Genomic DNA, 263,329 nt, shown 5'->3' with positions numbered 1-263,329 from the left:
GTGTGAACTTCCCATGATTCAGGACATTTACAAGGACAGGTGTGTAAAAAGGGCCTGTAGGATCATTGGGGACCCAAGCCATCCCAGCCACAATCTATTCCAGCTGCTAACATCCGGGAAACAGTACCACAGCATAAAAGCCGGGACCAACAGGCTCCGGGACAGCTTCTTCCACCAGGCCATCAGACTGATGAACTTATGCTGAATTGAGTGTACTCTATATTACATTGACTGTTCTATTTGTTATAAATTATTATAAATTACTATGATGGCATATTACACGTTTAGATGGAGACATAATGTAAAGATTTTTGCTCCTCATGTATGTGAAGGAAGTAAGAAATAAAGTCAATTCAATTCAATTCAATACTAGCAAAGTTAAAGTGAAAATAACATGACAACGGCTTTAGTTGGGAAAGCTGATGAATTTGACAGTGCAAATGAGGACTAGGAATCGTATATCGAGAGGGTTGAACTGTATTATAATGTAAACGATGTGGATAAGGAAATGAACGTCTCCACGCTTCTTAGCGTAATGGGTACCAAAATGTACAGGCTCTTAGGCAACTTAGTAACTCCTGAAAAGCCAGAAAGCAAGAAGTTTGACAAAATTGTTGCTGTTTTACAGAATCACTTGACCCCCAACTGGCTAATAATAGCTGTGAGATTTAGATTTCACAAAAGCAATCAAAGGATGAGAACATTTTGAATACTTTGCAGAACTGCACAAACTTTCCCAATACTGTGACTTTGGAGATGGACTTTCTGATGCATTAAGGGACAGGCTTGTATTTGGCATGCATAGTCAAAGCACTCAAAAGGAGCTTACGGTCAGGAAGATACCTAAGCTTAGAACGGGCATTGACCATTGCAATATCACTGGAGAAAGCAGAAAAGGACATTCCAGAACTACAGAAAAAGAGCTTAGAATGTGAAATGCACAAAATGTCCCTGAATGGTGCAAAAAACCAAAAATGTTATTGATGTGGCAAATCCTTCCATGATGCAAATGACTGTTAGTTCAAAGAAAAAGTTTGCAGAAAGTGTCACAGACAAGGCCATACATAGAGAGTGTGTAAGTCAGACAAAAAGCACAACCAAAGAGAAATAAAAGTTTCAAACACAAAACTAAACAAATGCACAAAGTGACTGAATGTGAAATGGAATCAGTCTGACAAAGGTGAGCTGTCGTGCCTAGAGCCGCATAGCATTACTGAAGCAGGTTGTGAAGTCATATGCATCACAACAGATGTGTCGGGTGTAAAACTAAAAATGGAGTTGGATACAGGGTCAGGTGTGTCTGTAATATCCAAGGCAGACAGCAACAGGCTGTTTTCTAAGCTACCATTAGAAAAGACCTTGGTGATGCTAAAGACCCACACAGGCAAAAAATTGTCTCCCAAAGGTGAACTGAAAGTAAATGTGACATACAGAGGCAGAACACAGCAGTTAGAGCTTTATGTGTTGAAAAGTAGAGGGACAGCACTTTTTAGAAGTGAATGGTTGAGAAAAATCCAACTGGACTGGCACAGTCAGAGCTCTCAGTATGAGATCATCAAGCAACAGCAGCCCAAGTGATAGAACTAACCAGATACTGGCACAGCTGCTCACCCATTATAACCCATCCCTGCCTATCAGACTGGTGTGTGATGCATCCCCTTATGGAATTGGAGCAGCTTCTTCACATATCATGAAAGATGGATCGGAATGTCCAATTCCACTTGCTTCAAGATCACTGATGAACGCAGAATGCAACTACGCACAGATTGACTGAAAGTCCCTTAGTCTAGTATGTGGAATAAAGAAGTTCCACCATTACCTCTACGGACAAAAGTTTATTCTAGTGACAGACCAACAGTCCCTTGTGCCTATTTTCACTTCCAGGCAGGGAATCCCTGTGATGTCTGTTACCCGGTTGCAATGTAGGGCATTTTTCCTAGAAGCCCATTCTTAAGGCATAGAGTTCAAGGGCATCAAACAACACAGCAATGCAGACGTCATGTCTTCCACTGTTGGCAACTGAAGAAGAAAAGTCTTCATTCTGTGACCTCGGAGAGGAGTTCCGCACAGCATTGGAGGACCAGTTGCCTGTAACAAATTCTGAAATGCAAAGAGGAACAAGGAATGACCTGACACTGTCAAAGGTCTATGACACCACCATGCAAAGATGGCCAGTTCTTGGTGACCCTATGTTTCCAGAGTGCTCAGTGAGTCAAGACCAACTGTCAGTATGTCAAAGAACGCTCATGTGTGGACCTTGAGTGTGGTTCCCTTTAAAATGCACACCAGAATGTTAGAAAATCTGCATGAAGGATACCTGGGTGCATTCAATAGACAATAGACAATAGGTGCAGGAGTAGGCCATTCAGCCCCTCGAGCCAGCACCACCATTCACTGTGATCATGGCTGATCATCCACAATTAGTACCCTGTTCCTGCCTTCTCCCCATATCCCTTCACTCCACTATTTTTAAGAGCTCTACCTAACTCTTTCTTGAAAGAATCCAGAGAATTGGCCTCCACTGCCTTCTGAGGCAGAGCATTCCACAGAACCACAACCCTCTGTGTGAAAAAGTTTTTCCTCAACTCCGTTCTAAATCGTCTACCCCTTATTCTTAAACTGTGGCCTCTGGTTCTGGAATCGCCCAACATCAGGAACATGTTTCCTGCCTCTAGCGTGCCCAATCCCTTAATAATCTTATATGTTTCAATCAGATCCCCTCTCATCCTTCTAAATTCCAGTGTATACAAGCCCAGTCACTCCAATCTTTTAACATATGACAGTCCCGCCATCCCGGGAATTAACCTCGTGAACCTACGCTGCACTCCCTCAATAGCTAGAATGTTCTTCCTCAAATTTGGAGACCAAAACTGCACACAGTACTCCAGGTGTGGTCTCACCAGAGCCCTGTACAGCTGCAGAAGGACCTCTTTGCTCCTATACTCAACTCCCCTTGTTATGAAGGCCAGCATGCCATTAGCTTTCTTCACTGCCTGCTGTACCTGCATGCTTACTTTCAGTTACTGATGAACAAGGAAACCTAGACCTCGTTGTACTTCCCCTTTCCCTAACTTGACACCATTCAGATAGTAATCTTCCTTCCTGTTCTTGCCACCAAAGTGGATAACCTCACATTCAAGATGAAGAGTCTTGTCCGGAACTATGTGTGGTAGCCAGGAATAGATAGACAGATTGAAGACTTGACCAAAAGCTGTTCAGGATGCCACAGATTTCAAAATGCACCCCACAGGCATCATAACACCTATGGGAGTGGCTGTCTTCACCATGGAAAAGAGTACATATTGACTTTGCTTGGCTATTCACGAACTCCACATTTCTAATTGCTCTGGATGCTCATTCAAAGTGGCTGGAGGTTATATCCATGAAATCAACCACCTCAGAAAAGACTGTTTCCACTCTGAGGACTATTTTTTCCAGAAATGGCTTACTTGGACAAATTGTGAGTGACAACAGATCACAATTCATATCAGAAGAGTTCAGACTGTTCTTATAGAAATATGGCATCAGACATTTCAAGTCAGCTCCTCAACACCAAGCAATGAATAGGTTAGCTGAAAGGTTTATCCAAACCTTCAAGAGGTCCATTAATGCAACGGACAAGTAAGACATTTCTCTACAGAACAAGGTGGACAATTTTCTTTTTGTGTATTGTAACTCTGTTCATGCACCGACAAATCAAACACCTGCAATGCTGTTCATGAGCAGGAATATGAGATCGTGCATAGACCTCCAGAAACCAGATCTACAGAGGGAACTGCAGAATAAGCAGTTCAGCCATTTGCCAAGTAAATCAACAATGAACTTCGAGGTTGGATAGGAAGTTCTAGCACATGATTACCTAGAAGACAAGTGGACACCTGGTAGGATAGCTACGAGAACTGGACCACTGATTTACACAGTGGATGTTGGAGATCATACATAGAGGCGTCACGTGGACCAGATACTGGGTGCCCAACCGAGGAATAAACCTAAGTCAACTGCATCTAAAAAGACGGACACATTGATCCACCAGACTTACCTCTCAGTGATGATTATGTCTCCAACAGCAACGTTACACCTGCAACAGAGGAAGTTGTCTTTGACAAGACACCTACCAAACCTGATGCCTCTCCACAAGTCCAGACACACTATCCTGAAACAAACAGAGTGCCACCCAAAAGACTGAATCTTCAGTATTGTGAAGTTAGTTATGGACTGTTATTATGAAAGCATGTTTATTTGAATATGGTTTGTTAATGGGAAATTGAATGTTTTGTTACATATGCAGTTTTATTTTATATTAATCTAAAGGGGGAGGATGTGTAACGTATGGATCTATTTCTTCTAGTGCAATGACTCCCCTTAGCACTTCGTATTGACTGATAATTTTGTTCTCCCACTGCAAAGTGAATATACCTGTTAACCTCACCTCCGCTTGTGAGCTTTTAATTAATTGATATGTAGTTGTACAGACACAACAGCATGCTTGCATTTACCCTATCTATCCCCTTCAATTTTTGTATACCTTTATCAAATCCTCTCTCAATCTTCCACATACCAAGGAATAAAGTCCTAACCTATTTAATCTTTCCTTATAACACATGCCTTCCGTATCTGGCAATATCCTTGTAAATTTTCTCTGCGCTCTTTCAACTTTATTTACATCTTTCCTGTAAGTAGGTGACCAAAACTACACACAATACTCCAAATTAGGCCTCACCAATGTCTTGAGCAACTTCAACATAACATCCCATCTCCTGTATTTAGTACTTTGATTCATGAAGGCCAAGGTGCTAAAAGCTTTCTTTACAATTATTAAGCAGGATTTCCTTTTTTTATGTTCAATATTTTTCAGTATCAAGGTGCTTCACTCTTCTCTGAGCTAAAATGTTGTAAAATTCCATCCTACCCTAGAGACCAGATTGGTGCAGTCCTGAAGAATGCAACTCTGTCCCCAAACATGAGATTTTCCCTTTCAGGAGAAATGTTAAAGCAAGGCTTTCTTTATTTTTTTGTGGTTGTAGAAGGCAACGTTTGGAAGAACAATTTGCTGTATAAAGCTATGAGTGGCCAAGGTGGGTCAGAGCGGAAGAACATTTCCTTTGGCTGAGGTGTGAAAAACCAGGGGACATGGTTTTAAAGCAATTGATGAAATACTTAGAAGATTATCATTATATGACTGGCATAGACTCAGGTAAATGTTGTCTTCAGTGTTGTATATTTTGAATGATATTTTCTGCAAGAGCAGGAAAGTTTTCCCCTCTGTCAATCACAGTCAAAATTCATCCCTCAAACAACATCACCAAAAAATCAAGTCAAGTCAAGTCACTTTTTATTGTCATTTCAACCATAACTGCTGGTACAGTACACAATAAAAATGAGACAACGTTTTTCAGGACAATGACGCTACATGAACAATACGAAAACTACACTGAACTATGTAAAACAACACAAAACTACACTAGGCTACAGACCTACCCAGGACTGCATGAAGTGCACAAAACAGTACAGGCATTACAATAAATAATAAACAAGACAATAGGCACAGTAGAGGGCAGTAGGTTGGTGTCAGTCCAGGATCTGGGTATTGAGGAGTCTGATGGCTTGGGGGACGAAACTGTTACATAGTCTGGCCATGAGAGCCCGAATGCTTTGGTGCCTTTTCCCAGATGGCAGGAGGGAGAAGAGTTTGTATGAGGGGTGCGTGGGGTCCTTCATAATGCTGTTTGCTTTACGGATGCAATGTGTAAACTTCTATAATGGTGGGAAGAGAGACCCCGATGATCTTCTCAGCTGACCTCACTATCCGCTGAGGGGTCTTGCGATCCGAGATGGTGCAATTTCCAAACCAGGCAGTGATGCAGCTGCTCAGGATGTCTCTATTATTCCAGAAATAGAGAGAAAAAAAAACAGAAAATGCTGGAAATACTCAGCAAGTCAACCTACACCTGAGGGAAGGGAAACATCATTTCATGTTAAGAGTGCTTCCTCAGAACTGTAGGTTCGATCTGAAATGTTAACGTTGTTTCTATAATTTTCCAATAGGAAAGATATTAACATCAGGGATGCTTCATCTTGTCTCATCAGTATATGTGTTGAACTTGATGCTGTTTCTTTGGGTGGTATTTCAAAGGGCAGTGTGTAAATAGCAAAACTGAGAAATTGGAAGCTTGATTTCAACAGAACCATTAAAACTCTATGGGTTATGAAGTAATCGCACTGAATGTTTAATTGCCTTATAAATATCCCAGAAAAGCAATAGTTTGTCTCTTCAAATGTATGTGAATTTTCATCAACACGGTACATCTTTATTTGCACCAGCCAAGTTTTCTAATACTCTGATATTTCATCCCTTTAAAATTTAATTATTGTTATAAATTTAATAATGAATAAACATTAAAAATTTACTTTTCTTGTATATGTCACTTACTCTCTTGTTTCCATCTTTCATTCCCTTTCATATTTAGACTCTGCAAAACCCAAAAAATGGTTCATTCTGAATATTTTTTAAAAACCACAGTGAAGAACCAGCTGCCTTCTAGAGACATCACTTTGAAAAGGTGTCTAGTTTTTGGTACTTTGGTACAAAATTTGATAAGCAGTGGTAAGCATTAAACACACCACCGTTACCGCAAAATCCAGAACATTATCTGTCCTTATGATAGTGGTTTTTGTATAAGCTCGCAAATTAATTGCCACTTTTTCTGTATTTCAATTGTGAATAAGATAGTTTATTGGCATTGGAATAGATGGAGACTAGGAGAAACCTTAATCCTTAATCTATGAGAGGCTGCTAATGTAGGAACCCAGAGCAACAGTCTGCTGGAGAAACTCAATGCAGCACATGGAGAGTAAAGTAAATGTTGAAACTTCGGTTTGAAACCTTGTATATTGATGTAGGATTTGAACTTGGAACGTCAATATTTCTTCCTCCAATAGATTGTTTGTTGCTCCTTAAGCTGTAGGATTGATCTCATTATGTTCCAGCATGTCTACAGCACTTATGAATTACAGTTTCAGATGTCTTTGAATTACTGTGAACATTTCAATTTTTCTTTGTACATTGGCTGCTTTCTGCCGATAAGTCCCACAGTATCTAGGTGCAACTATTCAGTATCTGTCCTTTAAATGCTCCAGACATTCAAGAGTTGGAAGACTATTTGTCTTATTCTTCTAAGGTACATAAGACAGCATTAATCGCTATTGTGCAGATAATAGAGAGCCATTGTTGACCTTATAGTGAAGATACTCTCATGGTGCTTATGGACAGCTCCTGAATCCAGAAAAGAATGAGGTAATGGCAATATATGTCTACATCGGGATGGTTCATGACTTAAGGCTGATTTATATTTGTGCGTACGGGCTATGCCGTACCCTATGCCGTAGGCCTGATTTATACTTTTACGTAGCCCTACGCCGTAGCGAGCATGCATAGTTGTGTCTGCATCGCTCTGCAATTCACTGCCAAAAGGCTAGTTGGCGGTGGGGTTTCTATGCCACTGTGTTGAGTTTCTTCGTGAGGGACATGGGTGAAGGAATGCATTTCAAATATCTTCGGATGTCAGCAGGTAGATTGGACGAATTGGTTCATCGTCTCCAACCATTCATTTCACATCAGAGTACAGACATGGCGGAGAAAAGCAACCGAAAATGCGATGCTACCAAGCCGGCCAATCACAGTTGTTACGGTCTGCATCGCCGCAACTCATGAGTTACATTTTTGGGGAGGTGCACGTCACCCTACCGTGTAGGGTACGCGGTACCTGCGGCGCACATTTGACACACAAGTATAAATCAGCCTTTAGAGGGGAACACACCTGTTCTGGCGGTCACATAGCCAGCTACACTCACTCTGCTAATGTGGCCACAATGGTACAGCTTCATTTGTAATCAGATCACGAATATGAAAATATCCCACAATTAAACCTTAACTTTATTCATTACTTTTGAAACTATACAATGACTCTAACTCTAACTGATTTTCTGTTGCCTCTCAGTGAGCATATGCCAGAATATCAGCAGCAATGAATATTTACAACAACTCACAACCACGACTATTCTTCAGTGAATGGTGCAGCACCTTCCTGCTGCATGCAATTCCATTTGAGCACCATTCATAAGTTAGACATCAGGCATATCTAGAAACAGATTAAGCTGTTTATTATTATTCATTAAAAGCAGAGACATCTGAAGAAAATTAAAAGTACTCCACTATTGACAAACAATGAATAAAAAAGTCGGGAACATAAAGTTCAATTTTTTTGAGAGAGTGACATCCATATGAATTAAACTAAGAGTTAAAATTCAGAATCTCATCAAGCTCTCTTTTATTTGCATTCATAGCAAGAAATCAATTTCCACAGGAAAGCCTGAATCTTCAATATTCTGAAATTTATAAGCTTATCCATGTCACGAATAGCAAAAGCAATTCCCAAGATTAGTGAACCTCACTGCAATATTTCACGCCGCAGTCTGCCCACTGAAAAGGCAAAAAGGTTGTATTTCTTTAGAAAGGATAATATTAGACATAAAAACTATTGAAAATAATCAATTATATATTGATTGATATTGACTACACCTTCAAATGTTTTGATAAGAGAATGTCCGTATTTCGAGGGTTCCTTTTGCACTTGTAATCAAATAACAGAGGAAATCTCTATGTTTCAGATTCATAGTCTCTACAATCTCACAATTTTATCAAGTAGTGAAATAAGAACTAGTAAAAACTAAAACTACAACAGTGCTTCTTTGAATTTGGTTGGAAACTGGAACCTTAGAGTAAAGTCGACCATTTCCTACTGCTGGCAAAGTTATTCCAGGGAAGATCAAGGCTGGAGGCCAATTTGAATCAGATGCTAAAACAAGAAACAGTCTCCCTGTTGGAGTTCTGCTTTTTGAGGCAATTCCCACAAACTGAAGTTTTAGTGTTCCTATCTAGGCCTACAGATTAGAAGGTAGTTAATGATGTGTATATAATTCTCAAATCTATGGACTTCCCATTTGTTGCTGTTTTTCACTTAGATGAGGGAAATAAAGAAATGGCACAAGAAATGAATCACATATAAAATGAGAGCCTGCAGATGCTTGCACCTCTTGTGACTGAGTGTGTCAGTAACTGACATTCAATAAAAATAACATGGTTTAGGAATGCAGCATAATTCCCCATTCCCACCCTTCACATTTCCACCTCTTCTCCAAGCTTTGCCAACCAAGATCTTCAAAATAACCGAGTAGCTGTCCCTGATGTGATCTTCCCATATTTTCATGATTTCACAGCAAGTCTGTGCTAACTTATCCAGCAACGTAGGAGTTCACATTGTTTAGAAGTGATTTACAACTTAATCGAGATTTCCTGTAATGTGTGGTGTATTGTCAGAGTGATCACAGGGAGGTGCAGCAAAATCCGTAAGGAAGTAAAGTTCAATTTTCCAATGTGGTCATAATTAAAGGCATCTGTTCTTGCAGTTCTCATAACCATGTGTGTGTGATGTTGTTTGTGGAAAGCAACATTAATGTCATGTTATATCCCTGCAGGCGGAAATGGTTGAAAACAACCAGAGCCAGAGCATCTGATCTGAAAACTTGGAGAAAGCACAAGAGCAATATGACAGAAAGAAAGGCTGCAATGTTTGGAGGCACTGCGGCAAGAGAAAGTCATGCAAAGCTCACCATGTCCAGGGATGAATCATAATTCCCAAGTGACAAGCATTCTGTGGGTCAATTAGAATCTGTGGATGGGCGGGGGAAGGAATTGTGGATGCTTTGGGCTGAAACCCTGTTTCATGTATCTCAGATTGTGGTCATGCTTCGGGTCAGGACGGTGACTAAACTACAACATATCTGGAACTATGTGGTATATGTAATATTATCTGTGAGTAATAATTGTAGCCTTATGGCCATTGCTCCCTTAAGCAATGTATCTTGTGACTAACTGCTCTCTGGGTTGTAACAATATTTATAAAAAGTCTCAAGAAGCAGTGTGAATAAAGAGGCTTTGTTTTGCACTCTTTTGTGTCATAAGTGTATTTGCCAGCTCATTCTGCAAAACGTCTTCTGGAATCTGCAGGGCACTCACAATCCACGACCAGAAACCAGAATACTTCTGGCATTGATGGAGGAGGGCTGGGGAGTGGATAGTCATTCCACTCCAGATAGGTATTCATGACATCCAAATTTAGTAATGAGGCTGCCTCCCATCAGTTTAATAGCAAGTCTTTCCTTAACCACAATCAGCTGGTCCGAGAGTTAGTTCCTGTGTCCTGTAAATTGTCAAATCCAACTGTTAGGATCATCCAGTCAGCATCATATCTACTCCTTTTTGCATAAAACATGCCACTGCCCTACATCTGAAGCATCAACCGTAACTTGGGAATCCCTCACCACCTGGAGTTCTGGACTTACCACTGGCCTGCTTCCCCTCCCCAAGTCCTTACAGTTACTGTATTAATCTACCCTGCTTGTGCCGTCTTCATTTTTCTTCAGAAGGCAGGCTTTCCCTTGAAGAAGGCTTTGGGGCTTTCTGAGGGAGAGAATCTATTGAAAGGAGACCTGCAGTTAAAGTTTGTAGCTCATGTGGGATACCCATTCTGCTTGGGTTTTCAATATCACAAAAGAATCCCGTTTTCCAAGCCCATGCTACCAGCCAGTTTGCTAAAATATTAGCTACATTCTCAAAACAAGTTTTATAGAATTTACCAGCACGGAGAAACAATCATCTCAGGGTGTCAATGAGCTGGTTCACAAAGCATTGCAAAGGTTTGTCTATAAATTACAATCTCATTTCAATTTCCTTGAATCCTTTGTCCAAAGTATTGATCTGCTGGTAAGGATCCACAAATTCCAGTTGTCTCCTGGTACCTCATTAAAGTGGCCATTGCTCATGTGTGCACTGTCATACCATAAAATTCGAAATTTAACAGGGACAAAAATAGTGTAGTTCTAACCACAGTATTGGAATTCAGATATGACACTGACACTTATTCTAAAATATACACAGACTACTGTTATAAACTATGTGTTGTCTTAAAACTTATACTGTGAAATGGCACATATAGGCAAATATCAGAATATTGGAGGCAAGATCTAGTAGTACAAAAATTCTGCAATTATTTTTTACACTTTGAGGAAAATGAATAAGCACAGAAGACCTGAGCACAGGGAGCACATGATATAAAGCAAAATCTCTAAGGGAGATCCTTCTGTGGAAAAATCATGATCCTATCTCTTCATTTGAGTCTCTAAAAAAATCTCCAAGATACTATTAAATGCTTGTGTCATAGGGTACTAACTTGAAGAGTATTATTGCTAGAGTTGATAGAAAGGTGGAGACACTGGTTGGCACTCCAAAACCTTAAGATACACATTATATTTCCAGCTAGAATGTCCATAAATATGTTAGCATTCTTTTTCATTATATAGCCTTGAAACATGCTATCGACTTCTTCCAAAGCCACACACACATCTTTCCTCAAAGCACCATTCACAAATTTTCAATTCTTCTGAGAGTGGTTGCTGTCATGTCAAAGTACTGCTGGTTGTCTAAAGCCTGATTTATACTTCTGCGTTAACTGGACGCCATAACCTACGCAAGTGGCCTACGCGCATTGTGAGCATTTATACTTGTGCGTTGGTGTGTCTGCGTCGCTCTGCAATTCGCGCATGTCATGCATGCGCACACACCAGCCCGTGCAAGGCTTCGTGGTCATGGTAGTCTTTCTCGAGTAAATAACACGCGAGCGTCTTTTCTCATAAAAGCCAAATGTGTCCTCCATAATTTCGGAGGTCTGTAAAGCTTTATGGAAAGCATTGCAGCCAGAGTTCCTTCCCTGCCTTTCAGTCGCCTAATGGGAAGCTATTGCAGCGTAGGATGAAATGCGATGCTACCAAGCGGACCAATCACAGCTATTGTGTTCTGCGTTGCCGCGATACGCGGTTACATTTTGGGAGAGGTGCGCGTCGCAGCAATGCAGGCTCTCGCGTTGGGTTCCGCGTCGGCTTTGCGTAGGGTTTGTGGTGACACAGTACTTACGGCATCACGTTGACGCAGAAGTATAAATCAGGCTTAAGTGTGGGCTTTGCAAATTACTGGGCTTCAGTGAGGAAGGTGAGCACCTCTAAGTTTCTGATTTTTTTTGTCTCTTTTTTTCCCTCTAAGGTTTTTGGTCATAGTAGGTAAGCTCAGACCTGTGTCAAGTTCCTCCTGCACAATGAGGAAACCCAGGGAGGTGGCCAGAATCCCTGATGACTATGTGTGCAGAAAGTATGTCCAGTTGCAGCTCCTGACAGACTGCATGACAGCCCGGAGCTGTGCATGCATTCACATTAGAGTATCCACGACAATGAGAATGTTGCAGATACCACACTTGGTGAGTTGGCTACACGGCAGTTTAAGGGCCTAGGGAAAGATAAGGAATGGGTGCCCAACAGGTAGGCCAGTAGCAGGAAGGTAGTGCAGGAGAGCCCTGCAGTTACCTTACTCAAAAACAGATATACTGCTTTGGATACTGTTGAGAGAGATGGATCATCAGGGGAAGGCAGCTGTAACCAGGATCATGGCACCATGGGGCGTGCACAGGATGAAAGGAAAAGGGTGAAGAGCTATCGTGGTAGGATTTCATTGTAAGGGAAATAGACAAGAGCACAAATGGAATTCCTGGGTCCAAGCGTCTGGAATGTCTCTGAACAACTGCAAGAGGAGAGGATGAATAGTCATTTGCCATGGTGCATGTAGGTATCAATAATATTGGTTAAAAAAACTGGAGTAGATTCCACAAGCCGAATTAAGGGAGCTAGGATATAAATTAAATGTAGGACCTCAAAGATAATGTCAGGATTGCTACCTGTGTCATGTGCCAGTCAGAGTAGGAACTGCAACTTAGTTAGAATGAATATGTAGCTTGGGCAGTGGTGTAGATAGAGCATTACAGATTGCTGGGACATTGGAACCAATTCGGTAGACAAAAGTCAGAGTGGAGTACAGAAAATTCAAACAAAAAGGACATAAAGTTAACAAGATATTAAAAGGACAATCAGCCTAGGGACACCTTTCTGAATGCCCTTAGCATTTGAAACAAGGTCAGTGATCATTGCTCCTCAAGAGATACTGAGATCCTGGTATAGAAAAAGAAGGAGGTGCATACCAGGTAAAGACAGGCAGGAACAAATGAGGTACTTGAGGAGTATAAGTAATGCAAGAGAACACTTAAGGAAATCAGGAGGGCTAAAAGAAGGTACGAGGTTGCTCTAGCAGACAAGGTGAAGGAGAATCCTAATTCTGCAGATATATTAATAACAAAAGGATAGCAAGTGGCAAAACTGATCCTCTGGAAGATCAGAGTTGTAATCTATGCATGGAGCTGAAAGAGATGAGAGAGGACTTAAATGGATTTTTTGCATCTGTATTTACTCGGGAGACAGATACAGTCTGTAGAAGTGAGGCAAAACAGCAGCGAGGTCATGGACCATTCACAGATTACAGAGGAGGAGGTGTTTGCTGTCTTGAGGCAAATTGGGGTGGATAAAGCCCCAGAGCCTGGCAAGGTGTTTCCTCAGAGGCTAGTGGAGAAATTGCAGGGGTCCGAGCAGAAGTATTCAAAACATCCTTAGCCATGGCTGAGGTGCTGGATGATAGCTAATGTTGTTCCATTGTTTAAGAAATGCTCCAAGAATAAGCCAGAAAACTATAGGCCTGTGAGTCTGACATCAGTATTGGGTAAGTTATTGGAAGGTATTCTGATGAGCCAGATACATAAGCTTTTGAATAGACATGGACTGATAAGGGATAGCCAATAAGTGCATAGTAGATCGTGTGTAACCAATCTTATAGAATTTTTCAAAGAAACTACCAGGAATCGTGATGAAGATAAGGTAATGGTTGTTGTCTACATGAACTTTAGCAAGGCCTCTGGGAAGAGGTACGGTCAAAATAACTGTGAGAATGGATAGGGTTATAAAAGATGTCAGTTGATAGTTTTTCTCAGAGATGGAGACAGAGTGATTGAGAAAGAGGAGGGAGGTGTCAGAAATGGACCAAGTGACTTTAAGGGCAGGGTGGAAGTTAGAGCAAAGTTGATGAATTTGACGAGCTCCACATGGGTGCATGAAGCAGCACCAGTGCCATCATCAGTGTAGCAGAGAAAAAGTTGGGGAGCATTACCGAGGAAGGCTTGAAACATGGACTGTGCCACATAGCCAACAAAAAAAAACAGATATTTGCAGGCCCATGCAGGTGCCGATGGCTTTCCCCAAGAGTCTGGAGAACGTGGGAGGACCCGAAGAAATAATTGTTGAGGGTGAAGATCAGTTCTGCCAGACGGAGGAATGTGGTGGTGGAGCGGAATTTGTTGGTCCTTTTATTGAGAAAGGAGTGGAGACTTTAAGGCCTTCTTTATGGAGGATAGAAGAGTATTGGGACTAAATATCCATGGTGTAAATTGAGGCAGTCAGGGACAGCAAGTTGAAAGTTAGTGAGATCAAGAGCATGAAAAGTGTTGTGGATGTAAGTGGGAGGTGACTGAAGCAAGGGAAATAGAATGGAGTCGAGGTTTGAGGACAGGAGTTCAGTGAGGCAGGAACAGACAGAGACAATGACCTTACTCAGACAAGCAGGAATGTAGATGTTAGGTAGGAGGTGGGAGTGAGTAGTGTGGGTTAAGGGAGCTATGAGTTTGGTGGCAATGGATGAGAGTTCTCCAGAGTTGATGAGATCAGTGATGGTATCAGAAACAGTTTTCTGATCGTCTGTAGAGGGATTCTCTTCAAGACGTAGGTATAAAGAGGTGTCTGAGGGTTGTCGCCTGGCCTCAGCAAGGTAGAGCCAGTCCGCCACACTACAACAGCACCCTCTTTGTCTGGGGGGTTTGACTACGAGGTTGGGATTAGTGCTGAGTGAGTTGAGGACAGTGCATTCAGAGGGTATAAGGTTCAAGGAGGAGAGGGGAGTTCTGAAGTTGAGCTGGTTGCTGTCTTGTTCAGAGGGCATAAGCTTTCAAGGAAGAGAAGTAAGTTTCAGAGGGAGTAAAGAATTTAATGCAGACAAGTGTAAGGTATTGCACTTTAGGAGGACCAACCAAGGTAGATCTTACATAGTGAGCAATAGGGCACTGAGGAGTGTAGTAGAACATTGGATCTGAGAATACAGAGCCATAATTCCTTGAAAGAGGCATCATGAGGTAGATAGGCTCATACAAAAAGCTTTTGGCACATTGGGCCACAAAAATCAATGTATTGAGTAGAGGAGTTGGGATGTTATCTTGAAATTGTAAGAGACTTTGCTGAGGCCTAATTTCGAGTACTGTGTGCAGTTTTGGTCACCCTCCTACAGGAAAGATGTTAATTGAAAGAGTGCGGAGAAAATTTACAAGGATGTCGCCAGGTTTGAAGGATCTGAGTTATAGGGAAGGGTTGATTAAGTTAGGACTTTATTCTCTAGAGCATAGAAGAATGAGGGGAGATTTGATGGACGTATGTAAGACTATGAACGGTATAGATAGGGCAAATTCCAGCAGGCTTTTCCCACTGAGGTTGGGTGGGACTGCAACTAGAGATCATGGGTTAAGGGTGAAAGGTGAAATGTTTAAGGGGGACATGAGCAGGGACTCCTTCACTCAGAGGGTGGTGAGAATGTTGATTGTGCTGCCAGCGCAAGTGGTGGACGCGGGTTCATTTTCAACATTTAAGAGAAATTTGGGTGGTTACATGGATGAGAGAGGTATAGTCCACAAGCAGGTTGATGGTTCGGTACAGACTAGATGGGACGAAGGGCCTGTTTCTGCGCTACAATGTTCTGTGACTCTATAACTCTAAGAAGGCAAACGGAATGTTGGTTTTCATTGCTAAGGAGACTGAATTTAAGTTATGTTACTACTATTGTGTATAAGGTACTGATGAGGCTACACCTGCAGTACTCTACACAGGTCTGGTCTCCCTACTTGAGGAAAGGTATACTGGCTCTGGAGTTGCTGCAGAGGAGGCTCACCAGGTTGAGTTTGGAGATGATCGGGTTAGCTACTAGCTTCTTCATTCCACATATCTTTAGGCTTTCACACTGAATATCCCAATCATCTCCTTCTCATGATGAGACTGCATGCTGATGTCAGCCCATCCTTCACCTGTCGTCCAATATTCCTCAGTACATTATAATCATTTTTTTTTCTCTGTATGAAAAATTGATGTAGCTCCTGGTGCTTAATATTCTTTTACCATCCTAATTTTGTTTAACATTATTTCTTGAGTTCAACAATTGAAAGCTTTGTCACAAGTTCAGCATGAACAAGCAGTTAGACATGTATGACTAGGTAAGAGAGAGATGATTTGGAGGAATGCAGCAACTGCACCTATTAACTCCTTGATCAATAGGACTGCCAATACGGTATATAGGAACGATTGTACATGCAATGCTCTCTTGCTTCAGTGAACCTAGAGTGCTATTTAGTCTCTGAATATAACCTAGCTGTCATTCTGAGTTAATTGAAGCCTTTGTGACAATGCAGGATTGCTCTGCTATTTAAAAGCAACTTGGCATTTCTCAGATTGCTCAGATAGGCTTTTAGTCTCTCACTCAGACATGAAATATGCCTGCTGCCTATCCGATATAAGGACAGTTGCAAAGCACTGTCCTAAAGTTTCCAGCTCATACAGTTCAGTCCAATAGGTCCATGCTGGATCCCATTTGAGGAATCCCATCAGTCTGATTCCCTTTTTCTTGTGTAGCTTATTCTCTCTCACATGTCCATCAACTTCCTTTGAGTTCCTTTGACATTTACCTGCACCAAAGGGCAATTTACAATAACAAGTTAATTAATCAACTCTCAATATGTCGATCGTGGGAGGAAACCAGAGCACATAGCAGAAACACACAAAGACACATCCAGACTCCACACAGATATCACTGAAGATCAGGCCCCTGGAGCTGTGAGACAGCAGTACTAATTGCTGTACCACTATGATCTTTTATTTCTGCTTATTGCTGCCATTTCTTACTTGTGCCTTCCCCTTTCCCAGCATTCCTTGCTTCCATTCCAGTCCTGTTGGATCTGAGGTGGCAAATGAGCTCAGGAGCTGCAGACCACATGGCTGACAGGAAGATCAGACGAGTAATTTGTGAGGTAGTGCATACCTTGCCTGGCTTACAGAAAGCCTCTGTGTGCTCTTAGTGCAAGTTGCTTTTAAATAACAATATATTCTTTCCTCCATACAGTTAGATATCCAGGCCTTTTGAGACTTTACTGCTATATTGTTTTCAGCATTATTCAAATCAACTGATTTCTATGTGGTGGCTGTGGCTGTGTATAAAGTCAAACTTAATTCCTGCACTATAGCATGAACTTCAAGACAAGGTGCATATATTGGACCAAAAAGTAGCACTTCTGACATGGATTTGCATAGTAGTAATGGGGGAAAATGTATTCATTAGGAATAAAGATTGAACTCACCCATGCTTATTAATTGTTTTACACCATGGAAATTATTAAGGTCACCTGCGATGAGTGGTGGCAATGTGGGAAGAATATATTACAGGGAAAGTTGTGTGCTGATGGGATAGCTCTCTCTGCCAGCATTGATTTGATGAGCCAAACAGACTGCCTTGTGTTGTAAGGAAATATGGGAATTTACAGTTATATTTTTAGCAAAATAAAAAATACTGAAGAATAAAATAAGCCATGCAATTGAAATGCTACAGCAAGCCTCTAAAACATTTTAAAGGAGCTCTAATGATTTTAAAATAATTGCATAAACATGAACTTACATCAATGAAGTATGTTACATCCTTCTGTACCTCTCAAGATATTTGGAATTATTTCCCTTTCCCTCGTTCTCCTCTTTTTAAATGGTAGCAGTCTTAAAATACGCTTGCTTCTTTTGAACTCTTGTGTTATCATTAACATTGTGATCTAGAAGCAGAAGAGTAAATTTCACACATTTAAGAAATCAGTTGAGTTGCGATTACTGAAAGAAATAGTTTGATCAAATTTCTCAGTTGTAACTTCTTTGGAGATCAAAGCTCAATGTTGACATGTGGATCAAGACACTGTCTGTGCACATCAATGCAAGAATTCCAAACCGCGATTATCAATTTTCATTGAAGTAGGGAACAAGATAATGCACCAAATGAACAATGAGTTTATTCTATGTTTCTCTGTGCTAAGTGCTCTTCTTATATATTATCTAATTTTAGCAAAAAATGTAGTGATGAGTTTAAAGTTGTCCAAAAAAGATGAGGAAGATTTAAGAAGAAATCAAAAGGACTCGACAGTGCAGCACCAATGGAAATGGCTCCACCCACAATGTCTCTGTTGATTCTTTTCTGGAGCAATCAAAAACTGATCCTATAGATTTCTTCTCCACAGCCGCAGTAGCTATCAAATGTTAAAGTGCTTTCCCTTAAAAGCCTCAAAAACTTCTGCATAAACTACTCATTGTGACAAAAGATTTTATGCTCTAATAATGGCCTTTGTAAAGAAATATTCCGTAACTTCTCTCCTTGGTCTTTTAGTGACTTTATAAATTGATGATTTCTTGTCACAGACTACTGAACCAGTGGAAATAATCTTTCCCTACCCAATCTCTCAAAGTCTTACATCGCTATAAATCTTGGTTTTTACTCCTTTGCTTCAGTGGATAAAGTCACTGTATCTCAAACTGTCTTCTCTCATCACAGATCATAACAACACTACTGTCACTCTTGTTTCAGTGAAAGGCAGTGTTTGTTCTTTTATCTGTTTACCATTAATGCTAGCAAGTGTGGGAGAATGAATTTCTCCAAGATTGATCTTATCTTAAATAAACATTTTATTCCAGTTCTGTCATATTATTGCTGAATTTTGCCAAAGATATCTGAGGAAAGGCAGGGATAGAGGTGGGTGGGGAGGGGGTGTATAGGAAAATATCCTTAAATAGAAGCTCAAAAGGGACTTATAATTCAGATAACAAGGCAAATCATTTAATGATGAATGCTATTTGCATTGAGCTAAGATCACAGCCATCGCACCAGCTGTGCATTATGGCCTGGTAGGGAAACACCAATGCCCAAGAATGGGAAAAAAAACTACAAAAAAGTGATGAATACAGCCCTAGTTCATCAAAGGAAAACCTCTGCTTACCATTGATTACATCTATAAGATGTGCTGTCACAAGGAAGTAGCACCCATCATCAAGGACCCCAACATCCAGTCCATGCTCTCTTCTCGCTACTACCATCTGGCAGGAAGTACAGAAGCCTTAGGTCCCAAACCACCAGGTTCAAGAGCAGTTATTACCCTCAACCATCAGGCTCCAGAACCAGTGTGGATAACTTCAATTACCTCAACACTGAACTGATTCTACAACGTATAGACTCGCTTCCAAGAATTCTGCAATTCATGCTCTCCATATTATTTAGGAAAAGAGTACAGTCGACATTTCGGCCTGAAACATTGACTGTACTCTTTTCCTAGATACTGTCTGGCCTGCTGAGTTCTTCCAGCATTTTGTGTGTGTTGCTCGGATTTCCAGCATCTGCAGATTTTCTCTTGTTTGTCTCAATATTATTTATGTTAGTGCGCATGAGCGTAAAATGCAAACAATACCACATTGTTCATTTTTCAAAATAGTGTTAAAATCATGCACTTGCAATTAATGAATGAAATTCCCAGCAATCTATCACCACAGATCGATAAAAGTATCACCAAACCAACACGTCTCAATCTAGGCCTGTAGTGCGTGCGATTCACAAAACTGAACAAATTATAATTGGTGACATTAATTGGTGATATTTTTTTCCGGAAGCGGACCTGTGTTTAGCGTGTGCCGCCATTGTTAGGCACATCAAATCAAAAGCAAGCTATCGTCACAAGAGTCACATGGTTGGTCAGTAACTGAAGAATAAAAGAAGGAATCATGTTGATCTCCCCTTAATCATACCCATTACAACCTTCAATATTAGAGTGGGTGTGGTGCCCTAAATCCCCAGGAGCTTCTTGGAAGACCACTGTCGACCAGGAATCTACCTGGACAAAATATGTAATTGTTGCAGGTTCAATCAGGAAATGCTTGGATATCCAAGCAGTAAGCAGATTATTTTTGACTTCACAAATCCCTTTTGATCTTCTACCGTATTTTGATTGTATAATCTCCACTTTTCTGACCGTGCACAGCTTAACAAGTCTCAAGGCTATCCATCACTTGCCTGAACAAGTTCAGCCACAGCAATAACAAAGTAGTAACAGAACTAAGCAAGGCAGTCAGTCCTCACCCACCAACCCGCCAACCATAAAGTTCATCTTCTGTCTTTACAACAAGGGCACCAGATCCATAATTGGAACCTTCTGAGAAAAGGAAAGCAGTAACTTGCCAACGGCTCCTGGTAACCAGCTTGAGAAACAAGCCTATCAGCTTCATGACTACATCTCTACCTGCAAGCTCATGTCCCAATCATACATCACAAAGTCTGGAGATAGATACATAATTCCTCCTGGTTAATATATCAAAGTATTGGGACTTCCTACCTGGTAGCACCGTCAGGGTACCTTCACTGTGTGTACTGAAGTAGAACACATAGATGGCTCTTCAACATTTTCTCAAGAGTATTTAGGAAATAATATTAAAACCTGACTTGCGGGTAAAGACCAATTGCAATGCATGGTATGCGGTAAAGGAGTATCTATAAAGATGGGAGTTCTTGTCTCTATGAATGAAGGAAGTCACAATGATAGAGTGATCTTTTAAAAGATAAACAGTAGATTTATATGTCCCTTGCAAATCAAAACATACAGTGCCATGTGTCGTTTGTGTCAGGTTGAATCAGTAAGGGTTGTGCTGGGTAGCCCACATGTACTGCCACTCTTCTGGTGCAAACATATCAAGGCTACAATATAACATGTACATCTTTGGAATGTGGGTGGAAACAAGAGAATCTGGAGAAAACCCTACTGGGTTCTCCAATTGGGAGAATGTACAAACTCCTTACAGACAGTGATGGGAATTGAACCTTGAATGCTGATCGCTGGTTGTTGCTATGAAGCATTGCACTACCCAGGAAAGGGGAATTAGAAGAACACGTTTACAGCCTCCCCATTCTGTAAGTCAAAGGAGCTTGCATAGTAAGAGATTATGCATTAGAAGATCTCTGTTCAATAGATTGGTGGTAGCAAGTGCAATAGTACCCAACATTCTTTCCTTCAAACCACTGTGCCAAACCATATAGTATTGTTTGTTAATGGTGGCAGTTGTGTGTCCTCTGGGCAAATGTGAATAGTTAATGTCCCTTACCTTCTTGAGTAGTTGGGAATATTTGAACTGGTAGATTTGACTACGATTGTAGGAGTTGTAAGTTTGAAGGATTTAGTAGGACTTATGATTGATCAGATTTGAACCATGAATGATAGAAATTGATGTCACGAGTGATATGGATTTATAATATTGAATGATATGAGCGTAGCGATTCAGTTATTGGGAGACTGGATACATCAATATCAACCTTGTGCAGTGTCATGGCACTTTTCAACTGCTACTTAAATATTTCATAAAATGTTTACAAATTGATAATAAAGCACCCATTGTGGTTCTCGTGCACTACTTTTAAGTATTCTTTGTATCTACCACTTTGACCAAGTTATTTGTTATCTGTGCTAATATTCCCTTATCTCTCCATAGGGCTCGGTGTCAAATTTTGCCTGGCATGGTTACTATGTTAAAAGCTCCAAATGAACACATTGCTGATGTGGATTAGCTCTAAAACTCAGAGTAACCTGAAAAGCAACCGCTGCAAATATATTTAGTAAATGGGATTGATCACGTTCTTTGATGAGGATAGTGCAGTTGTTCTGTTTGTAGATTTCAAATGTTAAAGTGCAGCCACAGCAGAAACAGTTAAAGGACATAGTATGATAGGGGTAGTTAAACTAAAGATGCAAAAGGTAAGGAAAGAGCAGGGAGCACAAGCTATTCTTAAACGCTTGGTACTGGGATCACAGCTCTATATATAGTTGTAGATATGTAGATTTTGGATGATTGACATAATTTCAAACTTGCAGATGCACAGAAACACAAGAATAGAGGTAATAATGAAGGTGAAAAAAATAGGTTTCAGGACAGACGATGAACTTGATAGAATACTCCTCAGAAAATATGGGTAGTATTGCATTTTTGGTAGGAGAAATTGGAAGAAGGAAAATGAATTCAATTATATGAATTTTGAAGAGGAATGTAGAAACATGGTAAGTTAGGAATGTAGAAACAAGGTAAGTTAGGAATGTATGGAAAGGGAGCAAGCCCAATTGAGATGATATGGAAATATGCTGAGTTTTGATCTTTTAAAAATGATGAGTTGAATTCCAACAGCCAGAGTTTTGTGTTCGTTCTTAGTCGCCATTCTTTAGGAAGGAAATCAATATCTTCCAGCAGATTCAGGAGGAATTCACTAGTGTAATACCAGGCTTGGTAACTGAATCATATAGAGATAATGGAGAATCTGAATTTGTTCTCCTGAGGCCATGTAGAGAAGAGTTTTAACAGAGGAGTTCCAAATTCTGAATGATTTTTGATAGAGAAATAATGAAAAAGTGTTTCAGTGACTGGAAGGTCAGTAATGATTTACTAACATGGATTTAAGTGACTGTGTGGCAAAATAGGAGGAGGAGGGCTGTCGGTGGGCATGAGAACATCAGGAAATTTTATTTCTGACAGTGAGTATCATGACTTGGTCTGGAGTGTCTCAAAGTGACATTGGAATCAAAGTCATTAGTAGTTTCTAAAGGATAACTGAAAGGTCTCAATAGTGTGAGACAAAGAAAACACAGAAACATAGAAAACATACAGCACAATACAAGCCTTCAGTCCACAAAGCTGTGCCAAACATGTCCTTACCTTAAAACTACCTAGGCTTTACCCATAGCCCTCTATTTTTCTAAGCTCCATGTAGCCATCCAGAAGCCTCTTTAAAGACCCTATTGTTTCCGCCTGCACAACTGCTGCCGGCAGCCCATTCCACACACTCACCACTCTCTGCGTAACAAACTTACCCCTGACATCTCCTCTGTACCTACTTCCAAGCACCTTAAAACTATGCCCTCTCGTGCTGTCCATCTCAGCCCTGGGGAAAAGCCTCTGACTATCCACACGATCAATGCCTCTTATTATCTTGTACACCTCTCATCCTCCATCACTCTAAGGAGAAAAGGCCGAGTTCACTCAACCTATTCTCATAAGGCATGCTTCTTAATCCAGGCAACATCCTTGTAAATCTCCTCTGCACCCTTTCTATGGTTTCCACAACATTACCTGGCACAATGTTAATAGTTACAATCTGGCCCCTGTATATTTTCACCTGGTGGATGAAAACGGCTGGTGCAGTTGGGTCACTTCACGATTGAGTTAGGTGCTGACATCCATGTGATGCCTAGATCTTAGGCAGCAACTTCCAGAACATCCTCATCACTAAGGGAGCTTCACTTTCCTCAAATCTTCCACAAGTTTCAAATGTTTTATCTACTAACGTTTATATTAATCATTTAAAAAAGATACTTAAAAGAATCAAAAATAAAAGGATAATTAAAACCACATAAAATGCAAAGAAATATTAAACATAACTTAAACAAAATAATTTGCAAAAATTATCATACCCCTTGTTTCCTAATCAACAGTGCTAGAATTTCCAGTCTAACTTGGCTTGCAATTTGAATGTAAATATGCTTACAGAACTATGGGGTAAGGATGGGAAGTGTGATTAATTCAATCGTTTTGGAAAAGAGTCGGTAGAGATAATGGGCCAAATGGCCTCCTTTTTGGTATCATTCTGAGCTTCCATGATTTATGTTACTCATGTCTAGTCATTATCACCAAATCATATTCTCTCTTTTCCGATAAATTAGATATGCCAATTCAGATTCATTCATGATTAATTGCAATGAAGTCTTGTTTGAAGAACTCTGCCATATTTAAGAAATAATACATTTTAATTATTTTCTGACAAGCACAACCTTCTGGCAAGTGTTCTACCTCACGCATCCCTGGTTCTCTAACAAAATCATGCTGAATATGGTGTTTCCTCTCAGCATGGATGACAGCACTCCTTGTGCCCAACCGTGTCTGTAGGGTAAATTGGATTTAACAGAAGGCATGATTTCAAACTGGCCTCTGGTGCAATGTATCATCCAGTATACTGTGATTCTGATCCAGTCTTTAGAAAATAGAATAGTAGTTGGCAGACGCAAGTTGATTGAAAAACATGGAGGTTAGTTCTAACAGTAAGTTGATCTGTAATCTTTTCTATGGCCATCCCTTGAAACTAAGGCCAACTTGTACCTTCCCTGATTCTGTAGGTACTGGAGCAGCTTGTGGGCCCTTAGTCCATTGCAGGTGGGCCAGGAAATAATTGAGGGGGGCAGGTAAGTGGGGCTTTTGGTCAGGTGAAGTGCTCCTTCTGCCACTTATCATCAAACACCTTGTGCATCAATGCATCAAACACCCTATAAGCACAAGAGACTCTGTAGATGCTGGAAATCCAGAGTAACACACACAGAATGCTAGAGGAACTCAACAAGTCAGGCAGCATCTATGGAGAGGAATAAACAGTCAACAGTTCAGGTTGAGACCACTCGTCAGGACTGCTGAGTTCCTCCTGCATTGTATGTGTGTCTAACGCCTAATGAGGCTTATATTTGAACTCAGAAACTTTGTGTGGTGTACAGAAGAGATAACAACATATGCCTCAGAATAATTCCAGAGAGATGTGTGTACAAATGTATAATTGAAATCTACTCCCAAGGAAATAACAATTCCAATCATTAAATAATCTTAAATCAGATGTTTGAGTCCACCTTTTCTCAGGCAACAGTGAACAGAAAGTCAACAACAAGAGACAGATGTATATGACAGGTGTTTAGTGACAGTATGGTACTGGAGTATTGAGAGATTCGCAGTCCTGATGCTCATTAATGCTTCAAAAGCCATCAGGACAATTTATCTTGTTTTATTCAACCAACACAATATCTTGCAATGTAAAACAGATGCAGATGGTAGTAGGTAGCAGTTAATAAGAGTGGGGATTTATCTTGCTTTTGCATGACAAATGATTACACAGGTTTAGAATTGCCATTTACCTAAAAATGCACAGTAAAGCACACTGTGTGGGAGTCCAGCACCAGCCCTATGGGAAAAGTTTGTCTCCATGACCATTTGTTCAAAGTGGAACTTTTATCACCAATTTCAATCTGTGTGATCAAATGTAAAATCCCCCCTTTCTCAATGCTAGATTTTCTGGTCTGTCTCTATGCAAGTGTTACAAAGTTGTTGTTGCTGTGCACAGTTGGGCATTGCTATTCAAAAACATCTGGAAAGGGTAATTCTTTGGGTGGTGACCTCAGTTACTTTACAGGCTCGGGAACATGGACTTATAGATCAGCATGAATCATTCGAGACTTCTAAAGGAAAATCTGACAGCAATAAAGGGTCATTTGCTCAGTTTACCAATGAAGCTTCGCCATCTGTTGTCACTGGCATGCCTAAAATTAAAGTTCAAAGTACATTTATTATCTAAGCGTTGTACAGCTTTGTGACTCGTCTCCTTACAGGCAGCTGTGAGACAAAGAAACCTCAAAATAACCCATTAAAAACAAGACCGTCAAACATCCAATGGGCAGTCAGAGGGGAAAAAAATCATGCAAATGATAAAAGTAAGCAAATAACTTCCCAGATGAAGTTTTATGAAAGACACAAAGCCAGGCATCATTGCAGCCAGCGTAGGCCACCGCCTGAGTTCAGCGCAGAGCTGAGTTACCGTCGCAGAGCAATGAGCAGAACTGGGCTAAACCTCACCTCTGGTCCTGGCACCTTGACCTTTTCAATCTGGCCCAGCGCTTAAATCGTCCAGACATTGAGTCATTCCTCACTTTCGGACCATTCTGAGGCCTGAACCCCACCTCCACAATTTGGCCCATATCCAACCTTTCCAGTTCGGCCCGGTGCTTAAAGTAGTCAGATATTGGGACTTTCCTCGGTCTCAGGGACACCATGACCTTGCCTTGCCTCTGCTTTGACTCCGCCTTCGCTTGCCTCGACCATGCCTTCCCTGTGCCTCTGCCTCCATCACCACTCGCCTTGGCTTTCCTCAACCATTTCTCACCTCCACCACCACAACTGCTCACCTCTCCATTGCTAGCATTCTTTGTTATTAATATGGTATTTAGTAATTTTCTTTATTTTGTTTTTTGCCGCTGCTAAGTAGTCACTGGGCATCACCAGCGCAATCTTAAACCAGAAAACATAATCACTGAAATAAAAAAAAAGGCAACGCTAAGTCTCCATGCCTTGAGGAAATGAAGCAGCTATCTGCTGGAGCAGTGGCATACCCCATGCCTGAGATTATGTATTTTAATTTTAGCTGAAACTTCCACTTTTCCTGACGTGCAACATTTGTCACATGAGAATAAATGACAAGCAAATAACCTTTGCCTACATCATACATGAATTTGGAAAGAAAGCAGCAGTAGATTTTGGACCGAAGATATTGAGGTAGTGAATCTCTGAGCTACTCATGAACACAGTACGGGACAGCATGGTAGCATAGCGGTTATTGAAATGCTATCACAGCCCCAGCAACCCGGGTTCAGTGCCCACCGCTGTCAGTTTGGAGATTGTACGTTCTTTCCATGATCAGCTGGGTTTCCTCCACATGTTCCTTTTCCCTCCCACTTTCAAAAGATGTACAGGTTTGTAGGTTAATCGATCACATGCGTGTGATTGACGGTGCGGTCTTATTGGCCCAGACGGGATGGTTATCGCACTGTATCTCCAAATAAAATAGCTAAGCAGGCGTTATTACAGTGCATTCTTTGTTATTATTATACTGCTCACTTTGCATAAATTCATAATCTCTCCACACTTGTCAAGTGACTGTCTTTGAGAATGGTGGAACTTAAATCACCATACTATTCCAGTCCAAATGGTATGAAATACGATATCCTCCAGTTTCCATACAGGTAAGCAAACCTGTTAACAAACAGGTAAAGGGCAGTTGATAGTCAATAGAAAATACAAAATGCATGACCAAGTGGGGAGCAGTTACCAAGGAAGTGAATGGAAAGACTCGAGGAATGGAAGAGCTGAAATTGGAGCCAAAGAGCAGCAAGGGGCAAACATTGAATAAAACACTAAGAACTTGTTTGCACTATTTAAATATGAATTTTTGACATCCAGGCATAAGTATTCTTTTTGAAAGCTACCTTGTCATGCTGAGGTACATCCTAGGATACACTGGGACATATCATCGGTGATCTAACCTGGGGTCATTGAGTATTTCATGTCTTTCAACAACAGACCAGGGTTGATCTGGCCCTGACTTGTATCACAGCAGCATTGGTCCATGGGTCACACCAGCATTGGTCCATGGGTCACACCAGCATTGGTCCAGGAGTCACACCAGCACTGGTCCATGGGTCACACCAGCACTGGTCCATGGGTCACACCAGCACTGGTCCATGGGTCACAGCAGTATTGGTCCATGGGTCACACCAGCACTGGTCCATGGGTCACACCAGCACTGGTCCATGGGTCACACCAGCACTGGTCCATGGGTCACAGCAGTATTGGTCCATGGGTCACACCAGCACTGGTCCATGAGTCACACCAGCATTGGTCCATGGGTCACACCAGCATTGGTCCATGGGACACACCAGCAGTGGTCCAGGGGTCACAGCAGTATTGGTCCATGAGTCACACCAGCACTGGTCCATGGGTCACACCAGCATTGGTCCATGGGACACACCAGCAGTGGTCCAGGGGTCACAGCAGTATTGGTCCATGAGTCACACCAGCATTGGTCCATGGGTCATAGCAGTATTGGTCTATGGGTCACACCACCATTGGTCTATGAGTCAAACCACCATTGGTCCATGGGTCACACCAACACTGGTCCATGGGTCACACCTCTTGATCCTTCTGGAGGCCAATGCTCTATCTCAGTGGTGCACTTCAGCTATCATTCTTGTTTATCTCATTGTGGCCCACACCATGATATTCAGATTAGAGAGAAGAATCAACCACTGACTTAAGTTTTCAATTCAATCAAAGGATCTATTTTGAACATTAAATCTTATAAGTGGCAAAGAAAAATACCAACAAAATCGGCTGGATTGCAATGAACCCAGCCAGTGCTTCCCAGTCTCCTTTCGTGTCAGCCCTGTTGCTGCACCAATTTTTGTGATGATGTGACTCTGAGAGCAGAGCAGGTGTCAGTGCTGTGTCTTCCCACAAAGAGCAGTGGACGGACTAGCACCCCAAATGACTACTGATGACTTTCCACTCGCCCACAACATCAAAGGAACTATCATCTTCTCTGATCATCAGAGACCTTCAAAAACAGTTGAGACAGAAAGAAAAATTATAAATTGTTCCAAAAAATTTATTTTATTTGAAGCACACAAAATTTTGTTAATAAATTAAAGCCTTAAGTATATTTGAATTAACCTGAAGCTATCTTTCAGATGAAGGCTGACAAACTCATTCGGATGAATGGAGATGACTTGGTTGCGTGAGGCATGGTTGGCTAAATGCTGAGGGGCCAGTTACAAAATGTATTCAGCTCTTTACTCAGTATCAGATTCAAGTTGAAGTTTATTGTTGCCTTATGCAGACAAACATAGGGTATAAGTGCCATGAAAATGAGCTTATTCAAGACTTAATGTCAGACAAGGGGCTCAAAGAGAAGTCTGATGTTAGGTGTATTTCTAATTTCCTGACTAAAGTGTGCCAGTGCAAATGTCTAGATTGCACAGCTATCCATTCTCCGGATAGCTGACAACTATCCAACCTTCAGTACACTCTGAACCAATTGTAAAGGGAAAGATTATGATGGATATCAAGAAGAAACTCCTTGTACAAAGAATGAATCCCTGGAGTAGTTAGATCACAAGTTAAGTACCGTGTAAAGTTCAAATGATCACATTACAGGAAAGATGTGATTCCCCTGGAGACAATGCAGAGGAAATTTATCAGGGTGTTACCAGGACTGGAAAATAATATCTATGAAGATAAATTGAATAAGCTAGACTTATGCTTTTTAAGAGGCTGAGTGGAGACTTAATTGAAATCTATAAAATTAATAGGGACCGAGAAAAAGGAAATAGGAAGGATTCATTTCCTACAGCAGAGAATTCAAAAACTTTGTACTTGGTAGCATGATTAGAGAGGAATTGAGGATGTTGTGTTTTCATCAGATGCTAGTTATGGGTCTGGAACACACTGAATATTGCATTAAAAATGTGCTTAGATGTCCACGTCCTCAAAGTTGCTGCACAAGTTCATAAGATGTTTAAGAAGGCATATAGTGTGTTGTCTTTCATTAGTAGAGAGATCGAGTTTAAGGGCTATGAGGTAATGTTGTAACTTTATAAAGCTCTGGTTGGACCACACTTGGAGTATTGTGTTCACTTATGGCCACCTCATTGTAGGAAGGATGTGGAAGAGGGTGTAGAGGAGATTTGCCAGGATGCCGTCTGGATTAGAGAGCATGTCTTATGAGGAACATTTGAGTAAGCTAGGGCTTATCGCTTCGAAGTGATAGGCGATGAGAGGTGACTTGACAGAGGTGTATATGATGATAAAAGGCATTGATATACTGGACAGTCAGCACCTTTTTCCCAGGGTTGAAATAGTTAATACAAGAGGGCATAATTTTAAGGTAACTGGAGGTAAGTAAAGGGGGGATGTCAGAGGTAGGTTTGTTTACATGGAGAATGGAGGGTGCATGACACACATGCCGGGGGTGGTGGTAGAAGGAGGTTCATTAGGGACATCTAATAAACTTTTAGATTGGCACATGGATTAATGAAATATAGAGGGCTATGTGGGAGAGAAGCAATAGGTTGATCTTGACGGAGTTTAAAAGGTTGGCACAATATCATGAACCAAGGGCCCTGTACTGTGCTGAACTATTGTGTGCTGTATCTTCTATGTGTCCTTAAAAAGCCCTGGGCCTCAAGAGCTATGGGCTAAGCGCTTTCTTCAATCAGCACAAATAAAATCAGACGAACATATTATAAATTTTCCATCACTACTCTATACGCTTTCCTTTCTGAAAACAATGAATGCAAAGGCTCTGGTATCATTAAAGAGACAATTGACTGTGGAATAGGGGAAGAAATATATGGAAAATGAAATAGATGGGCTAAATAGTCTTCATCACCCACATGATCTGTGTGATTGCTTGCCGCGGAGTGATTCCAATAAAGAATTAACTAGTCAGCAATAAAACCATTTTTGCTCAAGCATGCAATACATAGTAAGCAGTTCTCAGCCATGCTCATCTCAACCTCAGGGTTTTATGATAAAGGGTACAGATTATGAGCAATCTGTGTATATTATTTATTGGATACATATCACAGAAATATTCGGATAGCATAGTGAACATTGTAAGGTCTAATTCACTATAAATATCATAACTGAGGAATGTTCTCTGTTCAGAACAGGGAATACTCTCCGTTGTAAAATGTTACAAAATACAAAATAAGTTCGCTGTGTTGCAATAGAAATGCAGCTTGAAATATGAAGAGTCTGCTACTGACATCTCTTCGTGCTTGGTGTATTACAACTGAATATTAATAGCGTTGCTATAGTAACACTTGTGCTGTAGTGTATATTGCACCTCATAGTGTCCATTTGAATGGTGCTTAAATTTATACCCAAATAAGGCAAGAAATTAGGTCCTTCAAAATTAGTAAAAATGTATAGGTAGCAAAGTATGGATAACGTGCCTGTTACAAATATTTTAACAAAATCACAGATAAACACAGATAGCAAAGACTCCAGGAGAGACAGTGATACAATTCTCAAGGGTTAAGATGATGCAACCTGCTCAGGATACGTTGGCTGTGGTTTTCAATGTGAGAATAGATTGTTTTGTGAATCCATCTAGTAATTCATATTTTGCTATGGCTATTAAGATGAAAATAACAGGAAAGCACATAAGCCAATATGGAAAAAGGCAGTGGGATCATAATTTAAATATAAGTACATAAAATTTGCACATCCCAATCTGACATTGTTTGATCTGTGCTCTTAAATCAAAAATAAAAAGCTAAATGGGAAAAAAGGTAATGCTGAAAATATTCAGCAGCTCAGTTAGCACCCATAGAGAGTGAAACAGTTAATATTTTATGTTCAGATATGAGATCCCTGAATTGACATTTTGGCGCTGTTTCTGTATTTAACTGCACTGTTTGATCTGCAGAACATTTCCAGAATATTACTTTGTTTAATTTTACATTTCTACCATTCACAGTACTTTGCACTTGCAATCTATAATTGATTTTGATTCTAAAAGTGTTCTGACTTTGCATCAAGTAGCAGACATTCCGGCTACAGTTACACTGTTTCTAACATGTACTCTGAATTCCCATGGAGGTGGAAGATGTTCCTATAGGCAAATGGATACAGTCACAGAGTCTACATGAACATAATAAACAAGATGATTGACAGTTGTAGTACAAAACTGACAGCTGACTTGGGATTTCTGCACCTGTGTGGTGTACTGCAGGAGTTCCTGAAGTTGCTGTTAGTAATTCAACCTGAATAACTTGGGTTGCTCTCTCTCTGGAATAGTGGAGGCTGAGGGGAGATCTAATGGAGAGGCAGGCAGTATCTTTTTCCCAGGGTGAAATGTCTATGACTAGAAGGCATGCATTTAAAGTGAGAGGAGGTAAGTTCAAAGGAGAAGTGAGGGGCAGGTTTTTTACACAAAGGGTGATGGGTGCCTGGAATGTGCTGCCTGGGGCCCTTTAGGAGATGTTTAGATGGAACGTGAATGTAAGGGAAATGGAAGGATATGGACATTGTGCAAGCAGAGGGGCTTTGTTTAGTTAACAATTTGATTACTAACTTAATTGGTTACTAACTTAATTGTAACGTGCTGTACTGTTCTATGTTCTATTCTCTACATCTTTGTAGACTATGTGGTTTGCAACAGAATTGAGAAAATACGTATTTAATATTTCAGCAATGTTTGAATAATCTTGTAAATACATTGTTTGATTAAGCATTCTTGTTAGTTTCAATAATTCATTATGGGTTCTATGTATAAACACTTGAATTGCATTCATCATCACACTACCATGTGATACATGCTTGTCTTGCTTAAAGTAAGCACAAAATTAACCTCACATTTCAGATTCCCATGTCTTCCTTTCAATTAGTTTAATGTTTTGAATTTATAAAAAATAACAGTGGTGACAAGTCATTTTTAAAGTGAACTCAAGACAGCTACCAACCTGTTGAAATGCAGCGAGACATTTAAATTTTTGAAAAGCACAGTACAGCGTGTGTTCTTCAGAATGGAAGACACGATTGAGTTTTAAAAGCAGAGAATGGAAGAATTCTTGGTTTCTTAAAGATGAGTCCCGGGATAATAATCATGAATTTTAAAAAGAGCAGAAATGGCTGGCTACATCAAAAAAAATAGATGCATTCAATTGCTCAATGTGTAACTGGCTCATGTTTATTGAGCTAATTGAACAGTATTTTTAAGCAAATGAAATAGCCAATGAAAAACAAATACCAATTTTGCTGAGTGCATTGTATTTAAAGGCATGCAGTTTGCTTTGAAGTTTAACTGTTCAACCAAACCCAGTGGAAATGAGCTTTGCTACTGTTGTGAAAGTTATGCAGGAACACTTAGAGCCAAAACTATTGTTGATTGCATAATAGTTTAGGTTTTATAAGAGGAATCAAAAGGAAGTGGGGTCCATTTCTGTGTAATGGCTGAATTATCTGAGCATTGTCATTTCAATGATGGGTTTATTGATGCACTGAGGGATCATTTAGTTTGTGGAATATTGCAAGAAAACATTCAGAGACAGCAGCAAACTGAAGCACAACTCACTGTTAGAGAGCAGTTGCAATCTCTGTATCAATGGAAACAGCAGACAGAGATGCAATTGAGTTGCACTCAGGAATGAAAGTGAGTGTGAACAAAATTGCAAGGTCTAAACAGAAACCAACCTGCCCAAAAAAGCTGCGTTACCATTGTGGCAGGGGTGCACATACATCAGATCAATGCAGATTTAAAGGTGAAACTTGCAGAAAATGCAACAGAGTAGGTCACGTAAAACAGCATTTAGGCAGACAAAAATGAATGGACTGCACAGAGAAGAGAAAAACATAAGAAATCAAGTTGCAGTTTCAAAACAAACTGTTGATGAAAAATCTGACAATAATGAGAGTTACTCACGACTGGGTAGCCTTGAGACTTACAATGTGAAAACCAACAATAGGCAAGAAATATGGCTTACAACAGAAGTGAATAACAAATTAACTAAAATGAAATTGAACACTGGCTTGGCTGCTTCAGTCATTCCAAAAATGGGTTTGAAATGGTATTTGAAAGATACTGAATTGAAGACTGCAGATATCCAACTGAGAACTTTTACTAGAGAAAAGATAATTCCTGCCAGAATGACATTCTTGTCAGTGAAGTACAACGACCAACAAACCACATTGACTTTGTCTGTGGAAAAACAGGAGGACCAGCATTGTTGGGACATGAGTGGCTGAGGCAACTAAAACTTGTTTGGAGGTATGTCCACCATTCCCATGCCACATCCCCTACAATAAAGTCGAATTAAGAAATGGACTGGATGATGTCACAACTGTCCAAATGTTGAACACCATGAACCATTGCCCAACAGAGGACAAGCAAGTGTTGATATCTCTGGATAGAGTGCATATTGGACCAAGGAAGGATCAGAGAAATCCTGAAAGTGACAAAAACACTGGTCTGACTACAACAGTTTTTGTAGGCAACATATCCGAGAAAGCTTGTGCTATGTTAATAAGGCAGCTACTTGTGAAATGTGGCCTAATTTTAAGCTGGAGAAAGTTCAATGAGCTTCAGGAAAGTTGCAAGCATTCGGCTTCTATGAGTATAAAGAACTAGAATCTACTCTGCGTGCATTATGTTTTTTTTTAATTAATTGTTTTTATGAGTTTCTATATTACAACAAAAAAGAAACCACCAACAAAAAGGAAATTTATACAGTGCAAAACCAACATGTCTGGTGTACGATTCATAACAGTAAAGAAAAAGCACCCAAAATAAAATCATATAATGTTAATTTCCTCCCCACCCTCCCACTACGCAACTCCAAGCCAACCATTACGATATAAAGAAAAGTTAATCAGAGCTTTTGTCACCACAGAGCTGTGAATATAAAAAAAGTGTATTGCCTACTACCTAAACTATAATATATTTCACATCATAAAAAAATCCGTAAAAGTTAACCAGAAAAGAAAGCTGGAAGTAAGGGTTTAAAGTTATGAAAGAAAAAGGAGGATAAACCTTTAATCTAAAAAGGAGTTATGAAAATATTCAAGAAAAGGTCCCCACACCTTATGGAACTTTATGTCCGAATTAAGAAGTGAATAATGAATCTTTTCAAGGCCTAAGCAGGACATAATGCCTCTAAGCCATTGAGCATGAATGGGTGGGGCAACATCTCTCCACCTAAGAAGAACTAAACTTCTAGCCAAAAGAGAGGCAAAAGACAATGTTCGAAGTTTTAAGTTTATTGCATGAACTTCAAGTGGGAGACAAAAAAGTTGCTTGTTAAAGTAATGCTAAGACCAAAGCCCAGCTGGATGAAGAATGGAAAGTCAAAAAGAAGGGTGTCAATGGAGATAGGAAAACAGAGGATTTGTCAGGTGATGTTGTGGATGAGGAAACCAATGGGCCACATTGTAAAGGATGCAATAGAAGGATGAATAAGAGAGTACCGCAGTGAACTAAATACTCCTTCCCAAGATCAAGACTTACAAACTAGAAGAAGAAAAAGGAAGAAGAAAAGTGTCCAGAACTGTCAGAACCATTTCCTGCAGTCTCAGAGTCAGCTACTGAGGCCCCAGAACCTGAGATTGTTTTTACAGCCAAGCATCTCACCTGCCAAGCCGAGTGACCTCCCTCGGCAGGAAAGACATTATCCCACAAGAGTAAGAAAGCCTCTACTGTGATTAAATCTCTAGGCCTGAATGGAACAATTTAAAATTTGCTATGCTGTGGATGTCTGTATATAGTAGTTGTATTGTATAAATGCATTCTCTATTGAGTTGGAGTATATAGCTAGGCAGGGAGGAGTGTTGTGTATTTAAATATTTCAGTAATATTTAAGTACTCATGTAAATATATTGTTTGATTAAGTATTCTTGTTTGTTTCAATAATTCATTGCAGGTTATATGTATAAATATGTGCATTGCATACACCATTACACTGCCATGTGATACATGCGCATCTTGCTTAAAGTAAACACAAAGTTAGACCCACATTTTGGATCTCCTTGTCTTCCTTTGACTTAGTTTTATGTTTTAAGTTACACAACAATACAAAGTACAGGTGAACTGACAAGAAGTTGTTGCTGGACCCACAGTAAAATATTAAAATTCTCATTTTTTGATATCTGTGAATTTTACTCTTTGATATTAAATTAATATTTAATATTGCAAGGAGCTGTAACTGCGGTTCAGCAATCAGTCTAACAGAAAATAATTAATTCTATCTGTGCATATTGTAATCTTCCCTATGATTACTCAAAATAAAGGAGATTTTAAAATGAAATGAAAATATTTGCTGAAAAGATTTTGTAATGATATTTTAGTTTCCAACATAATTATGTGAAGTTCTTGAACTCTCCATTTTCTAATTGCAATTCACTTTGAGGTAATTAACACTCAGCAAATTCAGGCGTATTTGTTTATTGGAATATCTTCAACAAAAAGGTAGATTTATAAGCATTTGTCTCTATAAAATGGAATCAAAATAAATCAGTAATATTTACAAAATATGCACATTCGAAGTCATATTACATTGATTAAATTTAACATTATCCTCCAGATCTCCATCATGCTGTAGGGTAATGTAATTGGGAGAAATGTATATAATTCACAACCACTGATACTGAATTGAGGTTTCACTTTAAGGGGCTGGTCTGATGTGATGACATTATTATGTAAAGAGTTTTAGTGAGCTTTTGTGTTTAGCATTTGGAGTTCAATAAAATGTGTTATGGTTTTTCATTAAACATTAAACTCGCCTCACTTCATTTTTATTTGCAAAAACACGCGTTAGTGACCCTGATACTCTAGGACATTTCCAGAGTTATTGAACATTTTGGCTAATGCAGTTTATTTGAAACTGCCAGAGTTTTGGGAGCAAAATGCTGTCGCTTGGTTTGTGCAAGCCGGGGCCCAGTTCACTCTGTGAGAAATCACCTCCAATGACACCAAATTCTACCACCTGGTAGCGTCACTCAGCAATTCCATGGCAACTACCAGCCTGAACACAATAAATACCGATAGCAGAAAACTCACCTTTTACAGACTTTTCGACGATCGGAGTCTGAGTGTGCCAAACAGTTGCTCTCCTTGCCCAGCCTCAGTGATGCTTAGCCATCAGAACTAATGGGCCACATGCTGGCTCTCACCACCCTTGTTTTATTTTTTTTAAATAATGCAGCAAATGCCTGATCAAGTTTGAGTACAGAGAGGAAATTAAGAACCTGGTGGCATGGTGCGAAGACAATAACCTATCCCTCAACGTCAGTAAGACAAAGGAATTAGTTGTTCACTTCAGAAGGAGTAGCGGACCGCACGACCCAATTTACGTCGGTGGTGCGCAAGTGGAACAGGTCAAAAGCTTTAAGTTCCTTGGGGTCAATATCACAAATGACCTGACTTAGTCCAACCAAGCAGGGTTCACTGCCAAGAAGGCCCACCAGTGCCTTTACTTCCTGAGAAAACTAAAGAAACTTGGCCTGTCCCCTAAAACCCTCACTAATTTTTATAGATGCACCGTAGAAATCATTCTTCTAGGGTGCATCACAACCTGGTATGGAAGTTATCCTGTCCAAGACCGAAAGAAGCTGCAGAAGATCGTGAACACGGTGCAGCACATCACACAAACCAATCTTCCTTTCTTTCCATTTTTCTATTTTCTGTTTATGATATATAATTTAAAATTTTAATATTTACTAATTTTTACTATTTTTAATATTTAATATTTGTAATCCAGGGAGCAGAAAGCACAGAATCAAATATTGCTGTGATGATTGTACCTTCTAGTATCAATTGTTTGGCGACAATAAAGTATAAAGTATGAAGTATATAGCCCTCACTAATGCACCCATGAAGGGCTATAGGGAGCTTGCTAAAATAGCTGATAGTCTACACTCAGTGAGGCAACAGTGCATCATTCTTCCTCCGTTCTCTATCTCAATAAGCCCAGTCAGCAAGGCCCCCTACATAAGGACGCCTGTGCTTGTGGAATAGACAACTCCAGATCTGTACTTTTACCATGCTTTCTTTGGTAGCAATGCTAGGAAGTGCTGACACCTTGCAACTTCGACAGTGCCAGTGCATCAGGACATCAGAGATCTGTGAACACTGCATGTTCCAGCTGTCAGGGATGTCTATTTCAGAGCAACACTTCCTGTGTGACACAGGAGCTCAAGTGAGTGTGCTGCTTGCATCACCTAATGATCAGAAGGCAAGGAGAGATGAAACGTCACTGGAGGCCACCAATGGCAGCAAGATCCAGTCCTATGAGACACGACTGGTGACGCTCTGCTTCAGTGGGTGATGTTATGCATGGGACTTCGTCCTGGCTAAAGTGGCTAGACCTCTGCTTGGTGCGGATTTCCTGTATGCCCAAGGTACACAATATGCGATTAAATGATTGAGCTTTATAATTCTTACTTTAACTATATGGTTAGTAAAGAAATGAAAAAAAGAAAAGAGACCATTCTCATGAAACAGTCTACTGCGCAAACGTTGGAGCTCACGTTGGCTGTCCGTCCACCATCGACCTCCTCCGATCGTCGCTGACCTTCGGACCCTCGCTCCAAATCCACTCTGTCCGGCGGTTTACCAACCCTCTCCATTCGCGTCTTCTCTCCTCATCTCTCCCCAGCAAAAGACGGTGAAATCCCTCTCCCAGACACACAAGAAAGAACAACGTCCTGCTTATTGGCTAACTTGCCCCACTACCTCTAGTCATAACACAAACAATGCTGCTACAGAGAAACCATTACCTCAGCAGTGGAACATTGCAGTGTGTTACATTATGTACTGCATTGAACTGCTGCTGCTAAGTTAACAAATTTCGCTTCACATGCTGGTGATAATAAACCTGACTCTGATTCTGATTGTGGAGTTCAAAGACCCTGCTCCCCCAGTAAGTTCTCCACAACAACTCTGTCAAGCAGATGCAGCACCCCATGTGAGTTTACTCACCTGCTGGGAGAATTCCCAGACCTCACCAAGCCCACATTATCCATGACAGTCACAAAACATGGGATTGAGCATTCCCACAATTGGCCTGCCAGTTCATGCCCGTGCATATAGACTGGATCCAGAAAAGCTGGCAACCATGAAGTCTGAGTTTGCCAACATGGAAAGACATGGCATTGCACACCGGTTGAATGCCCTGGGCCTCACTCCTACATATGTTCCTTAAGTTCAATCACCCATATGGTGATTACCAACACCTTAACAAGATCACCACCCCCGATCATTACCTAGCCCCATACATCGAAGACTTCTCGGCACATTTAGCCAGAAAGTTAATTTTTTCCAAAATCAGTCTTGTTATGGGCCACCATCAAGTGCCTGTGTGCTCGGAGGGCATTCACAAAACTGGGCCAGCTGGTGGCGCAATGGCATCAGCGTCGGACTCCGGAGCAAAGGCTCCCAAGTTCGAATCCAAGTCAGGCCACCCCCCAAGCACGCTTTCCATCTGTGTCGGGTTGAGCATCAAGCTAGCCACTTGGCCTTGTAAAAAAAAAAAATGGTCAAGTCAGGAACGTTCATATTGTGACCCGGTTCATCCGAAAGGAGACCAATCCTGACACCACGCGCCAGACAAGAATGGCTGACAGTCTGATGCGACAGGCTAAAACAAAATTCACAAAACAGCTGTGATAACCCTGTTTGCCCTTTTTGGGTTTCTGTGCATGCAGAAATGGCTAAAGCAGAGATGGCAAAACCATTGCACCCATGATGAAGAAGGCACATGAAAAAACTTAGCCGGCATGCAGCATGCAGTGCCAGCCTTGACTCCTTAAACTGCGTGCATAATGAAAAGGTACATAATTATTATCCTTACTGCCAAATGAAGCAGTGTATGATTTTTGTAACCTGTGAACAATGAGCTGTTTTTACAGGAAACATCTTACTCGGGCTTGGCACCAGGTAGACAATTGTGAGGCATGTGATGCTGGATGATAAGTTTTAAAATCCTTGCAGACCAGGTGTATACATCAGTATTTGGAGAGTAAACTCTTGGGCATTGCCTTCTCTCTGCTTATATCTTCCTTCTTTCATCACTTGTCAGAGAACATTGGATAATGGGTAATACTGCACATAGTTTAGCACATACTTGAACATTCATTTTTAAAAGATTAATATTAATGTGTCTCTGTTGTGCTTTTATTAATAATAAAACAATGAATATATGTAATTAAGCAAAAGGACTCATCCTTTTCCCTTAAACAAAGCCCGTAATTATTGTCACTAATTCATTAATCAATAGTAATCTCTGTTCAAAATTATTATGGCACAAGAGAGAATTTCTTAGAAGATAATTGTCAACTTGGGCACATGCTCTCAAAAAGGTTCACCACCCCTGGCCTGGAGCTTTCCTCAAGATTCACAGAGGAATGCACTGTAATACATTCAACCACAAATTATGTGACAACAAACTCCATGATTCTGGATAATTCTTTCAAAAAAAGGCATAAATATCTTGAGAAATTTGTTAAACTAATTAAAAAATGTCTCAGCTGTGGTAAACCAAGCACTTAATTCTGTCTTTGTTCAACTTTAACCTATTCATTTGCTGAGTTTGAAAGGAGTGCAAATCAAGATTAATCTGACGTTGAAACCAGTAATAACAAACAAGAGAAAATCTGCAGATGCTGAAAATCCAAGCAACACACGCAAAATGCTGGAGTAACTCACCAGGCCAGGCAGCATCTATGGAAAAGAGTAAACAGTCAACATTTCAGGCTGAGACCCATTATTGGGACTAGAGCAAAAAGATGGGGAGTCAGAGTAAGAAGTTGGGGGAAAGGGAGGAAGAAGTACAAAGTGGTAGGTGATAGGTGAAACTGCGAGAGGGGGAGGGGTGAAGTAAAGAGTTGGGAAGTCAATTGGAAGAGCAGGAGAAAGGGGAATCTGATTGGAGAGGACAGAGGACCATGGAAGAAAGGGAAGGGGAGGAGCACCAGAGGGAGGTGATGGGCAGGTGGGAGGAGATAAGGTGAGGGAGGCTGATGGGAATAGGAAATGTTGGGGGGGGGGGTACAAATACTGCAAGTTTGAAAAATTGATGTTCATGCCATCAGGTTGCAGGCTACCCAGATGGAATATGAGGTGTAAGAGGAACCCTTTATCTCCTTCATCAGTCGACTTCCCAGCTGTTTACTTCACCGCTCTCCCTCTTCCAGCTGCCTGGCCTGCTGAGCTTCTGCTGCACTTTGCGTGTGGTGCAACCAGCAAAGTGAGGTAGTGTTGTGTTGGGGTGTAGAGTTGTTATTTTTCTTGTAGTTTAACATTCCTATGCTTGGTTGTGCTTTTATATAATCACCCATATACACTTAATTGTTTAGAGAGTTTCTCAGTGGTTGTAGTTGTCTCCATATTTTTCTGGAGACTCCTTGGTTTTGGTAGTGGGTACCATATTACTTGAATCTGGCTATCTGATTGGTTAATGTTATCAATGGAATTTAATGTGAAACCCCTTTTTACTGGACATCTCCAGAAATGTGCCTTGTTAGCCTCTTTCTTGCTAACAGCCACTGGACTCCTTGGCGGGAAACCCACCTATCTCAGGGTTCGCAAACAACAGGAATTCTGCAGATGCTGGAAATTCAAGCGACACACATCAAAGTTGCTGGTGAACGCAGCAGGCCAGGCAGCATCTCTTGGAAGAGGTTCAGTCGACGTTTCAGGCCAAGACCCTTCGTCAGGACAAGGGGTCTCAGCCTGAAACGTCGACTGTACCTCTTCCTAGAGATGCTGCCTGGCCTGCTGCGTTCACCAGCAACTTTGATGTGTGTTGCTATCTCAGGGTTCATCTGTCTAGGGTGTATATGACTTCAGTCCTGCCAAATCCTTGATGTTGGGGTGTCTTGCCCACCCAAACACTGGTTTGTGTAAATGCTGTGTGCCTCACTGACCAAGGCAATCACCCATTGGCAAAAATTAACATTGCATACAATTATAAAGAAGTATATTTAAGAATGTTAGCTTATGTAAACAGTTATATAGGAAAGAAAGAAAAAAGCAAAAAGGTCCATTATACTTAAACAATCAAATGCACTTAAGTTGGAGCTCATCCGGAACTTGTCTGTCAATCACACGCTGGACCCTCAGTCTGCATGAAAACGCACACCACCTCCTGAATGTCACTCCATCGCAAACAAGTGGGTCCCCACGGGAGTATTGGTCCTTTCTCCTTGAAGCCATTTATCTGCACAAAGCATTCTGTGTGACAGGGACAGTATCCTCAGCCATCTTCCCTCCTGTCTTCTCCCAGCTCCCCCCAAAAAAAGATCTCAACCCAGTGTTCTCCAGATCCTTCCCCCCAATTCCGCCACCCTGATTGGCTGCCAGGACATTCCTAAGTTGAACAACAAAGCTTCTTATCTCAGCTAAAACCTAAACAGCCTGAAAGTAGAACAGACTTCTCGTACAGAACTGCTAAAATGAAATACCTACAGCATAGCAGTAAAAATCTTAACCAGGGCGTTACAAATGTAATCAGTTGTCTAATATAAGAAGACCAGACAGCCTTCACATTGCTCTTCTGCTCTTTCCCTGCCTGCTGTTCTCCCCTCTCTCTCTCTCTGCTTTTTCATTCACTGTCCTCAAGCTTCTACTCCCTTCATCTTCTTTGTTCTTGTAATACTTAATAAACAAACATGAGCAACAAGTCTTATGCTTCCTTCTTAGGGCCCCATAAAACCTTTGGATCACAAAAGCACCAGGATCCAACAGTAGATAAGTTAAGAACTAGGTCTCTATATTGAATTACAGACTTAACACTTCCAGAAGGCATTAACTGCGCAATATTATAATGTACAAGATTGGGGGTACTATATAGCCATTGACAGAACAGTAGTGAAATGGGGTCACCTCTTTTTCCCTTATTAGGGAGAGAAGGAGCCTGTGGTATGTCGAAATACCAGGTGAATGAGTAGCCTTTGGGGTACTGCAAGTCTGTGTCTTTACTGATGTTTGCTGCACACTTGAGTGCTCTGTGGAGGGTGCAGATGCTTTTTTTCTGGTTGGGGGGGAATTCATTGCTTTGCTACTACTTATGCATGGGAGGAGGAGCTGGGGGGGCTTGGGGGTTCTAACATTTGACTGACATTCATTCTTTGGGGCACTCCTCTGTTTTCGTGGATGTTTATGAAGAAAAAGAATGTCAGGATTGTATTCATTTCTCTGACATTAAATGTACCTTTGAAACCTATTGAAGAAAGAAAAAAGCTGAGATAAATGTGCCATTTTCACCTTGACAATCAGTAACTTCTGGGTGTCACAGGAATCAGTTCAGGGGCCTTAACTATATATCATGTCTAATGTTGAAGTTGATGAGTAAGTGAGGAGGACAGAAAGAATCTGCAAAGGAATTATAGATAGATTATGTGAGTGGGCAAGGATTTGGCAGACAGAGTATAAAGTGGGAGCATGTGAGATTATCTAACTTGGAAGGAAGAATGGAAAAGTATGTGTTGCAAAAACAACTCTCTATCATTCCACACATATTGTTTCTTGCTTACTGCCTTTTTCAGTGCAGATTCATCAATACACTCTTTGGCATGCTAGCTTTAATCAGTCAGGGCACTGAGAACCGGATCTGGGACACTACATTGCAGTTGTTGGTGTGGATGTACTTGGAGAACTATTCACAGTTTTGGTCACTCTGTTATAGAGAAGACGTGGTTAAACTAAAAGAGTGCCGAATAGCGTTATGACGATGTGCAGGACTAGGGGGTCTGAGTTAGAGACAGTTGAGTGAAAATAGGTCTATTTGGGCAATGTGCTGGATTTTTGATTGAGAGCAGTAGAGTTTATTGTTATTGACCTAATGTTAGGTTATTACTTGGAAATGAGGAACAAGACGTAGACATCATGAAGTTACTGGATCATTGAAAGATGCCGAGTTGAATTGTTCAGAATGCTCAAAGTGTTTTTGTTCATCAGCAATCATATGGTACTTGCAAACTGCCTGTTGGCACATTCCACTCATTACAAGATATGCTATGGTGCCTATCTTGTAAAAGGCTATCAAATTTCATAAAGGGACGGTTGTACTTTTGGTAGGCAGCTTGGAGCATTAATTATTCATAGCAGGAAATAAAGCCAGCCAAAGGTTCCTCATACCGTGTCAAAAGTTGTGGGGCAGACAGAAAGCAAAAAGATCTCATGGGCTACAATGCAGCCTCCATGCCATATGGTTAAGCAATTACTGGCCTCAGATTGTCTGAAAGGACATGCACTCCAGAGCAGCAAAAGGAAATAAAACTGAATGGGTCACGAGAAGCTGAGTTTTTCAAATAAGACCCCACTGCCTCCTGCTCTAAAAAAGGAAGCGAAGGGGGAAATAATGGAGGTGGAATGTTAGAAATTTGCTTGCAAAGGCAAGCACACCAAATTACAGTGCATTCAGTATTTTTTGTTTTGATACCATGTGGCAAATAGGGTTGCTTAAATTAAATATTCCGATCATAGCACTTGCTCTGTATATTCATCTACTGTGTAATGAAACAGCTGGATGATTCACATCAAACCTTGTTAAAGTGTCAGGATATTATTGTAACAATCTTGCATTGTTCTGTCATTTAAATGGATAAAAAGTAAAAATAAGATGTAAAGCAGACTAATGTCACTCAGCTTCAAAATTTTTAGTACTTAACTACGAAAATCCATAATTTCTGAGGCATTTGTTGTGAAATTATAAAAACCTTTAGAGTAAATGTGTTCTGCATCCTCCAACTATAGTTGGGGCTGATTACTTGATAGAACTAATGGAAGACATAGTATGCAAGAGGATATAATAAAATTAAATTAAACTAATAAGGTGCTTAATGACATTGTGGAAGCAGTCTTTGAAGGCTAAAAGCTAGCTTAATTTTATGAAGCATTAGAGAAAAATTCCTAGATATTAGCTTGAACAAATTTCTGCTTGTCATTACTGAAATGATTCACAAACAATGCTCCTTTATGTCTACATCAAATTATTTATTAGATGTTAGAAGAATGTAGAACATAATTGGAATTTTGCTCCTCCATGATTCTGTTTGGTCTTTTTATGTTTGTCGACTATCAATGAAAGAGAAGGCTTAATAAAATTATGTATACACCCATTAATACAAAAGTTTAATTGAAATGCAGAGTGATAATAGTGATAAAATAATTCCCCCCAGAAGACCATTTCACGAGCTTGCATGATTTGCAGTGATCCTGTCGTGACCACAGACTCCTCTACGGGCTGCGCAGCAGGTTTGGCAATCATGAGTATGCGCATTCCAGTTAATTACTGTTTCATTATGGTAGCATTAAACACCCTTCTTTTCGTTCTAGTTTTGCCGAGACTTGAACAAAAGCACAGCAACATTTATGGTCGCTGCTTACCTTTGTCCTTGTCCAGGAAAGAGGAGTAACATTTCAACTGGAAAAGACTGTTAACTATCCAACGTATCTATGCCTATCGCAATCTTAAACATTTCTATAAGGTTGCCTCCCTTCTCATACATTCTAAGGAATAAAGACCTTATTTGGCTAACCTCTCACTATAACTCAGGCCCTCCAGTCCTGTCAACATCCTCGTTACTCTTTTTATGCACTCTTTTAGCTTAATCACGTCATTCCTGGAACAGGGTGACTAAAACTGTACACAGTTCTCCGAGTGTGGCTTCACGGTGACTTATACAGCTGCACATCCCAGATCCTGCCCCCAATAGTCTGATTGATAAAGACCAGCATGCCAAGTGGCCTTCTCACCACCCCGTCTCCCTATGACACCACTTTCAATAAATTGCAGCTGTACTCTTAAGAACCCCCCCCACCTCACACCCGGTCTATGACATTTCCTAGTGTCCTCTCATTTATAGTATAAGTCTTTCCCTGGTCATCCAAAATGCATTTCCTTACACTTAATTGTATTGGAAACCATTTGCCACTCCTTAGTTCACAAGCATTCGGCACATTTATATGAAATAGTATCGTAAGAAAGCAGCATCCATCATCACAAATCCTCACCAGCCAGGCCACGCTCTTTTTTTGGCCCTGCCATCAGGTAGAAGGTACAAAGTGCCTCAGGACTCGCAATGCCAGGTCCAAGGACAGTTACCCCTCAACCATCAGGCTTTTGAACAAAAGAGGATAACTATACTCATCTTTTGAGATGTTCCCACAACCAGTTTTCTCACTTTAAGGATTCTTTATTAGTTATTTCATGCTCATGTTATTTATTGCTATTTATTTGTGTTTGCATCTGCACAGTTTGCTGTCTTCTATGTTCTTGCTCTTTCACTGATCCTGTTTACAGTTATTATTCTATAGATTTGCTGAGTATGCCCGCAGGAAAAAGAATCTCAAGGTTGTATGTGGTGACATGTATGTACTCTGATAATAAATTTTACTTTGAACTTTGAACTTCCCCAACCTGTCAAGATCCCACTTTCATCTATATCTTTTTTCAGCATAACCTTATTTACTATAAACAATACTTCCTAATTCCCTGATGCGGTGTACACAAAGCAGTGAGTGCAGTCAGTGATCATCTGCAACATACCTGGTAAAGTCAAGTGCATTGTCAGCCTTTCGAGATGTGTTAATGGAGAATGAAATATACATGTCTGTCTGTGAATAGTGACTCAGTGAACTGCCAGACAGAAATGTGTCTTTCATCATCGTCCTTCGCAGCGCACATCTTTGGAACCCATTTCTAATAGACTTCCCTTGACTGCCTTCTGTTGCCTTCCTACACAGTTCTGCAATTCTCTTTCCAACAAGCTTGGTGGATGATGAATTAGTCCATTCATCAGTTCCTCCACCAGCATAGTGTTCTCCACCTTTCCAGTATTCTGCAGAAAATGAGCTATTAGTGCCCAATAATCAAAATGCCTGAGAGGATTGCACCATTGCTTGCTCTGAACTGAAGCCTATTATCCATGATCAGCACCTCAGGGATACCATTTCTGGCAAATGCTTCTTTGAGCTTGTGAATAACCAGTGATGAGTGTGTGTTTTCTTAAAAATTTAGATCCAAAAATCAGAGGGAATGAAGTTTATTGTTAACAGAAAGATTTCAACTCCCAGTGAGATAAATCTGACCTTACCTTGGTCCTGGTTCCCCCGGGACTTGATGACCGTGAACCATTTTCTCAGGTTGGTTCTAGTCGTATGCATTTCTGCTCGTGGCTTCTGACCTTCCCATTCAACCCTCTCCACTGGATGCCCTCTCTGCTTTGGGACATAACCATTTACTCCCCAGTGAGAAGTGAATGCTTTTGATCTTTTTACATCTTCAAAATCTAGAAAAATATTCTACTTTTGTCACTTGAAGATCAAAGTGGAAAGTTCAAAGTAAATTTATTATCGAAGTACATACATGTCATCAAATCTACCCTGATATATTTTCTTGCCAGCATTCACAGTAGTACAAAGAAATACAACAGAATTAATGAAAAACCACAGACAAGCAAAGAATGACAATTGATCAATGTGCAAAGGAATACAAACTGTGCAAATAAAATAATAATAATACACTGGATTCCAGTTAATTGGGCCATTCGTTAATTTAGGCAGCCACTTACTTACTTGAGACAATTCTTAAAGAAAAAAAACTAATCAAGTAAACAGCTGGGATTCCCTATATTTATTTGGGCCACTATGCCACTTTAATCGGGGTAGGAGACTTGCTGAATAGTTTCTAACTGGTGTTAGTCATTCGCACTTAATGCGGCCATTAGACGCTATACCGTGCTTATGTAGCCCCCCCTGGCCACCCTCAGGGTCGCTCGGCTCGCTGTCGTCTAGGGAAACAGCCTTGGCCCCGCCAAACTGGGTAATTCGTTTGTGTGGATGCTGTGTGAGGTACCCCACCCCGCCCAAATAACAGACAATACACCAGATGCAATTAAATGATATACAGTTTATAGATATTACTGGAACTATATAATTAAAAGAGAATAAAATATAAAAGGAAAATAAAAGGTGCCACACTTATCAAAGTTCAATCTCTTCGTGCACAAAAACCGTTGGAGCTCAAGGACCTTCTTCTTCATCCTGTGACCCCTCGGATCACCTCGACCGGCCGCCTGGGACCAACAACGGTGGTCGACCAGACACTCCACACGAGTCCATCTCCGTCTCCTCGCCGAACGTCCCGCTCGGGGTCCGACCCCGTTAGCGGACTCACAGCACCTCATCCATCCTCTGTCTCGCCCTCCCGCCTTGTGCCCCAAAACCCTGCGCATACAGTATCTTCAAATACACCAAAAACATAACAACTATCCCAATTGGTTAATAACGTATTTCTTATCACACTCTAAACCACAACAAGCTGCTAGCGCAAACTTTCTCAGTGTTTAACACAACAAAGCCGCATTCCCCAGATTAACATAACAAAGACGCCATTTTAATTAGCCTCCGCAGTAACATAAAAATTGAAACCCCCCTACACTTAGAACAAACATTGCGTGTGTTTACGTTCAAAAAGCATTCAGGCTTGGAGATGCGAGAAACAGCTGGTAGTGAAAATGAAACAATTTCACTATTTCAACAAATTAGGAACTACGAAGAATTTGAAGATATCAACAATCATTCTGAATGTTACAATGTAAACGAAGATTTGGAGGATGCAAGCATCAATAGCATCGTATGAAGGGAGTCAATTATCTGCACTAGGTGTCTACACTGATTTTTTTCATTGTGTAATAATAAGTACTTTATTAATCCCAAGTGGGAAATTCTTTTGTTACAGCAGCAACATTTAAAATCACACTTAGAAGTGTGCAGACTTAACTAATAATAAAGTGCAGAATTATAATATACATCTCTGTCTGCTCAGACAGTCTTAAAGCTGGATATGGTAGCACTATAGTCCGGGAAATGCGCATGTAGCCAGGTCTCAGTTAAGAACAATAACACCGCGCTCCCGGTGTTCTCTCTGGGTCTTAATCAGTGCACCAAGCTCATCCATCTTATTTCCCATGATGGTTTATATTTCCTTTTCTTAGCCTTAACCTTCGCTCTGGCCCTACAGCCTCGGTGTTGCCTCCCAAGCTCCAGCAGGGTCTCAGGCCATACTCCAGCAGTGGCATCGGTTTGCATAGCTCAATCAGCTGGTCTCTGGAATAAACGCAACCTTCGCTCCAGCACAAGGTGGTCATCACAAGTGGTCCCAGCACACAATAATCCAGTATGACACACAAGAAGATATAATAATAACATAAACTAATATGAAAAGTGAGAAAGCGCAGGAGCTACTGCAACAAGCTGCCAGAAGAGCGGCACCATCTTGCATTCTGGATGAATTTCACCAGTAATAACTATCAGAAATTAATACACAATTTTATCGTACTGTACTACTATTGGTTGTGTTCTAATTTGTTCTGTATTTCATTTAAATAAATAATTTGTTACTCAGTTGGTCTTTTTTAAATATCTTTTTAACTTTTTCCTTGGAACTTTGGCTAATTGGGGTGGCAGCTTAGTTGGGCCAGAATGCACTGGTCCCAACATGTCCCAATTAACCAGAATCCAGTGTAATTAATAAATTAAATAAATAATCCTGGGAATATGGGTTGTAGAGTCCTTCAGAGTGAGTCCATAGGTTGAGCTCAGTGATCAGTTCAGTGTTGTGGTGAATGAAGTTGTCCATGCTGGTTCGGGAGCCTGATGCTTGAAAAGCAATAACCAGAGGGTAATCAGGTCATATTGACTGTTTAGCTAAATTCCTCACATGGAAGTATAGTCTGGACATCTTTCACACCTTTCAAAATCACTCCTTTCAAATGTTGCATCATATCATCTTGTCAGCACTCCTCATTAGCTGCAAGGCTGGAATATGCTTCAGTACAAGGACCATTTCAGGCTCAGTTGTTTTTGAGATGTGCTCAACCAAGCAAGGTAACAATATGCCAGTATTTGCCTGAACAATATCAAATATTTACTTTGACTACCTGTCTCCTCAAAAGCATTCTCTGCATCCTCTTTTTCATCTCTGCAGGGTGTTAGCATTATTGATGTAGGTAGCTTATCAACACTATCATCATTGACAGTTCTCCCTTTCAGGTACCTGTGGAACATCTCCAGAACATAGATCAGAGTAAGTAACTGCTTCTTAACTTGCCCAGACTTCTGTCCATTGAAGCTTTGTGTTTGTTTTTGGTTGAACCTCCTGCAAGAGTGTTGCTCTGAAAGGAGGCGGGAGGAGAGAGCGCAGTGTGCCGCGCGTGCGCAGCCCTCCGGTGAAAAATGATATCGCATCCGTTAAATAGGGGCCATGCACAATTCTGATTTGATGGAGACGGGCGTGAAAGCACAGAGGAACGTCTGGAAAAATTTCTGAAACGCCGGTTTGCTGCTGTTGTTACTGCGTGATCGGGAATCTTTCGGAGGGAAGGCCTCAAAATCCCCGGCTTTGCCTGCTGTTGGCGACCGAGATGGAGGTCGAATCGTTCGGATAGAGATGGTGCTCAGTACTCGGTGTCGGAGAGCTAATTAGAGCTCGAAGTTTTCGGATGACTCAGAGTCGGACTGTGGTCGAGTATGGCAGAGAGAGTTTTTCTTCCTTCTCCCGTCTGCGTGAGATGTGGGACATTTGAGAGACTTTGAACTTTTTACTGTGCTCATGGACTTTTTCATCAAGTTATGGTATTGTTGCACTGTTGTAACTGTATGTTATAATTATGTGGTTTTGTTAGTTCTTTTCAGTCTTGGTCTGTCCTGTGTTTTTGTGATATCACACCGGAGGAAATATTGTATTATTTCTTAATACATGCATTACTAAATGACAATAAAAGAGGACTGCGTGTCTTCATAATCTAATCTACCTGTTATGTCAGCTTCTTCTAACCACCATAGGCTTGCAATACAGGCCCTGCTTTTACTGATATTATAGTTTTCCAGTCAGGGTCCTATTCCCTTTGAGGTTATGAATATTTTGTTTCGAAAATGAGGAACATTGTTCTTTGCACCACACTAATCTCTCCACCTGATGTCCACAACAATGCTAACAATTATCAGCATTCACCTATATTCATCAGGGCAATTTGTTTTCACCTCCAGACTGACAAGAGGCATTTGAAATCAAACTGTTGTTGACGGCAGTGCCAACGAAGTAACATCTGCACAAATATAACATCCCACAGACATCATTTTGCAAACAAACCAAGTACTGCGGAGTGGAAATAAAGGTCACTGTCAATATGAATATTGCACTGAGCACCACTGCCTAATCACATATTCCTTAGAGAATAAAACAAAACTTGTCTATTTTAGACGGGAGAAATCTATTCTTGAACAGTGACTGCAAGCTCTATATTCTCTCAAAAATAAAACACCATCTCCACATTCTCCCAGCCAAGAACCCACAGAAGCTTCAATTAAATCCACCCCCCTCCCCACTTTTTCTAAAGAGCAGCAGGTACAAAACTAGACAATTCAACCTTTCCTCATAATACAATTTTCGGAATATCAAGCTTTCCTGAATCGCTTGAAACATCCTTCCTCTTGTGCACAATACTCAAGATGTGATCTTATCATTGCCTATATACAAATAAAGCATAATCTCTCTACTTCTGCATTCAGTTCTTATAATAATCAGTAATATTCTATTAGCTATTCTAGTGATATGCGGTGTTGCATACTGGCCTGTCCCAGATCCTGTATATGGACACCCAGATACCTTTGCATCTCAGAGCTCTGCAAACTCCTGGCTTACTTTATATGATTCTTGTTTCGTTTTTAATTTCACATTTTCCCGCATTCTACACCATTTAGCAAATCTTTGTCCACTCATTTTACCAATCCATTGACCTTTGCAGTCTCCTTAAGTCCTCTTCACAACTTTTTTATCTCATCTCTTGTGTCTTTGTCAAATGAAGCAAACATCTTTTTGGTCTGGTCATCAATCGATAAGTACCCAGCACCACAGTTACATTTGCCAACTAGATTTATTGGTATCTGCTCTCTGTTTCCTGTGAGCCAAACAATATAGTACCCAAGGCAGTATGCCACCTCCTGCATGATGATCATGTCTTTTGATGTGGTGCCTTATCAAACGCCTTCTAAAAATCTCTGTATCTCCCCTGCTTACCCCTTTATCAACTGTACATGTTATCCCTTCATAGAACCCTAATAATCTGGTCAAAATTTATTTTCTCCCATAAAACCGTTGATTTTTCCTGATTACCTTCAAGTTTCCAAGTCAGATTAACTGGGACCTATACCGCAGGGCCTGCTTTCTGTCTCTCTCCTTTCTTGAATTAAAGGAATTACAATCATTATTTCCCAATCCTATAGAACCTAGCCCAATTCTAGGGAATGTTGGAAAAGTGAAATCTATGCAATAACTGTCTCATTCGCCATGGGTTTTAAAACCGTCAAGTGAGATTTATCAGGGATCGAAGATCTATCAGCCTTAAACTCCAATGGTTTTCTCACAATCACTTCCCTTGTAGTTCCTCCCTCCCCTTCAGTGCTTGATTTTAATAGCTGTTTCTAAGATGTTACTTGTATCCTCTTTACTGAAGATTAATGCAATCTCCATCTCTTTGTTTTCCATTATCAATTTTCTAGACATGCCTCCACAATGACATTTAAAGTGATTAAAAACAATGATATGTGTTTCAAAAATACATATTCAAAGATTCAGAATACGGATAAAGCAAAGAAGCATTTAAGCTACCAAAAACAAACAAGTAAGCTATGGCACATTATGTAAATAACTTGATCTCCTCTCCATGAAAATGGAGGCATGTACTCAACAGGAAGATTCCCCTGTGTAAGTTCAGGAATGACACTAATTTGTTTTCTGCCACTCGACTCCATGAGAAAACTGCTATCAGCTTGGCATGAAGTGCTACCATCTCTCTTCAACCCCCCCCTGCCCTCAATGTCCCAACAACCAACCGATAAACTACTACAGCACCAGTCCAATCTCTCATGCAGAGGCCTGAGGTTCAGTTTGCCATAAAACTACTTTCAAATGTATAACGTGAGAAGATGAAAGTTATCTTAATCTCAGAAGTTAAACACACTAACTAAAAGTTTTGTGCTCAAAACGACAGATGAATGCATTTAGACTCTAATGTGGTAAAATCATTTCAGGTCAGGTCAAGTCACTTTTATTGTCATTTCGACCATAACTGCTGGTACAGTACACAGTAAAAACAAGACAACGTTTTTCAGGACCATGGTGCTACATGAACAATACAAAACCTACACTGAACTACGTAAAAAAAACACAAAACTACACTAGACTGCAGACCTACCCAGGACTGCATAAAGTGCACAAAACAATGCAGGCATTACAATAAATAATAAACAAGACAATATGCACAGTAGAGGGCAGTAGGTTGGTGTCAGTCCAGGCTCTGGGTATTGAGGAGTCTGATGACTTGGGGGAAGAAACTGTTACATAGTCTGGTCGTGAGAGCCCGAATGCTTCGGTGCCTTTTGCCAGATGGCAGGAGGGAGAAGAGATGGACTTTGCAGATGGAATTAGTATTATTACTTCATGTGCCCTGGATTTTGATCTGGCTGTGAGAAAATACATCCACAACTGTTCTTTTCAGTATGAAAACAAATTTCTGACAGGAAGATTTTAACTATGAGCTTTTCCCATGTCTCCGTCCATTGACTCTATTTAAAGCTCAGTGGTAATAGGTAAGCACAGCGCCATCTGGTGGATGAGTAAATAGGACAATATGAGTTAGAACTTGAATAGCTGAACTTTGGATTTTAAGATAGGCCGAGTGTGTATTAACTTTGCTGCTAAGTACAGAAATTGTGAGCATCCAATAAGCTGTCAGGCAATGTCAATGAGTTAAAAACAGGCAAACTTAATACCTCAATTATTTGATTTAAAGTCACCACAAGATCAACTAAGATAATTATCATTCTCATTCGTTTTCAGACAAGACTTGGAGTCAATAACTAGGAATCAAATTTTTCATGAAGACTTTTGTCTCCAAAAATAGTTTTGGTGAGTTAATAGATTTTCTTTTCCATTCTGTGTCAAGAAGTTTTGTGTCACTGTTCTGAACAAGATCATGGAACATAGGGTAAACTAAATCAAAGTAGTTCTTTTTTAATAAAGAGTCTCAGACATTAAAAGTTAAATTGTGGCTGAATTGTCCATTCAGGGAGAACTAAGAGTGGCACATTTGTAACTTGAATAACCCTGACCAAGTGAGACAGATATCCAAATGAAGATCAGGATTGAAGTTGATTTATAATGTATACATCAAGACGTACAGTGAAATGTATCGCGTGTCTTTGTGAAATGTATCATTTGCGTTAACAACCAGCACACCCTCGGGTGTGTTGGGCACAGCCCGCAAGGGTCACCACACATTCCAACTCCAACATAACATGCCCACATTGCTCAGCAGTACAACACAGAACACAAGCAAAAGCAAGCCCCATTCCTCCCTCCCATCCATGCACATACATAGTCCTTTAATCCCAGGGCAAGCCTCCACCGACAACCTCCAGCAGACACAAATTCGGGCCTACAGACACCAGGCTTCAACCTCTCCAGCAGACTCTCAGAGATTTGCAGACTCACCTCTGGCCAATAGGCCTGGATTCCAATTCATCCTCAGGACTAGATCTTTGGCATCGATCCCAGGGCATGCCAATCACCAAAGAGCAGTCATCAAACTCGAGACTCACCAATTCGCAAAGAAATCATCAGCACAATGTCTTCATCTTAGGTAAAGAAAGGAACTGGCACAATCACATTGTTGAATGTTGTTTATCCCAATCAGAACTGAGCTAATTGATATGTTGACTATTCAAAGTTTGCAATTTTTTATAATCTGCGGTTCTAAATTAAGATTACTTAAGAGCAATTCCAAAAGATTGATTTTAGCAATCTCAGTTTCGAACATCGGACTACTCTGTCCTAATATTCACCACATGCAGTATTCATTAGTGTTGATTTACAGTGTTCACTGAAGAACTCAATTACTTTTGCCATTCATTTTAATGTGCTTACCTATTAGTGATTTGCAACTTAACTGCTAAGTAACTTTTAATGAACCAATGCATTTCAATTAAGCTTTCGTATATCCAATTTTAGGTTGCGAACTTTAATGAAAATATTCGGTTTGTGCGTGGCTTCATCCATGATAATATTGCAAGAATGAATTTATTACTTCATTGTTCTGGAGGTAACCAACCAAGGATCGATAAACTAGGTATATTTAGATCCCATCTGTATTAAGCATAATTTCGTTTAATGAGCCAAGCCAGGCATCTACATTTCAAAAACCACTGCTGGGAGAAAAATCCCAAATTATTCCTCAGTGAGTAGTTATTCAGAATGTTGCCTGGTTCCTTGGCACTTTGTAATGATTCCCAATCCAGGATTCTAACAAGACGCTTACTCTTCCTTCCCATTAACACAGGTAATTCGTGAAACATTACGTGGGTTTATATCAAGCATTTGATGTTTCTTTCTTCTCTACTGTGACCATTCTAAATCTGAATAAAGTCTTGATGTGTTGCTCTATGAGGATAATGGTGGAACTAACAGGCACTAATGAAGCAGAAAGATAGCTTTGGCACATTAGGGAAAACCTGCAGAGAGGGGAAAAGATGAGTCTTTCACAGTCCTTTTGAAGTATCACATTATTGAAGAGTTATTAGTCAGAGTGATCCTTTGGTGCATGCCAATTAAAAGAATTTCTTAAGAAATCAGCTAGAATCTTTGCATATAGTAAGGACACACTGTGCGAAAAGCTTCACCCACACAGACTGCAGCAGTTCAAGTTGACTATCACTTTCTCACAAATATTTGGAGAGTAGGTAATAAATTTTAGCTTTGGCAACAACGCTTAAATTGTGTTAATGAATAAGAAGTAATAATGTAGAAACTGAAAAGGGAAGAACTGAAATTAAACTGAAACTATTCCAACGGAAACACGTCTGAAAGGGCAAACTCCTATGCAGTTGCACCGTTCACAGACTAAAAACATTTTTCTGATCATGGATGGTCCTCTAACTTGTGTGTCCCACTCATCACAAAGCCATTCATTTAACAAGATAGGTAAGAAAGTATCACCATGCATTGTGAAGTAGTCCACATAGAAATTACTATCACCAGTGATTTTGGATTGGCCATTAAGAAGCCAGTCCTAGATATCGAGCTCTAGACAATTCCTAGGCTGCATCCTGATGCCATCCTTTTACCAGATTGATTCTTAGTTGGTAGGACTAATGTTGCTATATAAAAGCAGATCCTTATCCCACTTCAAAATACTGGAGGCGCTCAGCAGGCCAGGCAGCATCTATGGAAAAGAGTACAGTCGACATTTCGGGCCTACAACCGTCAGCAGGGTGCGGCCCGAAACGTCGACTCGTTTCCATAGATGCTGCCTGGCCTGCAGAGTTCCTCCAGCATTTTGTGTGTGTTGCTTGGATTTCCAGCATTGCAAATTTTCAGGTTTTCTCTTGTTTCTTTCTTAGGCCGCTTCTTCAGTTATTGAAGTAAAAAGAGCCAAGGTAATTTTGGTTTTGTTCAATTTTGGTTCGGATTGCTGTAGTTCATTTCAATTGCTTGCATGACTTGTGTTTTTTTCTAAATCTTGCACATTGAGCGTTGGTCTTTTAATTATATATTTATTCTTTTTTTTAATTGGGTTTCTTTGGGTTTCTTGCTGTGCGGCTACCTGTGAGCAAGCAAATCTCAAAGTTGTAAAAAATTTATACGTTCTTTGATGATAAATGTACTTGAACCTTAAAGCTGAAATTTCAGCCATGATTGTAAGAGCACCTTTACTGTTACTGAAAGAGCAGAAATTTCTGGGCAAACATACCTTTTAATGATATCATCAAATAGGAAATGAAAACCAGAAAACAGACTCTTTTGATTATTCCTCTGATGTTCTTTGATCTGAGACATTAGTAGTTGTTTCCTGGCTTGATGAGATTTTCAGTTTTCAGGGTTATTTGGGCCTACTTAATGGATTGCACACTCTTCCTCCTACTTTCATATTTTATTTTCCACCCTTCGCCACTTTACCTGATTCCCTGCGTGCCCCTTTAAATATCTTTTCCTCTCCCCATCCACATTTTCACCATCACTTCATCTCCTCTTTGCTTTTCTGCTAGTTTTCCTTTTCACCCACTCCTCTTTACCTCTGAATCTGACCCAGTCACTCAGATTTCAGTCACAAACCTTCCGTCTCTCTCAGCTAATCCGATGATTGTGTAATTCTGTATTTTGCTGCACTCGCCAATCTCCAAACATTTTCTTGTTGTCTGCTAGCTGGCACCCCTTCTTATCTGTCTCTCTCACTTTAACATTTTCTGATGTTTCTCACTAAATGTCGCTCCCCCTTTTCCAATGTCAGTCTTTCTGCCTTTCTTATTTCTTTGCTATGGTCGTCACCTTGTCTCATGTTCTCTCTTTGTTTAGAGTTGTTACTATCCTTTATTACTAAGAGCTGAGACCAGATTGTAAAAGCTTCTATGTATGTGTAAAATGTAGAGAAGAGCAAGAATGCACGTGGATTCTTTACAGACAAAGTCAAGAAAATAGAAAGGGGAAGAAATATAGAAATATTAAATGCATCCACTGCATCCGCTATCATGTTTGAACCGAGGCTCTAGATCTCTTCATAGATAGTAATTCCATTGGATTTCACTTTCCACAGATGACAGAAATGGTCCCCTTGGATTTAAAGAACCATATTCAATAAAACATAGATAGAGGAAAGGGAACGGTGCACCAGTCAATGCAAGATCAAGGATAAGGGGAATGCAAGATTCTAATCTCGTGGACCAGGGTACTTACAAAATCAAAATATGTTTGGAGCGAATCAATGCAGATTTAAAAGAACACACACAAAATGTTGAAGGAAATCAGTAGGTCAGGCAGCAGCTATGGAAATGAATAAGCAGTCGACATTTTGGGCCAAGACCCTTATTCAGGAATGGAAAGGAAAGTGGGAGGGTGGTATACAGCAGAATAAAAAGGTAGGGGGAAGGGAAGGAGGATAGCTAGAAAGTGATAGGTGAAGCCAAGTGGGCAGGAAAGATAAAGAGCTGGAGAGGAAGGAATCTGATATGAGAGGAATGTGGACCATAGGAGTAAGGGAAGGAGGAGGGGACTCGGGAAGCAGGTGAGAAGAGGCCAGAGTGGTGAATAGAAGAAGAGAGGAGGGGGAAGAATTCTTTTTACTGGAGGAAGGCCAGCTGAGTTCCTCCAGCATTCTGTGTGTGTTGCTTTGGATTTCCAGCATCTCACGTTTAAGATTTAAGAGAAACTGCATTTGACAAATTTGGAATAACATTTTGGGTCTGCAGTAAACTAAGGAGACAAGCGGATTGATGGATTTACAAAGAGATTCATTTAGCTGCCATTCAAGAGGATCTCATTCAGAATTTGGGTTTCGGGGCTTGGGAGAAATGTTAACAAGTATGGAGGATTGAATAACTGTCCATAACTGGATAGGAAAATCAAAGGGTAATTTTCAAGGTGATTCTCTGTAATCAGTGCCCATGGGAGAGGGAGAAAGTGAGTGAGAGAAAGATGACACTTCCTTCTTTGAATCCTGAATCTCTTTGCTCCAGCTCCACCCTTCCTTCACATTGCTCCATCCTGTCAGCAACCCGTCTGTCCACATTACCAGACGTGCTCTCGCTACACACCTGCCCATTTTCTGATCCGCTGGCTCCATTGGGATCTACATGTGCGGTCCAGGCTTCAGGCAAACCACTCGATTCCCAGGCATTTTTTTTTAATCTAAGGCTTCATTTGTTCACACTCAGTGAAGTATACGGTTGTTGTCTTCTGCTGCTGTAGCCCTTCCACTTCAAGGTTCAACATGTGTGTTCAGAAACACTCTTTGTTACACCACTGTTATAATGAGTGATTATTTGAGTTACTGTCGCCTTCCTGTCAACTTGAACCAGTCTGGTCATTTTCCTTTGGCCTCTCATTAACAAGACCATTTCACCCACAGTACTGCTACATAATCGTCTGATAACATATATTTGCATTAGCAGCAAGTGTACAGGTATACCTGGAGACTGGTCAAGACAGTGCAGCTAGTATGCTGAGTTATGTGAACGTACACTAAATAACTTTAACATTATTAAATCCTCATGAAGTTCTTGTAATCTGTAACTATTGTACACTCAACCCTAAAGTTGTGAACTACTGTTCTAAAATGACAATATCAGCTGGGGCTTTATAAGGCATCAGGCACACCACACTTGGATTGCTGAGAGCAACTCGTTGGCCTCTTATCCAAGAAAAGATGTGCTGACATTGGAGAGGGTCCAGAGGATGTTCTCAAGAGTGACCCCGGGAATGAAAGGGTTAACATATGAGGAACATTTGTTGGCACTGGGCCCCATCCACCTAACAACCTCTTTGACCCCTACCGTCAGGCAGGAGGTGCCGTAGCATTAGGACAAGAGGATGGGCAACAACTACTTCAGTAAGACTCATGAACTTCCTGCCACAACCCAGGTCTCATTATGTATACTGTTCACTTTTTAACTTGAGTCGTAAATGCATCTTATTATTTATTAATCTATTTGTAGTAATATTACTTTATGTGTTGTATGTGTGAGTTACATATGCTGTGCTGTGCATCTTGGTCTGGACAAATCTTCTTTCATTTGGTGGTATACATGCATATTGTTGAATGCCAATAAACTGAACTTGAACTTGAAACCTATTGGCTATTGAAAGTCCCAGACAAATTGGAGTGGTTATTTCCTATAGTGGATGAATCTAGAAACAGAGGGCACAGCTTCAGAAAAGAAAGACATCACTTCAGGACGGAGAAGAGGAGGAATTTCTTAACTGGAGAGTGGTGAATCTGTAGAATTCATTGCCACAGACACCTGTGGAAGCCTAGTCATTGGGTATATTTAAAGCAAAAGTTGGTAGGTTCTTGCTTAGTAAGGGCTTAGTGTTATATCAAGAAATTTGAACTTCAAAATGCTTTATGTTATGGCTATAGTGCTTATAAGATTATAGGTCTTAATCACTGAGAATTTAGCCAGCTATTGAAAGGACATAATCTTGTACTGCAGATCAGTCACTAAGTCAAGAAACAATATATTGAATTGGAAATTATGAGCCGATGCTCATGAATCAGAGGAAAAAGCTATTATTCACAGGATAATGAAAGATTTCAAGGTTTTCCTACCTTGGTAAATTCAATGGAATTCTTAGCTTAGAGAATTCAATGGGGAAATACAGAGCACCACCAGTATTTTCTATTACATTTTTGAGATTCAAAGCAAAATAACTTTCTCAAAGTAACCTGCCGTTCGTTTCTATATTTAAATCTTTGTGCACAAGCTCTGAGATTCAATGTGATGTCAGCATGGAATAATACATTTGCAAAGCTGATGAACTCAGAAAAGAATTTCAAGAAAGATTACAGGAGCCAACAATTTTCACCGTCTTATCTTCAGCCAGTGAACTGAGGAAGCTCGAATGGAACATTGCAACTGTAAGGGACATTCTCTCAGTGGACTATTTATTCATGATTAGCAAACCAGTTTTATCAATAGTTGGCAGCAATTTAAACTGAACTAAAGCCTTTTTTTTTATCAAGAATTCACTCCGTTTTTGAGATCATGCATGTGGGTGGATAAATACTCCATGTCATCAACTTTAGCAAAACTAATCCATGTTCTTAATATGGAGACAGATCTCAGTACTCAAGGCAGTCTTTTACTTCAAATCTTTTGCAATAGTTCAATAAGAAATATTTGATATCTGAAGTAGCAGTGGCAATAAATAAAATTAAAATTGGTTCTTATAATTTTAACAGAATTTACCCCCGATGCCTAAATCCCAAAACTTCTTCACCATCAATACTTTTCCACCAGCACCACCATCACCTCCTCAAGAACAAGAGTTTAACATTCATCCCTCCCCCTTCCAAGTTTCACCTATCCAAGTTTCTCTCTCCCCTCCCCTCACCTTTCAAATCCACTCCTCAGTTTTTTTTTCTCCAGTTCTGCTGAAGAATTTCAGCCCAAAACGTCGACTGTGCTTTTTCCAAAGACGCTGCCTGGCCTGCTGAGTTCCTCCAGTATTTTGTGTGTGTGTTGCTCAGATTTCCAGCATCTGCAGATTTTCACATAAATAGTGGAACAGACTCGAAGGGCTGAATGGCTTAATTCTACTCCCATGTTGTATGATATTATGTACATCGACATATTGAAACATGCAGTGAAATGCATCTTTCATGTCAAATCTAATCAGTAAGGATTGTGTTGGGGTGTCAGTACTTCCAGTTCAACTCTGTCTTTTTCTGTGTTTTCCCCCAGCCATCATTCTGTGATTTTTATTGCCATGTGCTCTTGTTTGTTTTTGTGCCTCATGTGCTCTTGTCCCCACTCCTGCTCTACTCCGGCCCCTGTATTACTGAGTACTCCGCCTCTCACCTGTTTCTCATTATCACCTGTTTCGCTGCCACCTCTGTCTCATTGTGCTCCACCTATCATCTGCCTCTCTGTTTATTGCTCAGTGTATTTCAGTCCTATGTTTTCACCTGCTTTTGCCGGTGAGTTTTCCTGAGCCTTTCCAGCATTTGTATCTGAAGTCAGTCAGTCAGTCATCTATACATCTTGGATTTCTCTGGAATTTTTGATTTCCACCTGAACTTTGACTTCGACTTTGTTACTCCTCTGGATTTGCTACTCAGTAAATATCATAGTGCGCATAGTATTTGGTCTGCGATTGGGTCCCTGCTTCAGCGCCCTGACGTGGGGCAGCCAGCAAACCCACATGGTCACGGGGAGAACATACAAACACCTTACAGACTGCAGTGGGAATTAAACTCAGTGTGAAGCGATTGTGCCAACTCCTAAGCCACCGTACAATTTGGGATGGAAAATAAATATTGGTTTTGTTGTTGTTACCCAGATCTCAGAAAATTATGTAATTTTTAAAAAAGCAATTCACTAAATATGGTTCATCACACCAAATGCAAATATTTCATGAAACTGTGCCTTTCATGAAAGTGAGGCATGTGTAGGCACAGTTTCAATTACAGTTTGGATGCAAGTTTATTTAACAACTGAAGAAAAAATAAAGACCTGCAAGTATATAGAAACTTACATGAAAAATTTTGCAACTAATGTGCTGATAACTTTCCAATAAAGCTGAAAAATTGCTTACTGAATGAGTCTGCTGCTTGGGCCAGCACTCAGAAGTTTCAATGGAGTTGCTTCCAACGTGTCTGATGACCTGATAAGTTACGTGACTGTGAGGCCTCAGCCCTTGCAAACAACTTGATTACAAATGCTCTGGGGTAAGAGGAGCAGATGGAATGGAAATAATCTCAATTTGCATTTCTCACCAAGCTGTCAATGACCAAATTTATCCAACTGTGCAATCAATAAACACAACTCATAATTTCCATTCATTTCCTACCTTTCCCTTGCCTCTATCCCTGTATCCATTTAACCAAAATGCTAAAACAAAAATCAATATTCCATGCCAATTTATAAAACTAACCATGTTGAACAAAACTTCTCACTTGTGCAGTCTCTAAAGCTAACCCTCCTTGAATATTCATTTGCCCAAATGATATTAAGCAGAGACAGTAGCCTTCAAACATTGCATCAAGGTTGGGGTCTGCAAAAAGTGCTCAGGGATGCTGTGCAAAGTGGTAGAAAGTAAGATATCTGTGCTTGCAGCATCTGTGGTTTATTGATCAAAAGAGACTGGGTGCAGAGAAGGAAGATTAGCTGTGGGCATTCATTCATCTTTGTCACTGACTAGGGATTCAATAATGGTTGGCTACTTGATGGGCGCACTCTGCCTCTGGTGAGATCAAGAGATGCAGTCATGACTGCTTCCATGTGGTTATAGAGCCATGGAGTCATAGGCTGATAGAGAGATATAGTACAGTAACAGGCCCTTCAGCCCGTCAAATCTGCACCAACTACCAACCACATATTTTACACTGATCTAACGTTAATCCTATTTCCCTCCGTATTTTCTTCAACTCCCTCCAAATTCTACCACTCACTTCCACACTAGTTCACAACAACAACCTTGCACGCAGCATCAGTAAGAGCAAAGAACTGAGTGCGGACTTCAGAACGGGTACGACGAGCGAGCACGCACCAGTCCTCATGGAGGGATCAGAAGTAGAAAGGGTGAGCAATTTCAAGTTCCTGGGTGTCAATATCTCTGAGGATCTAACCTGGACCCAACATTAGGAGTTTGAGGAGATTTGGTAAGTCACTAAAAGCACATCACCACCTGGTATGGGTGGGGGGTGGGGAGGTGCTACTGCACAGGATGGTAATAAGCTGCAGAAAGTTGTGAGCTCAGTCAGTTCCATCATGGGCACTAGCCTCCGCAGTATCCAGCACATCTTCAAAGAGCAATGCCTTAAAAAGATGGCATCCATCATTAAGGACCCCAATCACCCAGGACATGCCCTCTTCTCATTGCTACCATCAGGGAGGAAGTGCAGGAGCCTGAAGGTCCACACTCAGTGATTCAGGAAATAGCTTCTTTACCTCTGCCATCCAATTTCTGAATGAACATTAAATCCATGAATGCTACCAATCTACTTTCTATTTCTATTGGTTTTGCGTTAACTATTTTATATATATATATATATATATATACTTACAGTAACTCACGGTTTTTCCCTATTACTATGTATTGCTTTGCGCTGCTGCCACAAAGGCAACAAATTTCACAACATACGCTGGTGATGCTAAACCTGATTCTACTTCTGATTTAATGTCCTGCTGAATGGTCTTGGCCCGAAACATCAACTGCCCCTCTTCATAGTTGCCTTTTGGCTTACTGAGTTCCTCCAGCATTATATGTGTGTTGCTCAAGATTTGCAGCATCTGCAAAATCTCCTATGTTTGGGGTAATTAAAAGTAGCCAGTTTACTAATTGCCACTTTTGGAGATTTTGCAGTAGGTGGGATAGTAGGAGAGAATCACTTGTGCCTGTTAGGTAAGCATTTTTCATTGTTCAATATATGGTAGGAAGGTGTCAAACCTGGGTATGAGGTTGCCATGGAGTTTATAATATGGCATTTAATGATGCATTCAATGGTTATTAACTTCTTGAGGAATTCATACAGATTTTTGAAAACTGACACATAGCATTTACTCCTGCAGTTGTCACTTGCTACTGTATTCTCCTGTTTGTTTTTTGATGGCTCTTTAGCATCTCAAAATGCTGCTTTTTTGTGTTTCCATACTGGTGTCAATCTTCAATGATATAGAACCCCTCCTTTCCACATCTTTCCTTCAATCACATGTTCACCTCCCTAATCTGTTTATGCCATGCCAGTTTTCAGAAGGCTCAGGTTTTACATTTGCTTGACTATAACCCTTGAGGTCTCACTATTTAATTTAGCTCCCAACACCTGATACTTTTCAAATTAAATCCCCTACCAATTCTTCCACAATGTGCTCCCAATATAGATCACATTGAGTGAATTCTTCCCAAAATCTCCAGAATCCCTTTAAGCTATTTCAAAATGATCCTCACCTCAGCATGTGGTAGGCATTGAATTATATAATGTTTCTGAACCTGCTTAAAAGATTATTGTTATTGAAAATCTGTAACTACTACATAATCACAAACAAGAGAAAATCTGCAGATGCAGGAAACCCAAGCAACACAATATGTAATACTTCCAGCAAGATTAGCATACAATGCCATGCTTATGCCAGTTTTTTGCCATCTTCAGGCCTTGTACAAATGCAAATATCTTGAATATATGAAGAAGGATATTGTTTATCGCAACATTTGGTTTTACTTTCATGTATTTTTGCTGGCCTCCTGAGATTTCATAACTGTCTCTTCTTCCAGCTGCTCACTGCACAGAGAATCACTTTGTTTACATGCACTGGAAATCCCTCCTGTCCACTAATGTACTGCAATAGTACACATTCATTCAATGAGATGCCAGGGAGCAAACCCTTCACTCCAGCATTAGTTTTCTTCACAGGAGAGATACCCTTTGAAAGCAGTCCCGAGGAAGTGTCTGTGAACATCATCATTTTCTTCCAGGAGGTAAATAACAACCAGAGTATGCCCAGCCACATTGGTAAATAACAACCAGAATATGCCCAGCCACATCGTATATTTTGTGGCTACATGAGTCAGTCAGAGGCTAGACATTCGATGGTGAGAGACTCAGCCTCTCCAATTCCCCAAAATTGAGACTATGATGAAATACTCTCCACTTGCCTGTGAGAACACTCAGTACTGTGCAAGACAAAACAGCCTACTTGATTGAAAGATCATCAACTACATTAATTATTCACTCCTTATGCCACTGATTGTAGTACAGAGTATCTACAGCAGTGATTCCCAAAGGTTTGATTATGTGTCCTAGGGAACATTAGGGAAATAGAGGTCATAAAGGGGTGTTCAAGATTTTCGTGAAATTAGTCTCATACCCTAACTTGAGGCATGAGACTTGAATCTCAAATGACTGTTAGTAGAGCAGGCGCTTCCAAAACAAAGAGATGAGGCACTGGAACCATAGCCCTGCAGGTGGTGAGTACCCATCATCACAACGTAACTGAAATTGGGCAATCTCATTTGACCTTACCAACCAAACAGACATTATTGGGGAGGCATAAATTAGCAACCAGGGTGCCCAGCAGTTCCCCTTGACTCGCAGCACAGAACAAGTTCATGCAATTTAGCAGTTGGTAAGTCAAGTACACCCTGTCAACTTTCTCTACAGATCTACAGAAAACGAGTCGCACATTGATACAGGACTGGCCAGAACCAAATGGTGAAATAGAGCCAGTCAATGAACCTGACAACCCCGAGGATTCCCACTGAGGTATTCAGAGTGACCTCAACTTCATATGTGCGGTCAAGAATCAACTTTGAGGATTATGAGATCTTACGTGATTGGTCAATAGTACAAAGACATGGCATTACTGGAATAGTATAAAGGTAGCTTGCCAAACTCCAGCTCTATCCTGGCTAACATTCAGATTCCAATCTGAATTCTTGTCAATGTAATTTTTACTGTTGTGATCATCTTCAGCTTTGCCTCACCGTTACTTTGTGTGCCGCTACCATCATTCCATCCATGTCAACTCGCTGCCATCAGCAACATCCGATAGGCGATAGGTTTGTGTTTTTTTTAAATTTTAATTTAGCCCCATTAATGATGGATAACTATGTATGGCGCGATCTCTATGAATTTGAAGGCAGCAAAGCCTTGAATTCTAATCCTGCTGAGAAACAGAAACTACAGAAAGTGTGTTAATACAATGTTACATACCTGGAGTATGGCTTTGTTCTGTTCCCGTCAGTGACGCCCATGTGTCTCATGAAACCATCAAGAGTGCAGGAGCACTCCGTAAAAGACAACCTGAAAAAGCCACTACGAGGAAATCTGCAGATGAGATGCTGAAAAGGCTACTCGTGGTATTACTCTGTTCCAGAAGATGAAAGAAGTATTTGAAAAGCATTGCACACTCAAGTCATTTGACAAGAAAGCTAAAAATGGCCTTGGTAGTGGTCTCATTACTTCTTATAACATTTCCAAAATGAAACCAAAATGTACAACATCTCATACAAGAGTGAAGGATTAATAATGCCTGCTGTATCAGAAGTTCTCACCTGTTCTCAAAATGGATACTCAGTATTATAAAATCAATTCCTCTGAGTAATAACTGAGTGTTGATGAAATGAGTGAAGACATTGAGCATTAACTATGAACAGAGCTACAAAAAACAGAATTTGGTATACAACTGGATGAATCTACCATGGGAGACAACAAGACATACTAATGGCATATGTACAGTTCATCAAAAACAGAAAAGTTTATGAAGAGATTCTCTTTTGTAAGAAGTTAAAAATAAATATCAACAAAGAATCAATCTACGATGAGCTCAAAATGTATATTGAGGATAAAAGTATTCCAATTAGGAACATTGCACTTTCTGAAGAAGCTTAAACAAGCATCAATCCCCACTAACATCTTAACTACGTTCTACAGAGGCGTGGTTGAGAGTGTGCTGACCTTTTGCATCACAACCTGGTACTCCAGCTGCAGTGCTGTCGACAAAAAAGCCTTGCAGAGGGTGGTTAGGGGAGCAGAGAAGGTTACTGGTGTCTCCCTACCTTCTGTCCAAGACCTCTTTCAGAGTGGATGCCTCCAGAAGACACGGTACATCATTAAAGACCCCTCACACCCTCTCCATGAACTGTTTGTTCTTCTGCCATCAGGCAAACGTTACAGGAACATCAAAACTAAAACCACAAGGCTACTAAACAGCTTCCTCCCACAGGCAGTCAGACTGCTAAATAGCTGCTCTACCTGACTCTGCTTTGGACACTTTTAACTTGCACTGGACACTTATAACTTGATTTTAACTGATATGTGGCTGTTGTGTTTTACTATTTATTGTTATGTTTATTATTTAGTGTTGGTTTGTTATGTTATGATTGCACTGCTCCTGAGAAACGCTGTCTCATTCTGCCCTGCAGAGCTGATGTACGGTTAGAATGACAATAAAGTTTTTTGAATCTTGAATCTTTGAATTTCTTGTGCAATAGATGGAGAACCATATATGACAGGTTGAATGCTGGTGTAGTGGCAGTTATGATGAAAGAAATTCTAAGTCTGTTTGCAATCCATTGTGTAATTCATCATCAGCATCTCGCAGCCAAAACCTCAGCCGGTGACCTTTTTCAAGCATGACTCTTGTAATATCTGCTATCAACAAAATTAAAGCTCATTCATAAATAACAGAATAGTTCACCAGTTATGCAAAGATAATGATGAAGAGTTCTCACAGTTTCCCTGCATGGAAGGTATAGCTCTCTCTTTCATAGATGGTGATTTGCAAGAGTATTGTTTACACCTTCATTTACTGAAGAAGGATTTTCAGAATCAATTCAATGATTTGAACAATCTGGAAATTCTGGACTGGGTAATTAACTAATTTCTTTGCAAGATGGAACAACAAGAAGAGAGCTTTCAAGAAGAAATAATCAAAGTTCAGAATGATGAAGAAGCAAAAATGTTTTCAAAAATGTCAGATTTTGTGGTATGTAACTACACCGTTATATGAAGTTTCCTGGTCTTTGGAGAAGAGCCAAACTACTCTTTGTTGCACTTCCATCCTCCTACCTTGTTGAAAGAGGCTTCATACTCACAAAAAAAAACCAGAAAGACCATGTACTCTTCAAAAACAGAAACTGCTTAGACATTGTTATGCATGGGAATTTAAGGCTTTTACTGTCACAACTTGAACCAGATGTTTCAACTCTGCTAAAAACCATCAAGCTCAAGAATCACATTGATATCAAGGCTGCTGTACAGCACACAGGTACTGTGTAAGCTACGTCTAGAGACAAATAAAAATTTAAAGCAGTATCATTTTTCTCATGTTAGCATATGGCAGACATGTTTTTATACTATGGGGGCGCCGGAAAATATATTGTGCCTAAGATGCAGAAGTGGGCTGAGGAGTGGCAGATGGAGTTCAACCCGGAGAAGTGTGAGGTGATACACTTTGGAAGGACAAACTCCAAGGCAGAGTACAAAGTACATGGCAGGATACTTGGAAGTGTGGAGGAGCAGAGGGATCTGGGGATACATGTCCACAGATCCCTGAAAGTTGCCTCACAGGTAGATAAGGTAGTTAAGAAAGCTTATGGAGTGTAGGGATAGAGTTTAAGAGTGACAGGGTAATGATGCAGCTCTATAAAACTCTGGTTAGGCCACACTTGGAGTACTGTGTCCAGTTCTGGTCGCCTCACTATAGGAAGGATGTGGAAGCATTGAAAAGGGTACAGAGGAGATTTACCAGGATGCTGCCTGGTTTAGATTATGATCAGAAATTAAGGGAGCTAGGGCTTTACTCTCTGGAGAGAAGGAGGATGAGAGGAGACATGATAGAGGTGTACAAGATATTAAGAGGAATAGATAGAGTGGATAACCAGCGCCTCTTCCCCAGGGCACCACTGCTCAATCCAAGAGGACATGGCTTTAAGGTAAGGGGTGGGAAGTTCAAGGGGGATATTAGAGGAAGGTTTTTTACTCAGAGTGTGTTTGGTGCGTGGAATGCACTGCCTGAGTCAGTGGTGGAGGCAGGTACACTAGTGAAATTTAAGAGGCTACTAGACAGGTATATGGAGGAATTTAAGGTGGGGGGGGTTATATGGGAGGCAGGGTTTAAGGGTTGGCACAACAATGTGGGCCGAAGGGCCTGTACTGTGCTATACTGTTCTATGTTCTATGTTCTATGTTCTAAGAGAGGTGTTGGCAAGTATGAAGGTGCTGTAGGAGGGGCATCGGCAAATACGAAAGTGCTTCAGGAGGGTGTTGGGCTAAAAAAGGTAGGGAGACACTATTCTACATTAAAACTTTAATCTGACATCCATGTGTCTTTGGTGGCCTGGACTGGCAATTTTCAGACTATTGGATGTAACTCCTCCTAATATCCCATCACACTTTTGATTTGCTCTCCTTTAAGATCTTACACATTAATTTGTTAAACTTTCCAGTGAACCTGGTTAAATTAAAGGGAATATGGAAACCAGAGACCTTTTGAGCCAAATGGTGCACTATCCTAACTTCTGAAAAATTCAATATCTAAGTATTAGAATTTTACTCTACATGCTCTATTGCAATAAGTCAACATGCTTCCTCATCAGTACCTCACAAACAAGTAACGCTTAAGATCTAGGAGGCCAATGCCAGGAGACACATGACAGATTTCACCTGCCAGTTTACTCCAATTAATTCTGAAATGAAAATGTGTCATTGCTAATTCGTTATCGCTCAACCTGAATACAAGAAGATCCCAACTAACAGCACTCTGTGTGTAGCTTCACCACGGAGTCTGCTGGCATTCCAGAAGGCAGCTCTCACCATCACTATCTCAAGGGCAGCTGGTGACATGCAAATAGTTTTAGACAATGATACTCATACCTTACACAGCATTTCCTTAAAAAGCTTTGTTACAACAAACGTTGATAATGATGCACTCTCCAAGGGTTCGGAAAGGGAGATTAAAGATGGAAAAACATTTGCAAGGTCAGGACATTTGGGATGGGGACTTTGAGAAAGGCTTTACAAAGGGGCCCTGAAGCAAAGCAGCTACTTACAGTACTTGCATGGAGACTAGTTGACAATACAAATCATCTAGATTTTTACTTCTTTCATTTTAACCCTGAGACTACATATATTGCATTATGGGTTATGCCCCTTAACTAGGTTTCTCAACAAATAATAACGATGTGTCAGACTGCATAATAATAAAACTTTAATTCTAAGAATGGAAAAATGAACTTCAATTTATATAGTGCTTTCATGTCCTTAGGAAATCCCAAGCTCATATAGGCAAAAATTGATTTTGTAATGTAATCACTGTTACTTGCAGCCAAATGTCTAACATCTCTCATACTTAAAATTTAGAGATTATTGCCTGAAAGGCAAGTCCTATAATGCATTTTCAATTGAATACCCTCCCTTATTTTTAAACAAATAAGCCTTCCCAAAGAAAATCTTTGATGCTTATCTGAAATGGTCAATTTCCATTTTAACGTCCTTTATGGTGTCCATAATATGTGACCTGAAGTACATACTTAATCCTTCTGTTAGTCTCTTTTTTTCTGGCGTGTGCCTGCGTGCGTGCGAGTCTGTGCGTGTCCGTCTGCGTGTGCGTGAGTGCATCTGTGATGATGTCTTTTTCATGACTTTTTCAAGGCGCAGAGCGAGAGAGAGACTGTGTGGCACGCCACTCCTCACACAGACATTTTTGCAGTATTTTTCCCTTTATTTTACGAGGTCGAGTTGCGACCTTGACAATAAACCCGGCACAAATGGAAAGCATACTCAGGAGCACACCCGACTGGTTTCAAACCTGGGATCCTCCACTTCTGGGTCTGGCGCCGATGTCATTGCGCCACCAGCCGGCCCCTTCTGTTCGCCTCTCAGCATTAGTCAGTCTTCTCATACTAATTTGAAGTTTTTAGCTTGATTACATTTGATTGAGATGCTTGCAGAAATTTAAATATGGCTGCTTTTGGAGTGGGGGGGGCTACATTGAACAAATATGTATCAACAGGCATCTTTATGTATTTAATAATTGCTGTGGGTGGAAGGTGAATGAGAGAGGGTTCTGGTTGTTATTGTTCCTCCTATCCCAACCCCCTAATGCAAGGCTTCTGTAAGCTGTTTGTATTTGTATTTATTTATTTCTTACATCCGAGTGAGTAAAAACCTTTACGTTGTGTCTCCGTTGCAATGTACAAGCAATAAAGAGAGAAAACGTGGAAGGAATTTTGCCCGAACACTAATATTGTATACATAATTGTTTTGTATGCATGTATGTACAGTCAGATACACAATCAGATCAATGTACAGTCAGATATGCAATCAGATATGCAGTCAAGTTGAAATAAATAAATCCCAATTCATCCATTCAGAAACCTCCTAAATTTGCTTGAAGTCATCAGCTGTTTTGAATTGTCAGGGGAAATTCACCTGCCAAGTTGCTAACATTTGCTTATTGCCTGATTATAAAAATTAGGATTTACCCCTCTGAGTTCATGTTAAATTTAATCTGACACAGTTTTGCTTGTCTGTATATTCAATCCCACTCAGTTAGTGACATCTGAGCTGCCTCCACTGAATCCAACATTCCTCCTAGCTTCATATCAAATGCAAATCTGACCATTTCTACTGAGCATCTGAATGTGACTGTGTGAATTAGAGACTGTGCATATGTGCAGAAAGTGGAGCTGTGTAAGTTGCTCCACAGATTCAGTGCTGGCCTCCTGTGCTGTCTGCATGGATTTTGCACATTCTCCCTATGACCTGTCCTTTGACTGCGTCGGTTTCCTCTCGGGTCCCAAAGCCTGCAACAGGGTAGGTTTAGTTGCCTGCTGTAAATAACCATCTGTATGTAGGGAAATGTCAGCGTCTGGGGAGTACTACTGGGGAAAATAAAATGGGATAACTATCACAAACATGATGGGATGAAGGGCCTCTTTTAGTTGTACTGTATGACTCTAGTTCCAGCAGTGGATCAAGGCACCCATTCCATAATTCCACCCACAATGATATAACTTCAACAACAGCATAAATAAAAATGGCAGCAGGGTCCCGTCCCAGAGTGTATCAAAGCGACAGGGCCTGGGTCCCAGAGCGAGGAACATCCCAAATTTTGAGCATCTATCCAGATTGAAAAGGTGGGGGGTCAGGACCAGAGGACCAGAGTCGAGGTTCGAGGCGGTTCTGCTTGCTGTTTTGCAGTGTTTACTTGGCTCTGTTCTGAACTGAGGCTGTGGTTGTAGCCTGCTCTGGCTGCTCCGGGCTTCATGACTTTGGATTCACTTTCATTCTGAATGCTATTTGCTTACTTTTATTGTTTGCACAATTTGTTAATTTTTCTCTGCAGATTGGTTGTTTGATGGTCTTTTTTTAATGGTTTTTTTGTAATTTTTTTGTAATTGAAGTTCATCATCAAACAAAACTTTCTATAAGATGTATTTCAGATACTGTACATATATATCATGTAGTCATATTTCTTGTGAATTCTGCTGATGTAGAATGTGTAATGCGTCTGTGATACTGCACAGTAGTGTAGTAGTTAGCACAATGCTGCACAGTACGGGTGACAGGGTTCAATTCCTGCCACTGCCTGTAAGCAATTTGTACGTTCTCCTCATGACTGTGTGTCTTTCTTCCAGCTGCTCCAGTTTCCCCCACATCCAAAGATGTACCAGTTGATAAGCTAATTGTTCATTGTCAATTGTCCGTAAGGCCATAAGACATAGAAGCAGAATTAGGCCATTCAGCCCATCAAGTCTGCTCTGCCATTCCATCATGGCTGATCCCGGAATCCACTCAACCCCATACACCTTCCTTCTTGCCATATCCCTCGATGCCCGATGCCCTGATCAATCAAGAAACTATCAACTTCCGCTTTAAATATACCCACATACTTTGCCTCCACTGTAGTTTGTGGCAGAGCATCCCACAGATTCACTATTCTCTGGCTAAAAACTGCTTTGGCTAAAACTTCTCTGGCTAAAATCTTCAACTGCTCCTTGCTTCAGTTTAAGATCCCCTCGTGTTTTAAGAAGGCGACGATAATCCCAGTGCCGAAGAAGAACAAGGTGGCATGCCTGAACGACTATCGACCTGTGGCTCTGACATCAATTGCTATGAACTGCTTCGAGAGATTGGTTATGGAACATACTAACCACAGCCTACCGGTCAACCTCGATGCTTTGCAATTCGCCTACCGGAGCAACAGGTCAACGGCAGATGCCATCTCTCTGGCCCTACATTCCTCCTTAGAACACCCAGAGAATAAAGATGCATACGTAAGGCTCCTTTTCATTGACTACAGCTCTGCCTTTAATACCATCATTCCAAATAAACTGATTCCTAAGCTCTGGAACCTGGGTCTTAGCACTCAGATCTGCAGCTGGATCTTCAACTTCCTCACAGACAGGACCCAGACTGCGAAAATAGGGGACAAGCTCTCCTCTACAATCACTCTGAGCACCGGTGCCCCACAAGGCTGTGTACTCAGCCCCCTGCTGTACTCACTGTACACCCATGATTGTGTAGCCAAGTTTCCAACAAACTCAATATACAAGTTTGCTGATGACACAACAATTGTAGGCCGTATCTTGGGTAATGATGAGTTTGAATACAGAGAGGAAATTAAGAACCTGGTGGCATGGTGCGAAGACAATAACCTATCCCTCAACGTCAGCAAGACGAAGGAATTGGTTGTTGACTTCAGGAGTAGCGGATCGCACGACCCAATTTACATCGGTGGTGCACAAGTAGAACAGGTCAAAAGCTTTAAGTTCCTCAGGGTCAATATCACAAATGACCTGACTTGGTCCAACCAAGCAGAGTTCACTGACAAGAAGGCCCATCAGCGCCTTTACTTCCTGAGAAAACTAAAGAAATTTGGCCTGTCCCCTAAAACCCTCACTAATTTTTATAGATGCACTGTAGAAAGCATTCTTCTAGGGTGTGTCACAATCTGGTATGGAAGTTGTCCTGTCTAAGACCAGGAGAAGCTGCAGAAGATCATGAACACGGCGCAGCACATCACACAAACCAATCTTCCGTCCTTTGACTCACTTTACACTGCACGCTGTCGGAGCAGTGCTGCCAGGATAATCAAGGACACGACCCACCCAGCCAACACACTTTTCGTCCCTCTTCCCTCCGGGAGAAGGTTCAGGAGCTTGAAGACTAGTACGGCCAGATTTGGGAACAGCTTCTTTCCAACTGTGATAAGACTGCTGATCCTGACCCGGATCTGGGCTGTACCCTCCAAATATCCGGACCTGCTCCTCGGTTTTTTTGCACTACCTTACTTCCCATTTTTCTATTTTCTATTTATGATTTACAATTCAAATTTTTAATATTTACTAATTTTAACTATTTTTAATATTTAATATTTGTAATCCAGGGAGTGTGAAGCGCAGAATCAAATATGGCTGTGATGATTGTATGTTCTAGTACCAATTGTTTGGCGACAATAAAGTATAAAGTATAAAAACATTCCTCCTTACCTCTGTTCTAAAAGGTCATCCCTCAATTTTGAGGCTGTGCTCTCTAGTTCAAGATACTCTACCATAGAAAACATCCACCTTATTGAACCTCCTCTATCCTCTCACCAATGACAACACATCCCTTCTGAGATATGGGACCAAAACTGTTGACAATACTCCAAGTGCAGCCTGACTAGATTCTAGTTAAACCTCAGCTTATCTCCTTGCTTTTATATTCTATTCCCCTTGAAATAAATGCCAACATTGCATTTTCCTTCTTTACCACAATTCAACCTGTAAATTAACCTCCTGGGAGTCTTGCATGAGGACTCCTAAGTCCCCCTGCACTGCTGATGTTTGAACCTTCTCACCATTTAGATAATAGTCCACAATATTGTTCCTTTTACCAAAATGTATTATCATACATTTCCAACACTGTATTCCATCTGCCACTTCTTTGCCCATTCGTCCAATTTGTCTAAGACCTGCTGCAATCACATTGCTTCCTCAGCACTACCTACCCCTCTACCTATCTTTGTATCATCTGCAAACTTTGCCATAAAGCCATCAATTCCATTATCTAAATCATTGACAATGTGAAAAGCAGCAGTCCCAATACTGGCCCCTGAGGAACATCACTAGTCACTGGCAGATAACCAGAAATGGCCCCTTTATTCCTACTTTCTACCTTCTGTCTGACAGCCAATCTCAATCGATGCCAGTATCTTTCCTGTAATGCCATAAGATTTTATCTTGTTAAGCAGCCTCATGTGTGGCATCTTATCAAATGCCTTCTGAAAATTCAAGTAAATGACATCCACTGCCTCTCCTTTGCCCACCCTGCTTGTTACTTCTGGTAATTCCCTCCCCCTCCCTTCCTCTATCCCTATTTCACTCTGCCCCCTCCCCCAGCTGCCTATCACCTCTCTCGTGGTTCCGCCTCCTTCTACTACCCATTGTTTTCCTGCCTATCACCTTCCTGCTTCCCCACCCCCACCCCTTTGTCTTTCAAATTACTGGTTTTTCAACTGAACCTACCAGCCTTCTACTTCCAACCCTCCCCCACCTTCTTTATAGGGCCTCTGCCCCTTCCCTCTTCAGTCCTGACGAAGGGTTCTGGCCCGAAACATCAACTCATCGTTTCTACAGATGCTGCCCGACCTGCTGAGTTCCTCCAGCGTGTTGTGAGTGTTACTTCCTTGAAGAACTCTAACAGATTTGTCAGGCAAGATTTCCCTTTACAGAAACCATGCTGACTTTGACTTATTTTATCATTAATCTCCAAGTACCCTGAAACCTCATCCTTAGTAATGGACTCCAACACTTTCCCAATCACTGAGGTTAGGCTAATTGGCCTATAATTACCTTTCTTGTGCCTTCCTCCCTTCTTAAAGAGTGGAGTGACATTTGCAATTTTCCATTCCTCCAGGACCATGCCAGAATCAAGTGGCTCTTGAAAAATCATGACCAGTGCACCTGTTACCTCTTCAGAAACCTTTCTCAGGACTCTGGGATGTCGTCCATCTGGTCCAGGTGACTTATCCACCTTAAGACCTTTCAGTTTGCCTGGCACTTTTTTCCTTTGTCATAGCAATGAGACTCATTCCTGCTCCCTGACACTCACGGACCTCTAGCGCATTGCTAGTGTCTTCCACAGTGAAGAATGATGCAAAGTACCCATTAAGTTCATCTGCCACTTCTTTGTCCCCCATTACTACCTCACCAGGATCATCTTCCAGTGGTCCAGTATCAACTTTCACCTCCCTTTTACTCTTTAAATAACTAAAAAACACTTTTAATATCCTGCTTTATATTATTGGCTAGTTTGCCCTCATATTTCATCTTTTCCCTCCTTATGGCTTTTTTGTTGCCTTTTGTTGGATTTTAAAAGCTTTGGATTCATCCAACTTCCCACTCACTTTTGCTACCTTATATGACCTTTCCTTGTCTTTCATGCGGCCCTTAACTTCCTTTGTCAACCACAGTTGCCTATCCCTGCCATATGAGAGCTTCTTCTGTGGGACATTTCTATCCTGTGCCTTATGAACTTTTCCCAGAAACTTCAGCCATCTCTGCTCTGCTGTCATCCCCGCCAGTATCCTCCTTCAATTCACCTGGGCAAGCTGCTCTCTCATGCCTCTATAATTCCCTTTATTCCATTGCGATACTGATACATGTGACATGCTTCTGCCTCTCAAATTGCAGTATGAACTCAATCATTTTAGGATCACTGTCTCCTAAGAGTTCCTTTACATTAAGGGGAGGGAGGGAACGTCAACTCAGACCATGAGAGGCCTGCGTCGGGCATTTTCATGCCTTACAAGGCGCAGATTGGAAGTCTGTGTGGGGCGCCACTCCTTGCACAGACAATGTGTGATTAAGTGCCTTGCTCAAGGACACATACACGCTGCCACAGCTGAGGCTCGAACTAGCGACCTTCAGATCACTAGACGAACACCTTAACCACTTGGCCACGTGCCCAACATTTACATTAAGCTCCCCAGTAAGGTCTGGGTTATTACACAACACCCAATCTAAGGTAGTCTTTCCCCAAATAGCCTCAAGAACAAGCTGTTCTAAAATGCCATCTCATAGGCATTCAACACATTCCCTTTCTTGTGATCTGACAGCACTTGATTTTCCCAATCCTATGCATATTATAGTCCCCCATTATAATTGTTACATTACTCTTATTACATGCCTTTTCTAGCTCCCTTTGCAATCTCAACCCCACATCTTGGCTACTATTTGGAGGCCTATATATGATTCCCATAATGATTTTTTTTTACTCTTGCAGTTTCTTAACTCCACACACAAAGATTAAACATTCTCAGACCCTATGTCACCTCTTACTAAAGGAGTAATTCCATCTCTTACCAACAGAGCCACACCACTGCCTATGCATTCCTGCCTGTCCTTTTGATACAAAGTATATCCTTCGACGTTAAACTCCCAACTATGTCTTTCTGAGTCTTTCATCCATGACTCATTGATACCCACAGTGTCATACCGACCAATCTCTAACCGCGCCACAAGTTTGTCCACCTTATGCCAAATGCTACTTGCATTTAAATACAGCACCCTCAGTCCTGCATTCTTTGCCCTGTGATTAGGTTGGAATTAAATCAGGGGATTGCAGGGCGGCGCGGTTCAAAGGCCTGGAAGGGCTTATTCTGCGCTGTATCTCAATAAATAAATACATAAATAAATAGTTTTCATTGCACCTGTGCTTATGCCAATTAAATCGATTTAGAACAAAAATATCCCTCTTTTAAATATTCCCTGTCTACCCCCAGCTTCAATTGATTCTCATTAAAAAATAAAATTCTTCCTCTAAGCAAAACTTAAGGTCCGTGGTTGTCCGGTCAGGGTACAGTATTTGGAGTGACTGACAGCAAGGACACTATATTTTAAGACCGGTGTTGGTTTAGTGGGACCCGCCCTGTCGCCCGGGGAGGAGAGGCGGGGCAGCCAGATGCTAAGTGGTTTGGCAGAAGGCGCCGAGGTATTCCGGGGAGACTCTGTGGGAGCCGCTGCGGAGTAGGAGAAAGCTGAGCGATGCTACTCTGGTGTCGCCTTTACCATGACAATACACAACACTGGCTCTCACATCGGCAGCGCGCAGATGGCATGTCTGGCTAAGGTAAGGGGTTTTCGCTGACCGGTTGGGGGTGAGTGGTGAGAGAGCACTGCCATAAACTTACTTTAATGTAGAATTTACCCTTGCAGACTGAACTGAAAATTATGCGAGAACTTGTGTTTTCTGTAGCTACAGTAAATGGGTAAAAGTTAGCAATCGTAGCAAAGTGAGATTGCTTCGGATGGGGGGGGGAGTGGAATTCTGTGCTTCAAAATTTTGATCTGCGATCTCTTCTCGAATAAAAAAAAACTGCGTGAAAACGGATGATCGCGGATCTATGTAGATAAATTCTACGGTAGAATTAATTCTGTTCTGCTCTGGGGTTAACTTTGATTAGAAAATGCGTAATCTCTTCGTTCAATCTTTTATTTATGTTAGCGTACAAAAGTGGGAATTAGACTTTAATGTGGCTTTATCTCTTAATGATAATTATATTACTTTGCAGATGGAGAAATTGATAGTGGCAATGCAAGACCCCGACACGGGCATTAAAATGAGAATCCAAAGATTTCTTGTTCCTATTCCCCATTCAATGACTGGTAAGACATTCAGTAGAGTAATTCGAACTAGGAACAATAAACGGGACCAACTATCATTACACTGTAGGTGGCTTGGGCAGTTTGTTTATCTTTTACTCTAAGCAAGATAACCACTTTTCACACATGATTTGGAAAAGTTCCAAACTCTATTAGTGGCTTGGTAATTGGGATGAATCCCATCGTCACTACTGAGTGGTGATGGGGTGAGCAAATTTACTTCCCTGTTTTTGGAAATTACCCAATTGTCAACTTGATTGATTAAATTGAAATGAAAATTGAGTTAATTTCTTGCAAGATCTAGTGATCTGTTCGTAAACTGAGGGGTGAAACTAATCCTGGGCTTTGTAAAATAAAATCTGAAATGTAGAGTCTTGTTGCTTTCCTTAATTTTCTTGTTACTTCAATAAATGAAGAAAAATCAATAAAATATAACAATGTCTCATGAATGTATGTTGCATCTTAAAGTATGGCTTTTCCTCCACTATTGAACAGGTCTGTGGGTCTGGCATGGTTTTGTTATTGTAGTTATGTTGAAGGAATTTGTGTTGAGAAACTTGGGCTTGAAACTTTTCTTTAACAAGTTGGCTAAAGCAGACAATTGAGGTTTAACAAAGAGTTGGAAACTCATTTCAGATTTTCAGTTCATTTCTGCTAATGGATCTAAAAACTGCAGTTATCTACACATGCAGTTTTCTGGTAAATGATCAACTGCAACAGTGGGTTGGAGTCAAAGTCGGAAGTTGAGCTTGTGGTCTGCAAAGGTGCAATGCAAAACTTGCAGCTGCATAGAATTAGAGACACAACATTAATAAGAATAACTTGCTTATTTTATGTTTATCGGAATTATTACAAGAAGGAACACATTTAAACCAAGTCTATTGTGGTGCAATACATTGCAGAAATCATCTTGGAATGTTTAACTCTGCTGACCCTTACTAGAGCCAAGAAAAATGGCTGATCCTAAACACAAGGAAATCACAGGTGCTGGAAATCCAAGCAACACACACAAAATGCTGGAGGAGCTCAGCAGGTCAGGCAGCATCTATGGAAAAGAGTAAACAGTCGACGTTTCACATCAAGGTCCTTCATCAGCATTTTGTGTTGCAAAACTTGCTGCTGGTGGGATTTGGGAGGGTGGAGAGAGAGGAATCTCAAAATGCTGGAAATAGGTCAGGCAGACTTAGTAGTGAGAGAAGCGGAGTCCGCATTTCAAGTCAAGAACCCATAAAAAACTTTCAAAAAGCAAAATGCCTTCAGTTGGAGAGAATGGGAAATGTCTGGTAAGGTACAAACCGTAGTTGTTGGCTTTGGTCTGCGCCTTATCACAGACATTCAATATGTCCTCCTTGTCCAACTGTAGAGCCTGTTATGATAACTATTCCTTATCTTGAAACAGCAACCACCTCTCCTTTCTAATGCTGCCTAACCTCCAAGAAGCTTCCAGTATTTTCTGTTATTGCTCCAGTATCTCCTGCAATCGCTTTAAAACACAGTAACAAATTCAGATTGGATTCCGGCATCCCAAGAGGTTGCTTAACTGGATCATGCAAGTTCCATATTTAATAATTTGTCTTCAAAATGCCATACCCAGCAGAATCATCACAAGCCTTGTGTATTGTTCAAGTTTTTACTTTGCCAGAGGTCAAAACCTAAAATTCGTCAGAATTGCCCCACCCTCTCAGACTTGTCAGTGGAAGGCTTTCAAAAATGCCATCTTTCAAGTTATTCAACCAGAAGTGTTGTCACCCAAATATAAGGTACACCACTGCGTGACACACTCCAATTCTTCTCTTGTAGGAGATACTAGCCTGGAGCAGGCTGCCAAAATTATTTTAATAAAAGGAGATTGGCTACGTATTTTGGCTCCCATGGCAAAGGTAGTGCTGTCTGTTATGAGAAGGGGCATTGCTAAGAGCTCGCTCTTTCTCCTCTTCATTGTTCAGTTGGCTGCAGCCCATTCTCTCAGTAATTTGCAATTCGAAGAGCCATTTGTAATACCCGATCATTTCCAGAAGCATTTATGATTATTATTATGATTATGAGGACACGCGGTCCCCTTTTATTGTCATTTAGTAATGCATGCATTAAGAAATGATAAAAATGTTTTTCCAGAATGATATCACGAAAACACATGACAAACCGACTTTAAAAACTGACAAAAACCACATGATTATAACATATAGTTACAACAGTGCAAAACAATACCGTAATTTGATAAGAACAGACCATGGCACAGTAAAAGTCTCAGAGTCACTCGAAAGTCCCATCATCTCACGCAGACGGTAAACCTCCAGCGCCGCCAACTTGCCGATGCAGCATCCCGGAAGCATCCGACCACAATCTGACTCCGAGTCCATCCGAAAAGCTCCGAGTCTCCGACTACCTATTCTGCACTGAGCACCATCTCTGCCGAGCGTTTCAACCCCGGCCCCGGCAACAGGCGATACGCAAAGCCGAGGATTTGAGGTCTTCCCCTCCGGAGATTCTCGATCGCACAGTAGCAGCAAAACAATGAATGTCGAATAATGAACATCACCACTGTTGGCTGAATCAAAGGTGGTGATTAATCAGCATATTGGAGGGAGATTGAAATTCTGGTTGTGGTGCCATACAACTAACTCTCACTCAATGTCGGCAAAACCAAAGAGCTGATTATAGACGACAGGAGGAATAAATTGGGGGTGGGGGCAGTAGCCTGTACTCATTAAGGGATTGGAGGCAGAGAGGCCATAAGACATAGGAGTAGAATTAGGCCATTCAGTCCATCGAGAGGATCAGTAACTTTAAATTCCTGGACATTATATAAGAGGATCTGTCCTGGGACCAGCGCACAAAATGCCATTTCAAAGAAAGTGCAGCAGTCCCTCAACTTTCTTAGAAGTTGTGCAGATTTGGTATGTCATCTAAAACTTTGACAGACTTCTGTAGTATCCTGACTGGTTGCATCACAGCCTGATATGGAAACCAGTGCCCAAGAATGGAAAAGCCTACAAAAGGTGGTGGATGCAGCCCAGTTCAGTACAGGAAAAGCCCTCCCCACCATTGAATACATCTATGAAGAGTGCTGCCATAAGAACTCAGCGTCCATCATCAAGGACCCCCGTCATCTAGGTCATGCTCTCACTGCTACCATCAGGAGGGAGGTACAGGAGCCTTGGGTCCCATACGACCAGGTTCAGGAACAGCTAGTATTCTTCAACCATCAGGCTCCTGAATCAGCGTAGACTGCAAGAAAGTAAATCTCAGGGTAGTATTTTGTGCCGTGTATATACTTCGATGATAATTTTACTTTGAATCTTGGCACCAAGAAAGCCATTTCTTTTGGTCAGTCAAAGCCACTTAAAATGTGTAAGAGTTTCAGCAATAACCAAAAGAAATAATCCACCAATTAAAGTGCATGATGTTGATGACTTTCAACAGCACTAATGGGAGTTTTTCCAATCAATTGAACTATGTACAACTGGGGCAAAGAGGACATGATTTGTAGTGTTTTATCAGTTCCATTCATTTTGATAGCAATGCCGAATGTTATCAGCATTCATTCGGTCCATACATGCTAGATTTTTCATAAATATGGCCCTTGCTACCCTTCCTGATGGAAGCATACGTTTACATTAGGAAACTTATGGTTGCTTTCTTTGAGTGCCTTTTGAACTCAGAAAAGTTTTATAGGGCCTAATTTTGCTTCTGATTTGTATTAACAATATGCTTCACCTAGCAGTCAGAATAATGGCACTAATTTTACTTATACCATTTTTGAGGTACTGTATGTAATTCTGGATGTCTCATTACCATAAGACACAGGGCAGAATTTAGACTATTGAGTCTACCATCATTCGATCATAGCCAACTTATTTTCCCTCTAACTCCATTCTCCTGCCTTCGCCGCGTAAAGTTTGATACCCTTGCTAATCAAGAACCTATCACCTCTGCTTTAAATATACCCATTGACGACCTCCACAGCAGTCTCTTCGGAAACCTATATCTAACTCAAATCAGGATCCTTTTACACTTGCTGTTTCTTGACTACCCACAAGTATTCTGCACTTTCTTATCCTATGTCATGTTCTAAGGATTTTATTTCACTTTTTTAACCAACTAACCCATCAGTCAATTTTAACATCATAGTGCCCACCTTTGCCAGGTGGGCATCTTGGTGATTAGAGCTGTGAGGTGAGACCATGCATTGTGTTTGGATCAAAGTCTGGCCACACTTTATGTTTATAGATGAAATGTTATAAGCATTTTTCTCTTGAGATCACGCCCACTGATTCTCTCCAAAGCAGCTCAAGATTTGTCCTTGGTTACTAACTATTCAATTCACACAGAAAATGCCTGCCAATGTCCCTGCGTTTTTTTTTAAGTGTATCTCAAGATGATATTGAAATTCTCTTAGCCGTAGTATTCCAGTTGAAGTTCTTGGCTTTAGCAATGTTTGAAATGGCAGTTACCTTCCAACTGCTAATCTTCATTCCCCCAGTATCCTTCCGCCCCTGCAGAATACACATACAAACACTAAAACTGCAAGTGTTCGGATATAGGTTGTAGAAAGCAGAGTCACTGTGGGAACGTCAGATCAATATCTTCAGCAAGAGCTTGATTTTAATCTTCCCCATCCTAGTATGAGGAGGACACTGATGACTGAACATTGCACCTACAGCTGAGGCTAACAGAATAAATGCCATTACCATACCGCTGACCTGATGTTGAAGGAAGGTTATTTAAACCCTTACTGAACTCGTTTGATTTTGCCCTTAATTTCTGAGCACATATTGTATCATCCGCATTCTGGAGGTTTGTGCTTTCATCCATATCGTTAATCATGATTGAGAAATGTAATGGCCCCAACATTGAACACTTGGGGGGGGGGGGGGGTCCACTGATGACTTGACCATGCACACAGCTACTATCACTAATGACTACCCCTTGCCTTTGTGAATGTAATCAATTTGCTATCCAGTGATGCTCCTTGTACAGGATAAAATATTAATTTCATCTTTCTGGGTTTGTAGAAAAGACTCTGGCTCTTGCAGCTCAGTAGGGGGTCATTTGGCCATTGCAAACCTCACTTTTTCTTTTAAGTTAGTAACTCTTTCAAAAATATTTCACATTGCTTTCTGCAGGTTTTGGTGGGTGTTGTTTCCACTCTCCTTCGTGTGTCCCAGATCATCACAATTGTGTGAAATATCGCAGAATATGATATGAAATTTGTTTTGTCATTAGGACAGTATGAAGACATAAAATTACAATGAATTACAAAATAAATAATACGTGCAAAAATGAGGTGGTATTCATGGGACTTCTCAGGAATCTGAAGGGGAAGAAGCAGTTTCTGAATTGAGTGTGGATCTTCACACTCCAGTCCCTCTTCCTGATGGTAGAAGAGAGAAGAGGGCATATCCAGAATGGTGGGGATCCTCAGTCATGGCACCTTCTTGATGCACAGCCTCTTAAAAATGTCCTTGATAGTGGGGAAGAGAGTCTATAATAGAGCTGGCTGAGTTAACGACCCCTTCTGATCCTGTGCATTGAGTCCTCTATCATGCTGTGATGCGACTGATCAGGATGCTCTCCATTACACATTTGTAGAAACTTTCAGGGTCTTTGGTGTCATACCAAATGCCCTCAATCCTAATGAAGTAGGGCAACTGTTGTGCCACCTTTATGATTGCATCAATGTGTTGAGCCCAGGGCAGATCAGGAACTTGAAGCTGACCCAGTGAAGACTGGTGCATGTACCACAGTTTCTTTGTCTTGCTGATTGAGGTTGAGTGTGAGGTTGCTGTTGCATCAACACTCAATCAGCTGATGTATCTCACTCCTGTACATCTCCTCACAGAGATTCTCCTAACAGTGGTGTCATCTCTGAATTTATTGATAATGTTTGAGTTGTGCTTCACCACACGTTCATGACAGTAAACAGAGGAGCAGTGGACTGAGCATGTATCTTTGAGGTGGGCTTCTGTTAGCAAGAAGGGAATGTTATCACTGATCTGTACTGACTGTGGTCTCCCACTGACAAAGTCAAGAATTCAGTTGCAAAGGAGATATAGAGGCCCAGGTTTAGTAGCCTGATGATTAATACTGAGGGGATGGTCGGATTGAAAGCTGAGCTGTAATTGATAAATTGTGTTTTGCTGTTGTCTAGATGCTCCCAAGCTGAGGGGACAGGCAGTTGGATCCCTGCTACAGAAATGGGTGAATTGCTGCAGGCCCAGGTCCTTGCGCAGGCAGGAGTTAATCTATATACTACTAAAACTCTCATGCTCTGTCTGTCTATTTGTGACCTCCAATTAGCGCAAACGGTGCATTACAGTGGCACTTTTTTTGGCTAAATTGAATTAAAATGCGTTAACTTACAGAATGCAGGCAAAGTTCAGGGTTATATATTCGTATAAAATTGCTCATTCGCCAAAAATCAACAGGCTGGCTTTCACCCGAGACCCAAACGGCCATCATGGAAATCGGGACGCGGCAGCCCGATGAATACGCACGGCCAGCCTCAGCAGCGACACCTACTGGAGCAAAAGGACAGGGCAGCTCTATTTCGAAGGGTCACATTCTGCTAATCATCATCAGCATGTGCAGGATTGGGGCAGATCTAACTGCCACCCATCAATAAGAGATAATTAAATCTTATTGTAGTGACATACTTCGAGATACCCATAAAACCCTTTGCTGCAGTCAAAGGACAGCGGTGACTATATCACGTCCATTTAGTAGAGTGCCAACCACGTCATCAAGAATAACCAGCATCCTTTGGTGTTAGTGCTTTGTATCTTCTATCCAGCATTAGGGTAAAAAAAAATTGGTCAGCCTAATTATGCCACGTGGAAAGGGAAGGGGGACAATATGGTCAAGAGATGATGCCAAACATCGTCAGGAAGCGGCAAGGAGCGGGAGAGAACAAGAATTGGTTGAGGCCAGGGCTGCATGACTCCAGGATCAAAGAGGACAAAAAAAGTTGAGAGAAGAAGAGACAGAGGAGGAGAGGCATGCATGTCTCCAGGATCAGAGACAAAGAACAAATAACAGAAGAGTTGGAGAGACAGCGGATGAAAGAATTGCATGTCTCCAGAATGACAATGAGCGGCACGAGGATGGCAGTTAAACCAGAAATGATCCCATCAAAACTGTCCTTCGTTAAATGAGGAGGAGCTATATTTGCTTCGCTACACATCGTTTTTCTTTAATAAACTGAGGTTTTCTACTTCAGTTTCCAAAGCAAAGCAATACCAATAGCATTCAGGAAAATTTAATGTACATTTTGGTCACGTCAGTCTGCACTACCCTTCTCTCAAAGGGTGCCCCAGCAGGTCACCCCATTGTCTAGTTCTAGCTATATCCAACCTCTCGAAGCACTTCATCACAGTAGATGTGAGTGCTATTAGGTGATGGTCATTGTGGCAACTCGCCTTGCTCTTGGGCACTGATATGTTTGATGCCTTTTAGAGCCTCATTCCCCAGCTGTGAGATATTGAAGATGAATACTCCAGCTAGTTGGTCACCACAGGTGCATTGCCAAGTACACCATTGGGGCCTGATGCCTTGTGAGGGTCATCCTTTAAAGGATGTTTTGACGTTGGCCTCTGAGATGATGATCCCAGAATTGCCAAGTGGTATGGGGAGTCATACAATTGTGCATAAAAGACATTGAGCTCAACGGAGAGAGAAGCATCATTGCCACCTAAGCTGTTAGATTTCACTACAGGAAACAGTGGCATGCAGATCCTGCCACAGCTGCTGTGCATCCAATTATGTCTACAATTTCATGTGGCATTGAATTTTTGCTCTCTGGATGGCCTTTCAAAGGTTGTAGCTGGAATTCTGTGTTGCTGGCCTTGAAGGCCATATATCTGCCCTCAGCAGACTATGAACCTTCTGATTCATCCAGGGCTTCTGGTTTGGGAAAAATTAGGTATGTTCTTGAAGGCGCACACTCGTCCACACAGGTCATGAAGTTGGTGACAGCTATGGCATATTTGTGCAAATCTGAAGACAAATCCACCAATTCGAATCGGTCAGGTAAATGCTCCTCGGCGCCTCTTGGCCATAGATGCACCCTCCTCACCACCAGTGTTGTGGTTTTTTCTGGTCTCTAGAAGCACATCCAGGTGATCAGACTTGCTCAAGTATGGATTGGGTGACACAGTAAGGGTTTTTGGTGGTGTAACAGAAATTGAATCTCTCCATCTGATCTTTCTATATCCTTCATGACTTTATCAGATCCATTCTACCTTCCAAGGAACAGAAGCCCAGCTTTCCAGTCTCAGCACATCCTGAGAATCATCTCAGAAACCTCTGCTGCAACTTCCATAATGTCTTTCCAACTTTGGTCAGTTGTGGCATCCAGATATAGACACAATAGTTCAATCATAACCAAACCACTATTTTATAAAGGCTTACTTTGTCTTGTTCTTGTGGACTTTGTGTGTGCTGGTTTAACCTTTTTCTCAACTTGCCCTGCCACATTCAATAAACTATGTATATGTACCTCATCACCCTGTTCTTGGGCTCCTTTTGGAACTGTGCCCTCTATGAATTACAAAATAAATTGTGCAAAATTTTATAAAATGTTGTGTATGATTGTATTTTCATTCAATTTATGGTTTGTTCTATTAGCCAATTTCTTACCAGATGGTCCCAGTTCCCCCACTATTGGTGTGGATCTTGTTAATCTGGGTGATATCCCAGTCAGCATGACTCTTGTTCTTGTCACTCTCATCCAGAGGTTCTTGTGGACAGATGTTGCATAGTCCTGAGGGTCCAGCCCAAGACCCCTACCAGGCCGCCACTACCAGGACCTGAACCCAGGACCCCATAAATGGACAAGACTGGACAACATGGAATGAATGGAATGCTACTTTAGCAGCAACCCACATGAAAGAAGATACATCAAGCTCATGTGGACACTCCGGCAACAATGAAGACCATCATCTACATTCACAAAAAATAACAGGTTACCCAGCGATCAAACATTGTCACAGAGGATTGTTATCACACCTTGAATTGGAAGATTTACAATCACGATGCACCTCAGCAACATCACCACAGAACTGAGAGGATTGGGAAATGCAAGTTCAAACCCCACCACCACAACTCACAGATGGTGCAAGGGTAATGGCATCACCTTGTACAGGGAAAATGCAAGTTTGAACCTCGCCTTGGGGCATATGGACGCTGGCTGCTGCAGTCATTGCTAAACTGGCGACTGTCAATCAACACACTAGGCTCTCCAGACATGGCCATTAAAATTCCATTTGACAGCATGCTAGAAGCAGCTAGTGAAGCACTACTCACAATTGCAACCTCCAACATAACTGAGATCAGTAACCTGATGTGTGTTGGCACTGCAGTGGTCCTACAAATGCTGGATACAAACTGGAATACAGTGGAGAGTACTCTTATAACACATCCCCTCCCCCCCTCAAAGTCAACAAGTGGAAGCCAGGTTGAAAACCTCAAGGGCAGATGTCAGTAGATTAGCTGAGCTGCAGAAAGGTGGGAAGACCAGACTCATCTCTGCTACTATGGAAGTACAGGGGTATGTCCATAGTCAACACCCTGGAAACTGCCAAGCAATGGTTAACAGCTCTGGATACCAGACTACAGAGGTACATTAAGGACGCAGAGGCCAAGTGACTAAATGCACTCTCCAAAGAACAAGGATAAGTATTCCCACAGTTCCAGAGCAACAACATGCCAGTACCTGAACCAACCAAAATAGCAACTGAGTGCTGGAAGGGTATACAGGAGAAAGAAACATCACATAAACAGCAGTGCCCAGTGGCTGAAAGACTTACAAGCAATCTCCCAGAGGAGGAACCAGTCACCACCAGAGCAGATGTTCAGCATTGGGTAGTAAGTATGAAGAACTGGATATCACCAGGGCCTGACATGTTCCATACCTGTTCGTCCATCATTGTCGCCAATGAAGACCTCAACACCATTGATGGTGTTGAGATTAGCGCATGATTTGGATTTAAGTGAGGGAGAGTTGCGTAGCGTCAGCCTCACTCTCTCTTCCCACTTCCCATCTGGATCCAGTGTTGAGACGACCAGAGATGGACTAGGCGCAGTGGATGACCAGGACGTCTTCTGTGTCTTGTCGTGCTCTACCTGTTCCACGACACTTGCAGAGACCACCTCCTTGACCGTTGGACCTTCCATTGGTCTCGTCCACTCAATCCGCCGGAGTCTGTCTTCACATGCTGGGATAGACAACTCCCTACCTCACCGAGGGTTTGAGACCCGTCGGCTACCCTCACCTGGTTTAGCCAGCTTGTCGAAGCTGTTGCCTGGGGTGTGGCCGCTGTCGCAGGCAAACAGCTACGGGGAGCCACAGGTGAGAGCTGAGTGTCAGGTGGGGACCAATGGTGGACTAACCACCTTGAAAAGGACTCGACATGTTCCCCCACCTGAGGTGCTACCCCTCCCTGACACGCCATACATCCCTATGATCCACACCTATTGGCTGAAGAAGCTGACAGCTCAAATGAACCAGCTGCTTTGAAGCAGGCTCCCGCCATGACTGGATAACTAAAGGAAGGACAGTACTTGTATTGAAGGACCCTCACAAAGGAGCAACACCATCAAGCTACTAGCCTATAAGCTGCCTGTCAACAACATGGAAGCTGTTATCGGGCATCATAGCCACCAACCTGAAATAACATCTGTGTAAATTCCTGAACCCTTCTCGAGGGTTGGTACCGGAACCAGAGGCTCCAAGCACAAACTACCGGTAAACAAAGCAGTCATGTGCAACTCCAAGACCAGGCAAACCAACCTAAGCACAGTCCGGATCAACTACCAGAAGGCATATGACTCAATGCTCCACACATGGATCGTGGAATGTCTCTCTCTGTACAAGGTCAACAAGACACTTAAGGACCTTCATCAAGAACTTAATGGGCTATTGGAGGACAATGCTGGAACCCAGCACATGTACCCAGCCACATGTGCTGGCCAAGAAATGAACTGGAAGCTGTTGACATCAAGACCTGGAAAGTAATGGATGGAGGATCCCATCCAAAGTCCAATGTTGAGTGATTGTACACAACCAGAATAAAAGAGGACAGGAACTTGGAAGTGACAAGGTCACAGTCCTGGAAGAAATGTGAAACTTCTATGAGCATTTCAGGAAGATGGTCCCTAAGGACAGCCTGCTAGGAGAATACCTCAGACAGCAGGCAGAGGATATGGAAGTGGGTGAAGCAGAGCCAGAGGACCAGAGGCCATGGCAGGATAAGCCAATGTGCAGGATGTACCATCGCCAGATAGTAGTAGCTGACATAAGGAAGTCCTGCCAACGGCTGGAAATGGCAGGGCTGAGGGACAACACAGAGGCACTGCTCATGGTGCACAAGAACAGGCAGTGAGCACAAGAACAATAAAGCAGCGAGCTATCACACCAGACAAGACCCAAGATGCAGACTGTGCAAAGAATCCACTGGAACCATCCAGCACATAGTAGCAGGGTGCAAGATACAGGCAGAAACAGCATACACTGAATGGTACAACCAAGTTGCAGTAACTGTGTACAGGAACTTTAAGTATGGATTGGACACTCCACCGAAGTCCAAATGGAAAATATCTGAGAAGGTAGTGGAGAATGACAGAGCTAAGATCCTGTGGGACTTCCAAATACAGACTGATAACTGGATACTGGCCAGCCAATCAGACATGATAATACTCGACAAGGAACTGAAGAAAGCAATGGTAATAGATATAGCTATCCTGAATGACCGTAACATCAGGAAGGAAGAAAGAATGAGAAGCTCAAGAAATACCAGGGCTTGAAAGAGCAGATAGAATGGATGTGGAAGGTCAAAGCCAGAGTAATCCTGTCAGTGACAGGAGCTCTTGGAGCTGTGACACCTGGACTGGGAGAGTGGCTCCAACAAATCCTGGGAGGAGCATCTGAGATCTCTGTCCAGAAGAGTGCAGTACGAGGATCAGCAAGGATATTGTGCCAACCCTTGAGCTCCCAGGCCTCTGGTAGAGGACAGGAGAGTGATGGAAAAATACACAAACACATCACCTGTAAAGGGTGAGAGAAAAAAACTGTAAAAAGAACAGTGGAACTCTGCTGTCATCTTTTCACAGCTACCGTCATGCAGGATGTACAGAAGCCTGAGGTCGCATATCACTGGGTTCAAGAACAGCTACTTCCCTTCAGCAGGCAGTTCTTGAACCAACTGGCAAAGTCCCAGTCACTACAATTGAATAACACCATGATCATTTTATTTGAAAATGGACTTTCTATTTGTTCTAATTGTGTTCGTTCTTGTAAACGTCTGTGTTTAATTTGTTTTTGTGTATGTCGCTTGTATGATTCTATGTGCCTCTGAAGCTGCTGCAAGTGTTTCATTGCAGCTGTGGATGCGTGTACTTCAAGTTCAAGTTTGTTGTCGAAAGATTGGAGCGACTGGGCTTGTATACTCTGGAATTTAGAAGGCTGAAAGGGGATCTCATTGAAACATATAAGATTATTAAGGGATTGGACACGCTGCAGGCAGGAAGCAAGTTCCCGCTGATGGTTGAGTCCAGAACCAGAGGCCACAGTTTAAGAATTGGGGGTAGGCCATTTAGAACGGAGTTGAGGAAAAACTTTTTCACCCAGAGAGCGGTGGATATGTGGAATGCTCTGCCCCAGAAGGCTGTGGAGGCCAAGTCTCTGGATGCGTTCAAAAAAGAGATGGATAGAGCTCTTAAAGATAGCGGAATCAAAGGTTATGGGGATAGGACAGGAACTGGATACTGATTGTGGATGATCAGCCATGATCACAGTGAATGGCGGTGCTGCCTCGAAGGGCCGAATGGCTTACTCCTGCACCTATTGTCTATTGTCAACTGTACAGATGTGTACAGCCAAATGAAACAACATTCCTCAGGGGCCAAGGAGCAAAACTGTGTATGTATAAAAGTACAGTATTCTGTTGATGTGCAAGTTGACACAATGCATGTATGACATAGTTAAATATATGTTATATTTGTGCTGGGGCAGCAGGCTGAGGGTAGCAGACACCATGTTGCGGGAATGGAACTGGACTCTCTGACGGTGGTGTCTGAAAAGAGGATGCTGTCCAAGTTGCATGCCATCTTGGACAATGTCTCCCATCCACTACATAATGTACTGGGTGGGCACAGGAGTACATTCAGCCAGAGACTCATTCCACCGAGATGCAACACAGACCGTCATAGGAAGTCATTCCTGCCTGTGGCCATCAAACTTTACAACTCCTCCCTTGGAGGGTCAGACACCCTGAGCCAATAGGCTGGTCCTGGACTTATTTCCTGGCATAATTTACATATTACTATTTAATTATTTATGGTTTAGTACTATTTAATTATTTATGGTGCAACTGTAACGAAAACCAATTTCCCTGGGATCAATAAAGTATGACAACGACTATGTTACTGGCACTGTCATAAATAATGTATACTGGGTGATAGCAGGGTGTTCAGAAATCTCACAGCCTGGGGGAAGAAGCTGTTACTCAGCTTAACAGTGCTTGTTCTTGTACTGCAGTCCCTTCAGTGTGATGGTAGGAGGTTGATGAGATTGAGACAGGGGAGGGGCCTTGACAATGATGAGGATTGTGCAAATGCGGCACGTGTGTGTGTGTGTGTGTGTGTGTGTCCTGCATTGGGGGTGGGGGGGTTTGGAAGAGAGCCCCCGATGATTGATTCTCTCAGCAGCTCTCACAGTCCATTGGAGAGCCTTGCTGTCAGATGCTTTTCAATTCCCATACTAGACGGTGATACAGCTGGTGAGCTCTCGCTTGAGGGTGCTCCAATAGGATTGGGGTGGGGAGCCTTGCTTGCATCAAACTCCTCGGGAAATGGAGGCACTGCTGTGCTTCCTTGACGAGAGGTAGTGTTGAGGGACCAGATGAGGTTATCCGTGGTGTACCCCAATAAACTTGCTGCTCCTGACTCTCTCCACAGAGGAGCAGTTGATGTACACCAGGGAGTGATAAGCCTGCCCCCACCTGAAGTCCACAATCATCTCTTTAATTTTGTCTACACTGAGATTTGAGTTGTTCACAACAGTCCATCAAATCTCTGCCTCATGCTGATTCATCATTGTTGCTCAGGAGGGCAACCACTGCGTCATCAGCAAATTTAATGTGGTTAGAGCTGAATCTAGCAGTACATTCATGCATCAGTAGTGTGAATAGCAGTGGCTGAGCACACAGCCCTGGGTGGTGCTAGAGGTCACTGTGATAGAGCTAGAAACATTGCTTTCAACGTAGAGTGTCTGAGATCCCTCGGTCAAGAAGACCAAGATCCAGTTCCAGAGGGAGGTGTTGAGACCCAGCAAGGACAGTGGTTTACCCCAAAAGCTGCTGAGGATTTATTGCAACACACATCAAAGTTGCTGGTGAACGCAGCAGGCCAGGCAGCATCTCTAGGAAGAGGTACAGTCGACGTTTCAGGCTGAGACCCTTCGTCAGGACTAACTGAAGGAAGAGTTAGTAAGAGATTTGAAAGTGGGAGTGAGGATTTATTGTATTGAATGCAGAACTGAAGTTGATGTAAAGCGTTCTGACATGGGAGATGCCATTTTTCAAGTAATACAGAGAGCAAAGGTGATTGCATCATCAGTGGACCAGCTTAGGGAATATTCAAACTGGTACAGGTCCAAACGTAGTAGGAAGACAGGATTTAATGCCATTTATGACCACCTACTTAATTGCACTTTATTGTTGAGGTCAGCATCACCGGATGGTAGTCGTTAAGGCAGATCGTTGTCGGGCTCTAGGGCACTGGTATGATAGTGGTGGCCTTGAAGTCTGCAGGGACAGTGGACTTCTGCATAGGACAATAAACTCCACTTTGACTTTGCAACCCTCTATTGTGAAAATCACCTCGTCACAGTCACACTGTTTCCTGCTTGTTTTGTGTCTGGATTCTTGGCTAATCACCTTAAACTCATGACCTCTGGTTACTGAACTTTTTTCCTCTCCGTTCTCTGTCAAACCCCTCAATGATTAAGAATATCTCTAACTTTAACTTCCATTTAATAAAATGATGGTTGATCCACAGCCCCACTTTCCTGTACTAGTTCCATACTTAATTGATTTTATTTTAAAAATCTATAAATCAGTCTCAAATATATTAAACAATTAAGCAGCTGATTTCCTCTTGGATAGGGAATACTAAGGATTTGTTGCCCTTTGTGTAAGGAAATCTCATAGCAGTTATGAATTCACAAATTGAGTGTAGCTGCTAGTTTAATTCACTCCAGCCTGGGGACTCATACTAGCATTTGCCCCACTGAGCCCTGCAAGAATCTTGTACTGTATGTTTCAATGAGATTGGCTATCACTTTGCTAAAGTCAAGAGCATAGTCAAATGTTTTTTCATGAGATAAATCTACCCTCTCAGGTGCATCTGGTGCACCTTTGCTGCATTCTGTCTATCGCAAGTATATTTTGGGGCGAGACCATATCTGTACTCAATAATCCAGATAACATCAACTTTATCAGTAAGATCTCCCATGTACTCATCCTCTTGCATTCCTAATTAACTGCACCTTAATGTTAACTTGCTCTACACCCAAGCCCCTCTGAGCACTAACACTTTGCAGTCCCTCACCAATTAAAAGTTCAACATTCCTATTTTGTTCAGCCAGCATTTTTCCTCACCTTTATATTCCATTCTCTGTTATCTTTCTCTGTCTGCCTGTATCTCCTTGAAGCCACTTTGTATCTTCAGAGCCTACACTGCCACCTAGTTTTATATCATAAACACACAAATTCTGCAGGTGCTGGAAATCCAAAGCAACACGCACAATGCTGGAGGAACTCAGGTAAATAGTAAAAATAGCATCTATGAAAAATAGTAAACAGCCCTGATGAAGGGTCTTAGCCCAAAACATCAACTGTTTATTCTTTTCCATAGATGCTGCCTGATCTGCTGAGTTGCTCCAGCATTTTGTGTGTTGCTTTTATATCATAAATTTCTGGCAGGAACTCCTGCTGCAGGTGGTGGTGGACTTTGGTGACCGTTTGTTCAAACTGTATGGAGACAGATCCTCTCTCCTGCTACACTCCTCCTCAATATAAGGTACTCAACAGATGAGTCTACTGAAACCTTTTCCTTTTTAAAAAAAATTTTGTTCCTGAGCAGTCTTCTTATTTCTTTTGATTTTTCCTGTTGCTGTTTGTTTAGAGAATATTCTCAGATGATCTTTGTTATACACTAATCTCTTAAACTTCCTCTTCAAACTTTTCAGTTTTCCCCCACATTGTATTCTCTCAAGGATTCTGTAATTTTATTTGCCAGGAATATTCCTCTATTATTCTGACCTCTATTTCCAGTACCACAAAGATCCAGCCATCCTTCCTCATCTTGAGGATATGCTAGATTGGTTCATAACCCATCTCTACCTTGAAAACCCGCAGTTGCTTATTTAATATTTCCTGGCCAACTTTGGATTCTTATTCTCAGTTACTCAAAATACCCCAGGTTTTTGCATTGGCCATTTTTCTTTATTTTATTGCCTAATTCTGTCACTTCATTTGCATATTACTGAATGGGGTGGGGTGGGGGAGAATCTCCAGTGGGAAACACAAATGCTGGAGGAACAGCAGGACAGGCAGTGTTTGTGGAGAGGAAGAAACAGTCAACAATTTGGGTCGGGACCCTTTATCAGGATTGGAAAGAAGGGGGAAGAAGCCAGGATAAGAGGCTGGGAGGACAAGGGAATAGAAGCTGGAAGGTGACAGAAGAAGCTAGTTGAGATTAAAATTCCCAGTGGGAAGCTTTATCCAGTATCTTCAGGTGATTGGTATTAACTTCAGAACTGTATTCCCTTCATTTTCCCACTTATAAACTATTCAAAAAGTAATTTGTTAAACCCAATGTCACTAGCACATCCATGAAGTATTTTGTTTCCTAAATTTAGAAGTATTATTGTAAGTTGTGGACTTACTGATCAAAAAGCTATTAAAGATAAAAGATCTTTGAAATTAAAGATCAACTTTTAATGTTCAATTTTTCTCTCTGTGGATGTTACCTGACCTGAGTAGTTCTAACTTAAAGATGTCCAACAATTGCAGCATTTTTGTCTCTTTCCTGTATTCTTAATCATGAGCTCTGGCAAAGCCACTGACATACAGGAGTGGTCTGGGTGACAACCAAGAACAGATTGGTGACTACTGGTGAGACAGCTGACAGCTTGGAAAGGTGGCAACCAGGGCAGGACAGGCTAGCAAACCATCCAGCATCTTTTGAGAGGAAAATATCCTACAAACCACAAACAGATTTGCAGAAACTTAACCCCAGGAAGCCTGAGAGGGGCAGAGGATGAGTATCCCACCAGGACCTAAAAATAGCAACCTTTGCGAATAGACCATCAGTTACGAGTGAGAAGTGCAATTGCGACCAAGTCCACAAGAACATGTGTGGTCTTAAAAGTACATCAGATCAAAATGAAATGCCTGGAGCAGGAAGTGAGCAATGCAATGCACAGCATTTACCCCTGGTGAGACACAGGAGCCCGGCGTGGAGTCGCCCACAGTGCTCAATCTCCAATTGCCGGAAACTCCTACTCCAGGCAGAGTAGCAGGACTCCCTCCAGCATGCCATCAGGACGTATTTCAAGCTGGGGCCTGATCCACCTTGACTGGGTTTTCTAGGCAAGAGTGTCTGACATTGAGAGACCCGAGACACCTGAAGACCTCAGGTTACATTACTGATGTGTCCCAGTGCATCCTAGGATGTATCTGTGCATTCATCATCTTCTACTTGCATCTCTTCCAGATGGATCCACTGTGAAGATTCATCACCTCTTGGATTCCATCCAATTACAAATACAACTTTTGTCTCTGGGGCCCTCCCCCCCCCCCCCCGCACCTTGGAACATGTTTGAATTCCGACCTTTCCCTGGAACTAATGAAAGGTCATAACCCTGAAGCTTTAAACATGTATCTGTGAAGGTACTGCTGGATCTGCTGAATATTTCCAACCATTATTTTTGCAATTAACCAGAAAGGTGCCAAGCCTTTTTTTTAATCCTTTGCTCTAATGGCTTTTACTTCATAAGCATATGGCATATTAAAGGAGACTGTTGCGTAAGTTTCCCCTTCTACTTTGAGAAGTATGCTTTGTGCATACACTTAATGGTACAGTTTAAAGGTGGATTTTTTTTTTTAAATTACATTTGAGATGTCATTCTTTTCTATTGTAATACATTGAAGTATCTATTCAACGCAACACTCAGCCTTAATAAAGTTCAAGGCCAGACATCTGCTGATGGCATACCATTTCAGTGACCTCAGTCTCCTGTTTGACTCCCAGATTAACCAAGCCCATCGGTATTAAAAGCCAATGTTGGGTCTCCACCATTCTCTTAATTGAAGGGCAGTGATTGTGAATGACAGAAAATTAGGGGATGGTGTTGATAATGGAGGTTATTATGGCTTACAGGAGGATCTTAATCAGTTATGGAATTGGACTGAGCAGTGGTAAATAGATTTCAATTTAAATATGCGTAGGTTGATGCATTTTAGAAAGCCAAATGGCATTGAGCGTATTCTATGCACTGGGCTTCTCCGCGGATTGTCACCTTGTCGTGGTGGAGAAGCTTGTGTGGTCCTGTAATCCCGAGAGCAATGCTGTCTGGATCTGTGTTCCTGGTAGGGTCACCCATGACGGTAAGGTCGAGGGTGAGGTCCCTGACAAAGAACAATCCAACCAAGACCTCAGCGGTGGAACAGGCGGATGAAGTTACTTCGAACTCAACGGCTGTGAAGGCGGATGAAGGCTGCAACAAATCCATCAGCTCCAATTGTCGTGGTTTCCATGCCACTGGAATCGGTTGGTTGATTTGTGAAATATTGTGTGCTTCTTGGAGTGCAGCATCAAGTACATGTTAATCAAATACACGAACAGGTGTCTTTGCTCTGTGGGCCACTTCTTCAGAATGAAGGCCATCATCCTTGACCTCGAGGGATAGCCACGACGACGACGATGCACTGGGGAATGTAAAGGAATAGAGGGTCCTTGGAGAACAAGCACATACTGTAGTTCATTGAAAGCAGCATTACAGGGAGGCAGGTTGGTGGAAAAATATTTTAAGTATGCTGACTTTCATTCTGGGCCTTAAATAAAAGAATTTGGACTATTGCAGTTGTAAAAGTTGTAGGGAAGGCTGCAGTTGAAATACTGTTTACAGTTTTGGTCATCTTGTTATAGTTAAGACATGGTTAATCTAGAGTGATTAGAGAAAAGATTTACAAAGAGGTTGTCCGTACTAGAGGACTAGAGTTGTTCGGAAAAGTTGTCCTTTATTCCTTGGAACATGGGAGATTGAGGGTGATCTTGAGTGTTTAAATTTATGATGAACGTGGATAAAGTGGATGATACCCATTTTTCTTGGGGAGGGAAGTAGAAATGAAGGGGCCATAGATTTAGGTCATGAGCAAAAAGGTTTGAAACTTGAGGGGCAGCTTTTTCTACAGCAGGAGGTGAGTATATGGAACTAGCTGCCAGGAGATCTGGTTGAAGCAGGTACAACTATCATTTAAGAAGCACATGGATTGGTACGTGGAGGGGCAGGCCTTACAGGGACGTGGGCCGAAAGCATTAAGTTGGGACCGGCTGGATGGGCATAGTGGTCGGCATGGAGTCATTGGCCCAAAGAGCCTGTATCCATGTTATATTGCTCTGACTCTGAAGCCACTTGCCCAGGCTGTGGTAATGAAATTCTGGCTATGCAAAGAAAGGAAACATACAGAAAAGAAACTGTGGGTCAGAGATGGAACATAACAAAGACGTTAGTGATGGATTGCTGACACACCCAATGCAGTGTCACCCAGAGAGGGCACCACACCTGCCTCCTTTGCTGTGCCAGGGTTGCTCCCAAGGGGCTATGTCTGAGCATTTCCACTGAAGACCTCAGGAGAGGAGGTGATGGGAAAATCATAGTTCTTATTCAATTCGTAACAAATTAGAAATTTTCCTTACAATGTTTCATTGGAATTAATTGCACTGCACCAAAATGTGCTTTAATGCAGTAGTGTTTGATCACTTCGTGCTAAATTTTCTCCATTGTTCTGGACAACACAAAACATTTCCCCTCTGAAATGGATGTCTGCAGCTTCAAGGCATAGTACAGATTTGAACCCACAGCCCCCATGGCATCTGTTTAAACTGCAAATGTGGACTCCTGTTGTGACAACCTACCTATTAAATCCTTGGAATCAGAATCAGAATCCTTTATTATCGCCAAGTATGTGGACAAATACAGGGAATTTGATGCCGGTTTCCCTGAGCTCTCGCTGTACGAAATCAAAAGCAAACAAAACAATAGTGCAAATAACTGTGAACTTTATACAACTAAGTATACCTGTGTATGTACAGGTGGACTTTGCATATAATAAACTAAAATTCAAGTGTTCATAAGACTGATGGCATACGGAAAGAAACTGTTCTTGTACCTATTTGTCCTGGCATACAGTGATCTAAAGTGCCTACCAGAAGGAAGGAGTTGGAACAGGTGATGTCCAGGGTGTGATGGGTCTACAATGATGCTGCTTGCTCGCTTCCTGACTCTAGATGCATATAAGTCCTGGATCGAGGGCAGCTTCACGCCAGTAATTCTTTCCGCAGCCCTGACGGTTCTTTGGAGTCTATTCTTGTCTTGTTTGGTAGCTGATCCAAACCAGACAGCGATGGATGAACAGAGAACAGACTGGATTATTCCTGAGTAGAATTGAATCAGCAGCTGCTGAGGCAGGTTGTACTTCCTGAGTTGATGTAGGAAATACAACCTCTGCTGAGCCTTTTTGATAAGAGTGTCCGCGTTGGGTGTCCACTTCAGGTCCTGGGAGATTGTGACACCCAGAAACCTGAAGGTCTCCACAGCAGACACAATACTGTTGGGTATTGTGACTGGGGGGAGTATTGGGGGGCTCCTCCTGAAGTCCACTGTCATCTCCACAGTCTTGAGCGTATTTAGCTCCAGATTGTTCTGACCACACCAGAGGGCCAGCCGTTCCACCACCCTACTGTATGCAGGCTCATCAGCATCTCGGATAACGCCAATGACAGTTGTGTCGTCTGCAAACTTCAGGAGTTTAACAGATGGATCCTGTGAGGTGCAGTCATTAGTGTAAAGGGAGAAGAGCGGTGGGGAGAGCACACATCCCTGGGGGCACCGGTACTAATTGTCCAGGTGCTAGAAATGATGCTCCCCAGCCTCACTTGCTGCACTCTGTCAGTCAAGAAGCTTGTGATCCACTGACAGATGGCAGGGGAGACAGTGAGCTGGGTGAGTTTGGAGTGGAGGATTTCTGGGCCGATGGTGTTGAACGCCGAGCTGAAGTCAACAAACGGGACCCTCGCAGAAGTTCGTGGATTGTCGAGGTGTTGTAGTATGTAATGCAGTCCCATGTTGACTGCATCATCCACTGACCTACTTGCCCGATAAGCAAACTGCAGGGGGTCCAGCAGGGGGCCTGTGATGTCCTTCAGGTGAGCCAACACTAGTCTCTCAAAGGACTTCATGACCACAGATGTCAAGGCAACAGGCCTGTAGTCATTTAGTCCCTCGACAGTGGATTTCTTAGGGACTAGAATGATAATGGAGCGCTTGAAGCAATGAGGGACTTCACACAGCTCCAGTGATCTACTGAAGATCAGTGTGTAGATGGGGGCCAGCTGATCAGCACAGGCCTTCAGGCAGGAGGGTGACAGGCCGTCTGGGCCTGGCGCTTTCCTGGTCTTCTGCGTCCAGAACAGCTGACTCGCCTCCCTCTCATAGATCCTGAGTGCAGGTACAAGAGGGTTGAAGTGAAGGGGGATAGGGGGAGCAGCATTAGGGAATGTACACCACAGTAGAGTGTATGAGAGCTGGCAACAGTCTGTGACTAGAATCATTCACTTTAAGACATAGTGATGAAACTTCCAGGTCTTTCAATACCTAGGGTACTGATTGCATTTTTTATTATTGCAATGCAGAAACTCTCATGTGCTGCTCAGCAGAGCAGGTTGTGATGGTGCCTATCAGAGGTGCTACCCTCTGCGTTGCTCCTTCCATCAGTAGCTCCTACTATCACTAGTGCTTTGTAGGGAGCACTCTTCTTTGCACTGTAGCCCAGTGTTGTTCAATAGAAATTGCTGATAAGTGAGAGTTGCTATTACACATCTTATGCACTTGCTGTTAATTCAGTTAAATCTAACCTCTGTTAATGTACTGAAAGATCTGTCATCATTTAGCACAAAACTTAACTTTGTATTCAGTAAGTTACTAAATAAATATATTTATTGTGTGTGTGTGTGTGTGTGTGTGTGTGTGTGTGTGTGTGTGTGTGTGTGTTCATTCCAGCTCCTGTACCACATTGGTGATAGGAATGCGAAGAGGGCATGTGCTGAGTGATAGGGGTCCTTAATGAGGGATGCTACATTTTGAGGCTTCACCTTCTGAAGGTATTGTTGATGCTGGGGAACTAGTGCCCATGATGGAACTGGCTGACTACAAGTTCCTGCAGCTTTTTCTAATCCAGTACGGTAGCCCTTCCATGCCAGATGGTGATGCAACCAGTTAGAATGCTCTCCACGATACATGTGTAGAAATTTGCGACAGTCTTTGGTACTTGTTGATTAGAACTGGGCTATGATTGAATTGCACACTGAATAAACAGCAGCAGCCTGACATGGGTATTGCTGTTGTCCAGCTGATCCAAGGCCAGTGAGATTGCATCTGCTGTAGACCTATTTTGGCAAAGACAAATTGCAATGAGTCCAGCTCCTTGGGTAAGAGTTGATTCTAGCCATGACCAACCTCTCAAAGCACTTCATGGTAGATGTGAGTGTAACTGGGCGATGGTCATTGAAGCTTCCCCTGCTCTTGGGCAGTGGTATGATTGTCACACTTTTGAAGCAGGAGGGAAACTTCGACAGTGAGAGATCGAAGATGTCCTTGAATACTACCACCTGCTGATTGGCACAGGTTTTCAGGGCTTTGCCAGGTACACCATCAGGGCCTGATGCCTTGAGGGTTCTCCCTCTTGGAAAAATGTTTTGATGTCGGTCTCTGAGACAGATCAAAGAGTCACCAGATGCTGCAGGCATTTGCACAGGTGTAGTTTTATTTTTTTAAACCATGAGCTTATCTGGAAGTGAAGCATCACAGCCATTCATGATCTTGGGTTTTACTTTTTAGGAAATAATGACCTGCAAACCCTGCCAAAGCCAACGTACATCTGATTCTGTCTCTAACTTCAATCAGAATTGTCCTTTTGCTCTTAAAAAAGCCTTTTGTAGATCATACCCGAACTACTTGTACAGTTCTGGATCACCAGCCTTGAATGCCACAGACCTAGCCCTCAGCAGACTACAAATCTCCTGGTTCATCCATAGCTTTGGTTTGGTTATGTCTGGTATGTTCTCAAAGGTGCGCACTCGTGCACACAGGTCTTGAAGTCAGTGACAACTGTGATCTATTTGTTTAGGTTCAAAGATGAATCCCTGAATTCCACAGGTGGTATGTTGTTGGTAGTTCAGAGGTTTCGAATTGGCCTAGTTGAAATACCTGTAGTAATCAGGAAGACATCAGAGTGCGCTGTTTTATGACTGCTGATTATGGTGCACAGTGTCTCCTGGCTTCTATTTTCTTAAAGGGCAACTGTGCTTGTGGTTTGCATCTGCTGTCCAGGGTTAGTCGATTTCTGAGTATCAATAGATTTTGTTTAAATCTTCAAACGATGTTGCTTATTGAAGTACCCATGGCTGTCACTGGATCTCAGCTGCAGTGGTCTGAAATGGGAATATTTAGTGATTCCCATTGGAACTGCGTGCAAAACGACGCCACTTATTGGTACCATCTGAAGGAAGGCCTGACGTGATCAGACACAACCAACACAAAGTTGATGGCACAATTTAGTGATGCACAATTTAATTCCAATGAAAAATTGTAAAAGAATTTTTTTCATTTTTTCTGTCTTGCGCAAGGAATACAAATTCTGCATCCTCTGTGCTTTTGACCCAGCAGGACTCCAGGCCTGTGCAGTGGTGTAGGATGCACACTGAACACTGCTTCCAGGATTTTATCCACACAAGTAGGCTTTGAGTGTCTGAGGCCTCTTCAGGGTAACTTAAGAGTTCTGTCAGCACATGGACTATTTGGTCTCCTTAAGTAATGTGCTCTGTGTCTGCTGTCCCACAGGCACCTTTCACCCCATTTCACCACCAGCAGCACCTCAATTGATCGTGCCTCATTAATCCTCATTTGGCCACAGTTGATGCAGTCTTTCCACCAACATACCAACTCCCCTTGTGATTGGACTCAATTAGTATCATTCTACATATCACTGAGTTTCTCTGGACTCTTCCAAACATGAGTCTAGCAGGTACATGGGGACCTAGGAGCAATGTTGGGAACATTGTGAACTTGAAGTGGAAGTGGTGGACTTGCTGCTTATTGACTCTGGACTTATTAATTATTGAATCATTGCACTTGAATCAAGACGATTACAGAAATGTAAAGCTATCAAATCCATTTTTCCAGGTTTTATATAATAACTTTAATCTGTGTAGTTAAGGATATTTGGTGATCATCTCGGGTTGAGAGATAAATATTTGGAAATAATAAGGTTCGTCCATCATCATCGATGAAGACCTCAACTCCATTAGTACTTTTTAAGAGGTCGAGTTGCTAGCTCAACGCTCAATTCAGCATGGATGGAGAGCATGCAAGGGAGCCAGCCAGATTCGAACTCGGGACCTCTCACCCGGAAGTCCAGTGCTGATGCCACTATGCCACCAGCCAGCTGGTGGTGTCAAGACTAGCGCATGATTTGGATTTAAGTGAGGGAGAGTTGTGCAGCGTCAGTCTCTCTCTCTTCCCAATTCCCATCTGGATCCAGTGGCAAGACAAGAGTCGAGACGGCTGGAGATGGGACTAGGTGCAATGGATGACCAGGGCGTCTCCTGTGTCTTGTCGTGCTCTACACATTCCACGACGCCTGCAAAGACCGCTTTCTTGACTGTTGGATCTTCCATTGGTCTCGTCCGCTCAATCCGCCAGAGTCTGTCTTCACGTGCTGAGATAGACAACTCCCTATCTCACCGAGGGTTTGAGACCCGTCGGCTACCCTCACCTGGTTTAGCCGGCTTGTCGAAGCTGTTGCCCGGGGTGTGGCCGCTGTTGCATGCAAACAGCTACGAGGAGCCACAGGTGAGAGCTGAGTGCTGGGTGGAGACCCAAGGTGGACTATAACCACCTTGAAAAGGACGGGACATGTTTCCCCCACCAGAGGTGCTACCCTTTCCCTGACACCCCATACACCCCATTGGAAATAGCATAAGTGGCATTTCACTTGTTGGATTATGAATCTTTTTGAAGTCATTTTTATTTACAGATGCAGCATCTTAACTGGCCCAATGAACCGGCACTACAAAGTGTGACCAGTTATCTCCTAACTTGTAAGTCTTTGGAATGTGAGAGGAAACCAGAGCACCCATGGAAACCCATAAGCTCAGAAGGAAAGCCTATAAACTCCTTACAGTGACTGTGTCGAACCTGGGTCGCAAGCAGTGTAATAAAGTTATGCTAACTGCTCTGCTACTGTGACAGTCAAATTCTCCAGCCTGTGGGCTAAAGATGTCCATTTGTTGTGTATATTCAACACTGATGCTAAGATGATCAATATAGAGGGGTAGTGTGAGAACTTTTAGATGTTGTAGAGGAACAGTCATGATTTTATTGAATGGCAAAGTAAAACTGGAGAACCTTGTAGCCTGCTGCTGCTCCAGTATCTCAATTTCTGGTCATTTCTGAGCAATGAAGAATGCTTAACCATTTGTCTACATAATTATCTCCCCTGCTCAAGGTTGGGGGAGGTTTGTGATCAGTTTTGTAGATCTCAGATGCTGTTGCTGAAGACCAATCTTTGGTCTTGGCTTTGTGAAATTAACCCCCAATAATGCTCTTAATAAAGTGCCCAAGGGATATCAATGTAAGTAATGCAACTCCTGGCATTGTAACATTTAAGTGGGTCTTATAAGACACAAGTCAGAGTTCCAAAGGCAATTGCAATGAACTCTAACTGGATATATCCTAAATAAATGATTTAATATTTAATGTTTAAAACTACCTTTTATAAATTCCAAGTTCATTCTGAAAATCATTTTATTATTTTTCAGGAAATGATATTTTTCAATGGCTTCTTCAAAATGTTTCCGCAACTGAAGAAGGTAATTGAAGCTGCTTTTTTTGAATTTGATTCATCACTTTCATGAAAAAAAAACTGGTCTAGAAACTGATCACATTGGGTAATGGCCAACTTTTCATCTTTGTTAAAAGAAACCTGTATGTTGCAAGTATTACTTCGCTCAGGAAAATATCTTAGGATGGTTGATGCAACAGAATAATTGTAGATTTAGATATATCAAGTGATAGTAAATGCTGGTGTGTTTTACTTCCAGATGTGTTTATGATAGTGTTTGGGTTATAGAGAAGACATCAAGTACCTTTGCTTTGAGACATAAGATTAAAATTAATCTGTACATTGTTCGGTAGCTGGGAAAACTACATAGAATAGAAAGCCACAACAGCAGTATATTAAGGCAACAAATAAGTGGAAGTACAGTCTAGGATAGACATAACATTTATCTTCCTGTGCAGCATTGTAAGCAAGTTAGTTTTCTCCTTGACTTGGAATTTCCCAGTAGTTTTAGTTCACTTTTGCTTGTTGTCCCCTTGCTTTGATATCCACACTTCCTTTGAGTAGACCTTTGCTACGTTTCTGTCCTGTGCATTGGCTGATGTATGTCCAATGAAATTATCAGTGTACGGAATCTACAATTTGTAGGAAATTCAGGATTGATGTGTTGCTAAAGTCAGAGTGAGAGGTAGTGTAATATCATAATTACCTTTTTAAAGATTGTCTCTTTGGTCAACAGAATCATTTGTAATGTTGATAAGATTATACACCTGAAAGATCTAAAATGGATGGATAATTGTAACAGCTTATCAATCTGATACAGGAACACGGCAATTGCTATGTCTTCTGTCTAATTAGACAGCAGTGGGCTGTTGTTCTATGCATGGTGGCCTTATTTCAATTACTCTTACTGAAATTATGCAGCTGAAGTTGTTGTTCCTCAAAGTGAAATAAAATCATATTTTGCATATTTTACTTATAAAACTTGGCATATGACCCTGCCTTGATTGCCCTGCCAGGAGCACACAGGATGATGCTGTTCAAGTCAATATACCTTTTGGAGCTTTGCAGGAAAAAAAATGACTGTTGCCTGTCCTTGGTCTTTAAGACTGTGTCTTCTTAATAGCTTAAGACTGTCTCTTGCCTGCCATTTCTTATCTTCATTTTTTTTTCCATCAGCCTTGCTCCTTCACTTGTTAACACACTGAATTCTTGCTTGGGATTTGGTTCAGGAGGTCCCAGTAAATCATCAATACTTAACTACGTATTACTTGTATGTGATATGATTGGAAATTAATCCTGAGCAAGAATTCTGATTTGGTTTTCCACTTTATAACTTTGGGATGCCATAGACAAATGTGATCAACCAAGCATCCTGTTGATGACTACTAGCTTGCCATAGAAATTTCAGGTCTTCGTCTGTTAAGCCACCTGGTGACACTTGATATGACAGATTCTTCCCATTACTTCAAATTCAAGATATTTATGCTGTACCAATAGGTTTCCTGATCATCTTCCCTCACTGTCTAAACCAGAGGTTCCCAATCTGGGATCCACAGATCCTTCTGTTAATGTTAGGGGTCCATGGCATTATTTTTTAAAAAAAAGGTTGTTAACCCCTGGTCTAAATGATGAGGTGCCAATGAATTGGCACTGGTGTTTATCATCCTAACATTTGAATAGAACTATTTAACAGCAATATTTTCTCAGGACATTTTGGCCTTTTACGATTATAGGAATCTTGCCTAAATCCCCTATTGTGAAAGTCCTCTTCATTTATAAACCTGCATGAATACTGATGTCAGTCTAAGCATTGATTCCCTACATGACCAATTACTTGACTAAATCAAGCTGGTAGTATTTGAATAATTTATACTATCGCCACAGTGAGATAATACTACATGCAAATTAAGAAGTTGATTTATCCTAGTATTCTGTACCCATTTATCTGGAACATTATCTGTCATTACTATTGACCTACTTCTGCTATCGATTGGAAAAATGGAGATAATCGGATTTTGAGTATACTACAATTTACAGTTATGAGCATTTATAAGTATTAAAGACTAATCCAGGAACAGATGCTCTAGAAGTGATTGTTGGTGGTTTCAGAATTTATTTTGATTGGATCTTGGATAAAATGGGAATCAACCTAAGCTTGCCATGAGACTTATTGCTCATTCATGAGAGAAATTCAATAGGGTCAAGAGATTAACACAAAAATAGCGTAATACTAGTGAAGAAATATGTTTACAGACAATAACACAGGAAAATATAGTTAATGCTGAGAAAAATAGTGGACAAAAGAATTAAAATATTGGAGGCAAATCATGCCTCACTTGTTTTCTGGTGAAGACATGAGGAGAATAGTGTGGGTAACACCATTATGAAAGTATTTTGTTGAAAACCTATGCCATTCACAAGCTACTCAAGGGAGAATGGCAGCATGGATACTAAGTTGTCAATATGACAGAAATCTTGTGGTTTAAAAAAAATTGTACTTCAAAGCATTTGTCCAAAGCCATTTTTCTTTGTAATCTGTATTAAAGGTCCGTAATTGGATACGTTGGCACTTAGTTTTGAAGTTTGTAAATGCCACAAAACTCAGAACTATGGCAACAATGAGAATAATTCCTCAGGAGGGCCTAGACAAATTGGTTCCATGTAGAATAAGACTGGTGAAATTGGCAGAGAATTTGTGCATATCTATGAAGACAGATGGAAGACACTAAAGCATCTTGTTAATAGTAAAAAAAAATCAAGGGACAGATGGGAGAGAGGAACTAAAAAATCACTGGAGAAGTGTTCTGAGGCAAACTAATGAAACTTGAGGCAACTAGCCAATGAACATAAATGAATGAGCTTAATTGTGCAAGCAATATTTGTGATCTTCCAAAATTCCCCAGGCTTTAGGAAGGTCTCAGTGAACTGGAAAACTGCAAATGTAATGACTTTATCCAAAGAAGGAAGAAGACAAACTAGGAAACAAAAGACCAGCTGGCCTGATAGGTGAATGAGAAAATCCTAGAATCTTTCAGAAGTGCATTGAGAAAATCATAATTCCATTGAGCAGAATCGACAATGCACTTTGGAAGGGACATCATTCCTGATGAATATTAGTGTTCTTTAAGGAAGAAACAAGTTGGGTGAATAAAAGGGCATTGGTAAAGGGATCAGCTGAAGAACTTCAATGCTCTGTTCAATGTGCTAAAACAGTTGAAGATTGGCTGTTGATTACCTTGCCATATAACAGTAACAATTTGTGGGATAGAGCATAATATATTAGCTTTGATAGAGGACTGGCAAATGAGTAACAAAAAAAGGCAAATGAGTAATTTTCAGATTGGCAGGCTGTAATTATAAGTTGTCACAGGTATTAGTGCTGAAGCTTCTACTACTTACAGTCCATATTAATCACTTCGATTAAGGGATCTTGTGAATTGTAGCAGCACACCTAAAATACTGGAGGAACTCAGCAGACCAGGCAGCATCTGAGGAACAGTCAACGTTTCAGGCTGACATTCTTCAGCCTGAAAAGTCGACTGTACTCTTTTTTTTTTCCATAGATGCTGCCTGGCCTGCTGAGTTCCTCCAGTATTTTGTGTCTGTTGCTTGGATTTCTAGCATCTACAGATTCTCTTTTATTTGTGAACTGTAGCCAAATTTTCTGAGCATGAAAGGAATAAGTGGGAAAATGAGTTGTGAGGAGTAATCAAAGAATCTATAAAGGGATATGGATTGGGCAAATGGGCAAAAATGTGGCAGTTGGATTATGTGTGGAAATAAAGGTTATCCATTTTGGACAAACAGAAGAACAGTCTATTAATCATGTGGAGAAAAAATACTATAGTTCTTTAGTACAGAAGAAACAGGATGTCCTTGGATATGAAACACAGTTGGTATGCACGTACAGCAAGTAAGTGGAAGGCATGGGAATATTGAGCTTCATTGCAAAAGGGCTGGGCTATAACTTAGCTTGCTACAACAGTACAGAGTATTTTCAAGATCATATTTGGAGTACTGCATTCGGATTTGGTTTCCTATTTAAGGAAAAATTTCACTTGGATTGCATAGTTCATTAAATGATTACTGCAAAAGATTTTTTTTAAATAAAGCAACAATTTAGGCTTTTATTCGCTGGAGTTAGGAAGATTTTGAGAAGGCTTTAAGTCTGTTGCTGGAAAGATATTTTTCCTCATGATAAAGTTGAGAATTTGAGAAGTCACCCATTTATAGTGAAATGAATAAGAAATTTTGCTCTGGTGAATAAAAGCAAAATTATACTAATCAATTGTACCACAAGTTAAGGATCACTGGAATAATTGTGTTCAGTTCAGTGCATGGTAATGCAGAAGGGTGGAGAGCATATTTAATGCAATAGTGTGAAGAATGAGATAATTTGGTGTATGTGGTGAAATTAGCAAGAGTGTGATCATGTTCCAACAGTCCGGAACCACCAGCAACGAAGAGAAGATTTGATTTGGTTGTGTGCAAAATTATTACCATTGAGAAAATAAATAATGATGAACTGTGAACAAAGATTAGCAGGAAAGGCTGAAGAGATGTGTGTGCTTGATTTTTTAAAATTTTTATTGCCAAATTTTTTTAATGTTCTCAAATACAATACTTGAACATGGCAATTCTGTAATTGGAAAATGAGTAAGATAATCTCTTGGTTTTTCCAAAATGGTATCATGAACACACTTGACCAAAATGACTTATTTCACTGTTAAGTTGTTTTCTGATTCTGCTACTGAACTGAAGTAGAGTTTATTACCATGTGCACTGGTACAGTGAGGTACACTACAATGAAATGCTTGCAACAGCATAACAGGCACACAGGTATAGATAGCAAACAGAATATAAATTATACATATAATGGGTAAAATGCTCTTTTTGCAGTAAGTTCTAAATTTTGCACAAAGGCATAATTGGAGAGGTCTCTGGTGGTACAAGATGTGATCCATTGTTGAGGTAGGGTTAGAATTGTCCAAGTAGGTTCAAGAATCTGGTGGTTGTAAGAAATTCCTGAACCCAGTGGTGTGGGACTTCAAATTTCTATAACTCTTCTTGCTGCCGCCATCAGGTAGGAATAATGAGCCAGGTAGATCAAAGTCTCTTTGGAGGCTTTGCTGTTGTTTGCATAGTGGTGGAGGGAGGGGTTTTAGTGCTTTTGTAGGTGCAAGTGAGGGCGGGGTCAATGCTTGCTACTGCTTGTACATGGGAGAGGGGTCTTTATGTTTCTGTCATTCGTTCTTTGACATTTTTCCTGTTTCGTGAATGTCTGTGAAAAGTAAGAATTCTGGACTGTATACTGTTTGCATTCTCAGAATTGAATCACTGGTGGGGAATCTTGATACTGCCAACTTGAGGTAGCACTTCCCGTAGATGCTGAGGTTGTTGATGAGAGCTATGCCCATGATAGACCATTCCATGTCAACACCTCTCTGCTGCCTTTTGCATTTCTGTGCTTTGGGATTCTAGCAAATTTCTACAAATGTAGCTAACTTGGTTACATCACTGTCTGCTATGGAGGGGCCACTGTAGAGTATTGTAAACTCAGCCAGCTCCATCATGGGCACTAGCCACCCAAGCATTTAGAACATCTTAAAAAGATGATGCCTCATAAAGACAACATCCATCATTGAGGACCCCAATCATCCAGGACAAGTATTCTCATTTCTAGCATCAGAAAGCATGTACATAAAGGCACACAACATTTTAGGTATAGCTTCTTTCTCTCCACCATCAGATATTTTTGAACAATCCCTGAATACTATCTCAATTTTCACCTCTTTTTAGATAATTTTTTAGGTAATTCGTTCTTTTTGCACCTCTTGGAGCAGGTGTGACCTGTACAAAAAGTATGGGTTGCACTTGAATCTGAGGGGAGCCAATATCCTGGTGGAGAGGTTTGTTACAGCTATTGGGAGAGTTTAAACCAGAGTTGCTGGGGGGTGGGAACCAAACTGAAGAGATGAGGAAAGAGGCGGTTGGCTCACACATAGAGAAAGCTTGGAGACAGTGCAAGAGGGATGATGGGCAGGTGATAGAGAAGGGATGCGCTCAGACCGATGGTTTGAGATGTGTCTATTTTAATGCAAGGAGTATTATGAATAAAGCGGATGAGCTTAGAACATGGATTAGTACTTGGAGCTATGATGTTGTGGCTGTTACAGAGACTTGGATGGTTCAGGGGCAGGAATGGCTACTTAAAGTGCCAGGCTTTAGGTGTTTCAGCAAGGACAGGGAGGGAGGCAAAAGAGGTGGGAGGCGTGGCACTGTTGATCAGAGATAGTGTCACGGCTGCAGAAAAGGAGGAAGTCATGGAGGGATTGTCCACTGTGTGTGTGGGTGGAAGTTAGGAACAGGAAGGGGTCAATAACTCTACTGGGTTTGTTTTTAATAGACCACCCAATAGTAACAGGGACGTCAAGGAGCAGATAGGGAGACAGATTCTGGAAAGGTGTAATAATAACAGGGTTGTCATGGTGGGAGCTTTTAATTTTCCAAATAATGATTGGCATCTCCCTTGAGCAAGGGGTTTAGATGGTGTGGAGCTCGTTAGTTATGTTCAGAAAGGTTTCTTGACACAGTATGTAGATAAGCCTACAAGAGGAGAGACTGTACTTGATGTGGTATTGGGAAATGAACTTGTCATATCTTTCAGTGGGAGAGCATTTTGGAGATAGAATTATGATCACTATCTCCTTTACCATAGCATTGGAGAGGGATAGGAACAGACAACTTAGGAAAGCGTTCAGTTGGAGTAAGGGAAATATGAGGCTATCAGGCAGGAACTTGGAAGCATAAATTGGGAACAAATGTTCTCAGGGAAATGTATGGAAGAAATGTGGCAAATGTTCAGGGGATATTTGCGTGGAGTTCTGCATAGGTACATTCCAATGAGATGGAAAGGATGGTAGGGTACAGGAACCGTGGTGTACAAAGGCTGTTGTAAGTCTCGTCAAGAAGAAAATAAAAGCTTGCGAAGTTTTTTTAAAAAACTAGGTAATGATAGAGATCTAGAAGATTATAAGGCTAGCAGGAAGGAGCTTAAGAATGAAATCAGGAGAGCCAAAGGGGGCCATGGGAAGGCCTTGGCTAACAGGATTAAAGAAAACCCCAAGGCATTCAATATTCACTATGGAAAAGCAGCTTGGCGATTGTAGGGATAACTTGCAGCAGATTGAAAAGCTTGAGCATGTAGATATTGGGAAAGAGGATGTGCTGGAGCTTTTGGAAAGCAAGTTACTGGGACCAGACAATGTGTACCCCAGGCTACTGTGGGAGGTGAAGGACAAGATTGCTGAGCCTCTGGCAATGATCTTTGCTTCTGTAATAGGGACAGGAGAGGTTTCGGAGGATTGCAGATGTTGTTCCCTTATTCAAGAAAGGGAGTAGAGATAGCCCAGGAAATTATAGGCATTATAGAAATTATGAGTCTTACTTCAGTGGTTGGTAAGTTGATGGAAAAGATCCTGAGAGGCAAGATTTATGAACATTTGGAGAATCATAATATGATTAGGAATAGTCAGCATGGCTTTGTCAAAGGCAGGTTGTGCCTTATGAGACTGGTTGAATTTTTTTGAGAATGTGACTAAACACATTGATGAGGGTAGAGCAGTAGATGTAGTGTGTGTGGATTTCATCAAGGCATTTGACAAGGTACCCCATGCAAGGCTTATTGATAAAGTAAGGAGGCATGGGATCCAAGGGGACATTGCTTTGTGGATCCAGAACTGCCTTTCCCACAGAAGGCAAAGAGTGATTGTAAATGTGTCATATTCTGCACAGAGGTTGGTGACCAGTGGTGTGCCTCAGGAATCTTTCTGGGACCCCTACTCTTTGTGATTTTTATAACTGACCTAGATAGGGAAGGGGAAGGATGGGTTAGTAAATTTGCTGATGACACAAATGTTGGGGGTGTTGTGGATAGTGCCATCAGAGGTTGCAGCGAGATATCGATAGGATGCAAAACTGGGCTGAGAAGTTGCAGATGGAGTTCAACCCAGATAAATCTGAGGAGGTTCATTTTGGTAGGTCAAATATGATTGCAGAATATAGTATTAATGGTAAGACTCTTGGCAGTTTGGAGAATCAGAGGGATCTTGGGGTGCAAGTCCATAGGACACTCAAAGCTACTAGGCAGGTTGACTCTGTGGTTAAGAAGTCATGCGGTGTATTGGCTTTCATCAACCATGGGATTGAGTTTAGGAGCCGAGAGGTAATGTTGCGGCTATATAGGACCCTGCTCAGACCCCACTTGGAGTACTGTGCTCAGTTCTGGACACCTCACTATAGGAAGGATATGGAAACCATAGAAAGGGTGTAGAGGAGATTTACAAGGATGTTGCCTGGATTGATGAGCATGCCTTATGAGAATAGCTTGAGTGAACTCGGCCTTTTCTCCTTGGAGCAACAGAGGATGAGAGGTGACTTGATAGAGGTGTATAAGATGATGAGAGGCATTGATCTTTTGGCTAGTCAGAGGCTTTTTCCCAGAGTGAAATGGCTGACACGAGGGCACAACTTTTAAATGCGTGGAAGTAGGTACAGAGGAGATGTTACGATTAAGTTTTTACGCAGAGAGCGGTGAGTGCGTGGAATAGGCTGCCGGCAATGGTGGTGGAGGCGGATACGGTATGGTCTTTTCAGAGACGCCTGAATAGTTACATGGAGCTTAGAAAAATAGAGGGCTATGTGTAGTCCTTGGTAATTTCTAAGGTAGGGACATGTTTAGCACAGCTTTGTGGGTTGAAGGGCCTGTATTGTGCTGTAGGCTTTCTATCTATCAATTCTAACAAGTGTACACAGTTGATTCTGGTTAATTGTGACACATCAGGGCCAGTACATTTTGGCCTAATTAATTGGCTGCCCCAGTTAGCCCAAGTTTCATGGAAATTGTTTTAAGAAGTGTGTTTTTAAAAACTACAATATAACTCAGTAGCAAGTAACATACTTAAATGAAATGTAGAACAAATTAGCACACTATCAATGCTACTTTTGTACTAAAAAAACTATTAGATACAAATAGTTATTGTCAGAGGAATTCATCTAGTGTACACAATGAACAAAATCAGCACAAAAACCTGGTATAGATACTTTGTAATAGATTCCATTCATTTAGTGTTATCAATGAATGCATTCTCCATCTTTTTCATTTTAACATTCAAAATGATAATCAATACCTTCATAATTCTTGTTGAAGTAATGAATCTTTTAAATTTTCATTCCTGGCCATTTCTAGAATCTCCAAACCTGAATGCTTGAAACTGCTGTGAGAAAAACAGTTCTGAACTTTTACTGCTTACTTCTCACCAAATATCAGTGACAAAAATGACTACTTTTTGAACACAAACACATGCAACTGGTGTTTTTTTTAAGTTTGCTCTTAGCATGTAGAGTCTAATGGCCATGCAAGTGAGCATAACTGAAGCTAGTTGGAATCTGTTCAGCAAGTCTCCTGTCCCAATGCAGCATAGTGTCACAAATAAACAAAGGGAATCCCAGCAATTTTCTTGATTGGCTTTTGTTTTTTTAAGAGTTGTCCCAAATAAGCAGCTGCACTGATTAACCAATGGCCCAATTAACAGGAATCCAGTGTGTGCGTCATATGATGGGTAACAAAATGGAGAGACCTTGAAATAGCATCTGCTTTTGACCGATTATGGTGAAAGGCAAATTGAAGGAGATCCAGATAATTTGAGGCTGGAGTTGGTTTGTGCCATAACCAAAATAAAGCTCTTCATTGCATTGGATTGGATGTTAATGCTCCTGGATGGTAGTCATTGAGGCAGGTCACCGCGCAGTACTTATGCACCAACACTATAAGATACCCTTTTGAATCAGATGGGAGCCTCAGAATTTGAAGATGTCCTTGATTGCGCAGACCAACTGGCTGGAATAGATCTTCATTGCTTGGCTCGGTATGCCGTCTGGGCTGGGTTCTCTTAGTGAGTTCACCCTCTTGAATGATGTCCTGATTTTGGCCTCCCAGTCAGATTTCACTCCCTTCTGAAGAGGTGGGGAGTTATATAGGTGGTGATTCAAAGTGTGCCTAAAAGGCATTGAGCTCATCTAGAAATGAAGTGCCATTATCACTTGTGCTACAAGTTTTTGCTTTGCAGGAAGTGATGACATGCATGTTCTGCCACATCAGCCCAAAGCCTTGCCATCTCATTTAATGAAAATAACCGATTGACAGTGACCTGTGATAAGTATTCAAGCAGCAAAAGTCAAAAGATCTTCAAAAAGTGATGCCTGACAAAGGTGGCATCCATCATTAAGGACTCCCATCACTCAGTACGTGCCCTCTTCTCGTTGCTACCATCAGGGGAGGAGGTACGGGAGCCTGAAGAGAGACACAGGTTTAGGAACAACCTCTTCTTTCTCCTCACCCCCCCCACCCCCGCCACCCCGGCCATCAAGTTTCTTAATGGACAATGAACCACCCAAGTACACTGCCTCACTTTTTTTTTCTCTTTTGCACTATTGTTTAATTTAGTTTGTCTGTATAATTTATAGTCTTTGTTATTGTTTTGTGCTATACTGCCACAAAACAAAATTTCATGATGTATGCCAGTGATATTAAATCTGACTCTTTGATATTGCAAACCTTTTCATTAAACATAATGTTTAAATGAAAGGTGTGACTAAGGACTTTCGAATGGTAACCTACCTCTGTTTACACTTGCCTTCTGCAAGGGCACTGCCTTTAGTTACCATTTAACTCAAATTGTTGCCTCTCTTTAACCCAGTTAGGATGTACCCAGCATAATTGGTATAGAAGTTTCAATGCAGGAACTGAACAGAAGGTGCAGATTAATTTCTGTTTTCCTTCTGCTGTGCACACACGCTATTTGGGAGCGGGAAACTTACAATAACATAGGAAGTGTTTCTGTCGCCTATATAATTTCCTCGGTGATCAGGGAAGGAAAAGGTGAGTCATTCCAAAATAACTCTTTCTAATGTCTGATGAAGCTGAGTGTTTCTCCAAAACACTCATCCCCTGAGCAGCAATAATGAACACCGAGCACTAGTTTAATTAATAACTGGCAGGAATTAATCACCTCTGTTAGACAGCCAAGCTTGGAATTTAATAACAGGAAAAATATCGCTGGAACTGAATTGACCTTCATAGGTCTGTTACTCAATTTAATCATATAATACATATTTTTTCCATTGTGAAGCTGTTCAGCCCATCACGTTGATGCCAGCTCTTGGGATATCAGATTTCCCCCCACCTATCTTAATTGTCTTTCAGTGCATAAAGTTCCCCAATGTGGTTAAAAAATGCTGCATAAAAATTCTTTGATGGTAACTGACCTCATCTGTGAGAAATCTAAGATCAATTACCTTAAGCGCAGACACGAAATCTGCAGATGCTGGAAATTCAAGCAACACACGCAAAAAAATACTGGTGAACGCAGCATCTCTTACTATCTCCTCTTTCGGTTAGTCCTGATGAAGGGTCCCGGCCTGAAACGTCGACTCTACCTCTTCCTATAGATGCTGCCTGGCCTGCTGTGTTCACCAGCATTTTTTCTGTGTGTTGCTTCAATTACCTTCAATTACCAAAATAACAGCCATTATTTTGACATGGCTGTTAGAGCAGAAATCTGAAACTTCCATTTTAACTTTTGACATTTAATTGTACTGCATGCCCAATGCAGTTATGAACAAAAATTGTCCTATTATAATTCATGGCAAAATGATAGATGCATTTCTGGCTATGCATTTTGACCCAGGTAAAGGTCACAAAGGCAGGGCAAATAATTCTGTTTAGTTAAATAAGGATTTAAAGGATACTTTGAAATGGCCCAATGTACTGAAATATAGTTAAATTATCTATATTTAACTTTCTCACCCAAGGGAATGAATGTTACTGAACTAGAATTGAAGCTTTTGTTATTCTGATCATTTGAGATTTCTTTCCACGATTAAAAGACTTGGCAGTGGCAGTTGGTTCCTTTATGGTTCGGCAGAAATCATTTATTTTCTACTGCAAACACTTGAATTCTAATCTCACTTAAAGCTTCTACATGTTACATGAGAGTTGGTGACCAAGTACACAATACCCAAGAAAATCACTGAAGTGAAAATGACTATGCCCAGGAGATAGCACCTTCACTGTACCTAATTTTAAACATGTTTTTAGAAAAACCTAGACTATTGCATTTGTGGAAATTTTGTGGCTTATTTTTGTTTATATAACATTGCCTTCATCCTGTTAGCTGGAGGCTCACACATCAGCTGCAATCTTAACAAATGGGTCTGCAGAAAACCCAACTCAGTGCAGATGAAACTGCAGCATCGTCCAACAATTTTTTTTAGTCTTTTCCATCGTAATGCTGCACCTTGCCTCCAGCTCAATATTAAGTGGGATTTTTACAAATGCTGGTTGTCAAATTAAAATACAACGGGTTCTTAATTGAGACATTTCGGGACCACTACATTTTGGACCAACTATGTGGCTGTTCTAATAGCCGAAGTTTTATAGAAATAGTTAAAAATGTATTTTTCAAAAAAAAGACTACTGTTTAACCGAGTAACAAAATATGTATTTAAGTGAAATACTGAAAAATTGGAACACTACCTATAACAACTACAGTACTATAAAACTTAGTTCCTAATAGTTATCGATGGAAGAATTCATCCAATGTATACGGCTGTGTACTTTTGGCTGTAAATGAAAAAAATCTGCTGATACACCTTATGCAGATAATGGACTGGTGCCTTACAAAGCATCTTCTAAATCTTAAATTTTCATCACAACATTCAAGATGATTGCTGATACTTTAAAGTTATTTGTAGTTCCTAACTTGAAGCAGTGAAATTAAGTTTTCATTCCCGGCTGTTTCTGGCATCTCCAAGCAAAGCTGCTTAAAATCAATAAGCAAAACAGTTCAGCATTGTCTTGGTGCTTATTTCTCACTATCAGTGACAAACATCACTGCTTTTTGAATGTAAACCGTGCAACTGACACTATTTAAATACTGTTTGCTCTGAACATGGCATAGTGTCTAACATCCACACAGGTGTATGCAACTGAAATCAGTTTTAAAAACTGTTCATCAGCAAACTCATGTCCTATTTAAGTGGCATAGTGTCCCAAATATAACCATATAGCAATTACAGCACGGAAACAGGCCATCTCGGCCCTTCTAGTCCGTGCTGAACTCTTACTCTCACCTATTCCCACCGACCTGCACTCAGCCCATAACCCTCTATTCCTTTCCTGTCCATATATCGATCCAATTTAACTTTAAATGACAACATCGAACCTGCCTCAACCACTTCTGCTGGAAGCTCGTTCCACACAGCTACCACTCTCTGAGTAAAGAAGTTCCCCCTCATGTTACCCCTAAACTTTTGCCCTTTAACTCTCAACTCATGTCCTCTTGTTTGAATCTCCCCCACTCTCAATGGAAAAAGCCTATCCCCCCTCATAATTTTTAATACCTCTATCAAGTCCCCTGTCAACCCTTTACACTCCAAAGAATAAAGACTCAACTTGTTCAATCTTTCTCTGTAACTTCGGTGATGAAACCCAGGTAACATTCTAATAAATCTTCTCTGTTCTGTACTCTATTTTGTTGACATCTTTCCTATAATTCAGTGACCAGGACTGTACGCACAATACTCCAAATTTGGCCTTACCAATGCCTTGTACAATTTCAACTTTACATCCCAACTCCTATACTCAATGCTCTGATTTATAAAGGCCAGCATACCAAAAGCTTTCTTCACCACCCTATCCACATGAGATTCCACCTTCAGGGAACTATGCACCATTATTCCTAGATCCCTCTGTTCTATTGCATTCTTCAATGCCCTACCATTTACCACGTATGTCCTATTTTGATTAGTCCTACCAAAATGTAACACCTCACATATATCAGCATTAAACTCCATCTGCCATCTTTCAGCCCACTCTTCTAACTGGCCTAAATCTCTCTGCAAGCTTTGAAAACCTACTTCATTATCCACAACTCCACCTATCTTAGTATCATCTGCCTAGTTATTAATCCAATTTACCACCCCATCATCCAGATCATTAATGTATATGACAAACAACATTGGACCCAGATCGCTGAGGCACACCACTAGTCACCGGCCTCCAATCTGATAAACAGTTATCCACCACTGCTCTCTGGCATCTCCCATCCAGCAACTGCTGAATCCATTTTACTACTTCAATATTAATACCTAACGATTGAACCTTCCTAACTAACCTTCCGCGTGGAACCTTGTCAAAGGCCTTACAGAAGTCCCTATAGACAACATCCACCGCTTTACCCTCGTCAACTTTCCTAGTAACCTCTTGAAAAAATTCAATAAAATTTGTCAAACATGACCTTCCATGCACAAATCCATGTTGACTGTTCCTAATCAGGCCCTGCCTATCCAGATAATTATATATACCATTTCTAAGAATACTTTCCATCAATTTATCCACCACGGACGTCAAACTCACAGGCTGATAATTGCTAGGTTTACTCTTAGAACCTTTTTAAACAATGGAACAACATGAGGAATACGCCAATCCTCCGGCACCACCCCCGTTTCTAATGACATTTGAAATATTTTTGTCAGAGCCCCTGCTATTTCCACACTAACTTCCCTCATGGTCCTAGGGAATATCCTGTCAGGACCTGGAGACTTAATCCACTTTTATATTCCTTAGAAGTGCCAGTACTTCCTCTTCTTTAATCGTCATAGTTTCCATAACTACCCTACCTGTTTCCCTTATCTTACACAATTCAGTATCCTCTGCTTAGTGAATACAGAAGAAAAGAAATTGTTCAGAATCTCCCCCATCTCTTTTGGCTCCATACATAGCTGTCCACTCTGATTCTCTAAGGGACCAATTTTATCCCTCACTTTTTTTTTTGAAACCGTTTGGATTTATTTTTGCCTGACTTGCCAAAGCAACCTCATATCTTCCTTTAGCTTTTCTAATTTCTCTCTTAAGATTCTTTTTACATACTTTATATTCCTCGAGCACCTCATTTACTCCATGCTGTCTATATTTATTGTAGATATCTCTCTTTTTCCAAACCAAGTTTCCAATATCCCTTGAAAACCATGGCTCTCTCAAACTTTTAACCTTTCCTTTCAACCTAACAGGAACATAAAGATTCTGTACCCTCAAAATTTCACCTTTAAATGGCCTCCATTTCTCTATTACATCCTTCCCATAAAACAAATTGTCCCAATCCACTCCTTCTAAATCCTTTTGCATCTCTTCAAAGTTAGCCTTTCTCCAATCAAAAATCTCAACCCTGGGTCCATTCCTATCCTTCTCCATAATTATATTGAAACAATTGCATTGCGATCACTGGACCTGAAGTGCTCCCCAGCACAAACCTCCGTCACCTGACCTATCTCATTCCCTAACAGGAGATCCAACACTGCCCCTTCTCTAGTTGGTACCTCTATGTATTGCTGCAAAAAACTATCCTGCATGCATTTTACAAACTCCAAACCACCAAGCCCTTTTACAGTATGGACTTCCCAGTCTAGGTGTGGAAAATTAAAATCTCCCACAATCACAACCTTGAGCTTACTACAGATATCTTCTATCTCCTTACAGATTTGCTCCTCCAATTTTCGCTCCCCATTTGGTGGTCTATAATACACCCCCATAAGTGTTACTACACCTTTCCCATTCCTTAATTCCACCCAAATAGCCTCCCTAGACGAGCCCGCTAATCTATCCTGCCAGAGCACCACTGTAATATTTTCTCTGACAAGCAATGCAACACCTCTCCCTCTTGTCCCTCTGATTCTATCACACCTAAAGCAATTAAATCCAGGAATATTTAGTTGCCAATCACACCCCTCCTGTAACCATGTTTCACTAATAGCCAGCACATCATACTTCCAGGTATCAATCCATGCTTTAAGCTCATCCACCTTTCTTGTAATGCTCCTAGCATTAAAATAAATGCATTTAAGTAATTTTCTTCCTCTTACTTTCTGTTTATCACTAATGGTGCAAACAACTTTACTATTTAATTTTTCTTCTTTCTCCCCTACATCTGTTCCTACACTCTGGTTCTCCTCCCCCCTTGTATCTAGTTTAAATCCACTGGAGCCTCTCTAGCAAACCTACCTGCAAGAATATTTGCCCCCTCCAGTTCAGATTTAAACCATCCCACCGGAACAGGTCCCACCTGCCCTGGAAAACTGCCCAATTATCTGTAAATCTGAAGCCCTTCCTCCTGCACCATGTCTTCAGCCACGTGTTAATCTATGCTATCTTACTATTTCAAGTCCGCCTGCACGTGGCACTGGTAGCAATCCTGAGATTGCTATCCTGGAAGTCCTGTCCTTTAACTTGGCACCTAACTCCCTAAACTCACCTTTCAGGACCTCCTCACTCTTCCTACCCATGTCATTGGTCCCTACATGGACCATGACATCCGGCTGCTCAACCTCCCTCTTGAGAATACTGAGAACTCGATCCGAGATATCGCAGACCCTGGCACCAGGGAGACAACAGGTTATCCGGGTTTCTCGATCTCTTCCACAGAACTTCTTATCTGTCCCCCTAACTATCAAATCTCCTATCACTATTGCTCTCCTCTTTTCCCTCCTTCCCTTCTGAGCTGAGGGTCCCGTCTCCGTGCCAGAGGCGCAACCACTGCAACTTGTCCCTGGTAGGCCGAACCCATCAACAGTATCCAAAACGATGTACTTATTATTGGTTGAAACAGCCACAGTGGTGCCCTGCTCATTCTGTCTATTCCCCTTCCTTCTCCTGACAGTCACCCAGCTACCTGTCTCCTGACTCTTAAGGGTGACTATCTCCCTGTAACTCCTGTTTATTTCTGCCTCTGCCTCCCAAATGATCCGAAGTTCATCCAGCTCCAGTGCCAGTTCCCTAACTTGGTTTGTTAGGAGCTGCAGCTGGATGCACCTTTTACAGGTGTAGTCATCAGGGACGATTATGCTCGCCCTGACTTCCCACATCCTGCAAAAGGAGCACTCAACTGCCCTAACTGCTGCCTCCATTACCTACTCTTAAGGTAATTAGATTTATTAAAGGAACTTACCCAGCATTACCTCACTTGGAGTGAAGCTCTTCCTCAGCCTCTGCTCGCCGAAGCCTCAGGAGCCAAAGCCATGCTTTTTTTTGATCAATTTTTTTTTCTTTAAGAGATGTCTCAAATAAGCAATTGCCCTGATTAACCGATGGCCCAATTAACTGGCATCCACTGTATTACTTACTACAGCCAAAACAAAAATCTAACTACTTTCTTGACAACACTGGCCTTGCAATCCTCAACCTGATACAAAGGGTCCAACAATTCATGATAATTACCAGTAATTGAAAATGAGAGAAACCACAGATATATAGGAAACAATAATGGAATATGCTGGAACCACTTAGCAGGTCAGCAGCATCTGAAAATAGAAATAGTTCTAACATTTTAAAGTTGAAAGTAAAATTTATTATCAGGGTACATGCATGTCACCACATAGACTCCTGAGATTCTTTCTCTTGTGGGTATTATTGGCAAATCTGGAACAGTAACTGTAACCGGATCAATGAACAACAAACTGTGCAAATGCAAATATAAATAGATAGCAATAAATGATGAGTGCATGAAAGAACAAGGTAAACAATCCTTAAAGTGCGATCATTCATTGCGGGAACACTAGAAATAGAATGCGTGTAGTTATCACCTTTTCTTGAAGAGCCTGATGGTTGGGAGGTCGAAACTGTTCTTGAACCTGGTGATGTGAGTCCTGAGCAACCTGTATCTTGATGGCAGCAGTAAGGGAAAGAACATGGCAAGAAGATAGCATGAGAGAGGGACAAGGGGATGGGAAATGGTGAAGGGGAGGGGGGTGGAGGCGTTACTGGAAGTTTGAGAAATCGATGTTCATTCCATCAGGTTGGAGGCTACCCAAACAGAATATAAAGTGTTTTTCCCTTAACCTAAGTGTGGCCTTATCCTGGCGGTGGAGGAAGCTATAGATAGACATATGGGAATGGAAAATGGAATTAAAATGGGTGGCCACTGGGCGATCCCGCTTGTTCTGGCGGACAGAGCATAGGTGTGTGGCAAAGGGGTCTCACCAATATACAAGAAGCCACACCAGGAGCACCGAACACAGTATATGACCCCAACTGACTCACAGGTGAAGTGTGGTGTCTCACCCAGAGTGCTGTTTGAGGCCCTGAATGGTAGTGAGGGAGAAGATGTAGGGGTAGGTGAAGCACTTGTGCCACTTGCAAGGATAAGTGCCAAGAGGTCAGTGGGGAGGGGTGAATGGACGGGGGCCATCCATCTTTGGATGCTGCTTTTCTACAACGTTTCATGTAGATGTACTTGATAGTTGGGAGGGCCTTACCTGTGATGTACTGGACCAGATCCACTACCTTTCGTATGATTTTTTTTTTCCCTAAAGGCATTGGTGTTCCCATGCCAAACCATGATGCAGCCAGTCAATACACTCTCCACCCCACTTCCATAGAAGTTTGTCAAGTTTATTGATGGCATGAAGAATCTCCAGACTCCTAAGGAATAGCAGGCATTGTCATGCTTTCTTTGCAATTACACTGATCTGATGGGTCCTCTGAGATGGTGACACCCTCAAAAATTTAAAATTACTGACCCTCTCCACCTCTGATCCTCAGAGTGCTAGCTCATGGACCTCTGGTTTTCCTCTCCTGCAGTCTACAACTAGTTCCTTTTTGGGTCCAAATGTGTTCAGATATTCACTAGCACTGACACTACCTTCTAGTCACATGTTGGGATGTGCACAAATACTCGTGTCCCAGTTCTGCCCTTGCTTTATACCATTGTAATCTATTGGTTATGACCTTTTATATTTTCTCAGTCATGGCAGGTGTTGCTGCCTCATTCCAGTCTCCTAAAAATCAAGAAATTTTATTTAATGTTGTCATTCTTTGAACTTCAACAGCGTGTTACATTGCTGCTGTATTTATCCTGCCACCTTCAACCTATCTATTAGCTGTGAGTTTATGATTAGGAGAAACCTTCCACTCTTGGAGTCTATCAGAATTCACTCAATCCAATGTCACATTATGGATTTTTTGCCCATTTTCTTTCTCTATCCACAAATTTTTACTGCTCTAGCATGTGGACAAATAAAGTCAATTAGTGCATATGGTGGAAACCTCCCAAGCTGATGTTTGCAGAGAGAGAAATGTGGATTATTATTGGTCAGATACATCGATTGTAATTTTGCTGCTGGTTTTCTGCTACAAAACATTAGTGTTTTCTTTCTAGTCAAAGCAAACAGTTGAGATTTTGCCTTGCGGCCCACTTTTCAGATTTTATTCCTTGGTGTGTTTGAGCACATGGTTCTGAGCTCTGTTTGTTATTCTTGAGAATCCTCACATAACTTGTATTTCCTATCAGCATATTCCGTGGAAGTTTTCCCTGGGTATTGAGTCACTCATGGTATCTGTCCAATTCCCAAACTTAATTGATTTGCACCATTAATTGATAATTCTGAGCGTCACCTTTTGGTCAACCAGCCAATGTCCTGTCCAGAATGTTGCATGAACTTCTGTTATGGACACAATGCTGTGGAAAAGTATCCATAATAGATGTCTGGGCAATGAATCTTTCCAATAGAGAATCAGGTTTAAATCTGTAAATGTGTTTTGTGGCAGCAGTACATTGCAATACATAATAAAAGCTATAAAATACAGTAAGTATCTAAAAATTAAGTAAATGCAAAAAGAGAGAAAATGGTGAGATAGTGCTCATGGGTTCATCGTCTATTCAGCAATCTGATGGCAGAGGGGAAGGAACTGTTCCTGAAGTGTGAAGTGTATGTTCTCTGGTTCCTGTATCACCAACTTGATGGTAGCAATGAGAAGAGGGTATGTCCTGGATGATGTGGGTCCTAAATGATGGATGCTGCTTTTTTTTTTTTTTAAATGGTGTTTTCAGTGCTGTGGAGGCTAGTTCCCATGATGGAGCTGGCTGAGATGACAACGTACTGCATTTTGTTTCTGATCCTGTACACTGACCCCTCTATACCAGACAGTGATGCAACCAGTTCGAATGCCCTCCACATCAGGTCCATTGTGTATTTCTTCTACCTCTCATCTTCTATATGGTAACATATGCATATTTCATAATAAATTTACTTTATAGGATTTAAAATATCTAGGTCCCTAGTTATTTGTTTGTGTTCAGGTAAATGCCAGTAAATCTTTTAGTAATGATTAGTAGAAGCAGAGGGTAATATCATAATATTAAGGCTGATTGTTCTGAGTGCTTGTACTGTGGAGAGCCCTGTTCTTTCAGCCCTTTCCCCAAAGAAGCCGTCATTATCCCTTTCAGATTGGACGGCTTCATTCTTGAGGGCTGTCCTGTGAAAACATCACCAGGTGACTAACCTTGCCACTGATATGCAAAGGTGAGTTTCATCTGTAGCTCTATCATTCTCCTTTGCCAGTTCTCCTGAGTAAGTATTTCTGTCTCTGATCTCCAGCACTGACACATTCCCAAATAGTATCAATGTAAAATTATTCCTCCTTTCTCCTCCCTTTGGCTGTCTTTCCCGTTATTCTTTGCCTTGAATCCACATGGGGATTAAAGTCACCTTCAAGTATCTTATTTAACACTTTGACTTTAATCCACCAGTATCAGTTAGTGACCCCTTGTGACTTTCATGCCTGGATATTGGCCATGAAGCACAGTTACAGTCCAAGTTACCCATTTACAATGATGAGACAAAATCCTTTCCCTTTTACATTATCATTCTAACTTTGTCTAGCTTGCTTGCAGAAGATTATGATGTAATTGAGCCACTGTCTGTGCTACAGCTCCTCTGATCACTGAACTCATAGACCCGTTATTTTGTTCAGATCTTCTGAGATGGCCTGCGTTAACCTCTCCTGTTTAATAAGCAGTATCTACACATAATCACCTGTCCCCTGAGGTCAGCATTTTATCTGGGAGCTTGGTTGGAAGTACTAAACACCCTGGCAACTTATCCAATAGATACAAGACAGACCCCTTGCAAGTTCACAAAGTTCAAGCAATCAAAGGTTTATTCCATCATCTAATTTCTTGAATGACATGTAGCTCTGGCAGTTTTTATTATCTTAAGCTGGCTGAAATTAATAGTTCCATATAAAGCAGAACAGATATTTTTCTCCCCATCGATCTATCTAGCTTTTACCTCTTAACCCTTGTTTATTGTCCTGGTTCCAGAGCTTAACCTATTTACATTTAACATTGATTATCATCATGATTCACACATGGTAATAATTACCTCACTGGCTACAGGTAAATGTCATTGACCTGCAGTTTCATATGTTTCTCTTACAAAGGTCCTTCAAGAATGATTTTGTTGAGCTACATGCAGTGGATTGCATTGCTTATCCTCAGCTCTGAATAAAACAAGAATGCTAACAACTGTTTTAGCTTTTTATGTCTATTATGCACAGATTTACTGATCAGATTGTGTAAACAACCTGATTTCTTTATAGCTTTATGTTCAGAATTGTGAAGAGGAAATACATAGTATTTTTTCAATGGAAATATATGACATTGCATAACAATCCCATTAGATAAAACTATAAGGCAACATTTTCTACCTGCTAAAGAACTAATTGGTTGCAACCGCAGGCTGTACTTTAGGCTCACTAGGGCCCTCTTGAATGCTGACCTCTGCTGAAACCTATTCAATCCATGTCTTTCCTCTGTACCAACCATGCCAGGCTGAAGATGCTTGGTAGTAAGCAGAATCCCGTATGTCAGTGATAATAAACCTGATTCTGGCATTGCTGATGACTTCTACCAGTATTGAGGGCACAAATGCATGGTGGAGCAGAAGATTCAACCTCTCATGGTAGCACCCTTCCAACTCCATATCTGCACTTGGGTTTTCCCAGCTAAAAAAATAAGTGTTTTAGTGCCATTATTGGGATGTGTTTCAAAAACATGCCTCTTTCATTGGAATGGAATGTAACGAACTGGTGGTGCCAATTGGTCCTTGAAGATTTATCTGGTGATATATTTGAACTCTAATACGAGAAATGCTGTTAATATTGGCAAATGACTTGATTTGAATTTTTTTGATTCATCTTCTCTCTCACTCTGAAATAAGCCAATTGACTTGATTTTTTGAATGGGTTTTTTTTAAAAACTTGACTTGCCTGTGCCATAATTTGGCAGCAAACCTGTCAACGATGTTTCATATTCTGAGATTAAAAATTGTATTTTAATGTAGCAGACAAATCTAGGCTGTCAAAAATAAACTATAATTAATTTGCAAATTTTCCTTCCTTTGTAGAGTCATTTCACCTTGGTGACTTAATAATAAAGTATGGTTACATTTACCCACTGAAGGATCCAAAGAATTTAGTTTTGCGGGTAGATGATTCTCCTTACCGATTTCAGGTACGATGTTGTGAAACTAACAAAATTTCCATGTGGTTATCATGCATATAATCTGTAGGATGGTGAATATGTATGAGACGATTTTGGTTCTTGGACAGAAATGCCTTTGTACAGTAATGCATTTCAAACTTAATGGAACAAACGTTGAGAGTAACAAATAGAAATAAAAATGTGTTTTGTCAAATAGAGAAACTTTTCAGCATTCAGGAATTGTCAACCAGTCGTTATTTTATAATATCAAAGGAAGTATTTAAACCTATGAAATTAAATTTGGCTGGCAGTTGAGTTTCACGGTGTTTTGGTGCTATCAACAGGTATTGCATGTAACATCAATACACATTCAGATCTAATTTGTTAAATAGGCTAACATTCACTGAAAGTGGCATAATGGCCTTTTGCACTCAAATCAAGTGCAGTCAGTGAGGTTCTTGACCGTATCTGCAAAGTTCAACGTGTATATGTACTTAGATAATTTGTCACCCTATACAATCCTGAGATTTTTTTTCTTGTGGGCATGCACAGTAAATCCAAGAAATAATATAATCAATGAAAGACCACACCCAACATAACAATGTGCAAAAGAAACTGTACAAATACAAAAGAGAAAGAAATGATAAATATATAGTATAAATATCAAGAACATGAGGTAAGTCATTGAAAGTGAGTCTGTAGGTTGTTGGAACAGTTCAGTGATGGGGCAGGTGAAGTTATCCTCTCTGATTCACAAGCCTGTTGGTTGAGGGGTAATAACTGTTCCTGAACCTGGTGGTGTGGGTCCCATACCACCTTCGTGATGGCAGCAGTGAAAAGAGAGCATGGCCCGAGTGGTGGAGGTCATTAATGATGGATGCTGCTTTCCTATGTAGATGCACTCTGTGTCTTGTACCATTGCCACACTGTCCACTACTTAAGGAACTCCCCACATAACAACAATAGAACATCTCCAGAAAAACTCACTCTAATCTCTAGCCTGATTGGACAACTGCCTCCACCCTGGTGTCTCAATTGCATTGAGAGCTGAGGTGAAGTGGGCGGTTCATTGTAATACTTTGCATTCAGCGTACCTTGGCAGTGCGAAGAAGTACAGAGGAGGCAACAAAATTGGAATGATACATGAGAAAGAACCATTAGAAAATAGCCATTCCAAGAACAGAACATTCTAATGCTCAGTCCCTTCCCATTACACTCCTTGATGCCTTTTTTTTTGAACCACCATCTAGTTACTGCATTAATAACGCTGAATCTGTTTATTCCAGGGGTTCCCAGCTTGGGGTCCAAAGGACCCTTTGGTTAATGGTGGGGATCCATGGCATAAAAAAGGTTGGGAACCCCTTGGTTTATTTGAAGTTCTATAATATCTAAATCTGGACAAGCAAGCTGATATGAACATAAATAATGATGTTTTAAAATGGACACCAAAGTTAAATTGGTAATCTAATGAACAAATCAAAATTTTTTTCTTAAAAGAATATTCGATTCACCTTCCCATAGAAGTTGCTCCTGTAGTGACTTCAGTTGAACCTTTCTGACCTGATTCCTGTGTGCCTGTTTGTGTTATTTATTTTGGAATATCACCAGTTTCCCTTTGCACGAAGATTGACTTCTCTAAGGAATAGCAACACCTCAAAATCAGGGTCCCCATGTAATTCTTGTACATGAATGGTGATGCTCCTTGAGGGGATTAGTGCTCCAAAACAAGGTTTTTCAATTAGAGCAATGCTTTCTTTAATATTACTGGTAGAGAAAATGTTGCATCACACTCTACCGATATTAAATTGGACCAGAGGCTGTCTAATAATATGGACTCAATTAAAAAAAACATATAATGATATGTTGATGTTTGTAATATTATTCCTACAAGGCTTTAATTGAAAAGATATCTCTAACCAAGTAAAGAAAAGTTACTACATGTGACTTGAGCACTACACCATATTACAAATGTATTCAGTAGCTCAGTTGCATTTTCATAGATTTAACATATTTAAGGCCCCTGTCTGTAGGGAATGGAACTGGTGAAATGGTGTAATTCTGAATTTGCTTCAATATTATGATCATAAACAAGAGATTCTGCAGATGCTACAAATCTAAAGCAGCAGCACAAAAAATGTTGGAGGAACTCAGCAGGCCAGGCAGCACTTGTGGAACTGAATGAACAGTCAATGTTTCGGTCTGAGAACCTTCTATAGAGCTGCAAAGAAAGGGAGAAGACACCAGAATAAAAAGGTGGGGGGAGGGGAAGGAGGATTACCTGGAAGGTGATCGGTGAAGCCAGGTGGAAGAAGGAATCTGTTAGCAGTGGGGAGTGAGAAAAGGAAGGAGGGGCACCAGAGGGAGGTAATAGGCACTTGAGGAAAAGTAATAAGAGGCCAGAGTATGGAATAGAAGAGGAATGGAGGGATAGGGAAAAATACTGAAGGAGAGTTGGAGGTCACTGAGACAATGGGGTGTTGCCCCTTCACTGTGTGAGTGGCCTCATTGTGGGAAATCGGTAGCCACTTTGGTGACCCAAAAGCACTAACTATATTTACTGTCATCCCATGTAATGTACTGGAACAAATACTGTGATGTCTTGTCACCTTTTTATAAGCACGTTTGTTGTTAAAGTGTCATAAGATCTATGCGCTTGAAATTGTATTAATTTTTGTATGCTAAAATAATTAAAACTCTGCTGTTTGCTGGAAAAACTATACAGTGGATTCTGGTTAATTAGGCCACTGGTTGATTGGGGCAGCTGTTTATTTGGGAAACCCCTTAAAGAACTAAAACTAATTTTTTTAAAAATGGGAATTCCCTTTGTTTATTTCAGATGCATATGTTGCTTAATTGGGGCGGGAAACTTGCAGAACAGTTTCTAACTGGCATCAGTCGTGCACTTGTGTGGTTGTTAGACACAACTCGTGCTTAGAGTGAACAGTTTTTAAATGGCATCATTTGAGTGTGTTTGTGTTCAAAAAGCAGTGATTTTTGTCACTGATAGCTGGTGAGAAATAAGCAGTAAGACAATTTAGAACTGTTTTGCACACTACAATTTCAAGCATTCAGGCTTGGAGATGCCAGAAATGGCTGGGAGTGAAAATAAAATGATTTCACTTCTTCAAGTGAGGAACTACAAAGGATCTGTAAGTATCAACAATCATTTGAACATTACAATGAAAATGAAGATTTGGCGGATGCAATCATTGAAAGCATTGTATGAAGGCTGTCCGTTATCTGCACTAGGTGTCTCCACGGATACTGTTCACTTAGTCAGTCAAAAGAACACTGCAGCATACACTGGATGAATTTTTCCAATAACTATTAGGAACTAATACAGATTTAGAGTTATGCATTCATGTATATTTTGCCCATTGTGGGTTGGTGTCAAGCTGCACTGTTTTTTACTGAACGTAATGTGAGGGGGTATTCTGGGTGGATGACTTACAAGCAAAACAAACAGCTACACATTTGTTCCTCACCTCTCTGTGTCTTGCGTGTGTTATTCTTGGTCACCCGGCTTCCTAGCACCACAAACATAACAACGGGTAATGGGGTGATAAGTCCTCATGATATTTATTGTTTTGTTCCCTTCGGCAAGAAAATGTCTGTGTGCAATGCTGCTGGAGTACCACTGTGATGTGGGTGAGTGAAAAGTAAACGGATGCAGGAAGAATGATGTGTGAAGAAGCTGAGGAGAAAGAATGAGACCGGACGGTTAAATAAAACAGATGAGAGGGAGAGAGTCTAGTTAACCTTTCTGGATCATGATTGTGTTTGAAAACAGTGACAATGTTTGGAAGTATGGGTCCACGTGATGAAACAATAGAGCAATGGATTTCATGTGCTGAAAGATTTGAATATTTTGCACTGGCAATTTCAGATGATATTCATGTTCCAACTTTTCTGACGGTGAACGGTGCAAAAAAAGTTTAATTTGTTATGCAGCCTAGTGCAACCTGCTAAGCCTGGAGATGAACCTTGTGAGGACATAGTTCAAAATCTTAAAGGCCCACTTTTGACCTAAATTTGATGATTGCTGAGAGTTTAGATTCCATAAAAGAATCAAGAGGAAGGCAAGTCTATTTCAGTTTGTGGCGGTACTGAAGCAACTGTTTGAACTCTGATTTTGGGCTGAATGACAGCTTGCTTGATACTCACATGTGGTCTGCATATTGAGGCAATTTAGAAACATTTGCTTGCGGAAGACAGACGAATATTACATAAGGCAATAGAAATTATTACATCAATGGAAATGGCAGCTAAAGAATCACAGCTATTACCCAAGTTCATAAAGCTTCTACTGACTTTAAGAATAAGACACTGATTCGTCCCATTTTTGTTATCATTTGTAGTAAAACTGGGCATTCAGCAAAAGAATATGGCATAAGGATTTCGATTGTCAAAGCTGTGGCAAAATGGGACATATTAAATGCACCCGTAAAAGTAAAAAGACACTGTCAACCAAAACATGTAATAAAGAAAAAATACTTTTTTGGGGGGGGTGGGGAATGAAGAGAAATGTGAACAAGATGAAGCATACTCAGGATGGACTGAAAGACACACTGTGATTGAAGAAGCCTTGCATATTTTATCTGCTACAGGACACAAAGAAGGGGCAAGGTTGACTTTAAAGACTTATGCTAGCGAGGTTGTTCCAGTGATAGGAGTAGAACATGTTACAGTGGAGATTAATGAGCAGAGAAAGAATCTTGCACTGTTTATTGTTAAAGGTAGTTGTGCAGTGCTTCTGGGCTGCTTGTGGTTGAGGCACAAATTGCACTTGATCACTGGGAGCTCTGGTCTACAAGAGGCATTGAAGAAACACGCGGAAGTGTTCAACGAAGAATAGGCAGTGTGAAAGGAATCGCTTGTTAAGCTGGCTTTTATGCCTGATGCAACACGCAATGCCTGAAGGGAAGATCTGTTCCATATGCCCTCAAACCAAAGATGGACGCTGAATTGGAAAGACTGGTCCAGAGTACGGTATTGGAACTAGTGTGTGTAAGGAAATGGGCAACTCCAGTGGTTCCTGTCCTAAAAAGGGATGGGTCCTTAAGGCTTTGTGGAGACTTCAAGATAACCATTAACCTGGTTCTTACAGCTAAACAATGTTCTTTTCCCCTCATTGATGACCTGTTTGCAGGATTGGCTGGAGGACAGACATTTAGCAAAAATGACTTGGGTCAAGTATACTTGCAGATGCATATGGAGCCAGAGGGACAGGAACTGTTGACCATGGTGATTCACAAAGGCATGTTCAGGTACTAAAGGTTCCTGTTTGGCATCACCTTGGCTTCTGCGTTTTTTTAGTGAGCAATGGACCGGATCCTCAGTGGGTGTTGGGGGTTCAGTGTTAATTGCATGACTTGCTCTCTACTGGGGAAAAACGAGCTTGAGCACCAAAAAAAAAAAACAGGCAAACAAACTTGGATGCTGCACTACAAAAACACAAAAATGGCCTAAGGGTCCAGAAGGACAAGTGTGAGTTCTTTCGACCTTCTATTGAATACTTGGGCCATGTGATCGACCACTCAGAGTTTCACAAGGCGCCATTAAAAGTGAAGGCAGTCATGGAGGCTCCATCACCACTGAGTGTAAGTCAATTAAGATCTTAAGAGTAATAACATACTATGCAAAGTTTGTTCCTAACATTCTGAAATCACCTTATGAGCTTTTAAATAAATCAACACACTGGCAGTGGACAGATCCCTGTGAAGAGGCTTTTAAAAAGGTCAATGCAATACCCAAGCCAAGATCTATACATACACCATCAAGAGATAAAATGGCTTTGGTGTCATCCCAAGTCATTTGGTTGTCTCACAGGAACAGGTGGGCTCCAGACAGATTGATTCTCTAGTTTAGTGACTAAACCTCTGTATATGGGGCAGAATAATCTACAGAGTTACGTCCAAGCATAGAGGCAGTCTTATCCTCTTCTGTGGTTTAGAGGGAAAAAAAGTTTTTTTTGTTGTTGGTTGAATTTGATGGTTACTGCATTGATCGTTAATATTTCGGGAGTTGGTCTAGGTATGGGAAGGGGGAGAAACCTTTACAATAAAGGGAAGGGATATGTTTTGTCCTCACGTATATTTTTCCCCCTGTGTGTCGCTGTGAAACTTCTCTGTGTGTTACGTATTGAACATAATATTAGAGAGCATTCTGGGTAGATGACTTACAAGCAAGATAAACAGCTGCATGTTTGTTGCTCACCTCTCTGTCTCTCATGTGTCATTCAGCTTCCCAATACCATAAACATAACAATAATATCAACAGTGTTCTAATTTGTTCTGTGCTTCATTTAAATACCTAATTTGTTATTCAGTTCATTTTTTTTTGTATACCCTTTTCACTATTTCCATGAAACTTCAGCTAAATGGGGCAGCCACTTAATTGGGCCAAAATGTACTGGTTTGATGTGTCCCAATTAACCAAAATCCACTGTATTTTAATATCTAATGCGCGATCTAGATGGAGTATGATTTATAGCTTACAGTAAAACAACAATATCAACAATCGTTGAGTGATTTGATCACTACCACTGTTTAAAATGGAGCTATGTTTCTATTCCTTAGCCACTGGTGGAGGATAGTTGCCAAATGGAAACCAGATTGCCTTACACTCTGACTGCTGTCACCAAATGTATTATTTGTATCTGTACATAGGTTTTTATTTATAAGCTCCAACTATATGTGAAAATCGTAATTTTCAAACTGGATTCAAAGTAAACAGAAACCATCTTTTCAGGCTCTCCATCGCTGATCATGTGCTATATCATTATAAACTGTTACATCTTAGAACAGGGAGAATTGTCATTTGGGAGGAGACATCAAATGACTGAACATGACAAACTCCATTGAAAACATCCAGCTATTTGAAGCCGCATGAGAGTACTGCATGTGTCATTATATATAACCTCTCTCCATCATTTTTACCAGACCCCTTACTACTGGACTTCACATAAATGGCCGGCAACAGAACTTGATTACGGTAAGTGAACTTTCAAATATTAATGTAATAAAATTACTTTTAGCAAAAAGTTAAATAATCTACTTCTAATTGAGCTATTTAATTGTTACGGCTTTAAATAGTGATTGTTTTCAACATTTACTTGTATGAACACATACTTCTCTACCAATAAATATATATCTGAAGTATTTTCCATGATTAATGGAAAGTGCAATACTGAGTAGGCAATGAAAAATCTTTGCAAGGGAGGAAATTTTATGAGGAAAAGAAAGGGAAAGCCTTTTTATCAAAGAGTTCCTGAGTAAAAGGGAAGTTTGAAAGGGGATGAACAAAACTTGTTTGCTTTACCTGAGATAGGTATTTAGCCCCCAAAGAGAGCTGCAGATGTATATGGGACCAGTTTGATGCCCATTTTTGAGAGCCGTATACTTTAATGTAATACTTAACTCCAAAATCAGTGTACCATGATTTAATAGAAAGTTGAAATAAGAGTATATCCAATAAATTTCTGTTATAGCCAATGGTTGTTTCAATCAAAACTTTTTTAAAAGTTGTAAACATTTCTAAAATTTTTGATCTGTTGAAAAGTGAGCTTCATTTGCATGAGAATATATGCAAGTTCCCCTTGCACAGAACTCTGACTTGGAACATTTCAGTATTTGTTCATGGTTAATGAGTCAAAACTATGGATAGCTCTCTCTCTCTCTCTCTAAATTTACTTCACCACCTGCACTTAAAAAGATTGCATCATCACCTATTAAAAAGATACTTGGTGAGGAATGACAACGCCAAGCTTTGCCAATGGCTTAAAGTAATTAAAAATAGTCGTATTAATTCTAAATACAAAGAAGTGTACAAATAAGTTGCCAAAAAATTTTTGAGTATTCTGGTTTACACATCCTAGTAGGAAAAAAGAAACATTTTCAAGTTTAGGTATGTATACATACAAGACCCTTCCTAATTGACTTTAGTTTTTGGTGAATCTTCAAACACAGCATTTCACGATGCAATGCTTAACACTTTCAAGGTTTTGGAAATCTGCAGTTTTCAATGGACTGTTGTGGAAAAATACATCTATTACCAGATGTTCAGAGGCAAAACAAACTTATTTTTAACCGTGAAACATAACCTGGTTCAACCCCCAAAGCTACCAAGTGTTAATCTCAAGAATCTTCTATCATTTAGCCATTTACTTAGCCAAGAAGAACATAAAGAAGCAGGGAGACTTGGTTGACTATGAGAAGGTAAGGTACTTTTTTCCTCTCCGTCAATTTAATCTTGCATCCCTTTCTTTGATATAGTTGTGTGGGGATTTGCTGTCTGTTACTTAAATGTCACAATTTTACTACCTATCCATTGGATTTGGAAAAGTGTTAAATAAATGTATGTCTCTTATGTCTTGAATTAAATAAATATTGAGATTTCCTTTAAAATGTATATAAGTTAATGTTTATAATTGTATCTAGTTGAAACTGCAGTTAAATTGCAATGAACAAAGCTCGAATGTTACTAGTAAGAAGGTATATTCCTAATCAAACTGAAACTGGGTCACTAAAATCAAAATGTATAACAATTGAAAAATCGCTATATCTATTCTACCCTGCTTTAGGTATTGTGTGTTCCTAAATAGCTACTCGGTTATGATCAGTCAAGCACAATAATTCAAGCTGGCATGAAAAAGTAGGTTCCTTTGAGCTTTGGCAGACAATGGTGTATGTTGATACATTTTTTCCACTGCTATAGGAGTGATGTGCCTCCAACTCCTGAAGTTAGTATCATATTCTTATCTAATACTTGATTGCCTGTACATGGTCTACATCGCACGACCACCACCTGACAGTTATTGTGCCTTTCTAAATGCCTCTTAAATGTTACTGACATCTGTTTCCACCGTTTAACTTGGCAGTAAGTTAACCAGGCACTCACTACTCTGTACAAAAAATTGCATTGCTAATCTTCTTTAAATTTTTGCCCCCTCATTTTAAAGCTTTGCCCTCTAGAATTTGGTATTTCTACCCTGGGAAAATGACACTGACTATATCGGTTCCCTTCATAATTTTATATACATCTAACAAGTCATTTTTGCATTATTTGCAAGCCTGCTAATTAGCCCCCCCCCAAATTTTCTTCCACATTATTATGTCACCAGTACTGATCCCTGTAGAACATTACTGATCATTTAGAATAGCACCCCTCCATCGTTGCCCACTGTCTTTGGCCAAGCCAGTTTTTTAATCCAATCTACCAAGACTCTATGGATTCCTTGTGCCTTAATCTTCTGGATCAGCCTACCATGAAGGACATTGTCAAATGCTTTACTAAATTCCATATAGGCAACAATGACTCCCCTAACCTCATCAATCATTTTCATTGCCTTCTCAAAAAAAAAAACCCCAAATCAAGTTTATAACTGTAACTCAGGTTTGGCCGGTGGCGTTAGTCTAGGGTAGACAATCTCTGGCCCGGCCAAACGTGTGATATCTGAGGTACAAAACCTCTTGTTTATGTGGATGCTGTGTAATCGGTTCCCCTGTTACAAATCAGTACCTCGAAATAACAGAAAGTACACCATGTGCAATAAAGCAACTTAGCTCTTTAATTCTTAATTTGACTAAAGGGTTAGAAAAGAAGGGCAAAAAGAAAGGGGCCCGTTTTAATGAAACAGTGTAATGTGCACATTGGAGCTCACAGTTCCCCTTCCGTTGGTCCTCCATTGATTTCCCCAGGCTTCGTGGACTCCTGGCCCCACTACAAGTCCACTTCGTCCTGCTGTCTATGACCTCTCCTTTCTGTCTTCATCTCTCACTGAACAAAAGACCCAGATGACCTCATTCTCAGGCATCCAACAAGAAAAGAACACTCCCTTCATTGGACAGCCCAAATTCCGAAGCCATAACCCAAACACTGCTGCTACAGAAAAAACCATTACATTAGCAGTGAAACCTTTCCCAGGGCGTTACGTAAGATATGTTACAAAGCCACGCTGAATATCCTTATAAAGTCCACGTTTCTCCCATGTGAGGAAATCCTATGCTGAAGAATCTTCTCTACTGGTTTCTATACCATAGAAGTGAAGCTCACTGACATATAATTTCCTGGTTTGTCTCTATTGCCTTTCTTAAACAATGTTAGCTATTCTCCAGTTCTCTACAAACTCATCTATATCTAAAGAGGATACAGGGGCCCTTGCAATTTCCTCACTTGGCTCTCTCCGAAACCTGGGATAACCTTCAGAAGACCCAACATTGCCACCCACCTTGATATCAGTCTATTCTTTCACTATCTCAGTATCCTCCACATGTTTCCCCATTATAATATGATGCAAAGCACTTATTTGATACCTCACCCACTTCATCAGGTGCCAAACATTAATTCCTTCCTTTCATCCTTGAGTGGCCATACCCTCTCCTGAGCTGCCTCGTGTATTTAATGAGTGTATAAAATGCCATGGATTTTCTTTATTCCTACTAAACAAGGTCCCCTTTTAGCCCTCCTTATTCCTTGTTCCGGTTCACTCCTACTTCTTTAAAGCCTTTGTCTGGTTTCAGCTTCCGAAACTTCCATTCTCTTATTGACTAAATTCCATCTCTCATCAACCCACGTTCCTGAGCCTTGCCATTTCAGTCTTTTCTCCTTGCCCCTTGTATGACTGAACCTTCAAAGTATTGTTTCAAGGAAACCTCTTGGATGCACTTAACAAATGCTGTCCCATCTAATCCTCTGGCACTAAGAGTGAGAAAGTTAATATTGGGGGAAATTAAACTTGCCAAGTAAAACAACACTGTCGCTTTCTAATTTTGTAAGAACAATGTTCGGCAGGCGAGATACTGAGGGAATGTTTCCTCTGGTAGTTGAGTGGAGCTCTAAGGATAAGGGGGTTAGTCATTTAGGAGTGCAATGTGGGTGGTTGTGGGTGCTCAGACATTGACATTTATTGAAGACGAAGAACTTTTGGGTGCTGAGGAAGTCAGAGGATATGAGAATCAGGAAGGCACATTGACTTGAGGCTTAGAAAATGTGTGAAAGAGTGGAATGGCCTCTGGGATTTTATCGAAACTGGAAAAGTAAGTGATGGGATTAACTTGGGAACACTTGCAATCAGCTGATCGTAAAGCACTCAGGCTGCAGGCAACAGGTATGCTGGGAGACTTGGCAGAGTTTATCAAGTATATAAGCCCTTTCCTTGAATTGCATTTGCTGCCAAATTGTTAATGCCCACCCAAAAATAGATATTGTTGCACTAGACGTTTGAATCAACCACACTGATTGTAACATCTGCCCCATTGTGAGCAGCACTTTAGCTCCAAGTCCAAACGGAGCTCAAGGATACTGAGAATAATGTCATTCTTAACACGCAAAAAGCTGTGATTTCAACCCTTCCCTGAAAACAGTTGTGAATTTCTTCATTCTGCCTGGTGAAAACTGTAGGAGTAAAATCGCCTATTGTCACCAGCACTTAATATGTGTGAGAAACTTAGTCATTGTCAGTTGGATGTGTCTCAGGTAGTAAAGAGCTTCTGTAATATTTGAAAAAAGAGTGTAAGCAAAGTGACTGATGCTATAAAAGTCTAGAGAACTAATAGTGGAAATCGGGAAGATGGCAGGTGAAATATATTTTGCATCCGTTTTCACTGGATGTTACAAGGAATTTATCAGAAGCAGTTGCAAATCAGGAACTGAAGAAATGAAAGAAACCAGGAAAATTTCTATCATCAAGACAGAGGTACTGTGGAAATTAGCCACAGAGTGATACATTGGGGCATCGTTCCACAGAGTCCAAGCCTTTATATTTTGAAATTTATTTATATTTTATTCTCCCCGTATGTCTCTGGACTTCACCACTCGCCTACGTACTAGGGACAAATTACAGTGCATAATTAACCTATAAACCTGCCTGTGTTCATGAGGCGGGACGCATCCAGGGGAAACCCACATTGTCACAGAGGAACGTGCAAACTCCACACAGACCTCACCAAGGTCGGTAATGAACCAGGTTGTCAGAGCTGTAAGATGGTAGTTGCCCAATTGTGCCACACCATCAATTGTTGCAGCTACTGAAGTCTCAAGGCAATGTACTGAAAAAATTGACTCAAAGATTTTTCCACTGTTTTTAATGTTCTAACATTCAGAGCGTCAAAGCTCTACTGCACAGAAGCAGGACCCTTGGCCCAATCTAATCTCTGCTGAATTATTATTCTGCCTAGTCCCATCAACCTGCACCTGAGCTATAGACCTCCATGCCCTCCCCTTCCAAGTATTTACCCAAACTTTACTTAAATGCTGAAATAGAACCCATATCCTCCACTTCCATTAGCAGCACATTCCACACTCTCACAGCCTTCTGAATGAAGAAGTTCCCCCTTAAGTCTCCCCTAAATATTTCACCCTTAACATATGACCTTTAGTTAAAATCTTGCCCAACCTCAGTGGAAAAAGCCTGTCTATACCCTTGGTAATTCTGTATATCTCTCTCAAATCTCCCCTCATTCTCCTACACTTATGGGAATGTGTGGAAGGTTCCATTAGTTTGGAAATTAGTAAGTTTAGTTCATTTATTCAAAAAGGAAGGAGACAGAAATGAAAGAAACTTTAAAGCATTCAGCTTGTATCTGTCATTGGGGAAATGTTAAAAACTGTTCTTGCATAAAAATGGAAAACGGTAGGCAAACTCAAAGGCCAGGTAGCATCTGTGGAAAGAAACATTTCGGGTCTTCAAGGCAATAGGGCACACCCTCAGGATAGAGGAGTGTCCATTTAAAACAGCTGCAGAGAAATTCCTTCAGACAGATGGTGGTGAATTTGTGGAACTTATTACCACAGGCAGCTGTGGAGGCCAGGTCATTGGATGCATTTAAGGCAGAGCTTGATGGGTTCTTGATTGGGCACGGTGTCAAAGGTTATGGGGAGTAGGCTGGGGAGTGGGGCCAAGGAGGGGAAAAAAGGATCAGCCATGATTGAATGGCAGAGCAGACTTGATGGGCTAAATGGCCTAATTCTGCTCCTATGCCTTATGGTCTTATGAGTCTGGTGCCCTCCATCAGAACTGAGAAAGATAGGTTAGTCAAGATGGAGAGGTCAGTAATTGGAACAAAGGTGATTTCACTGATAGGGTGAAATAATATGGCAGGATAATGGAGGAGGCAGTTTCCAAAACGCAACATGAAGTTAAATAGATTTACAAGGTCACAATTGCTGGAAACTGGGAAATGAACTGCTGAAAAACTTAGTGGCTCAAGCAGCATCCGTGGAGGGAAATGAACAGTGAACATTTCAGGCTTAGACTTCCATCAAGAAAGAGTAAAGTTGAGACAGCCAGTATAAAGAGGAGAGGGTGGAGGGGTAGGGTGGGAGCTGGTAAGCAATAGGTAGATCCAGGTGAGGAGGGCTGATGGGCAGATTGCGTCAGACAGAAGTGCAAAGCATGGAGACAGTTGGCTGGGAGGTGATAAGTGGAGATAAGAGGGATTTTTGAATCTTATGAGAAAGTGAAGAGTTGAGCCAGGTAAGTGAGGATTGGTGGACAGGTGGAGCAGTAAGGGGACCTAATGGAAGAAATGTGTGGGTGACAGGCAGATGGAATAGGTAGGGGAAGAAACTGGATGACGGAGGAAAATGGGTTGTAAATAAAGTATGTGGGGAAGGTCCTTGTAGATCAGCAGGAGAGAGAAGGAGACTGGAAGAGCAGGTTACCTGAAACTGGTAAATCCATTGTTCATGCTGTTGGATTGCAGATTGCCCAGGTGGCCTATGAGGTGCTGCTTTTCTGTCTTGAGTTTGGTCTCACTCTGGCAGTAGAGAGGGCTATTAACAGGTTGATGTGGAATGGAAAGAGAATTAAACTGGGATCTCTGGCAGGCCATTAGGTACAGAGTGCTTGGTCTCACCAGTGTGGAGTGGGCCAGATCTAGAGCATCAAGTGCAAAAGACGAGGATGGAGGAAATGCATCTGAAAGGGCTGTTTGATTCCTAGGATGATGCTGAGGGAGGAGGTGTAGGAATGGGTGTGTTGCACCTCCTACATTTATGGGGGAATGCGCCTGGTGAGCAGATCATGGAGCTATAGAGACCACAGTGGTCCCCGCAGAAAGCGGTGGAGAGGGTATGACGTGACAGGTAGTGGCATCGTATTGCAGAGGGTGGAAACGTTGAAGAATAATGGGCTATGTGAGGAAGCTGGTGGATTGAAAGACAAGGAGCAAAGTGGCAAGGGATCACAGCAGCTAGCCTAACTCCTTACAGCAGCTTTCAGTTCCCGAAAGTGAACGTAAGGAGTCTGTACGTTCTGCACGTGACTGTGTAGGTCTCCTTCAGGTGCTCTGGATTTCTCCCACTTTCGAAAGGCATGTGAGTCAGGGTTAGTAAGTTGTGGGTATAATGTGTAGAAGGTGGAAGCAGGGTGGTACTGTGGGCTGTTCACTATGTCCATCGTTGACAGAAACAACACATTTCACTGTATGTTTCACTGTATGTTTCAATGTACGGTGCATGTGACAAATACAGCTAACCTTTAATCTTTAGACAGAGGAGAGCTGAAGTGTGGACAATGGAGGAGATGTGGATGAGGGCTCAGTCACACAGTGTTTAGCCTAGAAGCAGGATGTCTCCTGCAGGGAAAAGTCTCATTTTGAGAATAGATGCAACCTTATCAGAGAAGCTGGGAGAAAGAGATTGCATCGTTAAAGGAGACGGGGGGAGGTGATGTATTCGAGATAGCTGCAGGAGTCGGTGGATTTGTGGTGGATGTCCTGAGATGGATTGAATTGAAGTTATGAGTTTTATTGCTCCTGTCTACAAGTCTTTTTCATCATCGTGACCTGTTCTGCATGTATTTCCTCAATCTTCTCATCTTACTGCTCAGTGGTAGTGTCACAGTGGCGGGCCATTGGGAGCAAGGGTGGACCCAAATGCAAGACACATCTTGTGAGGTTACTTAGATTTAGTTTATTGTTCGATACCAGGAGAGCAAGGCAGGAGCAGGAAATAGCGAACTGGACAAGGACTCAGGACTATGACTAGGCTGGGACCAAGGGTCTGGGCTTGGACTCGGAATCGGCTCCCAGAACTACAGGAGACGTGAAGAGGCTAGGGTATGGACTCCGAGCCAGAGACTAGGCAAGGACCCAGTACCTGAGTCTTGCCTCGGGCTCGGACCCCAGGACCAGGCAAGGACATGACATGGGCTAGGGAGAAGAGGAACATGGAAAACAGAGCCTTGGTCTCGGGAGAGCAGGTACATGGAACCATAGACACATACACAGAACACAGAGTTGGGCCCCCTGCTTGGATACAGGACATAGGACCGGGACTCATGACCTTCCGTGGGGCAATGACAAGATGGCCAGACTTACCCCACGGAGGTGAGGACCAGACAAGACAAGACATGACCCCCCGCGGAGCAATGGCAAGACGGCCTGACTTACCCTGCGGAGGTCAAGACAAGGCAAGACCAACATGAATGAACACCAGACAGTACCTATCTGGCTCCGGTGATGGAACTAGACCGAAGTGCAGGCGGGGGCTGCAGACGAGAGCTAGAGGAAAGAGGGGCAGAGAAGGGATTCAGACAAGGGGGTAGGACAGGAATCACAGACCGCCAAGGCTAGGACTTGACTCAGAACTGGGAAGCCGCCAGGGCCAGGACTTGACATGGTACTTGAATGCCGCCAGGACTTGGACTTGGACGTGGTACTTGGATGCCGCTGGAGCCAGGACGTGGATGTGGTACTAGGATGCTGCCAGTGCCAGGACGTGGATGTGGTACTAGGATGCTGCCAGTGCCAGGACGTGGATGTGGTACTAGGATGCTGCCGGAGCCAGGACGTGGATGTGGTACTAGGATGCTGCCGGAGCCAGGACGTGGATGTGGTACTAGGATGCTGCCAGGGCCAGGACTTGGACGTGGTACTTAGATGCTGCCGGAGCTAGGACGTGGACATGGTACTTGGATGCCGCCGGAGCCAGGACGTGGACGTGGTGCTTGGAACCTCCAGGTAGTGGCGAGCTCTCGACTCGGCCCAGGAACAGTAGACAGCGGCTCTTGATTCTCTCCGGCGGGTTAACTGACGGACCCACCTTGATGAGGAAACTTTGCAGGCTGGCTTTGGCGAGGTAACTTGACAGGGTTGCTCCGGTGAGGAAAGGCGAATTACCGGCATTCGCCTCGGCAGAGACTAGGCTTGCTCCGGCCAGATGACATTGGCACACCGTACCTTGGTGACTTTGCAAACGCTCCCGCACCAAACGGCTGAAAGCCAGAGACTATAAACTACCGGTTCAGCCGAGTGTTAATTGCCTCTAATCACCAAAGTCGAGGGACACGGGAAAACAGGGAATCAATGGTCCGGATCATAACATAAACAAGCTAAATTTAAAGGGACCCCAATCCGGACCATGACAGCTTAGAATGGCCACCAGTGCATCCCAGCTTGGGCACAGTCAACTTGAAACTTAGAATGTGGTGTTATCATCCACCACACAAATACAACCCAGCTGCTCTGCAACAAAAAGTGTGAGGGTCGGAGGGTGGATTTTCCATTGCTACGAAATCTGTATCCTGCATGCCAATTGAACATATTAGAAGAATTGTTGAAATTGACAGCACTTGAAAATGGAATCTGCCTGATTGCCATACTTAAGATATGTGAGTCTCCTTTACTAATATGCACATCAGCCATAAAATTTTGAAGTAAATTGGGGCTACGTAGCAGGTGCTGTGGAAAATGTATTGTGCAGAAATTTATTTTAAGACCTGATTAAGTCCTGACTACTAACCAGTTTTGATATTTTGTAGACCACTTTTAGCTGTCATCTACAGTTGTGTTTCCAGGCTCCATTTTCATTCCCAAGTCCAAAACAGGAAAATTTCACAATATCTGCTGCATAATGTAGGCTAGCCATCCATCACCAGAGCCTCATGATCCCATGAAGTTCTCATGAGCATCGCAGTGCTTTGATGGAAATGCTGTTATTGCCAAACTTGCACTTGATAGCCACCTTTTTCTGCCATCTTCCGCCTATACTTATGCCAACTCCACAGGCTTAGATCCTTCCTGGCTTCTCCCAGACTTCCCCCAAATGCAAAATGCCAAGCGTTTATCACTGCAAAGCTCATATGGTCACATATCTAATAAATATATTGTACATAGCTGCTTCACATTTGGCACAATTCATAGCAATAAATTCATTGTCTTTAATTTGCCAGTTAAATGGTGGATTTGGATAGGGTTGAAGTTTGCTTTGGCTACAAACAAAATAATAGTGTGTTTTAGGTTTATTGATTGTGGATTAAATTCCCAGAAATACCCATGCATTACACAGTTCTAAAATGTAGTAGTATAGTTGTAGCTGTTTAATTCAAGCCTGAAGTAATCAGGGTAGTGTCTTGATTAGTGTTGCTAGCTCGTTGTGTATCTCAGAAATTTTGTGCGTGCTCCCCAAACTTCCAATTCATAGTGCTGGTGAGGAAGTTCACACTATTAATGTAAATATGCAAAATTATCCTTAGCATGTTTACTCAAAAATCAAGTTGAACTTTATTAAAACAAAAGTCTGAAGGCAAATGCAATTTTCTCAAATTTCCAATATGCAATTTTTCTCTCAACCCATTTATTCAGAATATTATTACTAGTGATGAGCAAGACCAGCACATCTTTAAAAAAGAAGTCATTCATCTTTTGTTTACTGTTTTATCACCCTGGGGGAGTGTTCATCTTCTTTAACTGCACCTTGCCTTCTGGAAATGAGCAGCAATCGTATTCTAAGCTCTCCAGAGAAGGACGTGCTTATAATTTTGAGTAACCTGTATGCATTCCAGTTCTATACTGTAATTGGACACATGGTCACAAAGGATCACACTGTTAGCAGTAACAACATTATTTCTGAAATTTTGATAGCAGTGCATAGAGACAACCATGTCAGCATCTCGTTTTTTTTTCCCCAAGCTGTAATTTAAATCCCTTTCAAATATTTTAATTCCTACAGGACAATTACAACCGGCTACACACAAGGATCAATCATACTTGGGATTTTGTGGTAATGCAAGCCAGAGAACAGCTCAGGTTAGTCCAGTATTTACACTTTCCTTACTGTTTGTTTCCTGCATTGAATTCCATGTGATTGTGTATTTAGTGTCTTCTATTGCAACAAAACATAGAAAATATTAGAAAGGCATTATAATTATATTTTACTGATAAAAAGATGAACTGTCTTGATGCTTACAAAGCAGTTTAGCTTTAATAGTTATGGTTTTACAGGGTACATAGATGCTTTTAGTATGCAGATTTAAAGAATATAAATAATTAAGCCACATATGGTAATCTATTGCCCTATAAATGACGCAATAAAATGTAACCTAAACCACTATACTTACATACTTTATATTAACTGCTTTTGTTTTATTTGCATAATTATATAAACCTAGATAGTTTGAAGGATATCAAGTCCTAAGTCAGCTTTTATTATTTCTTCAAGTAATTGCTGCATTTTTGATATTATATGGACTAGATTGCATTTCTAACATTAAAATGAATTAGGAATGTCTTGAATTTTTAATATCTTTTATGTTTCTAATTGGGAATACAATGAATTCAGTTCAGGATTAAATATATGCTTGTTTAAGGGAAAGAATTCAGATGTAAATGCATTTTACATTCCTCTTTTCTGTGCATCTAGAATGCCGTCAAAATAAGTAGAGTTTACCCTTGTATTCATTAAAGATAGGGGGAAAGTAGAAATTAGTGGTGATGTTAAGTTTTAGCTTAGGATAACTGTCAAATTGTCTGCAGGATTTTTGTTATGGGAAGCTCTTCTTTGGCACATTGGTACACAGCGGAATATGTGAGCAAGGCAAGTTGTAAACAGAGTTATGAGAATTCTTCTGGGGGGGAGGAAAGTCTATAAGTTTTGTCTGTCTTAATTAAGGAACTTTAAGGTGTCTAATATTAATCCAGTAAAGAAGCAGTTAATTCACATTCTCTCAAGCATTCTTCCTATTTCTGTTCATAGTGCTTGTGTCTTTATGGCTAAGTCTGGAGTACTGAATTATTAATCAGAATATAGTCGCTTTGCCTAAATCAAAAGATGACAGGGCCTCCGATTCAAAAGCCAGGATGTCTGCTGGTCATTTTGAGTCCTAGATCATGTTAGACTTTTACTAATATTGTCATGTGGGAAATTGATTCATCTGAAGTCCTCAAAATCTTAGCAAAGTTTCAGGGATACAGTTTGTGTTCAAGATCACATATGTACTTTGTATAAGAGCACATGCTATATAATGATGTTATAATTAAGATTTATCACGTTTGATTCAAAAGTTCAACTCAGAATTCTTTACTTTGCACATACATAGCCGCTATTTTCCATTTTGTGGCTGTTCAGTATTTTCAGTCTGTGTTTTTTGCCAGTCGGATGTGGTGGCAGATAGTGACAGATGGTAGGACCCAGCCTGTGTACCAAATGATTTGAGTCAAAGTGAAATCAGCATTTATTTAAAAACTGCACCGGTTACAAAATTCTGTACCAATTAATGGACAGGATAATACTTTGTTCATAATTTTCATCATTTGCCAAAGTAAGGAGCATTGTTTGGCACCACTGTAGTGCTGAGGTATAAAATCCTATTTATAGCCTTGCTGCATTGAGGAGAAAATGAATAGAGGTCAGCCCTCCTGTGATGGTGGGAAGGCAAAGGAAATGTTGGCTGAGGTTCTGGAGAACAACTCCAGAGCCTCAGCCAACATGTGAATGGATTTTGATAGCACCTTTAACTTTATAACAAAAAAAATAACTACATGCTTCACAGGAGCATAACCAAGGAAGCATTAACAGCAGGACGTGGTGGGTAATACGGGAACAGGTGACAAAAAAGTTAATGGATTTAAATGTTGCACAAAGTTTCTTTTTACCCCCTTCCCCCAATAAAAGAGGAAGATTTCACATCTACTGAGGAAAAGAAAAGTAATGTGGGTACCTGTGTCAAGCAGCCCACTTGGGTGGAGAGTTCTGTTCTTCGCCAGCAATGCAGCTCCAATCTACATCAACTCCATTCATTCCATTGCTTAATTAAAATGTGAGAATGAACATGCAAAGCAACACACACAAGATGCTGGAGGAACTCAACAGGTCAGGCAGCATCCATTGGAAATTAATGAACAATCAACATTGCGGACCGTGACCCCTGCGGACACCAGTACAACCAAATCTCAGTTTAATTAAAAGAAATCAAAATTATGACAGACCTAAGCATATTTCAGGATATGTTCAGACAGTAAACCAGTGCAAGTATTTGTATTTTAATGAGATTTAAATATGTTTTAGTTTTAAGTGATAAGAACCAGTTTTCAAAGTGCTAAATTTTAAGCATTTTACACCTGCACAAAAATCGTAATTAAAATGAAATTATGAATTAATGGTTATTTTAGCATTGTTGGAATTGGTTTATTATTAAATGTACCGTGATATGATGGAAAAACTTGTTTTGCATGCCATCCATACAGATCATTTCAGTATGACAATGTACTGACATAGGAGAAGGTGTAACAAAAGTGCAGAATGAATTGTTAGGTGCAGTGCAGGTAGACAGAAAGGTGCAACACTATAGCGAGGTAAACTGTGACAGAACCGTCATTTTTGTCATACTAGGGAACCATTCAATAGTCTTGTAACAGCGGGATAGAAGCTGTCTCTTAACCTTGTTGTACATGCTCTCAAGCTGACCGATGAAAGGGAAAAGGGAGAATATCTGGGATGGGTGGCCTCTGATTATTTTGGCATCTTGGCTACTCTACCAAGGCAGTGAGAAGTGTACACTGAGTCCGTGGAAGGGGAGGTTGGTTTCCGTGATGCGCCGAGCTGCGTCCGCAGGCAGGGCAGTTGCCATAACAATCCCCATAGGTGCTTTCGATGGTGCATCGATGAAAATTGGTAAGGGTCAAAGGGGACATACCAAATTTCTTTAGCCTGTTGAGGAAGTAGAGGTGTTGGTGAGCTTTCTTGGCTGTGGCATTTGTGATTGGACTAGGGTAGGGTATCCCCCTTCACCTTAGCGCTACTGATGTAAACGGGAGCCTGTCTGCTGCTCACTGCCTGAAATCAATGAGCCGCTCTCTTATTTTCCTGATATTGAGGGAACACTATTGTCATGACACCATATCACTCGGCTCTCTTCTTTCTGTCCTGTCCTCCAACTCATTGTTAATTGTCACTCGGTCCACTCTGGTCCCGGTGTCATGTACAAACGCGTAGGTGGAGTTAGCGAAGAGTCTGGCCACACAGTCATGATTGTACAGCGTGTGGAGTAGGGTTCTGAGGACACAGCCCTGTGGAGAAACGTGGTTGAAAAAATCCCAAAGCTGCATTCTTGCCAAGGATTACATACACTGTCACATGGGAAATACAACTTAAAAAAATGGCCTGTTCAGCCCAGGAGGTTCAGAATGTCCACCCATCCACATCCTCAGCATAGTCCTTGCATAATTATTTCAACAGCTGATGAAAATAAGTTCTACTTGCAGTCTTGATGAATCAGTTCTTTGGAATTCTCCTTGGGGTCGCTCAATGTCTATCCTGTTCTATAGTCTCCAGTTTTGCACTTTAGAGTGGAAACACGCTAGCCTAGAAAGTAGATTAGAAGAAAACTAAATTTCTTCAGTCACTCGTGCACAAATAGCATTTAAAGTGCTCAGCTTCCAATAGAAGACCTTCCCATCAGGAGTTTGGTCCAGGCCTTCCTATTGCAAGTCATGCTAATGCAGATCGCGATTTCTTCAATGTGCACAGAATATACTGTGAACTTATTTGAAAGAATTTGGATTGAAAGACCATGACAAATAGCTTTCACTTTTCACTCGCAATAAAGCGCTTTACAAACTTGACAGCAAGTAGGGCACCTTATATGATTTACAGTTATGGCCCTGGCATCCATTTTGCCACCACTGAGACCCACATTTTATTTTCTTAACTGTGGCCCAGTCTCAGCACCAGACCAGAACAGCCACATCACATGTCAATGCTCAATTTAACGTTTACCCCAGCACACTGATTCTCCCTTTTCCGCTTCCCCACCCCATCCTTCTTCACAGTTCAGTATAACCACACTGATCTGCTTCCCAGCAGGCAGTGCGGGTGAGAAGCCAGCTCAGTGCCCAGGACACAGTTGCTGTTTGTGACCACGTACATCTGGGTCAATCTGTGAGTATGAGAAACCCACAAAATCTCATACCTAAAGTGACCTTTCCAGGCTTTGCACTATTTTGCATATCCTACATTTCTTAATATTGGTGCATATCTTACCACCCATTTATTGCACCAAAAATGAGCAAAATATAGCTTATCGATATGTCTCTTCTGGCATCACCTTTTATTGTCTTAATGGCCTTCTTGTGCCATTCTAAACTTTTCCTTTTAAAATGTAAACTGCCTAATCTGGCTTCAGCTTATCCTGACAAGTAGAATCTCCCAGTTCTGGTTTCAGCTTGTGAATCTCTCCCTCTCCATTAGCTCTCCATCCTTTCTGTGATATTGTGACTAGGCATGTGTGCTGGACTCCAAAGCTGATTCAAACAAGATTTCATACATATTTCAGAAATAATCTTTAATGCTGGATGTGCTTTCTAAATAGCCTTTCTAACCTTATTTGCTATTAGTTATTTGTGCTTTTATATTGTTTTGGCATTTACTCTTCAGGTAATTATGTGACCTCTATCTTTCTTTAACAAAATATACGGTACGGGTAAAGATCCAGCAACAGAATCAGGTTTTTTACCACTAAATCATGGATTTATTTCCATTCAGAAATCTTATGCCAGAAGGGAAGAAGCTGTTCCTAAAATGCTGAATGTACATCTTTATCCTCTTGTACCTCTTCCCTGATGGTAATAATGAGAAGAGAGCTTATCCTGGGTGGTGGGGGTCCTTAATGATGGGTGCCACATTTTCAAGGCATTGTCTTTTTGAAGATATTTTTGGTGGTAAGAGGCTAGTGCCTGTGATGGAGCTGGCTAAACTTACAACCCTCTGCGACTTTATCTGATCCTGTGTAATGGCCCTTCCATACCACACAGTGATGCCATCAGTATTGAATTTCATTTGGTATTTTATAATCATTTTGCAATAACTAATTATATTCTCATTAAGCTTTTTAAATGTGCTAGGCAGATAAGGGGGAGAAGAATATTCAGTTTTTTTACCCCTGCATGTTCCAACATCTGTAGCCTCTTGTCTTTAAACCAAGGGTACCCGCAAATTATGATTTGCAGGCAGTCTTCGATGCACCCAATTTGTTTACATCTGAGAACAGCAGACATGGTAAAAGGTAAGACTGTATCAAGTAAACTTTACCCCAATATTTATAGCACATGTATAAGGGTCTCTTCCAAGACATTGCCATTAGAGAGAAGAGATCGTGTTGTGAAATGGATGTGCTGACTCTCTGGATTTCGCACTGAATTTATGGGATGAGGATCATGAGCTAAAATTGTGAGATCTCTAAGAGTTGAACAGATGGCAGTAGATGGAAAGTGAGATCTGAGTGGGAGTTTTGGGAATATCATTGTGAGTACAAGGCTACTACAGTAGGGTAATTGAATGTTATGTTATGATCAAACTAATTGAGAATATTGGTAGTTGAGCAATGGAAATGAATTGCGTGGAGCGGTGCCTGAAACTAATATTTAAGTTTGTGAGAAAAAGAATTTGGTGTATCCACCATGTCTGAAGCTTCTGTGCAGGCGATCTTTGTAATTTCCCTTTGCGTTTCCTTGACAATTAGTCTCAAAGGCTTTCTGATCTCTTGGAAGTAGAGAACGTCCATACTATCTAAATGGCTAATCAGGGACTCCAGAGCCAGGTCTGCACTTGCTCGGACATGCCATAGCCTTCAGCAAATACCTACAAACAGTGGAACCGCTCCCAGCTACAGGCACGGAGTAGCTCACCTTAGGAGTTGTAGACCTATCTTCAATCGGCGTGAGAATAGTTCAATTTATGAATTGGAATCAGGTTTAATATCACTGATGTGTCATGAATTTTTTTGTTTTCCAGCAGCAGTACAGTGCAATTCACAAAACTCAATTACAGTAAGAAATACTGTAAATATAAAAATGATTAAACAAATAGTGCAGAAGCAGTGTTCATGATTGGCTCTTTGTCCATTCAGAGTTCTGATGACAGAGGAAAAGAAACTGTTCCTAAAATGTTGTGTATGTGCCTTCTGGCTCCTGTACCACCTCCCTGATTGCAGCAATGAGAAGAGGGCATGTCCTGGGTAATGGTGGTCCTTATTGATGGATACCGCCTTTTTCAGGCATTGCCTTTCGAAGATGCTGGATACGCCAGATACCCATTAAGATTAAGCCTTGTCGGTGTTGCTAAAACAATCACTGTTCTTAATGTTGACTGGAAACTAGGATAATGCGAACAAGACCGCAGAAGTAATCTTATGGATATCCTGCAGTGGATTAAGTGAGCTATCATGTATCACTGCCCCAGACAATAGATGAATGACAGTAAATTATAGCAGTTACTTCTGTTCACTCCTCCCATAACATCAGTATTCTGAAGTTCATTTGGTGGTGCCCCACTTTCAGATGAATAAGCACAGTGCCTTTATTTCCAAGTAGGAATGGTCTCTATTGGGGAATTCTGAATATGTATTTTCACCTATTAGATTACTCCCCAGTTTCAAGGGATTTTTGTTTTAATTCTTAACTGCCTCTTTTAAACTGGTCGTAAGCTTCCTTTAAGTGGGAGAATCCAACATAACATCACAAATATAAAATTGTTGCTTATCAATTCAGTTCTGAATGTGGAATTTACACTGATCTGAAGTGGCTGAGGTGCAAGGATAGATGCATTTAGAGGGAAGCCGGTTAAACGTAAGAGAGGGAGAAAAGTATGTTGTAGGCAACTCCAGTGTAATCAGAGCAGTTGAGCTCGATGACCTGCCTTTGTTTGGATATAAAATTAAAATCCGACCCGACAGTGGCAAACCCAAACCCAATGCAAACCTGAATTCCATTTTTTTTATTGCTGACCTGACCATCTCATAATCTCCAACATTGACCTTTGTGTAAATGAAACATAAATGTTAATGAAAGGGTTAACATAGGAGGAGGACTTGATGTCTGTGACCCTATACTCGCTGGAGTTTATAAGAATGGGGGTGAGGGGAATCTCTTTGCAACCAATCGAATGTTGACAGTCATGGATAGAGTGAGTGTGGAAAAAGTATTTCTAACATTAGTAGAGTATAGGACTAGAGTCCTATAGTCCCATGTAGGACTGTTATATGTTGGACAGAATAGAAGGACATCCCTTTAGGACAGATGATGAGGAATATCTTTTGCCAGAGCATAGTGGATCTGTGGAATTCATTGCCACAGATGGCTGTAGAGGCCAAGTCATTGGGTATTTAAAGCAGAGTTTGACAGGTTCTTGACTAATGGCATTGAAGGTTACAAGAAGGCAGGAGAATGGGATTGAGAAGGATAATAAATCAGCTGTGATGGAATTGCAGAGCAGAATTGTGGGGCGAATGGCCTAATTCTGCACCTATATCTTACGATCTTAAGCAGCTAAAGATTGTAATTCTGATCAAATCATCATGACCTGGATAAAGTATAGAGTCAGGTCAGCAAGGCAAAACACATTGGAAGCCGAATGCACTTGACCAAATTCAACATGTAGTCATGTCAGGCTTGGACTGAGCAGCCAGCTGCCAATTCTGCAAAAGCTGCATAACAGCCAACCTTGCTGAATTGATTGATTTTTCTCCTTATCTATGTTCATTAACAGAGCAGCGAAACAAAGGAAAAGGTCAGATCGTATTGTACTGGATTGCCAGGAGCAAGCCTATTGGCTAGTCAACAGACCTCCAGTAAGTCCTATCACTTGTACTTTAAAGTTTATGGGGCAAATAGCAGATGTTTTTCTCCTGACTGTTACTGAGAACAAGCGCAGCAGAGGGAAAGATTTCCAACCTGTCATTCACTGGACAAAGTTCTTACAGTGAACGGTATTCCCACCTACTCTCGGGAGATTCTTAGTGTGGAAGGATGCAGAAAATAACAGGTGTTCTCACCTGGTGTTCTTAGCATCCAAAGTGACTGAGACAATGATGTCAGGAAATGGAGCAGATGCTGTGTGTATTATTTCATTTAGTCTGCCTTTATTAAACAGAGTACATCTCCAGTGGAAATGACAGCAGATACCCAAAATAGATGTTAAAAATACACCAGGCTCGAGGACACAGAGACCCTATTCAGTATTTCCATTGCTGAGCCACCTTTAAATTGGCAGGAAGGCAAATAAAAGACCCCAAAATCTTGATTAGTTTTTCTTTTACTTGTAGCTTTCAGATTTTTACATTTATTTTGGCGTACAACCCCATCTGTTTTTCTTTGAAGGCGGTCCCCAGTGTGCTACTTTGAAAGATGATCCTTTTTAAAATTCAACTTTTTTTTTTACTGCTACTTAGTTTATAATGAGCTCTTATCACAGTTATTTATAAATGCAAGAGATTCTGCAGATGCTGGAAATCCAGAGCAACACACAGAAAATGCTGGAGGAACTCAGCAGGACAGGCAGCATCTATGGAGAGGAATAAACAGTTATCGTTTTGGGCTGAGACACTTCACAGGGACTATTAGGAAGGGAAGAGAAGGCAGATTAAGAAGATGGGGGTAAGTGGAGGGGTGAGAGATGGTCTTACTAAACTGCCATTGAGGAGAAAATTTATATTACTTCATGGTGGGCATAACTCAAAGAAACTTCACAGTGGAGCAACAAATGATGAACACTCGAGACACTGCAGATGCTGGAAATGAAGGGTCTTAGCAAGAAACATTGACTGTTTATTCCTCCCTGTTGATGCTGTGGCTCAGTTATTATGCTTTTGAGCCCTGGGGTAACCATTGCGGGGCCTGCCCAGCTCTCGTTGTTGAATGAAAAATTGAGTTCCTCAGTTCTTCAGCTGCCTTTATCTGCTTCATCAGTGATCTTTCTGCTGTCATACAATCAGGTCAACACCACCAGTTATTAACCTTCAGCCATCAGGCTCCTGAACCAATGTGGATAACCTCGCTCATCTCAACACTAAACTGATTCTACAACCTTTGGACTCACTCTCAAGGACTCTACAACTCATGTTCTCAATATTATTTACTTACTTTAATTTTTTTTTAATTTTCAGTTTGTGTTTGGCACATTGGTTGTCAGTCTTTGTTTATATGCACTTTCTAAATTCTTCTTTTGAACTTCTCTGATGTACTGTGAACGCCTGCTAGAAAATGAATCTCAAGGTAGTATATGGTGATGTATACATACTCTAATAAATTTACTTTGAACTTTAAGAAGTGGGGATGTTCACTGATAATTCTGTAAATATGTTAAATTCTGTTCTCAAATCATCTGCAGAAAAACATGCTGTGCCTACCTTTGTAAGATCCAGATGGGCTGATATAACAAGTAACATTTGTACTACAAAAATGCCAGACAATGACCATCTCCAAGAAGAGAGAATGTAACCACATACCTTTGATAATAACATTGCCATTTGAGTCTCCACCATCAACATCCTGGGTGTGATCATTGACCAGAATCCTGACTGGATTGATTTCATAAATACAATGAATACAAATGCAAGTCTAACGGCTAGGTATCCTGCTGTAAATGACCTGCCTCCTGACACTCCTAAGTTATTCCACATCTACAAGGTTTAAGACAGGAGCATGATGAAATGTTCTCCACTTGCATGAAATATGGCATGCAGTGTAACTCCTCCCAGAACTTGACTTGACCCATTATTTTCAGACTCTGACCTCTTGTTCCATATCACAGTTAGTGCCCCGCCGGGGTTTAACTCTTAAGAATTTTGTGCATATCAATAAGATTACTAGGGTGGGGTCAACCAGAGTGCAAATACGAAAAGAAAGAAATAATAATGAGTGAGCAATAAATATTCAGATCATGAGATGAAGAGTCTTTGAAAGTGAGTCCATTGGTTGTGGGAATATTTCAATGATGGGGCAAGTGAGGTGATCCCCTTTGTTCAATAACCTGATGGTTGAGAGGTAGTAGTTGTTCCTAAAGGCTGATTTATACTTCTACGTCAAATCGATGCCATAGGTACGGCGTCGCTGCGAACCCTACGCAAAGCCTACGCGGATCCCTACGCCGTTGCCTGATGCACACCTCTCCCAAAACGTAACTACGTGTTGCGGCAACGCAGACTGCAACAACTGTGATTGGTCTGCTTGGTGGCACCGCATTTCCTCCTACACTGCAGTAGCTTCCTATTGGGTGACTGAAGGGCAGGGAAGGAACTCTGGCTGGAATGCTTTATAGACCTCCGAAATTATGGACACATTTCGCTTTTACGAAAAAAGACGCTTGCTTTAAACTTGTTTACCCCGAGAAAGACTACCATGACCATGAAGACTTGCGCAGGTAGGTGTGTGCAGATGCGCAACGTGCTCGAATTGCAGAGCGACGCAGACGCACCAACGCACAAATATAAATGCTCACAACGCGCGTAGGCCACTTGCATAGGTTACGGCGTCCAATTGACGCACAAGTATAAATCAGCCTTAAATCTGGTGGTGCGAGTCCTGAGGCTCGTGTACCTTCTTCCTGATGGCAGCAGTGAGGAGAGAGCATGTCCCGGGTGGTGGAGGTCTCTGATGATGGACAGTTTTGCTGCGACAGCGTTTCTTGTAGATGTGCTCAGTGGTTGGTGGGCTTTACCTGTGATGGACTGGCTTAGCAGTGAAATTCAGCAATAATTGAATGAAGAGGGAATTAATCTGCACTTTGTTGCTATCAACTTCCCAAACCGTGGCAAACAAATGCTATTAAGTACTTAGTATTACTGACATTTGATCGGATAAAAGTGGCAAAATGTTATCCTACACTGCATTTCCTAAAAACAAAGGGGATATAAAGGAGCATAAAATATGAATGTCAGCATGTCCTCAGATTGGTAAGGACTCCTCAGTGAGTTTTTTTTTAAATAAAATAGAATAAAGCTTTTAAGGTCCATGCCCTTAATACAGTATTTTCTGCTTCCAAGCCAAAATACTAAAAGCATTAAAACAGCTTTTGTCCACAGCTAAATAAGTTACATCACCCAATGGGCAGTAATGGATTGAGCACCATCAGATTAATGGCCTGAATGGGCTGGCAGAGAAACAGGGAGTTAGCTGTCCCTGTAGGTAACAGAATAAGCTGCTTTCATGCTGAAAGCTAAAGCTTTTATTGATTGGGGGGGAAAAAATGAAGATATATCCAGATAAACCCAGAACCTGAGCTCAGTTAAAGATAAATATGTGAGTTAGCACAGCGGCCAAAACCTTGTAGATTTTGTATTTATTGAGCAAGGACAGGTGGGCAAAATAAAATTTATGTTGCACTTGCTTTTATTGCAAAATAACCTTCATCTGTTTATACCTTTGAAGCATGTTAGCTACACATTGCACAATAGATTACATCTTCTGTTTGAAGAAATTACGTGCAATTGAAATCAAAGTCATTTTTGTATCACGTAAAGTTTCACCAGCAGAAATCTGATAAAAATACCGCGACTAGTACGGCAACAATAAATTATAACACGTGCTTCTGCAGATGCTGGACATCCAGAGCAACGCAAAATGCTGGGGAAACACAGCAAGCATCAGTGGATGGTGGGGAAGACTGATGCTTGTGCTGACGCAGTTAGGGGAGGGGGAGGCTTAATGCTTTTGCTACTACTTGTGCATGGGGGTTCTAATGTTTTTCTGTCATTCATTCATTTGGGGTTTTTCTCTGTTTTTTGTGGATGACTGTGAAGAGTAAGAAATTGGGTTGTATACTGCATATGTTCTCTGATATTAAATTGAACCATTGGGGAATAAACAGTTGCCAATTTGGGCTGAAACCTTTGTCAGAAGTTACCTTACCATCACTGTGCAGAATCATACACTGTTATAATACAAGCCACCAAATCTTGAGTTTATTTGTGTATCTACACAGAATACCATATGTTGGAACATGGGAGTAGACTTGTCAACTCAACGTTGGCATTTGCACTTCCAGTTCGTAAAGGGCTCTGATTGCATTTACCAACCTGTATCCATAACTCTTCACGCTTTTACTCACAAATCTAATCTCAAACAGTAACATAGTTTCTTCCTCAATTTTTGACCCTGGAAATGAAGTCTGAAACAACATAATTCCCTTTTCCTTGATCACTCTAAGTTCCTTGCATTTAATCTTATAAATTTATTATCTTTTGTTGGACCTATCAAGCATCAATATCTCTCTTCTATCCTTCATTAATTTTACACCATTACCCAAAACTCTGTAGTTATTTTTAAATGTAGACACTAATTTAAGCTTGTGTTTTGTCATATTATACATTATGACAGTGAACCACTAATCTCTTCATAAAAGTCGTTCAGGCTCACTAAGGTCCTCTTATCTTGGTCTATCTGTACGTGACTGTTTGACCATTGAGTCCTTTGAATTCTGGAATATTTGCTATAAGTTCTGAAATTGTGGTCAATGCTATTGTCTTTGGGGTAAATAAATACTTGAGCTTCAACACCCCAACAACAGAGCTGAACCCAATACCACTCAAATGTTGTAAGGTGATCATCATTATGTTTTGCTCTAGCCATCCTGCAGTTGAAGCCAAGGAATCAATTAGCTAGTATTATAAACCTCAGCCAAAGATACTGAAGCAAAATCTAATACCCCTGAAAACAGGTGAAGGAATGATGCTATGCTGTTAATCTATCTCCCGGAATTCCAATGCAGACTGCCCACCTGTTTCAGTCTGCTAGCTTCATATGATCATGGCCCATCTTTCCCAAGACTGAGCTCCTCTGCAGCACATCCCAAGAGCCCTCAATCCCTGATCTTTCAAAACTTGTTAACCTGCATTTTTACTGCTAATTCCCACTATTCAGGACATTTACAAAGACAGGTGTGTAAAAAGGGCCCGAAGGATCATTGGAGACCTGAGTCACCCCAACCACAAACTGTCCCAGCTACTACCATCTGGGAAACGGTACCGCAGCATAAAAGCCAGGACCAACAGGCTCCGGGACAGCTTCTTTCACCAGGCCATCAGACTGCTTAATTCATGCTGACACAATTGTATTTCTATGTTATATTGACTGTCCTGTTATAAACACTATTTATTATAAATTACTATAATTCACATTGCACACTTAGAGACATGACGTAAAGATTTTTACTCCACATGTATATGAAGGATGTAAGCAATACTGTCAATTCAATTAGTACAACTCTCCGAGGTGGAAAATTCCACCCTCTGAGATTAAATTTCTATGTACGTTATTTTTAAGTGATGGGCTCCTTATCTTTAAACTATGTCCCTTCAGTTGAGATTCTCCCACTAGTGAAATCATCTTGACGTCTACCCTGCCACGTTTCCCTTGAAACTGGCACCCTTAAATAAGATCACCCCCCATTCTTCGAAACTCCAAAGAATACACACCCAACCTTTCTTGGATGAATGATAAAATATAACTTTGAATCTCATCATTATAACTAGAAAATTTAGATTAAATCAATTACAATAATTTTTATTAGGAGAATGAGGCAAGAATGGTAAGAGCAGCAATTATTAGGTACCACTTGATGCATTTGAAATATTGGTGATGCCCCATCTTTTGATCTGTAGCAGGCCTTTTAGTAAAGGTGCTGTTAAACAGGGATGTAAAGAATTTAATTGCAGCAAGGATGATGAAGCAGCAGGTAGGAGGTGAACAACAGGTGTAGTGCAGTACTTGAGTGGTAGTGTTTCTGCACTTCTGCTGCCTGACTCTCTTTAAGCAACATGTGGTTTGAAGGTGCACCCATAATGTCCTTGGTAAGTAACAGTGGAGGAACTGTGAATCAAGTAGAATACTTTGCTTCCTACTGATGTGCCTTGTGGATGGTAGTAAGGCTTTGAGAAATAACAGAGTGAGTCAGCCCCATAGGATACCCAGCTGTAATATGCTCCTGTCACCTCAGTGTTTGGCAGCATTGTCTTTGTTTGGAATACACATACACTCAGACCCCATGTAATGCTACCCAGCATAGCACTGATTTATTACAAGGCAGTTATTCAATTCTTTATTGAAATTTTTAAAAATGACAAATACCCATTCTAAACGATTCCTAAAGCTTCTCAAGAACAGCCACCATTACAGTAAACATTTAACCAAGCCAGTGAAAGCACTTTACATACCCTCTCAGCCACTCACAGCCAATCACGTATTAATTCACACTCTGCCTCCCCTGCATGTGTAAACGTTGTTGCTCCCTCACTAACTTATTCCTTTTTTTTAACCCATAATGCCCAGAAAATGGCCTGCGACTTCCAGTGAGGGTTGTACAGGTTGATGTTGGCGCCTCTTTGAAATTGGCTACATCCATGATCAGAACAATTATTTTAAAAAATGCGGACAAGATAAAAGCTTCTGCAATGCCAACCTCAAAGTTATAATCGACAAAGGTGACTCATTCAAGGATCCATTTGCTTAAAACAAGGAAGATAGACTAAATGTATGGGTGATGATCAAACACAATGAAACATGTCCCTAAGCTAGCTGATAATAATAGAAAAAGCAAGAAGCATCTTCAATCATATTCAAGAAGAAGAAGATACATTGGTAACATTCACAGCCAGCTGAGGTTGGTTTGATAGATTTAAGCAGTGCAGTAACCTCCATAGCATATGTAACTCTGGTGAAGCGGCTAGTGCAGACAGCAAGAGCCTTAATAACGAAGAGCTTCGAGAATTGGCACAGCAGCGCATCCTGGGTGAATCTGAGAACACGGATGAAGAAGAGGAAACACCAGCAAGAAGTGTCACCACAAAATTCCTCAGCGCTAGCGTCACTATGCTCACACAAATCGTGGACCAGTTCATCGATAATGACCCTGACTGGGAGGAAGGCAGTAAGGCAAAGAGAGGTTTTCTCAACGTGATTTCCTGCTACCGAGAACTGCTTCATGAGAGGAAACTTAAGAAAAGGCAGTCAAATCTGATACTTGAAGAAGCAGCCAATGTTAGATGAGGACCCACAGAACTGTCCCTCCTCTAAGATGTAACCACCACCCTCTTCCCTCCACCACTGCTGCCACTGATGTACAGATCAGGCCTGTTTGCATGTTTGTTACTCCACTAATTACTGTGTATACGTAAAATCATGCATCTCGGGTTTGATTATTTTTTTACCAGCCACACATGTCTATTTACGTAATGTTATAATAACCCCACACGGCACTCCACCTCTGAGGAGCACATCCTCAACATTAAGCGGGGCCTGAGTGTACACACCAGCATCATCAGCTATATTGTCAACATAAGGTTCATAAATCCCAGTAGATCCACTTTGATCTGCTCTTCCCTGCAGTAACTTAACTGCTGCATAAGACCATAAGATATAGGGGTAGATTTAGGCCATTTGGCCCATCGGCTACTCTGCCATTCCATCATGGCCGAGCCATTTCCCTCTCCACTCCAATCTCCAGTCTTTTCCCTGTATCCCTTCATGCTGTGAGTAATCAAGAAATATACTCAATGACTTGGCCTCCGCAGCTGCCTGTGGTAACAAATTCTACAAATTCACCACTCTGTTCCGAGGTATCTGCCCTCTTATGGACCCACATCTAAAATCAACTGTTTTGCTTCTGCAAAAAGGTAAATATTTTTAGAATGGCAGTCGTGGCTGGGAGAAGTCAGCATCTAACCAACTGGTTGACAGTGAAACCAGTGGCTGATCATTCCTGATTAAGATGGAGCATTAGCTGAACAATGAGAGTCCAGAATGATAGCACTTTGACCATGGCAGCATTGGACATCCGAATTTGCCAGACCTTATGATCGCCCTATCTCTATGGAGACCATGACAAATCAGCACATAGTTGTGAGGGTGAGGCGAGGACACAGTTTTATACTTTTTAGGGAAGTGATGATCAATTGTTTGGGACCCAGTATTCAGCATTTCTAACCTTTTTTGCCTGAATCTCATTTCTCTCAGCTGTTCCACACCATAAAACTTAGCACTCATTGAAAATCACTCCTGTTTTATTTTAGTAAAGAGTTTTATCTCTCGCTGACAATGAATTCAGTTTAGTGCTTTTTATCTTGTACCCTCATCTTACCAATAAATTTGATACACCACCTACTTCAATAGATTCTGTAAATGTCTACACTGCTTCCCCTAAGCCTGTTTCTAAATCACTGTTGTACACTGTGTCAGTTTGCTAATGCACAATGTGTCTGATACCTGCCAATGAAAGCAAGTAGATTTTTTTAAAGCACACTTGTTCCTTTTGAAGGCTAATTCCACCTTTTGCTCCATCTTCATTAATGATAGCTCTAGTGAGGAAACCGAGTTTCCTGTTTACTCCCATTATCTTTAATATTTTCCTTTTCAGTACTAATTGCCTTTAAAGGAGCTTATAGGCTTTGATTCAGTGGCTGTTTTGGCAGAGAATTCAGAGTCTGAACGTTCCCAGAAAACAAATCAAGACTCATTTTGCAGTGTGTTGCGGGATGGCATCCTGTTAATTTAACAAGAAATGATTTGCTTCTTGACTGGATTTTGTTACTGGTTTCTTGGCCAGTTTTGAAAATGATACAAAGAGAGGGGGAAGGGCAGGTAGTGTTTAGAAATCAGGCAGCCTGCAGAAGGGCATGGACAGATTTGGAGAACGGGCAAAGTAGTAGCTAAAATAATGTGTGGAAGTCTATGATTATGCACTTTGATAAAAGAAATAAAGGCATTGGACATTTTCTAAATGGAGAGCAAATTCAGATATTGGAAGCACAAAAGAACTTGGATTCCCTAAAGGTTAACTTGCGGATTGAGTCAATAGCACGGAAAGCAAATGCAATATTGGCATTCACTTCAAGAGGACTAGCATAGAAAAGCAAGGGTACAATGCTGAGACTTGATAGGCATTGTTCAGGCCACGTTTGGTAGAATGCTCTGCCACAGACTGCAGTGGAGGCCAAGTTAGTGGATATATTCAGAGCAGAAGTTGATAGATTCCTGATTGGTCAGGGCATCAAGGGATATGGTGAGAGGACAAGTCTGTGGATTTGAATGGGATCCGGGATCAGCCATGATGAAATGGCAGAGCAGACCCAATGGGCTGAATGGCCTAATTCTGCTCCTATGTCGTATGGTCTTAGCAGTTTTGGGCCCCATATTTAAGAAGCAAATGTGTTGGTAATGGAGTGGGTCCAGAGGAGATTGACAAGAATGATCCCAGGAATGAAAGGGTTAACATGAGAAGTGTTTGATGTTTCTGAGTCTTTACTCACTGGAATTTAGAAGATTGAGACGGGATCTCATTTAAACTTACCGAACATTAAAAGGCCTGAATGGAGAGGATGTTTCTATTTGTGGGAGAGTCCAGACCAGGGTGCACAAACTCAGAATAAAAGGACGTCCCTTTTGAACAGAGATGAAAAGGAATTTCTTTAGCCAGAGGGCGGTGAATATCTGGAATTCCTTGCCACAGATGGCTGTGGAGGCCAAGTCATTAGGTATATTTAAAGCAGAGGTTGCTAAGTTCTTGATTAGTAAAGGAGTCCATGGAGAGAAGGCAGGAGAATGGGGTTGAGAGGCAAGATAAATTAGAGATGATAATTGGCAGGGCATGCATGATAGGCCAGATGGCCTCTTGTGTCCGATGTTTCTGGTCAATGTAACCTCAACTCTACACTTCCACCTAGTCTGGAAACCTTTCTTTGTCTACCATTCCCGAATCTTGATTACTCTGATAGAATGAAGATGTGGGACATGGATGGGAACAGCTTTAGTACCATTACAATGGTGGATCCTATTGCAATGCATCAAACATATTTTCTCATAATCAGTTATGGATCATTTCTTAATAAACTGCAGTACCTTGTCTCTTCTGCTAAGTATTTAGTAAGAATATTTTTATTCCATGGCAGTGGAGAATTTGCATGCTGTTCATACAGATCAATTCCATGGTATGCTGAAGTAGAGGTATAAACATTACTTACAAAACAAATAAATAAAAATCAATAAACAACTGCAGATGCTGGAAATCTAAAATGAGGAAAATGTCAGAAATCGGCAACAGGTCAAGCCATGACTGTGGAAAAGAAATGATGAACATTTCAGTTCCAGGACCCTCTGTCAGAAAGGGTGAGGAATTATAAGATTGTTAAGCTGCAGGGAAGGCGGAGATGACTATTTGCTGTGAAACACTATCAAGAACAACTTCTTTACAGCAATTAATTCCTTTTGAAGTGGGGGCTGGCCATGCAACAGTTGTAAGTGAGGATGTATTTGAAAGTTGGGTGTGATTCCTGAATGGTGATTGCAGGTGAGCAGTTTAGTGTTGGGGGTTGTAGTGATGGAATGTGGTATTTGAAGATTTAGACCCTTTGTATGAAATTGTGAACTCATTACATCACTATATCCAGTTCCTCAGTTTCATCTTGAGTACTAATCTGCAGATCTACCTGCTTCCTCTGTATAGTAGGGTGAACCCTTTGTCCACCCCAGTGAAGAGCAATGATAATTAGCTTGCTGTTAACATATACAACTATTGATCGTGTTACTGAAATCTTTAAAACAAGCAAGAGTCGTTTGCTTTGCATAGAATGAGCATAGGTTTGCAGTGTATCCAATTTTCCACTGCTTGTTAGCCCATTTCCCCCTCCAGTTTTACCGACTGAAGATGCCAATTTGAGGGGCACAAGCTCTCGTGTATATCAAGTGGACATCTTCATCAAGAACAAAGATAATATGCCGCAAGGATATCAGTTCTAACTCTGTAAATGCACTCTTGCCATCCAAGATCCTGTAGCAGATAGAAATAGGAATTCTTTATGGGATACCACCCCGTTCCTCACTCCTGTATACAGAGACTGGTTGTGGTGTCCAAGCTCAAACAAAAGCAAATTTGCAGATGCTGGAAATCCAAGCAACACACGCAAAATACTGGAGGAACTCAGCAGGCCAGGCACATCTATGGAAAGGTGTACAGTCAACATTTTGGGCCAAGTCCCTTCAGCAGAACTGGCGAAAACTACGGTCCAAACTACTGCTCCAGCACAGTTTAAATATATAATCATATTCAAAGCCTCTGCAGTGTAGACTATATGTGTTTTCTGTCTTTTATCCTCCTAATATACACAGCAGAGCTTAATGGTTTTTTGTGAAAAGAGAAACTGATGTTTCAGATCCAAAACGCTTTGTCAGAAATGCGAAAGTGAGAGAACTAGTTTGTTTTCAGTAACAGAGATAATGCTTTTTTCCTCAGAGAAGATGTGAGGGAGTTATCTCATTAAACCTACACGATAATGAAGGGTCTAGATAGAGTGGACATGGAGTGAACGTTCCAAATAGTAAGAACGTCTAGGACGGGAGGGCACAGTTTCAGAATAGAAGGTGTCCCTTTAGAATCGAGATGATGAGGAATTGCTTTGTACTCTGACCACCAAATATATTGTATTACCTGTACATTGGATTGCTTATCTAAGAAGGGACGTTGCTGGCATTGGAGAGAATCCAGAGGAGGTTCACGAGAATTATCCTGGGAATGAAAAGGTTAACGTGAGCATTTGTGGCTCTGGGCCAGTATTCAGTGGTGTTTAGAAGAATGAGTGGAGAATCTCATTGAAACCTATCAAATAGTGAAGGGTCTAGATAGAGGGGAGAGGATGTTTCCTATAATGGGGAGTGTAGGACGAGGGCACAGCCTCAAAAAGAAGGATGTCCCCTTAGAACAGAAATGGGGAAGAATTTTTGTTAGCTGGAGGGTAGTGAATCTTTGGAACTCATTGTCACAGGTGCTCTGGATGCTGTCTTTGAGTATATTTAAGGTAATGGTTGATAGGTTCTTGATTAGTAAGGGTATCAAAGGTTACAGGGAGAAGGCAGAAGAATGAAATTGAGAGGAAAAATCAATCAGTCATGATAAATGGCAGAGCATGCTTGATATACCAAATGACCCAATTCTGCTCCTGTGTTTTCTAGTTTTTCTGGTCTAAGGTGGGGAAAGTATGAGGAGAACAAAGGGGATATCTCTAGTCACCTATGACCAAATAAGCTAATGTTTCATTTCTTTATCTGTATAATGTACTATTAATAGCGAGGTTGTGGATTACTTAGCTGACTTCCAAAAACATCATCACTGTAACTACTTGAGAAAAGTGATCCATTAGAATAATTGTAACTGCTTGTCATCAAAACCAAGAGAATATTTCAGCCCACATCTGTAAAGGAAATGTGACAAGTCAGTTTTTTTTTTGAAGCTTATTGAAGACACCTTGAATCAAGACACTACCTGGTTATATGATAAGATTATTTACAAATGGACAAAGCTGAGCTATATCTTCATGAGACCAGGAATTGATCTGGATCTTTGGGACAAACAAAGGGATTCAATTCAACTCAAATGCAGTTTATTGTCATATACACAAGTACATTAGATACAGTAGAAAAGCTTCAATAGACAATAGACGCAGGAGTAGGCAATTTGGCCCTTCGAGCCAGCACCACCATTCACTGTGATCATGGCTGATCATCCACAATCAGTATCCAGTTCCTGCCTTATCCCCATAATCTTTGATTCTGCTATCTTTAAGAGCTCTATCTATCTCTTTCTTGAAAGCATCCAGAGACTTAGCCTCCACTGCCTTCTGAGGCAGAGCATTCCACATATCCACCACTCTCTGGGTGAAAAAGTTTTTCCTCAGCTCCGTTCTAAATGGCCTACCCCTTATTCTTAAACTGTGGCCTCTGGTTCTGGACTCACCCATCAGCAGGAACATGCTTCTTGCCTCCAACGTGTCCAATCCCTTCTCTCATACTTCTAAATTCCAGTGTATACAAGCCCAGTCGCTGCAATCTTTCAACATATGACAGTCCCGTCATCCAGGGAATTAACCTTGTGAACCTACACTGCACTCCCTCAATAGCAAGAATGTCCTTCCTCAAATTTGGAGACCAAAACTGCACACAGTACTCCAGGTGTGGTCTCCGGGGCCCTGTACAGCTGCAGAAGGACCTCTTTGCTCTTATACTCAATTCCCCTTGTTATGAAGGCCAGCATGCCATTAGCTTTCTTCACTGCCTGCTATACCTGCATGCTTGCTTTCAGTGACTGATATACAAGAACACCTAGGTCTCGTTGTACTTCCCCTTTTCCTAACTTGACTCCATTTAGATAATAATCTGCCTTCCTGTTCTTACCACCAAAGTGGATAACCTCACATTTATCCGCATTAAACTGCATCTGCCATGCATCCGCCCACTCACACAGCCTGTCCAAGTCACCCTGCATTCTCATAACATCCTCCTCACATTTCATACTGCCACCCAGCTTTGTGTCATCTGCAAATTTGCTAATGTTACTTTTAATCCCTTCATCTAAATCATTAATGTATATTGTAAACAGCTGCGGTCCCAGCACTGAACCCTGTGGTACCCCACTGGTCACCGCCTGCCATTCTGAAAGGGACCCGTTGATCGCTACTCTTTGTTTTCTGTCAGCCAGCCAATTTTCAATCCATGTCAGTAGTCTGCCCCCAATACCATGCGTCCTAATTTTACCCACTCTTCTATGTGGGATTTTATCAAAGGCTTTCTGAAAGTCCAGGTACACTACATCCATTGACTCTCCCTTGTCCATTTTCATAGTTACATCGTCAAAAAATTACAGAAGATTAGTCAAGCACGATTTCCCCTTCGTAAGTCCATGTTGACTCAGACTTGTCCTGTTACTGCTATCCAAATGCGTCGTAATTTCATCTTTTATAATTGACTCCAGCGTCTTTCCCACCACTGACGTCAGGCTAACTGGTCTATAATTCCCTGTTTTCTCTCTCCCTCCTTTCTTGAAAACTGGGACAACATTAGCCACCCTCCAATCCACAGGAACTGTTCCTGAATCTATAGAACATCACATAGTTTAAGACAAGACAATATAAATTATACAAGACAATGCAGAAACAAAACTCTGCAAAGCAGGACATCAGTGCAGAGAAAATGAAGACAGTAACACAATTCCATGATAATGCCAGAGCTGGTCCATGGTATTCCAGTGTTGGGTGAGAGTTAGGTTTGTGCATGTTCCAATTCAGGTTCGTTTGATTCAAGAACTTGATAGTTGTCAGAAAGTAGCTTTCCTGAACCTGGTAATGTGGGACTTCTGTACCTCCTGCCCATTGGGATTGCCTTCAAATCTCAGCAGTAAATTGCTGTTTGACAGATTTTCCTTTCACGGAATCCAAAACTGAGTTTGCATCATAGCAGTAAAGTTCTTGAACATTGCTCAAGTGTAAAAATCACATTAATTCCTTCACTGTCGCTGAAAGTCTGTAGAATATTTATCTTCAGTTTTCTGTGCTATATGTTTAGATGTTGAAAGAGCAACTGTGCTATTTAGTGTTGGGTTTAATTTTTTTCATGCCTTTCCAGCCTGGAGCTCTAAATATCATGGAATCAGGACCACGAAGAAATACCGTCCAAGCAAGGATCAAATTGGTAATTATTTCAGCTTCTTTAAATACTCTCCTAACTGAATTAGTACAGAGATATTTAAAGCTGGGGTTTTTATCCATGTTATCAATTTACTATGTTCACTTCCCTTCACTCGCGTAGAAAACATGGAATAGGAGTCTATAATTCCAAAACCCTGGTGCATGAGCTAGAATTGATATATTCAAATAACGGTCTATTTTTGATTTGATCTGTATTTTAATGTACAGACTGCTTGCCTGTAGCTTTTTTTTTTAAATTCTGATATAAATCCAGCAACAGTTGGGAATTCACTTTAGATGGAATGTATTTCTGGAAGTAACAAAATTGAATGTCTTCTAAGCAGTGACATTGCTCCTTCATATGTCCATGGGAAATCTTTAATACAAATATTTCCAATCTCGTCTTTTTATCATAACAAAGTAAATGAAAGAAGGACCAAAGACTGATTCCGTATTGAATGAAATCATGGTTGATTCTGATTTTGGTCTCAGCTCCACTTTCCAACCTGTTCTCCGTGTCCTCTGTCACCCTACTTCAAAAAATCATCCCCTCTTGATTCCATATATAATTGATGATATGTCTTCAACGGCCCTCTTACAACTTAAAAAAAAATTAGGTTCACGACACTTAAAAGAAAATACGTTCCTCTTTACATCCATTTGTGTTGGGCATTTCCTTATTTTGAAATCATGCTCCCAATTTCAGATCTCCCTGCAAGAGGGCAACATCCATCTTGTCAATTGCTCAGAACAATAAGATCATCTCTCAGTCTTCTCGATGACAGGTCCGGGCTCCTCGGTCTTTCCTTGTAAGAGAAATACTTCATCCCAAGTGACTGATCTTAATCTGTTTCTTCAGTTGCTGACATTTTCATATTATTACTCCATCAAAACCTTTCATTATTTTGAAGATTTCTTTTAAATCTTCCTTTAACACACTTTACCATCAAGCAATGAACCCACTTGCATTCAGGAACCACGTACAGTGCATAACAAAATTGTGTATTTGAGTGGCGGCTTTGACACAATCAAACTTACCAAGATCTTCTACAAAATTATTACTTAAAGGGAAATAATTCTGTCTGGCTACAAGAGAGAAAAAGGAAGAGGGTATATGATCAAGTGATGAAACATAATTTTTCTGCTCTGCCAGCTATTTATTAAATAGTCCACTGCATAATTTAAACTAGAATTAAATTATTTTAATCCTCTAAATCACTCCTTTTATCCCTAATGATTTATATTTCACCTTTTGAACCAGCTTAATTATATCTTTAATATACTAAAATATAGATTGGCAACATCAGCAATTTGATAAGAAATAAAAATAAATGGAAATGATTTGTTTTAATTTTATTACGTTCCATTTGTTACATATTGTTACTTCCTAAAGTTACTTTGCTAGGAATGTTCGTAGTTTATGATACAAATCTCAGAAATACAACTTTGGCGTAATTCTGATTTGTGCTTTATTCCATCAATCCTCGAATGAAACAGTGATCAGCGAGTGTGCAGTATTACTGACAGCTGTCAAGCCTACAGTGGCACTGAGCAAGCAAATATGTAAGATTTTAAAACAATCATCATGAAACAAAATTCTTTAATATTAGCAGCAGCCTCAGTTCAATCTGTTTTGTAGAAAACTCAAGAATTGATAAAATGACCAAGTTTTAATTTCTCCCTTTCCTCCATTATGTTCCTCCTACTTCATATGTTGCACATTACAGATCAATGTCCATTGTAGAAACAATCGATGTTTCAGTTGCATTGAAATCAATCTAAATGAAAACTAAGCAGTTTCAATCACATGCTGTCAATCCCTAATGTTATTGCCCTTTGACCTTCCATCTACATCTTGGTTCTATGTTTGAGATGTTCAAGATGTAATGATTTAGCTCAACCTACTTCTCAGCCTGTCTGCAATTCTACTACTGCAAACTGCAGAGAACTTTCTGATCCTGGCAACAGTCACTGTCATTTTTAACCATTTACAAATGGTCAAAGCCTAACCACTCGGCAAAATGTGCAAGAGAATTTTGTGTGGGCCAATAGTGTAGACCAGCAACTGCAGCATTGGGTCTTTTGAAGCAATTATTTGTTTTCCTGCTTGATATTTAAACTGCTTTTCCCAGCACTGCAGGATTTCTAGTCCACGATCTTGTCTGCAACATCCTAATTAAATTAACTTAAAATAAGTAGGTTTCAATCAGAACAAACTCATGACCATAATTAAGATGAACTATCCATTTTTAAATTTTGTTTTAATATCCAAAATAAATGTATATTTAGAAACATGCAAGTAAAATACAGGAGTAGTTCATCTGGCTCTTCAAGCATCCTTCAACAAGATCATGGCTGATCTCATTGTCATCTCAGCTCCACAATACTCAGGGTAATGCTTCCCCAATGCATCTACCATGTATCTATCTACTACCTTACAAATATTGACTGCTTTCTTTGAGGAAGAGAGTTCCAAAGGTTTTCAGCTCTCTGAAAGGGGAAAACAAATGTCTCATCTCAACACTCACTGGAGGAACTCCAGTGCTGGAGGAACTCAGCAGGTCGGGCAGCATCAGTGGAAAAGATCGGTCGACGTTTGAGGCCGGAACCCTTTTTCTTTAATGGGTGATCCCTTTTAAATGTAACCCCTAGTTGTTGTGTCTCCCAAATGAGGACACATTCACCACATCAAGACTCCTCAGGGTCTTTTATGATTCAGTCCAGGCCCTTCTAGCTATTTCTAACCTCCAGCTCTTCTCCCTCTCCTGAACTGAAATATTATTGAAACCTTCTAGGCCTTTAGTTGTGATTAGTCACTGCCTTAATTTCAAAAAGAAGTAAGCAGGCTGAATTTTAACCAAAGCTTTAGCCAGATATAACATATGTTCTACTTTGTCGAAAGGAAATCGAGCTCCTTATCATTTGATTCTTTCCAACCAGTAATATTTTCCATCTGGCTTTATACTCAGCCTAGAACTGCTGTAAGTAGCTTCGTTGGGAGTCTTGATTGCATAACTTCCCACAGGATATACATAGCAACACATACAAAATGTTGGAGGAACTCAGCAGGTCAGGCAGCATCTATGGAGAGGAATAATCAGTCAACATTTAAGGCCGAGGTTCTTCAGGGCTGGAAAGGAAGGGGGAAGAAGCCAGAATAGGGACGTGATCAGTGAAGCCAGGTGAATGGGAATGAAGTGAAAAGCTGGGAGATGATGGATGGAAGAGGCAAGGAGCTGTAGAAGAACAAATCTGATAGATAAGTAGTGTGAACCATGGGAGAAGGGGAAGGAAGAGGGGCACCTGGGAGAGATGATAGGCAGGTGGGGGGAGAATGAAAAAGCCAGAGTGGGGAATAGAAGAAAAGGGAAGGGGAGGGGGAAATTACCAGAAGGTAGAGAAATTGATGTTCATGCCAAGAGGTTGTAGGCTACCCAGACAGAATATGAGATGCTGCCTGACCTGCTGGGCTCCTCCAGCATTTTGTATGTGTTACTCTGAATTTCCAGAATCTCTGTGTTCACAGAATATACATTATTTTATGCACGTAATGGCTTATTGTTTTCTTAATAATGGGTATTGCTTGTACTTTGTTGCACAATAGTTCTGTAAAGTGTTCCCTATCTTTCGATTGTCATATGGGCTAACGTACACAATGTGTGAAAGAAATAATGCACATCTCAGAAGAACTCTTAACACCTTGTGTCAGCCCATTACATGATATCGTTAATCATCTGAGGTGGGTAGTAAGATCTATACATAGGTGAAACTTAAACCAGTTATAGGGGAAAATTGTCCATCAGTTGACCAAGAAAAGCTGCCAGAATACTGTACTCCACCGATAAACCTTGTCATGATAGAAGATGAAGAAATGCTTGTCAAAAATAGAACGTAGAACCTAAAGTGTTACAGCACACTTCAGCTCATTCAGTCCACGACGATGTGCAAACCTTATAACCTACTTAAGATCAAACTAATCCTTCCATCCTACATAGTCTTCCATTTTTTCCTGTCATCCATGTGCCCATCTAGGAGCTTCTTAAATTACCCTAATGTATCTGCCTCTACCTCCACCCCTGCAGGGCATTTCATGCACCCACCTCTATCTATATTTTTTTAAACTTGCCTCTGATATCCCCCTATACTTTCCTCCATTTACCTTAAAATTATGCCCCTTGGTATGAGCCATTTCTTCCTCATTTGGGAAAAAGTCTCTGGCAATCAACTCGATTTATGCCTCTTATCATCTCGTGCAACTTGCATCCCCCTTTGCTCCGAAGAGAAATGCCCCATCTTACTGAACCTATCCTCAAAAGACATCTCACCCAACCCAGAGAGCATCCTAGTGAGTTACTTCTATACCTTTTCTAAAGCTTCCATACCTTTCTGTAAAGGGGGCGACCAAATATAAATGTAAAGATGGCTCACTTTACAAAGTCTTAGGCAGATATATATGGCTAGGGTACCTAAGCCTTTTGCACAGTACTGTAATAGTTTTATGTATTGCATTGTACTGCTGCCACAAAAAAAAGAAAAAAAATTCATGATGTGTGAGGGATGATAAACCGGATTCTGATACGGGTCCCTGTTGTGGAGTGAGAGTGGGAAGGGGTCAGGAAGAGGGGAATCATTGCTGGGGGGAAGTGAGAGAGCAGGAAGCACCAGAGAAACATTCTGAAATGATCAATAAACTAATTGTTTGGAAGCAAATGACTTTGCCTGGCGTCTCAGGGCTAGGTGTGTCTGTACCCTCTGCCCCGAGCACTCCTTCTCTGCCGCCTGTCCCACACCTCCCACAAGGCCCTCCACGCATGCCATTCCCAATATCCTTTGCTCCCTAGCAATATAATTGTGCCTAAGACTTTTGCACAGTACTGTACATGAGGGTATTCTGTTCAGCATTCCCTTGTATCTTACTGAATGGCATTACCACTCATCAATCCTGAAAAGTGTGACGTGAGTCGGGCTGTACTGCTTAATCTCTTGCAACATTACTGGAACTATGCCAGGCAGTGATGGGAGTACTTCAGTCAAATCTTGCAAATTGAAATTGCCAGTCAATTGAACATCCATGCACCACCGTTACCCGTGCCTCCTGCCCCGTTTGGAGAAACCTTGCGCTCTATTTACCTGCAAAGCAGAGTGTAGTCATTATTGTCTGCAAATGCATGAGTGTGAGTATTGTATATGGATACAGAACAACAATTATGCAGCCCAAGCTCCTTATTACTTTTAAACTCAAATGACTTGGATCTTATAATGATGATTAAATATTCACATTGCTGCTCTATAGAGTGAAATCTACCCACAGTTTCATGTCTTGGAATAGTCATAATTATACATTACATACTTAAAAGGGAGATGTACACAGTGTTCTCAAAGTAGATACAATAGCAAAATGACATTGTGATATGTCATGGTATACTTTGTTTACACAACTTTTTCCAAGTTTTGAACAAATTCTAAATCTCGTTCAGGAACCCATTAAATATACTAAATGTACATAAATCATTACATAGACACAACAGGTTCTGCAGATGCTGGGAAACCAGAGTAACACACACAAAATACTGGAGGAGCCCAGCAGGTCAGGCAGCATCAATGGAACGGAATAAAGAGTCAACATTTCGGGCCAAGACCTTTCATTCGGACTGTGTAATTAGGACAGACAAGCTTATGCCAAATATAAGTATTTGTAGAAAGAAAATGTTCCTTAACATTATTGTTTGAATCTTCTGACATTTTTTTAAACATAATTCCTTCTACGATATAAACTTCAGCAAGTTATTATTGGTGCACAAGGTTTTTATTTGGGTGCTGATCCAAGTGAAATCTAGAGAATAACATTGTTTTATGATATAATTCCCAGATTATTATAGCATGACCCTCCTGTCACCAAGTCCACTGGAACCATGAATCACACATCAAAATGGAAATATAAACATCCAGGATCACAAACTTTTTCCAGTCTGTTAAGTGCCCAGAGCTTGTGCCCACAGGCTGCTATTTATGTGAGGACAGGCTCACGGAGTCCACTGATGGCCTTTTGTTTCTGGAGAATATTGTTAAATAATTCTAGATTGGACTATTAACCAAGCAAAGGTAGTCGTACGAGAAAGTCAAGCCCTTTGTAATAGATTGGTCAGTGTAACCTGTGAAGTACTATTAAAAATACTGTACCAGGAAATTGTACTAACTATAACTAATCTCTGATTTTTGTTCTTTGCATCTATTCCTGTGAAGTAAGTATTGACACATTGTTAAAGTTGCTTTGCTTGTTAATTTGTAGTAGCCACGCCTCCTTACAGGGTCTCGTAGCAATGGGAAACTTAATTTATATGAAACAGAATTAGTCTTAATGAAAGGGTTGAATTTATTATCAAGTATTTTCTTTTCTTTGTGAAAGTTGCAGATAACTAGAAATGCATTTTAAACTAAACTTTTTTGGAGATTAGTTAAAGTACAGATTTTGCAATGTGTAGTAATTATTTGTAAGATACTGATTGCTATCTGTAGCTTTGGATTTGGAAGCAAAGTGGCTGCTCTTGTCACTGACCCCATAGGAAGAATTCCACTCTAGCAATCAAAATCTGATTTGATTAAAGGCAAATGTTGAGTTCATGGTTACATAAGTATAAAGAGAGAAAACTGGAGTGTTTAATTGCTTTCAAATCACTTGCCAAAATGTTTATATAGTGGAGTTCAGTTAGATCAGTGATAATGGCAAATAATCTGCTGTGTGTTCTTTAACAGGAAGAATAGTGCGTACTACAAGAAAGAGGTGAGACCACAAATGGATGGTACTTTTCTCCCAGCTATCTACTTTTGTGATGGTATAGGATATTTGATTTAACTAACTATGCTGCTTCACTTGAATTCTTCACCCTTCTTATTGGGAGTATGATCATTCTAAATGAAAAATATTGACTCCTAATTAACACAATTGTGCTTGAGCACGTTTGATAAATAGAACTGCTGGTTTGTGGACTGTTGGTGCTTCTGTTTATTGCCTGGTGGGGTGGAGGGGGGTCGGTGCTTCTTCTGGCGCAGATGGGGTGGATGGAAGGCTTTGTGCTTTTTATTGCTGCTTGTGCAGTGCTTCGATGTTTCTATTATTCTGTGGGGTTTCTTTGTTTCATGGATGTCTGTCGAGGACGAGTTTCAGGTTGTATACTGGATAGATAATCTGATATTAAATGTACTTTGAAGCCTTTGAAAATTAGAAGGTCAGACCTTGTACCCCCTCCACCCCGGAATTAACACCGTTGTATTGGTCACCTTTCAGCCGAGAGTGTGGTCTCACCTCATGGTGGAGTGCCCAGCAATGTTGCACTGTTCAGACACATTTTCATCGAGGGAATAAGTGGGAAGAAAGGAAATGCACTTGAAACTGCCTGGGTCCTCTTTTTCATGTACAGAGCAAACGCTCTTAGCCAAATGCAAATTAAATAGTGCTTTGAGTGTGTACAGGCTGTAGTTTCCCTGTCAGGTGCAGATTTCTTATTATTACAACAAAAAAAAGACAAAAGGGCACTCCTTACACCCTCTCTCCTGATTTCCTGGCAACCCACTCTCTCTCCCAGCACTCAACCCCTTCCCTCATTTGTAATTCATCAATGTGGGGCAAACTCAAAATGCACAACACACTGTTAGAAATAAGGCTAACATAGATACTTAGTAAATGTTGTTCCCTTGATTAAGCTCAAAAGGTTTGCTGAGGTCTAATAGTAATTGGAAGCAAGCATGGCATTTGATTTCAGACCTCATTCTCAGCTCATTGGCACCTCTGAGTTATGGACATTGAGGGACAGATCTGTAAAGTATAGTGATACCTAAATATTGTACTGCTGCATTGCTTAAAAGCAAAGACTGGTGAAAACATGATGACAGAGTACTTTTGAGGATGGTAAAATAGTGAATTTATTGTCCGGGTGTGGTATTTCAAGTTGAATTTTATTTTGAAAGTTTAATCAAAGACCTTTACAGGGAGAGGAGAATTCTGCAGTTAGTTTTGTATTTTGAAGCACTGTGATCTTTATTTCTATTTATCTCATTAGTCATGTGTATCCTTGATGCTGTAGTTTATCACCTCAAAGTTTATTATAACATTAGTATTATAGAACTGACTAAAATTACTTTTTAGATTGAATGGTGGGTGAAAGGATAATTTATTTCAAGCATCATAAAATACAGTTACTTAGTGATTGAACTACTTTTGACCTGGAAAGGGATCAGATTTAATTTTTGTCTATTTAAATATTAAGTGGCTTTACGAATGACAGTATCTTCCATTGCCTTATGAAGTGCCTTGGGGTGTTTTCTGTATTTTTTTAAATAACTAAAGGCTTGTTTACTTTAGCAAGCAGTTAGAAAGCAGTCAACAGATCACTGAAGTAAGGCTGATTAGCTCACTGCAGATCTACTATACTGATGACAAGGCTGTGTGGAATTGTGCATGTCCTATATGGCACAGACTGGATTAATTAATGAAAAAAGCTGTTTAGAATATTTATGAATATTAAACCCATAATAACTGTTTTTGTTATTTTCATTTCAATTGTTCCATTTGACATTTAGATTGAATACTACACAAATGCATTAACCAGATCAAGAGTCAAATCTTCAATTTCTTTGGAGGGGTATGATATTTTTCTCTTTTTCTTTATTACTTCAGTGCTGTAACATTGATACATTTGGAAACTTCTCTGCTAAGTAAAGGAAAACCTCCCAAGTTTGGTTAATATCAGCCAGACCTCAGTGGACATTTACAGTATAGCTTCCCACTGCTGGCAAACTTGCTCTGAACATAATGATTTCTTGGTGAAGAATGGAAGTGTTAGTCAGAGACTCACTTCCATGACGGATTTAATTACAAGTTTAGCACTGCTTTGTGGCAGTATATGTAGGCATTTTGTTCGAAAAATGCCATCTTCCATTTGCTATTTTAATCTGCAGATACCTGTGATTATGACCTGTGAAAACCATCTGCTGTTTCATTTGTAGATTTGTGAGGCACTGTGAGCAATATCTTCTGCATGATCCGATAATGTCTGGCTGTCTGCCCGGCAACCCTTGGATTACAAGTGGAACTATATACTGGACAATGAATGCTGATTTGTAAGTACTTAAAATATTTGCAAATACTTTACTTCAGGTTAATAGGTTAGTTTCAGATGACACATGTGAAATAGAATATGCAGATACTACCAAATCCGCAAGTGTTTCCTCCACTCCCACTACATAAAGTCACAATGACTCGCTACATTTAGAAAAAAGTATCTTAACTTTCTTAATATTTTTCAAAATAGCTTAAACCATTGTCCCTTGTAGCATGTTCCTTAATCTTTGGGGGCAGTTTCTCCTTATTTATTTGACTAAACTCCAGGAAGAAATGTATTAAATCATCCCTTAATCATTTTTGCTCCAAGGAAGCCAACCGTGGACTCCCTAGCGAAGGGTCTCGGCCCGAAACGTCGACTGTACTTCTTCCTACAGATGCTGCCTAGCCTGTTGCGTTCCACCAGCATTTTGTGTGTGTTGCCTGGACTCCCTGGTCTTTTCAAGTGACTGAAGTTTTGCATCAGCTGTACAACCCCTGAAAACCTCTTTTGTAGCTTTGCTAATATATTGACATTTTTCCAAAAGGATGGCGTTTAGAATGTAACACACATCAAAGTTGCTGGTAGGACAAAGACAACAAAGTTGTTGTCAGGACGAAGGGTCTCGGCCTGAAACGTCGACTGCACCTCTTCCTACAGATGCTGCCTGGCCTGCTGCGTTCACCAGCAACTTTGATGTGTGTTGCTTGAATTTCCAGCATCTGCAGAATTCCTGTTGTTGGCGTTTAGAATGTAGTACCTTAGCTGAGATCTAGCCAGTGCTATATTTTTTTTCCTCTTAACTGTTTAAAAAGTGCTTTATTCTTTTAAAGCAAACACAAATTGTCCTCAGTAGGTCAGGCAGCATCAATCGAGAGGTATAAGCAGTTATGTTTCAAGTTTTTGATGCCTCTCCTCTTTCCCTTTCTCCCATGATCCATTCTCCTCACCTATCAAATTCCTCTTCTTCAGCCAGCTTCTCACTTCATTCCCACTTCCCCACACACCAATGTACTTTCCCCCTCAGCTGGCTTCACCTATCACCTGCCAGCTTGTATTCCTTCCCCTCTCCCCACCTTATTCTGACCTGCAGTCTTCCTTTCCAGTCCTGATGAAGAGTTTTGGCCCAAAATGTTAATTGTTCATCTCCATAGATGATGCCTGAACTGCTGAGTTCCTCCAGCATTTTGCATGTATTGCTCTGGATTTTCAGCATCTGCAAAATCTCTTGTGTAAAAGACGTAATTACGAGTATATCCCCTGGGACTCCCCATTCCAGCATCTCCATTTACATTATTTTACTGCCTTTTCTTCCTAGAAAGATGCACTGTAGTGCCCAGTGGCATATTGTACCTGAGGTATGTATGCCCGTTTCCACAACTATGCGAAGCACCAGCTACAAGTTAAGCTGCTATTTTTATAGGCAAGGGAAGTGAAAGCACTTTCTTTCAAACCATGGATGTAATGTGCCCATTTCCCCAAGGACAGTAGTTCCAGGGAAAGGTTAAGAATCTTGGACCTTGGAATTGATTGCAGCAAGCCCTTTAGCAGGCCTTCTCTTTCTCAGCCAATATAAATGAGCATTGGTTTATCTAATCACAGTGTGTGAACAAGAAGTACCTCAAGCGAGCTTTCTGTTGCCATGGTAAAGTATCCCTTTCTTTCCCCCTCCCCATCCCCCACAGGATATATTCCCACAGAAATATCTAAGAAAATTGTTAAGTTATTTGTTCCTGGCCAGTGACCAAAGATATAGTGTAATTATCCAGATTAGGTTGTATTATTCGGTTAGTAATCTATGCAGCAAAGCAGAACAGATGTTGACTGATTTCCCGCTGTTGACAGAGTGGCTGTCCCAACAAGGTTACGTGTGGAACGCTGGGCTTTCAGTTTTCAGGAGCTGCTCAAAGATCCCTTGGGGCGGCAGGAATTTAGACGCTTTCTGGAAAAAGAGATAAGTGGTAAGCACAATACAATCAAAATTGTGTAATAACTGGCTCACCTGCTCATATTTAAAAGGGCGGCAGATTGTTGGTGTCTACCTGACATCTAAAGTGACCCAGATTAGATTTTGATATTGCGTGAAGTTTGCCTGTCCTCCCCTTTCGCAGGGTGTATTTCTCCCAGATGCTCCGGGTTCTATCCACATCCCAAAGATGTGGTGGCCGGTTAGCTGATGATGTAAGTTTCTCTCGTGTAGGTGAGTGGTGGGAGAATCGGTGGGAGTTGATGGACATGTGAGAAAGAATAGACTGCAGAGGATCAAATGGGGACTGGAACTTATGAGGGTCAGAAGTGGAGAGAGTGAGCAATTTCAAATTGCTGGATGTCAAGATCTCGGAGGATCTAACCTGGCCCCAACATATCGATGCAGCTATAAAGAAGGCAAGGCGGCGGCTATATTTCATTGGGAGTTTGAAGAGATTTGCTTTGTCATCTGAAGCACTCAAACATCTATAGCTGTACCGTGGGGAGCATTCTGACAGGCTGCATCACTGTCTCGTATGCGGGAGGGGGGGGCTACTACACGGGATCAAAGAAAGTTGCAGAGAGTTGTGAACTTAAGTCAGCTCCATCTTGGGTAGTAGTCTTAATAGTATCCAAGACATCTTCAAGGAGTGGTGCCTCAGAACGGCAACATCTATTATTAAGGGCTCCTGTCACTCAGGACATGCCGTCTTCTCATTGAAGAGTAGGAGGTAGGTAGTAAGAGTAAGAGTATCAGGTAGGAGGTACAGAAGCCTGAAGGCACACATAGAGACATAGAAAAGAGGTGCAGGAGTAGGCTATTCGGCCCTTCGAGCCTGCACCGCCATTTATTATGATCATGGCTGATCATCCAACTCAGAACCCTGCACCAGCCTTCCCTCCATACCCCCTGATCCCCGTAGCCACAAGGGCCATATCTAACTCCCTCTTAAATATAGCCAATGAACTGGCCTCAACTGTTTCCTGTGGCAGAGAATTCCACAGATTCACTACTCTGTGTGAAGAAGTTTTTCCTAATCTCGGTCCTAAAAGGCTTCCCCTTTATCCTCAAACTGTGACCCCTTGTTCTGGACTTCCCCAACATCGGGAACAATCTTCCTGCATCTAGCCTGCCACACAGTCAGTGATTCAGGGACAGCTTCTTCCCCTCTGCCATCCGATTCCTAAAGGGACATTGAACCCAGAAACATACCTCATGTTTTTTAAAAATTAAATATTATTTCTGTTTTTGCACTATTTTTAATCTATTTTATATATATTTCCTGTCATTGATTTACATATTTACGTAAATTTCACAACACGTGCCGGTGATATTAAACCTGATTCTGATTTATGGCAATACTGAGACCAGCATCGACTCAATGGGCCAGGTTGCTTCCTATCTATGTTACAACAAAATATAAGCTTATTTATATAGGCTTTAATATTTGTTTAAATAAATGATCTTTATCTCTGCTGTAACCCTGGTATGAGATGGAGTTGGAATCTACCCTATATTTAGAGTCATGGAGCAGTACAGAATGAATACAGGCTCTTTGGCCCAATAAGTTCAGGTTGACATCATTGTCCAGCTGGCTAGTGCATTTGATCCATATCTCTCCAGACCCTTCCCCTCCATGGGCCTATCTAGTGCTTCTTCAATGATATTATTGTTCCTGCCTCAACCACTTTCACTGGCAGTTCATTCCAAATACTCATCCTTCTCTGTGTCAGAAAGTTGCCTCTTAGGTGCCTTTTAAATCCTTACCTTCTCACCCTAAGTCTATGCCCCTTGTTTTGGACTCCTTTGATGCTGTTACCATCCACCTTACCTATGCCCCTCACACTGTTAAACACTTCTCTGAGGTTGCTCCTCATTCTCCTGAATTCCAGGGAATTTACATGGCCTGGCAAACCTTTCCCTTTAACGCTTTCCAACTTAACCACATCTTTGACAGGGTGACCAAGATTGTGCACGGGTACTCCAAGTAGCCTTACAAGTAAACAACCGCAGCATAATGTCCCAGCTTCTATACTCAGTGCCCTGACTACTGAAGGTCAACATGTAAATGCCTTTTCCACCACCTTACCTATGATGCTGCTTTCAATGAACTATGCATTTATATGCAAATGTCACTCCTCTATTTAAAAAGGGGGCAAGGAAGCAAAAAGAAAATTATAGACCTGTTAGCTTGACATCGGTGGTTGGGAAGTTGTTGGAGTCGATTGTCAAGGATGAGGTTATGGAGTACCTGGAGGCATATGACAAGATAGGCAGCACTCAGCATGGTTTCCTTAAAGGAAAATCCTGCCGGACAAACCTATTACAATTTTTTGAGGAAATCACAAGTAGGCTAGACAAGGGAGATGCAATGGATGTTGTATATTTGGATTTTTCAGAAGGCCTCTGACAAGGTGCCACACATGAGGCTGCTTAACAAGATAAGAGCCCATAGAATTACGGGAAAGTTACATACGTGGATAGGGTGTTGGCTGATTGGCAGGAAACAGAGAGTGGGAATAAAGGTTACCGGTGGTGTTTCATAGGGGTCCGTGTTGGGGCCGCTTCTTTTTACATTGTACATCAACAATTTGGATTATGGAATAGATGGCTTTGTGGCTAAGTTTGCTGACGATATGAAGATAGGTGGAGGGGCCGGTAGTGCTGAGGAAACAGAGAGTCTGCAGAGAGACTTGGATAGATTGGAAGAATGGGCAAAGAAGTTGCAAATGAAATACAATGTTGTAAAGTGTATGGTTATGCATTTTGGCAGAAGAAATAAATGGGCAGACTATTATTTAAACGGGGAGAGAATTCAAAGTTCTGAGATGCAACGGGACTTGGGAGTCCTCGTGCAGGATACCCTTAAGGTTAACCTCCAGGTTGAGTCAGTGGTGAAGAAGGCGAATGCAATGTTGGCATTCATTTCTAGAGGAATAGAGTATACGAGCAGGGATGTGATGTTGAGGCTCTATAAGGCGCTGGTAAGACCTCACTTGGAGTACTGTGGGCAGTTTTGTTCTCCTTATTTAAGAAAGGATGTGCTGATGTTGGAGAGTGTACAGAGAAGATTCACTAGAATTATTCTGGGAATGAGAGGGTTAACATATGAGGAACGTTTGTCTGTTCTTGGACTGTAGAAGAATGAGGGGGACCTCACAGAAACATTTCGAATGTTGAATGGCATGGACAGAGTGGATGTGGCAAAGTTATTTCCCATGATGGGGGAGTCTAGTACGAGAAGGCATGACTTAAGGATTGAAGGGTGCCCATTCAGAACAGAGATGTGAAGAAATTTTTTTAGCCAGAGGGTGGTGAATCTATAGAATTTGTTGCCATGGGTGGCAGTGGAGGCCAAGTCATTGGGTGTATTTAAGGCAGAGATTGATAGGTATCTGAGTAGCCAGGGCATCAAAGGTTATGGTGAGAAGGCGGGGGAGTGGGACTAAATAGGAGAATGGATCAGCTTATGATAAAATGGCAGAGCAGACTCAATGGGCCAAATGGCCGACTTCTGCTCCTTTGTCTTATGGTCTTAAGGTCTTATTCTCCTCTATCCCTCCCTTTGCTATCAACAACACCTAATTTTGTGTTATCTGCAAATTTGCTGATCAAGCCTTGTATATTCACATTTTATTATTTATAAAGATGATTACAAAGCAAGATTCCCCACGTTGACCCTTGCAACACAACACCAGTCACTTTCTCCATTCTGAGAACATCCTTCAACCACCACCTTCTGCTTCTAACCTCTGAGCCATTTTTGAGTTTGCCTTGATTCCATGGGACCTAATCTTCACAGATCAGCCTACTTCGACAGGGACCTTGCCAAAGGCCCTGCTGAAGCCTAAAGAGACAACGTTCACTACCCTCCCCTCATCATGCTTTTGGTTACCTCATCAAAGAGTTCTAAAAGATTTGTTGTAGAACAGTTGGAGAAAGATTTTATTTATTGCTGATCTGTGGTGAATGGACAAAGTGTTGCTCTTCCAAAATAGAATCTCTTTCATGTGAAAGCTGTTCCAAGAATTGGCATTTATTCCCCAGAGCCAAGCAGTTACGGCAGTAAATGTCCATTCTGTGATCCATTGTTTTCTGGTTGCAAAGGAAACTTCTGTTGAAGTGTTCCTTAAATCCTATTTGTGATAGATGTCACTCTGAAGTGGCCTCTTTAACTCATATGTTTTGGTCTTGTCCTCTTTTGGAAAAATATTGGAAAGATATTTTTGATATTATTTCAACAGTTCTATGCTTTGATTTAAACCCCCATCCTATTACGGCAATTTTTGGATTGCCAATGGTAGAACATAGACCTTTGTCTTCTTCAGCCTGTCGGATGATAGCATTTGTTACTTTAGTGGTGAGAAGATCTATTTTGTTGAACTGGAAGGAAACTAATCCTCCAACTACATTCCAATGGTTTTCTCAAACTATATTAAGTTTAAATTTAGAAAAAATTAGAAGTGATATTTTTGACCCTTCGGTTAAATTTGAAGAAACTTGGAAACCTTTTATGCAACATTTTCATATGATGTAATCTGACCTTTCCGAATCATTTTTTTAAACTTAAATTATATGATTAGAGGAGCGGAGTTAACGACATTACTGAACGCGTCTGATACAAGCTATTGGTCTAGCCTTGTTTTGCCTTTTTTGGGGTTTTTTTTTGGTTTATATATTTTTTTTCTTTTTATTTTTTAATGACTAATTTCATTATGAGTTTGGAAGTCTTTTATATCTATGTTACTTAAAATTCGTTTTATATATGCTGATTAGCATTATTCCAATTTCTTTGTACCAAATTTGTTATTGAGTTTATAATTTTGAAAATTAATAAAAAGATTTAAAAAGAAAAGGAAGAGACTTCCAAGATCGAGTATGGAGTGAGTCGGTGCATGTGAGTGTGGCTCCCGATTCTTATTGAAAATCTACCTGTTTATCTTTGCCGTATACTCAAGATAACTGAATGTTTACCGTTGTGAACAACATGGGACATAGCTGGACATTGAAATGGCAAGTAGAATGTACCTTCGAAGTAAAACTGGGGAAAAAGATAGCAAAGCCTCGAGCAAGAAGGCGGATGTTACAGTAATGGCGCCGTTGCATGCTGCTGGAACTGGACCCAAACCTGCACTACCCGATGACTTGGAGAGGCTTCGTTTAGTACTTATTACTGACATGACGCAAGCGGTGCATTCTGCCCTAAAAAGAGAACTTGAAGATGCTTTATCACCAGTGAATGCTACCATGGAACAAATTATGTCTTCTTACGAGTCGCACGATGAATGCATTCGTGGGGTTGAAGACGGCCTGAATGATTACAGTGACCGACTGGTGAGCGCCGAAGCTGCCATTGCAGCGTTGCAGAGCGAAAACGCATTCCTGAAGGGAAAGCTTGATGACCTGGAAAATCGGTCGCAGAGATCCAATCTGAGAGTGGTCGGCATTCCTGAAAATTTGGAAGGTTCGGACTCTGTTAAATTTATGACTGAGTTTTTTGACAAAGTGCTGGGGACAAATTTTTCCCCAAGTCCTCTCGTACTTTCGCGTGCTCACCGAGTCGGACGTAAACCATCCGGTGTCTCTGGAGCCAAGCAAACGAGACCAAGAACGTTCCTGGTTTGCTTTCACTTTTTTCAAGATAAGCAACGCATCATCAACAGACGGAAGCAGAAGCTGTATTTCCGCGGACACCGCGTGTTTTTTTATGAAGATTTTAGTGCGGAGCTGGGGAGAAAATGAGCAGGTTTCAAGGAGGTGAAATCCCTGCTTTACGGGAAAGGGCTCAGGTTTGGCCTCTTGTATCCTGCCGAGCTCCGGGTCATACATGAAGGTAAAAAGCATTATTTCCATACACCAGAGGTGGCCAAAGAGTTTCACCATTCGCGCTGGGGAAAAGAAGAATGAGAAGAGCAATGACTTTCTTTTTTAGGTTATCCATGCAGCATGGAAGGGGCCTCATGCCAAGGCAAACTGTTAATTTTCACAATCCACTTCTTTGTTCATTTTTTCCAGTTTAATTTGTGGAACGCGATCAGGTCGAACTGCTATGCTGCCGAAACTGATTAACAAAAACTTTCAACCAGCAAGATGTAAATATTTGGGATTTGTATCTCGGGCGTTTAAGTTGCTCTGTTTTTTTTTTTGTTTTTAATCCTTAGCTTGACCTGTGTCATCTTTAGCCTATATGTTATATTAAAGGTAGTATAAGTGATAGAATAAATGTTAAGGAGGGGAGCCATCCTAGATTAGATTGAAAGTTGGGCTGTATGGGGAACGCCATGGAAGTTGGGTTTTGCCTGCGATCATCCTCAATTGGGGAGGTAGATCTAGGTTTCGGGGGTTAATTGGGTTTTTTGGTTGTTTGTGTAAAGGGGTGGGGGGAGTGTTTTGGGGGATTACCATGGCAGTTTATTCTTTTGTGTGTTACGGATTGATCAGACTTTCTTTTCATTGTGCGTTATTGTGTGCAACTGATGCCCTCGCACTGTTTTGGATTGTAGGCCCTGTGTGTCTTTTGATATGGTTAACGTGAGTGCTGCTGATGGAGGCCACCCTGTGAGGTTTATTTCTTGGAATGCAAAGGGGCTCAATGGTCCAGTTAAAAGAGCTAAAGTTTTCTCCCATCTGAAACAATTAAAAGCAGATATACTATTTCTACAGGAGACACATTTAAGAGTGGAGGACCATAATAGACTTCGTAAAGCATGGATTAGTCAGGTTTTTCATTCCAGATTTAATAGTAGGTCCAGGGGGGTGGCAATATAATCACCAAAAGAATGCAGCTCACACCATCTGATATAATCAGTGACCCTAATGGTCGCTTTATTATAGTCTCTGGTTCTCTCTTTCAGATACCTGTTATTTTGGTAAATGTTTATGCTCCTAATTGGGACGATGTCCAATTTGCAAATAAGGTTTTGTCATTAATACCTAACCTGAATACACATAAGCTAACCTTTTCCGGAGATTTGAACTGTGCTATTGACCCACTGCTTGATAGGTCATGCCCTAGGGGAACATTTTCTGGTATGGCAAAGGCCTTCTCGATGTTTATGCAACAAAATGGTTATATGGATCCTTGGAGATTTTTGAATCCATCAGTTAGGCAATTCTCTTTCTTCTCTCATGTTCACCACTCCTATTCTAGACTAGACTATTTCTTTATAGATAACTCCTTGATACCAATGATTAGACAAATTGAATACACTGCTATAGTTATATCTGATCACTCACCCGTGAAACTGGACCTATGTTTTCCTATAAACGTTAGAGAACGGCCTCTGTGGAGACTTAATCCCCTTTTGCTTTCTAATGAGAAATTTCGTAGTTATATATCGGCTAATATTGACACATTCTTTGAGTAACAAAACTGAGTCGGTATCGTACTCTTTACTTTGGGAAACTTTAAAAGCTTACTTGAGGGGTCAAATAATATCTTATACTTCACATACCAATAAAGAGTGTAGGAAGGAAATGCAAGTGTTATTGCAATCTATTTTGGACCTGGATAGAAAATACTCTGAGGCACCCACTGCGGAATTATATAAAAGCCAGGTTGATTTGCAAGCGAAGTTTAATCTTCTATCTACAAACCTATCAGAACAATCAATTCTTAAGACACGTGGCCTCTATTATTGATATGGTGACAAGGCGAGCCGGCTTATGGCTCATCAGTTGAAACGTCAAGCTGCATCACGACTTATTCCCCAGATAAGAGACACGCACCAGAACTTGAGAAGCAATCCAAAAGAGATTAATAACATCTTTGCAACTTTTTATTCCTCTCTGTATGCCTCAGAGTTCCCTTCAGATAAAACAAATATGGAACATTTTTTAGATAATTTGGAAATACCAACTCTTGAACCAGAGGAGGTGGAGAACCTAGATCAGACTCTTGGGCAGGAAGAGATTAATAATGCCATTATGGCTATGCAGAGTGGTAAGTCCCCAGGTCCTGATGGTTATCCAATAGAATTTTATAAGAACTTTAAGGATAAGCTCATACCGGTCCTTCTAGAAGTGTTTCAGGAATCTTTGGAGAGCGGCTGCTTACCCCTTTCTCTTTCACTACTTCTTAAAAAGGACAAGGACCTGACTCAATGTGTATCATATCGCCCCATCTCACTTTTGAATGTAGATGTGAAAATTTTGGCTAAAGTGCTTGCATGTCGTTCAGAACGTCCCCTTCCCAAGATAATTTCAGATGATCAAACAGGTTTTATTAAAAATCACTATTCTTTTTTTAATATCCGTCGACTGGCTGATGTGGTTTATTCACCCAGTGATTCTCCAAGTCCAGAGGTTGTTATCTCCTTGGATGCAGAGAAGGTGTTTGATAGAGTGGAGTGGGTATACTTGTTTAGTGTTTTGGAGAAATTTGGATTTGGCAGAATATTTATAGCTTGGGTTAAGCTATTACACCACTCGCCTTTAGCATGTAAACAGACAAATTATTTTCGATCTGACTATTTCCCATTAACACGTGGCACTTGCCAAGGCTGCCCATTGTCCCCTCTTCTTTTTGCAATTGCAATTGAGCCTCTTTCTATTGCACTTAAGTCAACTACATTATTTCAAGGTGTTAGAAGAGGGGACATGGAACACCGTGTTTCCCTATATGCTGATGACCTCGTACTTTATGTTAGCGACCCTGTAGGTAGTAGTCCTGCTATTGTGTCATTATTAGGTCAATTTGGAGCCTTCTCTGGCTATAAACTGAACTTTCAAAAAAGCAAATGCTTTCCCATTAATAACTTGGTCCTACAGATCTGACAGGAATCCTTGCCTTTTCCTTTATCTCAAGATGGTTCTATATACCTAGGAATACATATTACTCACTCTTTTACATCTCTGTTTGAAGCTAACTACAAGCCTCAGGTTAGCCAAATGAAGGCTGATTTCGAGAGATGGCGCAGTTTACCCCTTACTATAGCTGGGAGAATTCAGTCAGTGAAAACAACTATACTTCCTAGATTTCTCTATTTGTTTCAGTGTTTGCCAGTTTTCTTATCTAAATTATTTTTTAAATCAGTCGACCAAGCTATAACCTCCTTTATTTGGGAAAATAAGGTCCCAAGGGTTAATAAGCACACTCTCCAACGAGGTCGTAATGTAGGTGGAGTGGGTCTTCCCAGCTTTATTCATTATTACTGGGCATCGAACATTCAAAAAGTATTATTTTGGCTTCACCAGCTAGATATAATCTGGTGCCTGCTTGAGTCACGGTCTTGCCACTCCTCGCTCTCCCAGCTTTGGTGTATTCTTCCTTACCATTGAAATCCTCTCAATTCACATCTAACCTGGTCGTGCTCTCCACCCTCAAAATTTTTAATCGATTTCTCTGCCACTGTAAGTTCATATCAGCTTCAGTTTTGGGCCCCATTCATAAAAATCATTTATTTTCTCCCTCCACATTCGGTTCAGCTTTCAGACAATGGGGTTTGAACGGTCTTATGTGCATTAAGGATTTGTATACTGATAACATATTTGATAGTTTTGATAACCTGCGCGGTATGTATGGCATAATCATTTTTTTAAATACCTGCAGATTTGCCACTTTGTCAAGGAAAAATTTCCTTCTTTTCCTGTTCTACCACCTGCTATGTTATGGGAAAAATTCACTCTTAGCTTTAAAAATAAGGGGCTGATCTCTGAACTATACTCTCAGCTGATGTCTTTGGAAGTTCAAGATCTAAACAAAACTAAGAGTAGGTGGGAGGATGACCTCGGTATGGATCTGGCTGAGGAATATTGGGCAAAAGTATTGAATAGGGTTCATTTCTCATCATCATGTGCTAGACTTGGGTTTATACAATTTAAAGTTTTACACAGGATACATTTAAGTAAAGCCAGACTGGCAGACATATACCCTGGGACAGACGCTGGCTGTGACAGGTGTTCCTTCTCTCCGGCTGGTTTAGTACATGCATTTTGGTCATGCCTTCGGCTTGATGACTATTGGGCACTGCTTTTTAAAATTATCAGTGAGGTTTTGGGGGTGACACTGAGACCGTGCCCGCTTATAGCTGTATTTGGTGTGTCAGATGATGATTTGGGTTTAAATGCAAGCCGGTCAGATATCATTGCATTTACATCGCTATTGGCCCGTAGGAGAATTTTGCTGGTTTGGAAATCTGCCACTCTCCCAACTGCTGCTGCTTGGTTAGAAGATGTAATGTTTTTTCTGAAATTAGAAAAGATTAAATTCACTTTGAGGGGGTCTGTGAAAAAGTTCTATTCGAAATGGGGACCTTGCTTATCATATTTTGGGAGTCTTAAGGAGTTACCTACTAGTTGAGGGCATTTGAGTGTACTTGGGAAGTTGCCTCCCATTTAACACGCTTATAATTTACCTCACAGGGTGGTTGATGAATTGTAAATATGAGTGTATTTTGGATCATCTGACATGTTGCAGATGTGTGTGAGCCGTCGTCTTGAAGTAGTGTGGGGGTATGGTTGTGAAATGTCCGTACTTGTATTTGTGAATTGTTGTGTTGTAAATATATTAGCTGCCATGATATGTTCGGGGAGGGCGGGTGGGGGGCGGTTTGTTTTGGGGGTACGATACTAAAGCAAAATGGAGGAAAATGTAATCCATTGTATATTCTGTATTGTGTCATTCCTTCAATAAAAATAAATTTAAAAAAAAAAGAAGTGTTCTTTATCTAGCTCAAGCTCACCATGCTGGGATACCAATACACCTCTGTGAGGAATTATGAAAGGGTAGATTTATAGTGAATTTTCAACAGTGCTCAGGAATTCAAAATAACAAATTGTGTTCTGAACAAGAAAAGAAAGAACAAAATCATATCAATAGACGACCACAGCATGGTAGAGTAGTTGGTCAGGCATAATACTATCACAGTGCTCGGGGTTCAGTTCCACTGCTGTGTGTAAGGAGTTTGTTTGTTCTCTCTGTGACTGAAGTTTTTCCCCATGTGCTGGTTTCCTCCCAAATTCCAAAACCATAGGGGTTAATGGGTTAATCAGTCACATGGGCATAAATGGGCAGCACGAACTCGTTGGGCTGGTGGAGCCTGTTACCAAACCTTTCAGTAAAGAAAATAAAAAGAAAGAAATAAGATTGCATCAATGTTTGTATTATAACAAATAAAATAATAATTGGCATAAAGAATTGAAATGTGAAATGCTGGTAGGAATAACCTAAAATGAAAACAGAAAATGCCAAAGATACTCAGCAGGTCAAGCAGCATCTGTGGTAGGAGACAAAAGTGTGGATGCTTCAGATCAATATCCTTTCACCAAAAGTGGGAAAAACGAGGGGGAAAAAAAGCCTGCTTTGAATTGGTGAGAAGAGGGAGGAGTGGAGAGAACAAAGGGAATAGTTACAGTGGGGTGGAGACCAAGAGAATCCCGATGATACAGATGGTATTGGTGCTGTATGTGAGAGGGTGGTGAAGGCTGTTAATGATAGCTGGAGGAAGTGTAAATACAGGAGATGAATCAGGACCAAGGAGAGAAAAATAAGCTGGAAATGAGAGGTGCAGAACACAAAAGTTGTTGAGAACTTCCTATGTGTGTAAGACCAGCCACTTCTGATATGTCATGCACCTTTAACATCAACTCAAATATTTTCCCTTGTATCCTGTTTTGGTATCCCAAATCTTGTCTATTTCAAATTTCGAGCAAAACATTTTGCATTTGTTTAATGGTAGGAGTACGTGGATAGCACATAAGTCAGGAAGGTGCTTAGTAGCACCAAGTGTCAGGAAATTTGTGATTAAAACAACTGTGGCCCAAGATTCACATACAAGTCTGAACCACCGTAAAGCCATTTGCTTTTCTGTTTCCTTGCTCACTGATTTATTCTGTTTGATTTCTGGTTGCACTTTGGCTCTTATTCTGTATATGATGTAACTGGTCTCAGTAAAACACTTCTACAGATAGAAACAGGCCCTTCAACCCAACTCATCGATGCTCAGCCAGATGCATCTCTAAGATAGTCTCATTCCCTTGCATTTAGCCCAAATCCCTTTAAACCTTCCCAATCTATGTGCCCATTCAAATGGCTACAATTGTACCTGCATTCATCACTTTCTCTGAGAACTCATTTCGTACACCCATCATCCTCTGTGGAAAAACTTGTCTCATAGAACCATTTCAATCTTTTTCCTCTTACCTAAGCTTCCCTAGCCTGGGAAAAGGACCATGACTATCATACCTCATCCATGCCCTTCATAATTTATATACCATTATAAAATCAACCCTGAGCTGCCTCCACTCCGAGAAAGACCATCCCAATCTAACCAATATCTTCTTACAACTCAAGCCCCCAGTTCAGGCAATATCCTGTGAATCTTTTCTACACCATCTGTAATGTATTGACATTCCTCTTAGAGTATAGCAACCAGAATTGTATGCAACCTTGTGTTCTAACCAGGATTTTGTCCAACTATAACATGACATCCCAACTCTTGTATTCAGCACAACAGCTAACGACAACAAGCTTGTTATATGCCTTCACAATCTTGTCTGTGTCACCACTTTCAGGAAATAATGTACTTATAGTTCTGAGTCTCTCTGTTCAACAACAATGCTCAGGGCCCAGCTATTTGTGGTGTGTCCTGGCCTGGTTTAAAATCCCAAATTACAACACTTTGCACTTGTCCAATCTGTTTTTCTGTCCCAGTTAATCAATATCCCACTGTACCCTTAAACAACCTTCTTTGTACACCATACCACCAGTTTACGAAATTATGCCACCTATATTCTCCATTCTCCTCAGTTTTGGAGCATCACAGAGAATCTGGCCTTTGAAGCCAATCCAATGACACGTGACGCAAAAAGAGCTGGAGGGGCTGAGCAGGTAAGGCAGCATCTAAGGAAATGAAAGGTCTCAGCCCAAAACATCAACTCTTAATTCCTCTCCTTAAATGCTGCCTGGCCTGTTGAGTTCCTCCAGCATTCTGTGTGTGTTACTCTGGATTTCCAGCACCTACAGAATCTCTTGTGTTTATAATCTAATATCACTGTACTTCATCTTTAATTTCTTCCTTGCCAGTTTAACTTGTTTGAATTTCGTGCCAACTGAAAATTCAAATGCCATCTCAGCTTTTCTGAATCCTGGTAGATTAATTCAAAATCATTACATTAACGACTGTTAAATTATCACCATTTTTGTCATAATTACCATCGCTTTTTAAAGTCACTTGTTGCCAAACTTTCATACCCAAATTTGTAAAAAAAATTCAACCTTTTTAAACAATGTGGGATTTTCACATTTGATATTATTTTTGTAATTAATAATAAACAGCATATGTATGTAGCTTTTCCTTAATTTAATCCATAAAATCTCTCTTAGGATAAATGACCTCAGTCTTTCATACTTCAACTAAAATAGAAAAGTAAATAATATTGTTTGACTTGATGCATTTTCATCATTGGCGTTCTTAATTTCAAAGGCATTCTGATAAAATGTTTTTATAATCGTTTTTGAACTAGATATGAATTACAGTGGAATATACCTGGCTGGTGGCATAGTGGCATCAGCATCGGACTTCGGGACGAAAGGTCCCGAGTTCAAATCCAGCCAGCTCCCCTGCATGCTTTCCATCCGTGCTGGGTTACGAGCTGGTGATCTCTTTGGAAACTCACCCGGCAGAAGGCAATGGCAAACCACTGCTGTAACTTGCCTCGTACGCGGTTTCCCACTACGTCAGAGAGGTGTGGAGGGAAATCGTCCGCTAACCGGAGAAACTCCGGATGCGATTTACCTTTCCTTTCCACACCATATTATATTTACTGTAGGAGTAATTGAGAGAATCTAAGACTGTACAATAAAACATAGGAGACTTCAAATACTGTAATCTGGAATAAAAAGCAAACTGCTGGAGGAACCCAGTGGGTTTTGATGCAAGGTCTGAACCCAAAATATCTCCTATCCCTTTGCTTCCACAGATGCTGCTCAGGCTTCTGAGTTCCTCCAGCAACTTATTTTTAGCTATAACATGGAAATGTGGAACTCTGAATTCAAATGTTTGTATCTGAAATAATTTTCTGCTTTTCAAACTGTAGCTGAGAACCTTAGTTTCTGGGAGGCATGTGAAGATGTACAGTATGGAGAACAATCAAAAGTTGAAGAAAAAGTAGAGACCATTTTCGAGTAAGTTTATTGCTTTTTAAATGAATACTACAAAAATTATTGATTTTTATAAATAGGTTCTGTAATAGTAACAAAATAATTGACGAATAGAGTCTGATTTTCAAACATCAGAACTTTCCTCAGTGCTATTCTGTTATACAAAGCTTGACAGAAGATTAAGGAAAGTGGGCAGAAAGATTATAGTTCAGTACAAACAATGCTTAGCATCATATACCTTGCCTCATCTTGAATATCATAGCAAATTTTAAGGCAGCATTAAAAGTAACAGCATGCTATAACAGGAGTTTGTTAGCTGTGTGGAAACACTGACAACTTAGTACAAGGGCTGGTGCACAGAAGCCCAAAACCCAGAAGAGAGAATGCCCTATTCTCAGGTTGAAGACTTCTGGGTTGAAAGAGGGATACTTAATTACAGCTATTGCAATCTGCTCCAAGTGTGTTTTTAATTGCGCATAAAAGAAGTAACTATTGAAGTTTTCCTCTTGGGCAACCTACTATGCTTTATTCAGTACAAAGGTAATTTCCATTGGAGATGAGCAGAGATCGGCAACTGGCAGAATAATACTGTTTAAAGCAAAGTGATAGAGCCCTCTTAGAGTGGAGCATAAATGCTAACTGGCTCCCATTCACACAAGAGGAAAATAAAATTTGATGTTAATTCTGTGATGTGAATTGTGTGATCAAAATAGCTACTTCAGGGGCAAAAAACTTGATCCCAATTTTTGTAGTTCTGGTTAGGAAATACTTGAATTTTGGTACAATGTGTTAAATTCTAGACTTTATGCCTGTTTTGTAATTCTTGAGAGTGTTGAATTGGAATAAACATTTGTAAAGGCCCATTTATAATTTGTTACTTGACCATGACTGTTTTCTAACACTCCAACCACAGGGCTCCCAAATGTCCATTAGCTGCCAAACTAGTATTAAAGGAAGATCCCTGAGAAAGGGAAACTGCTGCCCGTGAAGAGAATTGTTCAACCAAATGTTTATTGCTTTGTCTAAATAAAAGGCAGTAGATGACTTTGAAGTGCGCACACCACCAGAGGCAGGCTTGTCAATGTGACACTCAAACTGATAAAGGACAAATTAAAATTTAGCTGGGCCTAAAATTAAATTCTGAACCCCTAAGGAAAATAAATTGGTGCCTTTGCAGTTCAAATCTTACAGAGGTATGTGGAAACTAGTATCATAGTTATTAAGTTTGTAGGAAGCAGGTAGGTAACAACTGATGTGCAAAAGGAATTGGTGTTGTGGGATATTAGATATGACAAAGTAGTGGCAGTTTGCCACAAGTTGTTTACTTCATTGTGTAATGACCAGAGATATTAATGGAATAATAATGATGTGTTCTTGGCATTCATCATTATTAATCTTAAAAACTCCAGCATTTAAAGAATGGATTACCATGACTTCCTGATATCCACTAATTTTTGGATGATTTGAAAACTGACATTAATTGTACTATTGTATAGTGAAATAAATTACATGTCAGGCAATTGCTGAATTAATGTGGGAAGACTCCCCATAAAGTAATTCATATCTTTAGAATCTTTGAATTATAGTCCCGATATCCAACTAAATGTTGGATGCCTGCAGAGAGGAATAAAGAGTTAATGTTTCAGACTAAGAATTAGAGTTTCAGCCCAAAATGTTATCTCATTATTCCTCCCCATGGATGCTGCCTGAACTGCTGAGTGCCTCCAGCATTTTTTTGTGTGTGTTGCTTGATATTTCCAGCATCTGCAGAATCTCTTGTGTTTTATGAAGCTGGTGAGCAATTACTTTTGCTTCATAAGCATATCTTGTCAGACACAGAAGGTAGGGGAATGTACTTGTAATTGGGGATAGTATAGTCAGCGGAATAGATGCAATTCCACATCGCAAGGACCATGAGTCATGGAGGCTGTGTTGTCTGCCTGGTGCCTGGGTTTGGGACATCTCATCTGGCCTGCAGAGGAATTTAGGCAGGACGGGAAGGAGTCAGTTGCGGGTATAGGGAACTGTCAAGACTGCAGAATAGTCTATATGGGTACCATTGACATATGAAGAACACGTAAAGATGTTCTGCTGAGGGAATTTGAGCAGCTAGACACTAAATTAAAATACAGAATCAAACAGCTAATAATCACCCAAGCACGTGCAAATTGGCACAAGGTTAGTAAGGTCAGAGAGTTAATTGTGTAGCTCGAAGAGTGGTGTGGGAGAAGTCAGTTTGAATTCATGATACAATGGCACCAGTATTGGGAAAGGAGCGAGCTGCTCCGATGGGATGGGCTCCACAGTGAGACCAGGGTTCCGATGAATCACAGAACCAGGACTGTGAATAAGGCTTTAAACGAGATAAGAGGGAAAAGTTTCAACAGCTTGGGAAAGTATGGATAAAGCAAAAGGGAAAGAGAGTTCAGGGGAGATTACTGAAGTATCCAGAATAAAGGATAAGACAAAGTTGAGAAATTTTGAAGAATTTAACTTCAGACAACATCGAGACAAAATTAAGAAGAGGTGTGTTGAATACATGATTGCACACAATATATGAAATAAGGTAGCTGAGCTGAGTGGAGTAAAAGTTTAGTGGGTGTGATATTGTACGCATCACCGTTGTGCTTGAAAAAAATCACAGCTGGGAACAAAACATTGAGATACACATCCTTTCAAAAAGACAGGCAGCTGAGCGGGGAGTGGGATAGGGAATGGCACTGTTGGTAAAATTGAAATCATATCCTTAGAAAGAAATTATACAGGATCAGAAGATGTATAATTGTTGTGGGTAGAGTTAAAAAATTACAAGGGTAAAAAGGCCCTGATGGAGTTGTATATAAGACTCTGAATCGTAGCTAGGATGTGGGATACAAATTACAGTGGGAGATAGAAAAGGCATGTAAAAATGGCAATGTTACAATGGTCATTGGGGTGGGGGGGGGGGAGGTGGTCAATATTGATAAATTGGGAAAATCAGGTTGGTGTTGATCTCCAGGAGAAACTTGTGAAATGCCTGAGAAGCGGCTTTTTAGAACAGCTTGTAGTCGAGCCCACAAGGGAAACGGCAGTTCTAGATTTAGTGTATGTAATGAACCAGATTTGATAAGGGAGCTCAAAATAAAGGAACCCTTAGGAGGCAGCGATCATAGTACGATGGGATTCACCCTGCAGTTTAAGAGGGAGAGATTAATATTGGATGTATAGGTAACTACAGGGGCATGAGCAAGCTCATATTCACATTTTGCTCGGTCAACACTGGTTTGCCACAGAGGTATGTTCTCTCCCTTTTCTCTCTATACACCAACAACTGCACCTCCAGTGATCCATCAGTTAAACTGAAAATCTGGGGATGACACCAGTATCGTAGAACTAATCACCAGAGGTGACAAATTGAAAAACCACAAACTGATATCATGGTGCAATCGTAACTTGGATCGTAATTCCCTCAAAACTGTGGTGATGCATATCAACTTCATAGAAACATTGAAAACCTACAGCAAAATACAGGCCCTTCGGCCCACAAAGCTGTGCCGAACATGTCCTTACCTTTGAAATTACCTAGGATTACCCATAACCCTCCATTTTTCTAAGCTCCATGCACCTGTCCAGGAGTTTCTTAAAACACCCTATTGTATCTGTCTCCACCACCATCGCCAGAAGTCCATTCCATGCACTCATCACACTCTGCGTAAAGAAAACTTAACCCTGACATCTCCTCTGTACCTACTTCCAAGCACCTTGAAACTGTGCCCTCTCGTGCCAGACTCTTCAGCCCTGGGGAAAAGCCTCTGACTATCCACACAATCAATGCCTCTCAACATCTTATACACCTCTATTAGGTCACCTCTCATCCTCTGTTGCTCCAAGGAAAAATGGCCGAGTTCACTCAACCTACTCCAATAAGACATGCTCCCCAATCCAGGCAACATCCTTGTAAATCTCCCCTGCACCCTTTCTATGGTTTCCACATCCTTCCTATAGTGAGGTGACCAGAACTGAGCACAGTACTCCAAGTGGGGTCTGACCAGGGTCCTATATATCTGCAACATTACCTCTTGGCTCCTAAACTCAATCCAATGAATGATGAAGGCCAATGCACTGTGTGCTTCCTCAACCACAGATTCAACATACGCAGCAGCTTTGAGTGTCCTATGGACTCGGACCGCAAGATCCCTCTGATCCTCCACACTGCCCAAAGTCTTACCATTAATACTATATTGTGCCATCATATCTGATCTACCAAACAGAACTACATCACACTTATCTGGGTTGAACTCCATCTGCCACTTCTCAGTCCAGTTTTGCAACCTATCAATGTCCCACTGTAACCTTTGACAGCCATCCAAACTATCCACAACACCCCCAGCCTTTGTGTCATCAGCAAGTTTACTAACCCATCCCTCCACTTCCTCATCCAGGTCATTTATAAAAATCACGAAGAGTAGGGTTCCCAGAACAGATCCCTGAGGCACACCACTGGTGACAGACCTCCATGCAGAATATGACCCGTCTACAACCACTCTCTGCTTTCTGTGGGAAAGCCAGTTCTGGATCCACAAAGCAAAGTCCCCTTGGATCCCATGCCTCCTTACTTTCTCAATAAGCCATTCCTGGGGTACCTTGTCAAATACTTTGCTGAAATCCATTTATACTACATCTACTGCTCTTCCTTCATCAATGTGTTTAGTTACATCCTCAAAAAAATTCAAACAGGCTCATAAGGCATGACCTGCCTCTGACAAAGCCATTCTGACTATTCCTAATCATATTATGCCTCTCCAGAAGTTCATAAATCCTACCTCTCAGGATCTTCTCCATCAACTTACCAACCTCTGAAGTAAGACTCACTGGTCCATAATTTCCTGGGCTATCTCTACTCCCTTTCTTGAATAAAGGAATGACATCCGGAACCTCTCCCGTCCCCATTGGTGATGCAAAGATCATCACCAGAGGCTCAGCAATCTCCTCCCTTGCCTCCCACAGTAGCCCGGAGTACATCTCGTCCGGTCTCGGTGACTTATCCAACTTGATGCTTTCCAAAAGCTCCAGTACATCCTCTTTCTTAATATCTATATGATCAAGCTTTTCAGTCCGCTGTAAGTCATCCCTACAATCGCCAAGATCCTTTCCCGTAGTGAATACTGAAGCAAAGTACTCATTAAGTACCTGTGCTATCTCCTCCGGTTCCATACACACTTTTCCACTGTCATACTTGATTGGTTCTATTCTCTCACATCTTATCCTCTTGCTCTTCACATACTTGTAGAATGCCTTGGGGTTTTCCTTAATCCTGTCCGCCAAGGCCTTCTGATAGCCCCTTCTAGCTCTCCTAATTTCTTTCTTAAGCTCCTTCCTGCAAGCCTTATAATCTTCTAGATTTCTATCATTACCTAGTTTTTTTGAATCTTTCGTAAGCTCTTCTTTTCTTCTTGACTAGATTTACAACACCCTTTGTACACCACGGTTCCTGTACCCTACCATCCTTTCCCTGTTTCATTGGAAGGTACCTATGCAGGACTCCATGCAAGTATCCCCTGAACATTTGCCACATTTCTTCTGTACATATCCCTGAGAATATCTGTTCCCAATTTAGGCTTCCAAGTTCCTGCCTGATGGCCTCATATTTCTCCTTAACTCCAATTAAACGCTTTCCTAACTTGTCTGTTCCTATCCCTCTCCAATGATTTGGTAAAGGAGATAGAATTGTGATCGCTATCTCCAAAATGCTCTCTCACTGAGAGACCTGACACCTGACCAGGTTCATTTCCCGATACCAGATCAAGTACAGTGTCTCCTCTTGTAGGCTTATCTACATATTGTGTCAAGAAACCTTTCTGAACACACCTAACAAACTCCACCCCTTCTAAACCACTCATTCCAGGGAGATGCCAGTCGATATTTGGGAAATTAAAATCTCCCACCACGACAACCCTGTTATTATTACACCTTTCCAGAATCTGTCTCCCTCTCTGCTCCTCGATGTCCCTGATACTATTGGGTGGTCTATAAAAAACACCCAGTAGAGTTATTGACCCCCTTCCTGTTCCTAACTTCCACCCACAGAGACTCTGCAGACAATCCCTCCATGACTTCCTCCTTTTCTACAGCCAGGACAACAGTGTCACGCCCCCAACTCTTTTGTCTCCCTCCCTGTCTTTTCTGAAACATCTAAAGCCTGGCACTTGAAGTAGCCATTCCTGTCCTTGCACCGTCCAAGTCTCTGTAACAGCCACAACATCATAGCCCTGATGTACTGATCCATGCTCTAAGCTCATCCGCTTTGTTCATAATACTCCTTGCATTAAAATAGACACATCTCAAACCATCGGTCTGAGCGTGCCCCTCCTCTATCACCTGCCTATCCTCCCTCTCACACTGTCTCCAAGCTTTCTCTATTTTTGAGCCAACCGCCTCTTCTCCCATCTCTTCAGTTCGGTTCCCAACCCCCAGCAATCCTACTTTAAACTCTCCCCAATAGCCTTAGCAAACCTCCCCGCCAGGATATTGGTCCCCCTGGGATTCAAGTGCAACCCGTCCTTTTTGTACAGGTCATTCCTGCCCCAGATGAGGTCCCAATGATCCAGAAATCTGAGTCCCTGCCCCCTGCTCCAGTCTCTCAGCCACGCATTTATCCTCCTCCTCACTCTATTCCGATACTCACTGTCATGTGACACTGGCAGTAATCCCGAGATTACTACCTTTGTGATCCTGCTTCTCAACTTCTTTCTTAACTCCATGTAGTCTGCCTTCAGGACCTCTTCCCTTTTCCTGCCTATATCATTGGTACCAATATGTACCACAACCTCAGGCTGTTCTCCTTCCCACGTCAGGATATCGTGGACGCGATCAGAAACACCCTGGACCCTGGCACCTGGGAGGCAAAAAAAATCTGTGTTTCTTTCCTGCATCCACAGAATCGCCTGTCTGACCCCCTAACTATAGAGTCCCCTGTCACTGCTGCCATCCTCTTCCTTTCCCTACCCTTCTGAGCCACAGGGCCAGAATCTGTGCCAGAGGCGCGGCCACTGTTGCTTCCCCCAGGAGAAATGTGTCTCCTTTCCACCCACTCACCATTAACAGCTCTACAGTTAGCATGGTTTCAACATTCAGTTCTGGACATCATTATTTTGCAGGACCTCATGCGGGAGAACAATATCTCCTCCACTGACAAAAAGCCTCTACAGAGGATGTATCTCTTGCAGTATTAACTAAAATTCCATCATCTCCAGCACGTACTGGTGCAATTCTACACTGCCATCATAGGGAGCATCCTCACATCAGCCATTACTATCTTTGGTGCGGCGTCCTCTCGCTCTATACAAATTTAGAGGGGACTGTCAAGACAGCAGAAGAGGTTGTTGGCTAAAGCGGCGAGCAGGAAGAATCATTGACACCAGAGATTCTGCAGATGCTGGAAATCCAGTGTAACACACAAAATTCTAGAGGAACTCAGCAGGTCAGACAGCATCTATAAAGGGAAATAAGTGGTTGCCGCGCTAACGTAGTGGTTAGCACAACACTGTTACAGCTCAGGGTGTTCTGGAACTCAGAGTTCCATTCTGGCACCATCTGCAAGGAGTTTGTAAGTTCCCGGTAGGTTTCCTAAAGATACTCAGATTTCCTCACATAGTCCAAAGTTGTACTGGTTAGCAGGTTAATTGGTCATAGTTGTAGCCCCCCGGCAACCCTCAGGGTCGCTCAGCTCATTGTCGTCTAGGGAAACAGTCCTCGGCCCCGCCAAACTGGGTAATTAGTTTGTGTGGATGCTGTGTGATGTACCCCACCCCGCCCAAATAACAGACAATACACCAGATACAATTAAATGATTTACAGTTTATAGATATTACTGGAACTATATAATTAATAGAGAATAAAATATAAAAGGAAAATAAAAGGCGCCACACTTATCAAAGTTCAATCACTTCGTGCACAAACAGTTGGAGCTCGAGACCCTTCTCCTTCACCCTGCGACCCCTCAGACCAGCTCGACCAGCCGCCTGGGACCAACAGCAGTGGTCAACCAGAAAGTCCACGCAAGTCCGTCTCCGTCTCCTCGCCGAACACCCTCCTCGGGGTCAGACCCCGTTAGCGGACATCACCGCACCTGGTTCATCCTCTGTCTCTCTCTCCCGCCTTCTGCCCCAAAACCCCGCGCATACAGTATCTTACAGATACACCAAAAACATAACAACTATCGCAATTGGTTCATAACATCTTCTTATCAGTAACGTGATTCAACAAACTGCTAGCAGGAAGGACTTTCTCAGCATTTAACATAACAAAGAAGCATTCCTAAGTATAACATAACAAAGAAGCCATTTTAATTAGCCTACACAGTAACATAAAGGACGAAACGCCCTTACATAGTAAAATGTCTTGTGATTAGGTTAGGGTTAAATAGGTAGGCTGCTGGTGGTGCAGGGCATTTGGCCGAATGTGCCGTTCCATATTGTATCTCCAAAAAAAATAAATAGTTGACGTTTCAGCCTGAGACCCTTCATCAGGACTGGAAAGAAAGGGGAACAAGCCAGAATATGAATGGGGGAGGAGGGAAGGAAAGGAGTTACAAGGTGGAAGGTGACAGGTGAAGCCAGATGAGGGGGAGCTAGGTGGCTCGGGGGGATGAAGTGAGAAGCTGGGAGGTGATAGGTGGAAAAAGTAGAAGGGCTGAAGGAGGGATCTGATAGGAGAGGAGAGTGGACCATGGGTGAAAGGGAAAGAGGAGGGACATGAGGGTGTGATGGGCAAGTGAGAAGAAGGGGTAAGAGGGGATCTAGAATGGGGAATGGAAAAGGAAAGAGGGGAGGAGGGCTAAAATGCCAGAAGTTGGAGAAATCTATGTTCGTGCTGTCAATTTCTACCCAAAATCTGCAATGAATGTTGCAGAAATAATTGAACGACATCATTCCTCCAGATCACCTTCCTACTCGGCAAAAGATGATAGCATTCCAGTGCAATCAAACATAACCAGAGGTTCAGCTAAATTAGAAAGAAGCCCATGACCGGTCACATTGTGGAGTAGCTCTTCGACATTCGAACGCGTTATGATCAATTTTATTCCGGATAAAAGTTACCTATTAAATAGGAAAATTATTTTAGGGATCATAAGGCCTAATAAGACTACCTGGTATATTATATCAGATGTACTGTAGCTGCATCATCTTTGTTAGGGAGCTTCATCTTTTTCATTTGACTGATCCATTTTGAAGCTGGTTGACCAGGGTTATGCTTGTAAAGTGAGGCAGTGTTTCTGCATGCTCCTGTCTAATTTGTGTGGAGGGAGAATATTGTTAAATGGTGCATAGTTTGATCAGGATTGCTGTTTACATTCTGCCCGATACACCAGTTATGTATTAATCGACCCAAGCAACACAACCTGTTCAGATCCAGTGTGGTAAAGGTGCAGTATGGCAAACGCTATTAACACATTCTCCGGAGATAATGTCCAGGTATGAGCATACTGCTATACAATGACTTTGTCAGTAGAATATCTCAATTGCACAAAGAAACAGGGGCATCATTATAAAAACGTAACATTTTGTTGACTCGTAACGACTGATTTTATAGAACATGGTTAGCTTAGCACTGTCAGTCTTGGTGCTAACCAACAAGCTGGCAAGCTGTGAGCTGCAGCACAAAGGTTCAACACTTTTCCTGCCCTTTATGTGCTCCGCGATAAAGCAGTGAGGTCTATTGGCGAGGAGGTTTACTTCGGCAATCGTGATGCAAGTAGGTGCATTTTCTTAAAATGTAAATTAGCTCCGAACTTTTGGAATATTGATCTTCTGGTTGCCTGAATCATTGAATCAAGATTTTCATTTGCAGACAGTTTCTTGCAGCAGGTGCCAGTAAATGGGTGAATATTGACAGTAAAACAATGGAAAAAACACTTGATGGATTACAAATGCCTCATCGTTATATCTTTGAAGATGCGCAGATGCATATTTATATGCTAATGAAAAAGGTGAGTGGTCAGTGATCATAAATAATAAAATCAGGACTGAAGCTAGAACTCAACATTCTCACATTTAATAAATCTATTTATTATATGATGCTGTCCCACTTAAAGCATTCATGATACACCTGAAACAGATGTGTTGTGAATATTAAGGGATGATACATAAGCAAGTAGAAGCAAGGGTTGTGGGTAGTGACCTTACATTAAGCTGAACAGTAACAGACTTGAGACAATGTAGAAGGACAACATTATACTTCGGATTAGTAATTGTCATGTAATTTCTTCCTTAAATTAAAAAAGGTACTTCTTAAAAATTTTTTGCACAGAAAGAACAATAGTTGGTCTTGGAGCTATAGGGCTATGCAGCCCGCACAGAAATGGGCCCATCTAGTCTGTGCTGAAATGTTAATCTGCCTAGTCCCATCGACCTGCACCCAGCCCATAGTCCTCCCTCCGAACCCTTTCATCCATGTACCTATCCAAATTTTTCTCAAATGTTGAAATCGAACCCACATCCACCACTTCTGCTGGCAGCTTGTTCAATACTCTCACCACTCTCTGATTGAAGAAGTTTCCCCTTAAACATTTCACCCTTGACCCTTAACCTCTAGTTCTAGTCTCACTCAACCTCAGTGGGGGGGAAACCTGCTTGCATTCACTATTTCTATACCCCTCAATTTTGTATGCCTCTATCAAAATCTCCCCTCATTCCCCAGTGCTCTAGGGAATAAAGTTCTAACCTATTCAAGTGTTCCCTATTATTCAGGGCGTCAAGTCTCTGCACTCTTTCAATCTCATTGACATCTTCCCTGCAGGTAGGTGACCAAAGGTGCACACAATGCTCCTAAATGGGCCTCACCAACGTCTTATACAACCTCAGCATAACATCCCAACTCCTGTACCCAATTCTTTGATTTATGAAGGCCACGTACCAAAAGCTTTCATTATGGTCCTATCTGCCTGTGATGCCACTGTCAAGGAATCATGGATCTATATTCCTCGATCTCTCTGTTCTACTGCATTCCTCAGTGCCCTGCTTCTCGCTGTGTAAGATCTATCCTGACGTGTATCCCACAGTGCAACATTCCATACTTGTCTGCATTAAATTCCAGCTAATATTTTTCAGCACATTTTTCCCATTAGTCCAGATCCCACTGCAAGCTTTGAAAGTCTTCCTCGCTATCCACTACATCCCCGATCTTAGAGTCAGCTGCAGCTTTGCTGTTCCAGATTACCACATTATCATCCGGATAACTGATATAGATGACAAACGACAGTGGACCCAACACTGATCCCTGGAGCACACCGCTTTTCACAGGCATCCAGTCGGCAAGCCAACAATTTACTACCGCTCTCTGACTCCTGTGAAGCCAATGTCTAATCCATTTTACTGCCTCACCTTGAATGCCAAGCAACTGAACCTTCTGAACCAACCTCCCATGTGGGACCTTGTCAGAGGCCGTGGGAAAGTCCATGTAGACAACACGCAGTCTTTTGATTTAGATTAGTTTATTGTCCTATACACCAGGGTAAAATGAGATTCCTTGCTCACAGAGTAGAGTTTTCATTTATAATAACAAGCAAAACAACAAGTGCAAAACAGTAATTTTTTTATAAGCAGAATTAAATTTACAAATGACTACACACCAGTAACTAAATTTTGTGCAAAATCTGATATTTTACCTGCTTTCTGATTTTTGCCAGTAAAACATTTGTGTTTTTTTTTCTTTTGAACAATCATAGGCACAGATTTGAAATAGAAAACAGGAAAAAGTTTTACCCTAGAAAGGGGCACGAGACAGGGTTGTGCATGGTCACCGCTACTCTTCACATTATTTCTGGACCCGTTAGCTCAATAGATCAGGCAAAATGAAGATATCAGGAGAATTACTATTAAAGGGACAGCATAAATTGGCCTGTTACGTGGATGACATTTTGATCTATCTAGGGCAACCAACAAACTCTTTACCTAAATTGATGCAATCCTTTGAACAATATGGCCAATTATCAGGATACAAGATCAACACAGATAAAACCCAGCTACTTTCATATAACGCAAACAACAGGAATTCTGCAGATGCTGGAAATTTAAGCAACACACATCAAAGTTGCTGGTGAACGCAGCAGGCCAGGCAGCATCTGTAGGAAGAGGTGCAGTCAACGTTTCAGGCCGAGACCCTTCGTCTGAAACGTCGACTGCACCTCTTCCTACAGATGCTGCCTGGCCTGCTGCGTTCACCAGCAACTTTGATGTGTGTTACTTTCATATAACTATAGCCCACCAAGAGAAATTGAAAGTAGATATCCTTGGGCATGGCAAACAGAGTCTGTCAAATATTTGGACATCATTATGCCAAAAGATTTGGCAAAATTATCAGAATGCAATTATCAGCCTATATATATATATATATATAAATTAAGGAAGCTATAACAAGATGGAACCTAATTCCTTTTCTTGGTCTCAGTTCAAGGATTGAATCTATTAAAGTGAATATACTGCCCAGACTACTATATCTCTTTCAGACCCTACCAATAGAGATTAACCAAAATCAATTCAATGAATGGAACAAGATGCTATCAAGATATATATGGCAAGGTAGAAGGCCCAGGGTTTGTCTCAAAACTTTTCAATTAGCCAAGGAAAAGGGGGGATGGGGCCTACCTTCTCTTAGAGATGATTAATTTGCAGCACCGTTGAGAGCTGTGATATGCTGGTGCAACCCATCATATGACGCTGAATGGAAAAACATTGAGGAGAGGATACATTCCATCCCCATACAGGCAATTTTGGCTGATAACAACCTACAAAGTTACATAAATACTATTGATAACCCGTGGGTGAAATGGACTCTTAAAATATGGAAAACTGTTATAAAAGAATATAAACTAGAGAAAGACGTTGCACTTCTTAAATGGTGTGCATATGACTCGGATTTTACGCTGAATAAACTGGATGCTACATTTAAGGACTGGACAGCTAAAGGAATAACAGCTATTTGCAATATAGTGAAAGAAGGAACACTGTTCAGTTTTGAAATGCTCAACGAGAAACACTTATTAGAAAAACAAGACTTTTACAGTTATTTACAGAAGCAACAGTATGTTAGTAGGACGTTTAAAAATGTAACCAAGGCAAGTACATGTCTGATAGAGCTATTTAGAAAAGCATATAATTCAGACAATGGCAGTAGAATCAAGCATGTATAAGGGTTTGTCAAATCTTAAAACACATTCGACTTCATACACTAAAACAAAATGGGAGAAGGAAGGAGGGATAATAATATCTGAGATAGACTGGACAGTAATATGGGGGTATCAATGGAAGTGTACCAGTTCACAGAAATGGAGGGAGTTCAGGTAGAAAAACTTGATAAGATATTTTATTACACCCTCTCAGAAATCCCATTATGATAGTAACCTCCCTGTTTGCTGGAGAAATTGTGGAAATCAAAATGCAAACCATTATCATATTTTCTGGGAATGCCCCGTTATCAAAGACTATTGGAGTGGGATACATAATGCCCTACAAGACATCTTTAAATGTGAAATACCCTTAGAGAGTAAGACCATATATTTTGGGTATATACCTCAAGAATGGTTGAAAAGAGATAAATATTTAATGAATATACTGCTGGTGGCTGGTAAAAAGACCCTTACCAGGAAATGGTTGTCACAGGAGAGCCCAACTTTAAATGTATGGATGGAAATTACAATGGACATTTACAAAATGGAGAAGATAACAGCATCTGTTAATCGTAAGTTGGAACAATTTGATTCATACTGGGAAAAATGGTTTAACTACATAACACCTCGTAGGCCTGATTTTATTCTCACAAGTGAATGAATATGTTGTAAAAAAAGTCACCCCCTACTCTGTACATAGTTTTCTTCTTTTGATTGTTCTTTCTTTCCTCTCCTTTCTGTAAGTGTATACCTTGGATAAATATTATGTGGAGATTTGTGACAAATATGATTATATGATATATATGTGCAGTATCTGAAATACATCTTTTGGAAATGTTTGTTTGATGATGAACTTTGGTAAAAAAAAATTACAAAAAAAAAAGAAAAAGAAAACAGGAAAATGCCAGGAACAGCATTTTCTGTAGAAAGAGAAGAGGTTAACATTTCAACACTTCACCACTTCACCAGAACTGGGAAACCAACAATAATGCTGAAATAAGAGATCTTAATTATTATTTATTATTTCTTGCCATCCTATAATTCCGCTACTGGTGTTGAAGCATTATCACAACATAAGGGTGTCCCATGGAAACACTAGAATTAAGCAATATTGGTGAATGTGTGCTGCACAGATGTTTGGGTGGTTCTATATATGCACCGCAATGGGGATTGCACTAGGTACTTCCCTGGCACTTACCTTAGTTAAAAGAAATACAAAGACTGCCAGGTGTGTCACATGGCAGCAAAGGGACCTGTCTGGACAGACTACAATGCCATTATTATCTATAACCTAAAGCACAAACAGATGGGACCAGCTAAGCACATTGAACACATCATCTCCTCTACCTGGTACTCTAGAGTTCGAAGTAAGTCTATTATCAAGGTATGTGTTACCCTGACGTTCGTTTTCTTTGCAGGCGTTCACAGTCGAACAAATAAATACAAAAGAATCATTGAAAGACTGCAAAGACTGCCAAAAAACAACGTGTAAAAGAAATCACACTGTGTAAATACAGAAAAAAAAATGAGTAAATAAATAATACTGAGAACATGAGCTTTAGAGTCCTTGAAAGTGAGTCCAGAGGTTGTGGATTCAGTTCAGTGTTGAAGTGCAAGTGTGAAGATTTCTGTAGTGTCACCCAAAGGGATGGGGTGTCTGGGATATAGTGCAACAACCTTGTGTCGGGATCTTCCTGTGATCACAATGTTGATACTTCCCATGTAACAGTTTAGGCCTTCATTCACAACATTGACAAAGTGGTCTTAATCGTTGAATTTCCAGCCAGTCTGGGACTCTCCAGAAGTGAATAATGCAGATGAAAGATGAAGTACTGCAGCCCTTAGACAGGAGGGACAGTACGGTATGAAGGTGACTCCTGGAGATCCAGGCTTTCCTTAGAGTTTTGTTCTTGTTGGGGTTTGTAGGTCTTGGCATCATGCAAACATATAGCTGGGAGATGGGTTGTGGGTTAAGGACAATGATTGCCAACAGAGCAAATGGAAGATATAGTTGCATTCCCACAATAATGGATTTTGTGGATATAGTAAGATCTAGCTATTGTACTTTTTTTAGATACATATTGTTACTTTTACATCTTGAAAGTGCTTTCTATATGTACGATTTTAGCCTCCTACTCCCAGATCACCAGGACATTGGTGTATACCCCGTAAATTTACATCAATGCCTAGAATGAAATGCGGAATCCAGAAAGCATGTAATTTATGAGTTAGACAATGAAAATAAGGGCATAGATTAAAAAGATTTATTTAATCAGATTGACTGATAGAGCAGGGGCCAGTTGCCAGAAATGCCCTTGTGAATGGTGTCCAAGAAACTTCCTTGAAATCCTTGGCAGCAGAACTTCAGTACTCCAGCCTTGGTTATAATTCTAGTGATTTGTTGTTATTTCTGTTCTGCATGAAACACACAGAACATATTGAATACATTTTGTCATGCGAATTACCCACCAACAGTAAAGATGGAAGTAGAGAAAATCTGACTGTCATATTAACAGAGACAAAAGGATTAATGAAACAGGGGTTCAAATGTAAAGTGTCACTGAAATAAAATGGAAAATGTGTTAGAAAGGAAGAGAAATATAGAAAAGATTGACATATTGTTGCATTCCTCCCTTTTCACTGGCTAGCTATGGTTTCAACTCTCCGGGTTGAAAATCATAATGTCTTAGTAAGCAGGTGGGGTTAAATTCTATTAGAAGTTCAGCCTCGATCAAATGGCAGCGCAGACTTCATGGGCCGAACTTTGTAATTCTGCTCCTCTGTTTTGCGATCTTTTAATTACATAAGCAATGCACCAAAATTATCCCAAGGCTTTAGTCATAAATTACCTATTTTTTTCCTTAATAATCATTAAAATATCACAATTCTTTCAAAAGTAACTGAGTTTTCTCAATATATGTAACTAAGTATCTAGGAGAAGATGGGAGAATGGTGTTGAGGGAAAATAAATCAGTTTTGTTTGATTAGTGAAGCAGACTCGATGGGCTGAACGGCCTAATTCTGCTGCTATGTCTTTTGGTCTTGTAAGTAATGCATAAGTAATACACCAGAGTTATCTCAAGACCTTAATCATGAATTATCTAGATTTTACCGTTTTCTTTTAAAAGTGGTTAAACTATCATAGTTCTTTCAAAAGTAACTTAGAATTTTCTCAAGACACATAACTAAACATCTTGACAGAATGTAAAGATAATAAAGGAATTGATGAGTATTGGTTGTTTGTTGTTTGCAGTTGGACAATATTTTCTCTCATAGCTGCAGAGTGGCTCCCCCTAATGTTACACGTTCCAGTGACTCTTATCCTGCTTTTCCAAAATATATTAACCATTTCCAATGTGAATATCAGCAGCAATAGATATGATGGCTTGGTATTACAGAACTTCAGTCAAGAATTCATACAGATTTATAGTGGTTAATTTTAAGTAATTTTTACAGGAATGTATGACTTCATTTATCCAACGATCTGAAGCTGATTTAGTTTAATCAAAGTCATCTGAGTGCACTATGAAAAGTGGTTTCATGCTGATAAACTTGCCACCAAATACCGAATGAATGACCAGTGACAATTTTTTTTGTAATATTTACTGAAAACTTGAGTTTTAGCTGAGGGGTGGGCAAGTTTGGCTGGCATTTGAATGTCAGTAACAAACCTGCACATATTCCTGTGCATGTTCAGGCACAAAATTCCACCTGGAAGTGTGCAAAGCCCACGACACAATCGAGTATTGTTAGCTGCCATAGGTCAAACCTAGAGTGCTCTTTGACTGCTAGTAAATGCAGCCTCAGTTACACTTGGGTCAGTCAAGGTCATCCTTGAAAGCCATTTCCTTTTAGTATAGTTAAGAGAATTTAGCAGTTATAATCTCCAAAATGGGGATAATCATCCATTAAAAATAAATTGAAAACAAAGATGTGTGTTTGGCACAGAGGATAAATGTGCAGTCACACAGTACTGGTTGAAGCTGCAAATTGTACCAATATGATTTCTTGTTGATATTGCTCCTGCAGGATTCTTATCCAAGATACCTAAAATCACAGATGTACAAGAGTTTACTAGAAACCTCCATTGTACCTCAGGAATCCAAGAAAAGGTGTGTTATGAACTACTTTAAGTGGCAAGTGTTTGGGTGAAAGGCTGACCTGTAAACAGGTACATGTGGTAACTATTTTTGGTTTGCTTCAGCTATTCATCAGAATAACTATCATTATTTTATTAAGTTTAAACTACTTTGCCAGAATCAAAATCAGTACCAGTACCAGACTATTTTAAATTAAGTGCATGCGTTTGAAAGTAAATGTCCAAGCCGAGCTTGTCCCACCTGCCTTCATTTGGCCTTTAGCCCCTAAACCTCTCCTCTCTACGTACGTACTTAAATGGCTTTTAAATGTTGTTAATGTAGCTGTCTCTTGCTTAAACCTATGTCATAGCTTTTACCAGCAGCCCCCCATGGGGAAAACAAGTATATGCTGTCATCTTGTTTATGCCCCTTATGTACCTCATCAGGTCACCCATCCAATATCCTATTTTTCAGGGAATAAAATCCTAGTCTGTGAAACCTCTAATTGTAACTCCGCCTCCCCATCTAGTCAACATCCTGGTAAATCTTTCTTTCTAATGTAGTTACTTCTTTCCTCAACAGAGTGACCAAAATTGTATACAAGTCTCCAAGTGCGGCCTCACTGATGTCTTGCATAACTGCAGCATAACTTCCTAACTCCTGCATTTAGTCCCCTGACTGAAGAAAATCAGGGTGCCAAACCCCTATTTCACAACCTATGACACCACTTTCAGCAAACAGTTGGTAGGACTAATCAAAATAGGACATACATGGTAAATGGTAGGGCATTGAAGAATGCAGTAGAACAGAGGGATCTAGGAATAATGGTGCCTAGTTCCCTGAAGGTGGAATCTCATGTGGATAGGGTGGTGAAGAAAGCTTTTGGTTTGCTGGCCTTCATAAATCAGAGCATTGAGTATAGGAGTTGGGATCTAATGTTGAAATTGTACAAGGCATTGGTGAGGCCAAATTTGGAGTATTGTGTACAGTTTTGGTCACCAAAGTATAGGAAAGATGTCAACAAAATAGAGAGAGTACAGAGAAGATTTACTAGAATGTTACCTGGGTTTCATCTTCTAAGTTACAGAGAAAGGTTGAACAAGTTAGGTCTTTATTCTTTGGAGTGTAGAAGGTTGAGGGGGGACTTGATGGAGGTATTTAAAATTATGTGGGGCATAGATAGAGTTGACGTGGATAGGCTTTTCCCATTGACAGTGGGGGAGATTCAAACAAGAGGACATGAGTTGAGAGTTAAAGGGCAAAAGTTTAGGGGTAACATGAGGGGGAACTTCTTTACTCAGAGAGTGGTAGCTGTGTGGAACGAGCTTCCAGCAGAAGTGGTTGAGGCAGGTTCAATGTTGTCATTTAAAGTAAAATTGGACAGCTATATGGACAGGAAAGGAATGGAGGGTTATGGGCTGAGTGCAGGTCGGTGGGACTAGTTGAGAGTGAGACTTTGGCACGGACTAGAAGGGCCGAGATGGCCTGTTTCCGTGCTGTAATTGTTATATGGTACCCTTGCAATCCTAGGTTCCTGTGTTCCACAACTCCTCCAAGGGCCCTAGCGTTATAAGTGCTACTCTAACTTGATCTCCCAAAGTATGATACCTCACATTTACCTGGATTGAAAGTCATTTGCCAATCCTCGGTCCACATTCCTAACTGCTCAAGAACACCCTCTCCCTTGTAATTTTTCAAACACTGTATATTTTCCATGGTAAAATCTTTCTCTCAGTTTCAGCTTTACAATTAAATCAGTAGAATTGAGAAAGATGGGATTGCATGTATTACTTTACTCTTAGTTTTAAAATTATAATGAATCCAGAATCTTCAGTGGCCTTTTTTCAATTATTGATATCCAGTAACAAAATTAAACAATATTTTCAATGTTTCGACTCGCAGTACAGTTTTTTTTTTCTAAATGAGAAAAGGTAATGTTTGTATCCGTGTTTGTCTAGTGTGTTTCCATTCACAAAGTGGCATCGGCAACCCAACCAAAACCCTTCACAAACTCCACGGCCTAAGCTGTCTGATGGAAAGGACAAGGCTGCAGCATCAGGAACAGTTTCTCAGGTTCAAAACTAATCACCGTACAGTATTCATTTTCCTTCAGCCAATCATGCATATTCATTTGCTAATGTTTTCCCATATATTCCACAGGATTATGTTTATACATTGAAATATTTTATTGTTGATCTTATTGCACAGTATTGGGCATTCAGGTTTTCTTTCAAGTAATTGTAAATTGTTGAAGACCAACTGGATAAAACACTTAAGATAGAAAATGCTGCATTCAGCAGTCAGGTAGATTCTGTGAGGGAAAAAAAACTGAACATTTCCTGGATTTGAAAATTGAACTGTTTCTCTTTACACAGATGATGCCTAGTCAGCTGAGCGTTTCCAGTATATTCTGTTTTTATTTTAAACTTCCAGCATTGGCGATCATTGATTTTCATAGAGACTTAAAATCATTTGCTGCTTTCAAAAAGTAATGGGTGAAATGTGTATTAAAATGGCCCTCAAACAGACTTTCATTTGACCTTTTGATAACAGCGCACTACCAGCAGATTATTTAAGCCTTTGTTAGTGTTCCAGGCCTCAGTTTGACCGGAAAGAAAAGTACAACATTGGCTTCCCCTTAATGGGCAGCACTGAAGGAGTGACACTTGTCATTTATTGCTGATACAGCTCATGCACTTTTCCATAAAACTTACTTCTTCAGTATTTTTAATTCAGTTAATCTATCCTAATTAATGAAATGTGACAGTGTAAATATATACAAAAATAAAGTGAAGAAGGATAGGATTATGATACAAGGCATAAAAAGCTTAGGACAAAATTATTAACTTCCAATTTTTAAAATAATGACAATAATTATACTCTTAACTAAAGGAAACTACAAACTTAGGTTTAATTTTCATTCCCAGAAAAACTGTTTGTCAGTAATTAAGATCCATCATACCTTTTATAGTAACTTTTTAATGTACTTTTTTATGGAAAGCTGATGGATATGTACAGTAAGGTTTGGATCTTACTTGCATTTCAATGCTGACTGTATTGATGAAATCCTGATCCAAAAGCAGAGAAATAGCATGTTTTGTTATTTCCATATTTAACTGTGCATGTGTGGATTCTGAACTCTGCTTTCAAATTTACTTAAATACTAATATCAAATTATTCTAAGTGTAAAATCAAGACCAATAAGATCTCCAGGAGGATGCATCATGTGTTGCTGAAGTGAGAAGAATCAGTTCAGTCTTTTTTTCATCTCCACTGTTGAGAAAAGCACTCTGCGTGGCCAGACAACTAGTGATGAGCATGTCAATCAATCAGAATAGCTCCTATTTCCAAGTTAGGTCTTAGACTATCTAATTCTTAGTTAAGTTGTGCTCTATAAGAGGAAAAAGAATAAGATGAAGTACACAATTTTGGTTCATCTTAAATGTTGTGCACACAATATTAGAGGAAATTGCTGTGGTGTCCTTAATTAACTAACAGCCTAATAGCTCAGACTGGAAAGCTCAACCCTATTCATTTCTTTATAAATTATTGATGTTCACACAACTAGACAATTTACAATCTATTTTGTCTGCTATTCATCTTACTGCAATATGTTATGGATATTAATGTAATGAAACCTATGTTACCCCTACATTTTAAGTTCATTGTGCTGTCACAGTATTAATCCACATACAAAATGCTTATTCAAATAAATATAATTCATTACATCTTTGTGTTTTTCTCATTTGTAAATGGACATTTTCTGCCAATATAACACTTACACTGTAGAACTCATAAGTCTCAAGTTTTATTAGTCTTTCTCCAAAGATAGTATTTTAATTATAGCAGGACTTAAGCAGGCAAACAATAAAATGATTATTTAGTCCAGTGTGTACAATTCAGTAAGTTCTCTATTTATAATAATTTCCTGTTACGTTGCTGTACCTCAAAATACTTCTCCTTTCTTTTATCCCTACAGCTATGCCGATTTTCCCACCCTTTGGCAAACCTAGGAGTGTTTACTGGAACAAATATCCCAGATTATTCCAAGGATGAACCTTCCTGGTCCCATTCCAGCCTTCCCTCAGTTTGTCCTGGAACCCTTCCAGCTGCAACTTCCCCTTCCTCTAGCTCCATGGACCCTAAGAGGTTCTCTGTTTGTTCCTCATTTCTATTATCAGCATGTAATAAGGGTATTATTATAGTGTTTAGTTTATTCTAAACTTGAAAATTCCTTCACTAGTTAATGCAAGATTAGCACAGTGGCATTTCAAAGATCCCATGAAGTAAGTCAATTTTTTTAAAAATATGTTCACTTTTTTTTTAAAAAATTGTACAGTATGTTAAAAATACTGTATGTATGCCAAAAATGATCAAAGAAACAGGCAAGTTACACCGGTGATCAATTTATCCATAACAAAAACATGTAAATGGTGATCCCAGGTATTTTATACTGGTAACAATTTCTACTTATTCACTGGCTTTGTAAGTTGTTGGTCAAGGTAAGGGAGGCATTCAATCTTGGACATTTACAAGTACCAGTTGGTGGTTAAAATCACTACCTCACAGTGTCATTTACACTGACACCAAATTTGTTGAAGTGTAAGGAGTTGTTGGATTATATTCAAACACACGCGTTGCTAGAGACCAGAAATGAAATGTTTCCTCTAGGAAATTTCAAAGTACATTGCTACAGGTTGCCATTAAATATATTGAGTAAAATGCTTGGGCAATGCGTGATGACTGCAGCTTGAATGATCCAAACAGTATGCAGTTTATCTGGCAACTTCCTTCCTGATTTGTGAAACAGATTGCTTCATATCCTTCCAAAACACTGCTTAATTGGGCAATGAAATCTTTGCTTGTGATGCTTTGCATATTTTTGGTTGCATACATTGATGTGTTTTTCATATCTATTTATTCTGCCAATAAGATCTAAAGTGAGAAAAAAAGAACCAGCTAAGATACCCAAAATTTGAGTATCTAGTTAAGAAATTCATCGGCTATTATGGTCCCCAATCTAGCAGAAGACGGCATGGGTTCTTTAGATTTGCCCCTGTATGAGCTTCTTCATAGGTTATCGCTGTTACTAGATCATGTTGGTATCAAGCTCTCTATAGACCATCATGGACCTATGAGAATAGGGAAAGCAGTATTAAATATCTCATTACCCGATCAAAAAGAATTGTTAACAGTGCAAAATCAAAGCCAGTAGTGTAGGTTAGTCTATTCAGTTCATAAGGAAAGCTGGAGTGATAGTGTAAGCTTAATTTTTAGTGACGGCATTGTTGAGCAATAAATAAGAATTTTCTCACATTTCAGTGAGAAGATGAACATTGGAATGCTGTTGTATATGGCTTGGAGTTAAATTTGTATTCTAACTTGCCTTTTCTATAGTTGTGATTGTTTAAACAATTAGGAACATTTTATGCCACTTCTAACAAAAATCATGAGAACTGGTTTTGTATTCAAATTGAATATAAAGAATAAATTCAAAGCATAGGTGGATTTTTGGCTGACTTAGAGCACAGAGCAGGACCTGAGGCTGTATATACAGCCAGGATCCAGCGGAGTTTGTTAGAGAAATGGGGTTGTAGCAAAGGACTGAGCCTGCTGTTGGGAGTTGCTGCCAAGCAGGAAAGGGGGTGGAGATGGCAGGAGTTGATGGAGGTAGCGGGCAAGTGATGGTATTGGATGATAGGAGTTGTATGGAGGAAGGTGAATGGCAGGTTTCTGGGAAAGGAAGGTTAAGTGGCAGATCGAGGATTGTAGTGGCTTATTGTCCAAAGATGAAGGCACTAGACAGGCTCTAAGTAAAAGGAAGGAAGAGTTTAAAGTTCTGTTAAGTTTCTTCTGTCAATCCAATCAGATTAAGGATTTGGAAAAATCATTAGGATATTGTAAGTGCAAAACCTTTAAGAGATGGTACAGTCTTAGTGTTTTGTAAAGATAGTAAGCAACGTGAGAAAACTGTGGAGTTAAAAGCTGTGGGAGAAAGGAAAGTAGCACCAAGGAATTATATTGAATGACAGTGACTTTGGAGAGTATCCTCTAAAATGCCTCTCAAGGTTTCTATGAACAAAGTTTAGTTGAGGGAAAGTTGTGGATGCTAAATATTAAAAAAGAATTTGTGTTGGAGGAAGAAAAGATGACTTATCGGTGTTGATTAAATTTGATGCAAAAATGGTGCTGGATAGACTTAATTTAGGTTATATGAGTTATATGGATCGAGGCTATGTGCCGCCCTCCCTGAGGTGTTTTCAGTGCCAGGAGTTTGTGTAGCAGCTGTGTGTAAGGGTAAAAAGCAGTGTGGTAGATGTGGTGGAGAGCATGATTATGACAATTGTTGAGAATTGCTAAAGAAGTAGCAACTGTGGAGAAGAACAAAGCTCTACTAATATAGGGTGTCCTGTATATAAGAAAGCTGTGGAAGTGCAGCATGGTCAGGAGGAAATGGGTATGTCATATGCAGAGGTCCTGCAGAAAGTACAGAGGACAGTATTAATATCCAGAATACAGATAAATTAAAGTCATTGTGTAAAGTGCATGATTGTGTAACAAAGGAGTTGTTGATTGTTGATAAACTAAAGTTTGTCACTTATTAGCCAAGGTGGTAAATTGTACAGCACAAACAAAAGTAGGACAGAAGGAATTAAAATTATATTAAGAACTGCAACTCTAGAAGTTATAAACTCTGCTTTACAAGGATAAGTAAATAATTTTCAGACTTCAAAAGAGGGTTATTAATGGTTTTTTTAAATCTTACAATGGAATGCTAGAAGTTTGTTAACTAATTTATTGAAGATTTACCAAATAAATCTGATGTTATAAGTGTAGAGAAAACCGGGTTGAAATCTTGTCGAAGTTTACAGTACAAGCTTATGTTGCTATAAGATACAGTCAGAAAATGGGAGGAGGAGCAGTGGCTAATTTCTATTGAAATAGGATAGTACATAGAGTTGTGGAAATTATAGTTTATTTCTCAATTGTGGTTGAAATTTGGGGAAAGAATAGTAAAGTACAGATAATTTTTTATAACCTTTGTGGAAGTTTTACACCTGATATCTTGGAAAGTGTGTGTGGAAATGGAAAATATAATGTCATATGGTGTGGAGATTTCAATGCTTATAGTACTAATGTGGGGTTGTCGTGACACAAATGTGAATGTGATGATGGTGGAAGACTTTCTGGAAGAAAAGTGTTTTATGTGCTTCAGTGATGGTAGGAGTACAAGGATAAATCTGTTCAATAACTCTACTATAGACCTTATGCTGGTATTTGAAGATAGAGCAAGTGTGTGTAATTGGAAAGTGTATAATGATACAACATTTGGGATGATCATTTTCCCATTATCTGTACAATGGGAATATATGTGAATCAGAGGAAAGGTTCCCGGATCTCCAGATGGAATTTTAAAAGGGTAATTTGGGATGTACGTACCTGAAAACTTGTATGAAGGTAGATGTCCTGATCATTTGGTTTTGGAGGATATCAAGTTGAGTCCAGATGAAGTTGAGTCCAAGTACTAAAGACTTGGCTTGAGTGCTCACTGAGATCTTTAACCTCTCACTTTGGCAGTCTGAGGTACTCAACTGCTTCTAGCAGGTTTCAATCATATTGGTACCTAAGATGAATGTCATAAAATGCCTCAATGACTATCATACAGTAGTTCTAACATCTACAGTAATGAAGTGTTTTGAGAGGTTGGTGACGAAACATCAACTCCTGCCTGAGAACTGGCTCGGATCTGCTCTGATTTGCCTACAGGCGCAACAGACCGCAACAGATGCCATTTCATTGACTCTTCACTCAATCCTGGAATATTGGACAACAAAGATGCATAAAGCTCATCATTCAATATATCATCCACTCAAAACTAATCAATAAGCGTCAAGACCTTGGCCTTAATACCTCCTTGTGCAATTGGATCCTCGATTTCCTCACTTGCAGACCCCAGTCAGTTCGGGTTGGCAACAACATCTCCTCCACGATCTCCATCAGCACAGGTGTACCAAAAGACAACGTGCTTAAGCCCCTAGCTGTACTCACTTTACACTTATGACTGTGTGGCTTAGAAGTTTTCAACGATTCAGCATGACATCTAATACTTTGACAAACTTCTACAGATGTGTGATGGAGATTATATTGACTGGGTGTATCACAGCCTGGCATGGAAACACCAATGCCCTTGAACGGAAAGTCCTGCAAAAAGTAGAAAATATGGCCCAGTGCATCATGGGTAAAGCCTTCCCCACCATTTTGAGCACATCTACATGGAGCATTGTCACAGGAAAGCAGCAAGCATCATCAGAGGGGCTCTAGGTTATGATCTCTTTTCTATGCTGCCATCAGGATGAAGGTACAGGAGCCTCAGGACTCACACCACTGGGTTCAGAAACAGTTACTACCCCTCAACCATCTGGCTCTTGAGCCAAAAAGGATGACTTCACTGGCCCCATCACTGACTGATTTCACAGGAAATGGATTCACTTTCAAGGACTTTTCATCTATCTCATATTCATGATATTTTTTATTATTGTTATTTTTCTGTTTTCTTTTTGCATTTGTACAGTTTGCTGTCTTTTGCACACTGGATCTCCGGCCTGCTTGTTGTGCTCTTCCATTGATTCTGTTATGACCATTGGCTTTATTGAGGATGACCCAAAGAATATTAAAGAGGATACCAAAAGCTTCTTCAAATACATAAAGTTTAAAGGAGAGGTGAGAATGGATATCAGCCTGCTGGAAATTGGTGCTGGAGAGGAAGTATTAGGGGACAATGAAATGGCAGACAAACTGAACAAGTATTTTCCAACAGCGTTCTCTGTGGAAGACACTAGCAGTATAGTGGAAGCTCCAGATGTCAGGGTCATGAAGTGTGTGAAGTTACCATTACTAGGAAAAAGGTTCTTGGGAAATTGAAAGGTCTGGAAGTAGGTAAGTCACCTGGACCAGATGTTGTACACCACAGGGTTCTGGAAGAGGTGGCTGAGAGATTGCGGAGGCATTAGTAATTATGTTTCAAGAAACACTAGATTCTGAAATGATTCTAGAAGATTGGAAAATTACAAATGTCACTCTGCTCTTCAAGAAGGGAGACAGGCAGAAGAAAGGATACTGTAGGCCAGTCAGCCTGACCTCTGTTTGTAAGGATTTTGGAGTCAATTATTAAGAATGTCTCAGGGTACTTGGAGCCACGTGATAAAATAGGCTGTAGTCAGCATGGTTTCCTCAAGGGAAAATCTTGCCTGACAAATCTGTTGGAATTCTTTGAAGAAATAACAAGCAGGTTAGACAAAGAAGAATTGGTTGATATGTACTTGGATTTTCAGAAGGCCTCTGACAAGGTGCCTCACATGAGGCCACTTACACACTATGAGCCCATGGTATTACAGGATGGATTCTGGCATGGATAAAGTAGTGGCAATCAGCAGGAGGCAAAGAGTGGGAATAAAGGGAGCATTTTGTGGTTGGCTGCCGGTGACTAGTGCCATTCCACAGGTGTCTGTATTGGGACTGATTTTTTCTGCGTTATATGTCAATGATTTGGATGATAGAATTGATGGCTTTGTTGCAAAGTTTGCAGATGATATGAAAATAGGTTGAGGGGCAGGTTTTTTTGAGGAAGTAAAGAGACTACAGAAGGACTTGGACAGATTAGGAGAATGGGCAAAGAAATGGCAGATGGAATACAGTTTTGGGAAATGTATGATCATGCACTTTGGTAGAAGAAATGAAAGGATTATTTTCTAAATGGAAAGAAAATACAAGAAAAACTGAGGTGCAAAGAGCCTTGAGAGTCCATGTGTAGGATTCCCTAAAGGTTAATTTTACAGGTTGAGTCTGGGGTGAGGAAGGCAAATACGATATTAGCATTTGTTTCAAAAGGACTGAAATATAAAAGCAAGGGTGTAATGTTGAGACTTTATAAGGTACTGGTGAGGCTTCACTTTGAATATTGTGAGCAGTTTTGGGCTCCTTATCTTAGAAAGGAGGTGCTGAAACTGGAGAGGGTTCAAAGAAGAAGGTTCACGAAAATGATTCCAGGATTCAATGGCTTGTCATATGAAGAGTGTTTGGGCCTGTATTCATTAGAATTCAGAAGAATGAGGGGTGACCGATTTGAAACCTATTGAACGGTGAGGGTCCTTGATAGAGTGGATGTGGAGAAGATGTTTCCAATGGTGGGAGAGCCTAAGACTAGAGGACACAGCCTCAGAATAGAGGGGCATCCTTTTAGAACTGAGATGAGGAATTTCTTTAGCCAAAGAGTGAATATGTAGAATTGTCTGCCACAGGCAGCTGTGGGGGCCAAGTGTTTATGTATATTTAAGGCAAAGGTTGATAAATTCTTGATTGATCACGGCATGAAGGGATACAGGGAGAAGGCAGGAGATTGGGACTGAGGAAAAATGGATCAGCCATGATGAACTGACTTAGTTCTGCTCCTATATCTTATGGTCTAAAATGAATCTGAGGGTTGTATATGGTGACATATATGTACTTTGATAATAAATTTGCTTTGAGCTTAATACTTTGTACTCAACTTAACAGCTAAGGAAGCAATTCTTGGATTGCTGAGAGATAATAAAAGGAATGCTGTTCCCTGATGGATGGATGAATGTAATAGAGTGTGAAGGTGTGGAATAAAGCTCTTCAGAAAGTTACGCAGTGTTACTCCTGTTCATTTTTCATACAGCTTTCATGGAAAAGTACTGAGAAGGGCAAAAAAGTGTATTGGAGAATGTACTCTGATAGTATTGGGAAAGAGATCCACAGAGGGGAAGTTTGGAATACAATACGGAAAAAGAGGGGGACGTTGGAAAACTTGACTGGTTCTGTACGATGGAGTGCAGATTGTGGTTACTGACTCTGAAAGTGCACAATTATTAGCAAAAACGTATGTCTGTGTACATAGTTTGGCCAATGTAAGTAAAGAAGAGTGGTCTTGTAGAGAAACAGTTTTGGCAAGTAACCCTCAGATTGCTGAGAAAAAAAGAATGCTCCAGTTCCTGCTTGGATGTTGAATTTACATTGTCTGACCTTAAAAGGACTATTAATAGTGCTGGTCAGACAAGACCTGGGCAAGATGATATTTGTTAGAGTATGTTTACACGGTTCTTGGATTCAAAATTAGTTTTGGAATTTTTTAATACAATATGGTTTGAAGGGCAAATTCCTGTTTCTGGGAATGTACTGGTTATTATCCCTTTATTGAAACCTAGTAAGGATCAATCAGCTCCTTCCACTTATAGACCTCTTTTGCTAATTTCACTTGTAGGTAAGATCATGGAATGAATGGTCATTTTAAGACTTTCTTATTTTGTGGAAAATAATTAGCTGTATTCTAATCTGGATTTTGTAAAGGGAGAATGACCATGAAATGTTGAAAGGCATGGACAGAGTGGATGTGGCAAAGTTGTTTCCCATGATGGGGGAGTCTAGTACGAGAGGGCATGACTTAAGGATTGAAGGGTGCCCATTCAGAACAGAAATGCAAAGAAATATTTTTAGTCAGAGGGTGGTGAATCTATGGAATTTGTTGCCACGGGCAGCAGTGGAGGCCAAGTCATTGGGTGTATTTAAGGCAGAGATTGATAGGTATCTGAGTAGCCAGGGCATCAAGGGCTATGGTGAGAAGGCGGGGGAGTGGGACTAAATGGGAGAATGGATCGGCTCATGATGAAATGGCAGAGTAGACTCAATGGGCCGAATGGCCGACTTCTGCTCCTTTGTCTTATGGTCTAAATTGATGTTAAGTTTGGAATTTGATATCTATAAGGCCCAAGTTAATCAAGATTCAGTGGTAGCAGTTTTCTTTGATGTTGAGAAAACTTATGACACGTTATGGGCATGATTGCTGCTTAAACTGGAAAAGATGGGAATAGGCGGTAGAATGTTCAATTGGATTCAAGATGTTTTTATGTGACAGAAAGATACAAGTTAGTACATAGGACAGTATAGCACAGGAACAGGTCCTTCAAGATCTCAAGTTATATGATAAATCTCTTAAACAAAAGTCAGTGGTAAAGTTTCAAGGTGTGTGGATGGACAGAAGACTAACATGGAAGGTACGTCTGAATAAAATTCCAGGGAAGTGTAAAAAAAGCCATTAATATATTCAGGTACGTAGTTGGGTGTGACTGGGATGGGAGTAGGAGATCACTTAAATGTATATTGTTTTAACCAGATCTGTCTTTGCTTATGGATGTGTTGCTGATGGGTCGGCCTCACCAGCATCTTAAAGCCCCGAGGTAAAGTTCAAGCATAAGCATTCAGATTATGTTGTAGTGCTGTTAAATCATCCAAATTTTGATATTACTGATAAAAATAAGTGAAGTATCTTTACATCTACCGTTAGCAGGTTTATTGGTTTAACATAAGGGAACATAAAGTTACTCATCCAATTTTGGCAACAGTAGTAGTGTTGGAAGCACTGCATTTGTAAGGTCTTCAGTCTTGGGTGGATGGGAGATTAATGAGCACAAAATCATGGGTGGTTTAATGTGGATTATGGTCCCAGTATAACCCTTTCCATTGCTCCTCCATGGTTTTTCCCTTTGCCTGTGGTTGATTTAAGCCTTCAAGAAAAGATCAAGGTGATGAGTTTTTGTATATCAGTGGCGCAGGAAGTTCAGCAATATATAAGACAGATATTATGGCTTTTTACATATCTATACAGATGGTTTAAAAGATCCAGTGACAGGCCATTCAGGTGTTTCTAATAATGTTCCAAAGTTTCAGGTGACTATTAAGGAAATATTATCAAAATATCAGTATTCACGTTTGAGATGGTTGCTATCATTTTAGCCTTGGAACAGGTTGAAGAAGTAGACCTTGATTATGTATTTCTGTGCTCTGTTTCATTCTCGGTTTTGACATCTATTAAAGCAGTCAAATTGTAGGTCAGACATTTTCCTTGAGGTTGTACAACATCTAGTGAGGCTGTAGGCTGTGAGCTTATATATCTATTTCTTTTGGGTCCCTGCCCTTGTTGGAGTTGAAGAAGACGAAGTGGCAGACATTCTAGCCAAGCAATCACTTAAAGTCAAGGACATAAATGTAGTGGTGCCTTTGCGTAAAGAGGTGAAAGCCATGATTAAAAGTCTATTTGATTACTGTGTCTGCAAAGTTAGGATTAGGAAAAGAGAAGATGGCATTTTTCTAAAATTCAGAAGGTAGAGGGAACTCAACTGGGAGATGGGTACAAAAGGATGGAAGAAGTCATACATCCATGTTGATGCATTGACATACTAGGTAGAATAATTCCCTGTTTAGAATTAATATGAATGACACTGGCATTTGTAGAGAGTGCACTTGTCAAGAAATGGTGCAGAATACTGTATATTGTTTGAATGCAGTTCCTATGAGGTGCAAAGGAAACATCTACTGCTAAATTGACATCTTTGGGACAGGTACAGTTTAACATGGAAAGTTTGTTAGGCTATCATTGCCATCATAATGTATATGTGACTTTTAGATATTTGAGTTTTTCAATGGGACGAAGAATATAGTGGTTATACTTCCTGTTTCTTTGCCCTACACTCTACCTCAGGAGGAGGTGGTAATGCACCTTGTGTTGGTCTGCCAACTGCCATTAAACTTTACAAGAAGGAGCAGAAGAATTCAAAGCATATGCTTGAAGTTCAAATTTCAAATTACTCATCTGCGAGATGACATCACTTCCTGACAGAAGTGCTGCATTTTTGTTTTTCTCTGTGGTTCAGCTGGTTTCATGCAGTTTATATTTGTGGGAATTTTAGCCATCACATGTTATCAGTTTAAGCACATGCACTGTCAATATAATTTTATTACCAGTTTTGCAGGAAATAAGATACTCTAATAAAAGGTGAGTGCTTTATTCCTTAACCTGTAATTTATTGTATATCCTTCAGTAAGACAAACTTCAAACTGTGTTATATTTGTAAAACAATAAATGTAAAATTTGGCTGTGGTGATTTTATGAAATTAACTACTAGCCAAAGATGCAAATGAATTGACGAGAAAATCCACAAGTAAAGATTGGATTAATATCCAATTAGAAATAAAATGCAGTATTTTAAATACCAAGATAATTTTGTTATTCTCAGACATGACCCTATGAGGTAAATATGACACTTTGTCATGTTAATTACAACTTTGCTGCAACTATTGAAGTTGATATCACAGTGTTTGTACAGTTCTGTGGTTCCAGGCAAAAGCAATAAAACTTAGGGATTCTCAGATTAGTTTCTAACTTCCTGAACTACTTACTTACAAACTCATGTGTAGGATGTAACTGGGAAGATTAGCTATTTTGGATTCATTTCACTCAGAACTCTACTTACTAAAATTCATCCATTTTACCGGAATTTAAAATTCCAAGTAGTATAAAATGTCAGGAAAAATCAATAAAAGAATGTTTATGGAACCTAGAGGTGAAGCTCAGTGGCCTGTTGAGGGACCATGGCCAAAATGGGCAGCAGCAGTATAGCATGATGCATGCTATACCAAGTTATTTGTCAAAAATATATTGCTATCATGAGGCAAGTATATTTAGAGATATCATAATTAACTAGCTGTACATATCATTCTCCAAAGGTATTACTAAAGGCTGCCAAAAGCTCAATCTAATGAGAAATTATGATTTCAATCAAGAGGTACCAGACAGCCAGAATGGAAACATGATCCCTCAATTGTGGAACAAATGCTTTAAATTGAGGAGTTTTGCTACTATGAAGTATGGTTGAATTTTTGAGGACTTAGTTGGATTATTGGTTAATGGTATCATGGCTAACAGGCTGCTTTATAACTTACTGGATTTCTATGAAGTTCAAAGGTAACCATTGGCTTCAAATAATCTGTAAAACATTGGGGTTTTACCAAAAGCTTTATGATATTATGCCGTGGGCTGGTGTCCCTTCGGTAGCATGTAATCAAGCAATCAAACTCAGATGGTGGACACAAGGTTTACTGCTGCCTTCAACAGAGTAAAATGGTTCAGGGCATCTGCCTCCAGAAAGCTGTTGTAGAAGGTGGGTTTAAGAAAATGCATTTTTTTCTGTTTCAAGATGCAGCAAAAGAATTGGGCATAGCAAAGACAGAGTTGGTATTTTTTGCTGATTGGTGAGTTTGCAGGTAATTTGTGAAGTTTTACCATTTTATTAATGGCTCATATAATCCTGTTTCTGGTCTAGGCAGAGAATGTGAAGTGCCTTTACTTATATAAGATCACGCACTCTATCATTTTACCTCAGAGTATGTTTCAAACAGCTGCAGTATTTTTTGTTAATAATATCTTTAATTAATGAGACTATTACACCTTACCTTGCTTATGTATTTCTAAAATTATCCACACACAACAATGTAACAGGGGAACACTTAACATCTACCGTAGATTTTGAAGATTGTAATTTGCTGTGCATGATAAAATAGCTACAATTTGAATTTATAAATTAAAATGAGCAGAAAATGTAAGGTTGTTAGCTGGTTCAAGAAAATATTTAGATATTAAATATAAATCTCTAATTCTTTGATTTAAACCACCTGTTAATAAAATTAATTCATTGCTTTTCCTAGTCTGTCTCAGAATGCAGCTGAAGTCTTCCCAGAAGCTCAGAGATACCTACAGCATGAAGATGCAAGCACTTCAGAGGGCAAGCAGTTTACAACAGAAGTGGATGAGTTTGGATGGAATACAAGATGTTAGGAAAAAGCCTAGAACGTGGGAGAAAAGTGGTTTATTTTTGTGAAGTGCCTTTACTTACATAAAAAATGCACTCTATAGTTTTATCTTAGGAGTATGTTTTAAACAGCTGCAATATTTTCCTTAAAAATTCATGATAGTAATTTTTATAGCAAACTAGATGAATATTCACCTGATTAATACTTGTCATTATAAAGCTATTTAATTTATAAAAGAAGTTTTGTATAAGTATATTGTAAATTTGATGATTTAAATATACATTATACATTGATATTCACTTGTTTTGCATTGATTTTCTATCTCAAACATCAAAACTTACATCCAAATAGGTCTCAGATACCTTCTATTGATTAAAACTCATAGGGAGGATTGGGGTGGGATGATTGTAAGGAGAGGGGAAATATGCTTTGTGTAACTAAAATGTAATGCATGTTATATCCAAATTGTCTTACAATTGTGTTCAGAGACCATGCCAAGGAAACGTTCCCCATATAAGGTATTCAAGGTCAGAAATGTGTTTAGAATTTAAAATAATACGTTTCCACTAGAAGATCAAAGCATTCTACTGATGGTTTATATAAAGGAGAATTTGGAAAATGCCATCACTGTTGTAATTGCTCAACAAACTGAACAGTAAATGACAATAATGGCTGTTAACTGTAGGAATATTGACCAGACTCCTTTTCAGAAGTGAAGTGTTCACTGCTATAACTATCACTTAGTGCGCAAAAGGTGAGATTGTGCTTTGCTGATTACATCAATTTTAGATTTGTCTTCAGTGTTTCAAAACTTACATGAGTGCTAGCCAAAATGATCACAGATAGCTGATCTGAAAATTGGTAATGAAACACCAGGAGGGTGGTGAGTGTGGATGCAGGTTCAATTTCAACATTTAAGAAAATTTTGGATAGGTACATAGATGGGAGCGATATGGATGGCTATGGTCCAGGTGCAGGTCAGTGAGACAAGGCAGAATAATAGTTGGACATGGACTAGATGGGCTGAAGGGCCTGTTTTTGTGCTGTGGTGTTTTATGACTCTGAGGGGTAAAGAAGTGTATGGGAGCCTCCAGTTTAGAAGGTAATATTTGCATACCAGGTCAGGACTGGAATAGAAGACAATTAACAAAATCTTTACAAACAGTAATACTGAAGAACATTACTTCTGCTGTAAACTGTGATCTTTATTTTGACAAGAGGATAAAAAGTCTAAAATCTACTGCTTTAGGAGGATGCTGTATATGTCCCATTCCTGATCTTTCCATTACTCAGCCTGTTGTGCAGTGTATCCTTAAGAAATTGTTCAAAGTTCATTTATGGTCAAAGTATGCATACTTTATACAACCTTGAGATTTGTCTCCTTACAGGCAACCACAAAACAAAGAAATCCAATTGTTCCTTTTCGTGCCTTGTGATGTATCGGGTGGGATTTTTTTGCCATTTCCTTAGTATTAGTTTTTCATAAGTCTGAGTTGCTAGGTCGACGCTCAACTCAGCACGGATGGAAAGCGGGCAAGGAGCCAGCCATCAAAAGAGACCCAATAGAAACCATTAAACCAAAAGACCATCAAACACCTAATGTGCAGTGAAAAAAAATGGAAATCATACAAACAATAGAAGTAAGCAAATAGCATTCAGAGCTGAAGTTCGCAAAGGCAGGCATAACTGCAGCTCATTCAGAAGTCTGTTAGTTGTGATCACAGCCTCACTTCAGCACGGAGACGAGTAAACATGGCAGAGCAGCGAGCTGCATGGCCCATCCCTCACCTCCAGCCCCAACACCCTGACCATTTCAATCTGGCCCAGTGTGTAAGTTGTCGGAACCTCATGTCTTTCCCCACTCACAGGCCCGGGGTCTGCCTCGCCTCGGTTCTGCAGCATCAAATTGCCTCCAAATCCACTTCAGCAATTGCCATACATCGGCTCATTCCCTGCTCTCCGGCCCAGACATCCTTCACCCCTCCTGTTCCTCCAAGACTTCACACCACAAAAATGCTGGGTCAGAAAGGTGGTTCAAAAGCTCAACTCCAACAGGGAAGTTGCAGGCTATTGATTGTGGCGATCATTTACCACAAAAAGTGTGATTGCCAAAGTTTTTAGCTGTTTTCTTTGTTTTATTGGCCACAAGCAAGTAGTCGCTGAGCTTCACGGGTGCCATCTTGAATAGGAAAAATTGGGACCTACCATTGTTGTTAAAGTTTGTACAACAGATGTACATCAGTGATAGAGAAGACAGTTTGACCAATGTTCTGACATACAGCACCATTGAGAAGTGAGGGAACCAATTTGAAAGACTGAATAGAACTTCAACTAATAACATGCACAAAATTACCGAAGTCCAGGATGGAGTGGAGGAGGGTTGCTGTGTAATCGTAGATGGATCAGTGGTCGCAGTGGCCTCAGGACAAGCTTGGTTTGATGTGATAGTACTTCCAGAAATACAACATTACATCAACCCTGCTGTAATGCCCAGATTGTAATCTCAAATCTGGCAGTTAGACTTCATTTCACAATTTTCTATCTCAGGGCAAGTGCCAACCAGAAAGCCAAATTGACAAGAGGAAGAGGACTGCTCGCCAACTATTAGAATCCCAGTTCTTCCCATAGGAATACCAACTTGGAGAAAAGTTGCTACTAAACATTTTAAATAAGAGGAACATATTCTTCCCAGAAATTGCTGGAATTAATCGCGAAATCAACAAGAGTAGTCACTTTGCATCTCATTACAAAATATTGAAACGAAAATAGTCATTATGAATTTTTCTGAACTATTAATTGATCCAGTTCTCTCCCACCAGCAAATTATCCCTTAAGCCATACTCAGTAAATTTTTGAGGTGAGTAAACTATATTGAAGGCGATAGACTCCAGAAGGTACACTAAACACAAAGTTCTCATCAGGTTTCATCTTTCATGAATAAAGCAGTAAGATATTTGAGTCTTAGTATATCTAAATGTCAATCATGAGCAAGGTAAATATGAGGCACAAATAGTTGCATTAACAAGATTATACAGCATAGGTTCAAGCCCTTTGACCAACAATGTCTGTGTTAACCATGATGCCAAATTAAACTAATCCTTTTGCTTGCACATGATCCACATTCCTACATTCCCTGTTTAGCAGTGTGCCTGTCTTAAAAACTTCAAACCACCACCATTATATCTGCTTCCACTACCACTGCTGGCAATGCATTTCAGACACCCACTCTCTGTGGAAAAATAAATACTTGTTCTGCATGTCTCCTTTAAGTTTTCTCCTGCTCACCTTCAAAGGGTATAAAAATGCTTCCCATAAGGTGTAGACATCTGGAGTTGGCTTGAATGACAAACGGGTGGAACTAGGCATCTAGGCCTTCCGTTGATCAGCGTTGACCATGTCTACACAAGCCAATATGCAAACCAGGGCAGTACAATGTGGAGAGCAAATTGTTGCCTGTGTAGCAGGCTCCCCCTCTCCATGCAGCTGATGACTCCAAAGGAATAGCAGAGACTGATAAAGTTCGGCACTAGCAGCATCACAGGAGTTGTCAGTCAGCATTCAACTCAATGTAGCACTGCCTTAGGGAAGCAAGCTCCAGAACTTTCCTCGGCGTTTACTCTTGAAGACCTCCCCATGAGTGCATAAAGCCACAAGGCAGCAGAGGTTTGAGTTTTTCTTGTAGATGAACTGACGTTCATGGCTGACTAGCCCCATCTGCCTGAAGCGACTGGTTTTAAAGAGCCAGTAACCTGTCTGTAGAAATAGTTCATTTGGGCTTGGTAGCTAAGCCACAGGTGAAGACCAGGATCTGGACCTGGTTCTCAGAGGCCATTTTTAGACACACACCTTTGGGAGCACTTAATATGTAGGGGGAGCTTGCCCCCGTTACTCCTCTCGGCTATGACAACCTTAAAGAACCACGAAGCTGGGCAAGTACCGTCTAAATCCATCAGATCCACCAATGCCAGGGCAGCGAGTATGTCTTTCCTTGAGGTCCCAACAGAAATCTTTTCTTCTCCCAATGTCATAAAGGGGAGTTGCTCACTGAAGTGTTTCCTGTCACCTGTAATCTTCTTCCACTCTGCAGAAATCGGCTGATTTCTTTTTTCATGGACTTCAGTTAAAATCTCATTAGGGTCCTACCAATATAGAACAAAACTGTGAAGCCCTTGGCCTAAAATGTTGTACTAAGCATTCTTAATTAGTAATTAAATCCTCAACTATATTAATGCCATCTGCCTACTCAGTGCCCATATCCGTCCACTTCATCCACATTCATGTGTGTATCTAAGAGCCATCATATTTGCCTACTCCACAATTCCAGGTACCCACACTCAGTGTAAAAAAAAACTTGCTTTGCGCTTCCTTTTTGGATTTACCCCCTTATAGCCTTAAACATATGTTCTCTGGTATTAAACATTCCAACCCTAGGAAAAAGATGCTGGCTTTGTATGCTATCTATGCCTCTCAATCTTATAAACATCTTTCAGATCTCCTCTCAGTGTATGCTGCTCCAGAGAAAACAAACCATGTTTGTCCAATTTCTCCTTATAGTACATGGAGGCTAATCCAGGCAGCATCCTGATAACCTCTTCTGCACCCTCTCCTACAGTCTTGTCATAATGAGGAGACCAGAACTTAAGGCAATACCGAACTAAAGTGTTTCAAAAAGATGCAACTTAACTTCCTGACTCTTGAACAGTTCCTTGAGTAGTAAAGGCAAACATACCATAGGTTTCAATGGGCACATTTAATATCAGAGAAACATTTACAATATGCATCCTGAAATTCTTTTTCTTTGCAAACGTCCACGACAACAGAGCAGTGCCCCATAGGCCTTCTTAATCATCCTATCAACCTGTGCAGCTACTTACAGTGAGTTATGGACTTGGACACCAAGTTCCCCTGCAAATCAATGCTATTAACATTGGCCATGAGCAGTGTACTGTCCCTTTACATTTGACTGCATCTTCCATTTCTCTGCCCATATGAGCAACAGACCTAAATCCTATTGTATCCTTTGCCAGTCTACTATGCTATTCATAACACCTCAAATCTTTGTATCATGTGCAAACTTACTAACCCACTCCATCTATGTTTTCATCCAGGTTGTAATATATGTATAAGCCACAAACGGCAGATGTCCCAGTACAGAACTCCACTAGTCACAGATCTTCAGCCAGAATAATTCCCAATGAACTCTACACACTGTCATCTATGAGCAAGCCCGTTCTGAAGCAAATGGCCAATTTACAGTGGATCTCATGCATTTTAATCTTCTGGATGATCTTTGGAATATCACCGATCTCGCTCTAGTACTTGTACACAAGTCTGGTAGGTATATCTACTACCAGCAAAACTAAAGTTGCTGTAGTCAGGAGTAACTGCAAAAAAAATACCAGAAATACTCCAGTAGGTCAGGCAGCATCTGTAGAAACATACGTGTTTCAGGTCAAATTTACTTTTTCAAGCTGGAAAGGAAAGGAAACAAGTAGGTCTTGAACTGCAGAGAGGGATGGAGAAAATGGGGAATATCTCAACGGGTTTGGCCAAGGCATTCAGGATGGTGAATAGTTGTTAAAACCATCTGGTTGACGGGTTCATCGGGCAGTCAGAGAGAGACAGGAAATAAAAAACACAAAGAAGGAACATGGAAGCTGCAAATTGCGAAGCTGTGGGAAATGCCCACCAGGTCGGGCTGATGGTGTAGTGTTATAGGACCTATAATAGATCAAACCAGTTCTGACATAAGAGGAAGCAAGTTATCAGAAAGTTTCAGCTGCAACACGCCCAGACAAAAGCTTAGGTGCTATTCCCCAACCTACAATGGGCCTCATTTTAACAATGTTGGAGACCACATGGGGTAAGGCAGGGTCAGAGTTGGGCAGAGAATTAAAGTGACAGCTACTGAAAACTCAGGGTCACCACTGCGGACGGAACTCAGGTGCTCTGTAAAGCAGGCTGTGACTGATTTCTCCAAGATAAAGGTAACCACCATCATAAGCACTGAATGCAATTCACGGGGAGTGCAAGAGAACTGCTACTTCACTCAGAGGATTGTTCAGGTCCCTGGATAATGGGACAGGAAGAAGCAATAGAACAGCATGACTTAATGTACCAAGCATTTCCTGAGTGCTGAATTCCCTGTTTTTACATGTTCCTTGTGTTGGTTCTATCTTAACTAGCTTCATCATTAACCTTCCACTACATGGCTTCACGAAAGCTTATCATCACAGCAACCCAGGCCTCCTTGCCCCATCTGTCCTTCACCATCTTCTCTTTCCTCATTCTCAGCTCTGTTTCTCTTTCCACAGATGCTGCCTGGCCTGCTGGTTGTTTCTAACAATCTCTCATTTTATTTCAGAGTTATAACACCCAAGATGTTTTGCTTTAATTCAGAGATTCAGAGGAAATAAAAATTCCTCATTTAATCTCCTCCCTCTCACATGGGTCTGGGTTTTGGTTTGTAGATAGACGTACTGGGATTTCAAGGTGGGATGGGGATGTGGTTGAATATTTGGACCCTAACTACAGAAACATAGGACAACACTTCCAATGGTGACTGCTCAATTCAGCCACCTCATTATCATTTCACTTTCATACTTCCTGACAAATCAGAGACAGCAGGCAACAGAACAACAACGGCACTCAGAACTTCCACACTGAAAAAGTGAAAGCTGGCATCAAGAGACAAGGCAGCAAATCCATAGGGTGGAGGTGAAAGAAGATTAAACCTGTTTCATCAGCATTCCACTGTCACTGTTAATAATAAATTACTGGAGAAGATACTATACTGTATTCCAAAGACAGAAAATGAAACCTACAGCTAGGACAAGTAGCTGTTTAAGGTTCTACATTAGATCATTAGCAGTGGACATACAGTGGCATCCGATACTGATGCACCATATCAGTAACTGCACGAACAATCCAGAAATCTGAGTTCACATCTCCCCAGGAAACACTGAATTAATTTGATTTTGTGTTTAAAATCCTAATTACTAGTAATAAATGCAAAATTATTGGTTTCTTGTAAAAACCCATCTAGTTCACTAGTGACCTTCAGGGACAGTAATCTGCCATTCTTACCTGGCCAGTGTATGACTCAAAGCCCATTAATGACCTCGTAAGCTATTCTACGACACAGCGCATAATGAAGACGATGAGGCTATTCTCTTCAATAGTGATTAAGGATGGGCAATAAATGCTGATTTTGTCAGTGAAATCCAAATCCATAAAAAAAATTAAATAAAGCTGGTAATGTAGGAGGAAAGGGTTGGATTGATGTTAGAATAGGTTAAAAGGTCAGCTCAATATCATGGGCCAAAGGGTCTGTACTGTGCTAAAAAGTCATAGTGTTGATGAATTTTGTAGGCACTGGAAAATTGTGACGATTTGGCAGCAGATTCTGTTCTGGTTTAATGCAATAGCCAGTGACTCAGGGTGAAAATATTATCAACAGGTATAAGCTGTACCTCGGCCGCTGTGAAGCTACAGGTCTGTAAATAACACCCTGTTGTTGGTCTTGGTACTGTTGCTTATCTTGGCCCTGACTTGAGCTCTAATTAGGGAACCTTTATAGGTCATAATGATTTCACAGATCTGAACAAACCTTGAAACTGCTGAAGAAACCTCCATAGTGCACAAGATAATCTCTTACCACTAATACCGTGAAGAAATCCACACCAACTGGACACCTGCTGAGTGCTGATTGGCACTTTTCCACGATAGGGTTTAAGCCTGCTCAGCTGCTGCTTTTTTATTGCCTTGCTTGCTTGCATAGGAGCTCCTAGAAACTTGTGGACCTAAATCTCAGGAAACCATGTTAATATTACTGTAAACACAAGGAAATCTTCAGATGCTGGAAATTCAAGCAACACTCACAGAAAGCTGGTGGAACGCAACAGACCAGACAGCATCCATAGGAAGACGCACGGTCGACGTTTCGGGCCGGGACCCTTCATCAGGACTAACTGAAAGAAGAGATAGTAAGAGATTTGAAAGTGGGAGGGGGAGGGAGAGAATTTGAATCTTACTGTCAGTTAGTCCTGACAAAGGGTCTCGGCCCAAAATGTCGACTGTGCTTCTTCCTATGGATGCTGTCTGGCCTGCTGCATTCCACCAGCATTTTGTGTGTGTTAATATTACTGTACTTGAGTGATTAATCCATCCTAAGAGACAAAGCATTCTCTTAGACTGCACGTTCAGATCGAAAAGTGGTGCAATGGAATGATGTATCTAACAGCTGGCCTCCAACTGAGAGAAAACAGAATTACATAAGGAAAATGTTGCGAATACTCCACTGATCAAGTAGCATCTGTGGTGAGGTAAAATGAGTCTGATAAAAGGCAATCAACGTAAAACAGCCTTTGTCCCCAGGCATAACTGAGTATTCCCAGAATTTTAAGTTTTATGCTACCGGTTTTTCTGTTTATATCTTCCCATCTTTAAACAGTCTAAATTAAGAGTGTGCCCTTAGTCCTACGTATAGAAAAGCCATTAAATTAATAGTTATATTAGAATAAACTTACTAATAAGTGAACCTGAAGAAAATATCTGCAAGATAAAATTACATTGTCCTATCGTCAAATCACTGTGTGTTTGTCCATCGTCGTTAATGAGGACCTCGACACCATTATTGATGGTGTCGAGACTAGCGCGTGATTTGGATTTAAGTGAGGGAGAGTTGCACAGCATCAGCCTCACTCTCTCTTCCCAATTCCCATCTGGATCCAGTGGCAAGACAGAGTCTAGACGGCTGGAGATGCGCCTAGGCGCAGTGGATGACCAGGACGTCTTCTGTGTCTAGTCCTGCTCTACACGTTCCACGACGCTTGCAGAGACCGCCTTCTTGACCGTTGGACCTTCCATTGGTCTTGTCCGCTCAATCTGCCTGTCTTCACGTGCTGGGATAGACAACTCCCTATCTCACCGAGGGTTTGAGACCCGTTGGCTACCCTCACCTGGTTTAGCCAGCTTGTCGAAGCCATTGCCCAGAGTGTGGCCACTGTCGCATGCAAACAGCTACGGGGAGCCACAGGTGAGAGCTGAGTGCCAGGTGGGGACCAAAGGTGGACTAACCGCCTTGAAAAGAACACAACATGTTCCCCCACCAGAGGTGCTAACCCTCCCTGACACCCCATACACCCCAGTCAAATCACTACACATCATTTGAAACTCCTCTGAACATAGCAAATTCAATAAACTTTAAATTCTGTTATGAGCAGAAGGTCCATCTGTTCATTTAATAATTAAAGATAAGCTCTATAAAATCAATACATTAATTGAAATTATGAAATCTTATTAATATTAATATGCTTAAACACAGGTTCCCCATGAATATAAACATACATTAAAGTGTTTTCTTGCAGCTCAAAGACTGATAAAAATATAGAACTTACCCTTTACAAATTATAGTCCACGCTGTCCTGTAGGTGGCAGTGAAATATTATTCATTTGGTTAAGTGCACCTCATGGACACTAAATAACTACCTTTCAAATCCCGTGAACCTGATGTGTACATAATGCTTTGCAAGGAGTTATGAACTAAACTATACTGAATGAAGTTACTACATATCGTCTAATCACAATGTACACTGTAATCATCTTTTTGACTCCTACAAAATAACATATTGCAAAAAAATCAGATGGTTAATTTTAAATAAGTGCTAAATCAATATAATTTAAATTTATTTGTTTATCTTCACCATGTTTGTTTGTGTAAGTAACTTATGCAGAATAAACTGAAAAATTTATGGACCAAATATCTGGTTTCATGGAATAGTAACAAATACATTGCTCAAATTTATTTTTAAAAAACGTGGGTACAGAAAAACTGACAGGGCAATTCCTATTTTTCATAGAAGAGAGATTTAGAAATTACAACACACCCAATACAGTAGTCATTTATTCCGCTATCTGTGTCAATAGACGTTCCTTAATTAAAGCTGATAATTAGAGGAAATAATTTACTGAAACTTCATCTGCCACAGGAAATATGCAATTTTTAGTCAAGATTATCTTTATATCATTTTTAATAAATATAATCATTTATGTTGCTTGAACAATAAGTAAATTTGAAGGCTCTGAGCAAGTTCAGTGTTGACTGTGACTTTTGACTGTATGGCTAAACACAGGTCCAATGCCATATGTAAGGATGCTGACAAGACCACTGTCATAGGCTGAATCAAAGGTGCTGATGAATTGCCACATAAGAGGGAGATTGGAAACCTGGCTGAGTGGTGCCATAGTAACAACCTCTTACTCAATGTCAGCAAGACCAAGGAGATGATTATTGATTCCAGGAGGAGGAAACCGGAGGACCAAGAGCGAATCCTCATTGGGGCATCAGAGGTGGAGAGGGTCAGCAACTTTAAATTCCTCTGTTATCATTTCAGAAAACATGTTCTAAGCCCAGAACGTAAGTGCAATTACGACGAAAGTATGGCAGTGCCTCTACTTCCTTAGGAGATTGTGAAGATTCAGCATTACATCTATAACTATGACTTACTTCTATAGATGTATGGTGGAGAGTATATTGACTGGCTGCTTCACAGCATGGTAGGAAAATACCAATGCGCTTGAACGGAAAATTCTGCAAATTGTAGTGGATTAGGCCCAGTCCATCACGGATAAAGCTCTCCCAACCGTGGAGCACATCTACACAGAGCGTTGTCACAGGAAAGCAGCATCCATCATCAGGGACCTCCATCGCCCAGGTCATGCTTTCTTCTCATTGCTACCATTAGAACAGCGGTACAGGAGCCTCAAGACTCTCACCACCAGCTTCAGCAATAATTATTACCCCTCAACTATCAGGCTCCTGAACAAGAGAGAATAATCACTCAACTTCACTCACTCCATCACTGAACTGTTCACACAATCTACGGGTTCACTTTCAAGGACTCTTCATCTCATGTGCTCGATATTTATTGCTTATTTATTTATCATTATTATTTTTTTCCTTTCTTTTTTATTTTCATAATTTGTTGCCTTTTGCACACTGGTTGTCTGTCCTTTTAGTGCTTTCATTGATTCTATTATGGTTATTGGATTTATTGAGTATGGCCAGAAGAAAATGAATCACAGGGTAGTATATGATGACATATATGTAGTTTAATGATAAATCAGATTTGAACTTTGAATGCTGTTGCATCTCGTGTAATAAAAATTAGATTTGAGAATGTTTTATTTTAAATTCATTCAATGCTATTTCGTAGAATACATTAAAATGATGGTAACTTTTCTAAAATATGTACAAATTATGCATCTGAGTTCTATATAATTGGTGTAACAAAAGGACTTCCCTTTCAAATTTCCTGACCAATTCCAATTACAAAATTAAAAGTGAGCAGAAACATTTTCAACATTCAATGCCAAAACTAAAGGCTACCTGGGTTACAATAAAAGTTTAACCGGAAAACAAATATCAAAAAAAAATCCAAAACCATAATTAAAGTAGAACAGAAAAAGGAAAATGAAATTTGTATATTCAGTATTTTTATTGTAATGATGTAGTCATCCAGCTATTGCGCCTTTATTAAATGATAAGCTAGATATTTTGTATCGCTCTCGCTTCTTTAGATGGGAAGGTGTGTTTTCTTGCTCGCGCTCTTGAATGGAAAATCCGAAAACACAAAAATGCATAGACTATCATTCTTTATGATATGAAAACTTTGTTTCAAATTAAGCTGAATAGTCAGCAAAATGTGAGCATTAATATGTGCAAATGGATGGTGAGCGTAATAAGCCTGATTGTGATGTTATATAGCTTACATATTATTGATAAAGAATACTCAGGTTTTCAAGATTCTTCTGGTAATCTGCAAAGCCACAAAAAAATTTTTTTGGATTTTGAATTTCACTGTTTTCACAAGTGTTGTTCTTGCCCATTTGATACAAATACAGGTGTTATTCAAAGAAGACAAAAAGACAAATGATCTGGTATCCTAAACAATAATCTTACTCCAAATAAAAATCGCCAATGCTCTGCTTTTGATTTTCCCACTAAGCAGCAACTTTCGAAATCTAAAAGTCAATTCCATATACATAGGTATAAGTCAGGTAAATTGTTGGCCGGTCAACTTAAAGCAACTATGGCTAGAAGGCAGATTTTGAAAATACGAAGAACTGATAGAACTGAAATGTCAGATTGTCAGGAAATTAGATTTTTGTTTAGATTATGAGGACACTCAGTCCTCATTTACTGTCACTTAGAAATGCATGCATTAAAACATGATACTATGTTCCTCCAGAATGATATCACAAGAAACACAGGACAAACCAAGACTAAAACTGACAAAACCACATAATTATAACATATAGTTACAACAGTGCAAAGCAATACCATAATTTGACAAAGAGCAGACCATGGGCACAGTACGAAAAAAAGTCTCAAAGTTCCAATAGCCTCACTATCTCATGCAGACGGTAGAAGGGAGAAACTCTCCCTGCCATGAACCTCCAAGCGTCGCAAACTTGCCGATGCAGCACCATTGGGAGCACCCGACTGCAGCGGACTCTGAGTCCGTCCAAAAACTTTGAGCCTCCAACCAGCCCTTCGACACTGAGCACCGAGCACCATCCTCTGCCGAGCGCTTTGACCCCGCCCCGGCCGCGGAGCAACAAGCAAAGCCGAGGACTCAGGGCCTTCCCCTCCGGAGATTTCGGACCACACAGTAGCAGCAGCAGCGAAACAGGCATTTCAGAAGCTTCACCAGATGTTCCTCCGTGCTCTCAGGTCCATCTCCATCAAATCAGGATTATGCACGGCACCCTACTTGACAACTAACAGACATCACCACCGGAGTGGCCGCTGCGAGCTGGGTCGTGCCGCCATCTTCTCCTCTCCTGATTAATAAGGTATTTCTGGATTTTTACTTGAACCTTTATAAATCTGATTTTCAAGACAATACTACTTTTATGAATAGATTCTTGCAAACATTGAATATACCCAAAATTTCTCTTCAAGATATGAATACATTAGATGTGCCTATTAAACGAGAGGAAATAGCAAGGACTATATCCTCTTTTCAATCAGGTAAAGCCCCGGGACCAGATGGATTTACTGTAGAATTTCTTAAGACTTTTACTGAAATACTTACACCTCATTTATGCCAAATTTTCACTGATTCTATATCCTCTGGGACCCTTCCGAAAACATTCTATGAGGCATCAATTTCATTAATTCCCAAAAAAGAAAAAGATTTATCTGAATGTGCCTCTTACAGACCAATTTCCTTATTAAATGTGGGTTCTAAAATTCTTTCTAAGATTTTGGCTAACAGGCTTGAGAATATTTTACCTAAGGTTATTTCTAAGGATCAAGCTGGATTTATTAAGAATAGATATTCATATTTTAATATTCAGAGATTATTGAACATTATTCATTCCTCTCCATCGAAAGAATCCGAATGTGTTGTCTCCTTTGATGCAGAGAAAGCCTTTGATAGGGTAGAGTGGTCTTATTTATTCGAGGTTTTAGAAAGATTTAATTTTGGTCCAGGTTTTATTTCCAGGATTAAGCTGATCTATGAAGCTCCTATGGCGGCAGTTATAACTAACAATCAAAAATCTCCTTATTTTAGGCTATACAGAGGTACCCGGCAGAGTTGTCCTCTTAGTTCACTGTTATTCAACCTGGCTTCGGAACCTCTTGCTATTGCCCTTCGGGACTCCAACAAAGTTCAAGGTATTAAGAGAGGAGATAAAGTGCATAAAGTTTCATTGTATGCAGATGACTTGTTAGTTTATATTTCAGATCCTAAGAAATCTATTCCCTCTATTTTCTGAATTTAGTAGTTTTTCTGGATATAAATTAAATTTGCACAAAGGTGAGTTATTTCCTATTAACAACTACTTGGATCAATATGATCGAATTCCTTTTAGCATTGCTAAAAATAACTTTACTTATCTTGGTATTAAAATTATCAAAGATTTTAAGGACCTGTATAAATATAACTTTCTTCCATTAATTGAATACACGCAACAAATACTTTCTAAATGGTCTCCTATGACATTATCATTAATTGGTCGAATTAATGCTATTAATATGATAGTGCTACCGAAGTTCTTATATGTATTTCAAGCAATCCCTTCCTTTGTTCCTAAACTGTTTTTTGATAGCATAGACTCTAAGATATTGTCCTATATTTGGAATAATAAAAATCCTAGATTGAGTCAACCTCTATTGTGGAAATTAAAAAAGCATGGTGGTATAGCTTTGCCAAATTTTAGAATGTATTACTGGGCAATTAATATTTGATATATTTAATTTTGGATTCATTATTCAGACATACATGACTGTCCTTTATGGGTGGATTTGGAGAAAAACTCAGTGAAGGGGTATTCTTTGGCCTCTTTACTGGGAGCTCCTCTTCCTTTTTTGCTTTCTAAGATTGGTAGTCAAGACCTCAATCCCATTATTAAACATACATTAAGAATTTGGTTCCAGTTTCGTAGATTTCTTGAGTTTAATAACTTTATTCTTTCTAGTAAAATCCATCTTAATTATTTTTAAACCATTAATTTCCGATCAGACCTTTTTTAATTTGGAAAACCAAAGGAATAATAACTTTTTTAGATTTGTTTATGGGGGATTGTTTAATGTCTTTCACTCAGTTAATGGACAAATATGATTTACCTAATGATATTTACAAATTAGGAATTTTTTACATAGTTTTCTTCTAAATTTTCCCTCTGCTTATCCACCCAATATGATAGATACTCTTTTTCTGGTTAAACCATTTCAAAAAGGACTGATAGCTATAATTTATAAATGGCTTTTGAATTCGCGGAAGGTATCAAATGATAAAATTAAAGGTGCGTGAAAATTGGAATTTCGAGAGTCACTTTCAGATAATTAGTGGGATAAAATTTTTCATTTGGTAAATACTTCATCTATTTGTGCCCGTCATTCCTTGATACAGTTCAAGGTAGTACATCGGGCACATATGTCAAAGGATAAATTAGCCCGTATTTTTCCCAATATTAGTCCTATTTGCGACAGATATAACATTGAGGTGGCTACTTTAACTCATATGTTTTGGTCTTCTATCAAGATAGATACTTAAAATTTATCAAAAGTCTTGAATTTGGACCTACAACCAAATTTATTTACAGCAATTTTTGGGATCATTCCACCAGAAGCAGGATATATTCCTGTTTCCGCTCAATGGATGATAGCTTTTACAACTTCATGGGCTAGGAGAGCCATTTTGCTTAAATGGAAGGACTCTAATCTACCTACTGTTTTTTTATTGGCTTTCATCCATTACGTCCTGTCTAAGTTTAGAGAAAATAAGAAGTCAGACATTTGATACATCCTTTAAATTTGAAGAAACCTGGCAACCTTTTATTCAATATTTTCATATGGTTTGAGTTATTGCTCTTCCAGTTACTTTTTCGAAACTTTGGATTTGATCAGAAAGTTTCTCTCTTTTCTTGCCTTTACTTTCAATATGGGCTGCCCAGTCCCCTTTTTTTTCTGATTTTTTGTTTTTTTTATAGAGAATAGTGGGTTTTTTAAAATATATATATATATATATATATATATAAGTTTCTTTATCTTTTTATTTCTTTTTATGAAATGATAAGAGGAGAATTGGTTATCTTATTTTTATTATATACTATTAGATTAATACTGTGTATGATCTTGATAATGTTTATTTTACCTTTTATATGTATTGTTATCAATATAGATATTTGAGATAATTCTCCTCTTATTTGCATATATGTACTTTTTTAAATTAATAAAAAGATGAATAAAGAAAGAAAAATCACCAATGCTCTTTGGTAACATTTCTGGGTGGAGTTGGTGTTCAATAACACTTGCACAAGTTTTAAATAGGTGAGAACAACACTGTTGAACAAGGTTGAAGACCATTGTATCCTTTGCCATAATATGGGGCAAAAAGTCAGTCAGACATGAACCTATCCACCTATTGCTGATGAATCTCTTGCATCTTTCATTAAGCTTCCAAATCCATCGAATCAAAGCACCTTCCACATTACTGAGGTGGTTTGCAAAATTTTTTTTAAAAATTAAATTAATGGATTTCTCTTTAAAGAATCTTCCTAATACCCTCTCTAAAAAAATCTGGGAAATCAAAACAAATCTAAGTTAAACTAAAGCAGAGCATGAAACAAAAACTGGGGAAGAACAAGCAGAATTAGTGTTGAAAGTATTTTTTAAAAAATAACACAAAAGATTCTGCACATGCTGGAAATTCAGAGTATTGCGCACAAATGCTGGAGGAACAAAGCTAGGTAACGAATATGGGAATGAATAAACAGTCAACATTTCGGGCGGAGACTCTTCTTCAGGACTGTAAAGGAAGGGGCAAGTGCAAGAACAAATAGATGGGTGTAGGGAAAGGACGATAGCTAGAATATGATAAGTAAAGCCAGTTGGGTGGGAAAGGTAAAGGGCTGGAGAAGAAAGAATTTGGTAAGTGAGGAAAGTGGACCAAGGGAAAAGGGGAAGAAGGAGGGTCACCAGGGTGAGGTGATAGGCAGGTGAGAAGAGGTAAGAGGCCAGAGTGGGAATATAAGAGGGGAGGGGAAAGTAAAAAATCTCTGGTGGCAAATTTTCTACTGACATCTTTCATAAACCTACCAATTCTCACGGGTATCTTGACTCTTCTTACCTCTTCTATCTTGACTCTATCTTACCTCTTCCTACCCTGTCACCTGTAAAAATGCTATTCCCTTTCCTCAGTTCCTTTGTCTCCACTGCATCTGTTCCTAGGATGAGGCTTTTCTCTCCAGGACATGAGAGATATCCTCCTTCTTCAAAGAACAGGGATTTCCTTCCTCCTTTGATGCTGCCCTCCACCTGCATCTCCTCCATTTCTTGGACATCCACACTCACCCCATCTTCCTATCACGTTAACAGAGACAGAGTTCCTCTTGTCCTCACCTACAACCCATGAACCTTTGCATCCAACACATCTTGCTTGCAATTTCTGTCATCTTTAACAGGATCTTACCACCAAACAAATCTTTACCATCCCCCCCAACTCTCCGTTTTCTGCAGTGTTTGCTCCCTCCATGATTCCCTTGCCTATTCTTCCCTCTCCACTAATCTCCCAACCAGCACTTATCCCTGCAAGCAACAGAAATGCCTCACCTGCCCATTCACCTCCTCCCTTACCTCCATTCAGGGCTGCAAGCAGTCCTTCCTGATGAGACAGCATTTCACCTGTGAATCTGTTGGGGTTGTCTATTGTAGCCTTCTCTACACTGGTGAGACCCAAAGTAAGTTAGGGGTATCTTTGTTGAACAGTTCCACTCCATCTGTCAAAAGTGGAATTTCCCAGTGGACAACTATTTTCATTCCTCTCCCCATTCTGACATGTTGATCCATAGCCTCTTCTTTTGCCACGATGAGGCCACACTCAGGGTGGAGGAGCAACACTTCATAGTGAATCTAGGTAGCCACCAACCTGATAGCATGAACATTGATATCTCCTTCCAGTCCTTTTTTCCCTCTCCCTTCTCTCTTCTTTTCCCCAGTCTGGCCTCTTACTTCTTCTCCTCATCTACCTATCACTTCCTCCTCGTGCCTTTCCTTCTTCCTTCTCTCCTATGATCCACACTCATCTCATCGGATTCTTTCTTATCCAGCTCTTTACCTTTCCTACCCACCTGCCTTTACCTATCACCTTCTTGCTATCCTCCTTCCCCTTCCCCCACCTATTTATGCTGGCATCTTTTTGCTTCCTTTCCAGTCCTGAAGAAGTATCTCAGCCTGAAATATCGATTGTTTTAAAGCATTATTTTCTGTGCATATTTTCATTGAATGGAATAGTCTTTTTAAATCAAATTATACCACTTCAGGATCCAAAACATTGACAACAAATTCAGTGCTTTAATAAAAGTAATAAAACCATTCCTTAATATTTTATTGCAATTATCACAAATTTTGCTTGTCATCAATTTCAATCAATTAGTTTAATAAAGTCATTATGCAGTAGGTATTCAGTCAGTGGTTCTGATCTCCTGCAATCAAAATAAATCTATAGTAGTTTTTCAAAATGTCAGCAGAAATCAACTTAACCATAGATAGAAATGTTACTTGTAGACTGTTGAACACAACAAACTGTTCTTTGCAAGATAGGAAGTACAAAGTGCAGAAGTTACAACAGGCAACCCTCTGCTACCAGTCACATGAAGAGATTTGAATTCAGAAATAGGCTCTGCAATCTGATGCTTATGCTACATTTCTGAAACATGAAGTAATGCAGTACAGAACCATCTATGGAAAAAAGGAGTCTTTTCTAGCATATCTGTGCATAAAATAAAATTTCTGTAGCAGCAGAATTTATAAACATAAATAAATGGAATTGAATTCTTTTAGTATGTGTTCCATCTGGAATGATCACTGGTCTTTTCTAAGTTTCAAAGCTAATCTTTGTACATTTTGCTTTGGCTAGTTTCTTAGCAACTAAACCCATATATATATTTAGAGATGCAGCATGAAGTAGGCCCTACCAGCCCAATGTGCCATGCTGCCTAGCAACCACACTTATTTAGCCTAATCACAGGACAATTTACAATAATCAGTTAACCTACTACCACATCTCTAGACTGTGAGGGGAAATCAGAGCACACAAATGAAACGTATGTGATCATGGAGAGTGTTATGCTTGTTCTTAATAAAGACAAGCTTGGCGTGTGTTTACGTTAGAACATTTTATTACTGAGCTGCTCGCAATCCAGTCACCATCGTAACTTCGGGTTCTGAGTGAACCCCTCACATTGCCCATTGGGAACTGAAGTTCTTTATCATGTAAACATAATAACACATCATTCCTCTTGAAAGAAAAACAAACAATACTATGTCCTCATAAACCTGCAAGGAATAATAATCCTTTCCAACAAGGATACCTACATTCTGTAGCCAGTCTCTTCTTTTTCTGTTTCGAATTTTCAACTTGTCAACATTTCAACTTCAATTATAATGAGCAACTACAGTCACTTATCCACTCATCAACTTTCAATCAGTCTCTGAGGTGGTTTAATAATCCTTTTTGGTCTGCTATTTGTATATTGCTTGCATTTGCTGTGTTAATATTTGTGTCTTTCTACGAACTCTGACCAATGTTTTCGTTTTTTTACATATGCAGGGTTCTTTGGTATACTGACAGGTGATTAGGCACAGCTATGGGTTGGAGCTCATGGTCATAGACCCACATGATTTCTTCTCAGAGCTGTTCCCTGCTCCATCTGGATCTAGTTGGAATGTGGAGCTACTTCCTCTTCCACTTATCCTTGAATGGACCGTGTGCCAGAATCGTGATCTCAGATTTGCACTTGATCTCCAGACTTCAGGGCTAGTAGGCTTTCCGCGGTCTTGTTGTGATACTGTTTCTTCTTTTCTTTCCCTTTCACTTTAGCCAATTTGACTGTGTGCTCCTTTAGGTGTCAACAGGTTTTCAGACATTGGAAGGTTAGTGCACATGCATCAACCGATCAGCATTTGGTCTGATAAAAGGCCATTCTGCAGTGGCACATTTCTGTAAATCATTAGACTTTTGTGGAAATACTCTCATCTTTCTTGTGCTTCCTTCATGAGGCCCTTCACTACCTTTGCAGAACTCTTTGCTAGGCTCACCTAATCTGTTGGTTCTTCACTTTTCTGAATGAAATTCATCCATTCCATGTGTGCTAGTTCTTGTTTAAGTTTGTCTCTAAGTGGAAGTGGAACTTCCCTGCATGCACGGACAACAGAAGTCACTGCCTCACCTAAGATAGTTTTGTGTGCACCAGGTAAGCATCTGAGCCCCTCAAAGACATCTGTGTACTCTTCCATGAGTGCTGTGTGGTCATCTTTGTTCTGTGAAGCCACTATGAAAGTTCTTTTCACCAAGTTGAGCTTTTCACATGCACTCAGAGCTAATATTGACTGTACTCTCGTTTCTGTAATCAGTAACTGTGCTTTCAGTGCTGACCCTTGTGCTTGAAGGCCACAACACAGCCCCTTTTATGGGAATGTTCTATCCAGTGTAGCCTGTCAGTTTTAATTCCACTGTGTAAATCTTGATCTTTACTGTGAGAGTGTTGTAATCATCCATAGATAACAGATTTACCTGGGCTCCAGTGTCAAGCTTGAATGGAATTACTGTCTCATTCACAGTCACTGGAATGATTCATTCTGTTTTACCAGCATCAGCGGTCTGCAGAGAAGCTACAATGACTTCCTCCATTTCCTCATCAACATGTGCACCTTTCTCTTGGTAGCCCCAGCTTTACAGCACTTTGCAAAATGACTCTTCTTCCCACAACTATTGCAGGAACTTCCATAAGCAGAACATGTCTTTGGAATGTGACTATTTCCACATTTACTTCTTTTATAGTTTGAGCCTTCCACTTTGCTTTGGTGTTGCTTTGGGAAATTACCTTGGTTGCTGCTCCCCTGTTTTCACAGCAGGCACAGTTGGGTCTGCCTTGTTCAGCTCCTTAGCTTGTGCTTGTATGGTCTCTGCCGCCCTAAACATAATCACAGCCTCTTACAGCATCAAATCTTTTTCATGCAGCAGTCTTTCTCTGAGTCCATTATCCAGAATTCCACAAACTATTCTGTATCTAAACCAGTGAGTTTCTCAACTCTCCAAATTCACAGGACTTATTCAGTGTGTGAAGCTCAGCTGCGTATTGGTCGAAGTTAACTCCTTGTTTCTGGTCATAGGGAACAAAATCTTTTCTCTCAAACGTGATATTTGTACCCAGAATAAACTACTTCTCAAATTTTGTCATCACAGTGTCCAACATAAAAGCTGTCTCATCAATTTGAAAGCTGTTATAGATATCTAAAGCATCTTCACCAATTACATGCAGAACAATGAACACTTCCAGCTTTTTCCATCGGTCCCTCACACAGCTAAATATATACAGTATATGATCGCTGCTTGAAGCCTTTCCTGTTATCAGTTAGATTGCTGGTTTACTCTTTTCCATAGATGCTGACTAGCCTGCTGCGTTCCTTCAGCATTTTGTGTGTGTTGCTTGGATTTCCAGCATCTGCAGATTTTATCTTGTAGGATTGCAGGAGGAATTAGTTTATCCATGACAGGAACTCTCGGTCTCTCACCTGAATCTCTCTTGGAGAATCTAGTGACTGGCTGAACTTCAGGAACAATGTGCTCTCTCACCTTGCTAGCCAGCTTCTCTCAGTCGTAACCTCACTTACTGCCAGCACCTTCCATGCCCGCGCGCTCTTTCTCAGTCGCACAGAGTATTCATTTACTCTCTGTGTTAAGAACTCACACCATCTTCTCACACCATGTTATGTTTGTTCTTAATAAAGATGAACTTGGTGTGGGCTTATGTTAGAACATTTTATTACTGAACTGCTCTCAACACCACGCGCGTCCAAACCAGTCACCATCGTAGCTTCCAGTTCCGGGTGAACCCTCTCATTGCCCACTGGGAACTGAAGTTCTTTATTATGAATGAATAACAACAGAGAGAGAATGTACAAATGCCTTACAGACAGCAGCAGAATTGAACTCTGAGCTGTGGCAGTGTCACACTAACCATTACAATAACCTCAGCTCGCATGGTCCCAAGCCCAGCTGCGAACAGAGAAGGGTTGGGCACGGGGTTAGCAACCTCATCCCGTGAAAGCCCAGAGGTACAGAGACACCAGCAGTAATTCAAAGACCTTATCCCTGGGAGAGGAAGGATGTTCACAGACGGACTACACCTGGTGACAAATTGAACAACTGGCCCAGGACGGAGGACTCTGGTGAGCTGCTGTCAGCAACCTACGCCTCAGTAGGGATGATGGCTAACAAGAACTGCTACACTACCATATTTATATATAAATAATTATATGTATTTAATTATAAATATATCCATTAGTATAACAGAGTCCATCACAAATAAGTAACCAAGACTTTAATTTCAAATCAACTTCTCAAAATCAATGTAAATTAATTATTTAGCCACATGCAAAACGTATCCAACAATCATAAGTTATGTGGTTCCCATGTAAGATGCAAATCTATGGACTGTCATTGAAGCTTAGTCAGCCATACTACTCTACAATCTACATGGGGTTTATCAAAGCTCTATAGTCTTTATTCAGTTTATCCTCCAAACATCTGATCTGAACGTTCATTGCAAACAAATGCTCTCCATAAACAGGTCATTCAGGTTTACCAAGAGCAAGTTGAAGGTCAACACCAGTACCCTAAGAAGCTGAGCACCATGCAGGTGAGGATACCTGCTTGATTGATAGCCCTTCAATGTTAAACATCCGTACTCGTGACACAAACTACAGTTGCAGTAGCATATATTACCCACGCAGCCCATTGCTGCAGTTCACCAGGACTCCTTCAATAGCACCTCCCAAACCAGAAACCACATCCACCCTGAATGAAGACACCATCACATAGGACCGTCACCATCTTCTCCAATTCACACACCAATTGTCATTGGTCCACAATCTAGAGTACTAGTGCTGCTGCACTCCTTTTCAAAATTTAGCTAGTAAGTTCAAGCAATATTATGTTATTAGCATCATAACCTATGACATCTAATTCTATTTTTTTAAGCACAAGGAAGTTTACCTTGATACTTTCAACTTCTCATTTAAATGTAATTTTGAATTGCTGCAGCTATCTTACTGCAAGAACAATGGGAGTAGACTACTCAGCATTTCAACCAGGAAGATTGTTTTCCCGAGTTTGTCTACTCACCATGCTTGAGTTGATCGAGCCCCGTCAAACTATTTTGCTGACATGGTGAGAAAGAAATCAGGACAAGTATCCTAGGATGCCACTTCCACTTTTGTGAGGAGATGCTCCTTGGCTTCACTTCACAATGCTCTAAGTTTAATCCACTCCCCCTCGCTGAAGGAAAGACATATCCCTATAGAGCCTATAATCATCCTTAAATATCTCAGCTGATTCAAATTTATTTTTTAACAAATCTTTTTCACGCAGCAGTCTTGCTCTGAGTCCATCTGGAATTCCACAAACTATTCTATCTCTAAACTAGTGAGTTTCTGAACTCTCCAAGTCCAAATTCACAGTGTGATTCCTCTTTTTCTCATTTTAGTTAACCTGAAGCAACAGTGACCAGGCAGTGTAAGGTTGTCACTGTAATGGGTTGCCACTGTAGTTAGTGTGACCCTCTTACAGCATGAGACAAAGTTCAGAGTACAATTCTGGTATTGTCTGTAAAGCAAGTGTACATCCTCCCCGTGGATGTAAGGGTTTCTGCCTGGTGTTCCGGTTCCCTCTTACAGACATAGCAGTTAGTAAGTTAATTGGTCATTCTAAATTGTAAGAAGTTATATTCCGTGGATTGAGATTCTAAATTGGAGAAAGGCCAATTTTAAGAACCAATGGGATGCCGGGTGGTGGGGCTCGTTGGGCCAGAAGGGCCTGCCCCTATATCTCCAAATTAAATAATGTTTGAGGAAAGACAATGGACCTCTACAATGTCACTCTCAAATTTGCAAAGAGCCCAAGAGCTGTTAAATGATCAAAGATGATCAAGTTTGCCACAATCAGATTTTGTAGTAGTCCTTAACAACAAAGGTTTATCAAGTGACATTCCACAACGTGATCACATTTTACAAGCTTCCATGATTCTATAAGAGGTCAACTGCAGGCAGCTTGATTTCTGAGTCTCAAATTAGATATTTATTTTGGATAGTGGGTTCAATCCATTTTTTTCCTCTAAGTTGTTGTATTGTGGCGTAAAGGGCACTGGAGACCAAAAGGTGAACAGGTGGTAAGGGTAGTTTACATGGACAATGTAGTTGTACAGGTACAAATACTGAGATTGTCCATATGAATCAAGTGGTAACTGATTCTCCAACTGGAGTGCAATAGGCAAGGAATGCCACACATGTAAAAAAGTTCAACACAAGAGAGACTTTTGACAAGTAGGAGGATTTGACAATGTGGTACCAGGACAGGAAAACGGTACTTGTACTGGTACATACTTCATTGTACTTGACAAGTGTCAAACTACATTAACTGACCTTACCATTTCAATACTTGACATCCCACCTTTTCTGAGAAATGAACTTCAATGTTTTAGAACACATTCAACTCATTGATTTAACCGTTTCTATTCAACACATTCTCCAATATGCATGACTATAACCAACACATTCGGTTTTAACTTAATGATAGCTCTGGAACTGAAAACTTCATTTTCAACTTACAACATTTTTCATTGTTTCAAAACCCACAACTTAAAGCTCCGCAAAATAGTTAAACTTCAGAGGTCATTTTCTAATCCTTTGAGGTCTCTACTAGTTTCCCTTTGCTTTCAATGTCTGGTAATAGGTTTTGTTCACTGTGAACCTGAGCTTGTCTGTAACTGCCCATCATATTGTCCTCATTATCAAGTCTTTGAATTTCCTTCTGTTTGTTAAGGGTCTGTCATGTTGAACTTTTTTTTTACATGTGTGGTGTTCCTTGCCTACTGCACTCCAGTTGGAGATTCTACTACCATTTGATTTAAATGGACAATGCCTGTGCACATCCGCATCATGGCAGATATTTGAAAGCATCAGTAACTAGTGAACTGGCATTAACTGCAGTGAATAGACCTGTATTTCCTGTGATTCAAGCAAACAAGACAGTGCAGAGTACAAGACAAAAAAAGGCAGATTAGAGGCAGAAGATGACAGCCTCACTATGACCCAACTTGCCAAGTGGAAATCCAAAACTGCAAAATCCACAACTAGTAACATCACAATAGCAGCGAAGTATGCAGCAGCCTCCCAGCTGAAGGAGAAACCGCCATGGAAGCCATCATATTTCTGGTACATCCACACTTCAGATCACAGGCGAATGTATCAGGATGAATCAACAGTTATTGGCAGCTGAGTAGAAAATGAAATTGAGTCAACAAGTCAGGCAGTGTAATCTTACTGAACAGCAGAACAAGACTACAGCATTGCCTACTCCTTTCTCTAATGTTGGATCCTTTCTGAAATGCACAAGTCTAAATAGGATCTCACCAGTCTATATGGTGTCAAGATGGTTATTGTGATGCGTCTAGTGTGGTAGTGTAGTGGGTAGTACTTGTTGCTCTCACTTTCAGCTTCCACCGCTGGCTAACAGTCTTGCAAAAAGGAGAGCTGAATGTGTAAGTCTCTCCCTGCCAGTGCATAGCCTCTCCAACAGCAAGCCTCATGTAGTGCCTCTCGCTGGCGACACACAGGAACTGAACTCCTTTCAGACTCCTGCTGAACAACAGAGGATGGGAAGGAGGTCTAGCCTCTGCACACGTAGCATGCAGGCCCACTGGTGTGTGGACATGCCCTGGTGCTTATGAACCAGATTCCCTGCTGTGGGTAAATAGCCCCACTGCCTAGTGGGCAGCCTTAGGGTTTACTCCCATAGCCGGAGCCTCTACAGTGGCTGGACATCATTGAACATCCTTCTGGCAGCTCCTGCAACCAAGCTGGTGCCAAACACATTGCTTCATAAATTTTCCTTTGGACTACACTGGTGAGGCTGAGAAGGGGATCTTGATGACTGGGCATGTGGTGATGATAGATGGATGCTAACCAGCGTGTGACAGCATGAGATTCAGACAAATCCAGCATTCCACTACCCCTTGGAATTTTCTTTGTTACCCTTCGTTAGGGAGCATTCTGGAGTTACGTGGATAAAGTAAATATTAATTCCAGCAAGACCCAAGCATCAGTTCTTACTGTAAATATAAATACTGTAAATTCAGGAAAGCTTACAATTAGCATTGAGTTCATATTGTAGACTGAAAGCAGTGAATTGAGGTTATACTGGCCCACAGACCAAGAGATTGCATGTGCAACAGCCAAGTGTTAATACAATGGGAGTGTGTTAACTGGCTGTAGTAATTAGACAACATGGTATGTTAATTGCACCATTGTGACTTGAGTTCAAGCTGGCAGACCAGACTGATGTTGTCACAGCATATCTAACATGGTCACAGATATAGGCAATCAATAGCTATTGTGTACTCTCTACTTACTGTAAATGTGTACTCAGAGACAGTCCTGACAACATTAATTATGCATGTCTGTCTCTGTCATCAGAAGATTTTAAGAATATTTGTGTTAGTTTCCCCTAAAGTCATTTTGATCTTCAGAGGTATCTTACCAACTATGTATCTCTAAAGGAACCATTTGTGAACCTAAAATATTAATGCAATATCATTTTAACAATCAACATTGCGTTGAATCACCTACTGTTACCTTTGATCTTAAGGGTATAAAAATTTGGTTTATGAGCCTCTACCGAGCGTGTCTCCACAAAGATGCCTGCTTGTTGTGATGAACAAAGATTTTTATATTGTTACATGCTCAAGGAGATCCGTTTTTTTTGTGAGAATGATGTAATGGTCTTTTGGAGGTCACCTGATGTGATTTTCTGGGCCGATGTGAGGTCATGTGATGACATGTGCCCCGTGACTATATAAGGGTCGACCCAGGTGACGCAGGGGTTTTTTTTTCTTTAGTTTGTAGATTTCCAGGTAGAACGTGCTGTATCTCCGTTTCTGTTGTGTGTTTGTTTTTGGTGACGCAGTTTCATTTTTAAAATGGAGTGTGCATTCTGTAGCAAAATACCATGTTATTTGGACTGGAAATTTTTGCTAGATGTATTGACTTACTCAATTCCAACATTAGAAGGGAGAGTGAAGAATTTATTGAAGTTACAGGATCGAAGGATCGAGAGGAGTTGGCATCGTTTGGCAGTTTAATAAAGAATTGACCTTATTGAGTCTTCGTTGGAGGAGTAGCTACCTGCATCGAGATAACTCTTGCCAAAAAGAGCAAGGAGTTCATGCAAAAAGGTGATCTCTCTCTCTAAAGGAATTTAAAGTCAGTTGATTTAAACTGTTTTCTTCAGCATCGTGAATCCTGTGGACAGAACCAGCAGCAAAATTGCGTCTGTGAAGAAATCCTTCTCCAGAGAAGTCTCTCCCAATTGAACGTGTAAATCTGTTGGACTTTCGAAGTTATCGCTTTAAGAACTATATTTGACTTTATTGCTTTAAGAACTGTTTTCGCATTTAACGCTTTAAGAAGCAGAGCCATGTGGCAAGTTGGTGAACGGCTGCATATCTGTTAACTTCCGGTTAAAGTTTTCGTTTGTTTTTTTTTCCTTATCATTTATCTGTGTTTAATAAATGTTTGGTTGTTTTTATATAACCTGTCTCGATTGATATTCATTGTTGCCGTTTACGTAACATAAACAGTGGGGGCTCCTCCAGGATATGTTCCGATTTTGAGTCTAAGTGCTGGTAATTGCCATTTTGATTTGGGAAAGGGAAATACGCGATTTTTTTTGGTTTGATTGGTCTGTGTGTTGTATTCGGCAGCAATGGATATTAACAGGTTTTTGGAGATGCCTGACTCAGGATCTTTAGAGAATGCGTGAAAACCTGAGGTATTGGAGATTGCTAGGAAGTAGGATATTAAAGGAATTAAGAGAAATTGTACAAAGGCTTTCATACAAAGAAAAATCGCTGAACATTATATTAATTTGGAATTGTTTGATGCTGAGGTGTTAGGTAAGTCTCCACTGAGTAATCTGGAAATGCAGTTGCATCTTGAATAGTTAAGGTTTGAAAGATTTAAAGTGGAAATGAAAGAAAGAGAAGCTGAAAATCAGAGGAAATTTGAGCTAGAGATGGAGAAAATAAGGTCTGGGAGTCAGTCTTTTGGTTCTACGAAACAGTTTATTGCTAGTCGTGAGGTTATTTTGGCTCCTCCATTTAATGAAGCTAATGTGGACACATATTTCTAACATTTCGAAACAGTTGCTCTGAGTTTAAAGTGGCCGAAAGACCAATGGCCAGTGATGTTACAAAGTGTAACTAAAGGCAAGGCACAACAAGTTTATACAGCTTTAAATGCTGAACAAGCACTGGATTATGATATTGTTAAGCAGCAAATATTAAAGGCATATGAGATGGTTCCAGAAGCGTATAGAGAAAGATTTAGAAGTTTGAAGATATCAGAGGGAAAAATCTTATGTGGAATTTGCCTATGAGAAACCTGTGTGTTTTGCGAGATGAGTTTCCTCTAAAAATGTGAATGGGGAGTATAATAAATTAAAAGAGCTGATTTTGCAGGAGGAATTTAAAAGAAGCATTCCTGTTGAAGTGAGAACATACTTAAATGAACAGGACACTACTACATTGCAGGAGATTGCTAAATTGGCTGATGAGTATGTTTTAATTCACAAGAATAAATTTTCTCCAGGTAAAATTTTTAAAAGGAAAACTAGCACAGAGAGTCAAGGTGAACCAGAAATTAAATCTGAAGTTAGTGAGAAAAGTAAGGATGAAGGGAGACATGTGAAGGAAAGACATTTTGGTATTACTTGTAATTATTGTAAGAAACCTGGACACGTAGTAGCTAAATGCTTCCGATTGAAATGGAAAGAGAAAGAAGTGGTCCCAGATGCTTGTGTGCAGCATATTGGAAAACCTGTAAAACCACAGGGTTTAGAAAATACTAATGAAGATGCGTCAGAGTCTGAACAAGTTAAGAAGGGATATGAAGCTTTTACAACAGAGGGATTTGTATCCTTGAAAGAAGGATCCAATTCAGTACCAATAAGGATACTTAGAGATACTGGAGCTTCGCAATCACTAACATTAGACAGCGTGCTAAGGCTTAGTGATGAGTCTGACTCTGGTGAGGTAAATTATATAAGAGGAGTAGGGAGTGCCCTTATGCCAGTACATTTACATAGAGTAAATATAAGGTCAGGATTAGTTACAGGGGTTGTTAAAGTAGGACTACAACCCAGTTTACCTGTGAATGATGTTTCTCTTTTGTTAGGGAATGATTTAGCAGGTGGACAAGTTTTTCCTGAAGTGCATTTGACAATAAATTCAAGTTCTGGGGAACCACAGAGGGATTCTAACACAGATTCTTCCTGTGTTGTAACAAGAGCTATGGCTAAAAAGACTGATGTAAAGGATGAGGTTGTCACCCATGACAGTTCAAATCAAGATTCGAATTTTGAGGATGTATCAGAAACTTTCTTACCTACATTATTTGATCAGGATTTTGGTGGTAAGTCTGATCAGAAAGATTCGTCTTTATCTCAAAAGGAGATGATAGCAGAGCAGGGTAGAGATCCTGAGATAGTTAAATTAAAAGAACAAGCTCTTCTAGATAGTGAAATTGAAAAAGTACCAGTTGGATATTATTTTGGAAAGGGGGTATTAATGAGAAAGTGGAGATCACCTACAATTCCTGCTAGTGAGGAATGGGAAGTTAATCATCAGGTAGTAGTTCCTAAAATTTACCGAAATGAGATTTTGACTATGGCTCATAGTATTCCTTTGGGTGGTCATTTAGGTGCAAAGAAAACTATGAACAAAGTTTCTAAACATTTTTATTGGCCTAGTTTAAGACAAGATGTAGCGTCATTTTGTAGAACGTGTCATACGTGTCAAATTGTTGGTAAACCTAATCAGGTTACTCCAGTGGCTCCACTGCAACCAATTCCTGTATTTGGTGAGCCGTTCTCAAAAATCATTGTAGACTGTGTAGGTCCTTTGCCAAAAACTAAAACTGGACATCAATATTTATTAATTATTATGTGCACAGCGTCTAGGTTTCCAGAGGCAGTACCTCTTAGGAATATAACAACTAAAACTGTGACAAAGGCTCTTATAAAATTCTTTACTTATTTTGGGTTGCCTAAGGAAATACAATCAGATCAAGGTAGTCATTTTACGTCTGGGTTGTTTCAACGGACAGTTTATAAACTGGGGCCAAAGCAGATTATTTCCTCAGCATATCATCCAGAATCACAAGGAGTCTTGGAGAGATTTCATTCTACACTAAAAACTATCATTAGGATATATTGTGTAGAAAATGAAAAGGATTGGGATGAAGGTATACATTTACTACTTTTTGCAGTAAGGGAGGCGGTACAGGAATCATTAGGATTTAGTCCTTTTGAACTTGTGTTTAGACATAGAGCTCGAGGACCTTTGGCTTTTTTGAAGGAACAGTGGATTAATAAAGAAGTACACACTAATTTGCTAGATTATATTTTGAAATTTAAAGAAAGATTGTACAAAGTTTGTAGCTTGGCCAAGGAAAATTTAAAGTTAGCTCAAGAGAAGATGAAGATGTGGTATGATAAGGAAGCTAGGATGAGGTCACTTAAGCCTGGAGATAAGGTGTTGGTTCTTTTCCCAGTGCAAATGAACCCATTACAAGCCAAATTCCATGGTCCTTATGAGATTAAATCTAAGGTAAATGATGTGGATTATGTGGTAAAAACCCCAGATCAGAGAAAGACAACACAGCTGTGTCATATAAATATGATAAAACCGTATTATGAGAGGGGAGTTGCTACTATGACTGTTGTAATCAATAATGAGTCTGATCTTGATGAGAACTTAATAGAGGATTCATCTGAACCTCATTTTAAACCCAACATTATTTCAACCAGGTTATCAAATTCAAAAATTCTGGAAAATATTGATGAAAAATTAGCTCATTTACAGCCAGAGCAGAGAGAGCAGATGAAACAGTTATTTTTTAAATATAGAGATTTATTTCCAAACGTCCCTAGAAGAACCACCGTAGCTACACATGATGTAGATGTTGGAGATGCCAAACCCATAAAGCAACATCCATATTGAATGAACAGGGAAAAATGTGAACTTGCTGAACAAAAAATTAAGTATATGTTAGAGAATGATATTATTAGACATTCGAATTTGAATTGGAGTTCACCGTGTGTTATGGTGCCTAAGCCAGACAATAGTATTAGGTTTTGTATGGATTACAGAAAAGTGAATGCTGTGACAAAAACTGATGCACATCCAATCCCTAGAGAAGATGATTGTGTGGATAAAGTTGGACAGGCCAAATTCCTTACAAAAATTGATTTGTTGAAAGGTTATTGGTGTGTTCCATTGACGGATAGAGGTAGAGAGATTTCAGCATTCGTAACCCCATCTGGGTTATATGAATATAATGTTCTTCCATTTGGGGTGAAGAATGCACCAGGTACTTTTCAGAGGATGATTAATAGCGTGATTCAGGGATTGAAAGATACAGATGCCTATATTGATTATTTGGTTACAGGGAATAATACGTGGAAAGCACATGTTACGGCGGTGGAGAAATTATTTGAGAGACTTTCAAAAGCTAACTTAACTATTAACTTAGCTAAAAGTGAATTTGGTCATGCCACAGTGACTTACCTTGGTTATGTGTGGGTCGGGGAAAATTAGCACCTGTTCAAGCAAAAGTTCAGGCAATTTTAGAAGTACCCACTCCAACTGGTAGAAAAACTCTCAGAAGATTCTTGGGTAAGGTAGGATATTACAGAAAATTTTGTAAGGATTTTGCAAACATTGTTCTTCCATTAACTAATTTCTTGAAGAAAAATAAGAAGCTTGTTTGGACAGAGTCTTGTCAGGAGGCATTTGATAAATTGAAAGCTATAATACGTAGTCAACCTATACTTAAATCTCCTGACTTTGAAAAACCCTTTTCATTAGCTGTAGATGCTAGTGATGAAGCTGCAGGAGCAGTGTTACTTCAAAAAGATGATGGTGATGAAGTTGATCGTCCAGTAGCTTATTTTTCTAAGAAATTTAATGCCCATCAAAGAAATTATTCAACAATAGAAAAAGAATTGTTATCTCTTGTTTTAGCTTTGCAACATATTGAAGTGTATGTTGGTTCTATGCATAAACCACTCACAGTTTATACCGATCACAATCCATTAGCGTTTTTGAGTAAGATGAAAAACAAAAATAGAAGATTATTAAATTGGAGTTTAATGTTACATGAGTACAATATTTTGATCACTCATATTAAGGGTAAAGATAATGTGATCGCTAATTGTCTATCTAGGTGTTAAGTGGACAATGAAAATTTGTTTTTTTTTGGAGAGGTATTTTAACATTTGTAACATTCCTACTGTACATTAGTTTGTAAAGGGCTGAAAGATAACATTGTATGTATTGTGTATTTTGTAAATTTTATACCTTTGTATTTTTTTGTATAAATTGTTAAAATTTTGTTCTTCAAGAGACCAAATTTTTTTTTGGAGGGAGGTGTTACATGCTCAAGGAGATCTGCTTTTTTTGTGAGAATGATGTAATGGTCTTTTGGAGGTCACCTGATGTGATTTTCCCACCGATTTGAGGTCATGTGATGACATGTGCCCCGTGACTATATACGGGTCGACCCAGGTGATGCAGGGGTTTTTTTTTCTTTAGTTTGTAGATTTCCAGGTAGAACGTGCTGTATCTCCGTTTCTGTTGTGTGTTTGTTTTTGGTGACACAGTTTCATTTTTAAAACGGAGTGTGCGTTCTGTTGCAAAATACCATGTTATTTGGACTGGAAATTTTTGCTGTGATGTGTTGATTTACTCAATTCCAACATTAGAAGGGAGAGTGAAGAATTTATTGAAGTTACAGGATCAAAGGATCGAGAGGAGTTGGCATCGTTTGGCAGTTTAATAAAGGATTGACCTTATTGGGTCTTCGTTGGAGGAGTAGCTACCTGCGTCGAGATAACTCTTACCAAAAAGAGCAAAGAGTTCATGCAAAAAGGTGCTCTCTCTCTCTCTCTCTCTCTCTAAAGGAATTTAAGGTCAGTTGTTTAAACTGTTTATTTTCAGCATCGTGAATCCTGTGGACAGAACCAGCAGCAAAGTTGCATCTGTGAAGAAATCCTTCTCCAGAGAAGTCTCTCCCAATTGAACGTGTAAATCTGTTGGACTTTTGAAGTTATCGCTTTAAGAACTATATTTGACTTTATTGCTTTAAGAACTGTTTTCGCATTTAACTCTTTAAGAACCAGAGCCATGTGGCGAGTTGGTGAACAGCTGCATATCTGTTAACATCCGGTTAAAGTTTTCATTTTTTTTTCCTTATCGTTTATCCGTGTTTAATAAATGTTTGGTTGTTTTTATATAACCTGTCTCAATTGATATTCATTGTTGCCGTTTACGTAACAATATGACCAGCTTCAGTGTCTCTCTAGTGACTTCATTGATTGTCACAACATTTGGGTGCTTGTCTAGGATACATTCGTGGCCCACTGTGTAACCAGTGACTTCAACACTAGAGGATGAGTATTTTCTTAGGAATAGGCCTTATATTGATCTGCTTAGGTCAATGATCATGAGATCATGGAGTATCAAAGAATATGGCAGAAAGCTGAACTGGGAGTCATAAAAGTGTGGTGTGTGTACGGGTTTCTGTGTTTTGTGTAAGGGACTATCTGCCAGATAGCACTGGGCAGTTTGTAGAGACAGAGCCCACCAGTTCTAAACAGTGGTTACTAACCATTCGGGACACCAAAGGGCGCTTGTACACTCATTTGGTGGGCAACAGATTAAGTGTGGTGTGACTACTGAGAACACTTGGGTAGTGTGGGAGATACCGGTCAGGACGCCAGAGGGCGTGTCTATTCTCATTCAGGGAATTCTTTGTGTGAGTCAGACTGTGTGTGGGGAAAACCTGAGAGTCAAAGCCTAAGATGGGCGCTACTACAGAAATATTCAACTCTCTACATAGAAGAGATACACGTAGCAACATTATGGGCCCAATTATGAAGAGGAGATGAATCACAGATTACCTCCATAATCTTGAACAGGTTGAAAAGGGAATGGACAAAGCCGGTTGGGTTAAGACCTGGACTCTGAAGGGACATTGGCAGCAGTGGAAAAGCCAATCAAAGAGAAAGGGAGATAAAGCAGCAGGCATTCTATGTCATGCACATTTGTAAGAGAGAACAAAGTGCCTGGAATCACATAATGTACAAATAGCAGAGCTACAGAAGGAAAGGGATGATTACAGAGAACAACGAGATGGTGTACATGTAGAGCTGGAAAGACCGAAGGAACAGATAGAACACTTACAGAAAGAGACTTGGGTGAGAAAGTGTAGATATACAGCTGGAAGGAATGAAGAAACAGAACATTTACAGAGAGAGGCTTGGGTGAAAAGCAGGCAGACAATTAGAAGAACACAAGAATTAATTATTTAGGGTTCTGAACAAACTGAGAGGTATATGGGATAAGGCCCAGCAAGTGGGTGCTTGCTTGGTAGCAGCCATGAGAATAACAGCAAAGGAAGGTGATGAGGTAAGTTAGAAAGTGTTAGACCAGGGAGTTGACAAGTGGGAAAGTACCCACAAACAGGAGAAGTTTTACCCAGTACAGCCTGTTGGAATGCCACTGATAGAGACCAGGCAACGACAGGCTCAAAAACCCAATGATCCCAGCCAGCCACTCACACTCATCACCACCATTCACAAGCCCTTCAACCTAGGGAAAAAGCAGAGCATGCTATCCAAATGGCCCTCAGCAATGCAGAATTTTGGTGCAAGTTAGATGAAATGTTCAAAGTCCACCAGATGCACTCCAAAGCCAGATGTCCAAGAAAGACCTGGGACTGTATGACCCCAGCGGTACAGGATGGAACACGGGCAACTTGTGGGAATGCCAGTAATGAGGAAAGATATCAGAACTTCAAGAGAGAAGTCAGGTAGCAACTTGGAGGAGAGAATAACTGGGGAATGATAATGTCAGTTCTTCAGGAGGCCAATGAACCTGACATGGATGATGCAGAGTGAAAATAGTGGGGCCTGTGAAGAATACTCAGGGCTGGGCAATCCAGCGAAGGATGATCTAGTCTTCCTGAAAATGCTTAAGGAAGTGCTAAAATCAGCCCACACCGAAGTTTTAGACTTGGTGATAACTGTGGGAGCAATCTACTCCACAATAGTTTCATAGGCTGGGGAAATTGACCAACATAGAGGTAAGAGAAGTCATAACACAAGTGTAGTGAATTCAGCTGCTGCATTGGCACAGAGGGCTTACTTTGTGTGGCAGCAACCAGGACACCTCGCAAAGTTCAACCAGGACAGACGTGGAAGGGCAACGACGATGGCTTGTTACAGCTGTGGTCAGAGGCAATGCCGCAGGGAGGAAAGAATGTGTAACTGTCACCCACCAAGGCAGGCAGAATCTTCTCTACCCACATTGACCACTGACTAGATTATAGAACTAGTAAAGACAGCATCCAAGTCAGATAAACGCCCATCAGCAGCCCCCATTCCCAGTACTGGTCAACCACAGATGTACACAATAGATTGTTTCTTAGGGGGCTTGCAATGTGATTTGTTGACACAGGAGCTTCAGTATCCATAAATGAGCCACCCTTGCTTACAACTGGGGAGGCTATTTATTTTGCAGGCATAAGGAGAAAAAACAATGAGAGCAGAGAGGAGTGAGCCCCAAGTGCTTGAAATTGAGGGAGTGCACTCCCAGCTCATTTCTGGGTCTCTCCTAATAATAAGGGTACCGTCCTGAGAATAGATGTATTAAAGGAGGCAGGTGACATCATAGATTCCAGAAAGGGACAAGTCAGGGTAAACGAACATGTACAATCTCTAGAGTTCACAATATGGCCCATGTATCCACAGTATCCTTGATAAACAGGGATTGGAGCAAGGAAGGTATGTGTGGGCTATCTTGTTAGAAGTTCTGAGGGGAATAGGCCAGAGACAAACAAGACTCTGGGCACGTTAAATTAGACCCAATTAAAATAGAAAAGAACTGCACAAAGAATACCCCATAAAGGCTGACACACTGGTAGTTGTTCAAAGTAGAGCAAAGGAATTGAAACAACAGGGTATACTGAAGGAGACTTCTTCAATCACCAACTCATTCACGTGACCAGTGAAGAAGCCGGATGGATCCAACCAGTTGGCAATAGATTACACCGCGCTCAGTAAGACTTCACCATGATGGCATCCCATCGTGGCCAGTCCAGCTACAACCCTTAATGTCCTTGTCCCAACACGTAGAATATTCACAATCCTAGACACTGCAAATGGATTCTGTTTGGTTGCCATTAGCTCCCAAGTCTCAGGACCAATTTGTCTTCACCTTAGAGAGACAACAGTACACATGGTCTAACTACCTTAGGGCTCCCATAACAGCCCTGCTTTCTTCCATAAAGTCATCGCAGAGACCTCCGGGCAAACTTGACTTGACACCACACTGTAGTATAATTCTACAGTAGGTAGGTGATTTGTTTATCTCCTCAGAGGACAAGTAGGTGACTGAGGGGCAAAGGGAGTGTTTTGGAAGAATTACAGCACCACAGATTTAAGGTCTGCCAGCAAGGCCCAAATAGGAAAGCGAACAGTGCAATACATGGGACATGTTATCTCACAGGGTAGAAAGGACACGTCAGATGACAAAAGGACAACAATTAGTTCCATGCCCTGTCCAGTCAATGTGAGGGGAGTGAGGAAGGTAATGGGATTGTTCAATTACTGTTGCAACTTCATACCAGGATTTGCAACACTGGTGGCCCCAATATGGGAGGGAAGACCCCTCTGGTGGGAATCAGTAGAAGAGAAGGCCTTCACAGATATTAAAAAGCTCAAGTTTCTGTATCTTCTTTAGGATTACCAGATGTGACTCTCCCCTTTCACCTTTACTGTAGCAATGAGGGAGGGTACTACAATGCATTCGTAACACAGGGCCACTGGGACAAAACAAGACCAGTAGCATACTGCTCAACAAAACAGACTTCTGTTGTAGCCAGACTTTCCCGGTGTGTCATGGCCTTGGACTTGTGCAGCCTGGGTTGTGTGGGTGTGTGAGCCTGTTATAACGATGGGCCAGTTTATATTACACACTCCACACACCATTGTACAGCTCCTGGATACAGGGAGCCTGCGAGCAGTCACATTCAGTCAGAGGACAGCTTGAGAAGCAGTTCTCATCCCCAAAGACAAACCAGTAGCAATACTGAGAGACACTGGAGTGAACCCCACAAGCACCATCCTAACAGAGGGTGAGACTCGAGTTTCCATTGCAAGCAGAGCAGGAGGAGGATACAGTACCGGTGAAAAGGAAATACAACTGGAAGAGGATGTCGGATCTCAGTAATTTTCAGTCCCTGGGTTCTTTTAGGAATTCAGGAATTAGTGAGAAACTTTGACTCATTGAATATTCACGATCATTTATTTTAAAGTTTAAACTAAGATACAGAGCATTTGAAACTAAGTGAGGAGCTGAGAAGCGAAGGTTCAATAGATTCAATAAAATGATGGCACCTTCGAAAAATCTAAAACCTTTATTCTCGAGTTAACAGAAATTCCTTGGATGGGGATAAACCAATTAACAGTTGCACAATTACATTATATGGGTAATGTGCTAACACTTAACCAGTTAAAAAATGAAAAGATATATGTAACTGCTATACCACCTTTTGCCAGTAAGTGGAGACAAACTACCATATACTGTGAAAAATACATGAGTTAAAGATAAATTGTTAAAAATACAAATTATGTCGGTAAAAAGAAACTATGATATTATTCCTGCATTAGTTCAACTAACATCTTATAAAGAGTATTTAAACACATCCAATTCCAACAGGGAAGTAGAGAAGATTGTTACAGATGGGTCTTGGAGATGCATTAATGGGAAGCCATGGACTAGTTGGGCCATGGTGACAGTGACAGGAGAGGAATTAGCTGAAGGGGGGATGTGGTACTCAGGTGGCACAACTAACAGCTTTAATAGAAGCACTACACCACAGCAGGGAGAGGAGAGTGAACATAGAAACACACAGCAGGTACACTTTCTGGAATAGTGCATGATTACCTGATAGTATGGGTACAGAGGGGTTCGTAACCTTAATAGGCTCATGTAACATTCAGCAACTGTTACAAGAACTGCTCGAAGTAGTAAAGTTGCCTGCAGAGACGGCAGTGATTAAGGTAAAGGCTCACCAGAGAGTGGGGAGTAAAGAGCAGAAAGGGAATGAGTGGCCAGACCTCGGGGCAAAAAGAGGCAGCAGCAGAACACGAGCCAGCAGAAGTTGCTAGCATAAAGCAAAACCTACCAAAGTTAATCTAGTAAAACTCTGTGGGGATGTGGAAACAGAGGTAAGGGAGAAGTGGAGAGGAGAGAAGTGGGAGTAAAAGAGTGACCAGAGAGCATCTGGATGCATGGAGAAGGAGTAGCTATAGCCCCAGCATGTATTAGGCAGATCCTGCTAAAGTCATATCACAGGGTGATGCATCGGGGAAAACAGAATATGATCACAACCCTCCAGCACTCTTGGTGGTGGCCATGGATGGGCAGGGACATAGAGAAATTTTGTCAGATATGTATCATTTGTGCCCAATTTAACCCTGGTGGGGATAAAAAGGTGTGGCTAGAAAACCAACCACAACTGAGGTAAAACATTCAGAAAGACGTCATGGGGCATCTGCTAAAAA

The 263,329-nt window shown here is 40.6% G+C and overlaps 1 protein-coding gene across 1 annotated transcript; it reads left to right on the top strand.

Annotated features, from left to right (window-relative positions):
- The first annotated feature begins 77,418 nt into the window (after nt 1-77,418).
- rgs11 (regulator of G protein signaling 11) lies at nt 77,419-249,922 on the top strand. Its single transcript, XM_072267311.1, has 19 exons — nt 77,419-77,433; nt 77,876-77,969; nt 104,127-104,177; nt 126,446-126,552; nt 133,464-133,515; nt 134,680-134,738; nt 144,475-144,551; nt 152,284-152,365; nt 166,956-167,021; nt 173,775-173,798; nt 175,595-175,656; nt 176,021-176,134; nt 177,961-178,076; nt 192,122-192,209; nt 202,014-202,152; nt 209,359-209,441; nt 211,367-211,481; nt 213,388-213,557; nt 249,664-249,922. The coding sequence occupies exons 2-19, from the start codon at nt 77,876-77,878 to the stop codon at nt 249,920-249,922; spliced, it is 1,758 nt and encodes a 585-aa protein (XP_072123412.1). The 5' UTR covers nt 77,419-77,433.
- Nucleotides 249,923-263,329: the final 13,407 nt, after the last annotated feature.

Source organism: Mobula birostris, chromosome 9 (assembly GCF_030028105.1).
Source record: "Mobula birostris isolate sMobBir1 chromosome 9, sMobBir1.hap1, whole genome shotgun sequence".
Lineage (NCBI taxonomy): Eukaryota > Metazoa > Chordata > Chondrichthyes > Myliobatiformes > Myliobatidae > Mobula > Mobula birostris.
Note: the sequence above shows the minus strand (reverse complement) of the source record. Positions and strands in the feature narration are given on the sequence as shown.

Bases quoted from the DNA above. Each gene is read 5' to 3' on its own strand.
- rgs11 (XM_072267311.1), top strand. From the start codon at position 77,876: ATGGAGAAATTGATAGTGGCAATGCAAGACCCCGACACGGGCATTAAA. The intron at 134,739-144,474 runs GTAAGGTACTTT...TAATTCCTACAG, and splicing joins ACTTGGTTGACTATGAGAAG to GACAATTACAACCGGCTACA. The intron at 178,077-192,121 runs GTAAGCACAATA...TTCAAACTGTAG, and splicing joins TCTGGAAAAAGAGATAAGTG to CTGAGAACCTTAGTTTCTGG.